We start from the raw sequence: 265,791 nt of genomic DNA on the forward strand, positions 1-265,791 counted from the left end.
TACACTTTTATGGTCGCTGTTAACCTTCCTGTTAAACTTTAAGGAGCAGCGCTCAGTATTCTTGCCACTGGTGACACTGCCAAGCATCTAACAGTGGCGACAGTGTGGCGGAGGCCGCACCGTTTTCCCCATCTGTCAGCTGTTTGACAGACAGCAACAAACTGTAAATCAGTCACCTCTGAGACAAGGCCAGCCCTCCCCTCTCCCTGCTCAGCACAAACAAACCATGGGGAGTGTGTGCATGTGTGTTTGTGTCTGTGTGTATTCAACCTGTGTATTCTTACTCTTTTATGAATGAAAAGTTGAATTAATCAGCAATAAAAAAGCACCATTGTTAAATTTAATACACTCAGGGAATATGTTGCTAGAAGCCTGTTTGTAGACGCTAGTGTTAAAAATAGCATCTTTGAAGCGACTAAATTTAGAGAATCTTGGGGACATTATGTCAAATTCAGTGTTACATAGAATCAGAGTCAAACTGAAACTGAATAAATGTGATTAAAAATGGACAAGCACTGGTTTTAGGAAACTGAAACTGGTGTGGACATTTGTGCCAGAGTCGATCCCCATGCTTGACATTGTGTCTTTGCAGGGACAGTCTATTCTGAGGCTGTCTGGGTTCTCAGCTTGTCTGCACCGCTCCTTTAAAAAAAACTGACAACTGCTTTAAGGAGTCAAACAATAAAATCAACTTTTACACTGTGTCGACAACTTTGATGTGCAATCACATGGCATGGGGAGGGGAGGCTGGGAGGGAGGGGGGCAGAGTGGGAGTAAAAACATCCTTCGAGTCGCCCTAATTGTTTCAGCATCTGTTTTGCTGTTGCTATCACCCAGACAGGCTGAAAGCACAACTGAAAACACACATTCAAAGTTTCCACACAGTCCATTTCCTTTAATCAAGCTGCCCTTGCAGTGACTGATTGCCAGACCAGACCGTGGCCTTGTCTTGCCTGTCGCTCAATCTCTGCTTACTGTACAGCTCATGTGGAACTTTCCCCTTTAATAACACTCTTTTCTTCTACTCAACAGACAGCTGATAATCACATTAACTCATTACAACTGATGATTATTATCATAAAATGTGACTGGAAGAGAAAAAGGGGAGCGTGCGTACAGGGTGAGGTTGAGCCAGCAGAGGGATAGGCTGTGTTTGAATGAGGGTCCGCACGCCAGAGTGCGCTAAATGAAACGAGACCAACAGGCTGTGGAACGTGGCCTTCCCATTATACAAGTACTTCAGGTTTCTAAAAGAGGAAGCGGGACACTGTTAAAACACAAAAGGTCCAGATGTGAGGCCCCTTGAAACACATCTCACTGTCTGCCTCGTGTTGAATGCTGACAAATTGGCCTTTAACGATCCCAAAACAGGCCTAAAGTCAATGTCAAAGCCATGTGTCACTCTTCAGAGCCCTGTGTGGGAAGGCTAACTGCCTCCAAAAAGACTAACTGACTCTAAGAAAATATTTGGACAAAGCCCTGCACTATTTCAGCCTCCAAAGTGGGTTGATCCTCACACTCGGCACTCACCACATGCTGTTGCACCTCATGTCGCTCGAGGATTGAGGGCTTCGAAACACAGCTGAGGGATTGAGTATGTCTTCCTGCATTATTAATGAATAGAGAAGACATTTCTAACCTTATAGGAACACCTTTTTTTAATTTTAGGTGGGAAAATGCAGGTGGGAAGAGGAAGGAAAAGATGCTATGGCCTATGCTAATGTTCAAAATTTGGATCCACACGCAATCCCAGGATGTTCTATGGCAGTGTCTCTTACAAAGAGTGCTGCTGGGTGTTAGGCTGGCCATGATGCCAGCATATGTGTTGGCTGGCAGCACGATTGCTTATGAAGCCAAATGTTTGCACCCCACACTGATCTAGCTAAGATTTAGCTGAAACAGACAGCTGCATACCACATCCCTCCTGCCCCAACACCATCCCTCTTTTAATTTAACGTTAACCACCACACACACATATACTACACACTAACCACGATACACACACACTCAGCATTTAGTTCAACATCACTCAAAAGTGACAACCGTCCACATATACGGTACTAATCCATATACAGTACCAACATATGATACTGCACATAAATCAGTGATATATAGTGCAGGGTAAGGAATAGGTGCAATAGCTGTGGCTAATGTTGCTCTGGATATGAAATATGATTTGATCTCATGCCCCCTCAAGAATCTTAGCAGCCACGTCGTTATATGCATAGCCTCCATATGGTCATGATACTGTTCAGCAATCTGGAAGAACCATCTCGAAATCTGATCTATCCTGTCCAACTGTGACAGCTAGGAAAATTCACAAAACAGTTGAGCAACACTGTTGAGTTTCACTAAGCTTTGAGTGCAGCTGATCACATATGATTATACTGTGTCTTAATGTGCTGGTGAACACCCAAGACTAGAGTCTATCGCCTGCTAGCAGTGCTGTAAGGCTGTACTTATGATCTCCAGAGTCTTTAGACTTCATGGAAAACAGTACTTAATTCAGTGGAATGGCATCCAGTAGTTGTCAGGATGTTTCACTAAAAACCAAAGCTATCAGCCTCCTGGTGGCACTAGAAGAAAAGTGAGGGATCATCAGATTTATTAGGATTCGTCCTCTGGGGGCCATGAATGTTTGTACAAAATTTCACAGCAATCAATCCATTATTCCAAACCAAAGTGGTCAGACCAATGCTACCATCCCTAGACTCACACCACTAACACATAACAACATTTGCTGTCAAGAAGAACAAAGTGACAACAGCTTCCTCCACCCAATATGGAACCTCCCACAGCTGTGAATTCACACTTTTACATTTTTGATGACTAAGTATCCACATCAGAGCCATGATTTGAGAATGTTTACACTGTCCACCAGACCTCAAGTGCACTCAGGGGGAGAATCCTTTTAGAGGGAATAATAAAACAGGAAAAACAGTCTGCTCTACCCATCATACTCCACCAACACTCTGCATACGATGGATGCGATGGTTTGGCCCCGGGCGTAGGGTTCACCAGTTCAGCCCTTCCTGCCTTTGTTGGTCTTTGTTTAGGGTGGTACACCGTCCTCAACCAGGGGTGCCCTTGTGCGTGACCCTCACTCTACAGGTTCCTCCTGAAAGATCAGACGTTACATTACACTTCAATGTTAGTTGAAGTTTGAGGTATTTCATTTGTAAATTGAGCAGAAACAGAAGGCCTTATGTGCCTGTTTTCATGAGTATCATGGAAACTGTGTTTTGCTTTGTTTTTTTTTTTTTCTTTTTTCTTTTTTTGACAGAAGGTTGAGGTGGGTACAACCCCGAGGGCCCTTAGGATTAGGACTGAGAGGGCAAGCCAAAACCTGCTCTCTTACCTTTGTTTCATGAGCCTGTACAGACCACTAACTTTACAATACATGATGTGAAATTGCTCTGAGTGAAAGACAGGTGATATCTGACTCAACACACCACCTCATTACAAAATTAATCTATGATGAAGTGGAAACCTTTTGATCGCAGTCACACTGAAACCTCTGTAATTAAAGAGCAGGAGATCCTCCCCCTCACATCTGTGCAAGTGTGACTGCATGGGTCCATGCAGAGGGCAGGAGGCTGCTTGACAGCAAGATCAAGGTCAGAGAGTTTGAGAGAAGGGGAGAGAAAGGAGGACACCCAGGTTCTTTTCAGGGATAATCTCTGCTACCACAGCACAGAGTGACAAGCTTTCATGGGCCCAAAAGGCAAACAGCTCTCGGCATTCCAGCATGGCAGACAGATCAGTCTATTCATACGCAGAGTGAACGGCGACTCATCGCCTCGCTCATCCTGACATGCGGGAGAGTGGGGGGATTTTTGGGGAGGATTTGTGTTGCAGGAGAGAAGCCTCACCTGTCAGAGGTAGAAAAGCCCTTTGGCCAGGACACAAAGCACGTAACAGAACCTGACAAGACAGATGCTTCCTACAGACACACATGTTGAAGAGGGGCTTTGCAGGAAAAATGCACTTAACCCTTACTAAAAGTAACGCAGAATAACATATGCTACACATTTAACCCTTGCACAGGTAACAAGTTTGTGACGGTAGCAAGCAAACATGGTATCAGTTAGGGCAGGAAACTTCTGGTAACTAAGGTTTATCTACTGTATGTATCTATTGGAGAAACTCCCTTAAACAGGCTAATTCGGCTCACTGATCCTTATCTTGGCTTTAACATCTTCCCTGAATAATGCATAAGAACCTGTTAGCCTGCTTAATTTAAAATGACTTCCATAATGGACCTTTGTTTAGTATAATATTTGCGTTACCTCTAACAGATTTAAATGAACAGTCGACATGTAGGGGGATGTGCTTATTAGCTGACTTGCTGAGAGAAGGTTGACACCATTCTCATGTCTCTATAGTTAATATGTAACAGCTGTTTAGTCTAGCTTAGCATAAAGACTGGAAACTCACTAATTAACATGTTTTATCAGCAGACTAGCTCTTTCAACCTATATCCAGTCTTTATACTAGGCTAAGCTAATGTCTCCCGGCCATATCTTTATATTTACCGTAACAAACATGAGAGTGGAATCAATCTTCCCATCTGATTCTCAAGGAGAAAATGATAAAGTGCACAATATGTCCAAAAATGTCAACACTATTGCTGCAAGAGTTGTAGGAACTGTACACAGAATGCAGTGGGAAATCAACAGGTCACGTACTCCCAAAACAGGTTTTTGGCAGTTGTTTCCAAGGCAATCAAGCTCCAGACAAATGTATTGTTCAAGGATGCCATTTGGCAGCAGGCCTGTAAATCATATTCTTGTTACTGAAAAGTGGACAGTGTGCTAATTTTCTTTGCAGAAAATGAGGGAGAATCCAATTGTTTTTCGCCTCCCTCCCCCTCTCCCTCATGTGGCTATCAGCGGGTCTCTGGAGAGGTGCTGGTTTCCGTAAACGTGATGGGGAGATGTTTCCTGTGGCAGGTCTGTCTGCTGCTGATTAGAGCCCATCCATCAGCCGGACCTCCTCGGAGCAGAGAGGAGGGCACTGGTCAAATCTGTCTCCCAGTCCAGACCAACCTCTCATACATACAAACTGGGTCGTAACGGGAGGTCCACGCCCTGCCCCTCCACCCTGGACAACATGGCCCAATAAATCCCTTGTTTGGTGGTTATTTAGGTCAAGATGATTCACTGATTCAAATTTGGAAGTCAATGTGAGCGCACACAATAAACAATGTGAGAACCTCAGCCAAGACTTCTTTTTTTAAGTATAATTTGACAGATCTCCAAGCGACTCTCAATTTCTTTAATGTAAATCTAAATTGTCAACACTCTAATTTGTCAGCTTGGATCAAATAATACTGCATATACTCTGACACTCACATGTCACATGTTTGTGTGCTCTGAATATCATGCATTAGCTGGGAATGTTTTACAGTGTAAAGCAGTGGCCTCGAGGCTACCAGAGGTCAGAGTTGCTTTTGTTTCCCCTTTGCAGACATGATCCTTCATCAGCTCCGGCCTGCAGGCGCTGATTGCCCTGTGCAGCAGTGTGTAGTGTGGTTTTTCTCTCCTTGTGGACCTCTGTGCCACTCTTGGGTAAAGCACCCACAATAGCAGGATAGACTCTGGTCTAAAAACAGGCTGCTGTTCGTGCCCCCTGCTGTGTTGAGGCATTTTATTTTCCCCAGTCCCCATCACTTTCTTTGGCCTCCAGTGTAAAGTGTAAACAGGAGGTAGTGAAGTATCCTCCCGGGCCAGGCAGAGGAAACCACACAGGGTCTGGAGACTGAACTCTCCTGTGGTCAGCTGGTCAACTGGAAGGCAACACTGTGAACTACTGAGTCTGAGAAATTGTGTTACAGCTACAGTCCATTGTGTTGGATGATGTTTGTGGATATATGTCAAAAATGCTGTGACCTTGCATTGGAGAGTGAACTTTGCTACTGTGTTGGTACGCCTGAAGTGTCATTAATAAGAAAAAAGGGAGAAACCCCAATGGGGATAAGTTCAGAGCATCAAGACACAAACAGGAAAGATTTAATTTAACAAGTGAGCACAAGAGCAGTAAACGCCTCAGCTGGTCAGGGTATCATCTCTGCTGCTGTCTCACCCAGAAATCCCAGAGGTGATAAATTGTGCTTGCATGCAAAAGAAAGACCAACACTTTCCTTTTATGCTTATTCTTTCATCACTATAAATCAGCACATATCACTGTGTTCAGGCAGACTTATAGCAGGTTACTCACAGTAAAGCTGTAATGCATTGCTGTAACACAAATTCCTTTGTAGTACAACTACAGCAACATAATTGACCACATCAGAAGAAGGAATTTAGTCAAATTTATGCCACACTTTGACTCTAGACTCTATTGCTCTTAGGGGCCCCTTCCAGGCATGCATGTGTACAGATGTAACATTCCTCAGAGAGCAGTAAGTGACACAGCACCACTGACCGTACTCACCTCAACCTGTCAGGCTATTGAACCTGAGGCTGACTTAGACAATGCCCAGGTCAACAGGTCTACACTGCAATCACTACAGGCTATAGATTCCATTACCCAGGTTTGACCTCTGACCTTTGAGGGTGTGTCTAAATAAGATCAATTAAAAAGGTGGAAACAAAACATCAGTCAAAGGACCAATTAAAGAGTGGAAGAAAAAAAAAAACAGATGCTGACTTTAGTCATGCAAGTGGCTAAATGCTAATGTCATCAAGCTAACATGCTCACCATGCGAATGCTAACATGCTGATGTAACATTCCTCAGAGAGCAGTGACCCACATTACCATCAGTAGAGCCATAGATGGTTCAATGATTACCATGTTTACCATCTTAGTTTAGCATGTTAGCATGCTAACATTAGAGACTTTGTACCAAACACAAGGCTGAGGCTGATAGGAATGCTGTTTGACCTAATATTGGCACCAGATGAAAAGTCAATAGATCACCAAAGTTTGAACAATTCATCCTGAGAGTTGAAGCAATGTTTGTACCAAATCCATCAAATAGTTGTTGAGACATTTTTACCAAAAATCTTAAATATAAATATGGTGGCGTGAGAAGAAAAGGCAGGGAATCACTCCAGGGTTCATCCTCTGGCCACCAAGAATGTCTGTACAAAATGTTATGTCAATTCATCCAATAGCTGTTGAGATATTTCAGTCTGAGCCAAAGTGTTGACTGACTGACCCACATTACCATCAGTAGAGCCAAGCTGCTAGCATGTCTAAAATTCTATAAAAGGTCCCTTGAGTGTGGCAGAATTAAATTTTTACCAGACTCTAATCTTCAGTTAATTGCCATCTGCATGCACACCATAGCTACAACCAGCCAGACTTTCATCACCCTCAGCATCTTGATTAGTGTTCCTTTACCCTCTGGCAAGAACACAACCACAATATGGGTCAAAAGAGTGTCCCAGCACACTGTAGGAACTTGGCTATGGCCACAGAAGTCAGAGAAAACATTTTGCTGGTCTGGCAGGGGGAAAAGGGAAAGAGGAACTGGGGTCTCCCCAGCTGCAATACTAAAGGGGGAAATGCGAGGCAGGCTTGGAAAGATTTATAGTCTTCATAATAAATTTCACAGGAAGGATTACAGCATTACATTGTAAGTGTGGATACAGTAGAGGAGGAGCAGGCAGTGCTTGACCCAGGCGAGGACAGTTCTGTTAATAGCCTGGACGCTGCTGCTCTTATTGTTCAGGAGACTTTACGCCAGGCAGACTCCTCTTCAGAATAGATACAGAGAGTCTCAGAGGCAGACGCTGAGATTTCCTTTCCGCCATCCAGCTGCTGTCTGTCATTACTGAGAGCCTCTGAAGTTACAGCCAGCTGCCCCTGCAGATCAGCTCACTATATTCTCACTGCAGCTGGATAGGAACCATTAAATCACAAACAAATGCAAAAAGTGCAAAATTTGTCAATGAAATTTTAATTCTCTGCAGGCCATCTGGAAGAAGCTAGCAGACACGAGCTGATCACAAAAATGACAGAAAATACTGTATATTGACCTTCAGATGTGTTCTCATCTTACACACTAACTCCTCTCTGTCCCATGCATAACTAAGAAATGCATGCATAAGAAGAAATCCACATATATCTCATTCCATTTCAGTGTTTATCTGACCTGCACTGTTCATTGACAGACCCACCAAAATCAACAGCTAACAAGCACCATGGGGCAGAAAAGGAGGGAAGTCTGTTGACTTTTCACAGAGGACCATCCTATCAGATGAACTACCACCAGTATGCAATTAGCCACCAAGCTACATCATTTAATCACAAAATACTGTTGGTACACAGTTAACTTTCTGTGATAAAACAACTTCCATGCACATTCCATGCTCCATGGATATGCTGTACAACTTTGCAGCAAACTTCAGATGCTACATGTAATAGACTCACAGTTAAATAGCTCAGAATCTCAAAACAAAATCTAGTGCTGTTGGACTGATACAGTCCAACAGCACTGTACATGCAGAGAATGCTCTCAGCCCCAGCCTTACTCTTTTCTTTTGTTGCTCAGGCGTGGGTTGTCAGATCCCATGTACGCTGGCTGTTGAACACTGTGTGAGAAGAGGGCATGCTCAGTAAAAGCCACAGAAGCCAGCGGTATGACCTCACGCTGGCCCTTGACCTACACCCAATAGGAGTGAGGCTCAGTGATGGGACACCACGGCTGGCATGACAGCTCATGCTGGGAGGGGAATGGGCGAGGCACAGCTCACCTTTAATCCCCACCAGACCGGGCTTTGACAGGCTGGTTCTCTGTCCACAATGCTGCACTCACAGTCCTGCACAGCTCAACAGTGCAGGGGACCCTGATAGATCAGAGGAAGAGCCCTTGTTGAGCTTAATAGAGAATGAAATTATAATGTGGTAGATGATGTTTACCAAATGTCCATGTGAGCATGGAGATAGATAGTGCTCACACTTCACATGAGAGTTGATAATAGGGTAGCGTGTGCAAGACCCACATGCAGCAGCATGTTGGCGTTAACATGTCATATACACAGGGCTTAAGATGTTGCCTTTGGGGCACAATGCCCAAAGCAAATACTGCAGATCTCTAAAGAGCTGAAGAAACAAGGGTAAGGCATTCAGGGGCTCCCTGAAAGCAATTATCCTGGCACGCACATACACACACATGCATGACTACGGTCAGTCACTGGTGAACGGTTTGACTCCTGAGGCTCTGGTTCTCCAAACACACCCTCTTCCTGTTTTCATAAGGAAAAAACGGGAGCAGCCATGGAGAGGAAGAGAGGAGATACACAGCAGGGTGAAGGTGAGACTGAAGTGTCATTACAATGGCTGGAACAGAAACTGCATTATGTCTGTTTTAAATAGAGCTGACACAATTTTTAGAGCAACATAAAATTAATCTCCAACGATTTTAATAATCAAGTGATAATGTCAGTTATTTTTCAATTAAATATGTCAAACATTTGTTTGGATTGTTGCCTTTTTTTGTCATATATATTGATTTTCTTTAGGTTTAAAAATGTTGGTCGGACAAAACAAGGCAAACAATATGCTGACATCTCATTTGGCTCTGGGAAAGTACAGTGTAGTAATTTTACCTGAGCTAGCATGTAAGTTCGTATGGACACAGGACATTCAGATGTCTGCAGAGTTCAACTAACCTGTAGTGACTTCACTGCTCACTTTAAATTTATGAAATAGGTTATAAATTCTTGTCAATTAACAATCTTTTGTTGGTAAAATGTGAAAACAATACAAAGTGTCAACAAATATATAAAATAGATGTGGGTGGTGGTGATATCTGTGAGTGTGCATTGATTAAGGGCAATACAATTCATGAGCAAAACAGATTACATTATGCATGAGTAATGGTTCCAATACACTCGAGTCAAAGGTTGGATATTCTAAGCCCATGGTGTTCCCACATAAAAGCAGAAAAAGAAGAAACCACTGGCTTTTATCCACAGCATGACGTGTGCAGAAAGAGAGCATCAAGTATTTCACAAAGCAACAGAATTAGTGGGATAATTGTGTCAACATGGAAAGCTGTGCAAGCTGAAGTACATGTATAAGAGGGGGTACAGTGTGTTGTTTTTTGATGTCCCACAGTGTGGGGAGTGAAGGCAGAGACACTTCAAAAGCCTTTCACATGAGATGCTGCGTCTCTGTGTTGCCTCTCTCTTAGGAAAAAACTTTCCCTCTTTGCTAGAGATTATTAGCTCTTCTCATGAAAAACACTGGATTAGTCATGGTGTGAATCAGAAGTGCCATATAATCTCTTCCTGGACCTTGAGAAAAAGTCACTACTGTTTTCTCAGTTGTAAGTTGTGAGTATGCACAACTTTTATTGCAGGGAAATCCTGTCTACAGGGGGGCTGCTGTAATGTGAAACTGTAAATTTGGGCTTCGAGCAGAGGAGTAATCAGCAGAGTATAGTGTTCAACAGCGAGAGCTCCTGTCGTTGCACCGAGCGGATTCCTGGTCCCGATGACTTCCTGAGAGGCCCCTGCGTTTTCTGAGCAAGGCTGATGAGATTCTCTACAACCAGTCATCATTACACTTTAAGCCCTGAGAGCTCAGCTATGTGTGTCAAAGCACACCCACCAGACTCATAGAATCAGATCTCATATGACACAATTTATTTGGAGGCATCATTTTACACACTGGTGAGTGCATAAGAGAAACACAAAACACAAAACACAAATTAAACTTCTATAAGCTGGATCGTCTTCGTTAATAAATGAATTTAGGAGCGGGGAACAGAGCTGACAGAAGGTTCATTTTTCTTTTTCTCCCTCTGCAACCTGTGACATTTCCACCTCCACTCTGAGGTGATGAGGGCCTCCTGGTCTGCCCATCGCAGCTTCTCCCATGACATCAGAGTGATATCTGAAGCATGCAGGCCGGGGTGGTGGGGGGTGGGGTGGTGGGGCAGCTGGATCACTTCCACCTCACCATCTGGGTCCAGGCCTTGATGCACGGGCTAACACACGTGTGTTGCAGCCGCCCCTGGATCCATCCAACCAACACGGGATTATTTATTGAATGAGCTACTGAATTTTACACATTCTGGCCCATGTATGACTGTAGAGCAAGAGGTAACTGATGGGATTTTGCCAGACAGGTCAGAGTTCATGTTGATGTAACTCTAAGTGGGATTTATAATAGTCAAATGATACTTAACTGTGGCCAACTTAGTTAATCCCTTCAAGTATCAGATAACACACAACTAAATATAATTTCCCTTTTCTCCCTGTAGTGAATCTTTTGTTCTTTTCTTTTTGCACTAGGACTAACTAGCTAGGACTGCACTGCACAAACAGAACAGTGGTGTTTATTTCTGTGTCTTCTACATGGACTGTCAGCAAATGAGAATGCTGACTTTTTGTCTTAGATATGTAGCTTTAGGCTGTCTGTTAGCACAATATTGTGTATGTAGCAACCAAGCTTAAACTGAAGATTCATGCTTTAAAGCAAATGAGCATTTCAGCTGGCAAATGGTTGTTTGCTATTGTGGAAGACTCCACTTTTGTGGACACTCATACTGTTTTAAAAGATGCTAAGAATTTCAATGGTAAATCTGCCACTATTTCATTGTAAACTGAATGATGTGTGTTGCAAGATTGGAAAGCCTGACAGGGGTAGTGACAGTAATCCAGGAAATCAGGACCTGGCAAAGGTTCAGTTCTGGGTGTACTATCCTGTATTAGCAACTTTTAATATTGGCTCTGTCCCATCAGTTCCATTAATTGGGTAATGATGACCGGTTGTGCTCCATTTCATCTCAAGGATTTTTGCCATTAGACTCCTTTCCTCCAGCACAGCTCGTCCTGGGTGGTAAATCCTCTCTAAGATATAATTATTCACAGCAGGCCAGAGTTAGATTCAGGCCTGTAAGATGTCACCTGTTGCTCACACAACCAAACATCTATGCCAGACCTGTTGCCCCCTCCCCCCCACTCTTCCTGCGCCTACCTCTTTGATCAATAATTCTGTGGCCACCCATCAGCCATCAATGCACCAGAGAGGGGCTCCATTGTCATCTAATTACAGACCTGCTACTCTCTATGACTGAGCCAGTGCCTGGGTGAGTGTGATTAAAAGTCTGGTGCACGCTTTGCTTCTTGCGGCTCTTTCAACTGGAACCAACAGCTTGGAAACACAGCACGGCCAAACAAAGCTTTCTTCAGTACGCTCCGAGTTGGGGCTGAAATTTTAAAGACTATTAGTGGTGACGTTTCTCTCAGATGGGGGGTTCACAGAAGTTAGGAGTAACGTGATTGAGCATCTAATTTGTGATGAAATTGAGAGCACCTGTGACATCTGGAGGGGCCGAAGCTGAGTCACACATGAGTTCATCTTCAGAGCGAGAGCGGCGGAACATCAGGACAATGGCTCATAGCATCCTGAGAGGGACAGCGACCATCTGAGTCCATGAGGAGCCAAGACCATTGTTTGTCTTGACTGAGGTGAAGGATAGCAAACACAATAGGATCTTGAGAGCCTTGACATGCATGTGTGTGTGTGTATATACAGTATGGTTGCATGTCCATCTGTGTGTACAGTATGTACAGCCACCCCCTCCCTTCCAGCAATAGCAAAGATCAGCTAAGTTTTATTTGATTTGCAAGCCTACAGCTAAATCACTTCAAGATGGCGACCAATCCATCAGCCTGCATCTAGTCCATAATAACCTATAGTGGTGGATGGAGGAGGGCTTTTTCTGGGAGAGGGGGGGACACTCACAGGAAACACCTTCTGCTTTATTATCTTTCCTGCTGTTATCGCTGGCAGCGCCTGCTTGCTCTCTCCTCCTTTCTAATCTCCAGGGCCGGCACGCCATCCCAGCATAACTCCTCTTTCTCAGGGCCCCACTCCCTCATACATCCCCCTTCCTTCAAGGCCACATCTCCTCGCATAACCTTGTAATTCATTCAAAAACACAGATCAGATAGCAGAAATGAAGGACTTGGTGCGCTGAAAAAGTGCAATCAAATCTGACCCTGTTCGTCTGCTAGTTAATAAAAGCAACACACTTTATCTGCTTGTTAGTTGTATAATTGCAGTTAAATAGAGAGGGAAAACTCAATAAAGCATCGCTGACTCATTCATCTGTCCATGTGTTTCTCAGTGATTAAGACTGAGTGCGTTCTTCTCATCTGCAGCAATCATGTTCTTACATCTATCATGATCTAAGGCCCGGAGCAGATGTAAGTTTGGGGTTGAGTTTAGGTGACAACAGCACACACATGCAATCACGGCCACAGCAAGATTTATGATATGGCATAATGAGTTCATACTAATGCATGAACAAAACCTGAGCTGAAGCCCAAACTCCAGATGTTCTCTTATGTGGCTTCACTGACTCCAGTTACATTCATGTTATTTTGTCCTGTGAAGAGACGCTTTATTTTCATTACAGTAAAGTTCAAAAGTCACTGATGTAATGCTCTGAAATTAAATTTTAACATATTTTAACACAAAACAGGAGTTATTCTATGAAAGGGAAATCAAACATCGTAGCTGCACAAACTTTCACTGATTAGATAATTAGTCATCATTAACCCATCAATGTTAACTGTTGTTTATCTTTTTAAATAAATCTTATAATGTGTCTTAGTATGATGTAGCCTATTATTTTGTAGTGTTGACACTGCTTTGTGTGATGTGTTATAAATTTCCAGTGCACAGATCTAAGTCAATATAAAAGACAGAACAACTTTTCAGTGAGGCTGCGCTGAATGTAGATGAATTTACTCTTGCTAAATCTCCATAATTATTGTTTTTCAGTCTTATCTCCCTCTGAGCCACCATTTCAATGGCACTTTTTGTGCAGTTACAATAAAAGTTGTGTTGCATATTGTGTATGTTTAGGATTAGGTGTTTAAAGAATTGGGAATGGTCCTCTGAACCCTCTCTCTGTGCTTTTGTGTAGGCTACATAGAGTGAGCAGAATTAATCAACAATCAGACTTTTTGAGTCATAATCCTGAATAAACCAATAATATTTTGCAACCAGATCCAGCCCACTGGCTAAAACTGAAACTTGCAGCCAGCACTCTATAACAGCAGTGTTAACAAGTCCCCTCTGCTGCGCCCTGATCCTCCTCAATCATACCTCGCCCTGGAGATGAAGGGGCTTTGTCCATGCGGCTCTGAAGACACAACACCCTCTGTGCTGATACATGAGCTGCTGTTTCATCCCTAACAGATCATTGTAAATAACAGAAAAGCCAAGCTCGAGCCTTTTCCATGGGAAACAAGCCTGCTTTGTGTTCCTCAGTGTGTGTGTATTATCTGCTCAAGTACTGTACGCCGGTCCTCCTCGCAGCACTGGACTCCAGGGCCAGTTCTCGTAGAGGGGCCCCATCTTCGCTGCTAAACATCAGAATTGCTGGTTGAGTTTATGGGTCCTGCCCTACAATGCTCAGGTTTCTCCTCATCTGGTCTACATAACACTAGAGCTGTGAGGGGGTATCCGCATATCCAACTTGGGAATCTGCACTGTCTGATTTAGGAGGAACCTTGAGGAGGCTCCAAGACACCACAACTATTACAACACTTCTCTACATTTAGTATCAGTCCCTGTTGATTCACTTGAATCAATAAATGCACAGTAAAGAGAGTTCAGTGACATAAAGGCAGATTATTGTTCATTTATTATTATAATAATGAGGTGGCAGTGAGACACTGAGCCATCTCCAGGAGTGCTGACCTGTCTCTGACTTATTCTATGAAAAGAGAGCTGGTGGAGGAAGAAGGGCATTTCACTGAGCAGAGCATCACACCATCATAATCATCTCCAGAAATTCATCTTACCATGTTGACTTAATCTAAATCAGCGATTCCCAACCCGGGTTAGTCTATATCTGCCAATCAAAGCTCACTGAAAAAAAGAAAGAAAAAAAAATACACAAAATTGAAACAGCTAGTTATGGATAATGGCTGAAATGGTGAACTGAATGACATGAATAAAATGTTAGTTTGCTATTAATAAACAGTCGAAACTGTTTAGCTGAACGTAATCATAGTAAAATTGTTAGCTCATGGGTAAATGCTTGAAACATCCAACTTCTGTCACCCCAACTGGTTTTATACAAACCAAAGCAACCTAAACATTGCCACTTTTATTATAAGAATTAAACGACATCCATTCAAAGGAACATATTTGGAATATGATGAGTGACACTGATGAGGGGGTATTCAGCTCATCTGACACTGATCTAAGTATTTCAGCAGGGAGGGTTAATGATGCTGCTACTACAGTAGATTATGTACAAACACACACCCATATGCTCTGTTTCCCTGTAGCAGGCTTGTCGACAGCACTGCGGCGTCTTGGCACAGCTGAACATTTTATCTGACAAAATCACTGTCTGGAGCAGTTTCCAGCAGGCAGCCCAGAAGACACTTTTCTGCTAGAAGGCTGATAAATCATCAGAATGGTGTGTTGAAATTTAAGATGTTAATCTCTTGCTGATATTTGTACTGCAGGTGATGTTATTTTGCACATGGGTCAGTGGGTATATACAAATCAAACATGGCCATATTTCAGGTTTGATTTCCCATCTTAAAATGTGTATTCACCATACAGTGAGGCACTTTAGATGACAGCGTTAAACCATCACATGTGGGTGCGTTTGCAGAAATCCTTAAGTGTCGATGGAAACCCATCAGTCCAACTGAGCGCTGACAGTTGGAGTCATCAAAGAGACTTTACTGCTACCGCATCTTACAAAAACCCCAAACAATGGCAGGAAGAGGGGGCTGCAAGTCTTCAGGAGATGAGCCACACACAAACATCTTCAAGCAGGATTCATTAGACTGGCGCTAAGGTTGGGATGGGGGGGTTCCATCCATTTCCTGTTTTTACCTCCCAGCTAAGCGGTGACGAGGACCTGCATGTGCCAACACCCCTAATGACTCAAAACTTGAGAGCTGCAACTAACACAATCATTCAATACTCTATTATGCCCAGAATGGAAGTGGCGCAGACCACTCATCCCTGGGTCTGCACATGTGTATTGGCAACAACATCATCTCATCATTAGTGGTGACCAGAAATGATGCCAGTGACTGTGTGTCTCCAGCTATGAACACAATGGTTTATTAAGAGCCTCCTAACGCAGAGGACATCCTCCCCATATGGCTGAGGGAGCCTGGCTCCAGCACTAATCTGCTCCCACTGTTTATAAAATAAACAGGCCCCCGAACGCTAACCTGCAGGCTGCCCAGTTTCCCCCCTCCTGCAGCCTCTACATCGCATCTGGCTGACCTTTGACCTGGACTGTTTGAACTGTGCTTCCTGTCCAGTGCAATGTGAATATAGCATAATGGCAAAATCTGCACTGTAGGCATTTTTTATGACGTGGTAGAGGGGATTACCAACACATCCCTATGGAGGTGGCACATGTGGCAGCCCACACACATGAGGACATAAAGGGTTACAGTCCATAACTTAGCAGTTAATGAAGAAACCAAGGTCACCATGCAATAAAAGTGCAAATGTGCATACATTTAGATAAGGCTCCATTTAGTGGTGTAAAGTTACTTTTAATTACAAAATCTGTGCCACTTAGGGGCAACAGCATTACCTTTTCAAAACAAGGCTGTTTTCACACAGACATCCCCAGCAGACACCCCCGCCCCTTCTCTCTGGGAGCCCCAAGCCTGCTAAGACCCACTGGTGGTGGAATGAGACGAGATAAGCCCATGGTCGGCCTCCATCAACACATGAGGCTTGCCAAAGTGAGTAGAGTTACAGACAGGCCCTCCTCTGGGGCTCAGTGGGAGTGGGAGTGGGCTGGGACGGGGCTGCTCAGACATGGGAGGCTGCTAATCTGCCCCCAGCCAGCCTGCTGATGCCAACCATCTGTGTCTGTAACTCATCACCCACCAGCCAGGAGCCTCCGCAGGCACACACACAAGTAAACAAACACCCAGAGATAGAGCCATTTAACAGCTAATTCTCTACCTGGCTCTGTTAATTACCGATTATCAGCGCCACCCAAAAAGCAGAGGACAGGAGCCAGCGGGGAGAGGTGAGATGGGATAAAGAGAAGCAAGCTGTGAAGAGAAGCCCAGTAAGTTCAGGTTGTTTCATTACAGAGATAGTTTGTGTCAGACAAATCAGAAAAAACAGCTCAATCAGAACACAAGGATGTGAAAAACTATAGTGGCAGGTTCAATCACCACGAGCAGGGAGAGAAGACTGACTCAAGTCAAGAGACTTCAGGAGTGTCAGGTAAAATGTGACTGCTGCTTATGCTCCATTTACTTGACGAGATTTCACAGCCATAATTGTGCATGCCTCTGGCTGTACTGAGCCAGGGGATGTAGAGGGTTAAGAGGTCAGGGGGGTGAGTGCGGGGGGGCAAGTGATGGAGATTAAATGAAACGCCTAAAAACTCCTCAAGGAGTATGACAGCCACGCAGGTGTGCAGCACTTATCCCCCACGTAACCCCCACGCACCCATCGTTTAGAGCTAAAATATCCTGTAGGTGTAGTAACAGGCAGGTGATTAGCAGACACAATTTCTCCGCCTCACTTACCTTTTTACCGTTCACCCGCTTGTTTGAATCTCACTTGACAGAGACGGTTGTTGTTGCTTTTTGTGTTTTGAACCCACTAAAAACCAGTAAGTGGTTATAGTTTTTAATGTTTTTCCAACATCAAGGGACTGTATGAAAATTATTGGGGGGTTTGTTGGGTCATAGAAGGGGGAAAGGTATGCGTTTGTTTTTTGTTTTTTTCCTTACAGGAGAATGGTTTCAAATTTTTGGGAGAAAAGGGAAGGATCTTTAATCATGTACTTTGTGTCACTGTATCATTTTCTTGCAAGATATACAGTAAAAAAAAAAACTCACAAACAAAAAACTCTCGTTTCAGTTTAGTTCAGTTAAATATCATATAGCATTAACCTGGAGTATAACAAATATTCAGCACAACCCAGATTGTTCTAGTAATGGGCAATAGGAAATGTTTATGGTGCTGAAACCCCTCAGGCTGTGAGCTATTAGCTTTATCAGTCAGATTGGTGATAACTGTTCATTTAGTAGCTCTTGGTTCAGTAATAGAGCCACAAACAGAATGCACTATTTGTTATAGTTGCAGGGTGTTGCAATTTTTTCTTATTCAAGATCCAAAGTAAATATGATAAACCCTGAGGAAGTTCTCGCATTTTTTTCAAACATATGGTTCAGCAACCCCCCTCCGTACCCCAATAATTTTCATACACTCCCTAATGCGGGGCAGCCTGTCCAGTGGGAGTAGCTGGAATGAGAACTGTGATGACATTTGAAGTACTTTGCTAAATGCACCCATGAGAATTTTTGGGTGTTTTTCTATGTTAAATTTACCTGCTAAGTATTTACCATATATGTAACCATCTGCAGACCACAAATGGAAGCAAAATTATACAATGGAAACAACATAGGTGCCAAAACTAGATTTTCCAAGATAAACACAGCCCCCCATATCACATGATGGAATAGTTGTGACTGCAGGCACTGCTCCAGATTTAAAACATTAGCAGGCATTTATAACATTATTTAACAGTAGTCTCTGTTTAGGCTGTTCAGGAATAACTCACAGAAGCTGAGAGGACGGAGAATATTTACAAAGCTATGTCTGGAAAGAGAGCTGTCAGAGAAGAAACCTGCAGGGCTTGTGAATAGACTGCAGACGACTGGTACTCATGACATACTGTTCTACAATGTAGAAAAACAAGACAGAAATAGATAATTTGGTTTAAAGGTCAAGATGTGGAAAAGAACGCAGCGGTCCATAATGATAAGAGAGGAAAATAAAAGTGAGGGCTTCTCCTTTGGCAGATGAACGTAAGAGGTCCCCACAGAAAGAACAACACAGGGATGATTCAATTATCCACCGTGGCCCTCTCACAGAGATCCCCCTCCATCTAAATGCCTCTTGCACAAAGACTAATGTTTTCCCTTGGTGCAATAAATAACTTTTTATTCCCACTGCCATGGAAAGTTCACCTGCACAGACGATCACAGTGTCTGCCCTCATATTTGTTACTGCGGCCTTTTAATTTGACCTGAGCCAACCTGTCATGCTCCATCAAACGTGGGAATCGGATACCTCAGGAACACAGGCGCCTTTGCTTTGCATTATGCCACCCGCTACCCCACCCCCACCCCCACCCTTCTCGTGCCTTAACACATTGAGCCTGGGAGCAGAAAGAAAGTCACCCGCATCACATGAATCAAGCACTGTGACAGGGGTCCGTTGGGTCTGGGATCACACAGAGGATCACAAGTCTCTCTTTTTACTGCTCCCTCTCCCATCTCTATTAGCTGGGGATGAGAGAGGCGGGATGGCTCTCTAAAGGCATATATTTCCGTTGATGAAGAGATAAATCAGATCATTTCTGGAGTAAGGAAGGGAGCACAGAGAGAGCCTTCTTGGTCGTCCCCCTTTGAGATGTAAATGGCACGGTGGCACTGAAAGAGGGCCAGGTGTCCGATGCAAAGAGGGAAAGCGTGACGGTGCATGCATTCCTCAGGGACCTAGACCATTAACTGTTGCTGTGCCTCATGTGGGCAAACATCAACAGATCCCGTAATGGTCCATAATGGCCCTGGTGGAATGACACAGTAGGCAAGTATGATTAATAGCTATTGACAGGTACACCCTTTCAAAGAAAATATTAATCATATCTACACACACCTAGCCTACCTGTAGTTATACTGACAATATATAATAGTTATTATCATCAAATAGTTATTTTAAAGACAGTGACAATTCCCAAATTAGCTGCTACTTGCTGCATTTTCTTTAAACCACTACACTGAACTTCTGATGACCAGAGTTCAACAGCTGCAGTTCACGCCTTGCTGGACGATTAGAAATGAGTTAGCAGGATCACTGAGGTCATCAAGGTAGCAATTTACAATGAACTCTTGAAAGCCCAGGGCAAGAACTCCAAGTATCCTACGTCTCAAGGTGGAGAAACGAGGCATTTGGCAGTTCAAACAGTGAATTAAGAAAAGAATAGAAACCTGTCATTAGTCTAAACGAGGAGAGGGAGCAGGGATGATCTCACTTAGGGTGGGGGTGGGGTTGTACAAGCTGAAGAAAAAGCCTTAGAGGAGAGAGGTCAAATACTTGTGTCATCAATGGATAAACTCCTACAGCTTCTTCACAATCTTTTTTTTTTTCATTTCTAGGATGCTCCGACAGACAGACACCAGATTGTGGACTCCCCTCTGATAAACAATTTGCACCACGGAGTCTGATCTGAAATGATAGATTTGACAAAGTGCAGATTTACATTGGGTGCTTTCACTTATCTTCATTGTATTTAGGAAGTACACAGAGCACTTTAAAATCCTTTAGCCCCACTTTTGGAACAACTGCTTCACTACAACTTTGTCCAGTGGTTCCTAAATTATTAGGTTATTGGTTATTTTGAAGAAATAAAGGATTAGGAATATAGGAAATATGCTCATTGGCTTTTTTTTTTTTTTGCCAGGAGTTAGAATATATGAGGAGGTTGATACCACTCTCATACCTGTATTCCAAAGATGTAGCTGGGGTCAGCCACCATGAGTACTGGAAACATGGGGAAACAGTTAGCTTGGCTCTGTCCAAAGGTAAGAAAATACATCTACCAGTACTAGTTCAGCGAATTATCCATGTTTATTATATATATATTTTTAATTAAAACAAATGAGATATAATGCGTTAATTAGACTGCCATGCTAAGCTAAGCTAACTGCCTGTTAGCTACATATTTATGTAATACAAAGAGGAGAGAGGTATCAATCCTCTCATCATCTCAATCATGACACCCCTCATAGTGTTTTTCTTCCAATGGCATCCCTCGTGCCCACGCACACAACACACACATGTAAGCTCTTTGTGTGTTACAATACTTTCATAAAGTAACAAAACAAATGACGTTGATGGAAAATATGTGACAGATATGAACACACACCAATATTAAGTTATCCTCAGTTAAAAAGCTAAGTTGCAGTTCAGGTTTGCAGATAAATACTAGACAGAAAGAAAAATAATTCACAAATATTAAGTATGTTAAATGTTATAATTCATCTCTATAATTTTGTTTGAAAGTAGATTTGTTATAGCATAACTTTTAGCTATGGCATGTATGACAATATAATGCAACATGTAATTAATATAACTAACTTTTATACAGTGCAACAACATGAAAAACACCCTCATTGGGAACCACTGCTTGATCTCATGGTGGTGACTCTGGTGCGTCATCTGCTGGAAAACATAAGACACTGCATACAGACATGCAGACAGGTCAACGTGTCAAAATACATTTTTTCCACATACACATTATACTCCAAGGTGACGGTAATCAATGAAAGTGCAACAGCAATGTTAGAAGTTTGCTTTAAACAAAATTTTATTTGTAAAATTTAAAGTCATGACGATGCATTCTGCCCTGTGGTTGTCAAACATCTCTTTTGTCACCCTATCATGAATGGTAAAATACCAATCTGTCTTTAGAGTAAGAAAAACATTTTCAGTGGCAAAAGTTAGCCCAAAATTCCAGATGAACAGATTTTTTTTTCTAGTGTTACAAATGTTGATCGAAATATACTCTCAGGCTGCAAATTATTTAGAGATGTCCCCTCTGCAGTTTCTGTAACTGCTCAATAAAATATGGCATTATACATTGAAAAATAGATTTCATTACAAAACAAAGGGTTATTTTACATGTCATATCTACACAAAGAGCATTAAATTAAAATATAACATCAGCGAAATGTGAGGTGTGTAATACAAGCAACTAAAAAACTATTGCATACAGGTAAGTGACTTGAAAATGTGTTATCCTTTTAAACCCCATTGCTTTTTTACAACTGACCTACACATGCATTTTTTAAGCAGACTTTTTTTTAAAATATTGATTATACACACAAACACATCCCACACGTGTGCTTATGCTTGTCAAAACTCCCTTTATCATTTGTCACTGTCATGAAAATTAGAAAACAAACTTGGACCGTCACGAAAAAGACTGTCCACCATGTTTTGAAAAGAACTGCCTCACAGCTCATGCTTGTGTCCATATTTCCCAAAGAAATGAGGCAGGTTCTCATCAGAGAAATGCTACAAATATCCCAAAAAATCTTGAAATCTCATGATCCCTCGACTGTACTAATTGAATAAGCCTGGTCACAGGTAGCGGTCGAAGATCGTCTCAAACAACAGTCTTGATTTGCTTTGGAAATTCTAGCAAAAAAAAAACAAAAAACAAAAAAAAAACCCAGACCCAACATACACAGTAAGATCTGCTTGGCCCCCAGCTGGATGCTTGAACTATGCCAAGTGGAGGGTCGGCACCATTAGATGATCTGCAATCACTCACTGTCCAAGTTGTGACAGGAAACACATGGACAAATACATACATTACACAGATTTGCATTTGGCAAGAGACAGCTTTTAGACTGATTAGCTTTTAACAAGGCGGGAATGTGTCATACAATGAGGAATGTCCAGTGTGTCTCCTCTCTACTGCCCAAGTAACATGATTTACTGCTGCTCTAAAGTGGCTGGAAGTGCCTGGCACAGTATTATAGTTTATACAGAGTTACACCACATTAGCTCAGCAGACTCAGAAAAAAATGTGACCATTTGTGCACTAGCAGGGCATGCACAGATATCAAATTGCATAATTAAACTGTTCTTTAAATAGTGCTTGTAGAATAAGAAATGCAGGTAAACCACATGGAGTGACTCATTTTCACTGAGTCAGGCAGATGATTTTCAGATTAAATGTAAGAATATAAAACATGAAATGCAAAACTTTCCCTACTGAAAAAATGCAAGCTCAATCTCAGAAAAATACCTCCCAAACTGAGTGAATCCATAAAGGAATACCATCTCTTCTGTGATCAGCTTGACTAACAGGTAATGTAACAGAAATCATGACTGGAACCTGTGTGAGGCTGCCCTCTAGTGCACAAAACCCCTCATGAAGGATAATGGCTTACAAAATTGAAAAGCACGCAGCTTGTATCTGCAGTTTATATCCACTGCTGCACAGTGTTACAGGTGAGCTCAATAGTGTTGAATTTGAGTGGAAATGTATGGAAAACTGCATTACTGTGGCACCTTGTTGGTTCTTTTAGTCCCATTTGTCTGAAGAAATGACTTTGCTCCCAAAAACTCAGTAACGTGTCTCCGCTGTAAACAGGATATTAAGACTTATGGTCTGAATAAAAGCATCAAGCATTAAGAGGAGGTAACATCAGCTTCATGTGGAGAAATGGCACAAACATCAAAGCAGTTTTACACTCAGCAATGATGCTTTAGTGTATACCAATAATATCATAGGCAAAATGGTGTCTAAAATGAATACATGAATACAAAACAGTCCAACACTAGAGTAAAAGTGATGCTGGCCAGTCACAGACCTTGGCAAAGCCAGCTGGTTGTTGGCTGAAGGGTGCTGGTGCTTCGTCCACACACACATGCACACACACTAACACAAACGCACTGACTGCTGTGGAGCTACAGGTACGTATCCTGCTCTGTGCTGCTAAGGCTTTGTGTGGATCGCTGAAGAGGAGATTCTTTGGCAGGGGGGAGGTCTGTAGGAGGCGCTTGCTGCTGGTGAGGTGAGTCTGATTCAGTTTGTGGCACGGTTTCTGCCGTCTCGTCCCTGACTGGAGGTGGGGCAGGTGGATCTGAGGGTGGAAGTGGGAGGTTGTTCGGAAGAGGATCCGAAGATGGAGGTGGAGGGTCGTTTGGAAGAGGATCTGAGGCCAGAGGTGGAGGGTTGTTGTTTGGAAGAGGATCTGAGGGTGGAGGTGGAGGGTCGTTTGGAAGAGGGTAAGGGTTGGGGATCTCCACGACGGGCTGGGATTTCTTCACACTCTTCTTCTTTTTGCTCTTCTTCTCCTCCTTGCCCTTCTTCAGGGTGGGCTGAGGGACCTCTAGTACAATGGTGGGGTTCTGCTGCAGGTCCTGGCGTCTGGGCGGCTCAGACAACATGATGAGCCGCGCGCCGTGCATCCTCGGAGGCGGTTTGAAATTCAGCTCTCCACGGTTCTTCTTCCAGCGCTTCAGCTGGGCATGATGCTCTCTTTCCACATCTCGCGCGGTCACTGGCACCTCCAGAATCTGCAACAGGAAAAGACACGTCAGCAGGTCACAGCTGGAGTCATATAGATCAAAATCGGGGAAATGTGAAGCAACAAGACCAGCCCTTGCTGGAAAATATGATCCTTCCATGTCAGGCCATTGTGTTAAAAATGTGAACTTTGTCACTAAATGTCAAAGGGCCTTGAGGCTGCTGTGGATGCACCGTCACTCACAGTCAAGACAGCGCTGTGTATAAGAGGGAGTATTGTTAACATGGACAGATAGTCACACAAGACTCACACACAGGAACCAGACACTGGCCAGCCAGCACTCTGGTCAATTTGTCTCTGTATCACTTTAATTCACTCTCTCAGACTCTCTGCTGTTCCCTTGGCTACATCTGTGAACACTTATTGTTCTCTGTCAGTTCCATATCCACAATGAGTGACACAACCCTCCACTACATCATTAAAGGATTATGCCAGCGTAATATGACTAGCTGCTATTAACAAACTCTGTTCATGTCTTTATCTCATGCAGATAAACTCCATAGACCACATTGTCTCTGGCTACTTCTGTTAGGCAATGCTATGAAGAAAAACATAAACTACATAAAAGTAAGGCAAAAATATTCATTAAAAAAAGACAATAAAGCAAACTATGATCCATATTGTCTCCTAAACGTAGATTTAGACTGTTTATACGAATAAACAATAAAATAAAAATAAACAACACCTGAGGAAAATAAATAAATATTTAACATTTCAACATGTGACACACCAGCTGCAGCTGTTTTCATTAACTGGCCTTAGGAAAACAAAGACCAAATATCATGTGCATGAAACAGGAAAGTGTATCATGTATCATGCATGTTTTTCTATGTGCTCCAGGCTTTGTGTGACACAAACCCTTTTTACCCAACTAATTTAACTCTGCCTATTGCAGATGGAGATTGAGAATTTCATGCATGGATAGTTAATCATGATGACGGCTTGCCAACAAATAACTTGGAGCACATGCATTCTGGTTTAAGGGATTGTTTCCCTATTGACTGTGTCATGTTGCTGCTCCTATGCTCTTACCTCTCGGACAAGGTAGCCCTCCTGCATGTATCGAGGTTCTATGGCCCTGAGAAGCTCCATGGTCTCATACTGGCCCTGGCAGGCTTTCAGCTTCTCCCTGGTTCCCAGCATGCACTTGAGCAGCACCAAACCCACACGGAAGATTATCTTTACTCCTTAGAGAGGGAGAAGAAGCAAGGTGATTGAGTTTCAGGGTGACAAAGTTCTGATGCACTGTTTGTCTACAACAACTGATACCACTGCAGGCAAAGCGCTATAAGCTGTTGTTTACCGTCACAAAGGAACATGTCCCAGACACGCAGCACAGAGGCCCAGGGCAGCGTTCTAGAGAAGGCACACATGAACCATTCAGTCATGTAGAGGATGGGGTCAATCTTGTGTTTCTCCAGATGGCGGAAGGCTAGCGGGGAGACGCGTCGCAGCAGAGCGAACAGGATCTCTCCATCTAACTGTATAGCTTCCTGAAACACAGATAAGAAAGCGTTAACGGAGTAAACAAAAGCTATTGTGCTCTGTATTGTCAGGACAAAAACCTGATATGCATGTGGATGTTGATTCCATTAAAAAAAACAAGTCCAAATGCATCATGTTGCTCCAAGTGCAAATAGTTTCCCACTACCCCTGATTTTGTAACATCCTCTTTTGTGGCTCCATGTTATACTTTCATTGGGAAACATTTCATTATTAAATCTTGTTTCCACTTAAAAAGAATTATGTAATAAGAAAACAATAATGCTGAACAGTAACCACCAGGCAAAATTAATTACACAAGATAGCAAATATATAACCCAGCGTTAAATTATGGTCTCACAACACCTCACTGGTTTCATCAGTAACTTATAACCACAGAATTCCTGTGTGTGCAAAAACAAAACTGCATTCCAGTTTTATTGTAATCACAGCAAACGCCCTGCAGCGTCAGATGAAGTGAATATTCTATCTGCGTTTGCAAAACCTGGTGATCTCATCATGCATGCTTGCATGTGTTTCAGTCTCACCAGGCCAGGGCTGTAGTAGCCAGGAAGATACTTCTCACAAATTTGGACCAGCCCCCAGAAGGCGTCCTGTGGAAACGAACATAGATGATGTCACATGGAAGTCACATTATACCACCAATTTGTACTTTGATGATAAAACTGACTGAACACTGACAGTGGGATTGGCGATTACACCAGATGAGAGTACCTGAAGATGATCCACTAGTGGCTTAAACTTTGGGTGTGTAGAATTCTGCCAGTGACACTACCGTAAGCCTTATTTGAATACAGGGCTTATCACGATGAGTCAGAAAATCTGCATAAATCCTTGTAAAGTCACCATGGATACTGTCATAATGTTCTAAGAGTTGATCTATTATTCAGCCTCTGGAGCAGCTACAGGATTTATCTCCAGATGACATCATCTGCACAGACTCTCTGCTGCTCAGCCTAAAAATAGACCTGTCCAAGGTCACAAATTAAAACTGAGCAGTACAAGAAAATAGATCATGTGATTTCATGTGACTATTAACAAGCCTTCAAAACTTTATCTTGCAACACTGGCGCAGACAACTAGTAACTTCTCAGTCATTTCAGTATGGTGGCAGCATTTTTACACCAAAGGAGACAGTTTATATGGTGTTTGTGGAGAAGGGAAAGTATACAGTACCTCAGCAGGCATGTGCATGAGCAACACAGCAGCAATGGGAGCCTGAGCTTGGCAGTATCCCTCCTCTGGCCTGTAGAGAGTGTAGGCCTTAAGGACACGGAACAGGTCCTGCTGCCTGTGAAGAATCAAGGCACAGATACACAGAGCAGTTAGACAGATTGCATGGCAAATTAGTCACTATCATCAATTACAGTGTGTAATGCCACATCATGTCAACAGCTTACCCGTGTCCCCCCCGTGACACAAACATCTCATGGAAAGGAAACTGTCGATGGAGGTCTTTCTCAATCACATCAAGCCACTTGGGGTCTCCTGGCTGGCTATCCAGCTCCTGGCAAAACACATGGAGGAGATGTGAGATATTTTTATTTCACAGTAAGCACTGTGGCTGTTCAAAACAGTTTAGGAAGTGGATATTCTGCGAGATTAAGCAATTATAGAAATGATTCTAGCATTGAAAGAGTTGGATTTAAGTACCCTTAAAAGGTTAATTGAGAAAGAAAGTTCTATGATTAGCCATTAAACAGCAGTAAGTTAAATTTCCCACAGTAAACTGACTGAACTAAAAGTAAACTGGGCCCTGCCCTGTGCACAAAACATCAGGGTTCTCAACCTGATGCATGGCCACAGTTTCAGTAACAAATTCTAATGAAATTTAAAATGAAATGAGCCTGAAAATACTGCACAAAGAGAGCTGTGAGGAGGAAGTGAAAGAAGAAGCTCTCTGACCTGAAACTTTCCTTGGTTCTGTTCTCTCTTCACCTTCCCCCCTGAAAGGTAGAGCCATGCGCGGCCTCGGAGGGCAGGAGGGATTCCTTTCTGGCACCGCAGCCTCACCTGAGCCACAGAGGAACAAGGGTTCAACAAATAAAACAAGACACAAAGGAAACAAGCATGATAAGGTTCACCACAGGCCAAAAAAGGCATCATGCATGCTGCTATCAGTGAACTTGTCACTTGGTTTTGGTTCCTCTTCTTGAATTTGTGTGAAATGTAGCTATCTGTTAAAAACAGCGATTAAAGGCTTACTGTCTTCCATGGGCCTTTCTCACAGAGGATATTTTGACACACCATAGCAGGTAACAATTACTACAAAGTTCTTGCAGTCCGGAGAGTCTTATGTACAGGTGCGTCAGATCATACACTCTGGCTGTGAAAGAACTAAAAACACTTGCTTTCTTTGGAGAAGACAGGAGGGAAACAGTTTAAGCCAAAGAAACCTACACACTTACATATGTATACCATATATTCACAGATGCTCACTCAAGAAAAACACTTTTTTGCATGGCAGTGAGTCTGACTGAAACTGGATAGTGGCTTTAATGAACCTACACAACACTGTATACAGTTATAAAGCTACATAAATAAGTATCAACTTGAAAAACTTTATGAATAACTCACAGGATATGTCCAAGTAAAGATGCAACTATTATCATATCATGCAATGATCACTGTTTACACAACTAACTAATTGAACTAAAATATAAATAGTTCGCAATCGCATTGGTGTTGCAGTACTACTTCTAATCACGTTTGTTTGCTTTTTCTGATATGATGCTGGCACACTTCCCCAAGGACAGTACAGTTTCTGCTGTAAAGTTTGTGCAAAACAAAACAAAGGAGCAGATTAAGGGATCAGAAACCCTGACTTTCACTGCATGACCTTTGAGCCTACCTGCACAAGAGGCAAAGGAAAATTTTTTGCTCAGTCCACTGCTTCATTCTCAAGAGTTGACTTGCACTTGAGTACAGCTATAGTTTATATTCACAGCCCCTTTATTACAGTGTTCTCACAGGAAGTCAATACAGCTCCACCCTGAATCTGAGACTGTCAATTTGTCACACGGTGCATGGGGCGATAAAGGGATGGGTTGTGTCCTGCCCTGCTGCTGACTCATGGAATTGAGGTGAAATTGTGGCTCTGTGTTCAATCGCTGAGAGCGTTTTCACACAGAACCAGCTAGACAAGTGAGGCTGCAAACAATGTGTCCACATAAGTCCTGTTCTTGTGCAATCAAATACTTGAGCAATGTTATTTACCATGTCTGATCATGTGTGCAAAACCACTCAGGAATGAAAAACTGCTGCCTGGAGACAATGGTGATAAAGCTCAGATCCATGCTTACAAAAAATTGAACCTATTCAGATATGGCCAATCAAAACAAGCAATTGGCTTTATGTGTTACTGAGTTAACACTTGCTGACCTTATCGAATCTCTTGATCATCCACTTGTCCCAGTGGTTGAGCATGTCAAGCCACTTCACCTCCCTTTGCCTGAGCACCTCTGGAGGCACATCCTGAGCTCTGGAGACACAACGGAGAAAAGATGCAAATGACACATTTCATATTTTGCAGTTTGAATCAATATCAAACCAAATGAGACTGAAGATCATCTAAATCCAGTCTTAATTTTGGAGAAAAAAAAATTGCTTTACTTTTCAACAAGGTTGGTTGGACATAAACCCTCACATTAGATAAATATAGAAAAAGGCAGTTGTATGCAGAGGGCTGCTCATCTTTTCTGCGTGTGCCATCAGATCTGTGTGTGTGGCCATCGCTCATATGCAGTCAGTAAACTATGCAATGCCTTAAAAATAACAACTACTAGACTTGTTTTGAAGAGACTATAAAAGATACAAACTCAGATGTTGCCCATTTAATGGCAAAGCGTGTTTAACCTCAGAGCAGCTGCAGTCAGGGTTTGTCTGCCTTGTGATGTAATTTAACTGCAAAACATTTACAGGCAAGAAAAAGTAATTCTTCAACAGAAAAAGAAGTCTAACCTACATTATGAATGAGGTCTGATGCTTTACTAGGCTATATAATTATCTCATCAGCACAAGCCTCTAATTCTAGGGTTGAATTCTCTTCAAAGAGTGTTTTTTTTTTTTAGACTTCAGACAGCCCCTCGCTTTCTGCTAAAAAAAAAAATTGTGGGCTATATGTTGCAGATTAGTACATGAGTATGTTCTACTACAATTTCAGCTTCCAAGACCTTGAACAATGATGAGTTACCTTCACTGCCAAATACTGTTTAACCCAGAGTTTGTGACTACCTATAAAACTGTGAGCCAAAAAGAGGCCCTCTAGTAACGGGGCACCGGAGCTCTGGCTCCAAGTCTGCCAAAACTCCAGAAAACAGGAAGCTCCCAGACAGCGAGTGCTTGGCACAACTTTACTCTCACTCCTACCACTATTTTAACGCTGTAATGTGGGCTTTAGGCCCCCAGTAGAAAGGGAAGAAAGAAAGTCCCTCTTAGAAAAAACACTGCCTCAAGGGATATGAATAAATTCATTCAAATGAGAACCTAACAAGACGGCAGCTCTGTCGGCTTTCTACACAAAAAATGTGCGTGGTAAATAATATCTACACAAGAAAATTTACATGATAAAGTGAATAGAAGGATGTTACTTCTTGTCAATCCAGCTCTGTCCTCTTACTTTCATATTTGCCATGCTGGTTGAGTCAAACAGTGGGCATAAAAACCACACTGTGCCACGCAGCTGGTCGGGAGCTCTGTTGTGCAGAGACACCCAGACAACAACTTGTGATATGTTACAATAAGTGCTGCTCTATGATTTTGCTCTCAACTTTGTCTTAAGTGGATTAGAAATCTATTGCAAATATTTTGGTTGGCCCAGAGTACACCCATTGAAGTCAATGGGAATGAATCACTTTAATAGTTGAAACGAACTTACGACGCCTCCGAGTACTGCTGTGCCCCACCAATAAATCCATATTTATCGGTTTGCCTGTCGCTGGTGAAGCCGTTGATCTCTGAGTCGGATCCCAAAGAGCTTTCATCGTCTATGTGACTGCTGCTGATAGTCCGGATACTCCTTGTGTCCACTGATTGACGGCCGTTCTCTATTTTGGCCATGATAGCAGGAAAGCTAGCTGGCTAGCCAGGATAGCTAACGTCAGCAAGCTTGTTGACAGCCCAAAGTCAAAACTGCTCCTCTGCATATGCAGTCGAGTCAAACAGCATCGACGCCATGATTTCTCGACGTGACTTAAACTTTCCAACTTTTGTTTTCTCCAGAAATGTTATCTAATGTTACGCTGTAACTGTCAAGCCACATCAAATAGGTTATGCGTTAGCTAGCTGTGTTAATTTGAATGCTTAATCAGATTTAACATTAGCTAGCTAGTGGTCGGTTGCTAACGTAAAGTTAGCCTTAACTCCAAAAGTATTTCTATAATTATCCTACCTTCAGCACACTAACGGTATGTTGCAATTTTGTTTTTCACCGTTAGCCATTAACTAACACTGTTAGCCAGTTAACAAACTAGTTTATCATGTCCTCAGCTGACGGTGGCTTGGTTCGCTGTCCTGTCATCCCGAGTGTGCCGAGCAGATTTTGCCTCGGCCAGTAGCGACCGAGCCTGTCGTCCTGGGCTGGTTTCAGCGTCTTAATGTTACGGCCACCCCTAGTGGCTGTTTTAGGAAGTACCTCTTATGTCCGGAGGAAAACTCCTCACTTCTACTCTGTCTCTCCTGCGCTGCAATTCATCTAAACAGTCTACCGAAGAGCAAATTTTTAAGTAAAACATCAATTTAGTCTACACTAACTATTCACCTAGTAATCCTGATTTTTTGTGCACCTGCTAGCCTGTGCATCAGAGCATGTGGCCTGCATTAATTCATGTTGAGTTAATCACTTATTAACTAGTTTTTAATCCGACACATCATCATGAATCAATTAAAGCAGATCCAGGTGTTTTTTATTCCTTTATTTAAATGGGTCAACATTATGGGGCTTTACAGTTACCACGCGCTGTATATCATCATGAACAAATAAGGAATTCAACCAATAGTGTGAAGCCATGTCTGCCAGCCAGTTTACCATTCTTTTAGTTAACATTTAAGAACATGCCATTCACACAAAATTGTATGAAAAGTGCAATATAATTCTGAAAATGATCATTATACTAAAATGACATGACAAGACAGCCTGACAAAACATCCAGAAGTAAAATCTTCTTCTTGCTGTATGGCTCACTTCTTTCTTCCTCCTCTCTCCTTCAGCGCCAAGTGAATGATTGAGCCATTGCTCATGTTGTAATAAGCCAGGGAGTTGGAATCCTTGATAAAAATCCCCTAGAAAAGAAAAAAAAAACACAATATAATTCAATTAGTCATTTAGATTAATGTAGGTAAGACAACACATGTTCAAACAAGGTTAAAAGATAAGTTTACCTCATACTGTAACTTCTGTTTTCCTGCTGGCATGCCTGTTGCTTCATGGATTTTGACTTTAATAACAGACACCTGTGGAGACATTGCATTTGCACATCCATTAGAATGCAGTATGTGCACTGGCAGACACTCATTAAAAACAGAGGAACAAGAGGCCATGACATTTACATACCTGGTCTGTGAGAGGGACAGTGAAATTCAGCACTTGGCCATTCAGCTTCCATTCAGTCTTGTCCTGCATGTTGGGGACCTGTACTTTAACTGCCACTGGACCCTGGAGAGGAAAGAAAATCAAGTTAAGAAAAAGCAACTTAGAACAAAATGGCAGGAAAAACTGTGGCATTACATGCCAAATCAATAATTTGACCATGCTTATCACAGTTACATAGGTACATGTGTTACTGAAGAGGTTGGTTTATCAGTTAAAAATAAGAGTACTGTTTCTCAACCATCATAAACAACAGCAGTCAAGCTTTGTGTTCACAAACATTACTCATTACTCATAAATGAACTACAAACAATTCATAACTTTGATTTGGTTGTTGTCTTCTCTTGGTCTGTATATTTTAAGACCTGCCAATAAGTATAGTTAAAATAGAAAGTTTGAATCCTGTATTTTGAATTTGTCTGCATGCAGACCGTAGATTGTGCCATTAACAATTAGAGAACAACATCACACTGCTCTAACAACCTTATTTCTGCGCAGGAACTCCTCCTCTGGAATAAGGTTGTCCTCTGTTTTCATCTTCTTGCTGACTGGCTCATCCTCGTGAGGTGGGGGTGGGTGGGAAGGTGGTGCGGGAGCAGAGCTTGGTGGTTGTGGCACTGGAGGAGCTGGGACAAATGCTGCAAGAAGAAAAAGACGGTTATTTGGATTTAAAATGATAAACTTAAGAGGCCTGTGTTTAAAAAAAAATCTGTTGTCAAATTAGCAAAATATAACAAGTTTTCATTTCCTTAACAATGCATATTTATTCTGAATGTCAGTGACAGCTGTTTGGAACCCTCATCTTACCTGCTGGAACAACCATTGGGGGTGGTCTTGGGGCCATGATGTGAGGCGCTGATGGTGGCATGGGGACAACATTGATGCGGGGAGCAGGAATCATGGGAGGCATTGGTGTTATAACTTGTCCTGGTGCAAGTCGGACCACAGGAGCCACAGGGGGTCTTGGAATTACAGGAACAGCAGACAGGAGTGTGGTGCGCACTGGAGGTGCCACCTGTTTAACAAGAAACTTTGTGGATTATGATGTATGCATGTACAGAGAAAATTTAATGAAGAGTGTACTTATTTGGTAAAGATAGTAACTCACAGAGGATGGCGGGCGAGGCACTGCAGTGACAGGAGGACTGGGTTTAGGCAAACTGGCTGCAGAGGAGGGGATGGGAGGCTGGTGATGAATTTCACTTGGCTTGCTTGGGCCAATTTTCTCCTTAGTATCATCCTCTCCCACCAGTCCTTTGGCCTTGTGAATGGCTTCGATCTGCTCTTGCAGGGTGATGTTGGCCTGTGCTGCTTGCTGTGTGCGAGCCATGCTTCCAGAGTGGCCATCCCAGGTAACCTGGTGGGGGAGGAAGAACACAAATGTCACAGACATTTGTGCATTCTTTGAGGATCAAAACTTTACTCAATTGACTTCATTGATGTCAGATATTCTTTTGATTCAAAACAGTGCACTTTAAACCCCATAACTGTTCTCACCTTCTCCTCTGGCTTCTGGATTTCTTCTTCGCCGATCTTCTTACCGATGGCTGTCTCTTCCACACCAAAGATATCGGTACGCCTCTCAGCCAGCTGTTTCAAGCTGCTCTCGATATCCAATCCAGGAGCATAGACTTCATCCTCTGTCTGCCTCTCTTTGATAATGCGGTCTCTCTGCTCCAGCCAGCGTGGATCCAGCAGACCAATGCGCATATGCTCTTGCATCTTACTGGCTGGGATCTTCTCACCAGTAATTGGTGAAATGAGGTACTCATCCGGAACTGCGACTGAGGGCTGAGGTTTGGAAGCTGAGAGGAAAAGATAGCATTAGATCAACACACAATGTACATTTATTAACAGCTAGTCATAAAGTAAGTGTTACTTTATCTAAGCAGGAGTTACCTTTGGGGTCGTAGTCTTTGCGAATAATAACCTGGTCTGGAGTTGGGGGCAGAGGGGGTGGCATAGGGTTGTCTGGTGGCAGTGGAGCCTTCATGCCATCATCGTCTTCATCAGATCCCTGAGGAAAGCAGAGGGGGGTGGGGTGGTGTGTTGTTACCAGCACTAATTATTTCATTTCTTTCAAAGCAGAGGGTCAGCAAACATTTCCTATAAATTTCATTGAACGGAAAATGAAAATAACATCCCTAAAATATACAAATAATTCAGCCCACAACTGGTCAATTGATGGGAGAGTTTACAAAGCATAGCGATGAATTACTTCATCAGTTCTTACCTCATCCATGTCCTGCACTTGTGTGTCTTGATCAGGTTGTGAGGGATGGCCTTCGTCCCGACCCTCCCGATCATCCTCCTCATCCTCACTCTCAACCTCCATCTCCACCTCCTCACTTTCTCCATACTTCTCATAGCGCTCTTGGATTAGGATGCGAGCGCCGAGCTCCTCTGGTGTGGTGGGTGGAGGGAAGTGGCCTGTGGAAAGAGAAAAAAGTAACAAAGATAAATTATTCTAGCTACATTTATGGGCTTGCAGATTCGAAGATGATGATTGTTGTGGTTGTATTACCTTGTTCATTGGGCTGGAAATCCACCGTCTCAACCACTACAAAGTCGTGCCAGTCGATTTGGGCATACGCCACACGTTCTTTCTCTCTTTCCTCCTCCTCCTTCTTTCTCTCACGCTCCTGGTATTTTGCCCACTCAACACGGTACCTCACCTGATGGTTGGGCAGAAAGACAGCTGATTAACACGAGCAACATGCTATTAAATGCTTACTTTGAGAGGCAGTCATAGTTATTAAAAAAGTGATTACCTGGTCCATAACCTCTCTGGGATTCTCAGCCTCTTTCTTCAGCTTGGTCAGTAGGCCTTTGGGAGGGATCAGAATCTAATAGGTTGAGAGACAAGATCAAGATACAGTTTAACATCCCCACAAAACAGTAACAATAATATTTTATATTAATAATAATATAAGAATTTCCCTGATGGGATCAATAAAGTACATCTATCTAATATCAGAGAGGCAAAATTTGTCAGGTCACCTTGGTGTACTGCTCAACCAGTTTGGTGAAATAGTTGAAAAGGCTGTGCTGTGGCCGCAGAAAGTCAAACTGATAGTTCCTCTGTTCTTTCTGCATGAGCTGAGTGAGAAACTGGCGGCCATTGCGAGCGACAAACTGGGCAGTGAGCTTGACAACGTCCAGGTCAAATGCTGAGATTGATGGAGGATCTGCGATGAACTCAAACTCAGGAGGTGGTTCTTTGGGGACTACTGTCTCCTGAATCACCTGTGACTGCACCTATTGACAGACACATAAGCTGTTATGCACAAATAGGTGTGACCAACGAAAAAAAACAAAAGGAAAAGCAGATGGAAATACTGTGTCTCACTTTTTGAGGGAGTTGCTGGGACTGCTGCATGGCCTGCTGCATAACCTTAGGCACTGCTGCAGATGGCTCCTGCGCTTTGCCCTCCTTAAATTCATTGACCTTGTGACGGTAGTAGGCATGGTACGGGTCATTGGGGTTGAGGAAATTAAATTTTGGATTGTTGATCTCATTTTGACGGATTCTTGCTTCAAACTCAGGACCATTCCTGTGAAAGGACAAGAATTTAGCTATATCGTTGACATAAAATCCAGACTGCAGCTATATAAAAATACAATGTACAATATAACCGACACATGTGGAGTAACAAACCTGGCAACAAAGCTGGCTGTCTTGTCAACTATGTTTCGGACCTCAGGAGGTGGGTATATAATACCAACGATGGGTTTAGTGGCTGGGGTTTCTTCTGCTGCCACATCGTTCTGTTGACAAAATTTACATCTAGTTTTAACAAGACTTAACACAAGCTTGAATACAACTAAACAATCATCCACTACATCCAGAGTGTTACATAGCCATGTTGTACACACTATAAATTACATCCGTTGTTGTTAAGATGAGTTGACCCTCATAGCTAACAACAAGCTAGCACGACTTACGTCTTAAGGTGATTATCTAGAACACGCGTTTGATACTCTAAAATTAATATTCATAGAGACATTTCACAGTAAGGGAAAGTGTAAGTTAATTGTTCATTAGTTTCCCCACACAAGCTGTACCTTAGCTACAACGCTAGCATTAGCTATCTTGGAGCGGTGTCGTTACCTTATTGTTGGATTCCGGCTGAACTATTTGAACAGGCCCAGGCGGCATGGCTGCGTCTTTTTGTAACGCAGGAAGTTACCTGGAAACACCCAACCAACAACAAGAGTATATCTCATTTACACACACTTATTATACCAGATATAATGTTACGGACGAAGTCTGTAAAAACTTACGGCCTAAATTTGCTGTGGTCGAATACCCAGTGCGCCGCGCTGTCGTTGACCCAATGAAGGCGTATTACTTCCGGATAAAAACCGCAAAGCATTATGGAACTTGCAGTACTTTTTTGTGGGGGTTGCTAAGGAGATTCGATGTCAACAAGCTACACCCACTCGCCCTCATTGAGTGTCAGACGGACAAAATAGAGGCCAGCTTGTCAGACATGAGTCAGTTCTTGGGCCGTCAGGACTGTATCGAAAGCCTCCGAAAAGACCTGGTGGACCTTCAAGGTGCCATTCTGGACGTCTTCTCTAGAACCGGACCAGTCCGCTTTCCCTCCTGGAAGTTCCCTGATAAACTCTCGTGTGATCTGGACATGGTAGCTCTGCTGGAGCAATATGACTTTGTGGATGGGGAGGATGCTTTCAATCAACACTCCCATATTGTCTTACTGGAGCTCGTGATTGACAGGTAATATACAACATAAGGTTACATCACATTAATAAAAATAATAATAATAACATTTTTTTCCCCTCTCTCACTGAACAAGACTACTGCTTCTTCTGCAAAGCTTCAATTCATATGTTGACCAACTGAGGTGGAGCCACAGGAGAGAGCAGCAGAAAGGATGCCTGTCAGTTGGTCTTGTAGTCAGAAACTACTGGAGCAATTTAGTTCAATTTGCCAGCCTTAAGGTACACATTTTACTTCATTTAAGAAAAAAGAAAAATGTTAAAAGAGAACAGATGGATCTCATCATTTTTTCATGCTTTCTTCCTCCTTTTAGGGGACATTCAAAGACACTAAGAAACAGACAAAACCAAAGACATTTGACCATGATGAGACAGAGACAGTGTCATCTCTTTCCCCCCAGATGAGCTCAAGGAGTGACAGCTGCAGACATTGTTTATCTGCCTGGTCTTCAACAAGCTCCTTCAAGTTTCTGCCACAGAATCACGTACCCTCTAGTCCTACCCACAACACCCCGTGCCATGCTAAAGCTGATAGCTGCAATGTAAGCTGCCAGACAGTTGAATCATCCCTCATTCCCTGCGATGCTTGCCATCGAACGCAGTCTGTTTTGAGAAAGACAGGAAATGCTTTGGTAGAGCTGTTTCAGAGTGAAGGGCTGCCCTCCTCTCTGCAGCCGCTCTTAGCTGCTGTGGAGGACACCCTGGAGCTGGGACATATGACAGCGGGGGATGTCGCCCAGTGGGCCAACGAGCAGCTCCGGGACATGCGCCGGCTGGCAAAACATCTACAAGATGTGCGGGGTACGGTGCAGCCGCTTAAAGACAGACTGGCGGCAGCAGAGATGGAGCGGGAGAGATTCAGGTCTCAGTTGGAAAAAGTGAGGAAAGAGTTTAAGCAAGCGACGGAAAAACACCAGGCGACCATAGTCCAGCTAGAGTTTTCACTGAGAAAAGCACAGAGATCCATGAAAGAAACAGAGCAAAGGCTGCAAGAGGAGCAAGAACAACTCAAGAGAGGTGCTTTAAACTCACAAATGAATATGATGGAAGCACATTAAGATCACAATTACTACTATTTGTTTAATATTTTCCATAACAGAAACTTTGTCCTTGGAGGAGAGTAATTCCAGACTGAGAAAGAAAGTAGCAGGACAGCAAGATATATTACAAGCACTTGGTAAGGACATATAAGATTTAATTTACCAGCATGCTAAATGCATGTTAAACACATGACATAAACAGATGTGCAGTGTGATGGATCATTTTATTTTGTGGCAGAATGTGAAAAGAATGCGCTGCAGGATAAAGTGAAGTCCTTGCACATAAATGAAGAGGCCTGCTGTAAACTACGACGAAGGATCCAGCAACTAGAGAGTCAAATCTCTGAAACTCAAGTGCTTCTGGACAAAGAGAACGCCAAGTACCACAGCGCTTGTCGTCAGCAAGAGGTCAGTATCACAACAAACATCACATTATTTGTTGTTTTCAGCTGGAGACCTTGACATTCTGGATCAGTCACATAACAGTACTTTTACACAGGTGTTAGTGGTTCTTTTGTTGTTGTTGTTGTACATCCAGTCAATGCAGGCAAAGCAGAAGTCTTTGTTGGAGAGAGTGGACGCTCTTGATGAGGAGTGTGAACAGCTGCAGAGGGAGTTGGGAGAGAGGGAAGAGAGACAGGTCAGCCTACACAATGAGCTGCAACAGATGTCAGAGGAGAGGGACCAGCTACAGTCTCAGCTCACTCAACAGCAGGTAGATCACAGCCTTACCCATAATAAAACCTGTAATAAATACTTTTAATCCTAGTAGCTCATGCTCTTATGTTTTTTTCCCAACAGGACTTATGTTTAGAGCTCCAAAAGGAGAAGCAGGTATTAGGAACAAACATAAGCGAGCTAAGGAACAGTGTGGCTGAGCTGAAGGCAAATGTTCAGTCCTTAAAGGAGAGAGAGAGGCTTTTGGTGGCGTTCCCGGAGCTCAGCCCCCTGCCTCAGGCCCAACCACAGAGTAGGCAATTATTTCTTCTTTTTAAAAGACAGTCAGCTGAATGTATGTACAGAAAGCACTACAACAGTCTCTCTTTGAAATACACAATTCAATGACGACGACACCAAATGTGTCACAAAGTGATTCCACATACATTACTTGGGAAAAGTAAAGAGTGAATCTTGTGTCCAGTCATATATATTGCTTGCATATTGTTCTCTGCATCTTTAAAAAGGTACAGGAAATGTGCTTTTGGATATGGAGCAACAGCTGGAGGCAAACAGCATCCGTATAAAAGTTCTGGAGAGGGAAAATGCTACCCTGCACAGCAGCCTTGAGAAGCTGAGAGAAAGAGCACAACATAATGCTGCAAGGGTAGGATGGATGAAGATTTGTTATGTTGTAAAAAATATGAAAATATTCAAATTGCTGAATATTTGTGGATGTTATTGGGATTATTAAAAATGATATTAAAACTCTGCATTTCTTATCAATAGGAAGCTTCACCTCAGCAAACATGGAGTCCCTCTCTTCCCACCACGCCAGTGGCCAAACAACAAAATCACTTGACACTAATGCAGAGCAGTCCACTGTAAGTCCTCTACTCTAAGAGATTACTTAAAATGTTACATTCTAACACAAGCACACATTTTATAAATTATTAATCATTAATCACTATACTGTGTTCCCACTGTTGCTTTATTTCTCCTTCGTGCTGCAGGCAGAGCAGCAGTGCGGCACAACTGGGACACAGTAACAGAGGGAAGGAAGCGGGAGGAGGAGAAAGTGGTCTGAAGTCAGCCGGGTCAGAGGATCGTGTGTACACTAATGCCGCCTCCCCCTTGTCCCCACAAATTCACCTTCAAACCCTCCACTTCAACAATCCACACTCTACTGCTGCTAAAGGCCGCACAAAAACACGCAGCGCCCCTCTCCTCTCTCACTCCAGAGGCCTAAATCAGAGGAGAAAATGAAACACTGAGGGTGTGAATGCATTCAGACAGTTTTACAGGCGAAGAGAACACAACTGTGTATAAGGATTTTTGGCAACAACTTTGTGGCTAATTTATTATTTTTTACATGTCAATTTGCTATGGTACATTATACTACACTAATGGTTTTATAATTTTATATTGTCATTTTCATTGTGTACACTTACAGTGGACTACCACTGCTACCGCTGCATCTCTCATTATGTGAAGTTGAATATGTAATAAACTTACTGTGGATATATAAAAGGAAGACTTGTCTCAATGCAGTGCAAGTTGTTTGACAGCAAATGCATATTAGGTTTCTGGATATATGATACACTTCTCAGACAAACCTGGATGCACCTGAATAGGAAGGCTTCGCAGCAGATGACTCACATAAATGAGCGGCGTGGACAACCTTGAATGTCACACAGAGTTGAATGTGTTTTATGTGCTATCTGGCAGGGGTGGGGAGTGGGAGTTTCCATGGAAACACTAGTGCATGCTTTATTCACAGGATACATGCTCTGCTAAATCACTGCAGACTTATTTTTCAGTCCCTACAAGATAATCTGTCACTTAGTCCTTGTTAGTGCACCGAGCTCAGGACCACATACACTGTAGATGGTTGTGAGTTATGCCTCTGGTTTATTGCCTCTGTATATGCACTACACATCATTAGACTTGTTTTGCAGTCGTAATTTGAGATGCCACGAGCTCAATTGTGTAATCTGAGTCTAACAGGGAGCCCAGGAGACTTGGCTTGTGTCAAAAGCTGTTACAGTCAAACACCCGACTGACACTACCAGTCACCTTAGTATCAACACTCTGGTCTCTCACCAATACTACCTGAATGAACATCCACTCTGTCGTATTATTCACTCAACAGACAGCTAATGACCTGAAGCTTAATCCCTAAATTGGGTTAACAATACAGTTGTGTCATCAAGCACATAATTGAAGTTAGTTTTAAGCTCTCTCCTTCAGTGCCACAGATGCAATTGAAAATTTAAAGCAGTAACATGCTTGATAAAGTGATTCTTATTATCTTATTATCAATTGTCTTATGGCGACTAATTATGCAGTTTTGCTTGTGTAGTAGAAAAGACTATATATGAGAAAAACCATGTTCTAAAATTAAGTTGTGTGATGCTGAGAGAATTATTACTGTATTGGATGATATATATATATATATATATATATATATATATATATATATATATATATACAGTATTTTTTCTGATCAAAATTCATCTGGTGACTGGATGGTTCAAAAAAGTGTCCAGAAGTTTATAGAAACATGTTAGTTGCAAGACAGTGCATGTAATTTTCTGCTAAGACAAATTGCACAAAATAAGATCATTACTACATTTTTGATTATAATAAAAAAACCAATTTAAGTATAGAAATCAGTAAAATGTTTAAATGTTGCTAAGAGGGTTCAGTGTTTAGCATCAAGTCATATGTATGAATGCTTGAATGGCCAGGCTTCACACTACTTACAAGTGTTTGAGTGAACTAGAAATCAGCATGAAATAATACCAGACACGAAGTAAAAAATTCACTCAGTCCTAGCTAAGTGTGGAGGAGGAGGAACAGCTTACCAGACAGCAAAAACTCTGAATGTGTTATAGTTTTTAAAAACAGGTGTAAAAACATTTTTACCCGGGGAAATAGAAAAAGGAGAGCTCTGCACTCATATGACAAAGTACTTTATTAAACATTCAACTTTTTAGTAGAAATGTACTGTTTGTATTTCTAATATCAAGTAATATAATGAATAAATAATTGGATCTACAGGTCATATCCTATCTTATGCAAGTCTGTCTGTAATGTAGCAGGTACACATCAGTCTTTGTTGTTAGCACGATCTGGTCCAGTCTAGGACACAGTAGAAATAAAAAATATTAACCTTAAGTGTTATCTGTATCTGTATCCTTGAAATTTTATGCATAAAAGTTGTATCATATATATACTGAATTTTATTTCATTGTCCGTATATCCAAGCTGAGATCATTTGTGTGTTTTGGTTTTCTGATTCTTCTTTTTATGAATATTTAGATAAGTGTGTTCCACCAACTCAAAGCTGATGTGACTTTTTGAAACTATTTCGAAAAAATTATTTATTCAAAATTTCTAAGATGTGATTCTCTGAGATGACACTTAAGTCAGAACACTCCACAATTCACATTTTTGTAAATGCTGCTTTAAAACATTTATTTTTCATTTATTACACAGTTGCTGCATTTTATAGAGACATACACGATAACAGAAAGATCTGAGACCTTAATGTGCAAGTACAGAGTATAATACTATTCAGAAGTAAGAAAAGAATTGGATAATTTGTAACTGTGCTTCCTGGCACAAAAAAGACAGAGAAAGAGGTGAGAGAACGTTGAGCTTAAAAAAGCACCACAGTATGAATATCTGTCACTGGCCCCGACATCAAAAGCGTAACTGTGACACAAAATTACCAGACAGCAGTTTTAAAATGGTGTGCAAAGTTGTACAAAATTCTCTTGAATCTGACTCCTTTTTGTAACTATGTCAAAATGCCTCCTGCTGTACACTCTCTTCCATGCTTGTGTTTTGGTTTAATAATTAAAAGCTTGAAGTCCTGTATAACCAACTTTTTTTTTTTTAATCTAACAGACAAATAAATTAAACAACTACTCCACCCAGACTACTTTAGCTTTGGAAGTCCATCTGCACTGAATACAACATGTTTAAGGCCATTGGTTTCTTATGTAACACATGCAAATACAAACTCAAATGAAAAAAAGTGATAGATTATTATTATATTGTATTTGGGATTAAAAAATAACGCCTCGTGTTCATTTATTGACACTGTGTAGGCTGTGGGAATGTTATCTGTTTAATATGAGAGTGGTCTCACATGTGTGCCTTTCTCTGATCTAGGTCAAGCTGCAGACTGGCGACAGGGACTGCAGCAAATCTGCTGGGATTACAGAGTCCCATCTCAGGTTTAACACAACCAGCCTCTGCCTGCCTACCAATATTTTACCCTGTGTGTGAAAAGTCCCATTCAGAAGGTTTGTGCTTGACTTATATTGTATATCCAATAATCTAATTTCCTCCCAGGTCTAACATTCTAATATAATAATACAATAAGCCAACAAAATCTCTATAATCTATGTGCTTTGATTTCTCATAATCTCATGCCAACAGGGAGTGAGGGGAGAGGGTTGCTGTCTAAATGTGCGTGAGAAAAACCTGGACAAGTGCAAGATCAGTGACACAAAAGAGAACAGGGTCATGGGATGAGATTTAGATTAAGTAAAGCACTGAAGTGTCGTTTAGCCAATTAAAAGGTGAACACAAATTACTTATGGAGACTAATCAAGGTATGTAAAACATAGTGCTTATTCATATAAGACGGAAACAAAAACGACAGCGACAGGAACAGGAGATGCACAAAAAAATGAAGCTAATGTCATCCATATAAGAGCAAAAATATGAATAGTAATAATAGAAAAATAAATACATACTATATATGAACATATTGGATTCAATAATTTGTCTGAAGCCACTATAGGCAGCACAGTCTAGAAGAGGATACACATTAATAGAGCCTGTAGTTTCTCCCAAGGCTTTGAGGAGAAGTAGGTTTGAGAAAAAGGCGAAAATATAAACTCACAAAAGTCTGTGCCTTCCTCTTCTTAACTAAAAAAACATGCAACAAATGGATGCATACTGTACTCAAGATGATAATTTCAAAAAATGCAGTGGGATCTCTTCTACCTTAGTAACAACAGAGTGACAGTTTTGGTGAATGTTGGTTTTCCAGCTCCAGATCTGTGTTAAAGGTGCTATATGCAAGTTTTTGCTATCGCTACATAGCCAACATTTAGCATTAGCTGTTTACTTAGCAGTCTAGAAGAAACATGGCGAGTTCAGCATCAAACTTCATTCTAAGAACCATCATCAGTGGTGGAAAGCAATGCCAATATTGACTATTGTTTTGCCTCTATTTCTATCACTTCTTTTCTTCTACTGGTGTTAGCATGCTAACCAGCTAGCCCCATCCCATCCCATTTCATAATACCACTTTGTGATGGTTGCTGCCTTCAAATGGAACTTGTGAGCTTGTGTTTATGGCATGGTTAAGTCGTGTACAAGGTATGCTTTCTGTTCAAGTGGTTGAGTTGTGAGAACACCGCAGCTAAGCAATGGCAACATGGACATTACTGTTGGTAACTAGAGGTCACAGAGACAATTTAGCAAACTAGCAGGTGGATAACGTAATGCAGGAAATGCAAGGGCATAACTGCAGAGGGGAAAATTAGGCCCTTTGGAATATCAGCATTTTCCTTCAAAGTATCTTAAAATTACAAAGAAAAATTCAATGTGACTAAAATTCCAATATATTCATTTAGAGTCCCATGAAAAATGAATTTCCATGGCTGCCACTATTTCTGAAAATGTCAGCAAACATGTCAGAACTAATAAACTTGAGTTCTAAGGTTGGGAGCACCACAGGAGGGGGCATTTATATGGACTCTTCATATGAACATGGTAAAAATGAACCCATTTGATGGCAGCAAGTGAGTCGCATCCAGTCTGCCCTCAGTCAAACATGAGAGGATGAAGAAGTAGCACTGCCCACCAGAGGGTGTATTCTAACCTCTTGTAAATGCAGCGATGTCTGAGGCTTGGTAAGTAAACAGCTGTTAATGTTAATGTTGGCTTTGTAGCTCACATACAGCACCTCTAAAAAAATGTAATCATTCTGTGATTTTACATAACTTTAAGTACAGTTTGTCACAAAGAAAGCACCATATATAACCTACAAGCACATGGATTCTGACAAAGTGGCAAGGTTGCAAGAAAAGAGCTGGTCTTAAAGGATATAACACAAGTTTGATGCAAGAAATTTACAGGACAGTAATAAAGCTCTCTACTGTACATTCGAGTATTACAAGATATACAAATATGCTTCACAACGAGACAGAGAGCGTGCATCCCATCCTGTGGTGTGCTTACATTTGCAGAGCAACGAGTACAGACTGTGGCAGGCCAGTCACACACTAAAGGGAGTGAGATACAGAGAGTAAACTAGTAATAGTACACTGCATGAGTGGGAGACATCAGATAACACCAGGCAGTTGTAATGATGACTGTGTTTGGTCACACATCATCTCTTTCCTGCATACTCCTCAGCTGTTGAGGCAGTGGAGGCATTGATGTGGTGCGCCGTGGTGTCCACCTGGCCATCGGGCTGGACAGACTGCACTGTTTCTACCAGGCTGCCGCTAGGTAGCACCACGTAGTGGGCGGCCATGTCTTTGGGCTGCAGCTCCCGCATGCCCTCTTTACTGTGCCAGATCCCATAGCCAAAATACACAAGGAGACCTGGGAAAAGGGAGAGCATGGGACACTTGTAACTGTAATGACTCAAAAGTAAAGTCAAGGCACACTAAACACAGGTGGGTGGAGAGAAAAGTAACTCCAAGAGAGTTTTGTTTTGTGTTATTCTTAGTTTAGGAAATGTTGGCCAATTTCATAGTTTATTCTCTATGGGCAAAATAAATGTATTAGTGTTCTAAAAACCTGTAACCACACTGTTAACTCTGAGTCAAATGAAGAAATCCCGTGCTGTTTTTCTGCACTAGCCATTATGGAAGGTAAGTGGCTGTTTCTTTCTCTAGGGAAATGGTTTCTGGGAGAGAGCGCCCAGCCTGTCAAGTGTAATATTCCACAAGTGTGCATCTTGTTAACTTGCTGCAGTCTGACAGTGGGGTTTAAATGGTTTACTGGTTCAGAAAAGCCTTAAGCTAATGCAGCTAATCACGCTTCTCCAGTGATCCCCCGCTTACTGACAGGGTTTTAAAGTGGTTTGACCACCATCTGCATCCTCAGAAGGTTGCTGACAAATGGTGACAACAACTTTTTGTGTTTCCGCAGAGTACCGAAAATGTTTGTTCATTCTGATGATGAAACATTTAGGTACACTGCGTTCTCTAGCAACAGAAGGCAGGCAGACGTTTTATGACAGTGCATTTAAACTACTTCCTGAGATAACAACCATTTCACATCATGTGTGCACTGTGGAGTTGTCTGCCGTTAAGTATCTAAAATCATCTCAATAACTAATCCACTTTCAGTAGCTTTAATCTACAAATGTATTTATTTTTTTGGAAAAGCAGAGAATTTTTAGGGGCCATTATGTTCTTTGCCTAAATCTTTCTTACCTATGGCGATCCACACAGTAAATCGAATCCAGGTTAGAGGGCTGAGCTTCATCATGAGGAATACATTAAAGAGGATACTAGCACTTGGAGTCAACGGAACCAGAGGTACCTGTACAACAATAAAACTTCAGTCACATTCCAATCATACAGTACAGGCTTTAAATAAATTGTCCCATTTAAATGAGATTAGCTGAGCATCATTTAAATCAACATTGTATAGCTTTACCTCACAATAACAGCTTTGTAATCATTTTAGTGGTGAGCTAAAATCCGTAAAGGAGCTCACCTGGAATGTTTTGCTTTCGGTCTGTGGCTCGTGAATCCATATGAGTGCCAGGCTGAGGACAAAAGCCAAGCTAAAAATCACTAGCAGCAATGCAAAACTCCAGACCGGCAGCTGCAGCTGTTTGTTACCAAATACCACCACAGCACAGAGGGACACTGCGCTCACTATCAGAGTCACCACGCAGAAGGTCACCACCTCGCCCGGCTCGCAGTCCCCCAGCAGCCTACCCAGGTAGGGTTCCCAACACGCCTTCAGCTGTCCCACCCCACGCCGCTCTCTCGTCTTCTGCCTCTCCACCAGCTGGAGTTTGTCAGAGAAGGACTCGTACTGCTTTATCTCCCCGCTGTCCTCGGTTATGGTCTGAGACTCTGAGGGGGCAGGGGAAGGCTCAGCATTGGGGTTGGGGGACGTGGAAGCGCTTCCCTTGGAGCTGGTTTTCTCAGGCTGGAAGCGCAGCACGATGACACTTGCTGCCACAAAAGTGTACGCCAAGAGCGTGCCGATGGACAAGAACTGAACCAAGGCTTCCAGGTCAAAGATGAGGGCCATGATGGCCATGAGGATTCCAAACACAAGTATAGCATTGACAGGGACTTTGGTGACAGGATTGACGCGTGCAAAAATGGAGAAAAACAATCCATCTTCTGCCATGGCATACACGATCCGAGGGAGGGAGAAAAGATTACAGAGCAGCACTGTGTTCATGGCTAGAAATGGGAACAGAGACTCATTATCAGAACATGACACAAAATATAGCACTGTGCAGACAATACTATTGCTAAATATAATGTACTGACAGCCATTTAAATTGACACTCACCACAGATAGAACCTACTGCCACAATCACTCCAGCCCAACTGTAACCACGGCGGAAGAAAGCATCTGCCAGAGCTGAGTTGGGGTCCAGTGTATGCCAGGGTACCATTAGCGTGAGCACTGCGGAGACCAGGATGTAAGCTGTTGCTGCCAATCCAAGGGAGATTGCAGTGGCAATGGGCACGGCTTTCTGTGGATTCTTTGCCTCCTCACTTGAGGATGCGATTACATCGAAGCCCACAAATGCGTAGAAGCACGTGGCTGAGCCTGCAAGTATTCCAGACAGCCCGAAAGGTGCAAAGCCTCCTTCTCTCTGACTCCAGTTGGCCGGTTCAGCCAGCACAAAGCCAAAAATCAGTATGAAAATGATGACACCCATACTGATGGTGGAGAAGATATGGTTGAGGTAAGAGGACACTTGAACTCCAAAGGAAATGAAGAACGAGGCAACAACTAGAATCCCTGCTGCAAGTAGGTCAGGGTAATGGGCAAGGAAGGGCACGTTCCACTGCATAATGTGTGTCTCCGTGAAGTTCTGGATAGCGTGGTTAAAAATGGAGTCCAGATAGCCACTCCATGCGCGTGCCACAGCAGCACCACCAATCATGTTCTCCAGAATCACATTCCAACCAATGAGAAAAGCCCAGACCTCTCCCATAGAAACATAGGTAAACATGTAGGCAGATCCTGTTTTGGGAATGCGTGCTCCAAACTCTGCATAACAAAAGGCAGCCAATAAAGACGCAATACCTGCAAAAATGAAGGATATGATGACAGCAGGCCCAGTCATGTCTTTGGCCACTGTTCCTGTCAGGACATAAAGCCCAGAGCCCACCATGCCACCAACACCCATCAGAGTCAGGTCCAGGGTGGAGAGGCAACGTTTCAGCGACGTGGCCATCATGTCATCATCCAGTGTCTTGAGTCGGTTCAGTCTCTGACAAAGGCGCACCGCTGGTGCGCAGCCTCTCGCGCAAGTTGCCATAGCTACAGAGTTAGACAGGCCAGCTGGACAGGATGGTGCTGTAAGAGTCACACTGGATCCATTACCTGTCTATGATGATGACCTGCAAGACAGAGCACAGGCACAATATTGACAAATGCATCCATCCAAACAGGAAAAGCTACAACAGGTTTACGTGGTTAGACTTGTTTAACCCCTTGTTTAACTGTATGTTTTGCATTAAGGACCGGACCACAGAATGATGATTAACCTGAATACATTACATGTCAAAAATGTAGCTGTATAGCTTGACATACTGTTGGGGTAGTGTTATATTTTACTCAGGGCTGTTGATGGACACATACTGTGGGTCTGTGTGAGGAACCAATCTGGCCACTTTGAACACAGAACTGTCGTCCAAGCTTGGCCTCTACACTTAATTAAAGATTGTGTAATGACAACAATGATGACACTAAATATTCAGTATTTAACATACTCTCTTTCTTATTGCACAACAAAATAAACATGCATTTTGTAGAGCTTTGGTGACTGTCACAGATGCAACAGAAAGGATCTCCTGAATTGTAGACCCAAATATTACATTTCTGAGTGTAACAGCAATATAGTATTAACATTTTGCTTAGTAAGGAGTTGTAAAAACAGGACACTTGCAGTGAGGTATGAATATGAAATAAAACTGGAAACAAAATGAATCCTACGAATCATCTGTTAGGCTGTTTCCAACTGTGAGTATCTGTTTTACCTAGGTTTTGCAATGAGGGCTTATCGTGTGGCACCAATGGGCACTCATCACTCAATGCAAGGCCAGACCACGTCATCTAAAAGGCAGCGCTAATGTGTAAAATAAAAACCCGACATGTAGTAACAATAACATATGCAGATTCTGTTTTTTTTCCTATTAGTTTATCTCTAAACTGTACGTTTAGTCTTCTCATCAGAAAGACACAGCATTCATCCTCCTGGTTCGGGCGGTGCAACATCTGATTCCTGCCCTCGATAGGCATATGGCGACAACAGGATGCCTGCGTTATAATTACGTAACGCATTATTCCCGTCTAGAAATAAACCCACCGCCATAAAATGCACGACACGCTTACACTGTAATATCAGGCTTAAGTATATGTATCCATGACCACATCTCGTACCGTGCACAGAACAGACGAAGACTGGAATAAGCGTCGTTTTAATTCCAAATTAATATTTTATTACAACATGGAAACGGACGCAAGTGAGGATCGTTAGTGCGTTAGACTTCCTCTCTCCTGGATGTAGCCCGCTGAAGAGCGACATCGCACTTTTCATTCGTGAGGCATTCATTTTTATTTAACTCCCCTGTATCCACAAAAGGAGAAACGCCAGGATTAACGCAACAAATACAAAGATTGCTTTACCGTTGTGGTTCAAGTTGTCTCATCTGTGCCGCAGGTCCGGTGCTGTTAGAAGTTGCCGGGATGCATTGGCTGGTGATGGAACAGAAGGTGCGCCGAGGAATAAAACCAACATGCACTGCCTGGTCTGCTTCTTAAAGGCGCAGTCACCTTTATACTCTTGCTGAGCGGGGGCTTCCCCGCTGCGCCCCACCCATATTACAGCAGAATGGGAGATTAGCCGGAGCCGGTAGAGGGGGTCCCCGGGCCCTGACTGCATGTGGTCGGTGAATATAAATGTGAACATGTTTGACAATCACAAATGCAATACAAGTAAGCAGCTTAAGAAAATGAAATCAACTTAGTCTACAGTATATTTACACAGCTCACATGACAAATGGATGTCATAAAAGTCAAACACAACATGGAACAGGTTCAAGTGTCAACTTGGAAAGAAGTCAGAAGTATTCCTGAGCAAAGGCAAGTATACTTCATCACCCCTAGTTTTTGAGACAGGGGACAGCCATTAACGCCATGGTGGAGACCTAAGAGGCCATATGCAGAATGGAGGTGTATTAAATCACAATGTAGTCAGGTGCCTGACCATGGGGCCTTTATATGTGACCATAAAAACCATATATTCAGTCAGTAGCCAGTGTATAGATGAATGTGATATAAGACCTGCTGCTGGACCTGGTCAGAGGCTTGGACCATTTACAGTATGGCATATGTGTGACGAGGATATATAAGGGGGTGGGAGGACACAGTAAACACAATATATGATCATATCTATCTTAGTTTAAGGCACACTAGGCCTAAGTTCTTAACTGGAAAAAACAGGAATGTGTTGCCAATCTGTGATGTTGATCCAATTTATAATCTGGTAAAAACAAAAAACAAAAACAACACTTAAATTTCTGCTAGTTCTTACAAATGAAGAAAATAAACTAATACAAAGAGGTTCTGTTCAGATGCAGATTTATTTTTTGATTATTTTATCCAATCAAGCTGCAACTGGCTCCACATGGAGTGATGAGCAGTAGCCGTCTTCAAGCGAAACAATTTGGAACACAGTGCTACTCACATACATCACTAAAAGATTTATATCAGTGCTTAGAGAACTCAATTCTGTTGAATTGTTTACAGACCACAGGCATTTTGAGAAACTTGCTTTATGAATTTTGTGGTGTAGAATATCACACTGAAATTTATAATGCTCTCGTCCATTCTGGTTTTGTTCATACTGTATATCATATCAGTAGCTAAACTCCCTATTGTTTATCTATTTATTTGTTTGTTTGTGTCAGACAATTAACATTAACCACTCCTGACATTTTAAAAATATCAATGTGAATGTACTGAAGTTAGCTCAATACCTAATTTGAACCCCTAACCTCAAATACAGTTCAGATCAGAGCCAGGACACTGGAAATGACACATTTCACCTTATTTCTTCTTTATATATTTGAAAGCAACATTGTGATGGGAAGCTACTAGTAGCTAATTATGTGTACAGTGGCTGATTTAAATAAACAGGTTTTCACACAACCTTCCACAACATCTTTCATAACTGCTGAAAGCAATAACGTGGAAAGTTACAGAATTTGCCTTTATATTTGGTGTCAGAACACTACTGCTGCTCAGTTTGGTCTCTGTGTACACACAAAGGAATAAAACTTTGCTTTTCACCTCAAATGTTGCTGACTGCTCTCTTACAGAGGCACTTATGAAGAGATCTCATTGGTCACAACATTACTTCCAGGTACAGTCATCTCTGTTCATTTCATTATGTCCATAAAAGGACTCTCAGCAAAACGTCCTAATTTCACAATGCGTGACATGGCATTTAAGTGCTTTTCACAACCTGCTACAGCTCCCCTTCACTAGTTAAAACCTTTTACTTGAATACTTAAGAACCAGCCTTCTCCAACAGGTTCATAATGGTAAAAATAATTAAATTCAGGACAACAGGTGTTCAACACTTTCTGAACTTGGTGCTTCTTACAGACAGCAATGTTAAATGCTGACCACAGCACAGTGAATCTCACTATAACTGGAAAGTGAGCACACAGTATCTGTTTCTTTTGGCACAATTAGGCTTCTTTCTCATCTTTCTCATTGAACTCCAGATTGTGACTCCTTCTGTTGAAGCTTGAGGATCAGTTCAAGTAGATTCATCTGCATTGTCAGCTCCTGAAACACACAGTGGTTGAAGAGCAATAAGTGAGGACATACATCGCCACCTGCTGGACATTAGTCTGCATCACAAAGTGCATGCTCTCTTTGTTATCCTACATTTGAGGCGTTACTATGCATTTTAACTGCAGTGAGTGGATGGGTATAGAGGTTAACCTGAGGATTAGTGGTGATATAAAACCCAGGGACTCCCGCCTTCTCCAGGGTGTTTTGCTGGTCTATCACTTTTTGATCTATTTCTGCGACAATCTTCTTATCCATCATTCTTTGTTCCTCTCGCACACGAATGTCCAGAGCCTGATGACACAACAAATAAGCTATTAGTAAATCAAAAAGCATTTAGCAATAATCATTGTCCCAATCAGAGGCGTGAGGATTTCACTGCCTTACCTCTAGCTCTGCTTGTTGGTTTGATTTGAGAAGTGCAAGGTTGTGAGACTTGCATGACTGCAGAGCGTCTTTGTGTTTTCGTGTCAGATCTTGTTTGAGTGCTACATGGAAGAAGAACAACCAGTCAAGCATCACACGGACATCTGCAATTACCACCTCACATCAAAGGTCTGTTTCAAGAGGCAGGTATTGGTACTTGAGAGTTTTTGGTTTACTCAGCAATTATCCAGGTAACATCTACAGATTTGCCTCTTGGAACACTGGGTATTTTCTGTTAAACAGAGCACCGACCTTGGTGTTCACAGTGCAGCTTTTGCCTCTGGTTGTATAGATTTTTCTCCGTCAGATGCTGAATATCCAGGAGCCCCTGCACAATCTCATAAACCGTCCCGTCTATGAGTGCCAGAGCTAGGTCACTCAACGTATTGTAGGACAGGCGCTGCTGGAAGGAGCTAACCATGGAGAAAAAATAATCGTCGAGATGTGGTTAATAAATTGTCCACACAACTAAACCTGAAAGATTTGTCGCTACAATCAGTTCTCTAAAGTCTGTGAATGAAGTCCTTCATGAAGGTAAGGCGACATTACCTTGGTAAATCTTTGACTAAAGTTTGCAGTTCAGACAACAGGTAGTAATGTCTTTCTTGTTGTTTTGTAGAATCACCGCCAATGACTCCGGGATAACCATCCATCTCCTTAACAGGGAAGATGAGAACAAGAGGACGCTGTTCAACGCATTCAGCTAGCTAGCAATACCGGTTTGGGCTAATTTCACTATTTTTATATTTAAAAGTTCCTAGAAACAAGGCAATATATTGTCTTTTACAGACTAGCCTGCATCTAATGATGTCCGTCAGTTAACTAAACGCACTTTAAGTTACAAAAGCAACGTGATAAGGAAAAAGTGATTGTTTTTAAGCTGTACGGTTGTAACGTTTTGTTTATTAGCTTACATGCACTTCAGAGAGGACCCTAAGCTGCTGGCTGCAAAGATGCCTGTCTGTAAAGTCGCAAGCAGTAGCTCAACACGCTCGCAGGGGGGCGCATTTTATCAAAGAAGAGACGCTCCTGAGGACCATACATCAGGTGTGACCATACATTTACGGGTATTACAAATTAGTACGACAGCGTAGGCAAAAGGGCAATAACGTCAATTACGAACCGATAGTGAACGATGTCAGATATGAAAACAAATTATTTTAGTCCTGTTGTGAATGCAGTTTATTCATGTCATGTCATGTTTATTTCATAATGGATTTGTTTAATGGTTCATCCCTTCGGCTCGTTTAAAAGAAGAAGAGCTGGAAAAAGACTGACGACGCCAAAACGGTGGAGCTGCCCCACAGCGTTTCACCCATAGACTGAATGGTTTCACCTGCTGGGCTGACTGGGTTGGATGCGCGCCTGTGTCGCGCGCTACTGGTGAGCTGTGCGCCGTCACGCGCCGAAGGTGCCATGAAATGAAGAAAACTCAGTTGCGGAGGGGAAGAGCACTATTTATAAGAGCGCGTATGGGAACATAGGAGAAATTGGACTAATAGCTCACTCGACTGAAAATGGCCAAAAACACATCTCTTTATTTTCGAATTGTCGAGGGCAGGAACCTCCCGGCCAAAGACGTGTAAGTAATTTCTGAATGGCATGTGCCTCTGTGGTCAAGTCTCAGCTCGTAGAATATATACAACCTCAACACTGTTTAGCAGCTACTTATCAGGTCAGTTTTCTAAGTAAAGTTCAGCCTACATTTGAAATATGTTTATGTACATTTGAATTCGGGTACGTTGTCTCCTGTAAATTAGTTGAAGAAAATTAAGGGTGACACAGTCATGCCTCTGTACTCAAATTTACCTCAGCATATTTAACTAGAGACAAGGTAAAATTAGATTGAGTTTACCATCAGACTAATTGCCAATGCTAATATGTCTCATGTTGTCATTTCTTTTTTTTTGTCATCTTAAGCTCTGGAACCAGTGATCCATACTGCATTGTAAAAGTTGACAATGAAGTTGTGGCCAGGTGAGTTCTGTCCTATTATGAATTAATATCTGCATTAGATGTTTTTTATTAATATATATCTTGTTTTATGTACAGCTACAGCTGGAGCATATCTGTTGCTTATAATCTAAATGCTCAGATTTATCACAGTTTGTACATTTGCATTAGATTAGTTTTCTGGCTGAGGCTCCCGCTACTCTGCACATGTAAACCAGGGTGGAGCATGTGTGATCAGTGTGTTGGTGCCCACAGTGTGGCCCCTCCAACACAGAACCTGAGAGAACCTGATACTGGTCTGGCCTTTAAAACACCCGCAGGTAACCATGGAGAGGGTGCATCAATTATTGCAGGGAGCTCCCGGTGTAAGCAAGGAGGATGCTGAGAGCTGGGAGCAGAATGCACCACTTCAGAGGTGTTCTCCATATGAGTGCACAAGTACAGATAATTTAATCCTTCAAAGTGTTCAATTAAAAGGTGTTTATTTTCAATAGCAGCCATACTGTACAGCACATTATATATTTATTTCCAGGTGCTGCATTTTGACAGTAAACCAGAGTTCTTTTAGAGGAAACGTTTGTTGCTGCCTTTAACAAGAACATGGGTGAATTCAGTGGCTATTGTTCCATCTGGCATGTTGAGGGAAAACGGCACAATGATTCACTGCAGACACTCACGCTAATTATCTTGTACTTGTAGTGTTACTGGCCAACTGACTCCTCGAGTGTGATGTTCATGGATGATGTGGCTGGTAGATTGTGGTGGGAAATAATGGGCACAGCACACTCGTAGAAACAGAACAGCATACAGAGCTCTGCAATGATCTGTAGGTTTTGAAATCTTCTAATACTATCGATAATACAGTATATGACTGGTATTTATGCCAAAGCATTGCTTTTTCGATACCTTACCTTAAGAAATATAAACTTGTTTTTGTATAAACCCCTTAGATGTTTTCTAAACACATCAGCCATAAAACTGGCAAAATAATGACTTTAAACCAGGAACTACTGATCACAGAATATGTATAGAAGACTACAAATCTGAGCAGACAATTTTGCAGATTGTTCCATCTGAATAAATGTATGCAAAATTTTGATAAAAGTAAGTCAGACATTAATATTATATTGAGTAGAGACCTATGTTTTTTCTTCTTTCCTATTCCATTAATCACCCATTCTTCACCCTAGTATTTTTTTGCACATTACTCGAAAAGCATATGATCTCTCTACCCTCTGATATGCTTAAGAAGCCACTTATACAGTCATTTCTGATTTCTGTTATTAATGTGCTGGTATCTGTTGATGCACATCTTTGTGTGATACGTTTCTGTGTAAGGCTGTGTTAGCAAACATGTGAATCCTCTCTTTTCAGGACTGCCACGGTGTGGAAGAACCTCAATCCATTTTGGGGTGAAGAGTATACGCTGCACCTCCCTATGGGTTTCCATTCACTCTCCTTTCATGTTATGGATGAGGACACCATCGGGTAACACTGTCATTCAAAGCTGTTCCAAAATGATTCTATATTCAACCACTGCTCCTTCCTGACGGAGCTTGGCAGTTGATTTACAGTCCTCTAAGTCATCAGTGTTTGCTTAACTTGGCTCTTGAATTGATATATTTGGGTTAAAACCTCATGTACAATTTAAATGTTTTGGGAAAAAAAACTCCAAGCTTTGAATAAACAAACATCATCAGACAGATGGTCGTCCAGATTGAGTGATTAAAGGTTGTTTTTTTTCTCCTCTTCTTGTGACCACCAGTTCTCTAATTACTCTGCCTTCAGATTCACCTCATTTAACTCCACCAAGATCAAACATCTTTGATAGTATTTTCAATAGCTTCTATCTAATAATCTCTTCTTTGATCTTTTTCTATAGCCACGACGATGTTATTGGAAAGATTACTTTGAGTAAAGAAGCCATTGGATCTCAGTCTAAAGGTATGACTGAACAAATCTGCATCAGCCTGTGACAGGATGGGTGCATGACCAGAGCTCAGAGGTTAAACATACATGGATTCCCATGACCAAATCAAAGGTCTGAGTGATTGAGAAGACATGGCTTTATTTAGACACACACTGTGGGAATGTTTCTCAGTGTACTCTCACACATTTAATTTGATTTGCTCACATTGATAAATCACTTCGGAGTCTGTTCCGCTTGTGTAAATTCTAACTCAGAGGCGGTGAAATCGACATTCACGTTGATAAATCTGTTATTATGATGGCTCTTCTGGTGCTTGCCTGCATAAACTCTGGTATTTTTCACCGTGCATTGCAAACCCTCTGTTTGTGTGGAAGCCCACAGTGCTGTAAAATGAGGAGAACAACCAAAGCATTTCAAATGGCCTCAAACCATTTAATGTTTGGTTCTCTCACAGAGGCTCTCGCATTTAAGAAATTAGTCACAATGTTTACCTTGGCACGAACTCTAGCACTTTCTATGCTGTCTTGGCAGAACAGAGGTCATTTAAAATATGGTATGGCGTGATGCTGTTGTAGTTTTATAAAACTGCTCGCAGTGTTTATTGGGATATATTTGCTGCATACTGATGGATCTCTTGAAAGCCACCTGGCGTGGCCTCGTGTGATTCATTGCTACAGGGTGGTACTGAGTCAGTTACTCCCTCGCAGGAATCTTCTCACAGTCTGGCCTTGACACTGTGCCCTTGCTTATGTCCGATATAAAAAAATGAGTACAGACCACATTGGATGTGGTGTTGTTGTTTTGATTACTCACATCTCTCTGTGTGGCGTGGGCAGGGCTGGATAGTTGGCTGAACCTGACAAGGGTCGATCCTGATGACGAAGTCCAAGGAGAGATCCATCTGAGTCTGGAGCTGCTGAAAGATACAGAGAAGATCAGCCTGCGGTGTCAAGTCATTGAGGCCAGGTAAAATATTTGTGAGCTTAAAAAAATGTGCAGAAAATGATCTCATTCAGAGATAAAGATGAACAGTGATGAGCTAAACATTAGAGTAGCAGGCTTGTGACCAGATGGTTCGTTAGACTATAAAAGCAAGTGTAAATGTACAGTAGTTGCAAATGGCGAGACTATCATGCTGTCATCTTTATACATAGATTTAAAATGATCAAAGTGGATCCTAAGTTACGTTTCTGTAGCTCAGACCCGGCAGTGCCATCACTGTTTCAGAGCTGAAATCTTATCACCATCACCCCACAGGCCTCCACACTCCCCTCTTGAGTCATGCTGCCACTATCACACCATTCACTGTACCATCTGTGCGTCCCAGGCTACAATCTCTCCCTCTCAGGCAGGGCACTAATGAGCATGTCAATCAGGGCTTGACACCGTGTTATTCAAACATGCTGCGATGAATGTGAATTAACTTTGAAAGAATAAGGTCAAGTGGAAAAAGTAGTGCTTTGGCTGCTTTTTCTTCACTGTCCCTCACTGATTTAATTTGCAGAACAGGTAATGGGAGTTTGTTTAGCACTTTAGTGTATTGATCAGTCATCTTGTCTTTTGGTGTGGTGATACCCACAGAGATTTGGCTCCAAGAGACATCTCCGGAACCTCTGATCCATTCGCAAGAGTTATTTTCAACAACCACAGTGCAGAGACCTCGGTGAGCTCTGCGTGCATGCCTGTACAGTATGTTTTGGTTTCAGTGGAGCCAGAAGTATCAGTTATACCATTGTAAGTAATGGTTGCTTGATAGCCTGATTGTCTGTCTGAGTGAGCTGAGGTGACAGGAAGTGGATTGAGGATTGTAGATCTCTTATGACCCCAAATGCTGCATTTTAGATTATCAAGAAAACCCGTTTCCCTCACTGGGGAGAGACTCTGGAGCTGGAGTTGGATCCAGAGGAGCTGAGTGAGGAAGGAACTGTCACTGTGGAGGTCTGGGACTGGGACATGGTGGGCAAGAATGACTTTCTGGGAAAGGTGAGGATCCCAAAATTATAATAATACCTCATATTGTATAGATTTCACAACATAATAGCTTTAAAAAATATGTTTAATCTGTGAGTACAATATTTCCCACCATATAATTCCTTAAAAAGTTATTGTTCTTGCCTGTATCCTTGTTTGCTCCTCTTTCCACAGGTGGAAATTCCTTTTGCTTGTTTGCACAAGACTCCTCTGTTAGAGGGCTGGTTTCGTTTGCTACCCTTGGGAAACAATGAGGTTGATGCTGGGTGAGGATTATGGGTGTGATTATTTGTACACTGTGGTGAGTTTGAGTGCTTGTATGACTGAGGCAAGCATTTTGCTTTTGGAAACCTCTTAAGACTCACTGTAGCAGTCACTGTCTTTTTCTTTTTTAAATGCACCCAAGGAAAGTATTTGTTCCCCCTCCATGCTCTCTTTCATGCATTTAAATGAACACTCACAGGTGTATAGCCAGGTCTCCGACAGCATCTGTTCCTTGAGATAATTTTAGAACAAAGAGTGTACTGCGAAAGGATAGTGTCAAAGTAAAGTGAATCTCAGAGGTTCATTAGGAAATGACTCATTATGATTCATTACTGCTGAATAGAAATTGGTAAGAGGCCTACTTTCACAACAGTAAAAAAACAGACGTAATTGCAACAGATATTCCTGGACTATCTGTTACAACTAATGGTTTGGGAAAGCAGTGTGAACATACCCCTTTGCCTTTACTATAAGAACCCCTTAACAGTGGGTTTAGAAATGTTATTCCCACATTGACAAAAGCCTGGTATAATATTAAATCAAATATTTACCAAATTACTCTTTGATCTGATGTTATCAGGACTTCACCTTAATAATCTAAAGTGCGGTCACGTGCACAGTAGTATCTTGGATATGTATCTTATCCTGGTTTTGATCTTATTCTTATTTTTTATCCATTATGAGATGGTTCGTGCACAAAACATAACCAGGATGCTGCAAAAACTCAATCATAACCAGGATATCAGTGTGCATGTAAACACTCGACATTTAACAAGAAAATGTAAGAGATGCACTTATATGTAATTATACTTTAATCATTTAATCAGTTCCCTGCCCTTTTATTTACAATTTCCTGTGGACTTCACACACATCATATTACAATTTGTAAACAAAGCCATAACCAGTGTTTGGTTATCTTCACTTACAGAAAAAAAAGAAAGTAAGGAGCTTGTGTATATTCAAATAATCTAACCTTTAATTCTTTTATTTTATATAAAAAATGTCCTGGGTGCTTTCAGGCACATTTTCCTTCCATTCCAGGATCTTTAATTGAGCTTTACATCAGCATAAGATCAAACTGTGTGGAAAATCTGAGATTCTGTGGTATTTTTCTTTGCATCCAGTGGCAAGCTGGGAGCGCTGCGTCTGAAGGTGCGTTTGGTGGAGGATCGGATCCTGCCATCTGTGTACTATCAGCCCCTCATTGACCTTCTGGTTGAGTCAGTCATCTCCCCCACAGAGGTCGGCATCACAACTCCTCCTCAGTGCTGATATTCATGTGCTCAGTCAGGGGTGTTGGCTGGACTGTTAACCATCGGTAGCAGCACACATTGCTTACAGAATGTGAAAACTGGAGAAGGAAGGAATGGTTTGGATTTGATTTACCATATAATCTGCATGTGAATATTCCAGCCACTCAAATGTCTCAAACCAAAATGAGGGTTACATCAGATACCTACTACTGTTATTACTTAATCCACATGACGGAAAATTCTCAAAACCTGTAATACAATGGCAGTTTAATGAAAGAGAGTTGAAAACAGTTACTAGTCAAATTGATTGAGTAAACATTAATAACTCATTGCTAATGGACTTACTCAATATGAATCAGAATTCCTACCTCAGTGGTACAGGTAGTAAAACATGAGAAAATATTGTTACCTGTGGAAAAATGAAGACAGTGACTGAATTCTGTTTCTTTAAGAAAATATGTTATCCTGTTATATTTAGCCTACTTCAGTATTGTTACGACTCAACCTTGTTCGTGCTTTAGTTTCAACCCCCCCAGTGAAGAATCTGCATAAATCCATTTTTCCTTTGGCATAGTAACCCCATCAACTGAGGAACTGACAAAGACTTGCCAGCCAATAAGATGCGAGAATTTCAACCTATTTTCCTGTAAACCCTCTCTGATTGGTCTTGCCTACATTCATTGAAGATGTAATACAACACTGTTCACTTAAAATGCAATGCAGCGCTACTTTAAAGAAAAAAATCTTTGTGGCTACAGTCCCCAAAGCCAAATGTGCACACCTGTATATTAAATGTTGTTCTGTGTCGAGAGACTGCTGTACATACAGTATATAGTGTTTTCCCTTTAGCTAATCCACAGTTATCCTCACTCTACCTGACTCATTTACCCTGCGTTGCCCTTCCAGTGACACACAAATTCTCTGCCCATAACCTGACTCATCCTCCCACCAGGTGGAGGACAGCAGTGCTCTGACCATGCTGGAGGAGGTGACCACAGTTGAGAGCCGTCAAGATGTGGCAATGACCCTGGTGAAGATCTACCTGGGCCAGGGCCTGGTCGTGCCCTTCCTGGATTACCTCAACACCCGGGAGGTCAACCACACTAGTAAGATTAAAGGGACAGCATGTCAAAACTGCCTACAATAACGGTTCTGACAGATTTATTTAACTTTTTCACCATTAATGCCTACATATCTGAGCTCAAACCAATTTACATGTGACAACTGTGATCACAGAATACACAGTGTGAATAAGATCTACATTTATCTCTATTAGTCAGTATTTGTATTAGTCAGTTTGGGACATGCCAGTTTGCTGTAATTGCTCCACTCTCTAGAGACCCTCTGAGGGCTTCTGCTATTTATCTCTGAAATGACATTAAGGTCTCTGAGCGCTGCAGTCATGGTCTGTGTGTGGGCATTTAAAGCCTAACAGGACTATATTTACTACCCTGATGCCAATTATTTACTCACCCAACAGTCTTTTCATGGCTCCTCTGAGGTCTGGATTAGTCATGTTTTTTGCCTCCGCATCACATCCCCATGATAATTCACACAGAGTTGTGCTCTGGTCTTTGGGTTCTGTTGGTGTAGTTTGAGATAATAAGCATAGTGCCTAAGTTTCCATAGCAACTCCACATGATCCTCACGGTAACTGCTTGATCAAGAATAGATGCCGTGAGCAGCCAGACATTAAAGTTGGGCGCAGGGGTAAGGAAAGGAAAATGTACTGTACACCCACTGGGTTGCAATGAAAACTCAGCCTCTCCCATAGGTCTTCATTTTTATAAGCAAACTATTTTACCCAGCAACCCACTCCTGTCACCATGGATATTTTAGTACCTTGAAGGATTTAACTGTTGTTGCAGCAAGGTCAGTCTGCCCTCATTTGTGACACTGAGCTCTGTGTTTCTAAAGCAGATGAGTTCTTGGCTGATAAACATATGTCAAACTAAAGGTAGAGAGAGAGTATACATATCGTAAAATGTTTATGTCGTGCGCCATGCCAGAAACCTGAGCTGAGGTCAGAAACAGACAAAGGATCCACATAGTGTATTAATAGCTTCCACTTAATTTAATGAAGCAGTGTTTCAGTCTCGTTTTCATCAAGCATGATTATGGGCCTGATGAGGGGCTCAGTGAAAACTTAAATGTTACTTCATTACATTCATTGGGAGCTATTAATACGGTGGTGGAATCATTTTTCTGTTCATGTCCTCAGACGTACCTCAGATTCAGGCATTGTATGCTTTAATTAGACAGACAACCATAAAAAGATGACAGGAAATGATGGGAGATGCAGATGGGGAATGACAGTTCAGTACCATAACCCCAATTTCTCTTTTTTTCTGTTTCAGACTTTGTGGAAAATCTGATTGAGTGTACTTACTCACACAAAATTGAATCAAGTTTAGTCAGAGGGTTTTATAGTTGAGAGTGCTCTACAGGGCTTTATAATGTGTAAAGTAAATTGAACACTCTGTCTTTTTTCCCTTGATTCACACAAAGAAAAACTTTATTAGAAGAGAGACTGGGGAAAACCTCACAGAGAGCAGACATACAGACATTGCATGGAAACAGTAGGCAACAAACACTTTTCTTGTTGCTTTTTAAAGTGGTCATAACATGTTTCTCTAAAATCTAAGCTGCTGTATCCCTGCTATTATTTAATATGCTCTATTTTAGTTTAAACTTTATTATTTATTATAAACCTAATTAATGTCCTTTCTGTTTTGCTCTCACAGCTGATCCAAACACTTTATTTCGCTCTAACTCACTTGCCTCCAAGGCCATGGAGCAGTTCATGAAGGTGAGTTGATATCTGGTGTTTTGTTTCATGAGAAATCATAAGTAATTGATTTTTCTGTCCGTATAGTACGTGAAAGCATCATGTTTTAAGTAGTGCACCCCTGCTGCGCCACACCTTACTGTTCACACATTTAGAAAATAATCTTTATAACATAAATGCAAATGGGATGTCTTCAACATATGGTATTGTTTTACTGTCAGGCTGTTGGCATGCTGTATCTGCATGAGGTGTTGAAGCCCATCATTAACCGCATTTTCGATGAGAAGAAATACATTGAGCTGGACCCATGTAAGATCGACCTGAACCGCACAAGGTAAAATCAACCTAAAACATATCCTCCTGGATCTCACAGTACCATGGTCGTATTCTGACCTAAAATAGTCCAGATCTGTTTCACAGGTTCTTGTCTTACGCCACAAATGGCAAGTGGGGGATTTTGGGTGGTGGGTTCGTTAAAATGGTCGGATGGAAATGCTACCACAGGAGACTGCCCGCTTCCTTTACACTTTACCCCTGAGAGGAAGACATCACTGTGAGAAAGTGAAAAAAAAAAAAGAATGTAAAAAGGGGGAAGGCTGTTGCTTGGCAACTGCCATGAGCCCCCTGAGATGTCTATCTCTGACATGGAGGGAGATCCAGGGTCTAACATCCCCTACATCTGCAGTACATCTGTCTGCCATCACCTTTTACCCTGTTTATACTGTTTATCTCTCTGGACATCGTTAGTCCAGCACTCAATATCTGTGTTCAGCTGTCCAGTCTATGAAATTGCACGCTCAAACATGTGATGACATTTTCAGTTATATTATAGGAGGTGTTGTAAATTTGAATATATTTGATTAGTGTGCTTAATTTCGTATGGTCCTTACATGATTCAACTTGAATCTACATACAAAATGGCTGGCACTTTGTCTTAGGATTGTGTATACTCTGGAGATTTCTGACATAGTCATTAACAATATCTTTCTTTGTCTCCAAAGACGAATTTCATTTAAGGGTGCAGTGTCAGAGGCAGAGGTACGGGACAGCAGTGTGGAGATGCTGCAGGGCTATTTAACCAGCATCATTGAATCAATTGTGGGCTCAGTCGATCAGTGTCCTCCTGTCATGAGAGTGGCCTTCAAACAGCTGCACAAGAGAGTAGAGGAGCAATTTGCTGAACCCGAGAATGAGGTCAGTCTGGAACAAAACGCGCTGAGAATAAACACCTTTCCTAAACTTGTCAATGTATAGGTCTTGTATAGTTGAGATTTAATCATTCTACATTAGCTGTACATGTTACACATTGAGCTACTGCTCTTAACCCGTGATGCAGTCCTCAGATTCATTAACTTTCCTGTCATATTCACCCTGTTTCTACAGGATGTGAAGTATCTGGCCATCAGTGGATTCTTCTTCCTGCGTTTTTTTGCTCCTGCTATCCTCACGCCGAAACTGTTCCAGCTGAGAGACCAGCACGCCGACACCCGTACAAGCAGAACACTGTTACTACTGGCCAAGGTACGATGCACAACACAGACATACACACAGACATCGCTATGAATAATTTATTCATGTCCAGACATCACACTTAGGCGCAGAAAAAAAAACAAACAGTAAAGAGGTGGACACAGCGGGTGCAAGGCTACATGTTTGCCAGCTGGGAGGAATTTTAATTTGTAAAACAAATATGAAGCAGAAGTACACTGTGCTGTGTGTATAGGGGGAAGTAAATTTATGATAACACAAGAGTGTACGCAAAACACTGCACAGTGGATTGTTTGATCAGCTACACAAAGTATGCAGTGTTTTTCAGTGTCATTGTTTGCCATAAAACTTTGAACAATACCTTCTTATATTACAAAGACTTGAACATCCTGTTTCAACTGGAAATAGCTCAAATTGCAAAAGAAAGGAGCAAAAAAAACAACAACAACATTACTTGTTACTGGACAGAAATGTCACCAGTAGGATATAAGTAAGAGCTCATCATGACTGGACATGACTACCAGCTGTCACTAGCATAAACACCCTTGATATCATTAAAAAAAACAGGTGTGTCACGGTTTCATATCAGAAGAAAAGCGAAACCTTGTTCCTCTCCAGCGTGTGTCTTCTGTGGTTGCTGTCCGTGGTGCTGAAGTGCTGTTGCCATGGGTTCTCTACAGAGAAAGGGAACAGGCTATTTTTACCTGTGTGCGAGCCGCAACCAGACTGCGGTTCAAAGCCGAGCATCAGAGAGGGGCGTAGAGAGGGACTTCCTCTTCGCCCTAGGCCAGGTGTGGGCTGGACAAAGGGCCTCACAGCATGCTTGGCCTCAGGGACCCTTTTGATCTCTGACATTGAGATCTGCAGTCACTCACACTGAGTTCTGTCGGTTGCCGGTGATTTGATGTGCTGAAGATGTGAGTGTAGAGTGGATATTTTGTCTTTGTGGTCGCCAGGCTCTACAAAGTGTCGGGAACTTGGGCCTTCAGCTGGGTCACGGGAAGGAGCAGTGGATGGCGCCTCTTCATCCCATCATCCTCCGCAGCGTGGCCTCTGTGAAAGACTTCCTTGACAAGTTAATCGACATAGATCATGACATTGGTAAGGCTGATAACAGTGAACACACCATTAAACTTGTAATCAAAAGTTCAGAGGTCATGCTGTTGATTAATTAAATGCTGTAAATGAGACACAGACCAGCTGCCAGCAGCTTCCAAGCTGATATCAGGATTAGGCGAAACAACACTGTAGCCCTGTGGTGAAATATTCATAACTTGCTGGAAGCCCTAGAAAAGAGATGACATGGTTAATGAGCTGGCGGGGAGCTGGAGTGAGAAGCCACAGGTGCTTGTACACGCCACACTGGTTACCCAACGTGTCTTGGCTGCTTTCTTACCGTCATGTGTCAGTAAGGCTGTTGTTGTGAAACATCTTCCCCCTCTGACATATCATGTTTCAGCCTCCTTCTGCACATCACACCCACTCTTTTCTCTTAAAGGCCAGTTTGACATTTAATGCTCTTCAGGTAGATTTGTTGGACAGAAGTGGATGCTTGTTATGCCTCTTTGAAGCTGTCCTTCATGTAGTGATGGAAGGAGGGCTGAGGAGCCATCAGTAACAAAGTGCTAAAAAATAAAAGACATGCACTTTAACAATCAAATGCATTCTGTTTGATTATTGTCACAGCACCACCTTGTGTCTATATGGATGAACATGCCTATACATGTACATTACAAATTTCCATTCTCCCCCTGCAGTGTCCGAGGTGCCTCAGAGGGCTGTGTTCATGCCCTCAGTCACAGTTAAAGAGGGGTACCTCCACAAACACAAGGCAGAGGGCCCTCAGCTGTTGTCCCGCTTTGCCTTCAAGAAACGCTACTTCTGGCTGACAAGTGAGACGCTGTCCTACGCCAAGACACCTGATTGGCAGGTTGGTACCAAACCAGTGGGCTAGAACCTTTATTCCACCAACGTACAGTTTGTTAATGTGTTATTTTGGCTGAGTAGTGTTCTTAAATCTGTCATCGATCACATTGTCTTGATAAATAATAAATGCCAGGTATATAATTATTGATTTTCTTTGTCCTATATATTGGTCAAAAATAGATGGGTAAGCTTCAAAGTCGTGTGAAAGTGACTCATCCATTATTGGGAGCTGATAGGTCTTGTGATGATGAATCAGTCGCTGTGTCTGCCCTTTGAAGAACGTTTAGCAACTTGGCTCATAAAAAGAGGAAACATTTTAGTCATCCCCAGCTTGCTTTAATGTATTTGTGTTGATCTCCTTGTGAGAACATCATTAGTGTTATTACCATGTGGTGCCTAGCCTTGTGATAATGATCTCCTCTCATTCACCAGCTAGAGACTGTGAGAGAGAGAGAGAGAGAGAGAGAGAGAGGGAAAAGGAGGGAGAGAGAGAGGGCAGCAGGCTCTCTCTAGCCCAGTAAAAAGCCCTCTCTTTGAGCCAGTCTCTGCTTTGTGCGACTGGAATAAAGGCCAGGGTTAATTGAAGGCTGTGGATATTCATGCTAACATTGCAAATCAGATTACAGACAATGTCTTGGCCCCTTTCCTCCATGTTGGAGCACTCCAGTCTCGGTGAAGCGAGCTCCTATTGGAAGTGGCTGATTTACACTTTAAAGTGGCCTTTGCTGCCATGCTGATCTCATCTTCACTTCCTCCTTGTCTCACACTGTTCCTCCCAGCCTAATACGTACAAAAAAATGTCAGCATCAGACACTGCTCCCCTAATTTGCTCTATGATCAAATGTCACTTTTATTTCACTTAAACCTTAGTCTAAAGTTGCCTTAGGCAAAGTTGTGAGCCACCATTACCAACCTCTGCATACTTGTGTTAATTGGTGCTGTGGTTTATGGCTAAATTGTTGCAGGTGCGCTCTTCAATCCCTATTCAGTGTGTGTGCGCCGTGGAGAGGGTGGACGAAAATGCCTTTCAGCAGCAGAATGTAATGCAGGTCATCACCCAGGACAACGACGGACAGCTGCACACCATGTACATCCAATGCAAGGTGCATGGATACTGATAGCAGCCAGTCAACAAAGAAGTTCATGACAAAACATTATTTCCTTAAATACTTGACAGTTTGCGTTGTTCTTAGTTCACAGTTATGCTAAAAAAAATACTGGGAACATTTTTTTTCTTCATTTAATTATTGTATTTTCTTATGGTTTAATTTCAGTATGACTTTAAGAGACCACTAAACTCATTGGAGCATGGTGGGTTTTATTTTCTTCATCTGAATAGAACGTGAATGAGCTGAACCAGTGGCTGTCAGCGATAAGGAAAGTCAGCATCTACAATGAGCGCATGCTGCCCTCTTTCCACCCAGGGGCTCATCGCAGTGGCAAGTGGACCTGCTGCCTGCAGGCGGACCGTGCCGGTAATCCTGCGTTTATTACCTCTGATGCTGCACAAACTTTGAAATCCCTCTATATGAGTACTCTGGGTGCGGTGTAACTATCTAACAAGTTTTTATTGTGCTGTTTGTCAGCATGTATGAAAAATATGGTTCACAATTTACAATTACACCCAAGAAGCCTGCAGAGGGATTATCACGAATCAACAGCATTGCAGGGCATAAGCAGCGCTATCCATCAACATGCAGGCTTACATCTAGTTCACAACATTATACTTTCTTACTTCACTCCTGGTCATCTTACATGCAGCAGGCTTCAAAGAGCGAATAAGCTCCTGGCGATCCATATTTAATGACTAAAGCCTCAATTTGTAGCTGCCATGTCTTTGTTGCTTCACTGGAGAACAAGCTCAGAGAATCATAATGTAATTTTCTCTGACCAATTACATCTTGTCACTGTCTGAAAGTTGCATCTGATTATATTTCTTGTGTAGTTTTTTGCAGTCCTGAACATTGTTCATATGACGTATGGTTCCTTGTAGTAATGCCAGAATTTGGGGTTTGATTACAATTAGGGCTTTTTGCATTCAAAGTGCACAAACTTGTAGTATTTGTAGTACCTCAAATTGTCAAGTTGAAGGATATTTTACGTTTACCTGTATGAGGTCAGGTAAAAGGCTGTTTCTCAGTCACAGGCTGCAGTAGGACCCACTCAGCTGTGACTCTGGGTGACTGGAGTGACCCGCTGGATCCTGATGTTGAGACTCAGACCATATACAAGCAGCTTCTCCAGGGCAGAGATAAACTCAGGTCAGTAGAGGAAACAAGTCTGTCAACGTCCTCAGCCTGGGTGCAGTTTATCTACTGGCCACAAGAGGTCTATGTTGCAACACAGGAGAACACTGCTCTGCTGTTACTGCTGATGCTTCTTAACATTACAACCAAATGTTTAATTGTCACTCTGTGAAAAGACAAAGCGGCTTCTAGAGATTGGTCAGTGATCATATATGATTAATGTCTCTGACTGATACTGCAGGAAAAAACATCTGGAGATACCAGACGCCGATCAGACATCAAGCAATAAAGAACAGATCAGCTCTGACATTCACCCAGGTGAGGCAGCAGCTGCTGCATCTAAACTGTGCATTTTCTGCCGAGATAGAAGGATGCCCCTGTGTTTTCATCAAGATTTTATATTTTTATTTGACAGCACTGTGTCACTTTCTGTGTCATAGACGGTGCAGAATGCAACGTTCAGCTTCTGAAGCCGGGTCAGAGTGTCGCCGCTCGGCTGCTGGCGGTCATAGAGGATCTGGAGCAGGCTCACGCCACCTTCCAGCGCAGAGAAAAGGAGGACGCCACCAGTGTCATTCTGAATCCCTAGACTCGACGTAGACTAGGATCCACTAATGCGTGAAGTGAGGGGGAGGGGAAGGGGGTGGGGGGGGGATCGCAGCATCCTGTACCGACACAAGTGAGCGTCAGATACTCACTCTCTTGATTGTCAGGGAGAAAAAGTGGCCGCAGGGTGCAACCTCTCCCAGCCCTTTTAGTACATTCCCCCATGCTGTAAAGAGCAAAGGAAATTCTGCCACTTTGAATCTTTTTGTATTCTCTGAGTGCCACTGACTTCAACAGCGCCGGGGAGAGATTATGATACTTGACAATAAAGGGGGCCGAGGGACTTTTTGAAGCATGATCTGACTTGATATTTTTTATGTAGATAACAGCCGATCTGTTGCATGGCCTGCATCCACTTGTTGTGAAATGTGAAAAGAAGCTTTTATATTTTCAGATACTGTACAGGACCTCGGTCACACATTTTTATGCAAAAAAAGAAAAAGCTTGTTGTAGTGTAATCTACAGTACCTGAATGTAAGGTGTTTTTGACATTGCTTTTATCAACGTTTTGACATTTTATTGAGGCAATTTATCACCGTGGCCGCAATGTAGCAGTGACATTAAAATTATAGGTCAATACTACAATGAATTTATGAAACGCTGGTGCACATGCCACAGTGTCATGCTGCTTGTACAGTGAGCAAAATTAATATTATTTTAATCGTTGCTTTGGTCCCTTTATACAAAACTATGTGCTTTTGTTTGGTGCTATGGCCAGTCAACTTAAATGTTTGGTTCTGATGTAATTTGCATATTTAAAAACACTTGATGTAGCCATTCCTAAAGTCATGTGGGTAATATTTACCCGTTAACAGCATAAAGGATCAGTCTTTAATATAAATGAGACAATAGAAGTAACTATTACTCCCATTTGGTAAGTTTACATCTTTTTGAGATTTTGGTGCCACTACATTTGGCTCACAAATGTTAGGATATGTTTGAAATGCCAAAATTAGTTTTTAGAAAATGAAAAAAGATGAATTTTGAGAATCCCTCACTCAATCAGTTTTTTTTATCTGTGAGACACACAAAACTGTACACGCACATGTTGTTAAAGCCATTTCCCGGAGAGTGAGTAGTACAGTGCGGTGTCTTTCCCTGAAACGCAGAAGGTCACTGAGTGTAACGGAGATCAGATCTGTGATCTCTCAGATAGCTTCAGCATGCCACCCTGCCTCTGTTTACATTTTATTCTGTTACAGTTGTGTGGAGTAAACATTCCTCCTACCGTGGGTGTAAAGCTATAGTACACATGCCAGACACGACAATCAATAGGCTACACTGATACAGAGTTATTTCCTAAGTGTTCTGCTATTTGCTGCTTTCCAAAATTTGTTTTATTGATTTGCCACTTCAGTCTTTTTAAAACTAGAGAACACATCAGCTGTTGTTTGTGAACTTTATATTCCCTGAATGAGGGCTCTTATTATGACAAAAAAAGAATGACACACTGCCTGTACTTTATTTTGCAAATACACCATGATGGTTTGTTCCAAGTGGATTGTTACTGTGAACTAAACACAACTGTATTATTCAATCAGTAAACTCTTATTTCAGCTAGTGTCTAGTGTCAAATTTGTGTTCAGGAAAAAACAACAACGAAAAAAAATGACTGCAAAAAAGCAATGACTGCATTCATTGTGCAGGGGTACAATGAATGCAGTCATTGCTTTTTCCATTCTAGTTAACCTGGGTTGAATTAAGTGCAGAACTTATTAATGCTAAGTATCTAATTTGTCTCATGTCCAGTCCTCTCTTGGTTAGTTTAAAGTGGAAAGTCTGAGTCAGAGCAGGCAATGACATTCATTCATTCATTCACAATATTACAGGAAATGTCATTACGTGTCAGACAGATCCCAGAGCAGCCTCACAGTGTCATGGTTACCACGCCACCCCCTTGTTCAAATGAATAATTTAATCAAACCACTATAAGCACAGACTTTACCATCCAACAGGAGTCACAATCTAATGTTAAATTATGCCACACAAACAATGTTTGCAGCTGTTCCTCCTCCCGGCCTTATTTAAATGCTAATGAGAGCAGACCTACCTGCAGTGATGCAGCACAGTCTCCCTGTTAGCGCTCTCATTAGGCACGAGAGGTGAGTGACGATAGGAGGCAGGGCAGGGGAGGTTAGGTACCAGAACTCAGAGGAAACCGACCTCTGAGCTGCTGGGTCAGTGCTGGAAGGAAGACGGGGTGTGTCAAAGGGGAAGCCGATCTCCCGCAGGCCTTGGTGAGCGGCCCGCTTGAGTATGCACCGACCACAGCTCTTCACCACAGCACCAACATGCAGAAGCCAGTGACAAAAAAAATGACCATAAAGCAAATTTACTGCCAGTGAGAAGTGTTTCTGCTGCACTCCACAGCTCCAGCAAAGCTCATTTATATCCATATAACGAGGTGCAGAGCACAGAGCAGCCTCGGGAGGAGGAAATGGTGGAGCTAAATGAAGGAGGGGGAAAAACCAGGAAGAGCCAAGGTGACAAAAGGTCAAACAAACTAACCCTGTCGAGGGCACATTTATTTTTCCACAAGAAACACACAAACATGCAACAAGGTCATCACAATTCAATAAAGACCGATAGATTAAGAAGCCCTTTATAGTTTAATCAATGTCTCTCTATATCTTGCTTTTAGTTTATCTCAGTTTCTCCTTGTGAACCATTTTAAATAGCAATATGTAGACACTGCTTAAGAGAAATCAAACCACAAAAATCATGATTTGAAAACGTCAATTAAAATGGGCACTTAAAATGTAAAACATTCAGATGTTTCACATGTTGAAAGAGTGAGGAGAGCAGCCAAACGCTGTCTCATCCTCATCTTTAGAAATCAAATCTGATCGAGGAATAAAAACCTTTCTAACTAACTGGAGTTAAGATGCTAAAACACAGTGCTAAATCACCAGAAGACCTGGGTGACGTTTCTAAAGAAGCTATGATGTTTTCATACGCAAAGAAAGCTATGCATTTGTCAATAAACTTGCTCACAGTTTGGTTAACATGCACCTCTAGGAGAACATTACTGTATCTTTAAAGGACATGAACCTAAGCTTCGTCTACGAGACGCACACCTGGCACACATTCACACACACTCGCATGGACAAACAGGTACAAACACACAGTATATCCACACAAAATGTTAAGGTATCATTTAGAGAGAGAGAGAAGTACAGTTTGCAGTGGACACTACAAGAGAGTACAACTGTAAATACTTTGTATGTTAGGACAAAGTGACTTCACCCCTTATCTCACTTCTAATCAAAAGGAAAATAGTATGGAATGGATTTTAACAAGAGTAATACAGCAATGTTATGTAATAGTTCTTTTAGAGACAATCATCATTCAAAAAAAGACATCAAAAAATATATGTTTTCTAATACATAGTATGTGAACATCCTCAGATTTCAACCCCATTTGTTTATAAACCGGGAGGTAGGCACCCCTTTAAAGAAAACATCCGCTGTGATTTAAACCAGCCTCCTTGCTACACATAAATCATGTATTAGATCTTAAAAATAGTAAATTGCATAAACGCCATCTCTCTCTTCTCCTTAATCAGACAAATACCAAAACCGTTTTTCATCATTCCCATAGAAGTCTGTACACACCTGAAAAGTCTAAAGGGCCTGCATCGTTCATACTACGAGACCGACACATGGAAAAGGAAAAGTCGAAGAAGCAAACATTTGAATTTCTCGAGTTAATGAAACTTCAGTCGACATGGAAAAAAATTCCCTGATAGATTGGAAGCATTCTCTCTTGCTGTCCCATTTTATAAAGGGCGTCAAAAAAGGTGCAAAGGAGAAAACTTGAAATGGAACAGGCCAAAACAGTGACTGTTTTCAAACCCTGGGTCAAAATCACACTTACAAATACTTTTAGTAGTTTGTTTAGTTAGTTTTGGCTTGTGTAGCCAGTGAGTTGGAATTTGAAATAGAAAAAAAACAGCCAAGTAGTCTAAAACCACAAAAAACTTTAATACTTTATCCTGCGATGACTCATGTTTTTGGCCACGGGTGCAGTGGAAACATGTTTTGAACACAACATTGACATATCATCAACTTTTAAACTGATCTGGTGGACCTGTAATCAAACAGCTGCTTCTTAACACATTTAGAGGTTATGAAGCAACATTGTCATTCCTTTGGAGTTAGGGGTAGGTAGCATACTTTGCTATCTACCTAGCTAAGTACCTAGCTACCTAGCTTTTTGAGGTGAATCAACATGAAGTGCGCTAACCGTCCAGCGGTGGAATTTATGCGAATAACTTAAGTGAGGGGCAAAAATCTGGTTCAGTCTATATCTGAACACATGATAAGAAAAGCAAGGACAAAAACACACAAAGAATATCATGTAAAATAGCCAAAACAGTTGGAGAAAATTGTTTTGTGTGTTGATGAAAGACCTAGTAAGCCAATAAAGACATAGCAAAAATAGTTTTTCAGGGCTTTTGAATAAAATGTATTTGGTGCACTTATATCTGGTTGACTGACTGACTGATTTCCCACCAATCGGTTGCTTCAGTTGACTAAAACAAACCCAGTGAATATTTGCAGCTGATATTTAACCCAGGTTGTTTTAATCTTCAGACTGAACAAAAAATTGCCGACTGCATCCATTCCCATGTTTTGGACAAGTAGAAAAAGACAAATGGCCCATTTGGGGAGGGGGGTGGGAGGTGGGGGGCATCTTCATGCTGCTAAAGCTCCCCCACCAATAATACAGACACATTTACTGTATTTATTGGAGTCCCACAGGGGACCAACTACACAGATTCTACATTAAGGTAACAACAGCAGCATACGCTAAGACTACTTGTAATATAAGACGTCCATAACATGTCATACATATTTCAACAGTCCCTGACATCCTGGCAAAGTTTGCCAGATTTTATGTATTCATGTTAATATGTGCCTGTGTGTAGATATGTGGGCCAGTCTTTATATTTTCTATATAGAAGAGTATAAAAATAAATTAAACTTACACCATTGACTCAAAATGAGCTTGAATTTAAAGGTATATCACATCTGCAAATGTATAGTATTATATATTTTTTCAAAGCATTGCAAGCCAGTTTATAAACATCAACTTAAAAAAGACAGATTTAGTTGCAATTTAAGACATTTTCCTAAAAATTAAACAACTGATTAAACAAAACTGTTGCCTCAAAGTGCTATGGAAGACTATGATTCAGTCCAAAATTAAGCCCACAGCTGGGTGCCCACATGATAAACCTTACATCAACACCCCCGTTCATTAAAATTGATCAGATATATTTATGGAGAATTATGCAGCACTGGCTTATCTTTTATCACAGAGTAAAGAAACATCACACGATCTCCACCAAGGACTTTCAAAAAGTCTTTTGCTCATGGGCATAAAATCTGGGGGGGGGCGCAGCCAACTACATACTAGACCGATATTTGCATGGTTCCTAGAATGAAGTGCTCTGCTGCTGAGGAGGAGAGCTGAGGCCAGGCAATACATCAGGATCGGCCCAAACACCTCAGAGTGAGCTCACGCAAGAAATGAGATGTTTCACTGCTCACCATACAAGCAGTAGAGCCCAGTGCACTGTCTCGCAGCAAAACAAGCTCACAAGAGACTTGCAGATTGCAGGCGAGCATTAGTGCTGCCCGAGATAGATCTCAAAGGGGAAAACTGTTGGTGTTTAAGAGGAGAACGTCCATCTGTGAGAAGTGTGTTCAGCTTTTCTCCTTAAGGACTTGAGGCTGGCGTATTAATGCCTCAGAGCGCAAAAACATACACACTCACCCTTCGTGTATGTACGGTCAGCATAATGGATTGTGCCGCCGCTTGGGTTTGCTCCAACAGGGGGAATAATAATGCGGGCTTTATATTCATAGAGGTCAGCATCATCAGTGTGTCAACAAAACAAATGAGTTTGACCTAGGAGCATAGCAAACCCCTCAGCCTTTGGAGATACAACACATTGTAACAAGCATCAAACTGACTGGTGAGATGCTTGTTTCATCTATTTCATGTCTCCTCCCATAGACAGCCCACAAGGTTAACCACACGACATACATTTATTACCAAACACTAATATTTCATAGCCTTTATCTCTCTGGAATCCACTTCATGCACTACATAACACACCTCCGTTTCACAGAACAACTGATCTGTGGTGCCAGAACTGGAAAATGTCAGATATGCCCAGTGCAACCTTAAATGACATCAACATAGTCAAGATCCTCTCCTTCAAAAACAAGTGGAACCACTTGTTACAGGACAATAATTAATAATTAGAGTAAAAAGAGGACGCGAATAATCAATTTTTGTAAAGCTGAAATTCTCTTAAATGTATCGTCACAATATCAAGCAACAACTGATCCACTGACACCTCACCCTGTCGAAGATATTCGCTCAACATTCATTATGCAGCGTTAGTCTGGGCCATGCATTCTGGAGTTCAGCATTTACAAATATGCCTTTGTATAGTTTGGGCCCCTCGTCATTTTACTCCAAGTGCAGAGAAACAGCTTTAGTTTGAATCTAAAAGGGGATAAATACCACTTACCTGCAGCTACCAACATCAAGACAGAAGTCTCACCTTTCTACATTCCTCAAACCTCTGAGAAAATTTGGCATGAATGCAACATGCTCAAGGCATGGATCAAGAGACAGCATGAGGGAAATCTTAGCTTATACAAATCAAAACATTGATCATAACCACGTCATTTATTCTGCTTCCGTCGTTCTCCTGCCACCACTTCTGCCGGGTATTTTTGTTTGTGGGGAGTAAAGAGTTGTTGGCTGCATGTTGGCCCATCATGCAGTGTCCCTGTTCTCTGGGAGATGGCGGGGCATGGTGGGTTGTGTTCCTGTGTTACCAGCTCAGCTGGTCATCAGTCCTTCAGGTTGTCCTCACCGACCCCCTGGGCCGACAGCTCTGTCAGGACGTTGTCAAGGTAGTTGGGGTCGGGGTAGCCGTGGCCGGTCAGGTTCGAGCCGAATTCTGTCTTGTGGTGAATCTCGTTCCACACCACCGTGTCTGACTCGCCCGTGGTGCTGGACGTGCCGATGGTGAAGATGAGGCGTCGGTCCCAGGCCATGATCAGCAGCTTCAGGACCTGCAGAGACACAAAAGAGAGGAAGGGTTACAACTGGTTGGACATATCATATATGCTACTCTGAGAGCTAGGCCAGTACAACTACTGAAACAAATATGTGAACATCAGACTGAAGCTGAGTTATACAGGTATTTGTGTCAGAGAAACTAAGTGGCTAAGAAGGGAAATTTTATTTTACTGAAATGGAGGAACAATACTGTGAATCACAATCCCTGATTTTGAAGGCAAACAAAGCTATAACTGCCAATTTGTAGTAAAAAAATTAGCAGAGTAATTGTATGAAAAAAGTAATAACATGACTGTCTTACTTAAATGCATGTAATTATAGGATTTCCTATGGCAACAAACCCAAAAATCATGGTCCAGTGACAAACCCCAGTAGTGAAATAGGTTTGATTACAAGCTCATCATAACATCAGTGAGCAAATTCTGTAAAAGGACAGTTTCTATAACAAAGACTGTGGAGAAAGTGGAAAAGCTTCCTCTCTAGATAAAGAGACTTTTTGTAACCCAGCACGTTTCCTGAGAGAGTTGTCAGAGCTCACCTTCCTGCCTTTCTCATTGTCGGGGAGGTAGCAGTGTCGAGGGAACCCTCTCGCACTGAACTTCTTCCCGGGGTTGGGGTGCTCATTGGTCTGGAGAAAATGTCAAGAACAAAAACAAACGTTACAACTCCTTCTCATCCAATTGTGACTTAATTGTGTAGGAAAGGTCAACAGCAACCGGAAGATGAGCTTTATTGTTCATGCTGCTTGCAACGACCCATTGTAAAAATCATTTGAGAGATGTGCTACTGTAAATATCCAATTATTTCTTTACATGTTCATAAAACTTATTGATAAAGTTTCACATAGATACAGTGGTGACAAATTGGTCATTTCCTCCTTTTCCTTAAATCTAGTGAAGTTAAGAATGTGTTGCAACCAAGTAACTGCTATTCCCAGCCTTCTCTCTATCCTTCTGCCTCTATTAAGTACACTGCTTGGACAGATTGTTTTCCCCTCTTTATTAGACGAGAAGAACATGTAGCCCAATGATACACAACTGTACTTGAAGTGATAGAACCAATGTATCTTCCACTAACAAACCAATCTGAGTGAAAGACAGCAGAAAACTATAATAATATTAATATTTATTGCCTGTGATAATTCTCACTAATTTGGTGATAGCAACCAAACAACACGACCCATTGTTATTTTGCTGTTGTCCTTTAAGTCCATTAAAGCGCTGCATGTTTCTGAATCTGACTGAAACCATCAGGGTGTACAGAGTTTAGACTGAAGAGTGAGAGGAGAAACAGAGGCAGGAGACCTACAGCAGTGCTCCCTGACAATAGTGTTGCCGTGCTGCTGTGCTGACCTGAGTGGTCAGGTGACCTCCCCCCCGGTATACTCTCCCCCCTGGGAGACTAAGCCTGCTCCTCTGGTGGAAAAAGGTCAGTTTATTGACTCTATTAAATCTCATCTCAGCAGTGAGGATAAAATATGCAGTCCTCTCAACTCCACCAACACACCAACACAAGGCCAGGTTGTGAAAACGTCCTCTTTCCTCCACTGTGCATGTGACGTAAATTTGTAATGACCTTTATTGAATTAAACTCAGTTTTATTTGTTTATATAAATGACTACAGAAAAAAAATCAAATGACTAGATAATGAAAATGGTCTTATACGATCATAGTATCGCTCACATATTTTAGATTCTGAAATCATCTGTCTTTGCCCAGAACGGCACGGCAACACTATTGTCAGAACTGCTGCGTGATCCTTAAGAATGCTGTTTCCTGAGTGACTCACACAGCCCCAACAACTTCACCTTCCTGCACGGATAACCGTCCATCAAACTTAAGCGGATAAGAAGCAGTTGTAGACAAGGCACAGACTTATAGAGCAGAGACAGCGGATCAGGCCTCAAAAGCAGCATGGTAGATTTGTCGAAGTGAGACAGTTCTGACCTGGATCCCGGCAGGAATGTCATAGACGATGCGGATGGTTTTGGAGTCTGGGTAGCCGGGCAGGCAGTGGGGGATGACGTGGTACTCCATCTTCCCAGGAGGCTGGGTGCCCGTTTTTTCCCCATAAATGGTTTTGCATGTTGGGCACTGAAGACTGCCATCCTGCTTTGGAAAAAAAACAAAATTAAACAAAGAAAGAATTGAATGGCATTAATGACACAAAAAATGTTTGATAGTTTCATATTGCTTTTAATGGGCTAACCACATAACAGAAGAATAAAAAAAATCACTTACCTTTAGTCACATCTAGCCATGCAGACAGTTTTTTTTAAATATTCATGTATGAGATTTCTGCCCTTATCCCAATAAATGGTCATGAATGAACTTTAATTTATGTGGTTATAGCTATGAAAACTTGGGTTTAAAGGTTCACTCAGTAATTTTGTATTTACAATAGGTCAAATGAGTATGTGTAATGTGAAAGGGGTACTCAACCCAAAGAGAATCATCACCTGATAATGTCATTATCAAGCTGTCTGCCCCACAAACTTTACCGTTTTGGTTCAGTCTCACTGTGTTGTTTGGCCATGGCTGTCACCAGGAAGCATAATAACTCAAAACAGACTCACTGTAAGCTAAGCAAACTGCCAACAGACAAAAGTTGGCAACTAGCTAGTGGACTTATTAGCACAGAATTTAGCAGCTAAACAAAAACAGCGAAAAGAAGTTGGACTAAATGTTGGACTTATATTTGTCTGGTATGCAAAAAAATTTGCATTCTTAATGCAATCTTCTTTCCTGGTGAAACCTGCCGCCATCATTAGCCACAATGTTAGTGACTCGGGTGTGTTATGCTAGCAGTAGCTAATGTATCCGCAAGCTGTGAGCCTTTATCAGAGACCACAAAAGCGGGTGAGGGCAGAAATCTCAAAGAGAGTATTTTTAAAACCAGAACAAATAAAACCAAAACTACAGATAGCTAGATACCACCAAACGTAAAAATATGGTTGTTTTTATTGTTTGTGTGAACTGACCTTTTCATAGTAACTGATTAGGTATTATTGGACAAGCTCTTGTCATTAGTATTACGCTGATGCTTGCTGATCAAATATACTTATATTTGCTTCTTCAGCATGAGCAAGTAGTAGCCTGCATTTGTATTTTGTGCATGAGACCTTAAGTGAGCAGACTTTATGATGATTTTTACAAGTATTGCTGTCATGCTGTCAAAGCTGACATGACTGATCTGACAGGACTGTGTGAGATCTCCATCTGTGGACAATAATATTGAGGCCTGATCATCTGCCAGTGCCATGTAACCCAGTCAAGCTGTAAGACATCGCGAGTTTATAATTTGAGCCCTAGAGTGACATCATAACAACGTCTGGCTCAAAAGCTTTTACCCACCTTATTGCCATTGTTGTACATGGCCACCAGGCACAGCAGATGGTACATGTGCCCGCACTTGCCAAGTTTGCCCACCAACTCTGGCTTGATGCCTTTGTGCTGCAGGACGCCTTCATAGCCCGATGACATGACCAGCCTCTCCATGCAGATGGTACAGTCCTGGAATAGCCAACCAAAATACTTCAGCTGCCATTCTACATGACAGTGTGTTTATGAGACTTTCACACTTGGTTAAGACATCAAATGGTGACAGAGTGCAACTCGTGGTGGGCACAAAACTTTTAAGTCCTGTGTGCTTTGGTGTGTCTTTTTCTTACCTCGTCTGGCACCACTTTAATCCTCTCTGTGTATCTTCGCACTACATCCTCTGGGTTTTTCCCTTGTCATAAAATAAAACAGAAGAGAGATGAGATGACCATCAAAGAAAAGCCAAGCCTCCTGCCTTTCTTACACCTACATACCACAAATAAATATGAAAAAAGACAAGATGGACCACTGGATGGCATTTGCTTGTCATTTGAACACAAGAGAATAACAGCTAGATCTTGAAGGATGACAAACTTTCATCACTTTGAGTAGCCTTTCAGTTCTGGGCACCACTTTTCTCTGACAAAAGAGTGTGAGTGCACATGTGAATATAGTATACATGTCAGTGATGTTGTAGAGGAGGTCACCTTCAAACTGGCACATAACAACCAGCTATCCCCAAACTCTCTGATAATCCCCGTGTGCAACCAGGCTAGCATGGCTGAGAGCACACCCACAGCTTACACCCCTAATACGCTTACAGGCAACCTCTTTTCCCCCGGAGCCTTTGTTTGTTCATTTGAGGGACAGCCAGCGAACAGAACAGAGGAAGGGAGCGCAGCGGAAAGAGACTCACTGACTGAGCAAAAAAATAAAATAAAATAAAAAAGTTAGGTATAAAGGGTAGGGAAGACAGAGGAGGCACAGAGCCATGAAGCAAATGAAGAGAGAAAACAGAAAAAGAGGAGAGAGACAAAAGAAACACAATTATGCATTTTACGCTATTGCTATTTGATGGCTTCATTAGCTGGATCTCTGACCTTTTTCTGTACAGAGAGCAGAGCGGGATGAGCCCAAATCTCCCTGCATGAGTAAAAACACATCTCCATTCACCTCACAACCCTCCATTATATCTGAGTTCATGCTCTTTCTGTAGACAGCATGAGAAGGTTGCATGTTTGGTTGCTGCCTTATTCTTCAATCTACAGTGCCACTGGTAACACATTTAAATGTCCATAATTTCCTAGTCATTTCCAAAGATTTTTCCTGAGAGAACAATGTAATTTGGCTCTAATTAAAGGAGAAAATAGAGACAAGGTTATAGTCTCTAGCGATATACTTGCAGTACAGATTTGGTGATGACCTTGGTGCAGACTTAAATATTTGTTGTTTTCCCTGATAGAGTCTAATAACTTTGGTTATCATAAAGCGAGGGCTTCAGCATTTCATGCTGATTAGCAAATGTTAGCATTCTAACATGCTAAACTAAGATGGATCGCCTGCTAAACATCACCCTGTTAGCATTATCTTTTTGAGAATGTTAGCACTGCTTAAGTACAGCCTCATAGAGCTGCTTTAGTTAGCTGTGTTGAGTTCAGAAGTTGCTGATTTTCAGATGAATTTCCACAAAAGAGGAGCTGCACTTAACCCCCCTGAATACTTCTTGGAAATCTTGGAAATTTAATCCTTCATATACAGTATGTTGACTTGTATGCATGCCTGCAGGCAGGCTCTTAGTTATGCTCCCAATTAACTGGAACTGCAAGTCTACTAAATGAGCACTGTCTTTATTTTCCTGTATGAGTTTAATTCCTTGGAAATTATAGGAAACTATGAGAACTGTACAATTAAGTGCTACCATATCATCTCTACACAACTAAGTCTGTGTGTACAGTAATGGAGAGCTCTGAAGGGCTGACTGAGAGGAGAAGTATGGAAACCCAGCAGCCTCACCGATCAATTAGGACAAAGACTCCCTTGGGATGCCGGCGGTTTCCACGGCTTCCATCGACCAGCACTTATTCAAGCCCAAAGCCGTCCAACTAAACACCAGATCCCCCCTCAAACCAGCTCAGTGCAACAGTCCCTTGTTAATTACTTTCCTTACAACTGCCTCTGTCAATCTGCATGTAGTGTAACATCTATAAATTGTTAGTTTCACTGCATTTACTCGTAAATCTAAATCCAGCAATCATCATTACATTTCATAGGGAGCCTTTTGAAAGGTACAGGAATGCTTTCCTACCTAATTATCAACGATGTTGAGAGAGGTTGGATTTATTGTAACATTTATTGATATGAACCCTTGATCACAATAAAAAGAGCTTTGGTTTTGTTTGAACACTGAACAACAGACTTACAGACAGCTGATATGAAAACATCCTGCAAAGCTTGGCAGGAGAGAGAAAGTCTGCTGACTATCAGTGGTTGGTCTATTCCTCTCCTAAGTGCAATTCCTATTTATTCACTAACACACCATAAAAATAGATTTGCTAGCATTTGTTTTCATACAATTTCCACCTCTCCTCAATTCTCTCCATCTTACCTCTCTTCAGGTGCTTTTTCTTGGTTTTGCGGCGCATGCCGTTGATTCCTGGCACAGGCTTCATGTCACTCTTGTTGATGGGTGGTGGGTGCAGTATAGGCTTGGGGGCCCGAGTCAGGCAAACCGGCAGACCTGCAGCGCACATCAGGATACCTGTCATACCTGATACATATGAACAGCACACACACACATAAACACACACACACACACACATAACACACAGAGAAGAGTGGAAAGAAACACTAATTGTGAATGTATTTTTAGATAAATAAGAGTAGACATGTAACTTTGACCACAAAAAGAACTTTTCCTAACAAAAACTTATCATTTTTAGCTGACTTCCAAGCAGATTCTGCATAGCAGATGTTGTCTAACCTGCTAGTGCTGGGTGCACTGGTCCAGATCCTGTCAGGTTCTTTACTGGAAGGGCAGGAACGCTACCACAAGAAGGAAATAAAGAGTGAAATAAAGTAGTTACAGAGAAATTATGTACCTAACAGGCATAGAAATTGACCTGCTCACATCATACATTAATTCAGGGTCATACCACCACCTCTAGTGGCCATTTGAAGACACCAAGATTATTTAGAAAGACTATTCTCTCTGTGATTAGGGATGCTTCTTGTAATGCCAGTCTTTTCTTCAACATTTATATATTTTTGCATTCTTGAAATGACCTTGTGACCTCTGAAATGGACAGTAATTAGTCCTGATTGTGCACCATTGCCTGTTATGCCACAGCTGAGAAAACTGAGAACAGCAGCTAGTTCTGCCCTGCATGCCATGAAAAACACTCAAGTTAAAATGTCACATGTGCTTCACTGCAGAGACAGAGACAACTGCGATGGGACAAGACAGCTTGACTCATGTACAAAGCACTGCGGCAGAGCCTGATTCAGGATGACATTTGGAGAGGCTGAAGTTCATGGTAAAACACAGATGACAAAGACAGTTGACTTGCGCACTCTTCGAGATCTGTGGAGCAGGGCGGACAAAAGCACTTGGGGCATTAATATGAGCACACAAGTCAGTGAGTCTCTTTTCAGAGGGCTGAATCCTCAACTCAACCACAGCATGCCACAGCAGAACAGCAGGGCTGAGGCAAGTTTCCTTTCCTCAGGGTTAACAGTAAGACTCAAGTCACAGCTAGAAAACCAATTGAAGTTAAGTCACTTGATGGAAATGCTTTGATTAGAATCAAAATCTTGTTTTCATACATGGAAATTCAGCAAAGAAGCAACACAAAAACCACACCAGATGTGGTCTGAAAGTGTAACAGCTGGAAAACCCCTGAACATAAGGTCAAATCATTTCATGCATCTTGAGCATCCAGATTAAAGCCACTATATGAGGGAATTTCTCATGCTAGCATGTTTCAGATTGTTCTGTGAAGTGATGAATATGATCCATGTTTTGCTTTCAGCTAATCATTCTCAGAATCATTGTTGTTTTGAATGAACAAGTATTAACAAACTCTAGTGAACCACACAGCAAACAGACACAGTTAGCAACTAACTGGTGAAAATAATGGAGCATTTAGCAGCTAAAGAGCAAGATAGCTTCTCAGGAGGTGGTAGAGACCAAAAACAGAGCTAAAAAAAGATAATACTGGACTTGCATTCGCCAGGTGGCATGAAAGACACCTCCACATGAATTTTGCTAATGTTGCTGTGTCTGCGAGACTAGTAAATAGGCAACTGTTTTATCAGTGCTGTGTTTACGTGAAGTTGAGGGCTGTTATGAAGCTGCTCTTGTCCCTTTCATCTTGTAGACATGGTTGGTCTTGGTTAGACCTGGTTGGCAAGTTAGCATGACAAAATGGTGCCAGTCTAAGTAAAAATGTAGGAGCTAAACTAGCTTTAACTAATTAATATTTCAGAAAAAACTCAATATGGACATAGTATTAGTTAGCTAGTTGTGAATCAAACTTCAGTAATTTGTCAGTATATTCAAACTGCAAATCATTTTGTGCAGATTGATCTTTTTGTAAATCTCAGTTCATTCTGTTAGCATTTTTATTCCACCACATATTTGCATTGTTGTCCTTTACAACTGGCAGTAATATGTACTGTGTCGCTCTCTGGCTTGTACTTGTGTCAAGTATGTGTATTCTTTCACTCTCACAAAACAGGAATATGCAGAAATTTGTTCCACAGCACCACTAGTGGTCACATTTATAACAATCTAAACCACACAACGTGATGGTCTTAAAACACATTCTGACAATACCCTTTTAAATGCACAGTGTAATTGCAACCACAGCCAACAGTTACTGCATCTTCTGCTAATGACAGCATCTTCTCTACATCAAATGCAATGGAACATTTTCAGAATTACTATAAATGTGCACAAAACTTCATTTATGCAGAAGAGCGGAAAAACACAGGGAGGATTGTCAGATAGTGAGTTTGCTTTTTAAATGGGTTAAACAGGAAATGGCTATGACAAAATTTTTAAATAGTTAGGAAGAAGTCACATGAAAAGAATAGGTGCAAATGGGGCATCGCTCACTGAGCCACCTGTTAGTTTTCTCGGTTTATCAACCAAAGACACACACTACTGCACACATACTTTTGAATCTCTCTGCTCTTTGACCATGAAGCAACTGAGGTCTTTGGCCCTGCAGCTCCCTGGTGTTTCACAAATCTGCATCAAGAGACTGCTTTGATATTAGTGAGAGCCTCTGTTCCTGAGCCAGGGGAAGCCCTTCAATAAGCTGAGTGCAATAACACAAAGGGACACGAGGCCTGGCTGAGGCTGCGTCCTACCACATCTCTGGTAAGGACTCAAGTGCACTGTGTCTCACACCAGTGGAGCAGAGATCAGGATGAGCTGACTCCTACAGCGTGCACGACAATGTGAGTTAAATTAAAAGTACACTTATGTGCAGTTGTGATAAACACCTTATATCATGGATGTGAAACCAAGACAGGTTTGATTTTGGCAAGATTTTGTTTCAAGCATGGATTACGGCAAGCAATTTCACACCTTCAACCACAGCACAGGAACTGAACTCACCTGCTGCAGCCTGGGCTTGTAACAAAAACTAACCTGTCAATACTTCACGGTGCACAGCTGCCCATTGATCTGTGAAAAATACCAGTTTGAGTTTAAGGGAAGGCAGTGTTGGTTTTCACTGAGGAAAATGTGGGAGGCAGACGAAGTGACAAGCATGAACTCCAAAACTAAAAAGTGATCGGCTGAAGCAAAAAGTCTAATACTGAATAAAAACCAGTTACTATAGGTTTTGCCCAGTGGGAGGGTTCCTCCTTCATTTAAACATGCACTTAAGCCTAAATCAAATCAAAACACACTGTGGACAAGATTCCTGTCTTCATGAGCGCATGCATAATTTAGGTTGTTCACAGAGAGAGCTGTGATCAAACAAATAATTCTCATTAGGAGAATTAGGAGAGGAAATGGGACAACACACCACAAGAGCCCTTAACACCATCTCATTGTGCAGTCTCTGCACATTTTGCACAAACTACACACTCCTATAAGCATGCAGTACCGAGGATCTGTCAAGGATTTCTAACATAACATTAATTAGGAATGCTTTTCATCCCTATTGCTTTCCGATTCTTGCAAAGATCTCACTATCAGCCGGAGAGTGTATTGCATAACAGATATGTTGATGAAACAGCTGTACACTGTGTGATTCCACAACTAAAAAGAAAAAAACAAAAACAAAAAACAAACCCAACTGTTACCGATGATCATTATCTAGACTGAAAGCAACAACCAAACACTTATCTACACTGTTTAGACTGATAGATCCACATCTTGCAAGCAATTTCCCATTGTGCTGTATCACATTTTGTTAATAAAGCTTGTGATTGCCTATCTATGCACCGCAGAAACTGTTTTCATACAGGCTGCGCCTTTAACCAGCCGGTCAACCTGTAGCCTGTGTGCAGCTGCCACCCTCCATCTCATTCTGCACAGAGCTAAGCTCTTTTCTCTTGACTTTTTTTTTTTTTTTAAGAATTGTGCACCTCTGGAGGCACTGACCCTGTCTGTCCTGGCAGCGCCTTGAGCACTGAGGTTTAAGACACACGCCACCTCCTCATGCTCTGCTGACAATCCTTAATGCTGGATGACTTCCAGGGTTTAACTCTTTCTCCTCTTCTCAAATCACACTGGTCTGAAAACACCATCACCACTGTTGCGAAAATTCCAGGAGTGCATCAGAATCCTCTGTCTTTACAAATGTCTAATACCTATGCTCAAAAATCTAATCCTGACAGCCTTCTGAGCAATGGGCTCTGCTGGCTTGTGCTCAGATCTTATGAGCCATTATACCTCATCATCAGTGTAAACAAGCGCACACTTTTCGCCTATCCACCGCAACACTGCAGTTCTAGCACTCCAGTTTTGACGAGGTACATTCAGCAAACCAGACTGAACCTTGTCACCTCTGCATTTCTTTCGCCCTGCCAACCCTAATTCTCTTCTTCCTCCTGACCTGTCTTTGCTCCCTTCTGTCCATCTTCTCTGCATGGAAGAAGAAAAAAAAAAAGTCATGCCTGGCTTTGATAGAGGACAGTAGTGAGTCTTTCAAAAACACTGCTGAAGAATTTCCTAAAGTGCTATTTGTCACATCTAATGGTGTCATTTCTGACCTAAAACTGGTGCAATTAAGTGATAAATCCAGCCCCTTCATACCTAACCCATTAACACCACACTAATAATGGCCCTTTGTCAGGTCAGGGCACGAGGGTCGCTGTCCCTCCTCTGACTCCTGCTCAGTATCATCCTTCCTGAGGGAACCTCCAGGCTGCCTTGAGGACCTAATCAGACTGAGAGCGATGTGATTCCCCAAATAGAAAGACCACATTAGGCCTAGTTAGGAAAGTGCTGACGGAGGACTAATATCTCCTCATCTGTTTATTATGCGCCATAAAGACAGTGGGTGGGGGGTTGGAGGGAGAGAACTCCACGAGTGCTTAATTGCATATTGATGTGGGTAGCGGGAGGCAGAGGCAAACCCTATCCCCTGCTACAACAGGGGGGATACGATGTGGGTAATGCACTTTAGTTTGAGAGATAGATATACTTTATTGATCCCATGGGACACAATACACCTGAAATGCCCCAAGAATAAGCAATAATGACACCAAGAATTTCCAAATTGCATCAGTTTGTTCCAGATGAGTTCTCATGATTTATTCATTAATTTCAATATAAATTTTTATCTTACGGGGAGTGCCAGAGCAGAGCAGTGAAGCAGCCCACTGAGGGATAATGATCTCTGCACTCGACACACAGCCCTCCAGTCAAAACTCAGACAAGGAGCTCGTAAACACAGCTAACAGCAGCCGTGTGCATGTAAACACACTCTGCTCAAAAAGCCTTTGTCTCTCTTCTGAAGGAGACTGGACTTCTTCTTATTATTACCTTTCGTCCTTCCCCTGTCTCCACACCTTTAGGGTTTTTTGCAGAGAGCAGTACTACTACAGTAATTCTGTCAAAAGACAAGCAGCGCAGGTCTCGACTCTGAGAAAGTGCACAAGAGGATGTGGCTTGACTGGCAAAAAGAACTGAGAAAAAAAATCCCCAGAGACCTTGTGAAATTCTCTCTCTGTTCATCCCACCACAAAATATGCCTGTTTATCTTATCTCAGACAGAAAATTCAGTGGCATTATGTCTCTCTTTATATTACTGTAAACTCACTACTCTTTTTTGGTAATTTTCTGCTGGTCTATGAGTAAAACAACTGGTTAATCAAGAAAATAATCACGCAGTAGCTTTTCACAGTTATATATGTGTCAGTATGAATAGTATGCATGTCGTAATTTTAAATGTCTGTCGTTACTAGACATGACCTTGTTTCACAAACCACAGGTCTTCAGTTTATAGGTAACACCTAAAGGCAGGTGGTGATACACTGGGCAGTGTCGGCCCAGTTAATAAGATAAACTGATGTGTTGACACAAACCAGCAGATGGTGCCACTCCTAATATTTGTGCTTGTAAGACAGATGCATGAAGCAACGCAAACTGCCTCCGCCCCCAACCCCCTTCACAGCTCACAACCGCTGGTTTCTTGAGACAATAAAAAGATCAATATCTGAACTGCAGCCTTCATCATCAATGATACACAGGTCATACAAACACATACTGCTGTGCTATGTTAGCTTATGCAAAGATTAAATCAATCATTTGCAAGATTATTTTTTGAAATCAAAGGTACTTTTTAGATTAATCTGGCAGAACCAGACCTGCAGTCAGACACAGACACGGTTGTTTAAGTAAGTGAAGCAACCACATAAACTCATGTAAACAAGCCACAGCGTGCCAAATACCTTCCCTGTACCCATCACCAGTTATATTAGGGTGTGGGTGTGTGAAAAAAACAGATCTGATGTTTTACATTTTGTGTGGGTTCCTCTGTTATCTGTCTGTAGCATGCTTGTGGGAATGTGCGAGGGAGTTCACATTTCAGTTTGCGAGAGTGTGTGCGCGTATGTGTTTGTGCGCTCTCATGTCCTGCTGTGTGTGTGTTAACCACACTCATCCTGTATGTCGAGCCACTCGCCTGGGAACCGGCGCACTCCACCTCACCCCCCACCCCCCACCCCCCCTGCTCTTCCTCTCTCTCTCTCTCTCTCTCTCTCTGTGTCGCCGCATTGAAAACCCTGTGTGCTGCAAGGTGAAAAAGTCACATTTCATCCACGACTCCACGCGCACTGGAGCTTTCAGTGAATTGTTCAAATACTGAAGAAACGTCACTGAGTAGGCCTGCCCTCTCCTGGCTTTCCTACACTTTTGCACAGAGACACATCACTCCCCACCTGCTCGCTGTATGAAACAAGGTCATGGCCTGCCATGATGAGCAAAAACCATATACGTTTCCTTTCGGTGACACAGAATTAGGCCACGGAAAAGTGAAAGCATGTGCGCCTGGGTGAAGGACGGTATTATTCAAACATGCAGTAAGTGTGTCTCTCCCCATGAGCAGTGAGAACAAAATGGAATCAAATTAGATCAGGAGAGGGTTTATTTTAGTAAAAGAAAGCAGGATAGGGGACTGAAGTATCGGTTACAACGCTAGACACACTTCTTTTCCTCGGCTCTTCTCGCTGAATCGCTCTGAGGTCAGAGCGCTCTGCTGAAGCTCCCATTTTTCCTTGATCCATTATTCATTCTTCCCCAGTGGAGCTCTGCCTCCATGGCAAATAGGTTTCCACAGCTACACCAGAACCCCCTCCACACACACACACACACACACACACACACACACACACACACCAGAAAACAAAGACACACATCCAGATCATCCACGTACGACGTCAGACTCACACATCCCATGACACAACAACCACGGCGTGGTGTGATAGTAACAAATTAGTTCAAAGCAGAGGCAAACAAAATGATCCAGAAGAGCTGCAGTATTTCACGCCTGTTGGGGCTAACATAAGCTCATTATGGAGCAGTAACCATGGCAGGCACACATATGGAAGAGAAGGGCTCTTTCTCAGTTAAGGAGAATCAGCTGGACCCAAGGCCTTTTCTGCAGATCCACTGGTCAGGACGTTAACCAGAGCAGCCATAAATCAGCAGAGAGAGATAGAAAAAGACAGAAAATGACAGAGTATAATACACCAGACACATGCAGGGCTGGAGCTTTGTGAAGCAGACAAGCAGAAACAGAGATTGTCTCTTTGCTTTTTATATCCACCCATTGCCTCAGCTGAACTGTAAATTTGACCGTATCCGAGCATTATACCCGCTCTGTAACTAGTAACAGGCTACTGCAGACTCAGAAGAATCCAAATGAGAAAATAAGGGGTATGCATGATTGTGTCAGCAAACATCATTACCCTGGTGGGATGGCTCCTCTGGCAGTGCCCATGGAAATGCGCTGTGTGCCCGGCCGGTTCAGGTTGTTCTGTCCGTTGATGGTGAGAGCATGGTGGCCATGGGCGGATGAAAGAGATGGCATCACGGGGGAACAGGGGAAGTTGGCAGTGGACAGAGGCAACTGCACCTGTTCAGCTTTGGCTTGCCCACCTCCCACACTTATGTTATTGTTGTTGGTGCCGGAGGAGGCGGATGTCGGAGACCAGAGGGAGGTCCCAGCGAAGGTGTTACTCTGCCGCACTACAGTGAGGGTTCCTGCAGCACCCGTGTTGCCCGCCGTTCCTCCGTAGAGCTTACGCCGCTGAGAGGCCAGGATAGCGTTGGAGGCGGCTCTCGTGCTGTTGACCAGGATGCACTGCTGGCAGGAGCAGGGCTGGCCAGAGCTGGCTCCCACAGGCCAGGACTGCGACTTGGGGATGGAGCCCATGATGAGCGGGTAGGCCAGGTCCATGCGTCTCCGCAGGCGTCGCTTACGCTGGCTCTGCCTGTTGGTCTGAGACATGCTGTTGAAGTCGATGAGGTAGCAGAAGCCCAGAGAGGTCAGGTCCAGCCAGGGGTGCTGCTTCTCGTAGGCATTCTGGATGGTCACACAGATCTCCATGTCATAGGGCGTCCACGAACCGTTGTCATTCTCCCACTCCCACACCACGCCTTTCCCCGGGGCAGACGAGGGCTCGTAGAAGTTTCTCTGCACTGGTCTCATAGTGCCTAAAGCAAAGGACAAAGGAGAGAGGGAACATGAGGTCAGTCACTCAGTTTGTCTGTGACAGCATTTGATTAATAGTTGAATCATTAACAATTAATGAAGGAGAACAGACCAACAACAACAGACACCTCTGGTGTTATAACAGATTTTAAAAAAGGAATGTGTAAACCATCTGTAACATTGGTGGAATATCCCTTTACTTTATTTTAATCAATTGGAAATTAGATTAATCAATAAGTAAAAACACCTGATATTTCCTGGGTGCAGTTTTACAAATGCATACCACTGTTTGCTTTTCACCATTTCATGACATTAAAACTTGTGATGAGAATTTGTCATTATATTTGACAGTTAATGGAGTAAAGGAATAATCGTGTAAATGATCAACAAGGAAAAGCATCATTAGATTAATCACTGGTGACATTAGCCTGAGGCAAGATGTGGTTTTAATGTTGCCTCAGTTTCAAGCTCATCAAGTAAGCTAACAAGTGTTGAGACAGCAACTTGACCAACTGATGGAGATGAGGTGGAACACTTTGCTACCTGCCTGAGGGGCTACAGTTGCAAACTGTAGCATTAAAGCAGTGGTTCAAGAGTAATACAAACATAAATCGCAGCAAGCTGCAGTGCACACGCTAGAAAAATCCCTCATCTCCAGAGGCTCTGACTGTGTATTAAACTGCATGAATGGCCTTTCAGAAACACAGACATCATACCCAGAAGTTCCTGCTGTCTCACTCTGCACTCTACTGTTCTCACTCTGCTAGTGACAGGAAGGAGAGGGATGTAGCTTTGTACCTCTGTCCCTCCACTGATGGCCACTCAGCTCCCACCTCCATTATAGCACAATTACTGTAGTCACGTGGGAAATCAGGACACCTTAGCCTATCCATCTCCCCGCCAACACGTCAGCAAGGGTATCCAGGCACTCCGGCGGAGACTGTCACCCCCCTCCTTCCCCCACCTAATTTAACGGGTAAATGCACATTCTCCTGCCAGCGAGGACCACGGTGATAATGGAGGGATGGGAGTGTGTGGAGAGGATGAAAGGGTGTAGGAACGAGTAGAGGGGTTGGTGGGCAGAGGTAACCCCTCACCCAGCAGCCTGGTGCTGGCTCCAGAGAATAAAATGCATCAGCAGAATCAGCAAGTCTGACCTTGAGTCACTGCTGCAGATGGCTGCTAAAGGACTCGGCTTGATGGCTAATTTCATTTAGAGCTGCTGAGAACCACACACACATACACTCACACACACAGACACACACATATATATATACACACTCACAGATGACTGCTCAGTGAGCCAGCTGCCTGTGTCTCTCACGTCTTCAGTCAGTCAGCCATGCACAACTTTCTCTGCCAGTTGCATCCGTGCCTGCTCACGGCTTGAGTTTCTGATTTTTTAGATTTTCTCTGAAGATAATATTAAAAATAACAATAATTTCCCTAGAAGGATTTCAAAATAAAACACTCATTGATTTCCCAAAAGTCAGTAATTTGCTCTGTACTTGAATCTTAGCAGTGGAAGGCTCTGCGATGGTGAACCACGTACCAGAATCCTTTATCGCTGTATCTCCTGAGGACTGCATTAGGTGCGACACTTTCAGCATGGCTGCGTGTTTTTGGTGACAATAATGGCAACAGCTCCTCACAATCTAGTTCATCTACCCATCGGGATGAAAAATACATTTTCAAAAATTGACAAATATCGATTTTTCTGAAAATCTGATGCTCAGATGATCTGGAACTCTCACATATTTTAATACTGCTTTGAGTTTCATATGATGAACAACTCTGAACAAAGCAGACACAACTTGTCAATATCTTGCTAAAGGATAATTTTGTCCACATTTGGGGGTTATTTAAATAATGTTAGACATAATTTCTATCAGTATAACATCCAAAGTAATTACTGAGATCTGGGAACATTATTGAAATAAAATTGGATGATTAGGAGCAGATTTTGATAATGATTTTAATGTTTGTTTTCTCCAATACGTTTTGCTAACCTGAATGTATCTTTGTTTCTTGCCCTGTTTGACATTTTAACTGTGTTTCCGTGATCCCACATCTCAGCAGTGAACTTTGTAAGCACAACACTATTGTTACCAATAGAAATGATGGCCAACACTATAAAAATACAGAGTTCTGACAAACCAGAATTATTCTTTAAATATTTGCATTCTTGTGCAGGGACTTTCCAGGTTGCCAATCACAGAGAGAGCAGAGGTCACAACAGCACAGGAGTCCTGTGGCTTCATCTGGGAAGTCTGACTCAAAACATACAGCCTGAAACTCTGTTCGCTGCCTCCGATTCAGCTTTAATTTACTTTTGTATATATTCCTGCCTCTGCCAAAAAGGCATGGCCTGAGTTGTTGATGTTCTCCCTATGACCCCTCATGCTCTTCCTAACAGGAAACTGAGCAAGAGTGGCCACTTCCCGTCTGACCCCGTGTGCCCTTGGCAGCCATCTATCCTGCCCTCCCCTCTCATCCCTTGTCCTCCCTCCCACGATGTCCTCCAGCTGTCCTTGACTGACACCAGCGTGGTTCCCCTCGGGTGAGCTGTAGCTGTGTGATGTATTGCCACGTCAGTCCTCGCTGTGGGACTCTAACCCCACTGTCACGCGGGGCCAGGTGGGTTCAGGGTGAGCTTGGCTGCATTCTCACATCTTAGCTTGGGGTCGGGGAGGGGGGCTGGGGGGGGGACACTTCCTGCAGTCTGTTCACCATATGAAGCCATGCCAGTCTCCATCTTTAATAGCTTTGTTTTCCTATGGAAGTGAAGGAAGCTCTGTCTGAATCACTCTTTTTAATGGAGGGACATGCAACATTAAATTGCAACATCCTTGACTGCCCTCGGAGGCCTGCTGGGGCAGATAGCAGATTGGCAAACTGATGCTTTATAGTTCATTTCGGTGGATGCTTTTATCAGAACTGTTAACTAATGCAATTCATGTACATATTGTATTTTTTAAAGATACACAGTGTACCATGAAGATGTAATATGAATAAAAAGATGTAAGATGTATAAATAACAAATAACTGATAAGAAAAAAGGAGTGAAATTGTGGGTTTGACATTGAGGGAACAAATCCACTCTCACTACAGCTCATCTAGGGAGTAAAACTGCATCACCCCACACAGTGAGCAGTAAATCCTATCTAAATCTGTCACTGAGGTTATTGATGTGTGTGTTCCTTCCACACTAACACCTCTGTGGTCACCCAGGAAAGTGTGATGAAAACCCTTAATGGAAACTGTCGGTGACGTGCACCCAACAGGTAATACCTGAACAGCTTGTGGAAAATGCACAAGATTAAAGCTTTGTTGTCACAGAAACACTAAGGAAAGGTTTTGTTGTCATGGAAGCCGTCCCTGGGGCTGAGAGGGAGAGGGAGTAGGAGGGAGGGTTGCCCATATGTGAACGTTCCTACTACTCCTTTCCCTGAGCACCACGCCAACAGAGTCAACTCCTCCTCCACTCGCTCATCTCATCTGCTGCTGACGCCAGCTTTCCCCTCGCTCTCCACCGTCTCTCCTGGCTCCTCACCAAGGCTGTCGCGCTGAGCCATTCTTCACATTTTCCACTCTGTCACTCACTGGACCCCATCCTGCTCTCACACAACGCTCAACTCTTGGACAGAGAGTAGAAAGCTGTGCCACTGAATTAGGGCCCACATCACCTTGTAGTTAATGCTCTTCTTCATGCTGCTGCTGTGGGAGGAGAGGCAGACGAGAAGCGCCCGGATCAAGCTCTATAATATATCCTTATAATTGACAAGCCTCTCCAATTTCCCCGGGGCTGTGTTGAGCCTATTAAAACATAGTGCTGCATTTTTCCTTTTAACTACAGAAGGAAAGAGGCCAGTAACAGGTCCAGCATCATACAGCTCAGTGCTGTCTGAGAGGTATTTAAAGCTAACTAATCTATGGTCTCTGCTGGAAAACAGGCAGACCTGCACAAAACAGAGGAACTCTAATGTGAACAATAAAGTCCCATTAATTAAATATTACCTTTATGTCTGTGTTACTATTAAAATGGATAACACTGATATTGGTATTTGAAGAGTAAGGAAACCCAATTTAAACCACTCTAAGGCTCCATAAACATTACTAATCAATTTTTCTCTTTAATAAATAAACAATCCAAAAACAATGAAAAGCACACAATGCATGTGTGCAGAGCCAATTGTGACATCTTGAGATTGTTTGTTTAGTCCAACAATGATCATAAACCCCAAAACTATTCAATATAAAAAAATATATAACAGAGAAGTGCAGCAACATTTCAGAACTAAAGAATAGAAGAAAAAAAAAAAGATTTTTTTTTGGCATTTTAACAATTATTCAGTAATCAACATTCATCCATCAAGTACTCAACTACTATCTGGCCTATGATGCTGCACCCTGATGATGTCATCAGGGTTATTTCGGCTTGTGTTTGGAGACCACAATTTTTAGCAGAAACCCTGTGCTACACACTGAGAGAAACACATTTAGTGTGAAAGACATGGGTATTAATCTGGTAGGGACAGTCTAATCAAAGATGATATTGAGTTGCATTATGGGAAATGTAGGATATCACAAGCTCTGTTGCTTCAGTTTGGCAGGTCTTTGTTAACTCTGTCTCTTAAAAGTGCCCAAATTTTATGTAAGTGCAAAACTAAATCACTTCAGCACTTCATAGTGAACAGACACTGGTGACATACAGTAATCTGCATTTCTGCCACTCTCTTTGATTGGTGGTATGCTTTTCCTTTTCTCACGCTCTCACACACTCACTGTGTAAGAGCAAATACTATCTCAACTGTATTTGGATTGAGCTGAAACACCAGAAAATGTAAGAGCTTCTTTCTACTTTCACTAATTTGTGACAACTCTCACCAATTACACACACAGAGATTCATAACAGCAGATACAAGACCGTCAATTTCTACTTCAGCTCTAGCCACAGAGATGCAGCCTCAGCTTGTCTGTTGTGTGCAACACAACTCCCTCTTCAGTGGTTTTCTGTTATTCGAACAACAGGGCAAAGTACACCACAACATTGTTCTCACTCAACTCTCACTTTTCCTTTACCAGAAAACCTTTTATATTATTGTTGCATTGTTACTGATCTCTCTAAAGCTACATAAAGCAAAGAGGCCCACCTTCTCAGAAGGGCTGTTGAAAGTGATTCTGGGAAACAATGCTAACCTAAGAAGAAGTGAATGAGATAGGTGAAGGACAAAGAGTACAGATAAAATATATACATCACACTATGTAGTAAACCTTACAAATAGATGACAAGCTATCTATGTAATAGATGCATTTAAAGAGGCATGTTTGGTGTCATTCCTCCTCTTCATTCTGGCCATTACTACTGCACTTTTAATGCAAGTTACGGGGGATAAAATCCTACAACAAGTCCTCAGTCCTTGTATTGATCATCAAACCTAGTCTGGCATTCTGTACTGCAATTGCATTTAGCTAATATTGGTAGAGCTCTGATAGACTGCCATGAAACTGATCATGACTTTGGTGATGACATTTGTTGTGATTGAAAGATCAGTCCCAGACTTTGGTGAGGAGTTCTGTTGCTTCTATCGTCACCAGTAGATTAAAGTTTTCACTTATCCAGTGAAATATCTAAACCTCCTCACACTGGCAGACATTGTTACTACCTCAGAATGAACTGTAATAATTTTGGTGGTTCCCTAACTCATTATCAGGTCAGACTTTTAATTTGTCCTCCACTTTGCTTTATGTGTAAATCCCTGCAAAACTATTAACGTTCCCATCACCCTAAACTATACTATGTGTTCAAAGCTAATTAACAAATGTTAGCATGCTTGAAAGCTAAACTAAGATGTTGAGCATGGTCATGCTAAATATCAGCATGATAGCATGCTAAAATTGTAAAATCCTGTCTTTTAGTAGCATGTTTTGGTATTTGATAAACCTTTAAATGCATTAAATCTGGTACTCAAAATTGACTTCCTGGATTAGATTTCATCGTCTCACTGGTGCCTTAAACAACACACCAAAGGCAACACCCTACGCTGTGTTAACACAGAGCTGTTTTCAGTCTAAATTCCTGCTAAGTCTCATTGAAGAATTTCTTAATATTGCAAAGCCAACTTGATTGCACCTCCCTCTCAATTTCAATAACACACATGAATAAAGAATAAAAAGCATTAATGTCAGTCCTCCTGTCAGAACAAGAGAAAAGACACTTGTGTGCAAAGTGTCTTTTCTCAGTCAGTGGAGGTTATTCTTCATTTCATTTTAACAGTTAATCAACTTTTATTCAGACAAAAGACCCACACAGCCGTAAGCAGCACAACATCCGTGCAGGCACAGACCATGAATTAACATCATACAGCCTTCATAATATCCTACATATGAATAGTGAACACATGATAAGTATGCTAATAAATTCTACAGTATGGGGGAAATAAAATAATTGAAGCGTGTTTGATGTTTTCACATAAACCCCAGAGCACAGTTTGAAAAAAAAAAAAAAAAACACTTTCATCTCCCAAAAAAGGCCTTCACAAACAATAAACCCAAGCTGGCTATTAGAGATGATGAAGAGACAGAATACTGCCGAGCAGTTAAAAATGCATCCCAGACTGAAAGAAAACATCTGGCTCAAATCGGATACTGTATGAGTATCATAAAAAGTGAAGTTTTTTCGTTTGAATGTGCGTACCACTGAGGCTTTAGATGTAAAAACTCTCCTGCCGAAAAGGTGTTGTCATACCTGTACATCAAAGTCTGAAATATCTGTGAGAGCATTATCTGCTCATTAACAAAAACCCACAGATCAGAGACCATAATAATGAGGATGACAGTCTGGCATTAAGCTGGTTTAACAGCATTATATGTTACAGTATCACAGCTTCCCTGCTCCTCGCTCACAAAATCACACATTAAAGCTGATTTTCTATACTGAGATGACACTTTCGTTTTCCCAGAATGCAGTTCTTTATAATGAGCTACAGTAGTGAATAGCGACTTGGATTCCCCTAAGCGTCCTTGTCTCATTGTAGGCAAACGTGATGGATGAACAAAAGCGGAGGAGCAGCCACTGGTTGGGAGGCAGTGGGAGGAGGAGGGGGAAACTGATGGAGGAGAGAGGAAAGGAAGGAGAAGGAAGAGAGAATAGGAAAATAAGGGAACGGTGGAGAGGAAGAAAGAAGATTGAAAAGGGGGAAAGAAGGCAGATGGGTAGAGCAAAGGACAAAAGGGAGGAGGGGAAGATGAAGAGGAAGGGAGAATGGCAGGGATTGAGGAAAGGTGGGAGGAGAGGGAGGAGAATGAAGATTGAGGGAGGAGACTGGGGGATGGAGAAGGGCCAGACAAAGGGGAGGAGGGAGAAAAAGGAGAGGAAATGCTATGTGAGTGTGTGAGAAGGAAGGGAGTCGATGCTGAAGGAGGCATGTGATGAGTGGAGATTTTCTGCCAAAGAACAATAAAAAAAGAGGATGTCTCACTTCTGCCCAAGCTTAGAAAGTGAACACTGCGGTAAAAACCCGTCCCACTAATACAGTTTTGCTGCCAGCAAGACAAAGTGGTGAGGAAAAGTGGCTGAACTCCCACTGCAGCCGTCCTCATCCTCAGCCCCTTCAACTCTCCCACACCCCTGCCCGGGGAGCTGGCCAGTTACCGTACACTTGTGCAGAGTTTGCAGTTACTGAGGTAACAAAAAAAAGACAGAGTGGATGAAAAAATCTTGAGAAAATGAAGTTATCGTCCTGTCCACCTGCCAGCTCCCATACTGCAGTGAAGCAACAGACCCTGAGACAACCTTCTGACTCTCTGGATGACGTGACCATCCTCAGCTGAGGAGCTTCAGCTCTGCCAAGGATGCTCTCTGACTCATTCTGTGTGCACACAGATATTAGTTTATGCATATGTGAGTGCATGTATCTGTGGATGTGCAAACACCCAAAGTGGTACATGCTGAAGAGGTGAGCGCGGGGTGCGTGTATATGTGTGTTTCAGCCGCAATCCCTTCCACTTCACACCACTTCAGCCTCATCACGTCCAGCAGGACGCTCGTTAGCGTGTCAGTGCCGTGCCGTGCCGTCACTAGGGCAAGGGAGTAGGAGGCACAGCTCCAGGCATGGTTACAACACACACACTCACACACAAAAACGTGCAGCCTTGGCTTCACATGATGCTGGCCAGCACTGCCAAGGAGCCAAAGAGCAGTGTCAGCGTTACAGTAAAACAGGTTTCTCGTTAGCAGACAGGAGTCACTTTCACACATGGAAAATGAAATCCTGCTATGTTAACTTTTCCAGTAAAGACAGCAGATCTGGTTTACAGACTGACAAAACTGAAAACAGAAGACAGCTTGTTTGATCAATGCAGCTTTTGACAACATTTCAAGGTTTCCTTCTTAGGTATGACACTCGCTAATTTTCTGGGATTTTTGCCTGCTTATCCCCTGTGCACTACAGAGGCTTATTATTTTATCACTGCTTTTCTTCCCATCCCTGACAGCTGTCAACTGATGACTTCTTATGCCTGTGTGCTACTGAGCTCTTTTATTTTGGCATCAGTCCAACTTGTGCACAGTGCTACCAAGAAATACTGCACAACATATTAAAACACTAAATGAAAAAAAAAAAAAAAAAAAAATCTGCAGTGCAATGTCTGTGAACTGTATATTGCATCATTTCTTATAAATTTTATTTTAAACATAATTTGCATAAAAATGCTAAAAAAAAAACATAAACTATCACATTTAAGCATTATTAAAGATGGGGTAGATCCACTTAAAAAGGTTTTGTATTAAATTTGTATTGTACATCGCAGTAAGCTACAGAAGAATATGAGTCATACAAGCACATGGCTAACATAATGATGTGGGGTAGGTATAATGTTTACCCATGGATGTATGTCCACCATCATAGTATAGTATGTTAGCATGCTAACAGTTGTTAAATAGCACTAAACACAAAGTAAAGCTGAGCCTAATAATAATACAGTAAGTACATTTTGCAGTATTTTTATACTTTGTTTTCCTTCATGGTGTCGCATTGTTTAGTTTGATGTAGTTTGCTATCATATCATTATAATATAATCTTAGAATGTCATCTACCAATTTCTAATTCTTAGTAAGCTGTGATTAAAAACTGACAAAACAATTATTGCAAGATTTTGTTTTGCACATACAGTATGAAAGGTTTGTCTCATATAATTCCACCCCAGACAGTGGAACACAGACCATTGACTTGGTAAGTTTGATTACTTTCTATGTGATAACTGCATATATAGTACATCACTAGAGTTCAGTATATTGCATTGTGACATTAATATGATATCAGTATAATACTGTGAGGTGTGCAAATGATTCCAGACAGAATTATCACTTAGCCCTACAGCTGACCTTGCATCAGACGAAACCGCATTGTTCCTCCTTCTACTCAGCAGGAGAAAGTGACTGATACACACACACACACACACACACACACACACACACACACACGGTTCCCACACTCCAACATGGTGCAGTATTTATCTGTGACAACACGATATTTCATGTCAGCCGTCACACCGCTACTGCAGACTGTACATCAGTAAAGCCATTTCGCACGCTCAGCAGAAAGCTGATTGATGGCCGTACCACGTCAGGGGAGACTTTGAGGAATAGCTCACGCGGCTCTCCATCAGACGACCTTTGCCACACACTGTACATGCAACACTAACTGCGACATGACTGGATCAAAAATTAATAGCAGCCTGAGCGGTGTATGTATATTGCACAGTCACTGAACGCAATCTGACGTTAAGAAACAAAGCGCGGCGCAGGGTCAAACTCTAGAAAGAGGAAGTTTTCTACATGATCACCACATCATCTCTTATTGTGCCATCAAGGCTATTCTCAAAGGGCACCAGGAGGCAAAAAACTGCTCAGAATATTACATCTGACAAATAAAGGGAGTCTGACTCATTGAGATGAACAGCATGCAGTAAATGAGTTTGCTGAGACAGGGTTTTATAACCCACTTCACGGCTGTCAGATGCAGTCAGGTCTTATCAGAGGAAACGTCTGGCTACATTAAAGCAAATTGTCAGTGTGCCAGACTACACTGGTCAGCTCTGATCAGCAGTAAAATGGACATAGTGTGAGAGAGGTCAGAGGGCATGAGACCACCCTGCGGGGAGATGAGTGTTTAATCCACCGTGCACTGTGAAGGATTTACCAAACACTTCACCTTAAGTATGTTCTACTTTCCCAAGGAGTTTTTATTATTAGGCCCGGACCTTTTCCCTGCTGAATCACAAGTGTAATCACATCTCCTCTGTGTTCACACCTCAAAACGAATGCAGACTTCTTTTTTTTTTTTTTTTTTTTAGCATTAATAGCTCATCTTAATGTCTCAATTATTTTTTACTGCCATATTTGTATTGCGTACACTTTTCCTAAATTTGTCTGTTAAGTCTATTAACAGGAACAGAGGATATTCTGGGAACCAGCTCATGCTTGTCGAGGCTAAATGTCAGAAGCTGGAATAAAATCGGGGCCATGTCCTCGCTGCAAAGTTGCTGTTGGATCACAAAAAGCTCCTATTGAGCTTAAAGCCTGAACACAGGTCACAAAGCCCACAGAGGTGTAACAGTGGTACGTTGACTTTGGTGGGTCAAAGCCCTTAGAGGAACTCATTTCACCAATCCACTTTTCAGAAGCCATAAGTTCTGTTGTAGGAGGAGGACCAGGAAGTTGCTGAAATATTAATGATGTTATGTTGTTATGGCTGTGTATTGTAGGTAGACCCCTACTGCTGCACCACTGATATCGCATCACAATGAAAGACTGTGTACAGTGTAGTATCACATCAAGCAGATGACTTCATGCTCTCCAGGCTTTAATAGCTGCAAGAAACGTACATAATTTATATGGAACTATGATGAATAAATCATTTATGAATTTCTGGAAAGGCTTAATAAGTCTACAACAGATCAGGGTCAACTTTGAAATTTATGTTGCACTCATAGGGGGTGGGAAGGATGGGATTATGGGGCTTAAAGTGATACACATTACCCAAAATCTGTTGCTTTTCTGTTGCGTTATAACCCACCTCAAAGCCCTGAGGCTCAGCTGGAGTCAGTGTATTTAGCTGTAATTTTGGCAAAAGTTTGACTGTTTGGATTATGCTGACCATACCACTGGACAACAGACAAACAGATTATGCAGCAGGAGTGGTTTGAGAAGTTTCAGTTTATGCTCTGCTTCTTGGAATCCACTGTAACTGGCATAAATTCAAACTGACCACAAGACAAAACTACAAAACTAACAGCCACATTTCAAGCTAGCATGGGTGACAATTTGACACTTACAAGCTCGCGAATCACTTTAAAGTCCCCTTTCACACAAATGTGTTTTGCATATTGTTACTTCACTTGCATGTGCAGAATGATGTATGTGCAGAGTTTGATGCTGCTGAATCTGCTGAAAGGGGAAAGTTTCTCTGTGCTCACCTTCAGTCTAAATTCAGCATGGATGTGTAGGAGCCGACAAGTCCTCCAACCTAAGGTCGCTTGTTCCTACCCTCAGATACGACACATAAGAGCGTACCGGTGGCAGGTGTACCAGACCTTCTTTGTCATGGTAACAATAATAAACACGGGGTTAAGGTTGTGGAACAGTCATGGACAAACAGAAACAGAAACAACACTGACTCAGTATTACATGGCAAACAAACAGCAGGTCCCTGTGTGAAAATCCTGTGTTCTGTTGTCTTCATCTGATGTGACTGTCAACCTGCTACGTCCAGTCTCCTGCACTGTCTCTCAAATGACAGCAGCTAAGCTATGAGACAAAGCAAAGAGACACACAAACTAGCAATTGTTGACCACAGACTGTGGTGGAGACATAAACAGTCAACTTTTTTTTTTTTTTTTTTTTTTTTTAGCTTGATACTCAACCCCATTAGTTTTCAAGCTTTCAGTGAGGTGTAGCACAGGCTGTCAGTTGGAAACCTGCAAATAACAAAGTGCATCTGGATGTATCTTGGCTTCATGGAGCTAATCACAGTTCTTCCTGCTGTGATCTTGGACTGTCTTTATAAAACAATGGCTGGAAGTAAAACTGAGACAAAGTAAGTACTGCCACACATTACTGAAAACAATTATTTATACTAAATTAATGACACAATAATTCTCTGCACTCTCACTTTATTTGGATCATAATCTGAAGGAGGAAGAAAAAGATGACAACTTGGAGTGCCACATCCATCACTTTTACATCAGATTTTATTGTTTTTTTCTGCTTATTCGCAAAAAGATTGTATTACGTCCTTCAGTTAATGTAGTCTCCTATATTGCCTATTTCTTTTTCTGTTCTCCCCCCCTCCCATTTTTTTCTGGAATATAATTGTGCTCCAGGTATAGAAAGTGTATCAGAGTGTGGAACCTTTCTTATTCACAAGCTCAGACTACTATGTGAAGCAGTAAATTATCATTTCATCCTGTAAGACATTGTAGTGACTTTCATTCCCTCTCGTATTGACAAATGTCTCTCCGACTGAATGCACCCATGCAAACGGATGGAGCAAAGTACTAGAAGCCATCGCCTTTTAAGTCTGATAAAAATTCACCTTGAAGCTCTGGTGATATAAATCCTGAGGAAGTTTGTAAGCTCTCATTAATAATGAAACGTCTGAAAAAGCGATGGTGTGTGAGCTGCACCTTTGATGAGCAACGGTGGAGGTTGGACGGGGTCCCTGCCATGAGCACCTGGCAAATATTATTCACCTCACAGGCTAGTGCAGGATGTTCCTCATGCTGACCGGTCACAGGACGGAGAGAGCAGGAGAGGAGAAGAGGGTGAAACTGAGACTTACATTGATATTCAGCTGAGTGTGCCGGGTATACACAATGAAAATTGTTTTTGCATGAGTGAAATGTGGGAGTGTGAGGGAATGTGAGCATGTTACATATATGTGTGTGCTCGTCTCATGCCTGGTAGCAGTAATTCCTCCGCTTGTTTTCATCAGTCTGGACAACCTGTGACTACACATTCACAACGCAGGCTGCTCTATGTAAAAACTTGAGAACAAACAACACCTGTGCCCCCAGGGGCCACAAAAGCTCCAGGTTTGCTCCATATTATTTGCCTCTACATAATTTCTTTGGCTGCAAATTTGTCCTGAAGTACTATACGGCTGCAACCAGTGATTCCTTCCATTATCAATAAGTCTGACAATCATTTTGTTTAATAATTGATTGATTGTTTGATCAATACAATGTCAGGTAATAGTGATAAATGTCCACCATTATTCCCTGATGCTGAAGTGATCATCAAAATCCCAAACATGTTGAGTTTACTGATAAAAAATTATGACATTATCATTCACATCTGAGAAGCTGGAACCAGTGAATTCTGGGCATTTCTGCTTCAAAAAAAATCCTCCACACGTTCCTGATATATTGTGTTCACAAGGATGTGAGGTCACCGTGACCTTGACCTTTGACCACCAAAATCTAATCAGTTCATTTTTGTGTCCAAATGAACACATGTGCAAAAAATGAAGAAACTCCCTCAAGGTGGTCTTGAAACATCACATTCAAGAGGTCAAAAATGTGTTTTGTGAGGTCACAGTGACCTTGACCTTTGAACACAAGCTTCCTCTGTCCATCTTTGTCCAAGTCCACATTTGAAGAAATTTTACTGAGATATCGTGTTCACGAGAATGTGCTGGGTGAAAAAACAACATAATGCCTCCGGCCTAAAAAAACTAAATGTAATGTAGAGATATTTAACAGGATTGCAGCAGTAAGTGTTTGAGTAAAGGGCTCATCATGGAGACATGACTCCTCCCTGTGTGTTCAAACTTTAGGAAGATCTTTTCTGCCCATTACAGTAGCTTAAACTGGAACAACGTCGACTGTCTTACCACTAAGGTGCTTTTGAGAAAGCCACCCCAGTTTTGGGCTTTAGCGATCCGTCATTCCTCCTCTGCGCTAAAGTGGGGTAAGCCTGCCTTTTTTTTCTGTGAAATGAGTGAAAACTCTGAGACCAAAACACAAAGTATGTGTTGCGCTGTGTTTCTGTGTTCAGTGAAACTGATCAAGGGAGCTCTGAGCCTGTCTCACTGCAACCGCTGGCAGCTTGGGTTGCGTCAGCGCAGCTCTGGTCTCAGTCAAAAGATCTTCTCAGTAAATGTTAGACCACACACTCCTGTAGATCAAAGATACTCCATTTGCTACAACAGGAACCATCTATCCCTTTGCAACATGACAGCTAGCTAACATCTGGTTTGTATCCTGAAGAGCCAGTGCCCTATGAAGCTATGTAGAGAGATATTTTACATTTTCCCTTTATTTATAACAGCTCTCTTGATTTTAAAGTCAGGGACATTATTATGAATGAAAACATCTGATTTCTTTGCAACAAAAAGACACAAGATGAGAGTGAGGATACGTAAAGACAATGGCTCAACATCGTAGATAGTTAGGCAGATTTCAATATGAGAAACCTGTGTAATGTAAGCAGGACATGGAGGACAGTTTACCTAAACAATGCTCATTCCCCTTCTAGCAGCGTCAGGCTGTTTGGCTGAGGCCGGACGTCAGCCTCCGATCTGACTGACTGGTCTTAAGCAAAGCGGTGCAGAGAGCAGATTTTAAAGTTGCTTCCTTGATGAAAGAGTAAGATATCCACTTTAGAAGTTAAAAGTGGTGACTCGCTGGATTAGAAGTTAAAAGGAGATGTGGAGAGATGCTTCTGCTACCAATGCCAGAGGCTGCCAGAAGCTGCACAGCCTGCTCATCACTCTAACGTAATAAGGATGTGGACAGAGCAGACCAAAGCACAGCGACCCTGGAAACAAGGTCGCTCTTTGAGGGAGCAGCAGCCTGACTGATGCTTTAAAAGGATGAAACTAAAGTATGAATAGTATTTAGAAAGTATTATTCGATTTATTAATGGACAGAAAACTAATTCCCAAATATTTGCTCATTGTAACTTGAATATTTTTGGGTTTTGGACTGCTGCTCGGACAAAAGAGGTAATGTGAGGATGTCAACAAAGGCTCTGGAAATTTGTAGAGGACATTTTTGACTATTTTCTGATTTGAAAAATAAACAAAAGGTTAAACAATAATGAAAATATCTATTAGTTGCAGCTCTAAAAATGTTAAATAATGTGTTATTTTGCTGCTACTTGGTTTTTAGCTTGATACATTTTGAGTTGTATTTTGAGATCGAATAATAGTAGTAAAATGTGTTTCACATCTTCACTAATGCTTGATTTCTCCATTTCATGTCAGTATAAACTAAGACTCTGTATTGTTTCTTGTGTTGGCTGCTGGTCAGACCATACAAATGACATTGGGCACTGGTAGCTTGTGACAGACATCTGCGTCTGTTTGTTACATTCTGTAAACAAAACATTTAGTCAGATAATTGACCAAAATATGGCCTGATTAATTCATGATTAAAACCATCACATGTTGAGGCCCTGGATGGGAGACTTTACAGCAATGAGATAAAAGCTGTACAGTATTTGTGTGAGAGTGAGAGAGCAGGGGAATGTGCACAGCAGAGGGTCTTTCCAGTGTTATTATCCCTCTCTCCACCCTGACTGTCACTTTCCATCAGGAAAACGTTCCACCTCTCTTTCTGTTCCTCTTTTCTCCTCACCTCTGTCGCCACCCCCCTCCTATGTCACCATCCCTTCCTCTCCCCTCCAACAGCTCCACTCCAGTCCCTTTTCCTGCAGACATCCAAGCGGAATTCAGCCAGCTGGTTGGGGCTATAATGGACCTCTGAGTGCAGTGACACCTTAGCACCGCCTTGGCGAAACACCATTTTGATTCTGCTAAAAACCTTCACTGACTTAACTACGTAAATTACAAAAAGCTTTGAGAGAAGAAGAATCTGGTCATTATGCCATGTCTGTTTATCTCCAGTCCACATGATGGAGGATGTGGTCAGGATGTGACTTGCAGCTCACTCTGCAGAGCTTCATGCAGCCCCTCTGTGAAATTGTCAGTCCTATAGAACAACACCTGTCAGCAACACAGTGCTGCTGATGTGTGCACATGTGCTCCACTTGTAGACACATTCAAATATAAAAGCACACACACTAATGTAGCACTGGAATGTGCCTGTTTCTGTCTCATTTCTACTTCTGCTTGTTTCTTGACTTTCTTATTCTAAATATACAGTTTATACTCTTTGCTCACTCTGTTTCCTTCTGACGCAAGTGGGATTTCACAGTCAGAGCTGATGCATACAGTACATGACCTTTTGCACGTACATAGCGGGAATCCTTTTTACAGGTTCCTCCCACAGACCACCAAAACAGTTCCCACACGCACTTACTACACACTAAACTACATTAAAGAAAAAACAACTCAAAGCATTTCCCTCTTCAACAATCTGCAGCATTATATACGCTCAGCAAGTGTACCGGCGCATATCCAGGCCACAACCACAGAGACTGTTGTTTGTCAGCTTCAACATAAAACAGACATGAGAACATCACCATCTTCCTCTTTGTCGTCTGGCCATAATTAGTCAGAGAGGGCATTCAGCCGAGGGACACAGGCCAGAGGAGAGGAGGTTCTCACGCCTGTGGAACCAAAACAAACAAAGCCTCGCTCTGGCAACACAGCAGCCAGCAGCCGCTGATAGGGGTTATCTCTGCAGTCACACATGGGCCATCTCACAACAGGGAGCATCGAGCAACTGTAATGGTCCTAACAACTGCAGAAAACACACGAGGCACAGATGCAGACGTTAATTGCACACTACGTGCTGTCTCTTTGATTTTAAAGTTGAACAGGAATTTAAATTATCCCCAATTTTGCACATACAAGTATAACTTGTAATGCTAGAGCAGAAGTTGTGCTTATATTCTTCTTATTTTTCAAATGAGAATGAAACATTGTTTGGACATATTTGTGAAAAAAGCCTCAAGTCTGGGTGGGTGTGACTGACATCTGCGGGCAGATAGCACGCTACTGAGTGGAGCACATCACAGCCCTGTATAGGAACTATGTAGCCTATGATACAAAAGGCATTTCCCCATCTTTTTTTAAACAATCACATAGCAATTACTATCAACCTGATTTAATTGATTTAAACCTGTAACAACTGATTTCCCTGGACACATGGACATATTCATCTTTTAGGTTACGCTGTGATTTGGAGCTTTGTTTGCGTCCACCTGCTGAATGTAAGTCCAACATTTATTCTGCTTATAGCATTTTCTTAGTCGCTGATTTTTTCTGTCTGTTGTTTACACCAACAAAAAACAAACTTTGCTAAATTAATACTAATTCAATTTTAGCTTTAAAGGCAAAATGTTTTTAGCCAAAATAAAGTCAAGCTAAGACTCATTTGCTGTGGCTGAAGATGTTATTGTGTTGCACTGTCTAACCAATGTTTTATATGTTATATTTACATGTTGTGTTGTTTCACCTTTTTACTGTTCATTTGCTTTAAAATACACTTCTCTTGCAGTAGTATGACTATATTGCCACAACAGTAACAAACAGAATCTCAATAGCTATCTCTCATGAAAGGAGACTAACTGGTCTCTCTGTTTTGTGCCACCTCTTCATCATCAGAGAAAATATAGAGGAATAAATGCTTAAAAGGCAGAGAGCATAAGCAATAGCTGCAGTGTGAAATCCATCAGACAGGCCACAAGTGTTGGTATATGATGGAAATGGCAGATAAGCCCATGTGTTTTGCTATGGGAGTGGGTGTAGTGAAAGGGGATCAGTCCACAGCAGTGTTTAGAGGTTCAAACACCCCTCTGGGGAGGAGATCGGATCGATTCTCCTTGGCCAGGAGCCAATCCTATCCCTGCCTTCAGCCAGATATTCATCCACACTATATATAAGCCTCTAAGCCTTCACTCATACTGTATATACATAGGGTTCAGGATTTCACCTCAGACTGGTGTTCTCCACTAGTAGCTGCATTAAGATGAACCCCATGCACTGTGTTTTTGAATGCCAACTAAATACAGATGTGTTTAGGCTGCTCTCCACAGAGAGGGGCCCTGCCGCATAGTCCGTGGTGCGTGCGTTGTCGTCATGATGCTCTGATTAGAGGGAGCCATGGAGATAAACTATAGCTGCTGTCTCATTAGTTGGAGTAACTCTGGCTAGTTCCCACCCACAGGAGCTCCTCCCAAACCCACAGGAGAGCAGGGCACCCCTACACAGCCCGTAGGGAGAGGACACAAACACCACAGCTGCCACCGCTGACGGAGCGCACCATCACACACACACACGTCAGCCAACGCGCACACGTGTACAAACACAAGGACATACACACAGGGGACAGCGAGCACGCTCAACTCTCTTTCCAGCTCTTGCCAAAAAAGAGCCTCAGAGGACGTGATCACTGGCTCCACAACAAAATGGGGTTTCCCCACAGGGACGTTCCATAAGCCTGCAGCAGAGCAAATGGCTGTGGGTGACCTGCAGTGCTACGAATATAACAAACAACCAATGTGAAACAGATGCATCACAGTCCACATTTAAACAAGCTCACTGAGGCCGCTTGTGCAACAACATCGCAACAGCCTGGAAGCCAGTAGGGCCTCATGGGAGCTCGGATCGATGGCTGTGGCCCGGCAGAGGTTTGCCCATAGTTGGGGACAGGAGTGGAGTGTGCAGAGGATGAGGAAAGAGCAGGAGGGAGGGGAAGAAGCAAAGGTGTCTGGGCTACTGCTGTCCGTCAGGCCCCGCTGTGACAGGTTTATCCCAGCCGAGAGGGAAGGTAATGCGCCGAACGGCACAATGAGGAGCGATAAACGTCAGGCCCGACCCCAGCGTTGTGGTAATGGCTGACAAACAGCTCTGTGGCTCGTCTCGCAGCCAGTCAACCCTAGACACATGTGCTGCTCTGTGTTATGTTCTATCAGACGGGAAAACACCAACAAGAAGAGCAGAAATCCAACCAGGCAGCTACTTATACTACAAACCACCTGACAGTCATGTAGAAACACTGCCGTGCCCTTACTCACTATTTCAAACATTAAAGAATAACATTTTCTAACAATAAAAATGCTGGTGCAATATGCTGCTGTATATACAATATAGTCAACACATCAAGTGCTCTTTTAATTTTTTAATTACTGTTCATCTTTCCTGTATGCCTCTATCATGCCTTCAATAGCCATTACCAAGCTCGTGATTTCTTTGTGTAGCCCTTACCTAAAATCTGTATTACAGCATCAGTGTAACAACAGCTGCATCATATGTGATGTCACAGCAGGCTGTTATTTTTCTATTAATGTTCATATTTATTTTTAAAAGGGGCGAGTACACCACTTCGACCAGTGCCACAAGCCACAAAATTTTACAGTTCGAGGTAGTTTCCAACGCCCATCTGTAAATGGGTTTTTATAAAAACACATGCAATTTAACAAGAAAGCACCTACACAATGACAACTGCTTATTACAGCTGTGGGTTTTTTTTTCCTGTTTGAAGAAACATTTCATCACATTTCTTCCATAATAATAAAGTTATTAGACAGTAACTCCAAGGACCTTTACAAATTTGAGCTGCTCTGAATAACACACCCAACTAAATCCATAAATTTGTATTAATGCAAATGAATCATTGTACATTAATAGAAGGTGACATAATGCAGATCCATGCACAGTGAGGTCACCTTCTGTATATCTCGTGCATATCTCCCTGATGCACTAATGTTACATAACACCTTCAAAGAATGACTTAAAGTGAGAGTTTCACTCTTCATGCTTCACCTCATCAGCATCGTGGTTAAACATTGTTTTATTTATTGTGGACCTGACTTGTCCCTACAGCATCTAAAACAGTCACAAGCAGCAGCTTTTGCTATAACTGACTTGAACACAGTGATACGTAGCTGAATCAGACGTTAAAAATAATTCAGAGAGCTGAGATTTGTCCAAAGCTGCTCTGAACAGATGTCTAAAACCTCCCCCATATCTTCGCTTCAAACACTGGGACAGCAGGAAGGTGAATCCTCACACAGGCTGAGACAAACAGAGAGTGTGCTAAGTCTTAGTGGAGTACAGTGAAAACATCTGGTAGCAGCCATCAGAGAGACTTACAGTCAACCAAACAAAGGCTGTGTTGGGTGGATTAAATGAAAAAGTAACACGTACTGTGTGGTGGGACTTTCTTACAAGAGCATTTACAGTTAGCGTGTTATGAATCAGTTCCCCAGTCATGGAAATGTTAGTGCTGGGCTCTGCCACAGAACAGAAATAAAACTGAAACTTTTTATTCTGAATCATTTACACTTTGGATATTGTGGCCAATTCATCATATGTCTAATGTAATGACTTGATTATCCCACATACTGTATATTCTTTCCATCCTCTGGAGCAAAATGTCATAAATTAAGGAAATGTGGCAGAAACTACAAGTTACTCTTCTCTTACACAGTACTTGTTAACAGTAACTTAATCACCAGCCACTATTGTGATATTCATTTTCACAACTGAACAACAGCACATTTGATGAACACAACAGGCTGAGAAGAGTGAGGAGCGTCGCACCGAAAGCACTTATTTGCCTGATGGATGCACAGACCCTCGAACACGGTGACCTTTGGCAAGGTCGTGGCATTCCAGCAGCTGCATAAAGACACTCCTGGATGGATGAATTATCGCTGCACTTTTGTCATCAGGGGCGCTTTGTGTCCTGTTGTTGTTTCAACGCCTCTCAGCTCAACCTGTGGCTCATCTGCCTTACATGAGTCCCAGAGCAGACGGGACATTCAGGACTCTCATTTGTTCCCCTTGAAAGTTACATAAGATTTGTGTAGCAACCACATCAAGGCAGGCTCTGTTTTAATCAGTCCCAATGTGTGAATGTGACATCATCTGTGGTGATGTCAGTTGCATGTCATTAAGTCATTTACATATTCAGACATTAGAACAGCAGGAAAACATCCGCACAGTATAGTGATGACTGTTGTGTTTACATCTGCATTACCTGTTCTTTCCCTGACACCTTTATCTGAGTCATTTGAGTACATAGACAGGAACCTGTCACGTCTCTTACCTGTGTCTTGTCGAAACTGGTGCATGGACTGCAGGTCGATGATGTAAGGAGAGAGCTGGGCATCCACCTGCCCCAGAACAACAGTACCTCGGGCATCCCCCTTCAGTACGTTCTCAATATGGTGGCAAACCGCTGCACTGTAGGGCCTCCAGCGCCCGTGTTCGTTCAACCACTCCCAGACCACCACCCTGGCCAGGTTCTGAGGCGGATACCCCAGCCCATTGACGGGCACCAGCAACCCTGATCCCGGACGAGCCATCTCCTCCGTGGTGTCTGCACTTCAGCTGCTGGCTATGTCCCAGGCTAGAACACCACTGCGACCCTGTCAGTCAACTGACACACTGGAACATTTTCATCAGCCCTGGACAGAAAAAAGCTCGAATCAGCAATTAGTTTGGTAGTCCCCAATTAGCTCATGCTGCTTTCAAGTGAGAGGCTCTGCTGGAGTCATCATCTACAGGTACTTTTCTGACTGCTGGCGTTTTGATCAGCCAAAAAAAGCAGCCTCTGTCCTCGTGTCTTGTCGTGTTTGAAGTGGCAGATGTTGATGATAATGATGAGATTTGCAGCTGTAGCAGTCTCAGTGTTCCACAGCCGACCACAGCAGATCAGCAGCAGGCAGACAGGAGACACTATCTAAACAGAGGGGGAGGGGGGGGAAACAAATGCTGTGATTTGTCCCATGAGTTATTTCTCAACAGTCAGGTACTGTTTCAAGGAGATGACATAAAGCTAACCAGTTCTGTGTTCTGTGTCTCTTTGGTGGCCTGTACCTCTAGGCAATGGTGTTTACCTCAAGTGTGACAACAATGAAAATATATATATATATGAGCCTTGTGTATGAGCCTGTGAGCTGTTTCAGCAGCAAAATAAATGTGATTGTCATCAGATTTGTGTTGAGGGGACAGGGCAGTGTGCACTAACAGCCAAATGCTATCACAATCCAAGCAGACAGAATATCACTTACACATTTTACACAGAAAGCTGATCGGATGTAATGACTACAAAGGAATGAACATTGTCTCTGTTGTTTGTACGTTCTATAAATTGATAAATCTTACGGTTCGTATTCAGTGTTTTTTTTTTTTTTTTTTTTTTTTTTTTTTTGTGGCTTGCACATACGCTTAAATTGATTCTGGCGATACAGACCTGTAGGTTGCAGTTGTGGTGCCACACATCTGTCAGGTAGAAGCTGCATTTCACAGGCTCCGGCCGAAAATCAGATTGCAAAAGAAAAAAAAAAAATACGAGGTGAAACGCACCTGCCTTTTCACATCTGTGTCTGTGACTTCCCCCTTGTCTTTAAAACTGAAACCTTCCTCCAAACCCACCTCCAGCAGCTCCGGTAATCCTGTGTTATTGCAGAAAACCAAGCCGTCGTTTTATTCCCTTGAATCTGCTACAGACACCACCAGCTTGTTGGTCCGCTCTGTTCAAGTGAACGCATGCCATTCCGCGCATTGTTCTCCGTTAACGCCAAACATTATGCTTTCACACGCGTGAAACACGCAATTCTCGCTGCCCGCAAATTACGCACAAATGTCTGGGCGCACCTGTATGGACAGCCGTTGAAAATCATCCAAAGTGTCAATTACAACAGAACATTAGTGTACAACTTCCGGTGTCTGGTTTCAAAATAAAATCCGCGTTGACCACAAATCGTGTATGGTGTTGACACATGATAGCACAAGATGACGTAGGTGTTCGTTATGGCACAAACTTAAAGAAAAGAGAGCGAGACAGGAGAGCACAAGGCTAAATTATTAGAATCTGACATCACTGTCACACTGTAACTGTACAAGCAGTATCATTTCACACCCACGATGACACAAAATACTGTAAAACCTGGGTTTGTGGATTACCCAGAAAAGGAGAATGATTGCACTTTCATTATAGCTGAGAGCTCAGGGACGGTTATGAATCAAATGGTCAAAATCCAGCTCATATGCCTCTTGGAAGACTCCAAAACCTTTAGTAAAATCCATAAGATAAGTGTTAGAGGAGAATCTGAATATCACATCAAAATTCATGGCTATGGAGATATCAGATAATAAAGGTTGGATGGAGGATGGAGCAGCTATTATGTATGACTGGGCAGTCTTAAAATTGCCTGTGATGATCGTTTTGCCTGCAGATGACATGGTTACATTTCTGCTCCTGGAGTGCTGGTTTTTAGCAGCTTTTCAGTGTGAAGATATTCTTCCCTGAATTTGACTACTTACAGATGCTTTTAAAGTAAGCAGAGAGGTGTAATGTCTGAATCAATATTACATAGATGATTTCATGATTTCATTTGTGTGGATGCTTTACAAAATCTGTGGAAATTTCACACCTTTAACTGATGTCAAGGTTCACCTGATCAGGGCTTTCTGTATATTTAGCACAGTTGAATATATCAAAGTTCAATCCTGCTAAATGGAACAACAGTACCATCTGCTGCTAAAATAATGTACCTGCAATAGGTAGGGGGAAACAGAAGAAAGAAACACTCCTGAGACAAACAGTCTTGCCTCCATGGACTTCTGGTTGGATATACAGAGTGTTTTATATAACAAATGTTACTTCTTCCCACAAACATCAACTTCCTGCTCTTGTACATCTGACAGTGACAGAGAGGTTTTTTCAGTTGCAGCTGTCTATTGACACTCCTGGGATGGAGTAGCTTCTCTCCAAACTCAAGTCAGTCTGTAATGACTGACTGACTGGTCACTCATTTAATGTCAAATCAGCATTAACAGCTGAAAAATGATTGCTATCAGATCTTGAACTCCTCATTATCCTTTTCATTAAATCAAAAATGTAGCATTTCATTGAATCTACAGGTTTTTATGCATCTATTCACAACTGTATTTCTATCTGTAGCTTAAGACATGTTTCCAAATTGCATAAAATACATGTCAATTACATGTAACTGCATAAATTGCATTTTACACAGAATCATCCACATTTTTCTCTCCTGTCTATGTACGTGGAGATTAAACCATTTTAAATACCTAATTGTGTCCACATTTACTATCTGGGGGATTTTGATCTCAGTGCAGTCAATTCAGTGAATGAGGACCTTGCTACTGCTAAAGAAATATTACTGATGATAATAATCAGTTGATCATCACAGCTGTGTAAAGAGATTAGAAAAAAAAACATTGTTTATATATGGAATGTATAACACTATCAATAATGTTGTAGTGAGGTAAAGACAAACTTGTCTGTAAATACAGTATGATCCTCTGTCCAGGTCCAAATTTACTGTCTGGGGGGTTTTTACAGGGAACAAGTGCTTTAATGCTGATCTCAGTGCAGTCTGATTGATTGGAGATGTGCACAGGGAGAAAGGTTCAGAACTGTAGAGAATAAGCTTCCCCCACTCCAACTTCAGTAGTACCATCAGTTATGTGGACAACACCACCATCATGTGGCCTTTTCATGTTCCCACATCAAACTCATCTCAGTAAACATACCAAACTAGTGTTCAGCTTTGTGGAAATTATAGTTGTAGGGCAAATATTCATAAATGGATTATGTTCCATGGATTTGACACTCTCCTAGTGGGAGATAGCAAGGGGTGCATTTCCTGGCAGAGTGGTTTACTGTGAGGCATTATGAATTGAACCTAACTTGATATAGCTCAAACTAATTGGTGATAATGGTTACATTTGCACCTGTAATGTGAAGTTCAGCATAAAATCAAACAGCTGTTTCCAGTACTATACAAGCTATCCATCCATTATCCATCCATTCCCAGCTGACATTGGCCAAGAGGCGGGTACATGAGAAACAAACAACACATTCACACCTACAGGCAATATGGAGTCACCAATTAACTTAACCTACATGTCCTGTTGTGGGAGGAAGCCAGAGTGCCAGGTAAGAACCCATGCAGGCACAGGGAGAATATGTAAACTCCACACAGAAAAGCCTTCTTGTTGTGAGGCAACAGTGCTAACCACCACACCACTGTACAAGTTATCACTCAAAATAACCCTGCCTAGCATCAATAAGTGAGGCCATGTTGCCTCTGGAAACATATTCACAACTGGCCCAATGAAAATAACAGAGCAACCAACTATTTGAACCACCACAAAGCTACTGAAGGTATTTTACATTTTTTATTTTACACTTTCATTTTTTGCTTTGTCTTCTATTTTTTTTTTAAATTTATTTATTTTTTACTGTGATTTATGTTTACCTTCATATTTATTGTGTTGCATAATCAGTCAGATAAAGGGTTGACACATAGACTGACAACCATTCACACTAACGTTTACACCCTTGGGCACCAGTTAACCTCACCTGCATTTCTCTGGAATGTCTTTGTCTTTGGGAAACATAGGGGCAACACATAAACTCCACACAGAAAGGCCCCTGCCAACTGGCAGGTTTAACTTAAAGAAGTGTTAACACTGAATGTTAACACCTTCCTTCGATGAAGTATATTAAAATACGTGCACATGTAATACATTTTTCAGTCTCATCTCATTTTCTTGTTCCTTCATCTTTGAGGCGATTATTCATTTTTGATATTATAAAATATATCAAGCCTGTGCCAGTCCTTGCACAAGTTGCAAAGTATAGTTTTGTACAGCTGAATTAAGTACAGGTGAAACTAAAACAATTGAAAATAACATTAAACTTTTATTTCCCCCACTACTAAACAACTGTGAGGAGGCTATGAACCATGTGTTTGTGTTTATTTAATTTATTAATTAATCTGTGTTAGGAATTTCAGTCGTCATTTTATATTCTCTTACACACATGCACACACCCTAAATAAGATTCAGTGGAAAATGTTTAATAGTGAGTAAAATACATTGAAATCCCTTCAAATGAAGCACCTCCTTGTTTTATTACACACAAATACAGAATATAACTGTTATTAGTTGTTTTTCAGTTAAAATTGAATAATTTGATTTTTAATACATATGGGTTTTATACAAATATACATATGGATATACAGGATGAGGAATTCTGGTTATCTGAACAATGTTATCTGATCCTAAATCATTCATGGACACATTCCTGTGAGATAACCTCACTGGTTTGACCTTGAAATGACACTGAATGATTCAATAAGCATTATTAACAGAGAACAGCTGGAACACGTTCATTTGCACAGTTTTATCAGTCAGTCAAACAAAAAAGTGTTGGTAGTGGTCCATCAGCTGAAGTAACAGTGTGGCTGGGCAGTGTGCTGCTCACAGAACAACATAGATGAAGAGAGCCATGATGGCAGCGCTGATCAGCCCAGAGATAGGAACTGTGACGAACCAGGCGATGAAGATGTTCCTGAAGAGACGCCAGTCAACTGATTTCCTGGAGCGCAGCCATCCCACGGCCACCACAGATCCCACCTGTGTTCCCATGACATCACAGTAAATCAGCAGATGTAACCTCAGGGCCAGGTTCAACAACATATAGTATTGGGTTGAAGTTTCAAGCTTTTGATTTTGCTTACCTTGCAGTGGGTTGTGCTGACAGGAAGACCAATATTGGATGCTACAACAACTGTGATTGCCGAAGCTAGCTCAATGCTGAAACCACTAAATTGGAAGAAAATATCTTAGTGTGCTTTGACTATCAGATATATTTGATTTTTTTTTTGTTCTTATAGGATATAGATATGTGGCATACCTGGAGGGTGTAATGGGAGTAAGGTCTTTGCCCATGGTTTGGATCACCCTCCGGCCCCACACCCAGAGACCGGTGCAGATGCCCACTCCCCCGTAGAGAAGCAACCAGATAGGTGTGGGTGCATTGGACACCACAGAGCCACTCTCATACAGAAGCCAGAGACCCACCAGTGGCCCGATCGCATTGCTAGTGATAAAATGGCTTATGTAAATCAACATCACATACATAATTTCCTCAGAAACAAACTACCCAAATTACCCTTGCCTACCTGACATCATTCCCTCCGTGAGCAAACGAGCCAAAGCACGCTGTGAGTATTTGCAGGAACTGGAAAAGCATGGCGACAGCTGGTTGGTCGACCTCCAGCTCATCCTCCTCCACAGTGAGGTCCCTGCCAGCCTCACACTGAGTCACGCTCCCATCCGGGACTGTACTCCCACCACTCACTGCTGAGCTGTAGCTGCTGTAGCTGTCCACCCTTGATCTTCTCTGAAGCCCACCGTCCAGGTCCTTGTATTTAGGATCTCCCTGGATGCCATAAATGGCCATGGTGTAAGAGGTGTAGCTGTTGTTCCTCCTGATGGGCCGCTCCTCTGTGTCACTGTCACCAATGCAGTCGCCAACTTTGGCTTTGTGGAGCTTGTGTAGCAGGTCTTTGTAAAGGCCAGAGTCCTTGTGGATGGTGTGGGATCGTCCACTGTGAGGATCTGTGATCACCATGGGACCAACTGTGCCATTCAGACCTATGAAAACAAATTGTTCATTGCAATTCACTTGGTGAAAGCATAAATTAGATAAATGATTTCAAGGCATTCATTTCTCACCATTGCTGATATCCAAGTCCTTGGTTTCCATGTCATTGGTGTCCAAATCAGCCTCCTCTGAGCCTCCGAGTTTGAAAGCCACCTTCTGACTGTCTGCTGGTGGGGTCTGAGGTTGAGGGTCACAGGGTGCTGAGAGCTGCTCTGCTTGTGCAGGTTTGCTGGAGTTCTCCATTAGTGGAGTTTCACACGGAGCAGCAGCTGTTTCCCCTGAAGTACATTACAGTGTTCAGCTGAGATCATGTAAGTCACATGGAGGGCAAAGCTTATACAAGCCTGTTTGTGCAAGACTAAAAAGTAAACTGGATTACCCGACTATTAGTTAGTGTCTATTCAAAGTGCATTAGTAAATGGAAGTCCAAAAGTTTAAGATTTACTCACGTTTTATTTTCTTCTTGAGGCGTGGACAGACAATGAACCAAACGACCAAAGCTGTGACGAGGGCGCAGCCTAGCGAAATGCACAGTATACCCCACCATGGCACTCTGTCAAAACCCAGCACTATGCACACAAGACAGGGACACGAGAGAGAACTGTGTCTTAGATAGGGAGAAACAGAAACGCCACTGCTTCTTTAATTTATTCATAACTCCCTCTGTCTGGTCCTATGAAACAGATAAGAAAAAATGTCACTACTCATACATTCCTATACACTTTAGCCTAGTTTAGAAGAGTAGCAACATCTAATACTTATCATTTTACAATTCCAAGAAAATAAATTAAAAAATGTGTGTGTCATTTTTTGGAGGTAACTACACCTCTTCCAGTCTCATCAGTTGTGGTCAGGTGATTTCTTTGGAATTACCGCTCCAGTGTCTCAATATGTTCTTACAGACAGCAGTATCAGCGAGACTACACACTCCTCCAATCAGATAGCAAGAAAGAGACTCGTCTTGCAGCACAGTGATAAATTACTTGCAGTACACTATGTTAAGGACACTTTTGCTTTTCTTTTGTTGCTTCACAGTATAGCTAAAGTGCTTTTGCTGTAACTGCTAAAATGACATGGCTTGATGCATGTTGGTATGACAATATTACATTTCCCCCTTACAGATACAACTCACCTGTTTGCTCTTGTGGAAAACAGCAGATTAATCACAAATAGAAAGCCAGACAGTAAAAACAGTGGCTTTCAGCAACAACTATTCCAAAATGGCCACAAACTATATATACTGCATAGACAGCTGAAGTGTGTGGGTAGAAAACATCAGTTTTTAAATGAAAAAAATGGGAGGAAAAAGGGAGGAAAAGGTTTCCTGCATCCCCGTGTCAGGAAATAAAGTGGACTGGAACATGTGTGCAGTATCAGGATTACGCTGTAATTTTTGCATAGCAGGAGTTATGGTGTGTTATATTCCTTGACCCACACACACCGGCCTACAGCCTTCAGTGAAGGGCCCAGGCCAGTTGACTTCTCGATAAGTTCAATCCTGCAAATGAAACAAAAAGGAATGGAAATTTTCCATTTAATAGTTGTATCCTATTCAGATTCTTATTTCAACTAGTTTGATTGTTTTCCTGTTGTGTCTACTTTAATCCTGGTTTTAATTAGTGTCTGGTCCTTTAAGTTTTGTGTAATCACCAGAAATAAATGCCAGAGACTCTTTGCATTGATTAAATAATGCCCAAAATGTCTATGAATGATCTGACACGCTTAAACATTTACAGAATGGTCCCCTCATACTTTGCCACCTACTTTTGTCCTAAGAAGACTGTCATCAACTCTCCTCTGTGTCTCCAGTGACACATTTATTCAGACCTCATCTTGCTCCAGGGATTTCAGCAGCTGCTGTGTTAAGTGCAGTGCAGTAAGCAAGAGTCAAAAGAAGCATGGATGTGGTGTGTTAATGTGATACTCACATGGTGCTCCTGTAAACATGATGGAGAAGAGGTTGATGCCCATAGTGATGCCGTAGAAAACAGGAAGAGCTCTGAGGCCGTTGGGTACAGGGTCAGCCTGTGGAAATCAGTTCTGTGAGTGCTCAGTGAGCTGTGTCAGGGTCTTATGCCAGCAGCTAACACAAAGCCAAGACTTTCAACATTTTTACACTTCAGTTTTTGTACAGGTTAACAAACTGGTTATGACATGTTAATAAGTGATCTTTAGAGGTGCTGCTGAACAGCTTTTGGAAAGAGTCAGGCTAGCAGCTAGCAGTCTTTATGCTAAGCTAAGTTAGCCATTTGAGCATACATAGCCTACAGACATCAGACTGATGTAAATCTCTTCATCCAACTCTTAGCAAGAGAGCAAATCTGCACATTCCCAAAAATGTTAAATAAGTGCTTAAATACAATTTTAGGTACTTGCACCTAAAGAGGAAACCAGTTGTTTTGGCTTGAAACTCCATATAAATGAAGCAGAGTTTATTTGAGGCCTTTTGTCATATTTCAGATGTCTATGAGATGTCAATTCCTCTTCCTTACTCAGACAGTTCCCCTTTAAACTTCTCAAATAGTTTAATTAATTGTTGGAAGCCAAGTTATCCAATATTTCACAAAAAGGCAAAGATTAGAAAAAAAAGTGTGTGTGTGTGTGTGTGTATGTGTGTGTGTGTGTGTATATATATATATATATATATATATATATATATATATATAGTATCAGTAGTATCATCAGTATAAAAAAATCTCATAATACTTGCAGATCAAGTATTTCTGTGCTTCACTCTGGCACTGGACTTGAATACTTCTTATAACAATGGTGACTTCAAATTACACTATATTATTAACCATGTAAAGTGAGAGGAAATATCTTACCTTGTTCAGAATGAATTTGCGAACAAAGTAGAAGAGAATTCCTGACATGATGCCTGATAGCACAGGTGACAGGAACCAGGATGCCACTTTGGATAGGGAAAGACATTTACTAGTTAATCTTTTAGAAATACTTGTATTTCAGGATTAACAGATACTTAATAAAAACAGATACTTATAAACACAAAATACTCACCAATGCGCAGTAACTCCATCCATCTGACCCCTTGGTGACCTTTGGCTACCATGGAGTAGCCAATTGTGGCTCCAACAATACAGTGGGTTCCAGAAATGGGAAGCTTCAGGAATGATGCAGCCAGCTGCCACACAGCAGAGCCTGTAGTACAAAAACATGAATGAGGCCTGGGCTCACAATCTGAAAATGCACTGGGTTAGGCTACTGTATTTTTGATGCACTGTTCAAGTGAATTAAAATGCATTTTCTATGTGTATGAGTGCTTACCACACATTGCACTTATGGATCCTGCCATCTGGACATGTTCAGAGCCGTTGTACATCTGGACGTCAATGATGCCCTGTCGGATGGTTTCGCTGACTTTGGCCCCCAGCAGCACTGAGCCCACTGTCTCAAAGATAGTGGCCAGGATGCAGGCCTGCCGCATGGTGACCACCCCAGAGCCCACTGCTGTACCAAAGGAGTTGGCTACATCATTGGCCCCCACAGAGAAAGCCAGGATGAAGGCGATGATAAAGCCCAGCACCAACAGCCATAAGTAGCCTGACATGTCAGTCTGTGAGGCCAGGGCCACGGTGGTGGCAGCAGCCAGGGATGCTAGTGTTGTTGTATCCATTGCAACTTGCAATTTAATTTAACTAAAACAAGTTGAACCAAACCAAGTTAGTGTGGTTTGACAGTGACTTATGAGGCAATATGTGTTTATAAATAAAGGATTAAAGAACCCCTTTGTCCAGTTCTAAAAGTGCTAATGAGGGGAAATTAAAAATTATTGCTAGCTAGGTATGCAGGCTTTGTCTGTAGGCTTCATCATAAAATGACAGCTCATAGAGACAAGAGAGAGATCCATTGTGACAGTGATCCTCTGATGATACACACTGCAAAAACACATAAGTTATACATGAGTTAGTGGTTGATATTCCTTATATACTGGTCCACAAACAAAGGCTAAGTTGAGTTAGTTGACGAGACCAAACAGCATGCGTCAGTTTGCTCTGCAGGGATGATTTAGTGAGCGATGGCAGAGGGAAGTGGTTATGATAGAGTGTTATATCTATTGTAAGTCATTTCTGGAGTGAGCCAATAAACAAATTCAAATTCAAGTTTGGCAAAATTGTTGGAGCGTAACACTACTGAGGAGTTATCTGTCTGAGCAGGAGGCTGTGGAGAGCTGAGCTAATCTTAACATGAGTGTTTAACTCTCCAATGCAGTGCATTACAGTGTACGCATGTACTGTACTTTCTTAGGGCTAGTCGTGAGTTTTCTCAGCGTTGTAATGTTCACAATGTCAATAGGAACTCATATTGGACATAAGCTGTGGTACAACAGTGACTTTATAGTAACTTCACTGTACTTAAAAGTGTCTTTAATCTCCTGAGGTGCTTTAATAGGATTTACTAAGACTTAAGACCTTTAATAGCTAACACTTATGAAATCCATCTATGTAATTAAATCTACCACTGTGGCTCTTTCTCCTCAGACTTGTCCTCTGTGTCGCAGTTACACTTTTACTAAACATGTAACAGGTGCACAGAGAGCGTTACATAATAACATAATACATAGTAGCCCCTAAAACTCCATTTCCATATTGAAAATCGCACATAAATCCACTTTAAACTTGAAAAAGAGACTTTAGAACTGAGAATAATTGGATTATTCAGGTCCAGGTAGTCAGTCTGAGCCAATTCTCCATCAGTATAGAAAATAGCGGTATGTTAATCTCCTTAGCTGCTCTTGCATAATTGAAATTAAGTGAACACCCCCAGAAAAAAACAGAAACAAAGAAAACAGAAAATAGTGACAAATACTCACGTGTGACACCTGAGTGAAAGTGTTCTGCCGCGTGTTTGCGTCCTCTGCAGCGCGCGTGTCTCGCTGTCAGGTTTCAACCAGCCGCACTGAGCTGTATGCAAAGTGAGAGAATGTTAGCAGCAGCAGTCTGTCTGTCTGTCAGGGGAGGGGAGTCTGTTTGGAGGCTCCTGTTGGAGGCTGGTTTATATATTGAGCTTGTTGTGGAGTACACGCCTTTTTCAGTCCGGTCATGAGACCTCTGCTGCCTAAAGTTAATGTTTACCTGGTTTGTTGACAGGGGGGAAAAATATAATTACAGTTGTCTTTGATTATGTTGCTTTAGTGTACATGAACACAAAATCCCAAAATGATGTTTTTCCCTAACCACCACGGAGAAACACAAATGTCAATTGTTTGGCCTAAAATATATATTCTATATAAGTAAGAAATATTTCAGGCTACAGTGTGTTTATGATAATCAGGGTTTATTATTTTTATATAATCAGTGTAACATTCCTGGATACTATGTATAGTCAGACTATGAATAAATACAAATAAGGAAGACATGTGCAGCTTTATACTACATTTATCCTATGAGGAGGTGTGTGTGTGTGTGTGTGTGTGTGTGTGTGTTAAAAGGACCAGAGAATGAAGGGTTTATTTAAGTAATGGGCCAACAACTCTGGTGCCACCTACTGGCCAAACTGAACGTTTTATGTAAACTAATGTTATAAGAACAGGGAACGTTTCAACCTTGTATTGTGTGTGTGCTGTGTGATAACACCTGGAGCCATTAGCTATTGACTTTTTCATCTTGTTGAAAGGTTCTTATTTACTTTTCTTGGTCTGAATGTTCTGGATGTAAGGATGTCAATGTTAAAGGATTTCCAACACATCAAAATGTGTTCTGCCACCATGTGCTCACACTGAAGGTTTAGGCAATGGAGAATCACCGACAGTGTGTACAGCTCATTAAGCAAGTGTGAAACCACAGTTACAAACCGTGTTACTAATCAACCTGCTCTTCACCAGGAACAGTCCCATTACTGAGAAGCTCCGGCCGCCTTCAGTGTCAGCAGAATCGACTCTTGTCTGAAATGCTACAGTGCCTCCAAATCTGCTGATAAGTTCCTCTTCATTACTCATTTATTTAGTACATATTGGATTATGTAGCTCTGTGACATATTGTCAAATCAACCCCTGTGCACAAGTGCCACCTGTGTGGAATATTTTGACCTCTCTTCAAAGCATGTGACAAGTGACTCACAATACCAGTGAAGAGAAATGTGAAGGTGGAGGGATATGTTCCATTCCCATGCATACATACATCTAACCACACTGGTATGATACAATGCAGGTCTCATCATAATATGTAATTCACATCTTTAGGCAAGTGCTAAATGCATATGCTCACCCATACACACACATCCATATAGTTAAAACATGTTGCTATTGCAACAAATCAGAAAAAATTACAGCATTTGCCACCAGAGCATCCTGAATACATGTCCGTTATCCACCCACATTTGGATCATAATGAGTTTCTTTTGGCAATTTCTTTGGTTGCTTTACATAAGCCACACATGATATCTATATATTATGATATCTGTGGACCAGTCATCCCAGTTTGAATCAAGTTTTTTCCAGCTGTAGTAGAGATATCACATCTTATTGTATATCCACATTGTAAAAGAAGAGGTTTGTCAACTCTTGTTGCTTCAGCTCCTGAGTATTAATTGCTGTGTTTTTTTTCAGGGTTTAGATATATTGATATCAACTGTTAATGTTTTAAAAACAGCAGTCAGGGGATTATGAGAAATTAACGTGTTACATAGAACAGATAGAGAGTCCAAAGACCAGAGATTAACCTGTTAAAGACAGACTCAAACAGAAGAAGAACCACATTGTTACATCTAGGACATTCAATAGATATCGTTTCCATTTCTCAAACCCATAAACAAAGTTTCCACCCTGGCTGGGTGTATGATTTAAGCCTGTCGAATCCTTCCCCAACGATAAACTTTGAGCACTGCACGTTCTTGCATTGTGATTCTTGATTGTGGTGATTCTCGATTCTTGCAAGTGTGCTGTCAACAATGTATGTATGTTTGTTGTCTGTTAAAATATTCCAGCTGAGGTTACATGAAATGCAACTGCCTTTCCACACATGTAGAAAAACTCGGAAAACCTGTTTTTTCAGAATAGTTTCATATCATATTCACTAGCTGGTTAGAAGAAGCTGCCAGTTCAGGATTGTGAACGCCCAGTAGCCTTAAACAAAACGATCATCATTTAAGTAATTATCCTGGATAACTATTGCAGATCATTTAAATACAGAGAGGTTGAACAAGAACTTCAAAAATGAATCATGCACAACACTGCAGTAGTTACACAGTCATTCCATGCAATCATGTTCTCATGAGATTAGAGCTGTAATTTTGATTATTTACAAAATGCTGCCTGATTTGTTGACAGTGATCTGACTTTTGACAGAGCAGACAAAGTACAAGAACTTTCCCAGGAGGCTCGGGCCAATCCCCTGTATTGTGATGCACGCATAATTACTACTGCCACAGTAAAACTGAGATAAATGTTGTTTTCTGTCGTGTTTGAGGTATTTGGGATTGTAATTAAAACAACAATGTGCATTTGTTTTGCAGCATGAGAAGTTTTTCTCTTAACATTCTCATGGCCATGTTGTCTGTATTCCAACTGCCACTCATAACTTTGTTGCACTGAATAACAAAACGCAGCAGCCGATCACATTTAATTTATCTTAAAACGTAAACTTACATATCACTGTGGTTGATGTGTCAAACACAAAGTGTGATTATAAACACCCTCTAACTAATTAGACCACCACCAAATTATATTATACATAATTTTGTTTAGCAATGCCAAACTTGACCTTTTGGATGATAAACATAATCTACGTTTAAACTTTTACCAAAAATCATAATGTGTGAAGTGTGATGTGCAGTAGCAGTAATCTCTTACAGAGTCGCCTCCTAGTGGTAAACTCAGGAAAGTATTTTCTCTACTGTTCTCTCTCTCTTGTTTGTGAGAGTTTACCTGCAGAAACTGTTTTTAGTTGTTTGTGCTCATGCAACATGACACCATTTGTCATCCACAATGTCAGATGGTTTATCTAAGCGCCTCTAGATGGCATCAATGCCCCTGTTCAGGTTACACTGGCCCATGAATATACTCTATGTGGAAATACCAGTTTGAACAGCTAATAAGGAAAATTAATAACGAGCTGTTGGATCACTATTGACTCACGTATGCATGGATTTGCTGCAAGATAGGTTTGATGTGAACTTTATGTTACTGGGCAGTGGATTTTAAGAGGTGTCATGCAGATGTCCCAATTCAAACCAGCTAATAACCTTAGTGTGTTCATTTTTAATGGTTTACCTTACTATTTTTAAAGTAAAATGACATCCAACTCATGTTTTTCCTCATTCTCATCCCTGAAGATCTTCAACTTGTCAGAACAGTCAGGGTATTTCCCACTTCTTTAAAATTGACCAACTCTGTAATTTCAAAGACAGAAGTTTGGGAATCTTTTTTTTTTATATCGCATATCATATTTAATGTTAGACAAGATAGGACATGCAAATAAGTAACTGAAGAGCACGGCCAGTTCTCATGCTCAGGCTTATATTAGCCCAACCCTTCCTTCCCCGCTTCCCTCCCTCCTATGCCTTGCCAAACAGGATCTGTAGGATCTTACAGAGTCATTTTCTCAGGAGACAGGAATGTCAGAACACAAGGCCTGGTGCCTGCTGGAACATGCACCCTCACATTCCCTCAAACTTACAGGAAAAAGTCCCGAATGTGTTGCTCATGCATCCATTTAATTTCCACTCAGTGTGTGGTAACATCTATCTATAAAATTCCATGTTCACCCAGGACGTGTTGCAGACGCACACTGACTCACTATTGAAATTAGGTTGTCTGGTACACCACCCTGCCTGTTTTTTTTAACGTGTGTACATGACTTTGTGACCTTTGACTTTAAAAAGAGTTTTATTCATTTAGTGACATCCTTAACTTCTTTTTAAAACAAACAAACAAAAAAAAAAACTTTTTGCTTGTTATCCCATGTTTTTTTAAGCTTTCTCAGATCACATTATACAAATATCCAAATAACACACAAAACTATTAAGGGACTTTTGAGATTTTTATTTTTTAAGGTCTTTTCAAAACTCTTTCTTTTGGGGGTACAGCTTATAAGCAAAATATTATACAGCAGATAGGCTAGTCATTTAGACTATAAAGAACCCAGGTATGTCAGAATATAAATATAATACAATGAAATTGTGGCATTTGGGCTGCATTAAAAGAATGACACAAAGTCAAAGAAATGTAAAGGATTACTTGGCTGATTTTTCAATCACCCCACATCACCATCTACAGTCTCAGGTTCTCAGATGCTATTGACAAGCAGGGGAAAGAAATGTAACAAAAACTAGGATTGATGTTACATTTGTCTGCGTCAATGTGTCTTAAACTTGGACACACAGAGGTCCAAAGCGACAGCACTCCTGCATCTGTCTATGAGCTCGCCCTCTCAACACTAGCACTGGCACTTCCATCGCTCGACAAGCAGAGCCGCACGCAGTGAAATGTTAAAGAAAGTCCAGTTTCCTCCCGTATCAGAGGTTGTTTCTGCTTTAATTGACAGACCAGTGGCTGGAAGTTGGCGATGAGCTGCTGGCAGACTCTTTGTGGGACAGATTTGGGCTGTGGCTGTAGGTGGGGGAGTGAGTAACGCTCGGGCTGCTGGGAGGTGTGGAAGAACAGGAGGAAGACTTGGATTTGATCTGCAGCCACTTGTCTCCCAAGGCCTTGGCAAAGTGGTCGTCGACGGACACGCTGATGGAAAGCTGCTGGGAGCGAGCTCTCTGGTAGTTCACCCCGAGGCTCCTCTGGAAGTGCTCCTCGACCACGTGATCGTAGCTGCTTTTGGAAACCACTGGAGAGGAAAGGATGGATGACAAGCGTTAAACACACGCCTCAGTGAGTCAGAAAAAGTGAGCGGATATCTACATTATGATGCATATGTGACGACTAGGGAGTGACCGTCTGGCGAGTGAACTCATTGAGAAGAGCATGAGACTGACCTGATGAGTGGCCTCTGTGGACCTCAGACCTGCAGGTGGGGTTTCTTAATGAGGAGACACAGGTGATCACAGAGGGGCGCATCTGGAAAAACAAAAAAGAGATGGGTTATTAATTAGATTATAGGAACATCCCACAAAATTTGTATTTGTATTAATATCTCCTAAACCTGACTGCACACTACTAGTACAAGAAAAACAGTGTGCCAAGTTCAGTTTGAAATGATTTGAAAACTGATTAAACTGGTTGGGTTTGCCCATGAGAGTCAGATCACTCCCAGTGTGGTGGCATAAACAGGTCAAAGAGAGAGCAGTCTGTTTGGTCTTGTTGATGACATTCCTCCTTCCATTGCTCACATTTTCTTCCTGAATCCGGCTGGATTGCATAGCGTGGACAAGCTTAGGCCTGCACACACTCCACTTGGAGGTAGAGTGAGTGTGGATTCACTGACTACAGGTGGGAGATATACCACAGCTGCAGGTAGCCTGGAGCTACACTGACACTACAAAGGGACATACAGTACTGCCACTTCTCATGAGCTATGACAGCCCAAACATTAGCCTTGATCTTGCCTTGAGAAAATCACATTGAACACTTTGAAGACACAAGCACCACTTTATGTTTGCTTGGTGAATTACCTGGATTTGAGTTGTAGCACCGCTTTTGGACTTTTCCTCTGTGTTTTCAGGGTCTTTTCTCGGTTTCTTGATGAGGGCAAGTGGTTCATCCATGACTGGCGTGTAGTACACAGGGGTGGGCAGAGGGCTAGTGGGGCTGGGTGTCGGACTCCAGGTGGATGTGGGGCTCTGTGGGCTGTTGAACACAGCCGGTGCTGGTGCTGCTCTCTGGGCCACTTTACCACTGTTCCTGCTCAGCACACGCTCTCGCCTGAAAGAGTTATCGATCAGAAACTGTCACATCTCTTTCAGAGAATTTACAGAATTAGTATTATTATTGGAGACACAAATAAACCAGTTTCACCAACCTTTCCTCCAGTGTCAGGCCTCTCTCATGGCTGCGCTTGCGTTTGACTGGATACACTGTTGGGGCTCTGACCCGGTCATTTGTGATGTGTCTGTATCTGTCTTCGCTTCTGAGGTGGGGTTGACCTGATAGACAAAATAAAAATGAGAATCAGAATCAAATTATTATTATTAAAGACTGTTTCAAAAAAAAAAAAAAAAAAATCAATCATACCCCAGATGTTTTGTCAATGGTGGATTTGCTTGAACAAAGAAATCCTGTAAAACCACCATTTACTGTCACTGATGATTTTACTACATTGATAATGGTGTGTGGCACTCAGTGATGAGTAACTGCTTGTTTTGATCCATGACATCAACCTGCATGACTACTATTCGTGGGAAAACTTTTTTTTTTGTCACCGTTAATTGTAAACTCCGTTAAGCTGTAGAACTTGATCTACTTGATCAGTGAGCGTTACAAAACTACACAGCTGATTTAGTGCTAACGGTAAATGTTGTTTTTCTGCATAATGTTGGCGCTCAGCCCTATTGCGCAGTCAAAAGGGCGCAATCAACATGTTTGGTGCCATACATCTAATGGCTTTTAGTCACTGACGACCCTGATTTGGGCAGCACCCATTTGTGAAAGGGCCATCAAGGTGAATACACACACACACACACACACACAAACACACACTGGATTTTTCCAATTACACAAGTTCAAACACATCAGAAAGAAGCTGGTGATGTCACTGACTGGTGCTGAATAAGAGGAGTGCACTGACAACAAGTTTTAACTCACAAAATGATTAGTGAGATCACAGTACAGTATTTTTTCCATGAATGTAGGTTTGTCACTTTCCGAGTTTTAAGCAAAGCAGCAGGAGAAACATTCAAGCAAACCAGTTCTTGACTCACATCAACATGCTCACATGTTCAAAACAGTCATGCATATAGTCAAAACACAAAGCATTGTTTGAAAATGTAATGGCAGCATGATTACCTGCCCCATTGTTTGACTGTATGCCAAGTTAACACTTGAAGCAGGAGTCCTTCAGCTATATTCAGATCAGTCATTCAGTGCAAAAGAACCTACCTACTCACATTAACATTATTTTTATTGAACTGAAACAATAGGCGATTGACTGCTTTGAAATGTAAAACACAGAAAAAGTCGTAAACACTGTCTTCACATTCAGACTGCTCATTCAAATCCCCATTTCCATTATGGTTAAACACTCTAACACCTGTGAGCTACTCCTTCAACACTGAGTGCCACTGTGGAGGAGGGGAAGAGGGGGGTGGCAGGTATAACCACACCTATGCTGATTTTCTAATGCCTCGGGCATAGATATTTCTTCCTTATTAGCAGAGGAAACATGCTGCCTGACCTTCTGCTTTGCTGCGTTTAATCAGATATTGTGGAGATCCAACAGAAAGACAGCAGAGTTGTGAGCAACAACACACATTACAGAATCTTATTTCAGCCTTGAGGGACCTTAAATGCCAATAAGTATTAATAGAAAGCCCTTTATTATAAGTAGATTTCCCATATGAAATCCACTTTTCTTTATGACAGAGCTGAAGATATTTTAAAAAGTATATATTAAAAGTTGAACATTCTTATTTTCATATTATCATTCTTAGTTTGTATCTTCCATGTGACTGTCATCCCATTTGATTCTTTCCTTTTGAAGCGTATTTACGTAAATAGTTTGCGCAGAAAACAGGTAAATGCCACTTACATGAACACAGACATACAGTATACGGTAGTGACATTACATAACATATAAACATGTAAATATATAACACAAAATGTTGTAGGATAACCATAGCAGAGACTTAATGCCACTGATCAGAGTAATACAATTATCCACAGTCATAAAGCAACATAAGGTGGTGAGAGAAAAGTGATAATCAAGCTTACCCTCTAAAATGTAGACCTTAAAGCCACTGCTCATCCGAGTGATGTAGTGGAAATTAGCCACGGCCATGGCTCCTTGTCTTTGTCTGAGAAGAGCCGAACACAGAGGAACACCTTGACTGCCGGAGCTTACAGGACACAATGCGTCTCAGTCATAGAAGGTATTGGAAAGGTAATGAGATGCTGGGTCTGAGCTCAGCCAGGTAAAGTATCAGGTGAGTGTAGATAGGTGCAAGGACTTCCCTGTGACTCATTCCCTGCATTCAGATTGGCTGCTGCGGGAGCCAATGGAAAGCCCTCGTTCACACTCAGTGTTGTTATTGTCCTGCAGGCGGAATGTGCTCTTAGGTAGGCCTGTCTGAGAAGTAGAAAGTGGAGTTGGTAAAGGTTGTAATACCACAAAATTCAGAGATCAGAGAAGCTCTTGCTTTATTCAACATTTTCCTTTGTAGAAGATATCCCAACAAAAACACCTCTTTGGTCATACAACAGTTTTCCACACCAGATTCCTCCCTGAGCAAAGAAGGAAAGTGAAGTGTGCCTTTTGTTTCCCACCATGGAGTCAGCACCTGTCCCACTCCCCTCCCTCCCGCTCTCCTAATCTGCAATCTCACCAAACTGCATTTTTTCGAGCGCTTAGCCCACCAGAGCTCCAGTCATTCCACTGACCTGCCCATACACGCACACAGCTGCACTGTGAGCCTGCCTCGCCAGTAATCCAAAGGCTTTTGTTGATGGCCAGACAAAGACTCCTAAGTCCTGAAAATGCTGCTGCCATGAGAACAATCTCACCTGAGCGTACTGGGGAGTTTGGCCACACGTTGAAAGTGTTTGGAGGCCTCTCATTCAGATACTTTGCGACATTAAGCCCTGTTGAAAATATTATTAAGAGTGTAATGAATATGTTTTGATATGTTTGCACATTAATTCAATGAGAATCAATTAAATCAATCCCCTGTGCTCCCCTAGTATTGACCGACATATCAGCCTGTTTCAATCCATTTAAAACTGCTGGTGATTATTGTACTAACAGGATGATAGCAGCTACTGAAGAAGGTTGGTTCAAAAATGACGAAAAGCTTCACATATAAAGGTCTTTCTGTGAATACATGCATGCATAATAATATGTTGGATTTAATTTAAGCTCAACACTGCCTCCCTAAGCCATATACAGCAATAACAAGGCATCAAATTCTACATCAAGACACTGTGCTGTATACTGTGTATGCATTAAAAATCAAGGATAGCAAAGTAGTGTTTACTATATAGTTATCTTGAAAAACATGTTTGTTCACTGACACATTCCATGCAGTGTTAACATTTTAAAATGCAAAGAATCTGGGTATAAAATGCAAAGAATCTGTGAGAGGCCTACCAAGTTTTTCTAGTTTAGTAGCATTAACTGTCCACCAATTCTGTCCCTCAAACAGCTAAGAAAAGATTTACTGTATTAATATGCTAACAAAATATTAATCTCACTTCTCCTCTAAAAATAGATGATTGTCATAGTACAACAAATAATAACTGAGTTTGTAGTTTGGATAGCCATAATTTGATTGATATATTTGATATTCTTTTGGATATTCGTGTATTTGTTTCAACACACAGGAAACAGATCTATCCCCTGTCTAACCTGGATGTAAATCCCACAAGCTAACTGAAGCTGTGGATCTTCTTAGTCGTAGAAGATGCCTTAAATGTTTGTACTGTCTTCATAAATATATCTGTGTGAAGCAGGGGGCTGTTCAAAATGAATACTGATATTCAGCTAAAATTATAATGAAGATTTTTTTTTGTATCAAATGTGTATGCACTAACAAGACAAAACATAGGTCATGTATTGGTATTGATAATCCTGTAGCAAATAATTATAATATTCATATTATTGTTTATGGATATCAAGAAATACTTGGCACTGAAAAGGTGTAGGGTTTAATAATCAATGAATACATCAATCAGTTCATAAATACTGATGCTAATAAATAGTAAACAAATATCCTGCATCAAAACTCAAATATCAACAGCTGTCTTGTTAAAACATATCTAAATCACTTATTTACTCATGCAGAGAAGGTCATTAAACACCTTATTTCAAGTTCAAACATCAAATGCTATCAGTGCTAGCAAACATACTGATTGGACCAAGAATGATTTTGTTTTTGTCTTGTTCCATCACCTAATAACAGAAACAGAATCAATATATATTTTTATTATTTTCTCATTATACAATAGGCAATTTATCAGTAAAAGGAGACAGACACTTAAAATAGTACCCTTCTCTACCAGGCATTAATGATTCAGAGACACTCAGCAATGTGTATCCTATCTGTGTCCATTATGAACACAGCTCAGTTGCCATGTTTCCAGAGTGGAGCCTGGAACTCCCAGGGGGTCCGTGTTGATCTCTGGCTCTGGGTATCACCAACAGATGGCGCATATCTCACAATCTGTAAAGACTCTGCTGAAAATCAGAAGTAACACTCTGTGTCAGCGGCCTGAAAGCCAAACCGTGACAGTGCCACTGCTGCTTTATTGGACACAACAGGGTGCAATATCACATCAACACCCATATGCACCCTGCAGAGTCAACAGCAGGCTCATGTCTGACAAGAGAGCGACGCCCCTGTCACCCTGCTCCCATCAGCACCACCTTCATATCCCAACAGAGAGCTGCGTCAAGTCAGACAAACACACACTGAACCAGACAGGAAGTTGATTCATCACAAAACAACGGCAGGGCATTTGAGGACTTACACACTTTGGTATAGGGTTAATCTATTACACTAGCATCATTTCTCAAAGCCAGCTAACATGTCAGAAACCTAAATGTCATAAAATGGACAAAAGCCACAAATCTACACACAGTATGGATCCAGTAAATGTTTCATATTTTAACTTTAGTCATGAGTTAAACAGTTAATCAAAATGTTGATTTCCCATCCACTAGCTACAACAAGGAGAAAAGGTGAACTGCTGGCAATTAGCTTTATGTATATGAACATCAATATTGGGGTTTCATAGTCAAATGCTCTGTGGTTATTGTTATGAATAATACCAGAACACTAACTTTCCCTACTTGGAATCCAACTGTGTAAAGTGTCAGGTGCATTTTCTACACTGAATTCACCCTGTGCTTTAAATTCTACGGTAAGAATTAAAAAAAAAAAAAATCCAGCAACGTCTTAATATGCGTTTATTTTGAAATCATTATCCGGAAGTTCGGGTCCACACGATGAATACCTTGACACCGGTCCAGTCTTGCAGCCTCCTTTCCCTCAGGATGACTGGGAGTGACGCAGGGCGGACGGAAAAAACAGGGACTTGAGGGCGAAGAACAGGGATAACAAGCAGTGATGCAGGAGGGACTGTAGCTTTAATTTCACAGGTTCAAGCCCGATGCATGGCCCGCCCGCGTGCACAGAGGACATGAGAGTCACCTACACGCAGGCTTTCCTGTGAGAGTCAATAATAAAGAATCATCACCTCATCCTTGGGGCGGATCATTTCGGATACACTCCCAGGTAGGCTTCATTATCATGCCTCGTTTGACTGCTACTACATATTACTACAGAGGTTTGTGTGATAGGTGTGTTTATTAACGATATTATGTTGGATATTAATGTGAAAATGAATTATTTCATTTAAGTCATTCGTATGGATTATTTTTTCAGCTATTACCAGGAGGCTGTGTGATGGTTTCCTTTACCTTACCAGTTCCTTAAGCTATACAGTCACGATTTCTTACTACTGTGATCACACATTCAAAATCTGCCCCTAATTAATAACACAAGATTTGTTTCTCTTTAGGAAACATTGGCCCCCGTTTCTGCACATGGGAAAGTAGCCTAGTCATTCCATTTTCTTACTGAACACCAAGTTGTAAGTCGCAGTCAGTGGGAGGATATTTGGAACCCCTCTCTCCGTCCTTTTAACAAGTCTCCATCATGAACTACCTACGCCGTCGACTCTCGGACAGCAATTTCATGTCCAACCTGCCTAATGGCTACATGACCGATCTCCAACGGCCCGACCCGCCGCAGCAAAGCCCCGCAGTGTCGCCCGGGCCGTCGGAGAGGCGCCAGTCCACCAGCCAGCAGCAGTCTGGAGGTGGAGGCTCTGGCTTCTTCTCGTCCATATCCAATGCTGTCAAACAGACTACGGCAGCCGCGGCCGCGACCTTATCCGAGGCGGCGGACCGGGCGGGAGTCTCCAGCAGTGCCAAGATCCTCTTGGTTATCGACGACCAACAGACCGACTGGTAAGAGCGGTGCGCATTTGCCAACGCAGGTGCTCGTCTAGACAGAAACCAGACCGTGGGTTGTAGTGGCCTAAACATCTCGAAGGTCATATGATTCACCCAGTGCTGGGAGGCAACATCACGTTTAACATCGAGGGTTTCTTGCTCAGATCAGAAACACCTTGCAGATTCATTTGTGCGCTTGCTGTGTGCCATGGCAAAGGCGCAACAGACTGAAGGCAGAAGGAGCCATTTTCATTTGTCGATCAGCGGTTGCTTGTGACGAATTCAGTCATTCTGCCATTTAAATGCTAAAAATGAACCTAGCGCACACTGGGTATGGAGCCAGTGCCACCATGATGATGCAGGTATTTTCAAATCCGGGGCAAATTTTGCACAAGAACATTACAGAGGCTACACTACACCAGTCAAGCCTCTTCACCAGAGCACATTATGCATCCTTATTGTGCACAAGTGAAAGGTGATAAAAAACGCTGCACTCTGGTCTCAACATGACACCCTAGGCGATAATAAACTCTATACACCATCACATCAAAACCCCTTGCAGAACTAATATGGTTTTCCAACTCTGTCACATCAGCAAGGAGAGGTGGATATTTTTACTTCATAGGGTGGACTTAAAATGCAAGGGCCAGTATTTATGTCATTATGTCCAATTCAGGTGGTAGACTAAAATAATGCTACACAGGCTACTTAATTTAGCTTCATGCATTGCCAGCAGTTCTGGTAATAACAGTATACAGCATACTGCCACAAACACAAAAGGAAAGTAAGATTTTGTTCCATTGATGTTCAGCTTGTTTCATGTGTTTGACACCTCCTTATCACTGGCGAGAGATGTACTCAGAATTCGTAAATGCTCTGCAAATGCTGGAGGAAATGTCAGCTGTCAATCACACAGGAGAAATGTGCAAAACCACCAAATTCATGTTTTTGTCTGGATGCAAACAACAACTGGATTCCTTCTTTCACATTCAGGGTGAAGGTCTTCAGGGGAAGAAAGATCCACGGTGAATTTGACATCAAGGTAGAACAGGTAGGTTTCACATATGCAACTTTTCGCTTTGTTCTGTATTTGTGTTCCTCTTTGCTCCCTACCGGGAGGACAGGAAACAGAAACCAGCCCAGCTTCTCAGAGCCCTATGACCAGACTGTGAACATCAGTTGGAGGGACGTTACATTATTCTCTCATAAAACATTAGTTTTTTGTATTTTGCTGATGGATATCACAGTCTCTGATCTATTTACGTCAAGACCTGGTTGCTGAAATAGAGATGGTGAATGGGTTATTTTCTGTAGATGGTGAATGGTGTTGTCATGGGCATTATTATAAATTGTGTTTATTGCTGCTTATTATTCTCTTTAATCCAAAAGCAGCTATAAATTTTCTGTGGAAAATTGCCCCCTGCCCATATTATACACCTTCACTTTGGCCCTATTTTGGTTTCAATCTAATTCTCTGTCTTCTCTAAGTCACTTGGTGAGTCATTTTGTTTGGTAACTCGTATTAATTTGTCCACTTGGTATTTTAGGTGCACTGATCAACAACTGGCTTGATACTAGCATTAAATGATTCATAGTTTCTTCAATAAACAACGGATGAATCATCCATAACAATGTGACCTGTTACTGTGCCATACTGAGCCCTTAGAATGATAAGTGTCCCATTTCAAGTGGACTATTGTATTCATTCCCACACTGAAGTGCTCTCTCTTGACATGTGACTAAGAGAAACATATTTTGTTTGACAGATGCCTCCACACTGGGGGATTCAAACTTTTATCTGTAGTCACTTATGAAGGTAAATCAGTTCTTTGTGTAGCCTAACAACTGAGCAATAATCATTCTGGTAAATAAGAATATTTACTGATGCAGTATGTGTTAGTGGCTGTTTATGCTGTAATCCACCCAGCAGCACCTTAAGAGCAGAGGACACCCTAAAAGTTTTAAAATCTTTTCCTCTGCTGGCATTTTCCCCTCTTCCTGTTTTTGTCCTTATACTTTATGTTGCACTGGTGTTTTCATTATTTCCCCTGTGGCCTCTTAACAGGAAGAACACACTTCAGATAATAAAAAATGCTATCTTATAATTGTACCCCATACCCCTGGCTCATGTTGAAATAGTAGTGCAACAGCCTCTTGCTCCTGGTTGTGATTAAAGTGATTTTTATGGTGTTTGTTTGGGACTGACCTCGCTTTTGTCCTTTTAGGCAGAATTCTCTGAAATCAACCTGGTGGCAAATGCCACAGGCACCTACAATGTGGACATTGATGCAATCAGGAATGGACATAAGGTTACAAAGTAAGTGAACGTTAATGAGTTTGATCATTTGTAGTTGCTCCTTGTGAGATATAACTTGGATTCTCTATGCCTAATAAGCAAACAGTTTTGGTCTTGCACAGTGCAGTTTAATATTTTGCTAATGTCCTCTGTTCCAGATCCTTTAAGCCAGACTTTGTGCTGATCAGACAGCATGCCTTCAGCATGGACAAGAATGGAGACCACCGAAACATAGTGATTGGACTGCAGTATGCTGGACTGCTAAGTGTTAACTCTTTGCACTCTGTCTACAACTTCTGCGACAAACCATGGGTGGTATGTATTATTTAATCAATTCATCAGTTAGAAACCATATTGGATATTGAATTTAGCTGCATAGACATATAAAGCTGCATCTTGAGCATTCGTTTCTATTTCAGTTTGCTCAGATGTCTAGACTCTACAAGCAACTGGGCCCGGAGGAGTTCCCACTGATTGAGCAGGTTTACTATCCAAACCACAAGGAAATGGTGAGTTCTGTGCCATCTGCTCTCCTCTTTCTCCTCCCCCTTTCCACTTGCTCTGATGGGTATGTCTTTATGGTAAACAACCCTTAAAAAGACACACACACACACACACACACACACACACACACACAGATGGGACATCACTCTGCATGGGTCACATGTTAGGAGGGTAATTCTCTTCCATGTCAATATTCCATCTCACGTAGCAGCTGAGACCAATCTAATTTTCAGGAGACTGTCTTGTTGTCTTCGTTCTGGGGTAGAGGCAGAGTTTTTGATTATTTGTGTGCCAAGTCAGTGTCGGTACAGTTAAACTGAGACTGTTGCTGCAGAGCAGTCATCTCCACCCCTGCAGTCACAGGCTGACAGTACTGGGCTGGCTTTCAAGTCATCAATATGAATCAGAATTTCCTGCAGAGACAGAGGAGGGGTGCCACTGTATTTGTTACTTCTGTTTGATTAAAATGGATTATATATTGGTGTTTTAATTATTTGAGTACCACAATGACGTTCATCTATGCAAAATCTGAGTATGTGATAATGCTCTTGTTACAGATTACCTCCCCACGGTTCCCTGTAGTGGTAAAGATGGGCCATGCTCACTCAGGAATGGGAAAGGTAGTGCTGGAATGTTCAAATATGTATTAATTTTGATGTGAACACCACATTTTTGGGACCAATATATGTCATTACATTTATATCTTGACTCTAGGTGAAAGTGGACAATCAGTATGATTTTCAAGATATTGCCAGTGTTGTGGCACTGACCAAGACTTACGCCACATCTGAGCCTTTTATTGATGCAAAATACGATGTCCGCATTCAGAAGATTGGTAACAATTACAAGGCTTACATGTGAGTGAAATTAGCATTCTACCCTCCACCAGATGTAACTACAAAAACTACAAAGAGCCAGTACATTGGCCTGTCATGGCAGGTAAAATGGCAGAACATGTAAAGTAAATTTGTATTCTAATTAACAGGAGAACGTCAGTTTCTGGCAACTGGAAAACCAACACTGGCTCATCTATGCTTGAGCAGGTGGCCATGTCAGACAAGTAAGAGAACATAAATGCAGATAAGATGGAAATGTAAATGATGTAAATGATGTAATGTCTCGCTCTACTGTTATAGCTCTGTTTAACATGTTGTTGCAGGTACAGAATGTGGGTGGACTCATGTGCTGACATCTTTGGAGGTTTGGATATCTGTGCTGTGGAGGCTCTACATGGTAAAGATGGCAAGGACTATATTATAGAGGTACTAGAAAACAGTATGATTATATCAAAGGAATTTATAATATATTTCAGTGATCATTTGGAAAATCAATTAAATCTGTCATGTTTTTTTTTTTTTTAGGTTGACGACTGTTCAATGCCACTAATTGGGGACCAGCAGGATGAGGACCGTGTTCAGATCGCAGAACTAGTGGTCTCTCAGATGAACCAGACTGTTCCACGCACTTCAAGCTCTTCCACAGTCCGTGCCACAGCAGGACAGCCAGCACAGGTGCTCAAACCACAGATACTCTATACTTTCTCCATTAATCTCTCACCTTTATTTATTTCCCCCACTTTTATTAGTAATATCAAGTCAGATCAGTTTTTATTTAGGGTGCATAATTACACACACGATCTCTTAGAACGTCTTTCTTTCAAGAGAACATGTAAACAAAGCACAGAAATACAATCAGAGTAGTAGAGCAAGGACCTTTCATTCAGTACTTAATGTAATGTGTAGAAATTTTGTTCTGTGGTTGACTTTTGAACTGTTGGAACCATTACAAGAGACAACATTGTGAAGACCCATTAAATGTTACAATAATTTTGGGCAAGTCTGAAATTAGATGTCTATATCTGACTGGACCAATGCTTAGCACTTCAGCCTAACCATATTTTACATTCAGGTGCAGGGAGTGAGCTGACATATATTATACTGAGGTATCAGGCAAACAGTTTCAATAGATAGATGTCAGGCTTTATCAGTACATGTAACTGAGTGTCATCAGCGTAGAAGTGGAGATTTTTGTCATATATATATCAGTAATATGACAAAGAGACAGCATAAAAAACAGTAATGACCAAGCACTGATCCATGGGGCACTCTACACTTCATAGTAAAGAGATCTGAGGTGGTCAGATATCACCAATGAGATATCTGGCCACCTCAGATCTCCAATGACAGAAAGACCAGATGGAGTCAGACATAACATGCCAGCATCATTTTGCACTCCTGCAATGTGAAGCCAGGGAGGTTCCTCTCAATGAGTTAGAATGTAATGTTTCTAAAGGGCATCTTGTGGCACAACATTTTTACATTATTAACAAAATTGCCAAAGCACAAAGTTTTTTTTTTACATTTTATTCTCTTAATATGATTTTCTGTCATTATCACGATTATTATCATTACCATCATTTTTTCCTTTCTGGTTTGATAAATATTTACTTTATGTCCTTTTAACCCCTGTGTGTTCTGTAGAAAGCAGTGTCTCCTCAGCCTGTCTCTCAGGCCAGAGTACCACAGGTTCAACAGCGCCCCTCACCTCAGGGTAAGAACTAAATGAAGAAGTCACTCATATTTATTTCCAGGTCTAGGCAAGGAGACGATGAAAGTATCTCTGATTGCTGCTTTCATTTATCTCCTGTAGGTGGTCCTCAGCAAAGTCCCCCATCTCAGCAGCGCCCACAGCCTCAAGGCCAACCCCCTGCACAGGCCCAGCAATCTGCTGCCAGCCCTGCTACAGGTGACCCCAGTGCCCAGGCTAAGGCTAGCCAAGGACCTCCAGCCCAGCCACGGCTACCAGGTCAGGGAGCTCCTCCAGGCCAGAGACCTCCCTCTGGCCAGGGTTCTCCTCAGCGAAGCCAGGGAGGCTCCCCTCAAACTCAGAGGCAACAGTCTGTCTCCCAGCAGCAGCAGAAACCATCTGCAGGAGGCGCTGGCCAGAAGCCTGCAGGTGGCCAAACCCAGCAGCAGAGGCCTGCTCAGCCCCCTAGGCAGCAGTCACAGGGAGGGCCACAACAGAGAGCTCCTGGCCAGCAGGGTCGTCCTGGAGCACCCACCACCCAGCAACCCCGACCTGCTGCCCAAGGCCAGGGAGGCCCAGGAGGACGACCCCCACTGCAGCAAAAGCCTCAGCCCCCACAGAAGCCAAGTCAAGACAGTCCGGCTATGGGCGGCTCTCCACAACTAAAGTAAGTAATTGTATATAATGAATGGCGTGAGATCAGTTTCCTCTCATTTTTCATAAAGTGAACTTTGTAGCTGAGATAAACAGGAGATCCTCTCTTACTTTTTGCCTGCATTGAGATATGCATGCCACATGGGAAATGTATTCATTCTCTTTATTGACAAATGATCCACCTGAATGTGCATGATGTATCAATTCTTACATTTTTCAGTCCTTCAGCAGCAGTCTCACATAACACAACATTTCAGATTCTCTGGAGTGACTGTGATACAGTAAAACAACAGCAAACGGAAGCTGGCTTGTAGTTGCTCACAAACATAATGAATCTATCACATCTGACACAATCCATGTTCTGGGACACAGCTGACAATATTCCCTACATCCTCCTTTTAAATCAGTTTACTCTTATTATCAGGCACAGACAGAAATGTCTTCATAGCAACTGTTATAGCTAATTACTAATGAGTGTGAAAACACACACACACACACACACACACACACAGACACACACACACACAGATACATACATATAAAAGCCATATCATTAAATGTAATTTCAACTGGTCTTTTTTCTGATTCACATTCAGTCACAAAATTTGACATCATATTTGGACATCATATTTGATGACTATAAAGAATTCACACCATTACATTAAGACAAATTCCCTCTAACAAATATGCTGTCATTTGAAAAATAGATTATTTTTCATTTATTGTTTTGTATAGAATTATACAAAAAAATCACCCGATGAATAATGCAAAACTGCATGAGATTGTATTTTATGCACTCTTGACATAGAGACATAAAACATTTGTCATCAAAAAAATAAAAAAACAAAACAAAAAAACATGGACCACTTCGCATCCAGAAAAGTCATTCACTATTCATATCATATCAGAGCTAGTTTGAAATGATAAGGAAATACTGAATGACCGTAAAGAAGGAATGCGCTTTTATCATCTTTTACCGAACCTTTCCTCTCCTGTCTCTCTCCTTCTGTCCTGCGTGCACCAGTCTTTTCATTCCATGGGTTTGCTGCATGACTTTAATAGCCTTTCCCTCTCCTCTATTGCCATTTTCCTCTCTTTATAGCAAGTCCCAGTCTCTTACCAATACCTTCAACATTCCAGAAACCCCAGCGCCACGAGCCAGCCTTAGCCAAGACGAGGTGAAGGCAGAAACCATACGCAATCTACGCAAATCTTTTGCCAGTCTCTTCTCAGACTGAGACGGCATAAGCCCCACCCCACCCCCTCCTCCTACTGACAGAAAGATGGACAGGCAAACTGAAGGACAGATCCCTTCTTCCCCCAACAACAAGGACCAACAGGATGCCGTCTCCAATTCATGTACATTGACCCTGATATGAAAATGTACACATTTGACACCCACTGCCCTAAGTAGTAAAAATCTTTTAAAATGAACAAAAAGTAGAATATACAGTAAATTTAGGCACTGATGTCTGAAACATTCCTTGCCTCGCCTCAAGCTTAAGTAAGTCTTCTACTCATCGTGTCACACACACACACACACACACACACACACACACAGTACACAAATAAATGCCTATATATGCATGACCACACACACAAAATAAGAGACAAAACAACACAATACTGCTCCCACTTGTTTGTTGGTGCCGTAAAGTCAATGTGATCTTTATGTTAAATTTTGGTTGGCTTGCCGACCAACCAAATAAATTAAGGGACTGTACGAAAATTAATAGGGTAGGGAGAGGTGCTGAATCTTATATATTATATTTCATAAAAAGCAATGTAATTATAGCTATGTAACTGTATAATCTATTTTATATAAATAATTGCACAATATAAAATATATAATAATGTAGTAATATGGAGTAAGAAAAAATAGAAGACACTCTCCTGCTCTCCCACAGAAAGCTATACTATCCTCCCTTTAGCAAAAATAACAATGACAAAGCCCTCCCTTTTTTCTCACCCCCTCCACCCCGACTAATTTGTGTACAGTCCCTAACTCAACACAGCTGCACATGTACGCTGTCCAGTGTTAGCTAATGCTAGACCTGTTCGCGCTGTTGAAAGCTCATGGTGATGTCTTAGCTGCATGTCAAAAGGAGGCAATGGTCGCATTTTCCAACCCTTGACATTGGCGCTTGTAACTGTGTCGTCACATGTAGTTGAATTAGTTAGTAAAATAGCCTAGTAGGTGTTGTGAGTATGTTGTTGCTGCCACTTCTTCCTGTTTTATGGTCGCACAAGAACAAAAGCCCAAAAAGCTCTCCACCTTCAAAGCATGCCTTACACAGACAAGAACGTCAGATCAAATGGAGCTGTCTCAGGGATGTCCAATTGATTGTGACACTTGTGTGTGGGTGAGGGTCTTCCATTACAGTTTTATTGTGGCTGTTTACCAATAATGAAAGAAAAGCATGCATTTTAATGAGTTAGAATGTTTTTTATTATTTCCAATGCATTTGCACACAGAATATACTGCAACATTATACTTGAATACAGCAAGAAAGACTGATGTATGAAATCTATATTTTCAGGTTTATTCACCTGCCACTTGACAAAGCAGCAACTCACTGTTCTCACCCTTGGGTGCTGCTGTGTCTATGACAGGTGTGGTACAGTGGGATACAGCATAGGCAGGTTTGGCAACTGTTCAGGTACATTTTGTGAAAAATTTGATTATTTATAGTTTCATATCATATTCCCTTGATTTCAAAGCAATGCAATGAGAAGAAACATATGACTGCAATCCAGCTAATGAATTCAATGGATGCACACAAAGTAAGTGGATTATTTCAGGTTGATTTTAGAAGTTGTCAGTGCATTGTGATTTTGCACTTAAGTAATTCCAACCAAGAGTGCAGCAGAGTATCTGCTTCCATTACTATCCCTCTGGTCTCAATGGGTTAGTTTGTAAGAAGAGGCCATTGTCTACTCCAAAGCATACTCAGCCAAGGAATGTTACATATTTGCATCTCTATACAATAAAGAAAATAATGTGAAGGTAGGGATGTCAAGTGCGTGATGCACCTCTGCAGCAGATTTAGCACTTCCTGTCACCCCTTCTTCGCACTGACAGCCCTGTCTTTGATCACTACTCTGCAAAATCCAAGCTGTTGCTAGAACCCGTTCTGTTCCCAAGCACTAAAAATGTCTTCCAGAGGGAGTGCTTTCCATTCGAATGTCGATGTCGTATGGCAATATCAAGCTTTTTAGTGAAGACCCAATAGCCAAAAGAATAGAGGAGTCGTGGTTCCCCTGCAGATTCTCCATACTGCCTGTGTTTATCAGCCTATTTGTGTAGCCACAGTGACCCCTTGTGCTCAATGGTGCATAAATGTGTGAATGTTGTTCTGTAACTGGTGAAACCAAATAGATGTGTTGTACAGAGCTCTGAGTGATGCAGATTGTCGCCTTTATCCCCTGCTGCTATTTGTGCTTGTTGATATGTGTGTCTCTAAAAGTTTTTAGCTTTAGTTTTCAAAGTTTGTGCATTTTTGTTTCAGTTATCTTGTACATGCTTCTATGAGAGCAAGAGTATATGGGACTTGTAAGTTTTTGCAGTAGGGCAGGGCTTCATTTTTAAATTTTACAGCGACTCAGTGTCAGCACATGATTATCATGGCTCAGCCTACCGCCAGGAGAATCATTAAGGGCAGCCTTGTGTAATTGTTACATTGAGTGTGTAATATATGAAAATGAGCCATCACAATTAGCATGGATGGTTAACTTTGAAAAATGTCATTCTGTCACTCAGAGGCCTCTTGGCCATATTAAGACATACCATTTTGCTGTGGCACCTCCTGAGACTGACAAGATGAGCTGTGACAGCAGTGCAAAGAAGTAGTTTATTGTATTTATGTTTTTGATATTCACAAGATGTTTTCTTTTTAAAGATTTACCTTATTTATGGTGGATATATTTGACTGTGAATGTAATTTTTTTTTTGGTACAGCTAGTTTTATTGTTTTCTAAATGCATTGTATAATCATTGTGATTGATGAAATCCTTACAAATTTGAACTGATTGTCAATCGATGCCTGCCAGATTTAAAAGTCATAAATGTAAGTGCAAAAATCAAAAAGCTGAGGTTTTTGTTGATCAAAAAAAAAAAAAAAAAAAAAAAAGATACTGCATAATGTAAATCATGGTTGATTATTGGATTAAATGTAAAAGAAATATTTGATGTTATATGCAATGTAGCTATATTATGTGAAGATGAGTATGTTCTTAAAACATGCACATGTCTAATAAAGTCTATGATCAACAATGACTGTTTTACTTTTTATTACTGAGTCAGTGTACAACAGTAACACAGAGTGTGTTGGATTCAAGTTTGACCTAATCATGCATGCCCATTACGCATATCTGCCCTTCCAGGAAAGCAATTTCTCCCCAATTGTTTCTCCAGTCTTAAAGGTGCTATGTGTAAGTTTTTACTATTGTTACATAGCCAATGTCAGCATTAACAGCTATTTACTTAACAGTCTAGAAGAAACACTGAGTTCAGCATCAAATTTCATTACTTGCCAAGAGCTGTCTCCAGTGGTGAAAAGCAAGACAAGCAACACCAATGTTAACTCTTGTTTTGCTTATTTCTTTTCTTCTACTGAAGTTAGCATGCTAGCCAGCATGGCAAGGATTAAGACATGCCACTGAAGCTTCAATTGCCCTAGTAAAGAAAACTTTTGCAGATAGAATGGCTTCAAAAGCCCCAGAGAGTCCCATTATTTTCTTCATTTCCCATGTTGAGGGTCTAAAGATAGAACAGTTTGTTTTGCCTTAAAATGACTCACGTTAACAGGTAGGATTAGTAAGTTCTGCTGACTGTGTATTACACTGACTGCTTTATTATTAGGTGCTTTAGTTTACAACCATACACAGTGTGTGATTACAAACTATCTAAAAAGATATATAACAACTCTTTCCACTTCAGTTGAATTGTTTTTAAAACTACAGAACATGTTATGAAATAGACTGAATGAATGTTGCAAGCTGTAAACTGAGCACATTCATTTTGCTCAATAGTCGTAATAGCAGGTGGACTAATGTGACCACAAGGTGGTGTGGGCCTGCAGTCTGACTACTGTAGCCCTCAATTCTGCACAAGATTAACCAGGGTTATATAATTCATTTCACACTAGTGAAAAATGAGCACACCACTCTATGCCTCTGTGTATTTGATCAGAACTATTCCATTACTTCGCACTATATTACAACAATTTGGGAAATGCTTTTGTCCCAAGGGGATTACAGCATGTGCGTTGATATTTGATAAGAACGAGGGTAATTTATCATCAAACCTGGAGGTCCATCCCTGTCAATTTTAGAAATGAGAGGTAAGAATATTGATGACAGTTCAGTGATTATTACAGTTGTTATGTTGGTAATGCTGCAGAGTTTTATTGGAGTTTCTTCTTCTGCTGTGTTATGAAAAGCAAAAAGGTCTAATTTTCATTGTCTTCTGAGACTTAAATCTTAATTACACAATTTCGAGTCACAGTCAGGCAGAAAACACAAATACCAATGTGTCCATAATCCTATTAAACAAAACCAATCTGGGACATATGAACAAATGGCTCCCTGAATACCACTCATCATAGTTTAGTTCTTTTCTTCTTAGAATAATGGCCTAATTCATGGTGTTTGAGGAAAACCACATGTATTATGTTCCAGTATCTTTTGGACTTTCATTAGGGCTGCAAATCTGAATGCAGCAGCTGCAGCTGAGAGACGCCAATAGTATTATGCACCCCGAGTCAAAAGAATTACTGTGTTCCATTGCCTTGTTTCTTGCAAATCAATGACTGCATCCAGAGCTGAAACATATTAAATTGAGATATTTTACTTTCCCTCATTCAACTATAAAATGACTTGTCCTGTCTAAATATTTTGGCTGGGAGGTTTTATGCAGTGTAGGAGAGGGTTCAATTTTAATCACCAAATGGATCAATTTCTTTTTCCCTTGAAAGTTTTCATTGCAGACAAAAGTGTCTGGAGTGCAAAATCCAATTTGCAGGCAGGATGTTATATAGCGGTTCACTCATGAAAGGTCAGTGTGGTTTTTAAAGCTGTGTCTTCTTGCTTGCATTTCTTATCTAGCTGCCGGGCCTACTGTTCTCTCCTGACAAATCTGGGTTTGGTTAGCAGTTAAAGATGCTAATCTGATCAGGAAAGATGATTTCATGTTGAACATGCTCTGGCAGATAATGATATTCCACTTTTTTGGCATCTAATATTTGTAAGTCAGCATCATTCACACATAACACATAACATTTTGAGGCTACTCTAGCAAAGGAAGGACTTTAGTGTCTTGATAGGAGGCTGTTATTGGACAGAGTTTATCACTGTCTGGCGAACTAAGCCGCCCATTCACAAGAAAACAGCAGACATTGTGATCTTCTCCCACCACAGTCATACACTCAGAGTGTTGTGTAATCATTCTGATACAACTTTCATGACTTTGCGGGTCACAAATGAAGGATTCAAGGGTATTGCTGGCAATTGCAGTCTCGTTCTGTTATGGACAGGGGGGAGAAGACAAAAGGGGAGGGGCACTCACGACTTCTTCTCTGAGCCAGGATATTTCTAGAGCTGACCCATTTAAACAGCCTGGAGAATCAGGTGCATCTGGATGGCTGCAACTGCCAAACCAGAATGCATAATTACATACATTTAGACGCTATTAAATCGCAAATTGAAGTGAGTGTCAGAACTGATTTGCACGTGTAATTTGATGTGGGGATGTGCAAACTACGCAGGATTTCAAATGGGAAAAATTCCAAACACAGCGGGGAGGTTGGGGGTGGGGAGGTGGGGGGTGTGGGTTAAATCACATTTGCTTCATTCAGTTCATATACTTAAATCGAATACATACAAGCAAGTGTTCTCATTCATTCTCATTCTTTTATGGGGGAAAAGAAAAGCTAATGTCACAACTCAGTTTTATTCAGTAATCAGGTGGTGGTCTCTGAATGGGAAACAGTGGCTGTTACAGCTATTATACATGGCCTACAGATTTGCACAATTAGTGCAACTCAGTACTGCTTTGCATTGTGCTGCTGTGGGATGGAGGGTGAATGATATCCATATTTAGAAGGACCTCATTGATTCTTCCCTAAGCGAGGCACAAAAGATTTGTTGTCTGTCCAGTCTTGAATAGCGGGACCTTGATGACAGCCCTGCATTATAAAACCTCCTGCTGACCTCAATCACTGTTTGAAAATCTGATGAAACTCTGAGCGAGAGCGGTTTGCTCCACATGTAATATTACTGCATTCTGTTTCTGTGTTGTTACATAACAATGTAATGGTGACAATGCACAAGCACAAATAATTCACACCATCAGGCACCCTCGGAAAGAAACTGCACCCACTGAGAGGCCCTTCTTTTTCGTTCCAAATGTGTTTCCCCTTTAATAAACTTGCACACATGACTGAGTGATTCTTTAGCCAAAATGGCAGATGATGAAGGATGAGAGAGGAGTATGTAGTAAAGATTTAATTAAGCCTCACCATGGGATGTCTTACTGTGACTCCAGAGACCAGGACAGAGGAGTTTGTGTTTGCTCACTGCAGCTGTGAATAATATCTACACTATTCTTACTTTGACCTACATGTGCTGAGAGGAGGATCTGAGAATATGCCCACATGAGTGCAGGGCTTTCTTCCTTTCTTCTTTCCACCTCAAGGCTGCTGGAGGGGGTCTCCTTATGCTGAACCTTATGTTAACTTTAAATCATCAATCTCTACTGGAGATAATCTGGGACACGAGGGACATCTGCACTGTATGTTTCTGCTAAATTTACAGTTGATACGAGGCTGCTCTGCTGAATCCCTCCTGCGGCGCATTTACAGATTGGTGTAGCTTTACAAGCAATTTTCACCTCCCTACGTCTTATCCTGGTGACGTAGATTTTTATGGTCTCCATGGAAGACTCCCATCAGCACTTTACTTCATTCCCTTTGAAATCAATTCAGTCTCTTTTGCTCCTACTCAGTGTGGGTTACCATGGATACTGCTCCCAAATGGTTTGGCTTGTACATGAATTTGTTTATGAGTGTTACTTGGAGAGGGTTGGAATGTTCTTTTTTTGTGCAGCCAAAGTAAACATAATTTGCTAATTAAGCATGAGACATTTTTATTTAATGGTTTTATGGGTTTTCTACCCTTTAGGATATTCTACTACATTCTGTTGAAGATGCAGAGGTTCTTCAACTGATCATGGAATCACTTCAACACACAGTACCAGCTACCTGAGGACACTAACATGAATGTTTCTAGCTCTGGTTGACTTGGGAAAAGCCTAACAATCTGCTGAGTATAATCTAGTCTGATCCACCAGGGATCAAAACTACGCCAATGTGGATTCTTTGGTTCCCTGTTGAGCCCAAAAAAGCATCCAAGCAACACTTCACTCAGCTGCTTTTAAATCCTCAGGAAAAAAAAAAAAAAAAAACTTGTGGTCTGAATGGTCTGTGCCCTGTATGGACTGCCACAACCGTAAATTACGTCTGGGGCAAGAAAGTTGGAGGGAGAGGATTGAGTGGTTTAATTTGTCAAGGACTTAATCAGGGTTCAGTTGGAATTAAGGAAAGACTGGGTGCATCTCCCACTGAGTCTTCAGATTCACCACTGCTGCGTTTCACTTTCCATGAGTCCAGTCAGTCTGACTTTCTACATAATTCATAAAGGGCACAAAAAGGCTCTGTATGATCTCAAGAAACCACCCACGTCCAGACACATGTCTGTCTAAGAGGTCTAATTCTGGCTGTGTGAAATATTCACCACTGCAGGGACCATAGACAACATCCCTATAGCCTCCCCGGGGATTTCTTATGACACATTTGAGCTGAAATGTGTTTGCCCCAACATCTCTGTCTAATGTGTTTTCCTTGTTTTCACTGACATATCATTATAGTCTAACAAAACCGGAGCTAAGACTCGCTTTGTAGCTGCCTCACTGGCTATTTTTGGGCTGGACTTTGTAAGCAATGGGGGCCTGGCTTTTTGTGTGTGTACGTTTCCACATCTCTTGTAATACCCTCCAATATGAACGCAGAAATCAGAAAGAAAGTTTGTAGAGAGTCACTTAATCTTACATAGAGTTAATTGGAGACAGCTGGAGAACTGAAGGTTGTTTACTGTGCCAGCATGAGCGAGGAACAGTGTAGGAACAAAGCAGAATGGCCAGATTCTTCCTTATGGCTCATTATGGCTGATATGTCAGAGCAGCATGAAAGCTTGTTTTCGAGGCAGAGTGATGTAGTGTTCTGCTTTGATGTTGTTACTTTGTGGTGGTATAAGGCTGATTGATCCCTGTCAGAGGGAGCCTCTAATCAACAGAGAGCCATTGATTTCCTCTCCACGGAGCCTTCGAGGTGCCTAAGACACCTGCTAGTAGCCAGCTGACAGACACTTATGCCTGCTAACCAACAGCTGACACAAACTGATGCCAATGCACTGTGCTGGAGAGGGTGAGTCACACATGCTCAGATAGATCCCACTCTCAGGGATGCTGGATGCCGCACAATGTGAGATCCACTGTACTGTCATTCTGAATCATATCTAATACACGTGGTATGTCACAGATGGAGTCTCGGTTAGCTGTGGTGTTTTGTAACCAGGATGCAGGCAGGAAAAGTATAGATAACAGAAAGAATCATCCTCTACTGTGCTCAAGCACTGGAAAGCTGTCTGTCTTGCAACAAAATGAGCTCTGTCAAAGCTAAGTATCATTGTGGTCTTCAGCCTGATCAGCACAGTTCGTCTGTAGTGATTTCTATCTGCCGTGAGAATGCTTCAGTAAGCAGTTTTCCTGCGGCAGTCACATGCTCTGGGCTGGGGCTCACAGCCAGCTGTCCCCATCATCAATGCAGAAGGCTGTGGCGAGGTGAGACTTTGGGGCAGATGTGTGTTGCACAGGGCAGGCCAGGGAAAAGATGTAATGTGGCTGATTTTTAACCTTGCATAATAACAAACAACAAAGACGATGCACAAGCAAGAGAGAACTCCATGGGTTTTCTGAGCATTATTTAAGTGCCAGTTGGTGCCACCAAGTTCTCATAGCAGATTTCATCAGTCTAAATAGAGTCCAGTTCATTATCAGAGGAGACATACAGGTTTAATAAACAGTCCATCACACCAAAGCTGCAGCGATTAGTTGAGTAATTGATTTGTCAGTCAATAGAAATTTAATCCCAACTATATAATCAAATAACCCCTGAACCATTTTTCAAGGAAAAAAAAAAGCCAACCACTTCTCAATGCAATGATCTGATGCTTTTTTTTGTCTGACATGAGTGTAAGTTAAAGGTCTTTGGGTTTTGGGCCGTTGGTTGAAGCAAATAAGACATTTGAGGATGTCACTTTATGGTATGATAAATTATAACCTGGATCTTTCACAATTTTCTGTTGAGATTCTCAGTGATCCAGGTCATGGTTATCCATGAAGGGTTGAATCAGGGATCAAGTCCATTTGATTAAACCCTTATTGGACAAACAATAAATGAATTGTTTAGAAAATAAGTGACACATTAATCATTTATGAAAATAATCCCTAGCTGCAGCCCTGCTAGTGCACTGTCATTAAAAAATGACAGTGTACTAGCACAAGACTGATTTTTCTCATCACCATGTCTGGTGCATGTCCATTAGTGTAGGAGGAACACCAGGAGAGAGCAGAGACCAGGCCCGGTTCATGCAGTCTTTTTAATCTGTCTGCAAACTTTCTAAAAATGTAATTGTCAGATCTGCTCCGCGTCATGATGGAGAAAGCTGATTACAAAGCACCTGACACTGCAGGATGACCAAACAGCCAGCAGTTCCCCCGGAAATGCTCATGCAGTTGTCCTCAGGGCTCTATATTCAGAGATGAACCGAGAGACCGCATTGCTGCTCCGAGACTGAGCAACTCACCCAGCCCAGCCTCCTCCAGCACCCCCACCCCTTCTCCTTCCTTATAAAAACACGCACAACCACGCCTCCGGAGGCACGCGCACAAGCGCAGGATCAGACACACCTCCTCCTTTCCCTCCTTCACACACAAACACACAACCACACACACACACACACAGACTACGACATAAGCAAGTGCGGGAACATCGCAGGGTGAAACAGGCAACATGTAAGGCAGCATGAAGGACGAGCACTCGGCTCCGGGAAGCTCACAGCAGGTGCGGTAGGGCTGAAGCTGCATCTCACGGAGAGCTGGCTGCCGCTTCACCATGTCCACCGCATCCGATCGGCTCACGGGCGAGACGGTAAGCACCACACACACACACACACACACACACACACACACCTTCACTCGTGAAATCTTACATTTCCAAAACTTGGCCGAAGTCGTTCCTCTCTATAGCTTCCCGGCGAGCTCTGTCCTGATTTGAACCCACTGTTTCTTTCTCTCTCTCGCAAATGATGTCATTCCGGGCTCAAAGGCATTAGGTCAGCCACAAAGGATGGAGGGCCGTCCGTGCCGCAGCACCAAAATAAAAGGGGTGCCCAAGTGCGTATTGGAGCAAGTATTTGGTACCGCTTCAAGGCTGAATGCGCCTCGGTATGGTCCCGTGGGGAGGTTTCAGGCGAATATGCATCACATTGGTTATTGTTGGGAAATGCTTGCAAACGGGCAGAAAACAGTCTCCGGAGTTGTTTTAGTTGCAAATTGGCATGCAAATGAATATGATCTCAGTTAGTATTAGACCGCATAGAACCACAACCTCATACAACACAAATACAGTACAGGAGAATGCAGCTTCTGGATCTGTGAGTAGGCCTTTTATGGCAATTCACATTGATCATGAGTTCATTTTTTTAGACTGAGATTTTGCCCACAGTGTGCAACTCGAGGAGTGTTTCATGGTTTCTTTGCTGTGTGCTGTAGCCATGGAGACAGTATGTGGCATGTGGTTTTATACTTGTGCTAGAAAGTGTAGTCCCTCTATTGAGGAGCAGCCTCAGTCCATGAAGATGAATAGCGGAAGGAATGCGTTTAGTCTGTCTAAGCATCTTGCCCTGTCCTCAAATTCTTAAAAACAAATCTGCTGTGTTTCTCTAATCTTTGGTCCAAGATCAGAGTGATCAAACACACTGCAGAGGAAAATCCTTATGAATTATTAGACTTATTAATAATTCTACAGGGACTTAGAAGTGTGACTGTGATGGTCAGTGGTAATGTAATGGTGACCTTACTGTAGACCTACATAATTAATTCTGATATTTTATTAATCTCTTGTGGCATTTATATACTGTAGCTTTGCAGTGCTATCTTTACAGTACCCCTGCAACCCACCGATCTCCTTTTACAACATAATCTGATACAGCTTGATGGGGAGCTGATAGCTATTAATGTATTAAAGCTGGGTCATTGTTGGAGACAGATAGATTGTGGTAGTGAACTATTCAATGACTGTTCACTCTTTACATCCTGCACTTCTTCAGGCCTATTTTTATCCTGTATAATACAGTGATGTCTCATCAAGGCCCACGTTATCATACTAGCATTTCACCTCATTCATTTTAACCTAGAAGGACAGAAAGGCTGAAAGTAAGATGGATTTAATTGATTTTTTTCTTTTACAATTATTAGAATATAGTTTAAACATCATTTCCAAAATCATCACTAATATGATATATGATATTTCTGCCATATGTCACACATGACACAGAACGAGTCCTAGACTGTAATCATGTTATAATCGAGATATCAAGTGAGCATGGTCTCAATAGTAATAGAACAGCTGATAAATCTATAGTATGTAACCTCTATTTTTTAGAGCAGCAGACAAAGATGAATGTAATACTAGTAGAAGCAGAAGTTAATGTAATCAGAGAAATGTCATGACACATGGAAAAGCTGACACTGTGCAAAAAATGGATCATTCTAAATGTAGGTGATCCCATCAAAATAGACACTTTTTAAATAAATAACAAATAAATCATGCTTGCGTGCAACTACAGCTGCTTGTTTCTTTTTTATTAAGAACAGCAAAGCACACACAGGTACCCTACAATATGACACTGAACAAGAATTTCTAACAAACCAGGCAAAGCAGTGAATAACAGTGTAGGTTTGTCTGTCGAGGCTGGTGGTGTGTGAACAGACGTGATACTGAGGTGTGTTGTGGAGACATGACAGGGAGATGGCTGGTCAGTCCTCTCTCATCACGATGAACAGATGGTAACTCAGGGTTGGCTTGTGGGTGAGTGCCAACAAGAAAGCCCATGTGTGTGACACATAAAAATCTGTTGTTGAAATTGGCGTTTTGTCCACAATATTCTTCAAAGAAAATCCTTTGGATGTTCTTTGAGCAGAGGTTGAGAGCAGTTGTCTGTATATTATTTATTGATAAGATGTGAATAATTCAAACAGTAGAAAACAAAAATGCTTTATTGCACAGTTTTTTTTTTTAAATTCTAGACACTAATCATCTACTGAAACTTAAATTTTGTCATCAGTTTTGTTTACATTGTGAGCTCGCTAATATGTAATTGGTTGAAGATTACCTGCTTTAATGGTAACTCAATACATGCTACAGTAATACAGTGTAATTACTTCTAAATTAAATAAAAAATAAAGACTTTTTGTGAACAGCAATTTGGTGTTTTATTGTGTATGATGATTTTTCCATTTTCTTCTATTTAAAAAACTATACTGCAGGCTACACTGATGTGAAGAGCTCATTTTAGTATGCCATGTCTCCACCCTAAATAAAACTCATGTCTTACCTGTTGTTATAGTTTGATTACATACATAACTGCCACCTCTAATATGCTACGTTTACTCAAGATTTTAAAATATTGACTGGTTGTCATGTTGCTCAGATACAGTGTTGTGGTTTGGCATGTAATCTTCTAACCTGGTTAGTAAATGAGTACCTACATCTGTTAAATTTATACCCAGCCTTCTTTACAGGAATCAGACCACAAAGGTTGTTGTTGTACAGATTTGCTCAGATAAATATAAATTAAATGTAATAAAAGATTATTTTAGAAATTTGATTCACAGACCAAGCAAATGTTGACTGTTGCTATGTCCTATGTACAACTTATGGTCTTTTTTCAGGGCTTTAAACCTATATACTGTTTATACACATATTGAAAGTGCACTCAGTTGTATTTGTTTTATGTTTTTCCACAGGCTGTGTGGATCTTGAATCGCACTGAATGGAGAGCATTGAAGTTCCTTTAAGATGACACGGACGCATCCCCCTGATATACTGGCATCGACTCTATATCGGGACATTACTCTAAATCCCATCACTGACCACTCCATTTCTCTCCACTCCTCCCAGCAATGTGACTTGAAAATGATTGATAAACCAGAAATCATCAACAAAAGACACTGCCGTAGCTTTGACTTCATCGAGTCACTGGATGACCCACAGTCCTTCTCATCCTCAATGGAGTACCCTTACAAGAGGGCAGAGCATCAGACATTAAACAAAGATCTAATGTGGAATGGACTAGATCAACAGGGGCATCTTCGCTTTTCGTCTCCTGATCTGTTTAACACCAGACAGTTCCAGCAGCACACCAGCCAAGACAAAACCAGCCATCTTACATGGTCGGATTCTAAAAAGAGAACAAGATCTAAAAGTGCTCCAAGAATTAAGGCCACCCTCACTCCTGTGCCCATCTCAGTGTCTCCTCCAGGAGCCAGGAAGGGGAGGGAAGCACCTCAGGCTGCATCTGATACATTGAGGACTTCTGAAACACATCGAGAATCCTACTCCTCAAACAGAGCTTTTTTGAATGAGGTGCATCCTATCAAACTGCAGCCTCATTCTCCCCTCTATGTCTCAGACTGTTTTGAGGAGGATAAACCGGATAAACCAGCCATAACCCCTCATGTCAGGTGCCGTGTGGACATTAAACCAGATGCTGCTGTACTGCAGCACACATCTAGGCAGGTTCCCAATGTACGGACTGAGCATCTTTGGCAGAGATACTCCCAGGCCAGTAGCAGTAGAGGTTTGTATGTACCACGGCAGATTGTCTCCTCACCAACGCCCACTCCAAGCGAATGCTACAGTGGAGATTTTAGACAAGGATACCACTATACCACCAGCATGTCTCCCATCTCTTACCAGCATCTAGACACGCACAGAATGCCATCACCAACAGCACCATATCTCAGTCAAGAACAAAGAGCTTACTCAAATCCTAACATACCAACCAAGTTTTTCTATACAGAGGACCCTGTTCGGTATCCCATCCATCCATATTCTAGAGCATACTTTCAGGATGATCGGTCCAGTTTAACCAGCCATGGTAGTACAATGACTAGTCAGTATGATCCAAGGACTCGATGGGTGCACACCCTTCCTGTCAGGTCATATTACACAGACCACCTGTCCAACAGAGAGCCAGCACACTCTGTATATAGCAGGCCTTACTCCACAAGTGAGGCAGGATCATACTTTTCTCAAACTCCATTGACTAGATCTTACTATGGAGAGGACAACCGGTTCAATCCATACCATATGGGTAACTCAAGGTTGTTTTATTCCAAACCATTCAGCTCTCCTGAGGAGCAGTACTTTCCATCAAGGCCATATCATACAGAGGGTCGTCGCCGCCCACGAATGTCCCAGGCCTTTTCAGATGACTGGTATCGCTCAAGCATATCTGGCTACTCTAACCAGTCCTCTCAGCACACACCACCAAGAGTGAGGCCAGACCCCAGTATACCCCCGTGGTTTACTAACAACTGTGTGGAGACAAGCAGACTGGGAGCAGAGGTTAAAAACCACTCCAAGTCTTGGGACAATATTCTATATCCACGACATGACAGAGAGCAATCAGTGCCTCGTGGACGAAGCTATGAGAACCTGTTTTACCAAGCAAGGCATGGAGCATCCACTGATGTTACATCTCAGCCTGTTATACTTAACCTCTCAAGTTCGCCAAGGCGTTATGCTGCATTGTCACTCTCTGAAAACTCGTTAGAGAGGGGCTCAAGCAATCCGTGGAGGAATACCAAGAGTGGACACTGGTTTGTAACGCCTGAAATCACCATAACAGACAATGACATATGTGCAGCCAACAACAAGCGACGTGATGTGCACTCTGTCAGCTGGGACACACTGGATGGTGAAAAGACACCATCTCCCAGAGTTATGCATCAGAAACAGCCATCCACCACAGCAGACATAACCAAAGACAGGAAACACAACAACTTCTCTCTCCAGCAGAGTCTAGAGCAACTGGATGAACTCTTAGCCGATTTGGTTGTTGATTATAAACCACCAACTAGCAGAAAGTCAAGTGAAAACCTTTTGGACCAGCTAAAACAACTAATTACTGAAGACGATGACAAAGACAGAGGATCCTCTGGACTTGAAAACTTAGGATCTCTGAACACACAGCTCTTGTCCTCTAAATCCAGCCCTGACACAATCAAAGACCCTGATAGTGGGTGTGATGCTTTACAAAGGAGTGCTGAAGAATGTTCTCCAGACCACAGCACAGATGAAGACGACACTATGGTATGTGCTAACAAGAAGTGCAACCGGACTGAGAGTATGTTCAACGCCTGTTTGTACTTCAAGTCATGTCACAGTTGCTATACCTTTTACTGCTCACGAAACTGCCGCAGGGATGACTGGGAGACTCATAAAGAGACATGTCTGTATGGTCGTGTCAGCAGTGTGTGTCGACACACTCTTAAGTTTTGCAGAGAGAATTCAGAGATCCACAAAGCCTTCTCTCGTGTTGCTAAAGCTGGCTACCTCTCCAGAGGGAGAGGCGTTCTCTTTCTGGGGTTTGCTAATCCAGAGACAGCTGACAACTTCCTGCAAGTTGGGCTCGAGAGCCTCCTCATGTCTCCCACATACTTATCTCTCAGAGAGCTGGATGGCTTCAAGGACAACCTAGGCGAGTACTGCAAGGAACTGCAGCAGGCAGGTAATGAGTACGACCCCAATGAATGTTTCCTTCTGAATGTATCCATAGCTGTTGGTGAACTAGTGCCTAATAGACCTTCACCAAGGGTCCAAGCACCAACAGTTCGAAAATATGCAAAGGTGTCCTTGGCTTCCTCAAGCCCTGACAAAAAGGTACTAAAGAAGGATAGTGAAATGGAAACGCTCATCCTCACTCCGCCTCCAGGCACACCAGACATTGACAAGGAGGGGGAGGAGGGAAGAAAAGCCAGAGAGGTGTGCTTTGTCAATATCCAGCGTGAGCTCAGGACCAGGGGAGTCTTCCTTCGTCATGAGTACCCCAAAATCTATAATCAGCTGTGTGAGTTTGTGGAGAGCAACAAAAGGTTCACTCCTACTACGATTTACCCAATAGATAAGAGAACAGGGAAGCAGTTTATGTGCATGATCATGGCTGCATCTGAGCCAAGAACACTGGACTGGGTGGGTACCCCTCATCTCTTGGATGATATTATATAGTATAGCACTAAATAGTAATGATAATGATGTCAGTACACTATATGTACATACTGTAAATACATGGTGTGATTTAGCAAATTGAACACTGATATGGAAATATATGTGTATATATGTGAACAATCTCCCTTTCTGTCTCTCTCTCTCTCTCTTATTTCTCTCTGTTCCCATACATACTGAAACATTCACACAGATGGATGCACACACAAACAGTACAGTATATAAATACAAAACACAAAAGTTGCCCTATGTTGTTTTTGGCTTGTTTTGATCCTGTTGCACTCAGAAGAGTTAATAGCCTGCATGTAGACTAGGCACAAACCCAGTTGTTCAGGTGTTTAAGATGTGAACATGTATGATCTGTGCAGTTTCTGCAGAAAATGTTTGAAGCACACAATATTTATGAAGTACACATTGCCTTCTCATTATAGTAGGCACAGCCAGGTCTCATGTTGTAATAGTCACCCAGTTTTGATTTTTCCAACCAATGTTATATCAGAAATTTATATTATACCTTGTTACAGTGTTGTAATATTACAACTGTTTATTAGTACTTAAGTATTATTTCCTAAGTATATCGTAGTTGTGTGGTTATTTTTTTCATTATTGCTATATTAGTTATTGTTTGATAGACAAAGAAGTACAATCAAGCCACCTATTTGTTTTCCCACTTCATTAGGAATTTTTGTTGGAATATATTTCATCTCGTGATAAGACTTGATGTCATCCTCGTATAGATTGCTTTGTTTGAAAGTGGCCTTCAGTCGAAAAAAAATGCATTTGACACAAAGCAATGTATAGGTTTAGCTATTTCTAAAAGCTTGACAGCTCTTGACTTAGGTTGTTTGAACTACCATTGTAAATGAACAATTATTTTGCTCAAAGCATGTTATTTATATTCAGGTATTTTACTATTGATATTGCTTATAATTAAATTTATTATGTTAATGAGATACCATTTGATGCTTAGAAATGTAAGAGGTATATTATATATATTGAATATTAGATCATTTGAACATCATGACCCTGAGACCTTATTGTAACTAATACCACAGTATGTTCTTAAACAATATGCAATAAAAGAGCAACCTTAACATCTATATTATAAAACCCTATTTTATTATTAATATTGAATAATTCCTTGGAGCCAAGAGCTGCAAAGACTTTGTTTGCACTAAAACACAAATTATAAAATAAGAATGTTCCTAACATAGCTGCAGCACTGAACCCAGATGTGATAATATGCCTGCTTCCATTGCCATTGTTGACTAATCTAAGGTTGCTCTTTTACTTGATTATATATATATATATCTTTGTGCAAGACCTTCCTCAACTTTCTATTTTGTGATGTTTATAACCTATATATAAATATATAATAAATGGAATTTAACAAGTGACCTTGTGGCTTTGTATTTCTCCTCCAGAGAACTCCTTATCAGGCATTTGAACAGAGGGGTAACACAATACAGGTCCCGTCAATAAGCTAGACATACACATTGATCAACATGTCTGAGGGCATCTATCACCTGTACTTTTTGCTCTTTTGCTGGGATGTTTAAGATTTAACAGTGTTTTGTGATGCACATGCAGGGATATTCAAACAAGAAAAACAGGAACCACCAACCCCCTCCCTCAAAAGGTAGAGAGAGACCATGTACATTTCACAAGAATTCTAAATTACTATTTATTTAGCTTTATTATTATTATTATTATTAATAATTGCAAAACATGTATTAGTATTACAAATTGTATTAATAAAGTGCCATTATTTTAATGCTCCTTTTTCTTGATCTACCTCTCGATGTCAAGATTTTGACTTTGTCAGTGTTAATACAAGAGCATATGACATGGACATGAAAACATTTTGTTTGTAGAGGTACATATACTTGTTTACAATCATCTTTTACAGTAAATACAGGTTTAAGATTAAGATATGGGAGGAGATGTGGAGCATACTGGAACATACTGCCACAGCAACTAAGGTTTCAGCCAACAACATGTAAATTTACATGGGTAAATCTGATTTGATGAAAACATGTTGTTTGTCAGAAATGTTAGCTGCTATATTTGCTCTTACTGCTGCTTAGTGAAAGCCTCAACATGTAACTGTGTGCTCCAAACCTCATTCCTCCAAATTTTGTTGCATTCTCCTTTCAGATGAGACACTGTTTTGAATTTCAAATTTGGCTTATATGCGGAGATTTCTTCATCCTTTTTATGCTATGAATGTGCTATAACATTTGTGATTAATGATAATACTGTGTTGCTCACACAAGGATTTAGTGTTTCTTCTTAGTATTCTTCTATGTTATTAGACCACCACCTAGTGGAATAATACATGTATTACTGCCACATAATACGAAAAAAAGAAAAGAAAAAGAAAAGTTCAGTCATGCAATATATGATATCCCTTCTATCCGTATCCTACTGTCATTATTGAAATGAAATTGAAATTATTGAAAAAATTTAAATATCAAAATTAAAAAGCTGATGGCTTTTTGTTCCAGCTGCTCGGGGCATGCGCCCAATATGGTATGCGCCCCAACCATTCAGCCATCAGGTCACCCCTTTAGTAGCCTTTAGTGTTGACTGTGAATGACTACAAAAATATGATAAATCTTGATACTAATGAAGTGCTCCCCAGTCAGAAAATTTGTTCTAATGTAGTAAATTATGGACAAGCCTGTGTCTTTTCATCACCTGTATAAATGTATCATGATTTTTGACAGTTGCATTCACTGGTATTAGTAATATTCATGCATTTGTGGAAACTTTGAAATGTTTGAATATTTTCCTGTTATGATCTAATTTTGGCACACTGCAGCAGATAAATGAAGTAGGGTTTCAGTATGTGGCCATATTGTGAAATCAGGTCAAGCCAACAGTATTCTTAAAGAATATTTGAAAATATATTTTGATGACCCAACACTATACAATTGCAAAATACAAAAACAAAAAGCTGGGGGCAGTACAATAATTATGATTTGCCTATATAGACACACACACACACACACACACACACACACACACACACACACACAAAGACAAAAAACAAGACAAAACAAAACAACGGGAATTCACAAATCATACGGCATTATAACAAATAACATTTAACATTTCCATCAGATGTAAAATCCAGAGAGATTGTTCTTTTCAGTATTTCACCATGGGATATAGTTCCTGCTCTCCTTGATTTCAGAAGCGAAATCTTTGCGAGAGGGCATACAAAGGGGCACAATTTGGCCAGGATATTTGCCAGTTCATACTGTTTCATAACCACCAAGATGAATATTCGTTATTTCAACTAATGTGTACAATATACAATACAATGTTTAAATACAGAGACAAAAGTTAGCATAAGCCTGAACTTTTTAGATCAGAGGTTCTCAAACTTTTGCCCCCTTCAGAAAACAAAAGTAAGTTTCCTCCCCCCCCACCCAACTTAAAAAAAAAAAAAAAAAAAAATCAATTGTTAACAATGATATAGGAAGCACATGATGAAAAAAGGATCCAAGTAGAAATTTAGTGAAATAAAGTTCAGCATGATAACATCAGCAAACTCTTGTTTATTTTCCCTTTGCAAATCATAATCATTCAACCTAGGTTCACTCCATATTTGCTCTATGCCCCCAAGGATTAGATCAATAGATATATTTAATATATGTGATAATGAATGCATTATCCAGTAAGATATGACTTGCAATGTGTGAACACAAAATCACAAAGGACTGGATTACAGTGTGCGGTTTTCCATTTAAAATAGTTGTAGGATTTGTTGGACATTGCAACAAACTCTCATGGAAATCACAGAAATTACATAATGTTATAGACAACTAACTTAGGTTTTCTATGTTTTCTATATTACTGTGAAATCTTCCTTTAACTAACCGTCGCGCATGCGGGTTGCGCAAGTCTCCTCGTGATGACAGCAAATGACAGCACTGTTCGCTCCTGCAGTAGCCAGTGTGAGACGGCTAACCGCCAACAAACAATTCCTTTGACTCGAGAAATCTTTTGATCAGCTGTGTTTAGAGAGACTGTGAACTACCAGTGCGCGCTAATTACATCAGGTAAGTTGCCGAATTTATGTTAACGTGTTCTCTCGACCAGATTTGGCCACTCAGGAGCTTGCAACCCTAAAGCTAGGCTAACATAGCTGACTAGCTTATCATTAGCTTACCCTGCTTGACTAGCACCTTTAGCCGAGTGTAACTTGGTTAAGGTTAGCACGCTACCGCTGGGTTAGCCTAGTTCACCAGTTTGCTGTCTGGGCTCAAATCAGTGCAAACAGAAGTCTTTATTAACTGGTACTAATGGAACAGCTGGATGTCTTGTGTCAGTTCCCTTCGTATCCTTTAGCTTACTCCAGCGTCAGTTAACATGTTTAATTTGGTATGATATATAGCTCATTCAAGCCATCTCTATCTAGCAACCAAACGGTAACAGACATTAACTTAACCTCTCTCATCTTGGTTTGTTTGCTAGCTAAATCTCGGGTGGCTACCACACTCTTAAACCAAGGGCACTATAAATCCGCAACTTAGCGTTAGCAGTCCATTAAACTGTTTCAGCTTTTTGTGTTAAATGTATCCCCACCCCACCCATTGAGCCGGTGAAAGGAATGTCTGAAGTTTTAGCCTAATAACACAAGCATTCAGACCAAGTGTTTGTAAGGCCATGAGATATAATATTACAATGTCATTGAACATTATAAATGTTTAAACACTGGATACTACTGTTAACTCTTTGTAGCATAGAAGTAATTATCTCTGCGTTTTGTCTTACTATTTCTGAAGTAAGGCTTTGCTGCTTTCTTTCTTTAATGTCACCATAGATCGAGTTCTTTTGTATTTTTTTTTTTTTTTTTTTTTACATTTTGTCAAATAAGTTAGTAAAAGACTCAAAGATGCCTTGAACCTAAATGATCAACAATGAAAATAAGAACTAATTACAAACCAAATTTTACAGTCATTACCTCCCACTTTGCTCTCATCTGTGCACCACAAAAGGAATAACATTTCCCCCCTAGTGTGTAGCCGAATGCTGACACATTACATTTACATGAAATCATCATCCTTTTACGTTATAGCTCCAGTAGTCAGTTTCAGTCACTTGTTTTTTTTTTGGTAGTCTTTTGATGATTAAGTGTGTATCAGCTGAGATTCAGGCTCAGTCAGCTGGACTTTATTCCTCTGTAGTACTGACTGTGTTGACTGGAAATGAGGTCTACCTTATGGTTTGGCAGTGGAATGATTTCAAGTGTGACATCATTCATTACTTAGTCTTAGATTCATGTTTTCTTGTCAGGATGCCCGATACTGAAAGTTTTATAAATAACTGACAACAGGGCGATGCAGATGACAACATTATTATTCTTCATAAATGGCAATAACTCCATCTGTGTCCTTTCCTCTAGTTGTTTTCAGCTGATGCTTGGTTTCTCTGAGTTAAAGTCACTGCTTCATTAGCTCCTGCCCTGATTTATTGTTAAACTCTTTACAGTTTCTGAGAATCTGCAACTGGTTAAGAGTATGTTGAATAGAGCTATATAGAGCTGGTGGTGTCTGTAGCTACACATGTCTTTGCTTTACTTTATAATAACTGCTCTTATTCAACTTGAAGATTTTATTATGGGTACAGTGTTTGTGGCTCGGTATTCCACACTGTTAATCCGGTGTTGTCACAATTTCCTTAAAGCCAGCGGACTCAACAGTTTGGATGGGAATCATGAGCATGAGCCACAAGACATGGTTAGACCCACCTTTGTGGGTTGGGTTTTTCGGGGGGCCTGGGGGCTAAGCTCAACTTGCGCCCTCTCCCCAGATAAGATGGCCTATGCTGATGGACACCAAAACTGTTGTGCTCTCAGTGTCAAAAACCTCTCTCAAATTTTCCACCAGGAAGTTGCCCTCAAGACAACAGATAAAGTGTCAGTACCTGTGTGAAACTGGGTTAAGTTCCATGATACCTGTGTTTAAAGTACAAGTTGTAACATTTAACCTCAGCACATGATGTTTACCCATCACATGGTGAGGTTAAATGTTAATACTTTCCATGTATTCCATCTGAATGGTAAATACTGTTTATCCATATAACACCCCAATGGTTAAGTAGATATCCATGTTGATGGCAATAATGATTGTTAGGACCTATAGCTTAAACACTGTTTTATTGGCACAAAGTGGAGGAGCCTTTGAAATGGGACAGGTCTTGTCTGCCCCTCATGATGTATTGGGCTTGGAAACATGGATTTAGGAAGATTCTGTCCTTGAATTGGGACACAATTTATGTGTGTGTGTGTTTGTGTATTGTGTTTATCTCTTTTTTGCCACCACTACAGCATCTGGTGTCACAGACAGTGGACATTCTGGTCAAGCATTCCTTTGGGGCAATGGTGGCCTTAAAGCTAAAGAGGTGGGCTTGTGGTCAGGAGGTTGCTTTTTTTGGACCAACTAAATGCTCAATGCCAGCTTTCATTTCTTGACAGGTTTCGATAAGTGATTTTACAAAAATTTTACAGTCATTCTTCTAATACGTTTTAAGGTTTAGCACCTAGCCCTAGTAGTGGAAAAGGTCACTGATAAACCTCATGTATGTAGAGTGCAGTGTTTGCTCACTGAGCAGTGTAAGAAATGATCTAGAAGGGAAGTGTGAAGAGGATGTTGGCTCAAAACCATGAATACCTTTTGTAGAAAGTGAAATCCTTTGAACATCTATAAAAAGCACTTTGTTCCATTGGTTGGGGTGTGTGTGTGAGAGAGAGAGATCATGTAGTGGGAGGTGTGGGCTGTGTTCCAAACACCTTTACTCTGGTGCTGTGATGTTTACCTATATTTCTTTTATAAAGTAGTGTTGTGTTGTGCTCGCCATGTAAAAATAATTTTGAACTTTTAAACTTTTTCATTAGATAACTCAAGTGGGATGTACCCTGTCATTTAAAAATCCTGTTTTTTACTTTGCCCCGTCTCTTGTCTCTTATGCTGCTTTGCTGTTAAAATAATGGTGCTTACACAGATGCTGTGGTCAAAGAATTGGTCGTCTTGTCACTCATTTTAACCATTTTCAGTGGCTGTTCTGCCACAACTACAATCATTTTCACACAGCTCAGAAGTCTGAAGATTGTGCCTCACTTCACATTGTCTGTAGTGTGGTTTCTCTTCTGCTTTAGAGTTCCTCAGTGCTCTCCATGAGTGACTCACCAGGTAGCTCTGTGTAGTGGCTTGTATTGGAGCTGACGGGCACAGGAGGCCGTGGCAAATGGCAGTTAACCTCTCTGCTAGCCACTTAATAGCCTAGTTGCTTTTTCACTTCCTTTCCAAGAATGCAAGGAATGTGCTTACTCAAGAACATGAGTGCTTATAATCAAGTGTGGCATGAGTGTCAGCCAGTTACCTGTCAGTTCATTCAGATGTAAAATGGAAACAAAAGAACCACTGAAAATATGACCTCTTACTTACTTTTAAATATCCAGATCTATTACTCTAGACAGGTCCAGAAAGTAGATCAGCAACATCTTTAAATGAAAGTCTCAATGCTAGAATATTTTGAAGGTTAGATTATTTGTAATTATTGGCATATGCAGCTGAAACAATTAGTTTGAGTTTGATAATTGATGATTAATTGTTTCAGTCATTTTTGGACAAAAAAGGCCATATTTTCAGTTTCCAACCTGTAAAATATGAATATTTGTCGGTTTTCTTAGCCTTCTGTTGTAGTAAACGCATTATTTTTGGGTTTTGGCCTGGTCAGATCAGAAAGCAATGTGAAGACTTAACCCTGGGCTCTGGGAAACTAGTGGGACATTTTTGACTAATTCTTGACATTTTATAGACTAAACAGTCAGTTGGTATTTCAAGAAAATAATGTAGCTTATTCGCTAGTGAAAAATTTGTTGCAGCCCTAGTTGAAACCCAACTCAAGTCATCACCACTCAGTGCATATGCTCATCATCATTAAAGCAGCTTTATAAATTCTCAGACGGGGCCACAGCTTCTAGTTATTTTGCTATCACTTTATTTTAAGTCCCCATATTTAGCATTTATATACACAATATAAACTTTTAAACAGACTGTAATGTAGTTGTATGCAGTTAAAAGGACATGCCATGTGTCATTTAATGTACAGTACATGAGTACAATTATACCCTCTCCTATGAAGACACATTTTATATTATTACAGTTGTGCTTCATTTCATTGTCATATCTGTTTACAAAGCAGCCTCCACTTCTCCCACAGGAGGAGTTATACATTAACAAATGCATAACTTAACACTTGTATCTGCCCACAACGATGTGGTTATAAGCATTTATTAAATGTTTAAATGTTAAATAGTTATTTAAAGTAAATGTTACCATGATTTTTTTTTAATGTGAGTCAAGTGCCATACCAAATAAACAAAGTAAAACAAATCTGTTTATAATAATGTAAAATAATGTAAAATAATTTGTTATTAGCAAATGTTTGCTATTTTTCATGTTTCTCGTGTGACAAAGAACAGCTGTGCCTCATGAGGAATTTCTTGAAAACACTATAAATATGTATTTTCTCCTCAAACTACAAAATAACACGCTGAATGTTTATTAGATTGATATTTCACTAGAATGGATCTTTAAACTTGAACCTTTTTTTTTTTTTAACAAAAATTATGACAATCTATCACAGTATATGTAGATCAGCAATCACTGTTTATTCTTAGTTCGCCAAAGGGATTTCAACTTAGAGCCTATCATTATGTGTGTAAATCTGCATAACCAATTTGATTTGTCAGGCATATCAACTCCAACGCTGTGGTTGTCTGTTAGCTTGCGAGCAATGACACAGCCTTGCAGTCATTCCCACTCTGAGGCAGTTTTCTCCAGTCTAGTCTCATTCTCCTCCCAGAGCGCTAACTCTACAGTTAAATCTGTGTTTGCTATGTTAGCTACCAGCTACAAAGAATCTTTTGTGCAAAGGATTCACGAAGAAATCATTCAAATTTCATGCACTCAGCTTGGATTGTGTGTCTTGGCAGTGTGTATCTGGAAAGGGAAGAGTCATTAGCATATTCTGCTGTGTAGCGTCTTCTGAAGCTTGTGAAAAAGTGTGCTTTTGCAACTGTTGTTAGGCCAGTGTGTGCAACACGTTGAATGCAAACGATCACTTCCCATGCATGACGTGAGCATCATGTGTGAGCTAGTGCTCAGCCAGACCTTTACAGAAAAGGGAACCATTTCTTGTTTTTCCTTTGAGTACATTTACTCTTAAATACAGTGTAACTCAAATAACAAATACTGATACTATTTGGAAAAAATGATAGTGAGGTAAGGTGTATAAAAGTCAACCATAAGTTCAGAATGTTAACTTTCCTCGGTAACAGGTACACATGATCGACAGTCCCACAGCACTGTTACAAGTTTCATGGCAGAAACGTGCTGAAAAACAAACCAGAAAAATGCAGTTTTTCCACTCTGATCTGTGGTGCCTGCCAAAAATATCCTTGCAGTTCAGTGTATTGAAGCTTAACCCTTGCATTGTCCTCTGGGTCAAAGTGACCCAGTGGCTGACAATGTGCCTTTGTGTGTGTGTGTGTATGTGTAGTAGGATTTGTTGTTGTGCATGACATTCGTGATTCTGAAGCGGTTATCTTTTATTTTTGAATAATAATAATGAGAAGAAAGTATACAGAATACGAAGGGCAATACAGAGGGCAACGGGAGGGTTAAATAAGTAAATTGACTTTTATATTGTGGAGTGGAGCTGACTTAAGAAACTTAAATTTTTAACTTGCTAATGCAATTTAGGTATAACCTTTGATGAAAGGTCAGCTGAGCTTTTGTTAAGTTTCTGTTCCACACGTTAACCTCATTTACGTGTTTCCATTCCACCTTGTCCCCTTTGTGCTCCAGTCATTTGCCTCTCTGCCTGTGTGAACTGGTGAAGATGGTGAAGCCAGACATTCACACTCTGGCCCACCACCTGAAGCAGGAGAGGCTGTATGTGGCATCGGAGAAGCAGCTAATCCAGAGGCTCAACAGTGATGTGCTGAAGACAGCCGAGAGGCTGTACCGGGCTGCATGGATCGCTAAGCAGCAGAGGATCAACCTTGATCGTCTCATTCTCACCAGGTCAGACCTATGATCATGATTCACTCTGGCCTCGAAAAAGAAGAGTAAAAGGAAGTACAGACTGGAAACTGGGAAAAATGGCTTGCTTGTCTCTCTTTCTTTTTTGTTTAACCTGTATCCAATCAGAGATGTAAAAATTACGCTAATTTTTAGGGGGTATTATGGAAGTTATCATTTGCTGCTACATGCCAGTGATATGCAGCATTTAAGCCAATGGAAAGCAGTTTTGTGTCAGTGACTCAGCAATGTACAGCATGAGTTTTTTAGTACAGGTTCAAATGCAAAAACACAGAAATTTGATGCCATCTTGAACATTTGCCAAATATAAATTCTATCGCACTAGTACAAATGCTAAGAAAGCAACCTGAGAACACAAATACAAGTTCAAGTCACTACAGCTCAGATCAGTTGTCCTAAAAAGGTGACTATAGAGCCAGAGCAGACTTTTAATCATTGAGCTTGTGATCTAATGCATGTATTTGCTTGTGTAAAGGTGGATATATGTTGGATGTAAAGAAATATTCTTTGAGAGCTACTGCCGTTGTAGTTGAGAGGGAACTGTAAAACGAAAGCAGTGAAATTTATATGATACGCACAGTATTACTAATTAAACAACTGTTGTCTGCAGCGCGGAGGCCTCTCCAGCTGAATGCTGCCAACATGCCAAAATGCTGGAAGACACACAGTTTATTGATGGCTACAAGACTCTGGGCTTCCAGGAGACAATCTATGGTGAGTTTTTGGCCCGGTTGAGGGAGAATCCCAGACTGGTAGCTTCCTGCTTGGTGGCAGGAGAGAGGCTGAACCAGGAGCACACCCAGGGGGTCATCCATACAGTCTTCACCTCACTCTATGGCAACTGTATCATGCAGGAGGATGAGAGCTATTTACTACAGGTCAGGGGCCCTACCCATCTCTAGCATCATGCATTTAAGGAACAGTTGAATACCCTCTCAGCAAGATGAAATGTTTTTTGACTGGTGTGTCCTTATTTCTTGGCAATTCTCAGGTGTTGCGGTACCTGATAGAGTTTGAGCTGAAGGAGAGTGACAACCCTCGTCGTCTGCTGCGACGGGGAACCTGTGCCTTCAGCATCCTTTTCAAGCTCTTCTCTGAGGGCCTGTACTCAGCCAAGCTCTTCCTCACTGCCACCCTCCATGAACCCATTATGCAGCTGTTGGTGGAAGATGAAGACCACCTGGAGACGGACCCAGCCAAGGTCACAGAGCGCCTCACTCCGGCTCAGCAGGAACGCTTTGGAGAGAAGGGCTCTGAGGGCTACAAACAAAGGGTGCAGGCAGCTGTGGAAGCCAATGAAGCTAAGCTGGTAGCTCTGGTCAACAAATTTATCGGTTACTTGAAGCAGAACACCTACTGCTTTCCCCACAGCCTGCGCTGGATCGTGTCCCAGATGTACAAGACGTTGTCATGTGTGGAGCGTCTTGAGGTAGGTGAGGTACGCACCATGTGTACAGACCTGCTGCTGACCTGCTTCATCTGTCCAGCCATAGTCAACCCGGAGCAGTATGGTATCATCTCAGACGCCCCCATCAATGAAGTGGCCCGCTTCAATCTAATGCAGGTAAGTGGCGTAGCAATTTTTCTCTTCTTTGGGGTGACATGTGGGTGTCATTCTACTGTAGACTGCATCATTTTTTGTTTATGCAGGTGGGGCAGCTTTTGCAGCAGTTGGCAATGGCTGATGATGATGCAGACCCAAGACGGAAAAGCAGTTTGTCCAAATTTGATAAGGTGTGTGTAACCAGTGTAACGTTTCTTTATAATTCCAGTTTAATTTACTCATATTTTTCTGTGTACTACATTAACTTTGTGGGTCTCTGTTTCCAGAGTTGTGTTGCTGCCTTTCTGGATGTAGTAATCGGAGGAAGAGCAGTGGAGACCCCACCCATGTCCTCAATGAACCTTCTAGAGGGCCTCAGCAGGACTGTGGTCTATATTACGCATAATCAGCTGCTGGCACTGGTAAGCTCTTTTGCTATCTACCGTATATTCAAATGTAACATTAGTATTTGAATTCTTATGTAACATGAGAACAATGCGAGCTAAAACTGCCAAGCTGCGTCATAGGCACTCCCTACAGACCAGGTCACGTGATGAGATTTTAGAGCACCATGCCACATACATTTGCATATTTTCTTGAAACCACTCAAAATACTTTAAAAAATAGAGTTCATGTACAGTGGTTGAACAAAATAAGAGAAATTTCTAACAATACAAAGCTGCTCATTAAACTTCCTTTCGCTAAAGCTCAGAATGTTTTTTTTGTTGAGACTAAGGGTGTTGTTTCAGTTCCATTGTTAATAGTTTGTTGATCAAATATCTTGTCACAGAATACGCCCTCCACTCAGTGTTGTTTATGGTTTCCTTGTGACCAATTGCATAGCAACTTTTCTGTTTGACAAACATGTCATCATTATTTAGACCTTAACCTACAGTATTGTCACTTTACACCAATCAGAGTACTAGCACCTCAATAATGATCACATTTTAAAAGGAGCTACGCAAGTCAGTCATTTTTGTTTGAATGCCAGTAGCAATGTGTGAAAGCTTTAGTAGACATGTGACAAACACTGTTGTTGTAAGTGACTTTTCAAGGTAGCCTGCAGAGATGAAAAAAGACCAGATAGTCCCTGTCAGAACTGCTGATGAATCAGTTGCTATCACAGCAGAAATGTGGCAGGAGGGAGGAGATGTATGCATCAACTACCTCATTACCTTAGTGTGACCTCAGCATACAGTATATAGACAATATGAAAGGACATAAAGCAGTTAAAGTGACTTTTGCTTTATTTTGTACGAAAGCTGTTTGTGACATTTCCACTCACTACAAAAATATTTTGGCACTGAACTCAAATTAAGCCATGTGTAATCCTGTTGAACCAGGCAACAGTTAAAACTCAACGTAGAACAAGAACTTGGCAAGCATTAACTCGTTACCTCACAGCCTTCCTCAGAAACTGCTGACTTCCACAGATTGATTTACTGTTATGGTCTTAAGAATAACATCTTCCACTTCCTGCGTAGGTGGACTTTGTACGGAGTGTGACTGCAGGGGACCATCTCCGGGAGGAGGAGCACATGGCTCTGGAGAACCTGCTGGCCAATGTGCCCCAGTCTCGGACTGTGAAGAGTAACAGTCTGGAGCTCACTCCCTCCAACACCCCTCAGCTTTCACCGGCTACCACTCCTGCCAACAAGAAGAACAGGCTCCCCATAGGTACCTACCTCCACCTGCCTGCCACGCTGATTTTAGAATACATGATAGATGTATTAATGTGCTCAATGTAATGCAACCTCTTATAATTTCCACAATGTGAGGATCTGAAGAATATTTTGCTTTATAGGAATGTCACAATTTGGAACAAGAAGTAGAAGATAGGAGTGTAATATTTTGTCTAATGAGAAGTAAAATAAACAAGAAGAGCTGAGTGGTGATGGCTAGTGAAAGGCCTGTGTGTTATAGGAAGCTAATGAGCTTCTTCTCAGCTTGTTATAAAGATAATTAGCATGGCCTGGATTGAGGCTCAATTACAGAAATGACAACCAATTAAATTACCAAATATAAATGAACTCATTTTAATTGGAATGGATGGAAAAGATGCATAGACTACCTTCATTAGCATTTTCAAGACAAATGGTGCTATAGCAACATCCCCTTAATTAGAAATGAACCACTCGTGCTTGCTTCTCTGAAATATGACATTTGTATACACAATCTTGACTTGACACTTGAAATACTTTGAATTCTGAGATTTGCTCTGTATTCTTTCTCCAATTCCCTACCTTGTTCCTCTTCTTTCCCCCTGTGCTGCCAATGAATGACCAGGACAACACTTAGCTGCTATAACATCCTGGGATCCCACAACCACCACTCTGTCTGCTCACATTCCATTAGTAACCCCTTTTGGTGGGTAGCCTGTCAGTCGTGTTAGATCTGGAGTGAACTTAGGCCATGTATCTGTTGTTTCACCCAGTTAACACTCATTTAGCTGCACAGTAACCACCCTGCCTCGCCACTGTTAACCTAGCACCGTTCTTGTCCATGTGCTCTCACCATGCTTGCTTTGCCTTGCCCAGTGCTTTCGCTCATTATTAGAGCTAAGATGTTTTTCCACTCATTGTGTTTTCTAAGTTTTCCCCTTTTTGCTTCCTCATTCAGCGGATTTTGGCTATTCGTTACCAGGTAGAGTGGGGAAAAAATTTATCTTCCACCTTTCCTCCTTCTGGTCTGTGCCTGAGTTGTAAAGATAAAGGAGACACTAGTGCAATTACTTCATACAGTGAATAGAGTGACAGTGGTTGTGATGGTGTAGTTGTTTTTCATAGCCCATTTGGCATTCACTCTTTTATTATTTTGACAATAGGATTTCGATCATATTAGCCCTTCATGTTAATGAATGGATTGAAGGACATTCAGTATTTTCAGGATCTCCTCAAAATGGTCGACAGTGATAATGTGTTGTTATTGAAGTGCAGTATGACCAGCACCCTTTACATATTCAAACTGTTAAGTGGCCCTTTCACTTTGATAGAAACATTGTTCATGAAAACCACCTCCCTGAATAAGTGTAGTGTGGCTGCATCTCTTGAATTTTCTTATGTATTTCACTTGAAATAACTGGAGAAGTGATTACCAGGCTTCCCATGTAATTCCAGGCCCTCAAGGAACTTGTACAGTATCTATACTTTGTTAAAATTTCTTGAAATATATCCAGAGGGTGGAGCTAAAGAGTCAACGCCATACACTATAGCCATGGAAACATAGGGTTCAAGTATGTCAGTATGTCAATAGTGTGGTATGAATGTCACATGCTGCTAAAGTGCTTCGCTTTTGTCAGGCCTGCAATCATAATTGCAGAAACACTGTGGAAGAATGTTATACAGTATTTAAACATGCACAGAGAACAATGTAGGTTGTGAAGAATTAGTGTTTAAATTCTAATCTACTAGCATTACTAAATTATTTTAGTTTTACATAATATGGCAGCTATAACATCTTTTGTTTTGTAGAGATGACATGCAAATCAGTCTATATGCTTTTGTGTGTGTATCTGTTTTCAGCTTAACCAGTGAACTTTGCATAGTGCGAACACTGTTTTCAGATTTGACAGACTTTGTTTTTTTGCTAAAAGAAGCTCAGCCTTTATTATTGTTAACTAACTATTGTCTTACAGCTAGAAATGAGAGGTAAACTCATCTTTAATGTCACATCAATGTATCGCTACAAGAGGCAAGAATTCAAAAGGTGACTTTTGACATTTTGCCTGTTAAACTGATGAAGCCATTTTGGATTGTTATTCATTTTATAGCAAGAAGTTTATAAGCCACTTAAGTCATCCTCATTACTTATGAATAACAGTTACAGGCAGTACATTGGTGTGACAGATACCAGATGAGAGTCTTGGTTGTCTAGTTTCAAGCTTTGAGCAAAAGCTGTTCATTTTCACAAAAAACTGTTTGGTTGAAACATACATTTCTGAATTTGTTGCCTAAATCCAACAACATGTTGTTACTTAGTGTCCTCTGAATGTAAGAATCAGAAAATAACAGTGGTTCCCTACTAATTCCCTCCAACCCACCAACCAGCAGCTGCTCGTAGCCGCAGCCGTACCAACATAGCCCAGGAGGGGGAGGCAGAGGCCAGCTCCCAAGAGTCCCTACAGGAGCTGATGCCAGAGGAGGTGCTGGTGATTTCACTAGGAACAGGTCCTCAGAATGTCCCTGGGATGATGTCAGAGAATGAGGTAATGTGACTTGAATTAATGTACTCATTTGTAGCAGAGATGATGATGTGATAAATTCAATGCCGTATTTTTTCCTGTCACTGAAGGGGAGTAAGACTTCCCTAGAGTTGGTATCACTCATTTTATAGCACTTTGTGTGTGCTCACAGTGTTACAGAATTGATAAGAAACCTTGTATCCCATGTAAAACTGATTTGCTGGTACAAATTTAATGGTAACCTACAGACTTTGAATGAGGTATTGCCTCTAGCAAGAATGACTCATGGTAAAGCAAGTTTGTAACCAAACATAAATGATATATGTTTTTTTTTATGTATGCACCACCCTCTAGGTTTTGAATCTGCAGATGGCTGATGGGGCCCAGGGGGATGGCCATGCTGATGATACCAAGCTGCATGGTAAACCAGACAAAACCTTGCGCTTTTCCCTCTGCAGTGACAACCTGGAAGGCATCTCAGAGGGTCAGTCTGCAGTCTGATGACACATAAAGCTACATCATGAGAAAAACAAATTGCTTTTATATTTTCGGAGTACTTTGAGAAAACTTGGAATGAAAGTGCGTCATTGTGATCATGAATCATTCTCCAGCTGCTTTTTTGTCTTGTCAGACACAGATATATGGACAAAAACAAATAAACAAACAGTGCATTTTACTGTTCCACTCCAGTATTATTTTCGAAAGCTCACAAGGTCATAATTGGTCATTACGACCTAAAAGCTGATTGAATTACTAACTGATTTTATGTCTTGTTTATGTTTTTATTCATTCATTTTTATTCCTTAGGTCCATCTAACCGTTCTAACTCCGTATCATCTCTGGACCTGGAGGGAGAGTCTGTTTCGGAGCTGGGAGCTGGACCATCAGGCAGCAACGGGGTGGAGGCTTTACAGCTTCTGGAGCATGAACAGGGTTCGTATGTACATGTTTGTGTACATGTTGCTAAAACTTTGAGTGGAAAACTTATTGTATCTTTCTTTTTAGATGCAACACAGCCACAAGCAAGGTTAGTCTAACATACTTTCTCCTTCAGCCACCACTCAGGACAACCTGGATGACAAACTCCGCAAGTTTGAGATCAGAGATATGATGGGTCTGACAGATGATCGGGACATCTCTGAGACAGTCAGCGAAACCTGGAGCACAGACGTGCTTGGTAGCGACTTTGACCCCAACATGGATGAAGATCGGCTGCAGGAAATAGCAGGTGGGGGCATGGCTTTGTATCCTGTGGTTGTAGACAATTAATCCCTACATCACTAAGTTAACTGGTTGAACTGATTGAACTGATTTAGGCAGCCTGTGTGATCATTGCACGTTTTATGAGATGAATTTGCTGCACATAGGGACCTTCTCTGACTGTTGATTAAGTAGATGTAGGGAAATGTCATCACCTTGTGGTATGTGGGTGAAATAGCATCAAAAAGCAGGTCTTCAGTTCAGCTCAGGTTCTCATACACATGAAAGGCCCTTGTACATTTTCTCATGATAGTTGTCTGTGATTTAAAAAGATACTTGTAATTGCATTTTTAATACTGCTCATAAGTAAAATTGTTACCTAATTGAGCTGAACGTAATAATTTAGGTCAGTGTTGGTAGTTATTTTATTTATCTTTAGGTTTAATACAGTAGTTTTTGTTTTGCATCCAAGTAAATGTATGAAAATTGTCTTGTTTTTGTTAACATTCATCTTTTAATTCTGAAGTTTGCGAATGAAGCAAAAATTACTAATTTTCTACTGTATGTCTGTTTTCATTCTACTGCTGCTGATTTTCCTGAATATGCAATTATCTTCCAATTGATAGAATACACTAGTGAAGGAGATGCATTTGATTTAAATAGACTCTGGAGGCAAAACAAGTTATTTTCTGCATGTCTCTGTAAGTACATCCCTAGATTAGTTTGCATTATCAGAGTGGCAATAGCTAATAAGTACATACATAGTCTTAATATGCATAGTCTAATACGTAAGATTTCAATAGACTGTGGAGGGCAAGTTCAGAATCTATACTATGTCAAGCCAAAAGTATGATGGTAAGAAACAGGTTGTTTAAAAAAAACAAAACAGGTTTATCTAAAGTGAAACCAGCAAATAGAGGACTCTTCACTTTACTTAGACTCTCATCTCCCTGTCTCCTCTGCCTCAGTCTTTCTCTTCATAGCCTTCCCCCTGCCCATCTCTCTCTCCTTCACTCTCTCTGTCTCTCTCTAGCCCTCTCTCTCTGACATTCACTCAGTCCCTGCAGTCTTATTGACCTTGGTTCCTTCTCATTTGCATCCACCATTTTTCATTCTTCGGAATATGGCGTTGGGGGACTTTTCCATCATTAAGTGAATTTACAGCGATTTCCTTATGTGTTTTCTCCAAGGGATTGGGTTATGAGATGCACATTAAATATCCATTAATACCTCATTATCCCACTGATAAGATTACCATGATAATGAGGCAGAAATTCTAATTGTTTCACTTCTTGTTGTGCCACTCATTTAATCATCCACCTGAAAGACAAGTACTCTGCGCCCCTACCTTGAAGACTGTAAACACGGACAGCGGGACGGAGCTCTCCCACCGCAAATGAGAGCCCTGCCCCCGCCAACATCAGTACACACTGTTGCCTGGGTGCTGGCATGCGTGCGTGCTCATGGCGCGTGTGTGCCATGGAGTGGAAGCATGACGTACCAGGGGGGTGCGGCTGCCACAGGTCGACTTTTTGGTCTTGAGCCTTGGCCACTGACTCCCACTCACACCTGCTAGCTCTTTTCCCCCTCCTCCGCATTCTTCTGCTTTGTTAAGCCTCAACTTCCCAAATGGAGATAGAGGGACACTGTGCGGAGGACTTTGTGGGAGGGTGGGCGAAGCGGTAATTTGGTCGTGAGTAATGCTAGGCTTAATCAACAGATCAAAGTCATGGCCCTGGAGGCCAGGGCAGGGCGAGATATTACCATTAACCTCTGACCTTTTGCACAGTGGTATATGTGCCTGTGGGTCCCAGCATGAAATGCATGTGACCTCCAACTCTCTGCATCTCTGTATGCAAAGTTCACTGTCTCTGAAACCCCATCCACACGACAGAGACACTATTTAGTATTTTTGCTTGTCTCAGACCTTTTCATAGCATTGTTTTGAAAGTCAAACCTAAAGGTATATAAGTGAGCAGGTTAATTTTGAATAAGATATAAATATACACAAAATGAATATAATTAAGCACAATATTGTGTTAAAACAATTACTCAATAAATTATTGGTTTATTGAGAGAAAATTAATTATAATAATGTGGTAAATGTGAGGATTTTGTCATTTTTCCTCTGTTTTCCCATCACTGTAAGTAGATTATCTGGGTTTGTCAGACAAAACGAACATTTTGAGGATGCCGCTTTACAATTTTTAAATCATCTTATAGACTAAATGATTAGATGATGGAAAATCAACTGACAAATTAGTTGATAATGAAAATAATCATTAGTTTCAGCTCTGCAAATTGGACAGAGTATTAAATATGAACGTGCATGTAACTCAGAAATTTCAACCTTTTACCAAAGGCGTCCTTCCTGTAGAGGCATTCTCAAGTTTACACATTACTCATATTTAAAATCTGAATAATTTATTAGAACTAATTACGGAATATGAATCAACAGCAGTGCCTTAAAAACACATGCTGTAGAAGATTGGTAAAGAACTACAAGGTGCTTTCAAGATGACTTTGCTGCTACAGAGGTGACTTCTTGCTTGTCTGATGAAAAAAAGCTGTTTCATGCTGCTGAAGGAGGTTAACCCTTTGTCTATGTCTCTCTGTTCTCAGGGGCAGCTGCGGAGAACATGCTCGGCAGCCTGCTGTGTCTTCCTGGCTCGGGTTCAGTGCTGCTGGACCCCTATGGCTCCACCATCTCCGAGACCACAAGCGAGGCCTGGAGCGTGGAGGTCCTGCCCAGTGACTCAGGTGGGGAGCCAGGTTTATTCTGCTGTCGTCGACACCTTTTGACTGCTCGTTTGCTTCGGTTATTGTCTTGATTCTTGCACTTCATCTTCATGACAGTCTCAAAATGTGTGTGTTTGCATGCACATGTGTGTATATGCATGCATGCATATTTATGCTTGTTCGATACAGTGGGGGTAGGGACACCAGGTGTGGTTGCACTGAATTCCATACCAAAAATGTGTGCATACATCTGTCATCATATTTGTGTGCACTTGCCTGTCTTTCAGGACAGATCTGCCTGTGCCAGTAAAAGGCAGCTCAGGGCTTCCTTAGAGGGACCACCAGGTGTGTTTGCACCTGTGGTGGAGCTGTGGGGAGGGAATCACAAGGAGAGCAGCTGTCCTCAGTCTCTTTACACGTTGTCAGTTTTTTATTTGGCTAGACTTAACGTTGCATTCTCTTTGAGACGTGTGTACATTTCATTTATGACAGTAATCACTCACGGCATCACTCGTGTTACTTTGTCAGTGCAAATGTAAGTGCAAAAAAAACATAGATTATACTTTCTTTGTCTGTTGTTGCAAACTGGGCATTCAGTCGAAACCTTTTATTAATGAGAGATTACGTGTTTAACTTCCCCTTTTGAAAACCAGTGTTTTGTGAAAATCAGTAGAGTGCTTTATTAACAGCGTTAAGTGTTTCTTTGAAAAGCCTGGGCCTTATGTTAATTGAAGTAGTACACCATTTCAATATGTGCAGTGCAGAAATGACATGCATGAGTGTCTTGATTGCTTTTTGTTCCGTTTGCTGCCCCTGTTCTGCTCGGTAATAGTGCGATCAGAGGCTTGCTTCGAGTAGAGCGCTTGTTTCATGGCTAGGCAGCAGAAAACTACACTCTGAAGAGCACTTCACCAACACATTATTACTAACGAGCATGCAAATGAGTACTGCTGTTAGTATGGAGCCTCTGGGTTCGACCCAACAGCTCCGTTGGGTAGCCAAAGAATTGGCCGCACTAGCTTTATGGTTTGGTTTGGCAGTTATAAGACATGATAATGTATGCTTTGTTTGATTTCATGCATATGTGCGCACTTGGTTTCCCAATAATCGTAACAGAGGAGGGGGTGGGGTGCGAGAATGACCATTATCTGTAGCAGACTGCCACGAGTAAAGTGGATTATGAGCTTCTTTAAAATGGTACCATATCCACACTTCAAGTGAGAAAAGTCCACATTCCTGTCTCAGATGTCTTTTTTTCCCTTTTGGATTCATTTGCAGAGGCCCCAGACCTGAAGCAGGAGGAGCGTCTGCAGGAGCTGGAGAGCTGCTCAGGGGTCGGCAGCACCTCAGATGACACAGAGGTCAGAGAGGTCAGCTCAAGACCCAGCACACCAGGCCTCAGTGTTGTCTCAGGTATAAATCCAACCACTCCATCTCTCCCCTCCCTCACTACTGCTTTTTCTGCCCATGCTTTATCTCTCAAACAATCAGTTCTATTTCTATTTTTGACCCTGTAGTTCTTTTTGTTTTTTATAAGTTGAAAAGTCATTAACTCACCTGCATTGTTAAATTCAGGTTAAACAAATGGGCTAAAACAGCCTGTTTCTCACTCTCCTTGTTTCTGTGCAGAGCAGTCATGTTGCTGGAAGGGTTGTTAACCAGTGTACTCGGGTCAGTGGGAATTTTTCTGTATGACACAGAGGTTAATGCTGGTTGTCTTTTCCGTGGGCTCAGGTGGACGTGCTATGTTGACATGCATGAAGTAGTATCCTAGATTAGGAAGCCAGCGGTGACGTTCCTGGCTCAGCTCACAGGAAAACGTCCCTCGGGATCCAGCCGATGGATAGTCTGTGTCTGATGATCACTCTTACCTGTGTCTCTCCCCTAACCCATGGGAGCTTACGCTACCAATTTAGAGTTCCCACTGGGTTCCCATCTGAGAGAGACCATACAGCACAGTCTAAAGAAAAAAAATATCCTCTTTTGTTTGAGAAACATTGAACATGCAGGTTCTCTTTCCTGACTGCTGAAACATCTCATTGTAAAGGTGATACAGAGCTGCTTTTGTCCCGAATGTCAACGCAAATGGGTTTTTTTTTGTGCCGCAGGTATCAGTGCAACCTCAGAAGACATCCCAAACAAGATCGAGGACCTGCGGTCAGAGTGCAGCTCAGACTTTGGAGGGAAGGACTCTGTGACCAGTCCAGATGGGGAGGAGTCAGGCCACGGTAGGAGAGTGTCACATCCCCGCTAGGCTAGCTAAGCCATCAGTCCAGTGTCTATATGGTCAACACAGCATCAGCCAGAGCTATCAGTCCCTGTCACTTCTACAGCTGCCACCAAGCTAAATCACTGTTTGACTCACTACACTTGTAATTGTTACTTAAAGTTGTACTGGAGAGTTCTTTGTTAGCCTGGCTGGGGAATTAAGTTTGGAGGCCAAGCTATTATCTTTTTAAACATTCTTTAAACTAACAGCAATGTGTGTTTGCATATTAGCAGTTGATTTAGTGAACACTGTTAATTGTCTCATATCCCCTTGTGTTTTTACAGGAGCACACCATCTGACATCTCCACCATCACAGGCCGATACCTTACTGGCCATGTTCGATCCCCTCTCCTCCGGTGAAGGTAATTTGCACTCCCAGAATGCTCTGCAGCCAATCAGAGCTAGAAATGAGTATCATTAAATCCCTTACCCTAATGTCGTGGATGCACAGAGCAGCTTGAGCTCTGCTAAATGAACCAAAATGCCCCTCACACGAGCTTTACCCACCTAAGCTTATAAGTGCAAGTGAAATGTCACTTAATTTGGCTCATTTAGTATTAGTCTTTGTTCCTGCCTCTGTGCGTTTTGTTTGTAGTGCAGGTGGAAATGTTTGAGAGCAGAATGGTGGTGGCTGTGTGTCTGTGGCAAGGTGAAGGGATGACAGGTTGAGAGACCTCACCCCAGGCTCTTTGGCACTGTCCCCTTGTCCCACTGTGCTCATGGCACGAGTCTGCCATTGGAAGCTTTTCAGGAGAGAGAGTCTACCCTTGGAACAGGTGGCCTACCTACACCTAGGGCTCATCTCCCACTAACATCTCTCTTTAGCACTCTCCCTCACTTTAGAGGTATTTTTTACTACTGCTTTTATTATGTTTAGCAAGTGCTCTTTAGAAGCAGGTGAGATATTACGGTGCAGACCAATACTTCCTCTTAATAAATCTAACGGTAGAATTTCATTAATATATGAACAGTTTTAAAAGCAGTTAAATACAAGTATCTACTTGGAAAAAAAATTAACTCCATCATAGTAAAGTGTGTGCAGTGGGCTGGTAAATGACCCTTAGAATATTAAAGGGAATGTAATGAAAATTACTCATACAAACTGCACAGGGATATTAAAATATTGTCCAAATTCATTCAGTAAAATTTATTAAATTTACTTTTATTTTCTGTCTTTAATAACCTCAGGCTCCTCCACTGGAACAATAGTGAGGCCCAAAGTGCACTACGCCAGGCCCCCTCACCCTCCACCCGACCCTCCCATTCCTGAAGCCAGTGCCCTGGGGCAAGAGACACGCCACTCTCTCTTCACGCCCCACTGCCTGGCCCAGGCTGAGCTGGAGCACACTAAGCAGCGCCACTCCTTCCCTGACAGGCTGGTCCGTAGCCGCAGCTCTGACATCGTGTGCCCAGGCCGCCGGCCCACAAGTGACCCCGGCCTTAACCGGCGGGTAGCAGTTGAAGAGCGTGACCCTGCCGGGGCCTTTGCCTTAGGACCCTCCTCGTCCCCCAGCAAGGACTCCCTGAAAGGAGAGGTAACCAGCTGCAGCAGTGCTCTGGATTAATGCCATAGATACTTGAGTTTTTGAGAAATGCTGCTTAAAAACATCTTAAAAATATATAAATGGTTTCTTTTGTAGCCAGTTTGAGCTGTTTCATCAAATAAACTACGTGGCAGGGCCCAATTGTAATGTGTTAATTTCAATTCAAAGGCTGAGGACAGGAAGGACAGTGATGACGAGAAGTCTGATCGCAACCGACCATGGTGGAAGAAACGTTTTGTGTCTGCCATTCCCAAAGGTATGGAAAGAGGCCACTTGGTCATTTTAAACATGTCCCCTCACCCTAAACTGACAAATGAACTTTTTTGTACATTTAAAAGTGATCTATTTGATCAGCGCTCTGTTATTTTTTGTTGCGGGGGGAAAAAAGTTCTCTTAATCACAACTGACAGGAAATATCACACTTTAAAGAGCAGAGTGAAAACCAATTTATAATGTGAGAAAAAGAATGATGATCCATGTTGTCCACTCCATTGCTGATGTTCCAGTTGGAAAATGATGTTTCTTGTTGTTTGAAGTTACTCCAGAGACGTGTCCAGTCCTTTTTCTCTCACGTCTCACTGGCTGCAGATTTATACAGACTTTTCAAAGCTAATCAGTCATCAGAGGAGCTTTAGCTGTGTAGATTGTATGGCTGTAGCCCTCCCAGCAGTGCTGTCAGCCACCGGCTAATGGTCATTAGATAGACCTCTCTGTCATCAGCACTGATAGATGACATCTCTTGTTGCAGTTCTACTCTATAGCCATCTCTCATACATCTGTCTGGCAAATAATGAGCTGTGCCCACATGGAATGACTGCTTATTACTCTTTGAGATAATGATGTTTCTTAAGTAAACATTGAATTGATATTCATAAAATGGGGGACTGTGTGCACATGGTAACATAAAGAGAGCAGTGAGGCCTAAACCACCAATCTCCAGCCAAACTTCTGTAGAGTCCATTGTGTTTGTCCTGTTGCTCTGCATGGTGATGCACAGTCAGTTGTCCCGCAGAGCGGCAGCCTGTGTGTGAAAGGCCAACCCTGTCTGTTGTGTTCCTCACAGTGCTGTATTGGACGGCTGAGAGTGATGTTCCAGGTAACGCTTCCACGCTGTCGTCATCGAGCTAGCTTTACTGCTGGAGCCAGTGGCTGCGTGCCCATGCTGCTTTGTAGATGTTGCCTTAGAGCTGTAGAGCTGTGATGTGACATGATGCAGCCTGAGTTCACAATCCCACACTCCTCATCCATGCATCTGTTTTATCACCCTTTTTTTTCTTTTCTTTTTTTTTTTTTGCTATAGTATGTTACCATTTTACTGTACAGAGAATACAGAATATCAGTGTAGATACTCCACCCAATGTTTCCTGTGTGTGTCATCAAATTGTAAACTCTGTGTCTCTCTTGTTTGTCCTGTTTGCACCCATGTGTTAACAGGATAATCATCAGTAGGATTATTTACATCCATATAGACTGGACTTCTTATAATGAGTAACAGTGGACCTTTGTGATATTCTGGTTTAACTCACCATTTCAATATTCTTTTGCTTCTACAACGAGATTTTTTTTGGTCCTGTATGATGCCATACATCCCACAGTGAGATTTTAAGCCTCAATAAAACCCATGAAAAAAATACCAGAAATGTATAAGTGGCTGTCAACAGCTGATTCATGATCAGCCTGTCATCCAGTGATAGTGAAAGTGGTGTTACTCTGCCCAAGCCAATCATCAAATGTCTCTCCTCTGCAGCTCCAATAGCAGCATTTAGGAAAAGGGACAGACAGGAGAAAGATGATATTGCCCAGGAGCGTATTCCACAAGGTCAGTCCTGGTTTGGTTTAATTGCACTCCTGATTGGCTGAAACTAATCCACCATGGCTGGTGTAATTTTAATGCAATCTGTTTGTTTGTGGGTTTGTCAGACGATCCATTGCCCAGACAGAGCACTCAAGCGCAGGCAGCTGAAGACATCCTGGACAAGTACAGGAACATCAAAAGGCCCAGCCCGAGTGATGGAGCTGCAGCTGGAGCTTCCTATGACGGTACAGGAGGTCCGTAGAAAAAAAAAATTGCCACATATCTATGTTACATTCACTTGCAGGAGACAAGGTTAAGGTTTTTCATTTTGTATTTTTGTATATTTTCACAGACCTTTGTGTTGAAGACAGTGTGCATGACTCTCCGAGGGAGGATACTCTGCAGAATATTTCCACAGACGACCTCCCAGACTCAGCCAGCCAGACGGCGCAGCAGCATGACTCCAAGTTCTCTTTCAGGTCAGACATTCACATTGCTGCAGGAAACAACAAAGCTCACTTAACAATTACTGAAGACTTTCTAGTTTTCTAAGCCGATATTGCTTAGCAATTGCAGTTAATTAGATTATTTTTTTTGTTTGTTTGTATCTCCTAGTGATGCAAAGAAGAAGCTGAGGTTGGCGTTGTGTTCTGCTGACTCGGTGGCTTTGCCCATCATGGCTCCTGCAACCACACGAAATGGGCTGCCTGACCACATGGATCCTGAAGGTAGGAGTCATTGTGCATTTATGCAAAATCTTAGTACTTGAATTCGTAGCAGCCTGCTCCACTTGCTCTACACTGTGTATTAATTTAGAGCTATTATAAAACTTATCTACTGGAGTTTAGTTATCTTTGTCACAAATCTCCACAGGGAGCGGAGTACAAGCCCTTAATGTTGGCAAGCATCCAACCAGCCAAAAGTGTCCTTAAGCAAGACACCAAATCTGTACCACCTTCACCTTCTGACTTACCCTCCAAGGTTTAGGGCAAGGTTGAAAGAGTGGGGGCTGTTAACAGAGAATTCCCATATGGTGTCAGTAAAATATGACATTATTAAACCATCATACATATTAAAAATACTTGTGTAACCACAGAGAATAATATTGGCTCCACATTTTATCAGAAGAATGCAAGTATTCTGACGCTGCACAAAATGAAGACAGACCTCTGAAGCTTTCCTCACAGCGATTCTGCACCGTACTGCCTTCACATCCTTAAGCAGGACAATAGCAGGCATGCGACATCCTGTGAAATGGTTAACAGTAAAACCATAAGACTCCATCTTCGTGCCCATCAGTCACATTGTCATGTGGAGGCGGCAGGTTGATCAGATTACAGCAACCAGGCGTTCCTTTTGTGAGCAGCATCGTCTAATGCTTTCTCCCTATCGTCCTCTCTTTCTCTCTCAGACAATGAGATCGTCTGCTTCCTGAAGGTCCAGCTCGCAGAGGCCATCAACCTCCAGGATAAGAACCAGATGGCCCAGATTCAGGAGACCACGCGCTGCGTCAGCCGTTTCGATGCGCGCACCTGCAGGAAGCTGCTGGCTGCCATTGCGGAGGATTACAGGTAAATGTGGAGGCCTGGAGAGACGAGGAGAGCTCACTTAAGGCACCCCATGGGTCTCTCATTTTGTTATCTTTTCTTTGTCCAGTCCATAATGTTGTTTTAGGCAACTACTGACAATAATAAATAATAAAATACTATTTTTTCCTGTGTGTTTCTTTTAGAAAGCGGGCACCGTACATAGCTTATCTAACCAGGTGTCGTCAGGGCTTGCAGACCTCTCAGGCCCATTTGGAGAGGCTCCTCCAGAGGGTGCTTAGAGACAAGGAGGTGGCGAACCGCTACTTCACCACTGTCTGTGTTCGGCTCCTTCTTGAACACATGGAATCCAAGATGCTTGACTTTATTAAGGGTATGTCTACACTTTCATTAATCTTAAACGAAGCCCTACTAGCTGTGCATATTGTATATTATACATGATTTATAATGCTTCTGTTGTTATTACTCCACAAATAAAAAGAAGCAAATACACTGTGGCAGCCGTATATTAAATGATGTAAAGGTATTCCCCTTTTTAATAGTAAACATTGAAGCTCTGTTACAAGTATTTATGTGTTTACACAGAAAGTCACTTCCAAGCTGAACTTGGCTCACTTAAAAACAATCAACAAGGATACGGCATATATCCTGTGCTGGTGTTAACTCTGTGTTGTTTTTCTGCACCCCCCTTTCAGCGTTCCAGGGATGCACAGCGGCGGATGACAAGACGGCAGCAGTGGAGGATTTTCTCCGCTACTTGTACGGTGCCATGGCCCGTGATGCCATTTGGCAGTATGCAAGCGAGGACCAGCTGCAGGATGCCCAGATGGCTATCGAACGCAGCGTTATGAACCGCATCTTCAAACTGGCCTTTTACCCCAACCAGGATGGAGATATTCTCAGAGACCAGTGAGTAGCTGGAATGTCCACAGCACCAAACAAATAGCTTCACTAAGCAGTATCGGATTTTGTTTAGTGTTATATTATGAAGGTTTAAAACTATGAACAGGAGGGAGCAGAGCACTGTTCTGGCATTTACCACTGAAAATAATGTTAGTCATAACAGTATATAGCACACTGGACAAAAGTACTTAGCATAAATGTGAATTATAAAGCATCCAATGTGTTTTGGTGCTGATGGTGGTGTGAGGTCTCACTCTTTTCTTTTGACTTGTATCTAAATATGAGAATATTTAGTCATGTATCTCAACATTTATACAAATCCATAGTAGTGCTTTTGTCCTGGTGTAAAAATTCCCTTAGTTTATTTGCCTTACTTCAGAATGGAACAAGCCCCACCTTCACACTTCAGTTGTGAGAGTGAAAGATAAGTGACTTAATATTTAGGTTGATATATTATCAGAACAGCTGCACTGGTGGATTGGACAGACCATGTGCTCTATCTGTTGTCATATACTGAGGTGTTTTGTCTCACAGGCTTTTCCACGAACACATCCAGCGGCTCTCAAAAGTTGTGACGGCCACTCATAAAGCTCTTCAAATCCCAGAGGTATCTTCGCTGTGACATTTTCACTTTGGAGAGAGACGTGTTGATACACAGAACTTCAAAAACGGTGTTTTAACTCTTCGGTTGCAGGTGTACTTGAAGGAAGCTCCCTGGCCCTCTGCACAGTCTGAGATCAGGACCATCAATGCATACAAGACGCCACGAGACAAAGTCCAGTGTATACTGCGCATGTGTTCCACCATCATGAACCTCCTCAGTCTGGCCAATGAAGACTCTGTCCCTGGAGCGGATGACTTTGTCCCCGTACTTGTCTTTGTCCTCATAAGGGTAAGTCTGTTCTTACTTCATTCTGCCACACTTTCCTGAAATGAGACCCGCTACTCAGCTGTATTTTATAAAACTCTTCTATTTCCAAGAATTCAGAATGTATCACTCACTGACTTCTTGCCAGTGAAGATTGAGAATAATCGTCAGAAAATGCTTTCACAAAATGCCTGTAATTGCAGTGCACCATAAAGACTGCTATCTGCTAACCTGTGTGGAAATATTTTACATATTTCCATATTTATGATCATAATCTGTATGGTGTTGCGTGAGGTTCTTTCAGCGGTTAATGTGGGCCCATCCCCACATCTCCTCCCCTCCAGGCAAACCCGCCCTGCCTGCTGTCCACCGTTCAGTACATCAATAATTTCTACGCCAGCCGGCTGAGTGGGGAGGAGTGCTATTGGTGGATGCAGTTCACCGCGGCGGTGGAATTCATTAAGACCATCGACGATCGCAAGTGAAGCAGAACAGCCACCTGTATGGGCAGACTGCGGGGGAAGGAGCCGGGAGACTGGGAGACTTCCCAACCAACTGCTCCCTCTGCACAGCTTATAAAACCTGGCCCTCAGCCTGCTCTTTATTTGTATAGCTTGTACATAGCCAGAGACGTTGAAAGATTACAAAATATATATTACTGTATGTATGTGGACAAATCCAGGTTTTAGTTGTGGTGGAAAAAAAAAAACAGGCTGGGGGAAAAATTGGCAAGATGTTAACTTTGAACCTGATTTGGATTTTTCCTTTTATCTTTGTCTCTTTGGTCATGTTTCACTTTTGGGGTCTGTATTAGGAATTTTATATACACACAGTTACCAATATGACATTAAATCAACGTAAAAGATAATCCTATATAAAGGGACCAGACTTGCTTGATGTGATCACTGATCTTTTTTTTTCCCCCCCGAGTGAGAGGGAAGGGCTTCCAATTAAATTACAATATAACGTTCATTAAATGCATTGTAACATGGGGATTTACAGTGCGTGATAGTTACTGATGGGATTTAGTGACTCATAAACACTGAAATCAATTCACAATAACCATACTACTCATGAGGTTAGTGTATCAAACAGTAGGGCAGCTTATTTCATGAACTGTTTACTTCATCTTATTCCCAAAAAAACGTGTGTCAGTTACAATTTGGACATAAGGGCCCACATATTTATATGAAATAAAATGTATTTATTTCTGTAATTCTATTTAATGCTTTGTTTATCTAATTTTTAAAAATGAAAATGCATATCATGCCCATTCAAGATGTCTGAGGCAAGTGGCGTTGTTAAAACAAACTTGCTAGAAAAGCTTGAGTTAGGAAAGGCACCTTAGCAGTGAGTAGCCCCTCAGGTGGGGATGCTGGGCGATTATGACACAGGGTCAACTCATGCACAGAGTAGTGGTGGCATTTATGGAAATATTGAAAATAGTGCCTTTGGTGTGGGGCGCTCTGTACAGGTAGTTATTTTTGAGTTGTTTTTTTTCTCTCTTTTTTTTTTTAAAACCCCAGCATAGGTATTATCCCCACCCTGAACCCTCCTGTCTCCTGACCCCCCCCCCCATTCCCCCCACACACCCAATGGGCCAACCATGTATCACTGAGAAACCTTTGTCCTGCCCCCCTCGCTGCAGGAACATCGCCACATCGCTGACTGTCATGGCTCAGTCCCTTTAAATAAATGCACTCGAGTTTGAACAACTGTCCCCCTTTGGTATTCTCGATCCTACCTCACAGTTGAAACCAATGAGCCTGATATCAGTCTGTATACAGTTAACTGTCTTGCATTGGTTGACAACAGAGTACTGGATCATTTTTGCACTGGTAAAAAATAAAAAAAAAAGTCAGAAAAGGGGAAGGGAGGGAACGTTGGACATTGACCTGCTGTGATGCTTGTTGTGGTCACATCACCCTTAATTAACACAAGCCTTTGTTAGCGAACAAAGACATTTTAGTTTCTGAAGAAACCTGAGATGCCACATGTGTCCACATGGGCAGACTAGTTAACTATTGGATGTTAGCTCTACCTCCTCATAAGTTCAAGAAAGGGACTCGTGTTTATGTGCACTTTTATTTCTTTCTCTTTTTTCCCAATTTGGCGTGCTGTGATATCCCAGTGTCATTGTATCTTTCCAATTATAGTACAAGCATGTCTTTAATTATCCAGAAATGACTAAAACTCCTTTTCTCTTGAAATCCTCTGCTTCATTTTTGTGCACATGATGTGCCAGATGTATTATAGTTTTCGATAATCCATTTCTCTTCTTGGTAAATGACCTGACAGCACAATACACAGTAGGATAGAAGAGCAAATAATCAACACTATTGACTTGTTACTGACTTGCAGTTTATGCTAAAGTGGTTGGTGTAGTACATGAGTGTGTTTTTTTTTGTCTAGTGAGTGTGTGTGAGAAGACTGCGTGATTGGTTGACCCTCTGCCTCCTCTTGCATGAAGTCATTGAATGGTCTGTACATTCTCAATCATGATAAACAGAAGAATAGGATTAGTATCTGCCACAGGCCAGTAATTGAACCTGCAAGAGGATGCAAAGCTTCTCTTTGTGTCCGTGATACTTGCATATCAGAACTCGATTTATTTTGCACAAAACAGATGTCTTTTCCTGGATGATTTGACAGGGAGCAGTGCATTTTGAAATGTCATTTACTTTTGGCCTTTACAGTCGTAACATTAACATATTGCAATTAAAATAATATTTGAGTAGCGAAGTTAAGCACCTGACTGTTACTCCCTCATGCTGATGAGCATCCATGCTATTGAGCAACATCACAAATGCTTTTTTAAAATATCTGTCTACAGTAGCACGTGCACCAGATTCATATGTGCAGTATACTTCCTTGCAGAGTCTGTGTAATCAATTTGATGAGAAAACCATGCACTGGAAAATCAAGTTGCAGGTTGCATCTATACTAATTAGGTTTATGTGATGTCACTTTAATTGGAAATACATACTGCACAAATCTGATGAAATTATTTGGTCCTGGCTTATGTTTCAGTGTTTCCTCAGATGGCTGGTCGCAGCAGCTACGGATGACCCCAGTGAAGCACTGATCAAAACACACACATACAAAAAAATACATACATATGGCTGTGATAGCATCTGTAGTTGTGTAGTTTAGCTCTGATTGTATGCAAACCACTGAGCAGTTGTGTCAAGTAAACGGACTAAAGAGTTGGTCTGTTCTTCAAAGCTTTACTGCTCTGCTCCCTGTACAATTGAGTTGAAAGGCTGAGCAGAGAGAAAAAAAAAGAAAGTTTTACATCTTACATCTAATTTTACATTTAATTGTAAGCTTGCACAATTATGACATGCGGGGAAAGCCGGTTTGTCTTTACTGTGATTAATGCATTATGTAATTCTTTAAAAACAATAAAAGAAGCAGAAGTTTTTCCTTTTTTTATTCTTCCTCTGTGCCTCTTGAGATATGTTGTGCTTTCTCTCCGCAGGAGTGGAGTGTCATACCCGCTGTACACGCACAATAGTGTTTCATTATCCTGTGGCTTCTTGGACAGTTGTAGGTATATCTGGTCGACAGTTCACACAATACAAGAAATGGTGGGGAAATTTATGCATGGAATATAATTGTTAGTGGGGGCAGTGGAGCAGCATCATCCAATCTAGCAGCCACAAATAGCAACCTCTCAGCAAACATTTCATTACTGCTGACAAGTGTACGGTGGATTGTAATTGGAGATATCCCCTCATCTAAAAGCCCTCCTTACTTCACCGACTGCCTTTTCTAATGCTCATCTTTTTTTCATCATAAACTTCTTCGTGGGGTGCTTTGTGTCCCCTGATGATATCTCGCAATCGTTAATTTAAATTTAAATTTTGGTGTGTGAAGTTAATTAGTTGCGTAAGCCAATGGCTAGATGGGCCAGATTTGGAGAGATTGGATCTTTTGACTACGTGGCACTTTGCTGATCTGAGATACAGTGAGATTTGGTTTTATTTTGTATTAAACTGCACCACATACTGTATTATTATTATTGGCTAATACCTGCTTCAGCAGTGGAGTAGAGGCTCACATACATGATAAGATGTACAGTTAAGGTATCAGTGCAGTGGAGTTTGTCTTACCGGGGATGACAGATGGATCAAGTGATGAAAACGAGCAGTTTTTGAGTTTTATATTGAAGTCATCCTGTTGCTTGAAGATATAAACAGGCCTGAGGTCTCACCCAGATGGCTGTGGAGTAACAGATGATCAGTCCAGCGGGACTCGTGCATGACTTTGTAGTGTTGGTCTGGTACCTCTTGACTGTAGGGGAACAGTGAAGGAGAACCTCCCCCTTACTTAACTGTAGCCTCCACCACCTTTACAGATTTCAGACAATGATCTCATGAAATCACATAAATTCCTCTTAGACTGCGCTCCTGTAGGACTGTGTAGGAATACAGGTTAAACATGTCGAAAAACTGAAAAACCATTACAAGAGAAGCAATGAAATTATCAGTCAATTTCTAATAAAATTTAGAAAGTACAGGTGCCTAAAGATAAGAGAGATCTGGCATAGTGAGTATAGTAATCCAATGGTAGATACTAAAATAAAGTAAATGAGATGACTGAAGGTGTAATACCACAAATTACAGTTATTCCCAATGGAGCATTACTCAGAATATTATCATTAGCTTTACTCCAGTGATCTATTACTCTTAAAGCAGGTATTCGGGCTGTTTAAATTCACATTAACCACATTAGACCGTTACCATGCAGCTGCAAGAAGCACAACAAACAAACATCAGCACTGCTGTGTCTTGTATCACTGTACTGTATGCTGTATTCTGTGTGTTTTACTCGCAGTGTCCGGCAGATGGCAGACACACCATTCCCGACGACGGTCTGCAGAGCTGATCTGAGAGCGGCTCAGACAAAGAACACCACGGGGCACGACGGCTTGACATTTTAAAACCAGTGGGACCTGCTGTCTGGAACTGAATTTGTGTTGTTTATTATGGATATTCGACAAATTAAAAATGATTATTATTATTATTGTTAGTATTATTATCATTATTGATGTATAGTGGTAGATGTAATAGTAGTAGTAGTAGTTGTAGTAGCACAATACATAAAATACACTTAAAGCTCAATATAAAAAAGGCTAATACTTTTTAATACTTAGCTCTTAAGAATGTCTGTTATTGTGCAAAGTTCCTCGTGGCATTTTCCATGATGTGAGAGGTGTCTCGGGAAAAAAAAAAAAAAAACCCTACACAAGCGCGCGCCCTCTTTCCACCCCTCACGCGCATATATACTGCACGGTACAGGTCCATCTTGCTGGACTAATCTGCGGGGGTAGTGGCGGGAAATCTTCACAAAGGACAAAACAAACAACACAAGGCAGCAGCACGTCAATTAAATTAAGTGCAGGGAGGGGGTGAGGGTGGTGGGGAAGGGGGCTGGGGGGTCTAAATGAACAAAATGTCAAATACACATATTAAAACTTAAATGAAACAGCCGCGAGGATGCAGGCAGACGAGGAGATTAAAACTCAAAGGGATACCAAGTCTCTGTGCCCTGAAGTGATGATACTGTAAATATATGCAAATAGTAAAAGTGAGCACCATTCTCTGTGATAATTTCTGCCTAAAAAACACAGAGACAAAGGGTTGAAAAGGAGATTTGTGTCTTGTAACAAATAACAGAACAGCTCTGGTTCATTAGAGGGTTCCTATAGAGAGTCAATATTAAACCATAATGCTAAGACACTAACAATCATGTTAGCTATAGCATCATTCCAAAGCACAATAATGTGGACTAATACATCCTTTTGCACTTTTATTGTGGCGTTAAACCAATGAGGTTTGGTCTAAAATAGTAGACAAAGGGATAAATGACATTTCCCATGCTTTCCTTTACTGCTCACCACAAAGGATATCAACAAGAAAAAGGTGTCAATTACAATGGTGCTTCTGAGGCAGCCACTCCTTCCTTATATTGTGCTTATATCATTAGAAAAAAGAACAATTTTCACAGGCTCGGCTAATCACCTGTGAGAGAAAGAGTGGGTGGTGACATCAAATTGAACCGTAGAAATGGAACAGGAATTAGATGCACTTAGCCATCACATGTTAATGGCAGCAATCAACAGCCAATTACCCAGCGTACTTGAGTACCTTGACAAGTGCAGGTGTACCCTACAACTAACACAGGCCTCTTTCACGCATTTCCATAAATTCGACAGTAAACTCCCTCTGTGATTGAGCATGCATGTTTCATTGAGGTTGCAATTAAGCAATATTGTTAGGGAAGTGTCAAGTGTGAATTGAAAGGAGAAAAAAAATCCCTTAAGGGCAATAATAACATGTATTTTACCTGGATGCATGTAAATCAATAAAGTTGTAATTTGTTTATATTAAAATGACCTTTGTTGTAATTGGCTAGAGAAATGTTCATGCTGCTTATAAGTTTGCTGAGTTGAATGTTGCTAAATCAATGTTCAGAAATGTGTTGGCAGACAGTTTTTTTTTTTGTATAACTGGACAGTGCAGTGGTGTCTCTTCCTGGCATGGCCCTCATTGTGAACATGATCTAGGCTGAAGATCTGCTGCTGATGCTGATGATCTCTGTCACTGGGGTGGATTTCAGGGCTCAGCTCTGGCTGCTGCCCTGAGTGTAGGAAAACACACGCACACACACACACATACACACATGCATCAGATGAACACATCAGCCCGGTACACACTGTGAGGGCAGCGTCCCGGTATGACCCACTTTGATTATTCTGTCCTTAAGCAACAGGTGACGGGTTTCCCCGGATGTCATCTGTGTCGTTGGCCTCTGTTCAGAGACGACGTTCAGGACCCAGGGAGAGCTGGCTGGCAACATGCCCGATCTACAAGTGAGCTGTCCTATCATTGACATCAAGTAAGCCGAAGATGTCATGTCTTCATCTTGTGAGAGTTCAATCCCCCTTTCAGGATGGATCAAGCTCTCTGTCGCTGGAGAGAGGCTGTGCAGATAAGTGTAGCGGTTCATACTTCCTCCCGGGAATGTCTAGAAAATAACCCTGGGGATACAGGCATGCTTAATAAAGGCTGCTTCATTGGTGATCATGAAACAATAAATTGTACTGATGTGTGTCTCCCCGTATCCTAAAATGCTAGATTTTAAATGTACAAATACATACCATAACTGAGAGCTGAAGAATATATAGTTGCACAAGTGCTGGCTGCTTCCTCTGTATGTCAGGGCACAGAAATATGCTTTGTATGAGCTCTGCATGGCCTGATATTCAGGCTGCAGTCCATCTGGTGGATATCACTACGAGCTGCATCAGTGCTGAGTACTGATCTGAGCAGCTGGTGGACAGACTCTACTCCACAGACTCCGGAAAGGTTACCAAGATGTAGAAAAAGACATAAAAGAGAATTAAGGGGCCGTATCAATAATCTGATTGAAAGTAATAACTGAAGCCATATTTTTGGAAAGAATAACAAAATTACAAGTGGAAACTCACTGTTAAATGAACATTACTCAAACAGAAAGATATGAATTGAACTCATTCCTGTTTTGTTAAAGATGTTTTTTATTATTGTTGGTCAATAGTCTCATTTGAATAATGGGCAGTCAATGACTAATAGTGCAGTCTTCACATGAAGCAAACATATTTTATAATATTCGATATATTACAATATGACCATTGACAGTCCATTAGCTTTTAAGAATGACCTGTTCACTTGCTCCTCTTTCTCTCTCTTTTGTTTGCCCTCGAGCTACTTGACTTGTTCTACTTGACTCCTGAACCATTTTAATATCAGGCTGCCATGGGTTTCCTTCCTGTAAGCCAGCGTCTTCATATTTCTGTTTCTGCCCTCCCAGAACGAGAGATAAAAACTGGAGTAGTGAGCGTGCTATTGGTAGCCTATTCTCTACCAGTGTATATTAAAAGAGTTAGTGACCCTGTTAATGGCCCTTTTAAACACCATGGAGAGTGTGCAGGGGAGCACAATAATATTTTGGAGTCACTTGATATTTGTGTAAATATATTTAAAAAAAAAAAAAAAGACCACCTGCATTCTCATGTTGCCTATGATAAAATGTAAAAATGTTGATTTCCTAAAACAGGGTACTGGAACTAATGTCTTCACACTTACATTTGCAAAAACATGTAGTATAATGCCACTGTAGATTAACATGGTATTACAACAACATATTTTTGAATTCATTTTATATGTGCAATGTTGGAAAAATCAAAGAAATCAATACAATTCAACATGTCAGTTCAATTTTGTTTAGTGCTACATGCAACAGCTAGTTAACAGTTCATATTAATCACTTTTGAAATGACATCAATAAAGCAGCCCAATGGAAAAATGGCAATTAAGCATTTATTGGCCTAACGTGATCAGTGTTGTCAGAGGTCATGTGCAGAGATCAGCGTGTGTGTGTCTGATTGTGCGTGCAGTTTGAGCGCTTGTGCATGTTAAATAAATCTGGCCCAACTTTTCCTTTACGACAAACACACCTGTGTAAAAAGATACAGCCTGTCTCGCTGCAACAAACCTCTTACGCTCTGTCTCTCTGTCTATGGCACCTCATTGCTTACTCACAGAGGAGTCCACAATGCTATGTATTAATTAAGGGTTTCAGGAACAATAATGGTGACAATAAAGACAGTTCTCCCTCTTTGTCCTCTGCGTTCTGCCATCAGACGGCATTAGGAGGCATGTGAGAGGAGATAGGGGAGGAGGAGGAGGGGATGGAGGAGAGATAGAGCTCCTTCTCTCCAGAATGTAATCTCCCTGATGTTACATGGTGCAGCCTAAACTGATAAATTGCAGATTAAATGGCGGTCACACTCCACTTCACCCTACAGCCTACACCACACCCCCTTAGTTCCTCACATTTTTGCTATTCACTGCCTTCTTGGCCTGTCAATTCTGCCTAATCGTGAGAGGCACTAAAACACCAGGTCTTGACAGAGCCAGATCAAGAATGATGAACATCTCTCAATGGCAAAAGACTCGTGCTCCTAACTCTACTAGAAGGCTCGCATCACTTATGCAGAAATCAGCGGCGTGCCAGCATCCAGGAATTATGCCTGCTGACAGGAGATGCATGAGGTACGCATTGTGCGGCTAGAGCAGCCTTGACAAGTTATAGTTAACTGCAGCAATGGCGACCCCGAACACAAAGGATACAGCGGCTTATTAATGGTGGAGCATCCATGTCAATAATCCCTGCTTTTGGGTTGTGTCCAGAGTCATGCATCTTGCCACTACAAGTGGCACACACACGCTTGGTTTTTATACAGCATAAAAACACACACACACTGACACATGCACACACACACATACACTAAGCACACACTTCCTCAGTCTCCATGGAGTTATGGGCCGGGAAGCTTTCTTTTCCTATAGAATGAATGGCACAGCAGCTGGGAAAAATGAAAGGTGAATATAAATATCAATACATACGTCTGTGTTTAATTATTTATCTGTTTCCTTAAAAACCCTGCCTGGGGAGGCCCACCCTGACCTAATCCATAAGCATGAATACAAAGACATAAGTCATTAAATTCATAACCGCATGTTGCTGATGTCGTCTATGGAAATATTTGTAATGTATATTCTAATTTTTCGGAATAAATTAGGCAGAGATGCATTTCCATGTAAATTTATTCAAGGCGAAAGGAAGAGGAGTGTGGGGGGTGCAGTAAGATCTGCCAGATTATGCATAATTGTAGTATTGTAGCCCTCATTTCTACATCTAGCTCCGTATTGCGTGGTCATTAAATTCTAAAATAATGGCAACCTCACAGTTTCTCTGTCCTAATTGCCCCTTCCATACAATTGCCTCCTCAAGACAATATGATGAAGTGTGCTGTAGGATGTGTTAATAAGATGGCATTTCAAACTGAGGAGGACAATGCTTTGGAGTTGTACTCTCGGTGTATACCAAGTGGAGTGACTTCACTCACTCTCTGTCTTTCTTATTTGTTCACCTTTTTCCCGTTTGATGCCTTTGAGGCGGCAAACAACTGAGCTGACTGCAGTCCTGACATATCAGGAGGAAACTGGGATTTCAGCTTGTCTCCACTCATCTCAATATATGGAGAAATCAAAGAGGGGAAAAAGGCTCATTAATAAAAATACGTGTCTCTAATCCACTCAGTGGTTGGGGAGGAAATTTTTTTAATGAAATGCAACACGTTACCTAATTGCGTGGCTGCATCAGGAGCGCGGTATACATTTCAAAGGAAAATGTGCATGAATTTCAAACGAAGTATCTCTCAATTGAGACCAGATAGGAGTGAGAGGAAGGGAAGGAGAGATCAATCTTTGTGATGATGTGTGAAAAGGGCAAGCTCCTCGCCCAGCATGTACTTTTCCTCATTACCTTTCATTTGGCAACTAAGCATCTTCCACTTGATGCAAAATAAACAACTTGAATGCAGTGTGCTGATGTTCAGCAGCCTGTGGCCGCAGTGGATCCCGCACGTCCTCATCTGTGCATACGTGTAAACACACATTTCAGACTGTGAGCTTTAGTTGCACTTGCATGATAGGAGGTTATTATAACGCATTTTAAAGTGTCCCCCGGTGGACATTTTGTCCATGCTGAGACTTGGTGGACTCATCACCAGCAGTTCTGCGGGCCGGATCTGTCTGTGCCGCAGCCTTTCTCTCTCTCTCTCTCTCTCTCTCTCTCTCTCTATCACACTCACACACACAACACCCCAGAGTGCTCTCCTCGTAGCCTAACCCACCTAAACATCCTCTCAGCTCATTCTGCCTCTGACGTTTAGCCATGCTTCATCTCCACATCCTTAAAAGCAGAAATTAATGACAAGCACAAAGCTGCTCATTTATAATTGCTTCATTATACTGTTGTGTTCTCCTGACAATAATGGTGTTGCTGGTGTTTTTCTAATTATATGGCATTTTTTTTGCTCGTTATCAAGGACTTCAGGTAATTGTGGAGAAAATAATGACTGTCTGCCTGCCTGCCTTCCTCTGTCTCTCATGGATTGCACATCACAAACAGTCTCAGTGCAACCCAGAGCCTTATCAAGAAGGCTGTTGGGCTGCCTTTTAAAGCTGACTCCATTTACACTGCAAGTCATCAGTGGCCCAGTGGCTCAAGCGTCTCTAATGAGCAACTTGTATTCAAGTGTTTCTCTCAAGGTTTATGACAGATTACAATTAGCTTCTATTTTTGTTGTACTTGAAATCACAGACTTTCTTACTAATTCTCATTTTTTATTTGTTCTCTTTGCCTGCTTTGCTAACACCTCTCTTAAGACTTGAGGTGACTAGGACAACTCAGAAAAAAATAAAAAATAGTCCTCTTAAACAATTTACACCACAAATGAAAAATAAGGAGCTAAAGCATGCATCAAATCCCAATCTGTGACTACACACGTCTCATATGAGAAGTCTCAAATATAATTTGCAACAGTGACGATAACATCACTAATAATGCTGTATGTGTAGTGTGATTTCATTCAACTGTGGGGACATTAGTGATTTGCATTTAATACCCGGTGTGCTCTGCTGTTCCTTTTTTCATGCAACATTGCTGGATATGGATGATGACATTATAATAATTAAAGAACATTATGGACAGAGGGCGCTTTTGCTATTTGCTACCATGCGTAATGGCGGCCAACACTGTTATTTCTATTTGAAGAATGCATCCATGTGTGAAATAATAATACTCCCTCCAGGAATACCATTGTCATATTTTATTCGTCAGTATAAAAAGATGAAACAGAAAAACATAATAAAAAATGAACTCTCACTCTTCATTTCCATCCTTCTTCCCTTTTGTTTTTTAATTCTGCTGTTGCAGCATCCAGCACCATTGCTGTCTGAAAAACCTCAGAGGCGGACTTAATTAGTTGCTAAGAGAAAGCTGCCAGTGGTGGGGAGCTAAGAGAGTGGGGCAGATTTTAGTTTGCTCTGAACTTTGCTAATTATCAGGTAGGATGTAATTTTCTCTGCTCCCATGAGGCGCCCAGCAGAGAGCTGCACCACTAAAAGGGGAGAAACAAGGCTGAGCCCAGAAAAAGTATGAAATATTGACTGTTCTGAACAAATCCTTTTGTTACTATTTCTTCTTGCAGATCACTAAGATTTTTTTTGTCTGCCATTTCTGGAGGTGTGATTATTGTCTAATACTGTGACACATTGCGAATGCTAACCTGAGAAGGTGTGGGAGAGGACGTTTGCACAGAGTAGTGATTGCGGACAGGTGGAAACAGGGTGTATTGTGGCTCAGGATGGGGAAGGCGAGCGCAGGGCGTATATCATTTATATCCAGCAATGTCTGAGCAGTGACAGGGACTGTGTTTAGCAGGTTTCCATCCCACATGCATCACATTATGATTCTGAAGTGCCTCAAACGAAAGAGGAGGTTGAATTGCCGTTGACCTGAGTGAGCTAAAATGACATAGATTCAGACAAATAGAGCACTGAGCTAAGCGGGAAAAACAAGATGGATGTCTAGTGGCAGCACATCTGCACAGGCTCCCTCTCTTTTTCTGTGTGTGTGTGTGTGTGTGTGTGTGTGTGTGTTTGGCGAGCCCAAACTTTTGACATTTTCCCAAGATACACCACATCTAAAGCCATCTGGATGCACAAGTAATGGGCTCGTGTACTCGTACATGCAATTTAAAACTGCAGAAATGATGCAGTTTCCCAATTCGCAAACACACATTTCTTTTAATGTTGCAGTGACTCAGAGAAGATCCTTTAACTGCACACAACTTGACATTAAATTTCAGGGACTATTCAGTGAGATCTCCCTGTGTTCTAAAATGTCAATGTGAAGTTTTCAGAGCGGCTTTTTACAAGCTTCCAAGTTTAAATCTTGGCAGACTCTTCTGTGTGTGAGTGTATCACCATGGCTGCGGCGTCTAATATGCACGCCCCAGTGCATTGAGAAAAGAGAGTACTTCTTCCTCACTTGGTTTAATTGTCCCTCAGAGACCTATGGAATTGGAATCTAAGTGGAATACCAGTCTCTTTCTCCAGCCTCACTCCCCCCTCCGACACCACCACCCCCACACCCTCTTTCTTTCGCTTCCTTTCTCTGGGGTTGGACCGTGCGTTTGGAGACTCTTGATTTGGTCCTGTCTTTATTTCATCACAGGCATCTTCTCAGCGTGCTCCTCGCCCTGGTGCTCAGGCGCCACGGCGTTAGGCTTTATTAACCCCCCTAAGCAAGAAGTACCTAAGGGAGGTCAGACACTGGTCGTTAAAAATCTATTGTGACTTGTCTGAAAAATGAATAAATGAGCACATTATTTCCCCCTGTTCCACAGCCCCGGTACACTGTTTGTCTAATCAAGTGCGGGAGCAGGCAAAGTCAACCAGGGTTGACATGCACATTTTATTTAAGTTTTTGTCTGTCAGAGGAGTTTAAATGTGTAATGAACAAAGGAGTGGTGATTTGAAATATAATCCCATTACACTGATGAAATTACAAAGACGGCGCGAGTTCACAAATCATGCTCATTGTTTTCTATCATGAGCGATGCCCCTGTTGAGGTTGTGGCGCGAGGAGGAAGGGCAGACCGTGAATGAATAGTGACAGCACTGTAAGGGGATTGGGAGTGCAGCGCGGCCCCGGCCTCAGTGCACCTCCCCGTACTGGGAGATGCTAAAGGGCTTTGTTCTTGCCTCTGCTGCTGCTCAGGATGAACCCATTAGAATAGGCCAAATGCAAAATTAGAGTACAGACAGGGCTGTGTCTTGGTCAAAGCTGAGTTGGACACATTTAGATTCCTGGATTCTTTTTCCAAAAGACCTGCTGACAAATTAAGCTAAATAGTTTTAACTGAGCACAAACAAAAGGGGATTTTCAGGAGCTGCAGCATTTTTTTAGTTGATTTTTAAAGTATTTCTAAAGCCTCAGTAACTGTACCACAGTAATGTCATGTGTAAAGAAACCAACTTTGTTTCAGTGAGCAGAAGCTGAGATAGTGCACTATATTGCTAATGCTAAGATTTGTTTACATCTACGCTAATGCTACCTTCAAGCTACTTTGAGTATGGGGGTATGGACAACATCAGCAGCTCGTGATTGAACTCCTCATTTCTCCTTTAGAGTTGAACTTGTAAGATTTTGTCTTAAGGATTAATATAGCTGTGTGTGCAGAAGCCGCAGAAGTCCTTTGATGTCTGCCTTTGATAAGGAGGGTGCTAACAGTTAGGCCCATGGCTTAGAAAAAGTTGAATCTAACTCTAGGAAAAAAAAAATATATTGGAGAAACTTCTGTTTTAGTTTTCTACAGATTTAATTGGAAGCCTCACATGCCCCTTAAACAACATCATCTGAAGCTAATAAGACTTAAAAAGTACATCTGGCTCTAAAATGCTTACCATTTTTAACACTAATGAACTGAGGCATGCAGTGGAGATCGCCAAACTGCGGGGAGATGTACAGTATATTCTGGAGAATTCCCCTGCTGCACAGGAGCTCATAAAACACATCTGAAGACAGGAACTTGTATCTGGTTATTCGTGTTTAATTGGAGGCGCTGAGTGATGCAAACTAGGTTTTAATGCCCTCCCCTGCTGCCTGACTACAAGTAGCATCAGTGTTGCCACCCCTCCTTTTCCATCTATCCTCACAGAAATGACCAAACATACTGCTAACAATGTCTGAAACACACTCTTACGAACTCCCCTCTAAATGTGGCGACACAACATGCAGATATTAGATGTTAAATGCATCTAAATGCCACAGTTTTGTTTTATTTCCTGGCAGCAGAAGAAGTGCAAAAGTATTTGCGACAATTCCTGCCAAAGATACAGTCTTATGACTCATATGGGAACTTTATTAAATCATGTTTGTTTCAGGATATTTTTGGTTTTTAATGACTGGCCATATTAAGGTGTTGGGATTTATAATGTGATACTTATGTCATCACTCCCAGGAAGTAGAGTCTTGGCTGCCCTCTAAAGCTTGGAGCAGGCGTGAAAAACCAACATGTAAAGTGAGAAAGCTGGGTGTCATCCTTATGATGTATTAAATCTAGACCCAATCCGTTTGACAATTACATCATTCAAAACAGAACGACACGGAGGCTCCACTAAACCGCCTGACTGTAGGGGCCAATTGATATTAATTTTCTTCAACTGTCACATGTGGTCTCCGGCGTGCTCTGTCGAATGTCCAGTTTTTGTTAAACGTTTGACACAACCTTCTGTCTCGTGCTGTTACGTCCTCTTCGAGGCTTTGATCTTCTCTGTGTACAATATAATAGCTCATCCTGTAAACATGAGAACAGATTGAATAAAGAATACTTTGCTTTCCCTTGGCCCTGGAAAACAGTTCTGTCATGTGCTGTCCACGCTCATCTCAGCTTTGGGCTGGCTGTGGCGCCTTTATTCAATGTGACAGAGGAGAGCTGGGGACTCTTTCTCCTGGCACCCCGGTACGCGCCACACTGACACTCTCCTCTGAAGTGCCACATTAATTCTAATAAAGCGCTGCCTTACCAGGGCCCATGAAGACCAGGGCTGTGGGAGGGGGTGGGGTGGGGTGGGGGGCAGACGCTAGTATAAATACCAGGCTTAATGAAGGGAGGCAGTGGTGGCGCAGGTGGTGTGGCAGTGCAGGTGGCACCTCTCGCCCCCAGGCTCCTGGGTGAGTCCGCTGCCACCGCCACTCCAGGGGGCACAGCAGCAGAGATTGCATTTTAATTACCAGGTACACCTTGTCCTCCTGATGGGTCACCGCCTTGGTGGGAGTGAGTGTGCAGACGTGCCTGTTTTCAGACCAGCTTTATCTCTACATGCGTGTTTACAATGAGATGCTCCCCTAAACACTGTAAAGTAATGCTCCAGCGCGAATAGGGATCTTATTGTTCATGCTTGGCCTGTCACCACTCAACATAACTAATTCTGTATATGGGAGAGACCGGCATCTTCCCTGAATTATGTGCCCCTCTCTCCCTGTGGGGAGGCATCCATCCAGCCCTAGTCACTGCTAACCCTCCCCTTGAGAAGCTCTATCCACAGGGAGGTCCACACCTGTTCCCCCCCCTCCTCTCTCTTCACTCTGGAAAAATCATCTCTGGAAAAATCTCTCCCTCTTCCAGTGGTAACTCAAAACTCTTGACATTTCAAATGCTTCTTTAGTTGGGGATTTAAGAGAGTTTTGTGCAAGTGGTGTACCTGGGTGAGAAATGGATCATAGTTTTGTGCCACCCGTCGCCTTTGCGTGTCAAGACCCTGTGCAGATGGGTGATGAGAAAGCTTGGATGGGGGTGGGTGGATTGTATGTCCTGGACATGTGAACCCCCCCCCCCCCCCTTCTCTGGGGATGCTTCTGTCAGCACACACCAGCACTCGGCAGCACAGATGTTGTTGCATTGTCTGGAGCACCAAAGCCCAGATCAGCCCAACTGGGAGCTTCTACTCATTAGCTATTGTCTCTGTGTGTCTGACTAGGCCTTTGATGAATGCAGCAGTTAGCTAGAGATCAGACACCAAACAGAGAGAACAGAAAAAGAACCATCTATCCATCTGCAAGATACAGTCCAAAAGATAATACACCCCTGTGTTCAACATGTTCAAATGACCCTTGCCTATTTCAAATTTTAAAATGCAGCTGTATACATTCATAGTGGAGGTGAATCACCTTCATTGTACAGTATGTCTTAAAGCTTTTTCTCCACTGGGCAAACATACTATATCATCTTAAGCTTTGTATTTACCATAAAGAGCACGGACTCTAAGCTCCGGAAAATAAAAGGGCACCGTGTCTGCCACTTGAAAACTCTGCTTCCCTCTTTGCTTACTCACCCAGAGAAAGGCCATGCTATTATTTATTTAATTCCTCCTTCCCCTCATATTGTCTCTCTTCCCCTGCATGCACCCATCCAACCACCCACCCATCCAATCGGCCAGCCAGCCAGTCAACCAGTCAGCCAGCCAGCCAGCCAGCCAGCCAGCCAGCCAGCCAGCCGGGCTATGAACACATTGCGGGGCCTGAGGGCAGTACTGTGGACAACCTGCGCTGTGTTCACATGGCTGAGCAGAGAGCGAGTGAGGAAGACTGGCATGCTGAAACCAAACAGGTGTATGATTCAGAGGCGTGAGCTGTGAAGGGTGAATTTCTTATACAAGTCAATGTTGCTTTTGGAGCAAACAGCGGCTTGGAGCTGTCCCAGGAAACATTTACACGCATTGTGACTTTTTCCTCTCATAAGCCAAAATGTGTGTCTATTGTTTCATGGCAAGCTTCTCAAAGGCAGTGAGGAACTCTGCATATCTTGTATCACTTTATTACTACCCCAGGATTAAAGTAAACAGAGTAAATATTGGCTGAAATCACATCCATCAATGTGTCAAGTAAAATATAAATAATGGCATGTCATTTAGCTTTACAGTTAAAATCTGCATTATGCTAATGTGCCAGTACTGCTTTTAAGCAGTGATGGCAGTTCTGTAAAATTTTTGTGTAGGTGGGCCTCTTCATTTACCCACAGACAACATCACTGCTATTGTCTGTGTATTTGTTTAAAACAAATCCCTGTTGAAGCCACATCATTGCTTCCAGTGCATCAGTGTATTATTGTCTGAAAAGATCAGACCAACACTGGAATACTGGATGCATGCTAAATGAATGATAAGTATTATATCATATATTTTTTACATTTAAGAATGTCAGTGATTGTTACTTCAAAGTATAAATCCCATCATTTTCATAATTATCACTCTGTTCCTGATTGATTCTGAACAGCAGTCTCTCAGTTACTTCACTCTGGGACTTATTGTGCAGCACCACAGCACAGCACAGTAGTTCTCAACTCCCTAGTTCACTTTGCTACTCAGCTGATTCAGAACAACGTGGAGGCAATGCAAACTACACTGTATGCTACATGAGCTTTGCTGTACTTAAAGGGCAATAATTGTGGATTTCATCTTTAAATTGCACTGATTAAACAACGTTTCAGTTTACACTTTAGCATTGCTCACAGAATGTAAGATGTGGTGGCTGGATAAGCAAGTCTGTAGTGTATATAAAGTTTATGAGCAAAGTATGCGTTGGGGAATTAACATAAACACAACAGATAATTAAATTTATCTTTGAAAAGCTGACATTGGCAAGCTGAATTCTGATTTATTTTACATATCAAAGCCTGTTAAACATTCCCACATACGCTACCTGAGCCGAACGTCACAGTCTGGTTCTTCTACAACCTAACTAGCAAGTAAGCCTGTAGGATAATTTCTCGTTATTACAACTTGGGTCTTATTTTTCTATGTTTTGCTATTAAATAAAAAAATCAGTTCTATTCTAAAAACATCAGAATTACTATGTCTGGTAAGAACAAGGATTTAGCCATTCAGACAGGTTATAAATTAGCTAACAGTTAATCTAGCTTGGCAGATGAAACCAAAAGTGAACACACCTGTATTGTCAGTAATAATCCCTCACTGAACAGTAATATTGAATAAGAATGATAACAGATCTTCATTTTCCACACTGCTTGTGTTTCTTGAAAATAAGACCCAGATATGAAAATGGAATATTCTTTTTAAGGTAACTTATCAAACAGTAATACTATGGTTTCCTGTAGGCAACCACTATGGGTATTATATTGTGTTAAAAGGACATTTTTCAGGTACATTTGTGTTTGACTCTTTTGGCTTCCATTAACTCTGTAGGATTGATTTTCAGAGCAGCACTCTCTGTGAACCGGAGCTACATAATTCGAATTATCCTTTTGTACAGCAAATGCAGTCATACAATTTTAATGCAGCTTTTTTACTACCTAACTTTTAATCACTGACAATCAGAGGAAGTTATAGGGCTACAGTACATTCAGTCATTTCATACCCTTGTGTTTAATAATGTGGTTTAACAAGAAATCAACAGACCTCTCCACACTTTGGAATACAGAAATGACACAATGTCCCGGAGGAGTCGCTAAGGAAGCGAACATAAATCTCTGTGCAGTCAGTCCTTGAAGGCTAGACCTTGGGGTTAAGATAAGAGACCATGTTAGTGGTTATTAAGTGAAAGTTTCCAATCGATAGCCAGAGAGACGTAATCAGGGAGGGTTTAATTGCAGAGGGGAAGACATCTATTCACGTTATTGCAGCAGCTGTCCAGAAAAGCTTAATTTTTTGCCCCAGAGTCTCCCTCTCACCATCTGACTCCATCTGACCCACTGAAAGGCTACTGCTCACACCGTGGAGAAGTGGTAGACATTTAGTGATATCACTCTAACTGTAGTTTTATTTTGTGACATTTCTATGACTCATGACTCTGCAGTGCCACAGCATATTACTGACGTCAATGCACTGTAAAAAAAAAAAGAAAAAAAAGAAAAAAAGACTTTTCCAGTCAAAATCAACAGCAGTAACTACCTAGATATTATTTTCTTTGTAAAAACCTTTTTGCTTTTGAAATCTGCAATTAAATGTATAGCATTTTCACCCATACCAAATAACATAATAAAATTATATATTTTTAAAGACAGTAGCTTTCTTTGTATGTCTTTCAGAAGCATGGGAGGAAAGTTTATCAGCTCTCCAGAAGGAAAAGGAAAAGTTATGAATACAACTCCTTTTTTATGACTCTGAATTCTCTAAAGCATTAACCTTTAAAAATTTGATTTACATCTGCATTTGTCAACCTCCTACGGGTAAACCTGGCAATAAACACCTTAGAGACTCCAAACATCTCCCATGACCTCAGAAAATATTTGACTCTAGTTATAATTCAACCATCAGTTACCACTCATGCAAAATGAATCACTGAATAGTCCTTTGCCACAGACTGTCCAATACATCAGCAGAGGAAATAAAGTATGTTGATATGGTACAAAACTGAAAGGAAAGATTTTTAAAAACAATATTCCAACATTAATCACGTGAAAATTCAATGTGGTTCTTGTTAATAAGGCTCTACTGAATAAAGAACTTGAATATAAGGATTCAGCATTACAGATAAATTGGATTCTCACAAAGCAAATTGGGTGCATTATTCAGTGCAATGGCTGTCTCTTTCCTTAGACTCTGCTACATAATGTTGTCTGATCATAATAAGCATAAAAGCCCATTCATTTCTACAGCAGCCCCTGTTCCTGGTTCTGCAGCAGCCTGTTAATTTCTGGCTCCATGTGCTGCTTGATCACCAAAATCCAAAGGCGACTTATTGCAGGGAATTTCATGCCATGAAATGATGATGATGTGAATGGATGGCTGATGCCGCGTCAAATCCAGTAGATGTCAGTAAATTGGAACATATGTTACTTAAACTATAACATCATGATAATCCTCCTCCAAGATGGCTCATAAAACTGGAATTTATTAGCCTAAATCTGGGGTGATGATAACATAGATAATTTTTAATGGAAGGTTAATGCGAGAATCAAAAGATAAAAATGGACCCTTTGGTCTTGTATCAGCTGGGTCCTATGGTGGCATGCTAAAATCTGAACAATTTTTATGCACCGTGGGGTGTTCCCCTTTCATTACATTTTATAGCTTAAAGCATAAAAATATACGGAACATTTTCATGGCTAATAAAATCTCAGATCTTTACATGATAAGCAGAATGGAGACACAGTTTAAACGAAATCTAGCTGGTGCGGAGCTTCTGCAAAATATTCCCTCTGCTATTTGTCCCAGTGCTGTCCCACTAGAATGAGGAGTGTGTTCAGCTGCTCGCGAGCCATACCTCCTCCCAGCGGGGACCTGGAAAGCCTGCTCTGACACAAGCACAGAGCGCTTCCTCTATTCCCACAGACGCACTTTTAAAATAGGCCACATTGGAGAAAACATGACTTTTCACTATTCTAATAAATGGGAGCCTGCCTGTTTATTATTAATGACATCCCAGCACACTTTTCAGATTTGGTTGGTGTTACGCCATGTGAGTAATTTATATTCATGCCAGCGTGAGAGCCTGCGTGTGTATGCTTACTGTCTTTTTACTGTCAGCTATGTGTAGTACTTCCATGAAATTTTAATGTTTACCAGGTCAGTCCTGACCTTCTTAATCCTCCTGGTTATTAATACGGTAAAGCCAACACAGTGGAACAATTAATCAAAACCACCTTTTTTCTTCCCTTTTTCACCTTTCATACATATTAATTATATTCAGCTGCCTTGGGCTGAGGAGTACATTAACATGTATGTACCAGTGCAGAGAAATAAGTCAAAAAGCAGAGCGACTCTGCCCCTACAGCATGAGGTAGTTCCCCAGGATTAGCCTTATGAGGCTGAGTGGCAGGAACTTGAACATGACAGAGCACTGATACACTTTCTTGTCCAGACAATTATCCGTGCCCTACTTTTAAAGCTAATTCTACACGGGCCCCCCAGGTTGTGTGTGAAGCATCCTGGTGGGGGGGCAGCAGTGGAGGGTGTCAGTCACAGGAGGACCAGACTGGCCCGCAGCAAAGCTGCCGGTCCCTTCTCAGAGGAAGGGGGTGGGGGTGGTGGGGTGGTGGGATGATTGAAATAGAAGTTGAGATGTAGGACACATAAATAAAGTGATTTTTTTTTTTCCCTGGAATACACTTCCCTCTCCTCACATTTACATAATACTCTACCATGCACACCATCACTTCTATCAGCCCCAAGGTTTATGGAGTCATGTGATGATGCATGTAGCACCAGGACTGGCCAGTAATTCACATCAGTATCCAAAATATTAGCAGTACTACTCAAAACATCATGTTTATTGCAGGTGAGTGTGTTTGTATTTTCATATACTTTACATATTTCTTGCTGCATTACATCTGAATTCAGCAGCATCTTAGTCTGAGGATGAAGGTCTGTCTTCACTCTTGCTGTTATAGGCTATTGTACTTGCACACCGCATGACCTCCAAGGAGAGATGGAAGACAATGCAAGCGTGCTGGATGAAAGGGCATCGGAGAGCGTCCGCGTCCATGGGTGGGGGAACGGGGAGGATGGGAAGCAGATGGCAGTGGCTCTGTCCCATCAGCACAACAGAAGGGGGACTCAAGATGGCCACAGGCCCCCCTCACATTAACAGCATTCAGGGAGACGCCTTATCATCCCGCCAGCGTGATACGTTTTTAACAACATCCAAACCCCCCACCCCTCATCACACTACTGGAGATGCTGAATCAATCATCTGGGTACTTACAGTATTACATTAAAGTCAAGGGTATAGGTCCTATCGCATATAGCCTAAAAATGAGATCTAGATGAGGAAATATATTCCTCAGAATGAGACAGAACAAAATCGGGTTTAAGATGACGGGGCACGACCCGACTGACGCGACTCGTGGTCGACTCTGAATGAGGCTGTGGCGTCTCTGAGCAGCTTGTCTGGGAGATAACCTTCAGCAGCCTCCCAGCCCTCGCCTCTCCTCGCAGTGTGAAGAGCATGTACTGAATAGGTGCTAATTAAGCTTTGTGAATATAAAGAAGCTGCCATACTGTTGCAGCCAGAAAAAAAACAGACAGACACACACACACACACACACACACACACACACACACTTACAGTACTGCACACCACCCTCCTCTCCCATCAAGACATCACAGTTCACTCAGAACATACAGTGCTACAGCACAATTTGTTTTAGTGCAAGTTGAAAGAGAAAATTTAGCTTGAGAAATATATATGTATATGGCCACAGTAAATCAGAGGTTGGATCTAAATTGTTCATCTGATGACTTTTCCCCACGCAGCACAGTTCATCATACAGGCCAGTGACAGAGCTGCAAAAACCCAAAGAATCATGCATCTTTGCGAGTAGAAATTAATAAAAACACTATGTCAAGGAGCCAGAAAAAATGGTTTCCCCTAATGGATTCTCCACAGAAAACAGCTTTTAGACAATCAATCTTTTCTTTGAAAGCCCAGTTATTTAAGTAATTGTTCCTTACAACTGCCACAGGAATTTGTCCTCTGGATGCTGTAAAAGTAAGCATCTTTTGTCACTCGTAAAATGGCTCACACCATTTTTATTGTACTCATTTAATTTCTTTGCCACGGTCCTACTTAACACCCTTTGTCTACATTTATAAAACTGTTCATTCCCTATTTGTCAAAGAACACACACACACACACACACACACACACACACACACACACACACACACACACACAGAGGGTTTGTAGTATTATGGTATAATTGAAAGTCACATGGAGTGTGGTGTCAATCAGAAGTAGAGCTTTGTTTACAGTCTGCTATAAACACCTGTTGACTGACATGTTGTCATTTCTACAGTATAATATGGTAATGGCTATAAGGCATTATATCTTATTGGTAAACTGACAATTTTTGATTTAACCGTGCCATCATTCATTCACCCTTGATGATAGCACAAAACATGATGACAAGTTGAAATGAAATGACACATGAAACAGTGAAAATCACTAATCAGTTATCATTTTATCCAGCTTCAAAAATAATGCTCATTGTTTAAATTTAGTTGTTTTAACCAACATTGGCATTTAATCTTTAATACAAAATGTACCAGAATTCTGTATCAGAATTACATTATCACAAACAAACAAACAAAAATATTCCATGTTCTCATCTAACTTTTAAAAAAACAACAGGTAGCATTGCAACATGCATAATTTTATCTTTGAAGTGAAATTGATATGAAGAAATTCTTTACTGTATGGAATGCGCTACAGTAGAAATGATAGGAATTAATCAGAACTGCTATAGTTATTCCCAGGTTAGATTACCAACTGGCCTCAACCCCCAGTAGCCCCCTAAACTCCAGGTTCACTGTTTTATGATGAGGTTTGGTTAGATTTAGGCACTTAAATGATTAGATAGGTTAAGGGAAACATTGGGGGTTAAATGAATACTTTGTTAAGTTAAGGGGACCTTTGTTGACATGGTTGTCAGTTGGGAAGGGCAAACGGGGTTAGGGTTAGGGTCAGTCTCCTGTGTTCAAGTCCAGTGTTTTGTTGCAATAAAGTCACCTGACTTCCTCCTTTGCTCCTGTCACAATTACTGTGACCTTTTTAGGAGACTTGCTGAAACAACTGATGATGTCATTTTCCTCTAATGTTTTCAGTGTATACTGTTCTCACTTTGTCCATACCCATGTAGAGTTTTGTTTAATCAAGTTACCACAAACTAATTTATACACAGAAATCTTACAGCAACAGTACCCCTATATATATATATATATATATATATATATATATATATATATATATATAACATATATATGACATTCTCTACAAGCTGCCATCATTCCTTGCATCCACTGGGAACATCTGACAATGGTCACTGGTTTTACACATTGTGCCTTAATGAGAAAGATAGAAAAAATAATGGGCTTGAGAATGTGGAGTGTAAAGTGGGAGGAAGTGTCAGTAACTTTCTTTCTGGCAGTGTCCAGATGTATGGTAATTAAACTCAGAAACACAGCTGGGTACCACTTCAGCTAAAAATAGGAATCATCAGTGGTTGATCTATGTTTGTAAGATTTGGAAACTATCAAAGTATTGCTGCAGGAAAGGTTCAACTAGATGTCGAATAGATAGTTTTTACTGTGCTACAGTTAAAAAAAAGAAGAAGAAAAGAAAAGATAAACTTGTAAAATTGACTGCATACGGCACAGAATTTAGCTGGTGGTTGAGTTTATTATGAGTAAGAAAAGATAAGAAAAGATTCATGAGGTGTATTTTTTATCACAGGGGTGAAAAATTATCCAAACTATAGCAACTAGGCTGCTGTTGTGAAAAAGTGAGCTGAAAAAACTGCAGACAAACTTCCATAAACACAATGTCCAGCAATACTTGCCATTAGCAGATATTACACATGCAATGCCGGTTTGAAAAATCAAACTAGAAATAGATCATTAGAAGCCAAATACATTTTATATCTCCCAGAAATATGCATTATAGGCCAACAGGAAAAGGCTTTACTTGCATCATTATTATAATTTTGTTTTGCTTGTTAGTGTCCAGGTTACTGACAGCCTGCAAAATACTGTTACAATTAGGCCTGGCAGCAGTGCCAGATGTTTCTCTGAGAGGAGAGAGGGAGATGTCAAAACACCTGTCTGATCACCATGGTGCACATGCTGGTGCAACCAGCAACAGTGCAACCAGTCCTTGTTAGTTTAGTTTCCTCTTCAAGGCCCAGTCTGTGACTACACAATGGACACCTCTGCTGACAAAGACACTGCAGATTTTTTTTTTCCAAGCATTACTGTACATGTGGAAGAGTTAGTTATATAGCCTGGTGGATTTCATCCTTTTTCTCACTTACAAATGTACTTTCCTGGTATGTGGTACAGTAATTAATGTTAGAAATGAAATAATTTTATGATTATTTTTTTGTGTGACACTGTTTTTGTCAAATGAGAATATTACTCGGGTTAACATATCAATTTAGATGGTCTGATATATGATGGGGTCTGCGCATGAACACAAATTATTTAGTTGATTGAACTAAACCAAACTAAAAAAATATGGCATCCAATGTAAATGTTTTGCTCTATGATACAGCTGTTTTAGCTGAGAAAAAAAACAAACAAAAAAACTACACATTTATAATTGTAAAAGCAGTGCACATTAGAACCGCATTAAGCCAACATTACATTAGGCTTTTATTGGTATGTGTGTTCAATAAATTCTTCTAGTAGCTAGTGGGCCAATATATACTGTAGTGTTACTCATCCTTTCAAGTGTTCAGGTCAGTTACTATAGCAACCTGCACAAACTGGGGATGAGATAAGGGCCGGAGCTGTGGCCTTGAGGGAGTCGTTAAGCATCTGTCTCCTGACTCCCCCCTTCAGTCTGTGTATGGAGGAGGCTGCCAGGGAGGCAGCACATAAACAACAAAGGTGGCTCACCCTTGCTCCCTCTCCAAGGGCTGACCATCATCGTGCTGAGTTAACAGTGCCACCCATCACTGCTGAGTCCGACTGGGATGAAGGAGATGATGTTGGGGGAATCAGAGAGTTTCTGTGTTAGATATATTTCTGCCCTGGTGTGGAAATAAGGGGCTTTTTACATTAAAAAAAAAAAAAATCATGCTCACCCACAGGTTTCTCTCACTCAAATACACTCATTGTTTTTTTCCATCTATCAAGCCAGATAATATTAAACCAGAAAAGCAGCCTCAATAAAAATTCTTTTGTTTTTTGACTCATGTGATGCCAATTTGTGTGAGTGTGACTTTTTAAAAATTACTTCTCAAAGTGAGAGCAAGGGAGAGACATCACTATGGATACCTCGGTCAGCCAGGATCAGTGGTTAACTGTTGGTGAACCCATACTGAGGGTGTATGTGCTGAAAAATGAAATATTGCTTTAAATTATTCTGACTCCATCACGGCTACAAGTGTGAAGACAAGAGAGATGTCAGAGGCTAAGTTCATCAGTGGATTCTGATGAGGTTGGTGCTGCTGCTGCAGCGAGTGAGCACGCCTCACTGAGCTTCAATGCAGCTGCGCTTTTCAAGATGTTCCAATCAAGATGTTACCCTCTCCTTAAGAAAAGTGAGTTTTGTAACCCGGATACAAGACCTCACATTTGTGCTAAAAAGTCTTAACAGTGTGGTTTTGGACAAAAGATTTCAGACAGGTTTTATTTCATGAAAAATCTGGTATATTGAATTCTTTACAATTGGACCCCAACAAGTTGTTTTATTGGAGTCCTGCTGTCCTCTTTAGCGTAATTCTGTAGAAATCCAGTCACCCATGACAAACATTTCAACCTCAGATATATTTTATTTTTAATATTACATCAAAGACTTTTGACATAAAGGCAACATATACTTGTGCTCACAGCCTTCCTTTTTCACTCGTCAGCATCTGTCTGTGGACTGAATCCAGCTATTCTCCCTACTGAATGAATTAATCATTCTCTAAACACACAAAACAGCAAGAGTCAGCTAACAAGAGGCCCCCGCTGGTTGACCACAGCGTGTCAGTGTCAATAACAGCAACATTTACTGGACTCAACACCATTGCACAATGAGGACAACAATTTGGAGGCCTGATACTCCTTAAGATACTGCCACTCAGGGTCTTACAGGGGTACCTCTTATGTTAAAGTGTCATGTTGCAGCCTTGCTGCTGTTTAAACTCCGAGCACAGAGCACCAAGGCTGCAGTACACCTGCAGCCTCACCTAGCAGTGTGTGGACCTGGAGCAGCCAGCCTTGCTTTAGAAACAGATGATAAATAAATCAAAGTGCACTAAGCACTGCTTCCACATGGCAATCGCCTCCTTCATAGCGTCTGCACCTCATCAATCACACCATTGTCTGCTTGAAAGGCGAGCCTTGTAAATGTCATATCCACTCAAACCCAAGGAGAGGCGGATCAGAATGCGGCTCAGTTTTTTTTTTTTTTTTAATTGGATAGTGTAATTAAACTAAAAAACCCTGCTAGGCTGCCTTTTGACAGGACAGATGAAGACCCCTTTTAATAGGGCTATGAAACATATTTGTTAAAAGGATGAGGCAATATGTACCATATGATTGGGTGCCCTTATGTGTCATACTTTTCATTTATGATTAAAATGGCAAAAAGGTGTCTTTATGAAAAAAGAGAGATTCTTAAAAGGCCTCAATATATAAGAATAATTAATGAAATTTGCCATCCAAATTATAAAATTTCTTGGAACCAATTGAAAAAGAAAGCCCTCGTATATTATATACACCAATCAGATGCATATATCAAAGCATATGTTCAGCAGCATTTGTGAAACATTCATCTTGGGACTGAGCGATTAAGAGAGGTAGAGCTTGTTCTTGATTAAAGTAACAACCAAGAGAGGCCAAGCTATAATATTGATTACATGCACAAACTGGATACGGGTCACTTTGCTACCCACACATGCTTTCTATTTAATTTCATTAGCTGCGTTCTTTCCTGATGTACTAATGTTACACAAACACCAGAGGAATACATGCACGCATACACTAAAAAAAAAAAAAAAAAAAAAAAAGCCTCTCACTGTCACATGTCCAGGGTCATAAAAGCAGTGACACACACAAGCACATGCACACACACACCCACACACACACATGCACATTCCATATCCCGGTGCTTTAGAGTTGATTTTGATGGTTGCCGGTGAGAACCTGGCTTGAGAGGTCTCTCTTGAGAGGCAGAGTAAGGCCTCTGTACGAAAGATCGATAGGACAGGGGTGCACAAATAAATCAGCATGCTCTGGTGACGTCTGTCATAAAGCTCCCGCCACAGTTGCAGCTCTTAGGTTTATGGCAGCGTTGAGTGTTATTGCAATCTTTTGATAGCTTTGGTTAATTTATCTGATTACAAGAGCACCCAAAGAACAAGCTGCAGTCAACCTTTCACAAGTGTTGCATCTAAGCAGTTCAAGGGTTTTAGAGTATGCAAAGCCATCAATGTGTCGTGGCCATGGTTACAAATAAGATATGCCATTCCATTTTGCTTCTATAGTATAACAAAAGGATATGACATGCTTGCTTGATAAGAACACCTATGTAGAACTTTATTTAAAGCTGCAATAATCAATATTTTTATGTTAACAATAGATCAAATCATTATGTACAATGTACAGGGGTCGCTTGTGATGAACACAGAGAAAATTATCACCTGACTCTACAGTTCCCCTTAGCTCTATGGAGCATTTTAATGTCTTTCAGTTCACTGTTTTGGATTTGTGGTCTGCAACTTTACCATTTTGGTTCAGTCTCACCACCTTCTTACGTGACAAAAAGCTTTAAAAATCCACTGCATGCTCCCTGCCTAGCTCTAAACTGCATACCAACAAAGTTAGCTGCTAATTTATGGACACAGTGAAGTATTTAGCTGCAAATATTTCTCTCAGGTAGAGACCAAAGCAGGGCTAAAAGGAAAGTGAAAATAGGACTTATGATCATTTGGTAGCCAGAAACAAGACTACAAAATAATGTTAATTTTCCATTATAGTTACAGGACATGTAAATATATAATTTTTTGCTAATATGTTAGCCGTATCAGTGTAAACAGTGACAAGATATCAGTGTTGTGTTCTTTTTGCCAACTCCAATAGTGTATCTGGTGAGAAATTAGTGCTTATTTCAATAAAAAAATGTCAGTTTTTGCATATGATTTGCCATTACAGTGGCATTTTACAGCCTAATACACTATGGTACCTAAATAACTGACACCCAAACAAAAAGAGTGAAAAAAAGGAAAATAATAAAGATTGAGGTCAAAATGAACATTTTAACACAGGTCCACAGGTGATTCATGTTTTCAGTATTGAAGGTTTTTTTTTTTTTGTTCTTTACCCCTGGTTTCACATTGAGGACACATTTTCTGCTTTCACTGTTATTGGTAGCTCAAAATCAGCAATGAAACCTACCCAGACAATATAAAGAGAAGACAGTAGACCTTATCCAAAGGGGCATTTGCCAAAAGTGAATGAACACGTCAGCTACCTCATGGTTTTAAATGAAACTGCATAAAGGGCTGCCCTGCCATTCTATCTACTGGCAGCCAGTGTGAATTGTGCTGGAAAATCTATTTTGGAGAGCCAGGCTTTTCAATTCGAAGGAAAAAGACTGACTGCTGTAGCGACATCAATCAAACCAGGACGCTGTGGTGGCTTTGCTACACAAGTGGAAGGTCCAGAGTTCACGGGTTAAAACAGGCAATATTAAAAAAAAAAAAAAAAAAAAAAAAAAGGTGTAGAGAAACGGCTGAGCTGGGGGCAGACTGTTGTTGGTCTCTGCTATCTCCTCAGTGGAAGTGTTGGAGAGGTACCCCCCTCCTGTATTAGCTGGACTTCATTAATCTTCATGCCATCTTCTTTAACTAGTCATGTAGAACGGCTCAATAGAAAGCCGTATAATGGGGAAGGCCCAGTGCCAATTACTAGGTTAACATAGTGTTCAGCCCCAGTGCAACAAAGGAATGAGATGGAGGAGGAGAGCTGGCTCACAGGGAGAGATGCACAGCATTTGAATTGACAACAGACGCAAAATGGAAGTTCTCTCAGTGTTATTTGACCTGTAGAAAAACTCAAAGGTGCCAATAAAAATATCACGCAAGTATACATTTCTGTCAACCCTGTCCAAGAAATCATATAGCTAACAAACTGATTTGACATTCACATTGTTAAACCAGAGGTGATGATTAGAGGTACTTTAATGCAACAACTGCAACATAATGTGAAAATCACAGACATACTTTAGTATTTGTGACAGGTTGAACTGTTTACATAGAATTTGTCACATTCACTAGTTATTAGTAAAGCTATCAAAACAGCAGAGAGGTAATTGACAGCAGGCCATAGGGTCCTACACTGTGAAATATCATACAGGAATTTATTTTTTATTTTTTCCATTACATGAACCTAAATGTTTTATTAATGTCAAGCTAATTCTTTACAATTTGTTGTTTTTATTTTCAGTCCACTTCAGAACTTAAAACATGATTTCTTGTGATTCTTTTAACTTGAAATGATGAGCTGAATTAATGTACTGCTGAGAGTTCACTCATTAACTTATTAAACTAAGTTTCTAAATATGCATGATTAGCACAATTAAAACTCTTCATTTACCCTCTTTTTGTAGTTTTAAGAATATAATGGAAACTTCCTGTGTTTTTAATACATGTTAAAAAAAAGTCATGGCTGTTTCTTTTTAGAATGATAACAACAATGTTAATCAGTTTGTATTTCAAACCTCATTGGCCAACTTTGAATTAATACTCAACGTTAGTTAACTCACATTGAGTTAATGTATGTTTATGTTTAAGTTGAACCAACTTTAAACGATTTACAGTTTTTTGCTAATTTTATATGTTTCAAAAAATACTGGTAGACAATGAAAATAATAATGGAGTGACAAGACTCTACTCAGAAAATCCTGATATCTTTCAGGTCTTGTTCTTGTTTCATTCTGCAAGTAAAGACTTCTCTGTAATAGTAAGTATCACTCCTGTCATCTTCAGCCTCCATTTACTTTGTTTTTATTCTTTATTTGACTAGAGGGGAAGTTTGCTGTGCAAACCACTTGTCATGACTGCTGTCAGAACAAGTACAGTGTTAAACTGTAGTTATTTAATTCCATGTGATTAAAATAGGACTGGGTCAGTTTGGGAAGGGCCTGTAGGCTATGGTTTTATTTAGAGGACCAAGATTAAACTCGAGTAAAATGGAAATGTCACACCGTCATGGAAGATGCTGCGGGAGTTGTGAGAAGGATAATATTATTGTGATGTGAAGTGATAATTCCGCCCTGTCCACCCTCATTATCCAGCAGCCTAGTGTATTTCTGGCTCGCAGCTGTATGTATGTGTGTATGTGAAAGTGTGTGTGTGTGCAGATGCCCTTTCCTTTCTCCACACACCCACTGCAAATTCGCATAACAGGAAACATGGAGAAAAAACATTTGGCATCTTTGTGTTTTATTGTTGTCAAGGCAGCCAAATTGGGGCACAGTGAGGACACGGCACATGTGTGTGTGGCAAAAATGAAGGGTGTGGCCATGCATGAGTGTGTGTGTTTTCTATGTACTGGTGATTATGTTGTGTTTGCATAACCTCACTATCAAAAGTAGTTCCCCACACTGTCTTCACCTCCACTGACAGCAGAAGTGACAGAAAACAAAGCAGAAGATCCCGTCCTGAATTACATGCAGAGGAGCAACACAACAGCAAAATAACAAGAGTCTCCAACAAACAGCAACAACCTACCCAAATGCAACACAAAGAAATTGAACAAGAGGATGATCTGGAGAGGCTCCACATTCATGCAGACCCCAGCAGTCTGAGATAAGGTATATTTTTGTCTGGCAAGATAAGGGAGAGAAAGCAAACATATTACAGGGCTCAAAATTCTGTATCTATAGCTCCTTTTCGTGAGTCCAATAATTCATTCATTCATGGCCTCTGTTTCCTCTGCCTCTTGGAACATCTGCCTCATACATACATCACTGCACAGATAAAGATCACAGACAGAATTGGTAATACACTGTGAATGGGAGACTGCAGCGCTGATTAAATAACTTCAGTGGCACACTAAAATTGAAGCGGCCATGGGATGAAAGGGGACTTATCGGGGGCTTTATTAAAGGCAGCGGAGGATGATTTTAGGTTTAGGGTGATGTACACAATTTAAGACACAATGTCCAATGTAACACCACCAAGGGATTTAAAAAGGAAAACAAAAATGGCCTTTTTGACCTCTGTCAGTGTACCCCCCCCCCCCCCAACACACACACACACACACACAAAAGGAGTAGAAAATATTACCCTACTATATGTGCTGTGAATGGAAAGAAATCTAAGGTTAGGACATGTGAGGGAGAATTTAAAAGTTTTTGGAGCAGACTTCATAATGTCAAAAAGTGTTGAGTTTTGCTCTCAAGGGTCTTGTCGACTTTTTAGTTATTACAGCTGCCTTTACTCTAAATTAATCTTGATGTCATGTTTTTACTGGTGAAAGTGTAAAAATCGTCACTTTCTGATGCAACAATGTTCTGCTGCTATTCCTTATCTCTCATGGTGTCACTTAATTCAAAAGTAAGGGGTCTTTATATGGGTGAAACTCCATTGAAATAAAGTCATATTATCTCTCCTCAGTGGCAGATTCTTCCTCGGCTCGTATCAGTCTTCTTGACATATTATAGTTGCAGATGAGGACAGGGTTGACCAGTATCTAATCTAGTCTGGTAATGACTCTTTTAATCAGTTACATTGTTCCTTCAGTGCACCTCTCTCTGCATATGAAACACTACATTCCCAGACAGGGGGACTTTGCTTGAAAAAGACTGATATCGAGGTTCAGTGTAAAACAATAAATACACAGCATCAGGTTTTGAAGATGACCCCAATAAATTCTGCAGCAGTTGCTAAACACCAATGTGTTATGTTAAAACCAGCCTTACTCCCAGATGTGTCAAAAATGATAATAACAGCGAAATTAACATTGACATATGAGGAAATGTACAGTATGTTATCCTTAATGTGACTTATCAAGTCAACTCCCTGTTAGACTCCAATAATACTTCAATGCTTTATTTGGGATGTGGGAGGAAAAGTGCAGCATAAAAAGTACCATCTGCACAAATGACATATAGAGCATATGAAAATTCATTGTATTTAACCATGTTTAACAGCTTGGGTGTCTGAGACTCCAAACCAAATCAGGTTTATAAGCAATTTTCATTATAATAGGGAAAGTCATCAAGTATAAAGGTGATAAAACAAACATTATTTTTGAGCTGTTAAAGTGGGGCTCAGTGGCTGCAGGACCCCCTAACAGAATAATAGAATTAACAAGCAGTGATTTCTCTATTGTATATGCTCCAGCATACAATGTCAGGTCAAGTCACTTGTATTTATGTGGCCCAAAATAACCTTTAATATTCAGTAGATAGTAGACGTGCACATGAAAATCGAGACAGGTCTGTGTGCTTTCAGTAAAACCTACAGTTTGACAGTGAATAAAACTGAATTTATGCGACTCCACAACACATTGGTCTTAAATATAAAGCATTTTAATAAGCACTTTAACAGGAATTTTTCTTACTGTTCATCTTCTTTGTGGTTTTTATATTGAACTATTTTCCTGCAGAGTTCCTGACAGACCAGGAAAGTTTTTAATTTTATATTTCTATTTCTTCTGCACTGAATCAATGTGTAAAGTTTTCACTCAATTCAGATTCTATTTACATACTGAGGAAGCCTCAGAGGAATTTACCCAGTGCAGTTAATCCACACTGATGGTCTAACAGGGATTGTCTGCACAGTATCTCGGCAGCCAAATCATACAGTATGAAACTGCATCAAATGAACAGATGGCAGTGACACGAATTAAAAGCACAGAACAATAGTAGAATATAAACCAGAAATGACACCCAAAGTGGCTGTTGATTTATAGCCGTGGCGAGTTTGGTACTGGGCTTCCATGTATATTAGTGCTACAAATCTGGGTCCATTTAGCAGGGAGATGCTCATACATACATCACCGACTCCTGCTCCAAGCCAAGGTCAGTCCTTATTGCATCAATCTTTTCAACAGAGGCTACTCCACACAGCAGCAGTTTTGTAACTGTCGCAGCTGTAATGGAATCTTTTTTCTCGCGCTTCATCTTTCTCTTATCACATGAAATATATATTCAACTTCTCTTCTTTCGCTCATTCTCCTGATTCTTTTTATTTTATCTGTAAAACATTCCCTGGGACCTCATTCCTTTTCTTTGGGGTGGGGGGTGGGGGTGGGGGACACACTCCAAGTAGCACAGATGTTAACCCTTTCGGCTCTTGATCGCACCGGGTCACTCCTGAACACACAGATATAACAAAATAAAAAATTTAAAATACATTACGGAAAAATGGATTTGTCTCATTTATGGGATGATTTGAGTCGGTGACAAGACATTTATTAAAATCCTTCCACTTCCCTCTGCTGTATATATTATTCACGAAGTCATTTCCCAGAGGTTTGACAGAAATAAAAGCACTTAACATCTGTGCTTCACTCAAAGTAAAAATGGGAGGTTTCTTTTAAATCGGCTCTTTTTAAACACAAAATGTCACTTTTGTTGAATTTTATCTTAAATGTCCTCCCTGGTGTGTTGTGCCTAATGGATGTGGTCAAAACACTCATAAAGAAGAGTCTGAGTTGCTGAAATGTGAAGTGCCACTTTCAGACATTGGTGCTGAGTCAGTTTCTGTTGTCCTGATTACTTACGCTACAGCCTCATGTAGTACTTTAATAAATGAAGAAATAATAAAATCAATCATTTTAAATAGCACCGGACCATTTACAGTGAAGGGAGGGAAAAAAAAGAGTAGACTTTTAATTGATGAACTTGACCTGCTTTTCCCTGATAACAAATTTCATTTGTTCTATAAAAATTATGCTCAAGTGACATTATTTGACGGGATCTTTATCACCTGCAGAGTAAATAAGAGTAATTTATGCTGTTTAATTTTGAGCATGGATTATAAATCATAGCTCTATCATACATTACGGAGCTTGCATTGATGAGGGAAGTGAGAGCGGGGGCCAGCTGATTGGGTTGTTAAGGCAGCAGTACAAAGCAACGGTAGCAGCAGTGACTCATTCTCCCAGCATGGTTCTTTACAGCCGGGCACATTGATGCAGATGATAAATGATGATAAACACCTAGCAGAGCCACGTGGTGAAAGATAGACTTTTAAATAAATTATAAAGTATGCATCATTAAAAATCAGGCAACAGCTTGATGTGGAAACAGATTACAGGTGTGCGTATTGTCTCCCTTGCAAATAATATAGTTCAAGTTAATAATCATTACTGTAAATCCAGTTGTGTATTCATGCTACATTGCTTTTGCAGTAATAACATGATCAAATGATACAATAAAGTGCAATGCATAATCATTGTAATAAAAAAAACCTCAAGATATATTGTGCTTTCATATGACAAAATGTAATATAAATTAATACGGACATAATTTCATCTGCAAAGGCTGATTGCAGGCATCGCTCTCCTGCAGGTGAAACCTCGCAGCACAGTGAAGCAGTCATACAGTAAGCCATCTCTTGGCTGAGAAGACCCTCAGATCCTCTGTCAAAGAGATGGCTTCTGACAAATATCAGTCTGCAGTGATGAGGACATGACAGCTGTCAATCATCTCCTAATAACGGGGAAGCAGAGCAGCTCACACGCTGTGGGTTTGACCTGTGAGGCCACATATAGTTGCACACACACTTTGATTTATCTATGTATCAGCTTTTATTAGCAAATATAAAACAGCAGGGGCTGAAGCATGGGTAATACTTAAAACAGCAGTGGAGCATTTGTCAGATAATATTGTATATTCTCACTAGCTGAGCATAAAAACAATCTGCAGAATATGCTTAAAGAAACAGTTAAACATTTTTGGGAATGCGATTATTGCTTTGTTGCAGAGAGTTAGATGAGAAGATTGACACCATGCTCATGTCTGTCTGTTAAATATGAAGCTACAGCCAACAGCTAGCTAACAGGAAGAAAACAGCTTACTGGCTCTGTATGATGGCAACAAAATTCAAGGATGTATACTAGAATCAGGTGAAGTTATTATTTTTTTTTCCCTCATATACAACTGTATAAGTCTTGACATTTAATCTTTAAATCATAATACTGTTCATCAGAGTTCTTTGCCCATTTCTGGAGTTAATATATTTACATGATTTTGTCATCACTGGTGAAAAGCAAACTTCCAAATGTCACATGAGATCTGGCCTTGAAACTGATTTATGAATATGTCTGAACTCACAAGAAAGATGTTTAACTGGGACAATGAGGTAAAATATTAATTTAGTATGATTAATTTTTTCTTAGGATTTTCAATACGACAATACAACAGTTGTGTTGAAAATACAGTGTATATGTTTTCTTACGAATATACACTATCTATCAATAATAATTCACATTTTCACAATCATTTCTTGAGAAGAGGTATAAAATATTTTATTCCAACTTTATGGGCAACAGTGTATATGGAAAGATGGTCTTCTGATGTTTGCTACAACCCTAAATTGTGAACATTCTGTATTACCTCAAAACAACTACAGTGTAGAGCCTTATGTGAAGCACAATTAAACCAGAAGTCAAACATCTTGGTCCACGGAGTCCGTGTGGAGTGGACACATGCACATAATCGCAATCAATAAATAACATGACATGACAATGAGACACATTTGTGAATGTGAACCACTTGAGTTGGACAAAATGCATCATATTTGAATATTTTCCCAGATTTGAAAATCAATAAGATTAAATGAGTTGGTATAAATTCTAGTAAGTAAATTCATACGTCTTTGAAATTTAAACTAGTCCCAAGTTTATTCTCTAGCTGCTTAAACTTTTAATCACCATGTGCAATTAGTGAGTGTGATGCAGCACGATATTGGTCTCAAGCCTGGATGCTATACAGTGCACAGCGTCATGAATTCAGATGAAAAAGGATTAATAATGTTCTTCCTCCTCTCATCTCATCCTGCAGAGCTTTATGAGTTCTTTCGATCCTTGCTTTCAGAAGCCATTAGCGCTCTTCCTCTTGAGAGATAGAAGGCAAAGCCTGGAGCCATAGTGAGAGTCCTCTTCCTGCTCTAACTAGAAATGACACAATGTCAATAAGTATACTGATTATTCTGCCCATTTGTTTTGCGCAATGCAGTTAACGAGCTTTATTATACAAAAGACATTGTGAAAACCCAATAACCATTCTTTATCATTTGTTTTGATGAGAGTAATAGAGTGGCTCATGTGAATGGCCTGCTCTGTAGAAACTTCTGTTAGTGGAGCACACAATGGATGATTTCCTCCATCTGCAGCTGCTGTAGCAGGTATCAGGAACCACCACGGTGTGTAGTGGGATGGGGAGACCAGCCTCAGTCCACTCCATCGTCTTGAAGTGTTTGTGTTCCTACATCAGCTGTCCTCCCAATCCACCATTTATCTTCCATGAACTGTCCTAACCTTTTCAAGCTTTCACTTATGACAGATTCCAGATACACTGGGCCAAGACTCACTGGAAGCCAGCTACAGTATCATACACACAACTGTCAGTATAAAAGGAAGCCTACACATGGCCTGGCACGTCGGATTGGCCTCCTCCTATACAGCCACATAAATCTCGGCAGCATCAGACAGGTGGGAGGAGGCTCTGGCAGATGTAGCCATGAGGAATGGAGGTAGTGATGCCTCAGACAGGGTCCTCTTCCCAACCTCTGGCCCTGCTCCTCTACAGAGAGAGAAAGGGTTGTGGGAGTCTGAGTTTTCTGGCTCTCTCAAAACTTTGGCAACAGGAGTCCACAGCACCACCTGTCAAAAGTTTGGTCACACAAACAGAATTAAATTGTTTTTAAAAATCTGATAAAATATACAGAATGTGACTGCAGGAGAGAAGAGATGGAGAAAGAAATGACAGACAGAGTGAAATACAAACTTTTGTTAAACGACAAAAAGCAGGAAAACAATTTAAAGAATATCATCTTTTATCATCATATTTACCACATTTGATCATATTTACCGATAGATAAACATAAAGTTGTGGTTGTTTGTCTTGAGCAGGATTTGAGAGGGAGGAGAAAACTCCCAGTCTCATCTTAGTGTTACAACAAGCTCGAGGAGGAGATAGAAACATGAGATCTCGTCTTTGATTTGTGCGTTCCTATGGGGATAGCTGAAAACGTCATTTCGAACCGAGAGCCTTAAATGAGCAGTTCTGAAGCGTACTTGATTGACCGAACCTTACAGCTTGTCATCTAATCAGCGAGCTAACCAAGTCTGTGCTGTACTTACCTTGCCATTCATTCTCTGTTGTTGTTGGAAGGCTGATAGACCAATTCACTTCCCTTCCTTCACAGCTCCAGTAACAATGCCAGTGCACACATTCAGTCTTGAGAGGTCTGGATGAGTCAGTGTGATCAATGTGTACTGCCGTTTTTTTTAGTTTGTGAATACTTTATAATCTCAAGTAAAATAAGATGAAATAAAATGAAATGAAAATGGGAAAAAAGAATGTGTTCTATGTGAACTAAGACATTGATATTGATGGAATGTGGTGCAGCTCTGTGTCACTTACAAGTGGATTTCACAACATGGCATTTTGTCATGCCACACAGCTCCAGTCATATGTGGGGTCCTCCCCTGTGGGCAAACAGTGAGTATTATGTGAATTAGACTGAAGCTTGTTTACTTCTTTATTCCATTACTTATTCCTTTACCATACAGCAAGTATCTGACAACCTTGACTGACATTTATTACACCCAGCTCCTGTGTGACATAGGCACAAAGACATTTTGCATGTTTACGTCATGGCATAATGTTTATATGCTATAACATGATGTAAATAGACACAGGAAGTGAGATCTGAAAATCTAGATATTTGATTTTTTTTTTCAAAAACAGAACAAATCTACCCTCCTTTACACAATTCAAGGTTTTAGTACATTTTATTGTATTTTCATTTGTATCCCAAAGTATCTGCTGCAGTGATCAACTTTGCCCACTGCTACATATTTTCATTATAAATTATGTGATCTTGACTGAGCTAAGAGACTGTATAAAAACTATTATGGCGGGGAAGTGGGCTGAATCTTATATTTTACCTTACAGATAAAACACATAACATATTATTTTCTTTGGACCCTCCACCAGACTTAACCCCAGTATCTAAAAATAAGATATTTAAGGGAAACATAGAGTAATAGAAATGCAGTCCCTCTATTCTTAAATAAAGCTGCTACTCAACTGTTGCCCATGACACCAAGCAAATGAGTGAGTCTGGTCCATGACTGTTGGTGCTGATGGACCTAAGTGCCACATTGTTTCAGCTCCTGAATGAATGAAAAAAAAAAAAGGCATTTTAGGATGAAAAATAGCTGAACACCCTCCCCTGCTCTCGCAAGAAATAGATTCTTCCCTCCCTTTAGCAAAATCCCCCCTTCTGATACTTCACCTCCTTATAATAATTTTTGCATAGTCCCTAAATTAAACACATACATTCATATAATGACATTTTTTTGATTACGTTAAATCATAATTTATCTGTCATCATAGGTGGCATAACAGTTTTTCAGAGAATAGTCACATTTTTGACATCATAGAAAAACAATTGAACAAAAAATCCAAATTTTCCTCATCTAAAGAAATAAGGTCTGGACATTGTTGTGGTTGTAATGACTCTGGCACCCCATCAATTTGTCTGTTTGTCTCAATTTTGACTGCTGCTTACACCCAACCAAGAGGTCTCTATGTCAAGTTATCAGTCAGTTACACCATAAAAACTGTCTTAGATGTATCATGAGTCAATCAAAAGAAACTAATTATCAAATAATGATGGGCTTGGCTTTAAAAGTGCTGCAGAGCTGCACTTGTAAATTAGGTTTTTGATATATGAAATAATAAGAAAGTAGATAGCTGTATCAGGAGAAAACACCTAAGGTAGCACGATAGCAGTAAGGATATTTGCTCTTAGGCACAGTGGGGGTGGTTGGGAGCGTGGGGGCTCATTTCAGCCATCTCCTTGATGGGTTTGCATTTCAAAAGACCTTGGTCCAATCCATTAGGGGTGTAGGAAAACAAGATGTTCCTCTCCAGTTGGGCTAATTAGGTTTTTTTGAGGGAACCTTCCATATCCTTAAATTGCTGTGGGGATCCAGATGTGTAACTAGGCTAATGACTGACTGGCTAACAAAGAAAAATGGTCTATAATCCTTGAGCAGCATAATAAGTCACCTTCTGTGAGGCAAGTAGTGAATAGTCATTGTCCATGTTGCTTTGCTCATTGTGCCAACCTACAGTATACAGCCAACCTTGATCTATGCTGGGGTCAAAGCATATGCAAGCTCCCTATTAGACACACTCTAAATAGAGTAATTACTAGTCCATTTACATGTGGCAACATCCACTGCTCTGAGACAGAGGAGATGAAAAGTGACCATGAGAGGATGGGAGGGGCCCGGAGGGTGAAGGGTGAGAAGGCGCGGCAGTGTTGTGCTGAAGCCGTGTGTCTGCTTTGAGGAGGAGTAGAGCTGACAGAGGCCACCTCAAGAGACTCTTCACTCTCCATCAAAGAGCTGAGAAGAAGAGGCAGGGTCTGTCAGGGGTTCCCAATTCCAACAGAGCACCCACATGCTGCACCTCCCACCCTAAACACCTTTAGTCAGTCTCACAAAGCTCCTCATGCTGACACAAGCCTCCAGACTCATTGGCAATGCATGACCAATCCCCAGCTCAACCACCCAAACATCACCAGAGTTTAGCACTTAGAACATGACAGACATGTCCAGGGGCTTCATTTCCACACAGTCTGCAAACACTGGGATCATATGTAACTCAGCATGCAGTATGTGATAAAATCATATTATAGAGAGTATCAGATAAAATGTACAGTACTGTTTCACATCACAATTATCAAACAATATTATATTATATCTGATAGAAATCCTAAACTATTGAGACAAGTAAGATAAGATTTCTCCCAGTGGAAGCACCCTGACCATATCTGGACAACCAATTTGACTTGTTCCCCCTGCAAATTGAGATTCCTTCACCTTCCCCCCCTTTTTGAACAAGGGCTATCAGTTTTAATTTTCCAAACTTTCTCTTTTCCGTCAAAATTGGGAAAGGGGGGTGGGGGGTTGGTGGGTATAGAGGCAGAGACCACCATTCCAAGTTTTATCTGCTCGACAAAATGCCGTTATCTTAGTGCGGTGTCAAGAACTCTATCTCTTTTTTTTCCAGGTGACAGGCACAGACGAGAGATAAGATTGGAAAAGAATCCCACTCCACTGAGTAAATAAATAATCAATACTCATCTAAATGTAAATGAGAAAGTAGCCCCCTTTGATAGGAGGGTTTTTATCAACCAACCAATTTTCTACAGGCACTCACTGGGCCTCAACCAAATCACCATCATTCAGCTCCCATGTAATGGATAAGAAAGGGGGGTGGGTGGGGTGGAGGGCTACGAGGGGGGAGAAAAGAAGAAGGGTCATCTGAGATCAGCCATGTTCAGAGGGCTGCATCAATAGCACTGTCCCACTGACTACAGTATGCACACATTGTTAGGAGACTGGAATTTCCCAATTATTGCATGATATTACAATAAATATTATTAAATAATCAGAATGGTAAAAAATAATAATGAAGACATGCAGACTTCTGCCTAAAATAGTGTCTTTGTTTTTAGTGATTATTACAATTATTAAGTTAACAAAATAAGACAGTACTTTTGCAATATGATGTAATGCTTTTATTGCAAAAGGGCATTTACTGTCAAGGATTAGATATGAAAATATTAATCTTCCTGATTATACTATCAAGGTTAATTACAAGAATAGAAATAGCATGTACTAGACCTATTGCCCTCTTCTTTCCTCATAAGTGGAAGAAGTAAAAGGGAAAGAAGTTTCTTTTGCCACAGATAAAGAGATAACGTGATTATTTGCTCATTTATCACATCAATTTTCTGAACCTGAAGTATTTTCCTCCATTGAGCCCATCGCTCTGTGTTTTGCGAACCTACCCAATCACATTCCAGACTGTCAAGTTAAATTCCAGCAGAATTCCCCTCAGAAAATCGAGGGAGACAAGTGCGTAGACGCTATGATTATTTCTCACGCGCTCTTGTGTTAACATTTTTGATACCTCTGCACTTTTCTAAGCTTTTTTGATGTTGTATACACGGGACGAGATTAGCATTTTATTGTCATCAGAACACACTGCTCTGACTTTAAATTGATCCAATAAAAACCCTCAAATACTATTTTCCTCATCCTCATTGCATTAGGTTTTATTTCATAACTCATAGATGTCAATAATGGAAACCATTATATAGCAGTATACTCAATAACAGAATTTTCCTGCTTGAAATGCATGCAGTATTGATTTCATGTTTTTCTGGGTCCATAAGGGCAAGTAGCGTGGCGGAGGTTGTTTTACTGTACTCAGTCAGCAATGGAGAAAACAACATGGAGAGTCTCACTGCTAAAAAAGCACAACTTCTAGAAAATAATAAAAACATATCTTAAAAAACAACACTATTATTAGTCATTAATATGTGAAATAAAGGACAATTCAGAAATAGTACCTAACATTTTGGACTTTTGGTTTCAATTTGGTTTAAAAAAGTACTGTCCACAAATTATGCACAGGGATCTCAATGAATAGTAACATCAAACAATCAAAACAATAATGTGCTATTTCAGATCTAACATCCAATCACATGCTATTTGAATTAGAAACATTATTATGTCTATGCTGTGAATTCAGTGTGCGAGTTATTGGGTACTGCTTGGCTGGAAAATATTTTTCAATTAGAGTCAATTGTTTGGTAAAAATATAAAATGAATCTAGACAGCAGTATTTTTACAACAGCTGTATAGTGTCTCAGGCTGGCACTGTACTGTGGAAGGCTCCAGGTGAAGCTGTGGTATGTGGCCAAGCTGTGTTTGATTTTTATTGTGCTGAATTGGAATGACAGAGCAAAGCATTTCACATAGTGTGTCTTCCATTTCTTCCCTGGGATCCCTCCAAGCTAGCCTCTTGTGTCCCCTGGGAAACAGACCCATCCAGCTAATATGCCATAAGCTGACAGCCCTCCTCTGAAATGTGTGTTAAAGAGCTGGGTTTGGAAACATAAAGGCATTCTTCAGAAGCTGACGCAATTCCTTTAGAGATGCACACATCCTGCATGTACTGTACCTCTCAATACAAACTGAATGCTCATAGCTCTGCTAATACAGCAGTGGGGTTTTAAATATATCCACATGCAAACAATACATCATTGTTGATATTAAATGCATGTACATTTTCTATTAGTTACAAATGATACATTAAATAAAAAGACAATATGTTTCAGATAAACTTCTAAATTCACCACAGGGAAGCAACAATGTCACAGTGATGCTTTTAGCAAAAAAAAAAAAAAGGACTTTACAGTATTATATGCCTCTGACTCACTGATATCTATGCAATTTAGCAAGCACATGAAATTGCCCCAAGTTTTCCAACCTCAGCTGTAATCCGCTCAGGGAGGATTTGCAGACTTTTCCTCCAAACCATTTAAAATCAGACTGAACAGCGAGGGTGAAAAATAACACTTTAAACGGAAATCTTGACAGGATAGCGCAACGTTAATGTTACACCACAGCTGCTTTTGTTTAAATCCAGCGCATTCACACCTCTTAAAAATATTGCATCACTGCTGGTTTATAATCGCTCTGCACTTTCACTCTTTGATGGTCTTAAAGAATAAAAATGCAGTTTTCTGACTTATTTTCATAAGAATTACAGAATGCCTAATATGTGCATTTATCACGCTACACAGGCCAGGCTGAATTCAGACTATTTCCACACCTACTGAGACTTCCTGTAGTGCCGTTATTCAATTTACACAAAAATATTAAAGCCAAAACTTTTAAGTACAAGAGGCAATACTGCTGTTTCATAGAGCAATCTTTCACAAGCACATTGTTCAACAACAGAATCACCAGCCATTTAAAGACCAATACCAGAGACCATAACGCCTTTATAGTTGGTGTTGTCAACTCAATTTTCAAATTCCACCCCACACTCTGGCTTCTCTATTGAAGTGTCATCTGATCTGCTGAATTACTGACAAGGCCACAGTCATCACCGTATCGCTCTGCCTTTCTCTCCAACAACATCCATCAGCAGCTGCGTTACGTTCACCTTAAACCAGGGAAATAACAGCTTTCTGGAAAAAAAACCCTGCTTGGAGCCAGCATGCCAACAAACTACCAGCATCTTTTATAGAGTCTATTTCTCCTCATTTCTATACCAATGTACTGTACCTTGCTTAATCAGAGAGATAAGATTTTTTCATTCATATGTCAAAACCTGAATCAAGACTGTTAAAGTTCTCACTGATCATGCAGTAGATGACAGTGGCAGACAACCAACACAGGGTGCACATATGACAAACTACTATGCTGTGCAAGCTTCATTCAGTCAGCAGGTAGGATATTACAGCAGCTATAATTAATGTTTTTATAATAATGGATCTAATGACTGTGTAATTATTAATTAAAAAGGTAAAATAATTAACCCACAGTGAATTATCACACAGCTCTGCTGTTTGCCTCAGCTCTGCAGAATGTTTTAATGTCTTTCATCAAATTATTTTGGTTGTAGTTTATTGTGATTTGGTTTTTGATTCAGTCTCATGGCTCTCATAGCCCTGTTTTCAGCCACAGAAGTGAGCTAAAAACCCAATATCTGCTTTATGCCCTGCACCAAGCAGCAAATATAGTTAGACTAGTTGGCAAATGTAGTGGAGTATTTAGCAGCTGGTGGAGAACCAAAACAAAAATACTTTTATACTAATAAAATACTTTTATACTAATAACTAATAACTTTTATAATATTTACATTAGCAAATATTATTCAGCTCATGATTAGTTTGTAATACATTTTTTGTAACCTAATAGAAATTTGCTACCATATAAAAATGAGTGCAAAAATATAAGCAATGTTGATTAGTTAATTTTTTCTAATGGCTGGCTTCCTAGTCAGTAGACCATAATCTAACACTAGATCTGCTTGACCTAGACCTTCCTGTCTTTATTTTATTTTTATTTAACTCTATTGTGTTCTCTGCAGCAGTAGTTAGTGATGTTGGTGAATTGGACTGCATTACAGGGTTTTCTAATTGTTTAATAGAATTAGATTTTGCAGGTGTATCAAATAAATTGGTGACTGTGTGACGTTGGATTCAAAGTCCTAGATCATAGTAATTTCGAACATTCTAGCCTCTTGCTGCAAATCAAGCAGAAGGAACAACATTACATGTGTACACTGTAGGTAAATAGACAAAGTCCAACCCAGGTAAATCATCACTAGTTGCTGGTATACGTGATACTTCTTTACTTATGTAAACAGGAATGAGTTCAGTTTTTGTAGCAGTAAGACCAAGATGACCCACTACTTCTCACCTCACACTGAAAGATTCAATAGCCTCACCTGGGACTCTGGTCCCAGGGGAAGAGGAACGGCTGACAGAGGTCTTTTGGGATATATCACACTCCCTGCAACAAAACTGAAGGACACCAAGAACAGAACGGAAAGGTTGCCGATATGACTGCTGGGTTAGAAGAGCGACAGTCAGTCAGAGCAAAGGAAAGAGGTACAATGAGCTGGCAGTGCACTCACTGCTCTTTGGTGAAATTGTCAAGCACTTGGCTGTGATGTGGTTTCTGACAGAACGTAAAAAGGACACTGGAACACTTTGTCTTTGCTGGCCAGTGATACTGACTGTTTTCTTGCAGCAGTTTACTATAATTCAGCCTCTTATTCAGGAGAGCTCCACCTTATCCTACACTGTTCTACAGGGTATTACAAAGCAACTATTAAAGACAGTAAACTACACGCACTAAACTTATATTTACCTATTTTCTATTATGTGATTGCTTTATGCTAAATGATTAAAATGACTAATCACTGAGTCTAGCTTTCACTGGACAGACTACTTTCTCTTCAACTGTCTAGGATACAGTTTGGATTTTATCCTGATGATTTCCATTTGCCACTTCCAATGGGTGAAGAAGCATCCCAAGCTACAACCAAAGTTTCCACTTTGGAAAACAGGTCAAATTAACATTGAGTCCCAGTTAGGTTGAGTGGAACTTTGCAACAAGTCCTTCAGACCAATATTTTTCAGTGGCTCAGTGCCACCTAGATAAAAAAAACATTAAAAATCTCTCTTTTCTCTATTTATGATAATCTCAGTGAAACTTCTAAAAATGTTCTCCTGCAGATTAGGTTGCCCCCCTGAATTTTTTTTTTCTTCACATAACTGTAATTTGTGCCGCAGGCACCTTAACATTACAGGTCATGAGAGACCTATGTCATTGCTTTACAGACATAAAAATGTAGAAGGCTGTTAGCACCTCTATTATTCATTATAAAGTGGCAAAGCTGAATTTGGATGCATTTATGCTGAGGAGGGGTAAGGACTTTTTAAACTGCACTTTGGAGGAGCAACATAAATGCTATGTCCCAAATGCTGTACATGCAGTTGTACCACACTACTCAGAAGATTTCATAATATGTTTATGAAATCCCCCCCCCCCCCCCCCCCCCCCCTTCCACTTATAGCCAAGCAGGCAGTTTCAGTTGTACTTGCTGAGGTTTATCCTACGGAATTCTATGAAGTCAAACTCTAATTCAGTTAATCTTATTGTAAAGTATTCTATACCTAACATAACATTAAATAAACTGTTTACTATTTTAGAAAGAGACAGTACTGTTGAGTTTTTCATATGTTCTTTTCCAGTTTGAGCCCTTTAAATGATTCACCTCTGTTGTATTAATATGGTGGGAGAGGACTCAGTAGCATTTTTGTGTGCTCAGTCAAAACCCTAGCAAATGCAACTAAAAATATCTGCATGACTAGATACCACTAGGGGTAGTTGAAAAAATATATTATTTTTATGCTTTGGGTGAACTGACCCTTAATTTGTGCATGTACAGAGCTCGTTTTGCAAGCTGGTCCTCCTCTCCACATCTGTTCCTGCTAATGCCATCTCCTACCAGCATTCCTGATGCTCAGGTGAGTGTTCTCCTGGTGTGAATTGCAGACCTTGTGCTGAACATTGATGCACTGCCTCCATTACCGCCCTGCCTCCTTCCGAGGAGTCGACGCTATTGTTTATGACACTGACACATGCAGTAATGGGTATTTCACTTCTGCACCTATACTGAGCGCGTGTTGAAACTGGAAACACAGATAAATATGGTGCGTATCCACAACATCAGTAAATTTCTATTTCATCAACTGAAGCATTAGACTGATCACCAGAAACCCACAGTGCAGTGGTAACATAGCTCATTGGACACGCTGCCATTAGAAACTGAAATTATAACGTTGTTGTAAAAGAGCAGAAACGATCCCATGGGTAAAACAGTAGAAACTACAAATTCACTATCTATGTTTGGTCTCTCTGTTATTTCTGGGACCTAAACGTTTGGGGAATTCAAGGCACAAAACTTCTGAAAAGATTTAACTGGAACCTTTCTTCAGGAAAATCATCAAACATGTAAAGATGTGTCTCAGGGGATTTGAGGAACTTCAGACATACTGTAATAGTCAGATGAATCCTCCAGTACAGTATGTCCCTGCAGACTGGGGGGAACATGGCAGCTGTCACTAACAAGGAAAGTCACATGCCACTCTTCTCCTTTATGTTCAAATACAAACACAGACTCTGGTGTATTAATGCCAGATATTTTCAATTATCTGGTGTCAACCTTTATCTCTTCACATTTACTGCTGTACAGCTAGATTGATGCCGTCCTCTTTTCATATTTCAAGCACTGTTGTACTTCAGAGGAGAAGGAGGAGGAGAAGATCACAACAGTTTGAGTCAACTTTTATGTAGGTGTCTTAGATTCCGGTAGCCTGGGGGTATACGGTGCACACTGTTAAATTCTTTAACAATGCTTTTAGCGGTGGCGGTGATTGTAAATAAAAACGAAGGCTCCCAGGAAATGTTTGTCTTGAAGAAATCTTGTTCACCAAACAGCTCATTCATTTCAAACACAGGGATTATCAGTTTAGATAAAAGACTGATCAAGTTTTCTGATACAGAAAAAAATCCAGTGTAGTCACAGTGTTGATGGTATATATTTGTATTACAGTGTAGCTGTAGAGCACAGCATGGGTTTACATCTCCTCAGTAGTTTTCTATTACAGTACAACAAAAAGCCCTTTTCTGTTTACATAGCAAGCTTGCATCAAGTGGAGAATTGTGCACATAAAATTACCATAATAGGCGGCCACCGAGTTTGCTAATGTGCTTCTCTGGATGATAGGGCATGCAGAGTACTTGCTGAGGAACAGACAATGTGGCAAAAGCAGAAAAATCCTCACTATATCCTCATTTTTCCAGGCCCTGTTTAGTACATGGGTGTGCAGCCACCCCAGGAGCAGAGAGGTTACCCCACATCTGGAGAAATGAGTTTGACCCTCTCAAAGGGCACAGGAAGTTGCCCCTGAAAGCTGCAAACAAAAGCAGCAGTGGCGAGCAGGAGCCCAGAGCGCCATTCATCGCGGCTAATGACTTGTTCATTAAGAGTGATGATGGATAAAGACTTCTCACGCTGAGATGAAATCAAGATTTATATGCGTTGTTTCCTCACCCAACTTGTGGGAAGATCATCATCATTTAATTCTATCTCTGCGGCCGGTGATGGGCATCCAGAGAGCGGGCTATCAAACGGTGCAGTCAGCTGGCAAAATCCAAAACGTGCCGTTGGCACATCTGGAGCTTGCCGTCGCAGCTGAGGGTGAGCAATGGCTGCTGGCGGGTGGCCAAATTACAGGCAGAGACGCTTCAGGACTCCACAGTCTCCACCCTGGCTTCTCCTCGTTTAGATCATCATCATTATTTATTTGCTTATTTATTATTTTTTCCATTATGTGTGCTGTGTTGCATTTCAACAGCACTTTTTTTTTTCTTCCTCAGCATCAGCGTATTATCACACTGCGCTAGACCCTCGACCCACCTCTCTCTGTAGGTTCTTATCTCTAGCTGGAAATAGGCCCCAAGACACTTCATCAGTGTCCTTCACCCTGCTATCTGCTGCTCCCAACTTTTATTAAAACTTCAGCCTTTATCAGCTCCTGGGTAATTCAGGCATGACAAATTGGGCACCAGATGCCACCTCCATTTGAGGCCGCTGTACATCTCTTGCTTCCCTATCAAGACAATGGGAGGTGGCGGGCTGCAGCATTGTTGGATATCCACCTTTAGCCCACCACATCAGGTTACTTCAACAAACTTCCTACATCCATCTGAATGCTGAATGCTGTGTTTGCCATTGTAAAAGTTCTTCAGGGTACATCTCCTGTACATCAGTGCAGTGCCACTCACTGCAACCCTTTTTTTTTTTTTGTTTATCTGTAATCTCATACAGGAGAATTACTGTACACTAGATGCCTCTTGAAACAACTGGGGGCCAGAATATGATTTGATTCTGAATTGAAAAAATAACTGCAAAAATGGTCTGCTAAAGTATCCTGTCCTGTACATATTGTCTCTCTCACAATTTTATTTTCTCACAATAAAATATTAGTTTTAAATGAAGACTAAATGGATCATGCATCCCACACAGTAGTCAGACAGTTTATCCTTTTAAAATATACTTGTTAACAGATGCAATATGATGTTACATGAATGTACTGCAAATATAAAATATAAAGTGTAAAGTTTATTTTTTATGGTACTGGTGCACATCAGATCTTTCTCATACATCCACAGTGACCAATCAAAATGAGCGTGCTATCATCACGTATTATTTGCAAGATAATACGTCTGCCTTCATGGTTTCTGCAGCAGTGTAGAAGAGCAAAATCGACAGCAGTTTTTACAGTGCAGGATGACAGGCGACTTATTTAGCCATGTCTTGAGAACATGAGCTGAACAATTATTAAAAACAATAAATAAATAAAACAATGTTCACAGAGGGTTGTGTTTCTGGACCAGAAATGCACAATTAGCTTTCCACTGGTGCTTTTGAACATGCTCATCTCGATGACATGGACAAGAAGAGCACCGGACAGCAAATATTTACTGTCTCCTCCTCCTGCACATTTCATTTTGGGCATGTTTAAAGATAGGACCTAATTTATGATGCATTTAAAAAGAGGGAATGTAGAGCGGAGTTGCATGCTCTGTTGAATAAAACCACAGCAGCTGCAGGATATAGAAAAAGAATCAGTCAATGCCATTAGTTCATTTATAATACAGAGATTAATAATCTGCAGGGTTTTCAGGACAGATCAGACAATACACATCTACTCACATGTAAGATAACCTAATTCTGAAGTGTGAAAGGTTTTAAAGTTGACAGCCCAGCACATGAAGAGGCTAGTTGGATCAGTTGTTGGAACTCTTGAATGGTATTCATAGTGATGGGGACAGTATTCATGGGATATGGTCCCTACCTAGACCTGCACATCATCTGCTCCTCAGGGGATTCAGCGAGGGTCCTGCCTGTAAATAAGAATCCATGATAGAGGGGCAGCGGGCGTGAAGCATGAGATTGGAAACCAAAGGCATCACACTGGGCTGTTGGATCTTAGTGATGTTTAGCAACACATAACTCTACACATAGACACTGTATTTGGCATGAGCTAGTACACACTCATGCACACAGGGGCAGCCATGCATGTGAGCACTCTCTCTTACACTGCATTATAGTGTGGCCCCCCTCTTTCATGTATAATATATGTATGTGTAATGTCTTTAAAATTAGCCCACAATAATCTAAGCCTGCTCTTGCAACGAGTTGTTGATTCAAACAGGGAATATGTTGGGAATGAGAAGTGCACAGACAACACAGCATAGATCCACTCTCATTATTCCAACTGAGTTCCATTTTAATCTCTCTCAGAACATCCACGTTTGCTCCTCCCGTGCCCAACGCAGCAGTGCTGGCCAAGATGCCAGCTGTGTTTCAGGGCTAAAATGTGTTTTAAGAGCTGCTGCAGGATGGTAATGTGTTGTGCAACCTGCCAGCCCATGAGCATCCTGAGGCAAATGGGAGAAGCAGTGGTTAAAAAGCAGGCTTTTTTGGGCTAGAGCCAGGGAGTAATCTACCACATAAAGGCATGGCATAACCGGGGGCTATCATATGGGATATGCTTCCCAAAAGGCACCAATTTTTTTTTTTTAGGAGACCTCCCATTATTTGGTGCCAGTGGATTTTGGCACTGAAAGCCTCTTTTAGTCAATTGACATTTAAAATTAAAAAGCACTTTACACAGCCATGTCAAGTAAATTAGCAAACAATAGATTCATTTGTTAGTGATGTTGAAAGCATCACACAAAATCACAGTGGAACACTTACAGTGAACAGGAAATGGAGACTGACCTCAAAGACAAGACTGGGATGTGCTCCGTTTCACACATCCACCTATTGGTTTGAAAAATATACCAATTCCCTGCTTGAAAAGCCTTTCATTTTGGCAATTTGTTATGTCAAATAAGTTTGCTGGGTAAACTGGACTTGGGTACAGAAGCCCTGTGATGAATAGTATCCATTAAGCTGGAATCTTACAAACCTTAAAGTGAAAACATACCTAAAACAAGAGCATCATTAGGAAAATGAGCAAAGACCTGAACCTGGAGTGTTTCTGAGCAGAGATGAATGATGGCATCACACCCCAGTCCATTATAGACTCTATTTATACACAGGGACACAGAGGAGCAACACTAGTTAGAGGCTTCTCTCCAATTAGGTTATTACTGGTCTGGGAGCCTTCCTACTCAAGGAAATTTCAGAATAGAAATTGTGTCTTTAATCAAGCATAAGGAAATCTGTCATGGAATAGTTCTCATTCCTTGCTGTTAAATATAACTTGTATTCGAGTTATTTCCTTATGCTTTGTTTAATTTTGCTTTGTGAATTTACCTATTTCAAGTACAGGAAGAAATATCAAAAATATGTTTCTACTGAAAACATAATATGTATGCATTAATTATTTGCTTTATAATTAGTCACAAAAGTCATTGTTGGAGGGTATTTGTAACAATAAAATCATCATGAGATTAATATGGTGATTCCACATTCCACACCACCAACAGTTTTTTGTCCAGTGCCAATATGCTTTTGCTGATGCAGGAGGCCGTGTGCTCTTAGTGGGGAGACTTTCAACGGTCTGCTATGACCTGCAAGATGAGGGTCAGGTGACACTAGAAGGTCTGCTTTTCACTAGCCTTAGTTTCCCTACTTTCACTACATTACAAGGAGTTAATCTGGGAAAAAGCAGCTAACCCTGAAAAAATTGTAAAACTCTACAGCAAAGGGAAAGGCAACAACAACAAAAGACAATCTGAGGGAAACATACAGAATAAAGACAACTTCCTTTCAAAATAAAATATGGGATTCATACAAATTCTAGTTCAGTGGAATCAGATTTTGAATGTCGTAGAAAGACAAGAGCCTTAATATGATAAATTTAAAAGAATGTCAGTTCCTACTGAAATATCTGTGTATATATTGTAACATTTTTTAAAAAAGCATAAAAAATATCAGACACACAGCTAGCGTGGTCTATATAACATAACATTGTAATAATAGCTTGCAGAGTCTGCATTAAACATGCTAGCGGCTTAGCTTATTAGCAGTGGCGCTAGCTCAGCTACCCACATCCACCACGTGCCCGGGAGGTCGTAGTGGTCCCTCAAGAGCCTCCTTTATGTGTTGAGGCAGAAAGTGAGAATGTGGAGGTCAGGGTGTTGGATGGATGTGTTGAAACACATCTTGTTATAAAACTCCATTTTTAAATCATGATCTTTCCCTAACCTTAGCCATACTGTGATTTCTTTGTGCAGATATTGTTGAAAGCAGACTTGTTCAAAACCATTATCACTGATGATAAACCGGGGTTTTTCAGACTGCAAATGTAAATCCATTCATGAACTGGTAACAGACTGAATCAATAATGTGTCTGATTGGTGATCAGTAAATTGGACATTAATCTATATGAAAATATCAACTTAGTCTTTCTTCTGACAGGTTAGGGTGAAGGTCAAGAGCATCAATGTGTTGCCAATAAAACTTAGATATAATGTGAGGTGTAGGGTGGCCCCCTGCACACAGCCTGAGTGACAGGTCAGTATACACCCCTGGAATTCCCCTCTACCCCTCCCTGTCACAGGACACGGTAGCCTCACTTGAAGTCGAGCGAGGAATAAAGGATTACCTTCTGTATTTTTTCATTAGACTTTTCTTTTGTTACTGAATACATAAATCCATTGTGGCAAGATGCAATATGTATCATGGCGCTCCACCTGCGGACGTCTCATAATGGCTGCCATGTCCCTCCAGTCAGGGATGATAAGTGAACCCCCTGTGAATGTTAATGATAGTGATCATTCTGAACCAGCCCGCCTCTCCGTCTTCGCTCACAGCCCGAGTGTCACACACAGGGTGGCAAGGTTCAAGGGACTAAAATGAAAACAAACACTCAAGGAGATATATAAATAAATAAAGACGGAAATGAATGAATGAGGGACTGAATGAATGAATGCACAAAGCCGCACCTGAGAGAAACATACAGTAGTGTGGATGCACAGACTTACAGGATTACTTTAACTCAGAAATTTGCAATTCCTGGCAGTATTTTGTTCCATAGGGTTGATTAATTATTGTGTCATTTAATGCAAAAGTCTGTGCTGCTGTAATATTTTTTATGCACCAGGACTTATTTCATTATTTACAAGGCCGGTAAACACTGGGGAGCAGGTGGGTTCAAACAGATGTGGCTGTTTACATGACCGCAATAGTCTGGGCTTCATATCTGGTCATTGCTCGTAAATAGCTTTGACAACATGCACACTTGCAGGGCCAGACAAAGGCTTGACTCAGCTAATCAAAACTGACAATACTGAAATCACAATGAGCCTTTTTCTATCAAGTGCTATGAGTCAAATGGGAGATGAGCTTAAGTATCCCAATAATCTTGAACAGCACCCGTACAATGCAGATAACCTGCAGAAGTGGGACGATTCTGCTGCCCGTTAACAACACAAAAACGAAAACCATGTGCGCCTTGAACCCGATTTAATCACATTTTCCTCCACAGCCTATACTCTCTGTAACTTTCTCAGCTGTATCTGTCTCCTTCAGCGCCCGGTGGATTGTTTTGACCAACACAGCAGCCTCTCCAAGCAACACACCCAGCTCAAGTAACAGGCAGGGGAGAAAGCAAACACAGAGTCCATGCCAGCTCATCCCCCTCTCTACATCTCACCGCTTCCTCCTTGTCTAACTTTGCCAAAGTCCTTGGAACTTGCCAAATCCGGTCATGCCTGCTTAGCTTGCTGGACTGATTGTGCCAGAAAAGAAAATAAGACACAGATGTATACAAACTCTTGGTGGTGCCAGTGGAGAGACAGCTAATGGCTTCATCTCGACCCTCCCATTGTAGCCGGGCACAGGTGGGGATAATTAGAGATCTCTCTCTGCTCAAAGTCGATTTTTTTTTTTCCAGTTGTGACAACTGAAAGGAGACTAGGACGCTAGGCTGCACCCCTCCCATCATCAACCTCCTTATCCATTGAAGCCTTGCTTGGTTGGAACAACAAAACATCACCCACAGAGCTTCTCCTTTATAATCAGTGACACCAATGGACCCTGCCCACCAGTGGTTTGTGTTGGCAACAATAGAGGAAACTAAGAGTTTTCTAAATAGACACCAAGAAACATCCCACTGGAAAAAAAAGGCGCCATGGCAGACCTTCTCTTGTCAGGCCAGGCTGTGTCATAGCAGTGGAAGAAGCACAGCAAAACCACAGGCAGAGGTACTCAGGGAGTGTTTCCTAGCCAAGACTAATCTACTGCTCAAAACAGCTCAAGCTTAGAAGACATAAAAAGTAAAAAAAAAAAAATAAAATAAAAATAATAATTCAAGAAGTATAATGCTTTTCAGCCTCATGAAACTGAATACCTTCAAGTGCACCACAAAAAGCAGTTTCTCAATCCAGATTGCTGCCTCATTTAATAATTTATGTTCCTGAACTCCAGATGTTTGAATGAGCTCCAGTGTGTGACCTCTGTCCTCTCTCTGGGAGACTTGTAATGAAATAATCCCGCATGAGCAATTCCTGATGCAAAAGTGGAGTACCATCATGTAGCCAGTGTGCTTCAAAAGGCTCGAAAAGCCCTTTTTCCTCTGTTAGCCTGAATGACAGCAGAGAGACATGTGTCTTCAGATGAGAGGAGGCGAGTCTCATTACGCCGTATTTGGTTGACACTGAGTGATTCAAGTGTTCCTGGACAATTCAGACACACTGATATAAAACACATTAAATGTCTTTCACAGCGCTTTACCTGACACTGTTCATCTACACTCATCTGTTATCCCTGACGAGCCGGCTTTTGTCGCTGCTTCAAGTCTGGGATCAGGACTGTGGTGAGGAGTGAGTAAAAAGGAGCTGTAATGAAATACACAGAAATAAAGAAATATATATAAAAAATCTGAACTTGAGATCTTAAGATGTGAAATATCAGATCCACCTTTGAATTTTGGTTTTCAAGGAGGATTTTTTACTTTTATGATTTTCAAAGATAAATCATCATTTGACTGATAAACATAACACTATAATGCCAAATTTGAAATATACAGCAGGTACAAGTGGCTGTACACTTTAGTCAAACTTGACAGACCACATGCAGATAAAATCACACACACTGGAAACTTAGCTGACACATATGGATGTCTGACAAAGTAAACTCTCCCAAAAATGATATTCCAGTAATCATACATGACACACCATAATATTATTTTGACATCCTACATTGCTGAAAAAAAAAGCACAGCAACACAGACAGGCATGTGTATGATGTACAGTTTCTCGAGGAGTGACAGGCATAGAGACAAGATGACACAGTGAACTGAGCAACCTGAAAGACAATCACTCTGACAATGAGGATTTGCAGCTCAGTCAGGATAAAGAGGAAGCTCCACCTTCTCTATACAAGCTCAACTCAGAGAATTAAAATGCAGCTCACCATATCAAAAGTATTGCCTTGTTAATTAGCAATAATTTTAGTATCTTATACTATGTGACCATATAGTACAATCACAAAAAAGCATTCTTGAAGTAAAAATCTTAACTTCTCACAAGAATGGCATTCTTGTGAGTCAAAGCAAGTAATACCTCATTAGACACTTACATTTGAAGTGAAGGTTTGTCACTTTGTCAGACAAGGAATATTCTCTGAAGCCAACAAACCGAAGTCAACACCCGGAACCGACACTTGTAAGTCCGCAGTCAGAAACTGTTAGCCTACATTCCTCCTCTTTGACACCAAGGCGTTGATCCTCATTCTTGCTGCAAAGACTTTGAGGTGAGTGTGAGGCAAGGATAGAGATACGGTGGAGGCGGTGATAGGGCAGGTGAGCGGAGAGGATGCCAAACCCAGTGGTCAGCCGGGTAACAGAGAGAGGGCGGCTGTCACATCCTGCTGACTTAGCCAAGACAGATGAGACAATCAGTAACCCAAGGCCTGGACAGCTCTTCAACCCTGCCCGCATCCGGTGTTTGAGGGCAGCTTTCCACAACATCAACAAGCTGAACTCACCTTTCCCTTTGCTGCAGCATGGAGGTGAGGCCACCAGTCGGGAATGTTCTCGAATTCTTGCAATGTTAAAAGATATGTGATGCACTATGTTGGTAATGCTGATGCTAATTCTTAAGGCTGCATAAATACATTTTTAAAATAATTTCAGTGGAACAAATGATTGTATGTAATGTAAAAAGGAGATGAAAAAAAACAACAAACGCACAAAAACTTGTCATTATCCTCCAAGTTCCTCTCAGCCCCATGGAGAGTTTAAATACCTTTTAGCATTATTAGAATTCTTTAGCACTTGCAATGTTTTGGTTTACTGGCATGTGACTTTACTGTTTTGGTTGGCTCTTACCACTCTCATCAACCTTGTTTCCAAAGGTGGCTGTTTTCACCAAAAAAAGCTCTGATAAACACACGGAATGCTACTTGCTCAGTGCCAATAGAATTTAGCTGCTGAAGAGCCAAATATTTTTCTCTGGAGTTGGTGGAGACCAAAAACAGAGATGATAGGGAGTGAATATTGGACTTACATTCAGGTGGCCAGAAACATGATTCCAAATTTATAAATAGGCAACTGTTTACAATGATGATATGTCAGTATTGGGTTTACAGCTTGTTCACCAGCCACCAAGAGGGAAAAAAAACAAAAATCAAAAAATGCAGCTTTAATGTAGTTTATTAAAGTGTTTTTGTTTTGGTCTTTTAACCACTTCCATCACTTAAACCTTATAGCCTTTGTGAAATAAACAGTGTCTAAAAAACTGTCTTTCACTGCATTATGAAATATGTTAAATGTCTTATACAGAATATCTTGAGTTCCATGCCCAATACTAATAGCAACATGTAAACCTCATGGGCCAGAGTAAAACTATTGTAAGCTAAGGGGTTTGTGGGAAATGTGGTCTTAATTTTGATTAACACTAACATCAGTAAAGGTGGTGGGAGGCAAGGGCAACCAATCATCTGGACCATTGTCTCATTTGCTTGTGATAATTATACCGAGGTGTCACACTTAATTTGACAATGACATGTTGATGTTTAAAAACACAACATGTTGCACCTTTAAGCTGTGATTCACATATTTTGCTGAGCACTTACTGGATATTCAGCATTACTGCAGCTAATGATGACCTTACTATGTCCCAAATTTAAAAAAGAGTGTGTGTGTGTGTGTGTGTGTGTGTGTGTGTGTGTGTGTGTGTGTGTGTGTGTGTGTCAAAAATTTCCTAAAGACCATGCTGGACCCCAGGCCAGCTTCCAGCCTCTCTCCTAATTGCATTGATTTTTAGCACAGTAAATCTAGCTGTGTCACAATCTGCACTCCCCAGGCATGATGTACTGCTCCAACGCCAGCCTGCACGTCTGCTCCCAAATTTGCTGGCTTAAAATTTGAACTGTAATGGCGTGATTAATGGTTAAATTAATTAATTGCTAAATGTATGCTAATTGTTTAATTGGTTGCCTGATCTATATAAGATCATTTATAAATTAAATGAGTTGATTTACAAAGTTTATTGATTAAATGTGACAATGAGTTATATGGCTGACTACCTGATTTGCAATTTTCCCAATTAAATTCACAAAGCTCTTGAAAGTGTGGTTTTGCAAAGTGTGTCCTATCCAAGTGATCTATACCAGAGCTGACACTGCTGTACTTATTTATGAAATCAGACAGCTGATAATGATGCATTAATATTAATGCAAACTGTAAATTTTCATATTGCTCTGCAGAAACCAATCCAAGAACATTTGTCATTGTAAATCCGTCTATTTTTCACATTTTTAATGCAAATTAAAATGGAAGTCCTCGGTAAGGTCAAGTATCTGGGAGGAATCTGATTTTTTGGTGCCATGAGCTACAAGTGAATTATCTTGGGGAGACATGTGAAGGACAATTTTAAAGAAACATTCATGAATAAGCTGAAAAACTCTTATTTGGTGCAAAAAGTGTCATACTAAGAAAATATACATATCCCTGTATTGTAGCACAATTTCTTAAAGACCTTAAAGGAATGGTTTGGCATCTCTAGCACATATTATTAGTAGTATAGTATTATGATAAGTGTGATTCCCAAAGTATCTTACTATTAAACACAAATGCAATGAAATACACCAAATCATTTTAAACAAATTCAGTGTTCTAATCTGTGTTGATATTTGTTTACAAGACTCCACAATGATGTACGTTTTCCCGGCTTTGAGATACAATATAGATAAGCTCTGAGAGTGTTTAGTTCCTCACAATAAAAAAAAAATCCAAAAAAAAAAAAAAAAAAAATCCACATAAACAATCACCTGTAGTCCAGTGCGATGACACTATGCTACACTCTGCTTCCTGTCTGTGAATTACCATTTTTGTTGTTTCTCCCCTGGAGGCTGGAGAACATGCAGGGATGTGGTGAAATATGGCATTACGACAACCAATACAACTGCCCCTTTGGATGTGACAGTGGGGGGTCGTGTGTATATAGCAACTTCTGTATCTTTTCCAAGATCATTCGTGAACCACTGACCTCTAGCTCAGTGTTACACATCCCATATACATCCCCTTATTATAGTAAAATCAACTGTAGTTCACAGCAGTGGTTGGTATACATGATGAATGAAATATACAACAGGTGTCAGAATGTAGACTCTGTGTTGATGTGAGCACTTTGCCTATAAATCACATTTTACTTTTTCACTCATAAGCAGTGTATAAACAATATGCTTCACAACACCAATGTTGCACATATAAGGATATTTTCAAGTGTTTATTAATGTATTTATGAACTACTGTGCATTCATTCATTATGTGTATAATTTATATGATTCAATTATATATAATATCCAATTTAGTTATTAAAATTATTGATTAAATACTTAATAATAATAATTCAGTTTGTTATATATATATATATATATATATATATATATATATATATATATATATATATATATATATATATATATATATATATATAGTAAACAAGTACTTACATCTTCATGAATACTCTTTCTCCACTGTTATGACAACTGCAAAGCTGAAAGCTCCAGAAGAACTCTAGTAAGTGAACCTTGAGTTAGGAATTTTTTTTTTTTTCATCAGATGTCAGTCACACTGCTTCCACAGTCTGTCAGAAAGAGAAGGTGAAGGTGGGCTAAAACCCCAAAAGAACACTATGGCACAAGAAGCAAGACTTTGAGAGTACAGGTACAGCACACACTAACAAACAAACTCAGACACACGCTAGACGTTGTGGTCTAATATGAGCTGCGGAGATAACTAGCTGTTTAAGTTTTTGGTTGAGTGTTTAACTTTGAAGTTCAACACATTTATAAATAGTTTCTATAGTTTTGTATACACTGATGATATGGATGCCTCATATGAGAAGTTATAATTGTTCATAAATACATTAGTAAACACTTCAAATGTCTTTACGTCCTATTTACAACCACATTTTTGTGTGTAAGTGTTGATATACTGTGCATAAAGGGAAATCATTGGAACAAACTGAAGTGCTGTAGCAGTGAATGTTGTTTTTTGTTTTTGATAATATTCATGGGTCTGTACCCTTCTACTACTCTTCTTGCAAAAAAGAAGTGGCAGAAACCCCAAATAAGCAAAAACAATCTGCTGATAGCCCCTCTGAGAGTAAATCTGTGTACTCAGAAGCAACAGTGTGCATCATTTTTTAAATTATGCTCTTAAGTAATATAGGAAACAGATCTAAGGCATGATAAGATAAAGAGTAGCTGTCAGTGTTTTAGTAATGGGCTTCCCCACTTGAAGTCAAGCTAAAGCCAGTAAATGACAGACACATCATATTTTTTGCTAATGTGCACATGTGTAAATATTTTAAATAAATACTGCAGGTAATAAATAAATTGGTGGTCCAATCCAGCTGGCTAAGCTCAGCACTAGATTGATGGCATGAGTAATTTACAGTATTGAGCTACAGCAAAACACTCTCAAATAAATAAATGGACTGTGTGTGTGTCTGCCACAGTGTACAGGGCAGCCACTGTCTGTCCTGCTGCTGTGGATCTGGATGGGCGACAGAGGCAAAGTTTGCCAATGGGCTGCAGAGATGGAGCGATGGAGGCCAAAGCTGAAAGCACTGAGAAGGCCTCACAGACCTAAATGATTTGTGCTGTTCTCATTTGCAATAATCCACTATTCAGGCATTACAAGCACAATTATGTCATCCAAAGCCAGTTGTTCTACACACTCAATGAAATGCAATAATTTCTTAATATACTGCACTTGAACAAATGTCATTAACTTCATCCTCCATATTCATAGTTATCAAAGCTGTGGCACTCTCACACTCAAGCTGGCAGGAAAACCAAAGATGATAAAGAAAAACACATGCTCAAAGAGAGAGAGACAGACTGTGGTGACCAGTTTGGCCAATTTGCTGGGATCCATGGCCAAAACCTGCATGTACTGTATAAAGCACACAAAAATGTCCTTTTGTCTGGACAAACACTGGAAGTCTTTTTCGTGCAAACAGATGAATTCCAAAAATGAAATCCAGGTTTTCACTGAATTCACAACTGCCAAGAATCCTACCTTTCAGACACATTCATCTTCTTCTTTGTCTTGTCTCTCACCGTCTGTTTATTCTGGCATTCATCAGCGCCATTACTGCCATGCCCGTCAGATCTCTTCGAGGGAAATGAAAAACAGCAGTCATTTTAAGGTGCAGGCTAAAGGTTAGTTCATGTAGAGGGAGTCTGGCACGTCATTCCTTGTGTGCGTCTCTTCTGTGCTGGTGTATTCTGTATTGCATTGTGCATGCCACTACAAAAGTGCAACAAAAAAGTTCAGAAAATTATTCTGGATTTGGTGTCTGGGTTTTAAAAAAGGTCACCAAAACTGCACCAACAGCACTAGCAGACCTACTGGGATCTGTTTTTTTGGACATACTAAGGCTTGAAGGCTGTTCAAGTTCATGAAGGTAAAATTTTCTACCTCAGCAAAAGTGTCGTCCACTTTGTATTTGGCACTTTTGAAGTGATTTACCTTTGGAAAAATCTTTCCATGTGAGAAATTCATTTTTTCTGTCTCAGATGCCTCATTCGATTATATCCATTCCTGCAAGTAAATGCAGAGCAATTAGCTCTGATAAATTCTCCAAAAGGCCACAATGGCAATAAAACAGGAATGATTGCACAGGTGGCAAACATTGCCTTGTCTTCATGAGAGGAATGCATGCTTGCTAATGTTGATGGTGTTGGTCCAGAGGTTACATGGGTAGCTTGTGGTGAATTTTTTTCTTTTTTATATTTTTTTTCTTTTTAGCTTTTTGTAGTTCCTTGGAGGTGATGAATGGCAATGGGTATAGTGCCAGTAGCGATGTCTCTAGAAGTAGCTTATTCTGTGCTGCCAAGCATGATTTATGACAAGGAAAGGGAGGGGGGGAATCTCTGACTTCACCATTTGCCCTCCTGCACTTTTCCGTAACGTCCAAGAGGAGTTTGGGGGTATTGGATTGACACAGCAACTGCACACATCTGGTTTGGAGATATAGCCAGGGCCTTTTTCAAGCCAAAAAACATTTGAGGGGAATAGGTGGAAATGGGAAAATGGAAATATGATGTGGCAAAAGAGGGAAAAGTATCCATGACAAAGATTATTATTGCTTTTTTTAAAGGTCTCACATTGTTGGCTTATAAGAGTTTGTTGTCAAGTTTGAGCTCAGAATAAGAATAATGTGCCTGTGGGTATTTTCAAATAGATGTAGATCAGGGAGAGGATATATCTTCTAAGCATATGTTCTCACACACAGAAATACTGGCTGCTGACTGGTGGATATTACCAGCAACCAACCCTGATTCAAATAACACAGCACTGCTGAGTGCAGGTTTTCTGTAGGGTGTGTCAGTTGAATTATAACTGCGACCTGACTGAAGGAAAGATTTAAGCCACTTTTTGATTTTTTAGATGGAAATCATGTCAAAATGTGAAGCATTTATGGAAACAGGAGCAAATCTAAATCATTATTACTGACTGTGCTGTAAATACTTTTACTCTTGATAAGTACATTTCGCTAATAATTCTCAATACAGCACTTTTACTTATAATGGAATATTTTCACATTGTGGAATGTTTTTTTTTTTCATTACACTTAATTTCTTACAATTTAATGACATATTCCAATAAATTTAACTCACTGTAAAGAAAAAAAGAAATGAAAGAGAGATAAAGATACTTCGGGTCAAGTGCTTTATTCAAACTCATAAACATATGGTAAATACTATAACATGTAACACCAAAGAGCTCCTTATCTACCCCATAAACTTTGCACTTTAACAGATTTGTAGCATCAGAGGGGAATACTGTGTCCCTGTAACCTCAGGCCATTAGTCCATTCAAACAGGAGTCCAAAATTTACTTTGGTTTGTTTTTCCCCTCAACCATAAAGCCAGGACATCGGCTGACGAAGCTACAAACAATCCACTGTAATATACAGCAGCTATGATAAATTTAATGCTAATGATGCAACTTCAGTCTCAAGCAATTCTGGTTGAGCATTTTATTGTTGAGACACGCTTTTAAGGACCTCTGTCTTCCTAAATAATATTCATATAAAATCAATGCGGTTAAAATGTTCAAGGAGGATTTTAGCACCATAAGGATGAATTAGACATTCAGAAACTCTATTAATTTCAGCAGTATGTGGCGTCATATTTAGATTTAATAGAAAGTTTTTAATGAAGCAGATTGGAAAAAGGGATCCTTGCCTCCATTACCGGATGATGGATAACTGAGAAAGGTTAGCAGCCACTCATTAACACTCTCTTAAATTACGAAAGTACCCCACCCCCCACCCCTCCACCTTTCATTTTTTCCTTAAATGAGATAAAATAATATTGAGAGGATGAGCGCTGAATCAAGTCCAACCATAATTAAATACACTGATGGGGGTGAAAGTGTTCTCGAGCGCTGGTGGTGTTTGAAAATGTTGTTGGCGAGTTAAGATCATGCGAGGCACTTACGTTTCGACCCGCACGGCTGTCTGTGGGAGTGTGATGGATAAGTGCAGATCTATGTGAGTGAAAAGAAATGTGCTAAAAAGTGTTTTTCTTCTAATTTCATTGCAACACAATAAGGCTGTGTAGACTTTGAGTCAGCTAATGGAGTCATCTGCTCCAAACTAATATAATATGCTGAAAAAGGATGAAGCTTAAATGTTTTCTATTTGTAAACCTTCTGAATATATATTTTGCATATGTTTTAACCTGTCATATTTATTCTCATGGCAGGTTAAGAACTACAGAGACAGAAACAGGAGAGAGGGGTAACAGAGCATCTGATAAAAATAGAGGTCATAAGGTATTCTTCATTTCGCTGAGTGCTACAGAATTGGAACCACTTGGGATGTTGGTATATAGGACACCCGCTGCTAAAACACCGCCATGCAGCACCATGATTACGACTTGATCCGTCCTCCACTGAAAGCTCACGCTGGTGGAAATCAAGTACCCCGAGGCTTACAGCTCGCAGCCCAAGGCCTAAAAGGTAATAGCATGAAATATAGATACGGAGGTGACAGATGTTTACAGTGCGTCGCAAGATGGCATTGAGACACAACGCAGTGGCTCCCTCCATTGGAGAGGAACCTGATGAGTGGTATAGTAAAGAGATGGAGTGATATAGGAGGTGCTCTGGCAGTGTTTGCAGGCAGATCATTAGGGCCCCTCTTTAACTCAACCCCCAGTGACAATCTATTGCTCTCCTCCCCTGTCAGCGAATCATTATGGTCTGATCATTAGTGACATCGCCACATGCCCATCACTCAGGCTGGTGCCATATTGGCAGATGAACAGCCTCTGCCCCAGGCCCACTAATCTAGAGTCTTCAGACAGGGAGGATGAAGGAATGTTCACCAAGCATCAAAAATACTGGACTCACTCTTTCCATTCAGATCAAATACAGAGCTAGCTCAGCATCCGTGTTCATGGAGGGGAGCAATAATTGGAATAAAAAATGAAATGCCCACAATTATTGTCTTGATTTTTTTTCTTTTTTGCTTCTCTTGTTAAGGAACATTGAGAACAAACCAGTTTTGCATTTTTCACATCCTAGCATTTGTAGAATTCTTGTTTCCTCATTTACCTTTATTATCCTCCAAAGTTCATGTTCTTACTAGGTCAGATAAACTCTTCCAAGACAAAAACAGTTGACCCAGGTGTGTGCAAGTCATTACAAACTCAAGCTGTGCTGCCATACATTACTGAAACTTGCAGAAGTTTCCATAGAAACACTGAATTTTATGTTGAATTTTAGAAATGAATGACAGGTGCAACTATAAAACACATTAGATCTAATTGTATTTTATTATGTATGTATTTAATACTGTCAGACAAAGTGGAATGAGATGATTTGTCCAATCTCTTAAGGACAAAGCAGAAAAATGTATGTTCCAAGATCAAATATTTTAGCATTCACAGCAACTCTTTTGTCCCATAACTAAAGCTTGTACCAATTTGAGTGTTCATCACTAAATATTTGTATTGGCCAAAATCACATGGCAAGCTCAACGACACTGTTTATTCTAATCTGCATGACTGTTCTGAACTGTTGCTAGTATTCTCACTTTTTGGATAGTTTGAAGAGAATGTAGGCTTAATTTTTACATAAATACTCTGCATACATTTGACTGGTCAAATTCACACACCCAGAACAGATCAAGCTGATTTGAGAAGTGATAAGTCGAAGACATGTTTGAAGCAATGTTGTTAGCTTGACTTATGACACACACTGACCAGTGCACTGGACTAATAAACCCTCATTCAACGTGTTAATGCCACCCTACATAGTGTAACCACTGATTAATGTTTATCATATCACTCTTGTAGCTATTAATTCATTTTTTTAGATTAAATGTTACAATTTATGACCAAAATAAAGACATATATTTTTTCCCTGACAAACACTTAATTTTATGAATTTGATGGTCGTCTGTAAGCAGGTACACTTGCACAGCTTTATTTATTTATGTATTTATATTTGGTTGCTTCTTTCTCCCATCGTTTCACATTTAACATTTGCTATAATAAATCTGTTACATGAGTAAAGGACCATACCATGCATTACAGTTCAACATGTATACTATTACCAGCACAAAAGAGTGATTAGTTTTGAACATAATATGCATGTTATGATTGATTTCATGTGGAGGAACTGCAGAGATGTTCTCAGCTCTGTACTGTATGTTTTGAGACGATGATGCAATGAAAACAGAAACGCATGGCCTCTGCTCTGTGACCTGTGAATAATTGATAAATCAATTTTCTTGACTAGAACACCAAATAATGAAGCAATGCAATTCTTATCAATTACATTTTTGTCTTAATTGTTGACTTCACTTAGCACGAAGCAGCACAGCGAAACACCATGCCATTTTTCAATTAAAAGGTCCAGATGTTTTTGGAGGCTTCAGTAGACACAGGCAGTTGTGAGAAATGCTTTATCTGCATTGTAATAATCACTAGAACATCAGCTCCAGGCTGCATTTACATACTCATGTTTTATTCCAGCCCTCTTTCTAATGCACCGCTTAATTATACTGAGCGCAGACAATGTCAGACCCCCATAGCCCCAAATTTATTATTGCACTGTGTGAAGCAGCAACCATCAAACCTAGCGCCCCTCATCAGAAAATACCACACTCATCACTGCTCTCACACTATGAAATACATATCACACTCTCAGTACTGAACAGATATCAAAACCTCTGATTCTCTGATCACTGTTTATTCCCATTTTCCTTCCCTTGGATGGAAAAAGAGTCAGCAATACTTATTCACTTGTTTTATATTTGAAAATATAACATTATTTAATATGTACAGTATGAGCATTTCAATAATGTCAGAAATGTCTTTGTAAAGTCTCTGGTTAGGATGATTTCTTTTAATAAGACCTGCAAGATCACATGATTTATTGACATTTTGTCCCTTTAGATTCAAAAATGATCCCAGCATCAGAAATGTGCATTTAGGAACACAACAGAGACATTCTGTGGAGTAACATTTGACCCAAACATGAAAAATAAGAGATGTTTGATGACAGGGAGTGCAACATGATCTCTGTCTAAAGATAACTGCATGTTCATTAATATCTATAGGATGTTACTGAGATGTGTTAACTGCACATGTTGTTTTTCATGAGAAATATTACATTGTTGTGAGAATCGTAATAAAAATTGGATCAAAGATTTATAACCCGGAGATTTGATTACTCTGAATGGCCAAATAGCAGCTATCATAAAGATAACTACTGTCTTATTTGTTTCAATCATTTCCTTTCATGGAGACATTTCTGTCATGAGTGAACATGCATAGTAGTGGCATCACAAGTTCACATAGTTGTCATGTGTTATGCGCAGTGGTGAAGGTGTGTTCAGACTATTTACTTAAGTTAAAGTAGCAATCACACACTGTAAAGATACTCCATTACATGTATGTCCTGCATTGAAAATGTTGTTAAAGTCTGCAAGTACTAATAATACAGAAGAATGGCCTCAGTGATTATTTTGTTTTTTAAATATATGTTACTGGATTATTATTATTGATGCATTAATATGTAAAATTGCAGTCATGAAAACTTTACACACTCATGGGTATTTTATAATAATGCATCATATTTCATAACTTCATCACATTCTTCTCAAATAAAGTAAACTGAAATACACATTTGACATCTGGCAAGACCATAATTTTCACATTCCAGGGTTACCTGGATTCACCCTAAGTATACCACACAAATCAAACAGACTGACTACATGTAAAAAAAAAAAGAAACAAAAAGACACAAAATTAAGCTTATCCATTTACAGTATAAGTGCATGCACTGAATTTCATGTAAAATGTGGATTCTTGGTTTGGGTTAATATGCAGGATGGCAACTCATATTTTAGGATTAAAACAGACATCCTAAGTGCACAGTACATAAAAAACACATCTTATAGCAACACAAGCCGACATCTCCAGTTTGGTAAGGTCACATGTTCCGTTACAGTGAGCAGAGAGTGAATCCCCCCCACCCACCCTGCACACCAATCCCTCTGAGAACAGCCGAGCATGGAAGAAATATTCTTATTTAGATGAGGGCTCTGCGAGGGGCACAGTATGGCATAACAGAAGAAGAATACAATGTACTGTGGCATGCATTGAGAGTGACTCCAATACAGCCCCCTTTACAGAAGGCAATCAAATCTGGCAGTCATGTGTAAAGATACTTATCTGCCTGGAGAGGATTTCAACACCATATTTCGGGGAGAAATGGAAATCAATGCTGACAGCAGCTTGTCAGTGTTATATATTCAGAACATCTGATCTCAATAGAGAAACTTCCTTGAGAAAAAGGGGAATAACGAAGAGAGATTTGGTAGCAAAAGGTCAATCCTACATTGTGGATGAAGTTAAAACACAGAGCAAGATTTGCTCATGCTGGAAGTATTCTGTATCCTGATGAGGATGGATTTTTTAAGAAAATACACATCTTACCTGCATGCTTTCACCCACTTCCCATTCCATACTGCCTCAGGCATGCTATTGCTTTTGTTTGAAATTTGGCACATTACACTGCTGCACAAATGAGATCTAACATATTTCGGAATTCATAAACAAATACCTCTCTTCTGATATGGTTTTTGAGATATGTTGTTGTACAGTATTCCCTTGACATGTCTATAAATTTAGTGTCAAAACTAACCACGGTGCTGCCTTCTGGGGACTGATGAAATATGACAGTACTCCAGCAAAGAGAGACTTTGGCATGGACAAAGGCACTTTTATGAGCTGGTATTCCTGCAAATGTGGAATTATCACCCAACTGGCGAAACGACTTCACAATTCCAGCAAGCGGCGTTAATCAGATTTCCCCACCAGAGCTGTAGTTCATTGTCATTGCTAATGGAGCCTCCTCTGCAGGTTGTTGCTCTTCACTAAATTAGTGTGAAGTCTTATCCCAAAAACATTGACTAATACTGCACTTAATCTTAGAAACTCTCAACTCCCGTGAAAAATCTCATCTGGACTGACACTGATGCATCGGAGCGTTGCCCCGCATTGCATTCATCATGTTCCTGACAAAATTAATCTTGATAGACTGAAACCAAATTACACCTGAGCTCACACCCATTGCTCACCACAAACACTGAATAAATATTTATCGATGATATGTGTGATTTCTTCTGCATGTGTTGAAGTTTCACAACAAATTGAAGAATGAGAATTGCTGCTTGAATTCAGATTTTAAAAAAGCTGCTCTCATGTAAAATGTAGAACAGAGCGAACGGCAGTTGCTCAGGGTGGAAAACTTTAAAGTAACGGAAACAGTTAAAAACTCAAGTAAACCTCAAGTGCCTTGACCATCACAGATGTTGGTCTTCTGAACTATTTCTATATGAGCTGACCTCTTAAGACAGTCTTTAAAGCATTTTATCTGTAACTTTTGCCTTATTGCTAAAAAAACAAAACAAAAAAAACAACCAAAAACAAAAAAAAAACAAACAAATAAAATCTACATGTACTGACATATCATAGATTAACTCACTGACAGTAACAACTTAGTTAAAGGATTTCTGTTTACTATCTGTCACTGTATAGAGCCATTAATTAACATTTTAATCAAGTAGCACTGGACATGATTATAGCCCACATATGGCAATACTTTCAAAATCTTTTCAATTAATACCTTCTACAAACCTCACACTTTTATTTGCAGGCTACTCTATGAATTAGTATTATTTTAAAGGATATGAAACAATCATCAGCGTTCCTGTTTGAATAGCTTCGTAAGCTATGCAAATTGTGTCTCTCCACTCTCCGTGCGAATGGGGTGAAAAACACCCATCTTTAGCCTTGCCAACCAAAAACAGACATGCACAGCTCACATTATTTATCTTCCAAATGAACTCATTTTTCACTACTAATTAAAACATGTTGAGATGAGGAGGAACATGGAGGAAGGGAAGCATTTGTTTGAGAACTGCACAGTCATTCATTTAGACATGTATGTTTGGCTCCTGTTTAAAGAAACCAAAGTGATGTACGAACACAGAGCAAGTTGTTGTCACTAATAGCAAGAGGGAGTCATTTGTATTGTTGCGATGATGCTGACACACCGAACGGATTGACAGGCCTTAAAAATATTGGGAGGTTTGCCAACCTTTTCTGGCGCCATGCTTTAAAATAGATCATCCCGTCGCTTCTTTAATGTACCTTAATCTATTAGGTACACAGCAAACCAACAAGAATATTTTTAGATGATGGGTTTTATGGCTTTGTGTTTGTGATTAATTGAATAAAATGATGGCATTTCACAAATCATCCCTTTAATTAGTCTGTGAGCATCAGAGTGACGACACCGCCTCAGTCTGAAAACACAGAGACAGGGGCGGGGGTACCAGCCAGAGCTCCAGCAGGGGCTGGGGGCCATTGGAGGGCTTTGGTAAGGAGGGGGCAAGCGGGTGAAGGGGGGGGTGGGCTGGGAAGCCAGCGCAGCCCCAGGCAGCTTTTGCTGCACACCCAGGTGCTGTTGTCAGCTGGAGTCCTGCCCCAGCTGCTCGCCAAAGATTGATTTAATTATTTCCATTCCCTCTGTCCCTGTATTTCTTTAATTCTTTGTCTTCTCTACCTTGTTGCCTTTTGGCTTCTCTCTCAGTCTTGACTCCATGATGATATGAAAAACTGGGTATTCTGTTGTCAAAACAATACATCCTATATATTTAATTCTATACATTTGGTTTCATACAAATATAAAGCTTCCCTCGCCTCAAATTTCAAAGCAGCACATAATGAATGTAAAATTGAAAAACACACTAGATAACTCGCTGAATTTTGACACTCATATCACTTAATCTACTTCCTTCCATTTGGCTCATTTTCATACATAATGAGACAGATTCATTTTATAATTACAGATGTACTGTATTGTTACAGTCCATAAGTGCTGAAGGAGATTTCGGCTCCATTCGCTGAGTTTGAGGTCGTAAGACTTGTGTTATCAATTCTCAATGATTTAAATTACTAAAGTTCTTTTTCTCTTATCTGATCTTTTAAAGGGCAATGAAAAGACCCATCTTTTCACTGAGACCTGTCCTCAATCACTGTTAATGTTAACTCCATGTACACATAAGAGGGCTGATAAAGAATCATTAGTCTCGTTAATGGAATCACAGGTCCAATCCCTCCATCCTTTTCTATTGAAAAGCGCTCTTCATTTCAAAGTTGTTCTGCTTTATTAAAGCTCATTACCATTTCTCTTTTAATAAGCACTCTTTAAAGTCATTACCTGCAGTGGAGTTAAAGGCTCAGCTATTAAAAGGTTACTTTAATGTGAATAATGGCCTCCTGATATACTCAAGTTAATTACTATTGGACACTGGTTCTAGTTTAATCTAATGCTTAAACCTTAATGAAAGATATGTCACGGTACAATGAAATGGCAAAAAATTGTTCCCAATCAACAGAACTATTTGTGCTATCTCTCCTCACACAGGCCACATTCCTCCATCTTCAGCTCTAAAGCAGCCTTCCAATACATTGAATTGCAATGGGCACTATTTTTTCAGAATATCAATAGACACATGGTTAGCATGGTTAATTGCAACTGAAGCCGATCTTATTAATGTTGTCGTCATCAATCACTTTTTCTAACATTATGTTGCAGTCAGTTCCGTACTTTTATTCCTCAGGCAAAGATGTTATAATTTCTCATTTGAAAAGCAAACACAGTAGCCCTTGCTACTGTATAATGATGCTGCAGATGTTGCATATGCTGTAGTCAAAGGCACAAAGTCACAGTGTGAGTTAGTTTATGTTAACTCCATAAGGCTTTTTTTTATCTGGACAGACACTTCTGTCATTTATCTATTTATACAACTATCCTGCACCATCAACTCATATCTGCTCTAAATCACGATAAAACTTTTTAAGGCTATGTATAGTCATTCACAACACCTTTTTAAACCCACTATAATCAATATTTCCATATTAACAATGAATGACATGACCACTTGAATGTGAAAGTTTTCCTCAGCTCTACAGAGCGTTTTGGAGCCTTTCAGCTATTTTTTTTTTTAAATATACGGATGCATAGTGTCATTTTCAGTTAAAGCAGGTGGCTGTTTTCACCTAAATGGCTCTAAAAACCCACTATAAATTACCTACCCAGCACCAAACTGCAAACTGCACATTAGTGACTAGCTAGGGAGCATGTATAGCTAAAGTGTCAAAAGTTAGTGGGGAGTAAAACAGAGCTGAGTAAATAGCTGACTTACATTCACCAGGTTGCTTGAAACACAACTCAAAATACATGCTAACGTTGATCTGTGTATGTTGGATTTACATAGTAGGAGATTGCTAACAACTTTCAACTTTATAAGGTGGTGTGTCAGTGCTGTGTTAACTGCCCCCCAAGTGGCCACAACATTAGCTATTGTGGTTCTAAGGTCGGGACTAGATTGTGGTTAGATCTTGATAAAAATATTTTTACCATCAGCAGTGACTTGAAGCACAAGACACAATGCATTACTTTTTAACAACCTTCTCCTGCACTTCCCCATGACCTCTGTGCAGTACAGGAACATATTTCGTTCATTGGAAAAAAGGTCCTCATTGAACATAATTCTGACAGCAATTATGTTACTGGGATTGTAAATTAGTGGTATAATACATATGTAATTTCTGAGGGACAGGGTTGCATTCAAGGTGACAAATTAGTGCAGAAATAAAGGCTTCCTGAGCTCACCAAATGTGTGCACATATTTGTAAGAAAAACAGTCAAAACCCAGAGTGTGCATCTCAAATTATTCACCACTCAGAATTCACTATAATATTTGCTCTGTAATATGACACTTTTGAACTGTGTGTTATCTCCCTCTTTGAGAGCACAGGGTCAGATGATGAAAGCTGACCTCTTTGTTTCAGACAGTTTTAATTCACATGTGAAAAGCCTAATTGCGGTGATCTGCACAGAAGGCCAGAGGTAAAGGCTCCTGAGAAGCATTAACCTTGAGATCTTGCAGTGCAGTACACTTTACAGAGAAATGCAACTTGGGAAGAAAATCAAGTTAAAATGTTGATACAAATTTTTTTACCAAACACAAGCAGTCGGTGTGTTTCTGGTGCAAATTCCCCACATACCTCATGATGCCATGAAAACAAAAACCCTACCACCTATCTTGTCTCACCAATCTTTCACAGCCTCTCTGAGGAACTGACATACATATACACAGTAATTACTGAATTTCAAGATGCTCTTGCTGACACACTGAAAACTTCTCAAATCAGCAATTTTCTCTAATTCGCATATCATCACAAGAAAAATAATTATAGCCACGATGATATCACCAGTTAACAAATTACAGTTAGTCTTAATTGCTAAAGAGAAGATTCCCTTAATGTTTAAGATAGAGAAAAGAAAGCATCAATCTAAAGCTCCATTTTTATTTTTCCAGCAGTGAAATATGTGTCGTATTCATGCACAGAATTAATGTGCACCAAATGCACCACATTAGCATTTTCCTGTGATACGTTTCCCTCTCTCTTAAGGTCATGTGGCTTTAACGGGAGGCTTAAGTAAGACTCATGTGCATGCATATGACCCATTTCATAAATCCCGTCGCCTCCTCAGTGAGATAGTGGATACTAAATGTCACAAACCAGCGGGTCATCTAATCCCTTTTCCTCAACAAACCACATTAAAACAATTATAAGGAATGAGCGGCGGTTGTGTTGGAGGGCTTCACTGTGCTAAAATACTCTGATGACAACAAACATTTTCCATCATGTCAACAACAAACGGTGCACTCATGAATAGGTTTGTTGAGATGTGGTGGACAGATGTTGTTATAGTCATTGGTCTCCACGCTTGACAGATTATTTGCAGAACTTCAATGTATCTTTGAAGCCCAGGGGTCGCCCACTGCCAGCCAAACAGGAGTGGCACTGTCAGAAAAAGGATGGACAGGAGACTTCAAGCAAAGAACGGCATGATGAAAAGACACAACATTATTTCTTGATCAAGAGCATGAGGCTTCTGCTGAGTGTTGGCTTTTAAGATCAAATATTTCAGTTGAAAATTGGCTGTAGCACTGGCTGTATGGTGGTGTACTTCATAAATATTGTACTGTATGTAACACATGAATGTCTTGCTAACAAGACAAACGGGACACAGACAGACACGTTCACCTGGAGATGTTTGAAGAAAGCTTCATAGAGACTAAAAATAAAGAATTTTGCTTTTAGCATTTATTAAAATGCTCCTGATTACACAAAACAAAGTGACTGCTGAGATGCATGTGAGCTTTCCCTTTCTTTTCTTTTTCTTTTCATTTTGCTTATCTTTGAGCTGTCCATACAGGACACTTAAGAGAAACCAAGACAGCTATTGGTGAATACGGTTCACATTCACACCACTGCTTGTCACCACTCCAACATTAATGCGCTCACTGTTGAGTTGTAAGGTACAATAGGATCATTTTCCATCTAGCATGTTTTTTGTTGGTAATAAAGGGTGACATGTGTTTGGAAGGGGGAAAAACAACTGTCTTAGCTGCTGACATATGTGTCAGCATGTCAAAATTTATTACACTTATTACAGTAAACAAAATTTCAGCTCATATTATTGGAGTTTCTACTCAAGAATCTGGAAGTTGTAAAAAAAAAAAAAGGAGTTTATTCAAAGCTAGTTCATAATCAGTGGATTGTATATTTATGCAGTGGAAATGTGTGCAAAAGAAAAAAGTTGTTTGACATTTTTGGATATACACTTGCTTGCATTCTCACAGAGAGTTAAATGGGAAGAATGATAGCATTCATGCATCTATATGGTCAAAATTAAGCTAAAGGTTAACAGCCCATTAGCTTAACTTAGCACAAAGACTCCAAACAGGGGTCGACAGCTAGCCTGACTCTGTACTTAGGTAATAATAATCTCCTTCCAGCACCTCTGTGTTCAGTATCCTTACATAAACCAAAACGATGTGTTTCTCTCTGTTTTCAATCTTTGTGCTACACTGTTGTAAGCTAACATCATATTTACTGTAGAGAAATAAGAGTAGTATAAATCATCTCATCTAATTCTATAATGATTTGCCAAAATATCAAACTTTGGACATCTTCACTGATGAATATATTTTCAGAATTTACATGCAAAATATGAACTGTGGGACTTTTTGTTGTTGCTTCCATTTTTATCCAAATGTGATATTTGTTTGTTTACACACCGCTATTCTTTATGCACCAAAGACCATTTTAGATAAGACAAGCTATTTCTGAACAATAAACTGATACTGCTTTACTACAGTCTTTCCCTCAATTGAGAAAGAAGACAGTAGCACTGTACCCCTATAAGAGCCCCATAAAAATAATGAAACTCTGGCTCTAGCTGCTCTCCCTGCTTTCCAGCAACACTACATTTGAACTGTATGTCGACAAAGCAACAAAGTCATCACTATCTACAGCGCGAGCTTGCATTATGCTGATGAATGGAGAGCCCTGCCAGATTACTTGATTTGATAAGCAGTACAACCCATCGGTAACATAATACATCACAAATTGTTTTGTCAACAATTTATGATACCATTTATCAAATGACCATCGCAGTGGGCTGAGTTATGGTGTCATAGCTGGCATAATGTCAATACTCAAGCTGAGTTGAGGGCAGTCTGGCCACAGTGATTTAGATGCGCTACACTCTGACCTCTTCGGAGATTTTCTCTTCATTACCAGACAAATTGATGTTGAAGCAAGAAAAAAGTTGTAAAATTTAATGTTTAAATCTTTACAATTAAATATATGAAGAAGCTAAAGTAAGTGAGATAAAGTCCAGAGTCAATGTTGGGTAGGACTGCTACAGTTCGATGAAGACTTCAGGATCACAAAATGGGCACTTGGTTTATCTTAAGTTTAAATTTGGGCTTTTAAGATTAAGCAGCTTATGCTCAAAAGAAATTAACACTCTAATTTAATACTAATATTTATGATTTGTATGAAATTTTCAATTTTGTTTGAAGATTTTTAGATATGTCCATCATTTTTCAAACAGCTGATCCACATCTGTGTCACAACACTGCAAATATCCCTGTCATCATCAACTTCTTCCAGTTTTTGGTCCCATAAAAAAATCTCACAAATCTGTCAAATGAATGTGAATTTTTCAATGAAAGCACCGCAATCAAGGTCTGATTTTATTCTGCTCCTGAGAATCAATTTGTGCTGCAGCCTGGAAGACAATTAAAATGTAAGGCCTTAAAATGCCTCCCCAAGTCAATCTGTGTCTCTGGTATTGACCAGAATATATGGCCCGTGTCCAAACCGCCACCACTCGCTGGGCCAATCTTAAAGGTTACTGCAACCACTACATGTACCCACATTAACAGGACACTCACCTCTCTGGGTTTATGGCCTGTGTAATAATTTTAAGCAAAGAGAGAAGTGCATTCAGTGGAGACAGTAACAGCGAGAGAGTCGAGGGAGGACAAGTATAGTATGATTGATCGTGGTGAGCAGTATAGCTGTGTACCTCTCACCTTCCCCCCCGATTACTGCCTGCTCCTGATCTCTCACATCTGTCTTGACTTCCTAAAGAAACAGATTCCTTAGATATAACACTCTTGGGATTAAAACTTTGTCAAAAGGTTGACTTTTTAAGAAACGTCCTGCTTTGTATCTTTGCAGTTATACACATGAATAAGGTGTCCAGTGTGGCCTGAGAGGGACTCTGCTAGAGTAGTTGAGGTAACAGTAGGTGTAGTATTTTGATTAAGGACATTTACTGTAGCTGGTAGTACTTCAGAGAGTTTAAACTGTATATTCATCACGCAGATATACAAACTACAAACAAGTTTCAACATGTCAATACCTAAATTAACTTCTGTCCCACAAACATGTCAGACATGTATCAACTCTCTAATTGTGCATTTAACATTAGTTACACCGTTTATTACCTTACCTCCCACACTAACACTTGAAGTGATTTAATAACCACGGGGGGAGTGAACAACACTCATTAGCAGATAAAATATTTTCTGCATAGTGATCTATGCCCATATTTACCTTTCAAACACACTACTGTATGTGCAGTCAGTGGTCCATTCAGTCTAGTACTGGTCTGACAGCTACTGTAGATATCTGCAGATTAAACTACTCAACAATATATAAAGTGTTTAACATTAGCTCCTCTATGACCAGCTACAACAGTAAAATGCTTATTATAAATTTATGCATCAGTGCAAATTATTCAGTACTGTAACATATAATAATGCTGCTATTCTGCTGCATAATGAGTACTTTTACTTTTGTTACTTTAAGTACATTTTACTGATAGCACTCTTGAATCCAGGGCTTTTACTTGTAACAAAGTGTTTTTACACTGTGGCATTACTACGTTTTCTTAAGTTATGGATCTGAATACTTCTTCCACTGCTGTCTGTAATACACAACAGCTGCTAGCTTGAACTTTCTGACCCACACACTGGAATTTTTAAAGGGACAATATTAGTTTACTACACGAAACCAAGGAGCAGATTCAACAAATATTCATGCTACCTCTCTCAGCTACACACATGTGCAGCTGTAATGAAGACAAAGTGCATGCGTACCAGCGACAAATACCAGGAAATAAATAAGAATAAAGTATCCAAACCAAATGAAAGACTGTTCATAATTGGGTTAGTAATGTCTCTGGCACCGTCTGCTCGGTCATTTCCTCCAATCTCCCCGAGCAACAGGCGATCACACAGGCGACATTCAGACCAGGAGGTATCTCACCGCCGTGTGACAGGCTGCCTTCACCAGACTTACAACATTCTTTCACCGTCATCAAAACCAATTCTGATTGCAAGAAGCTCAGAGAAAAGACGCACACCATCTTCAGATGTAAAACAAGCGGCGATTTCACAAATCTTTTAATGATTTGTGACCCCTTTGTGGACAGCAAAATTGTGAAATCACACACCCATAACTTCTCACTTAATCTGTATTACTCTCATCACAACAGAGCAAGCCACTCTATCAGTAAATGCTAATCTCCTAATTAACAAGCTAATTAGGCAATTACAGCTTTGCAGAAGGATGCCTAAATGAAATATGACAACACAGTCACTTTCTACAGCACCTGTGGGTCTTTTCAGATGTCACAATGAGAAGCATGATGACAAAGTGTTGTCTCTACACTCATAGGTGCTTATTTCTATGCCTCGCTTAGCTCATCTGTGAAAATATTGTCATTTTATTTAACCTAATGTACAGTACATGTGGAAACAAGTTGTCACATTACATGTAAATGATTTCTCTTCAAAGAAACTGACCTGCAGCAGTTTCAGGATTTTTTTTTAAAGCGGTATGTTTTTAGAAATGAAGTGAATAGAAAACAGCACAACTCCTTGGTTGTGTAAACATGGTTTTGTGAACCAGTAACACCACAGTGTCTTGCTGTAAGGAGCTGTCACATAGGGAAATGAATTATGTTGACATATGGCTGAAAACAACGGTGAATAGGCCTGCTATGCAATGCAATGAAGAATCATGCACTGCAACAGAGGAGAGGAGCCGGAGCTGTACCTTTGAGCCCTTCTTGACAGGTATGTAGTGTGACTTGACAGCTCAGTATTTCAATGATAAATGCAGTAGTCCTGGGACTCCCATTCACTAAACTCAAGTGTGTGGCTCCGATGCTTCAAGGTCAAATGAATGAGCAGAACCACACAGACTGCTAAAGACTATCTGTATTTTTTTTTTAACATATTGAAATCTTGTGATATTAAGATTTCTACCTTTCTACCAATGTGAGGATATGTCAACATCAGTGATGTCCTCTGGTTTCAGGTTTAATGATAATCTGAACACTTAAATTCTAATGCACAATACACCTTTTTTTAAAACTAATAAAACAAAATAGATTCATTTATTTTCCTGTTGTTTCCAATCACATTAAATGTACTAAAATTAACTTTATGCATCATTTACACTGGGACAGCTTTTGACTCATCCTCAGCTCCTGGACTGCAAATTGAAAAGCAGACAGGCAACAGCAGGGTGGTGTTCTCTTCATTGTCTTGTTAGATAATCAAAATCTGTGAACAGTTATCTGAAGCAATGACTCACTGTATCGTGACTTCAGCTGAGCGTCTTTAAGTAAAAGTTTCTTCCTTCCCTGAAGATAAATGTGGTCACTCAGTTCTGACTCATGAAGATGATTCACTTGCAAACACCAGGTAGTCCATGATCCATCCACCACTTTGTACTAACCCATATGGTATTTCAACACAGTCTTTTACAGGATATAGAATAATGGAATCATTATGATAAAGAAATAAACCCATGAACTTCCACGTCAGAAATGTTTTTGGTGTTTATCAAATTGAACATGACATAAAGATGATGCTCTGCTTGTCACTCTGCAGCAGTTTGTTTTTTCTTTACTTTTTAATTCTGTTGAAGAGGGTAAACATATAGAATTTTTTTTTCCAGATGTTTTGACTAAATTCACAATCTCA

The 265,791-nt window shown here is 41.0% G+C and overlaps 12 protein-coding genes across 24 annotated transcripts; 5 read left to right on the plus strand and 7 right to left on the minus strand.

The window, feature by feature from the left end:
- Positions 1–21,343: 21,343 nt before the first annotated feature.
- On the minus strand, positions 21,344–31,179 carry LOC108878422 (TBC1 domain family member 10A). 2 transcript variants are annotated; one of them, XM_018669099.2, is made up of 9 exons: positions 30,478–31,179; positions 28,983–29,082; positions 27,507–27,614; positions 27,002–27,108; positions 26,778–26,892; positions 26,129–26,194; positions 25,402–25,591; positions 25,131–25,285; positions 21,344–24,087 (listed from the first exon to the last, which is right to left on the minus strand). In XM_018669099.2, exons 1-9 carry the CDS (start codon positions 30,657–30,659, stop codon positions 23,476–23,478), a joined length of 1,635 nt encoding a protein of 544 aa, XP_018524615.1. In that variant the 5' UTR covers positions 30,660–31,179; the 3' UTR covers positions 21,344–23,475. The 2 variants fall into 2 exon arrangements, with proteins under 2 accessions (XP_018524615.1, XP_018524617.1); XM_018669101.1 differs by lacking the exons at positions 28,983–29,082; positions 30,478–31,179 and adding an exon at positions 27,807–28,446.
- Positions 31,180–31,498: 319 nt separating this feature from the next.
- sf3a1 (splicing factor 3a, subunit 1) lies at positions 31,499–36,553 on the minus strand. Of its 2 annotated transcripts, none has more exons than XM_018669096.2 (16): positions 36,472–36,553; positions 36,299–36,377; positions 35,846–35,955; positions 35,537–35,741; positions 35,188–35,445; positions 34,959–35,033; positions 34,712–34,862; positions 34,421–34,617; positions 34,087–34,204; positions 33,685–33,992; positions 33,296–33,544; positions 32,995–33,202; positions 32,671–32,825; positions 32,152–32,253; positions 31,980–32,051; positions 31,499–31,880 (listed from the first exon to the last, which is right to left on the minus strand). In XM_018669096.2, the coding sequence occupies exons 2-16, from the start codon at positions 36,344–36,346 to the stop codon at positions 31,779–31,781; spliced, it is 2,358 nt and encodes a 785-aa protein (XP_018524612.1). In that variant the 5' UTR covers positions 36,347–36,377; positions 36,472–36,553; the 3' UTR covers positions 31,499–31,778. The 2 variants fall into 2 exon arrangements, with proteins under 2 accessions (XP_018524612.1, XP_018524611.1); XM_018669095.2 differs by having other exon boundaries at positions 32,995–33,217.
- On the plus strand, positions 36,475–40,155 carry ccdc157 (coiled-coil domain containing 157). The gene is made up of 10 exons (XM_018669097.2): positions 36,475–36,928; positions 37,008–37,152; positions 37,245–37,947; positions 38,030–38,107; positions 38,209–38,378; positions 38,509–38,685; positions 38,772–38,940; positions 39,155–39,294; positions 39,417–39,511; positions 39,641–40,155. The coding sequence occupies exons 1-10, from the start codon at positions 36,525–36,527 to the stop codon at positions 39,891–39,893; spliced, it is 2,334 nt and encodes a 777-aa protein (XP_018524613.1). The 5' UTR covers positions 36,475–36,524; the 3' UTR covers positions 39,894–40,155.
- Positions 40,156–42,080: 1,925 nt separating this feature from the next.
- slc7a4 (solute carrier family 7 member 4) lies at positions 42,081–50,097 on the minus strand. The gene is made up of 5 exons (XM_018668877.2): positions 49,560–50,097; positions 47,208–48,271; positions 46,389–47,095; positions 46,103–46,211; positions 42,081–45,263 (listed from the first exon to the last, which is right to left on the minus strand). Exons 2-5 carry the CDS (start codon positions 48,187–48,189, stop codon positions 45,046–45,048), a joined length of 2,016 nt encoding a protein of 671 aa, XP_018524393.1. The 5' UTR covers positions 48,190–48,271; positions 49,560–50,097; the 3' UTR covers positions 42,081–45,045.
- Positions 50,098–50,496: 399 nt separating this feature from the next.
- Positions 50,497–53,079, minus strand: dgcr6 (DiGeorge syndrome critical region gene 6). The gene is made up of 5 exons (XM_018668882.2): positions 52,710–53,079; positions 52,413–52,573; positions 52,122–52,222; positions 51,888–52,028; positions 50,497–51,728 (listed from the first exon to the last, which is right to left on the minus strand). Exons 1-5 carry the CDS (start codon positions 52,811–52,813, stop codon positions 51,651–51,653), a joined length of 585 nt encoding a protein of 194 aa, XP_018524398.1. The 5' UTR covers positions 52,814–53,079; the 3' UTR covers positions 50,497–51,650.
- Positions 53,080–53,156: 77 nt separating this feature from the next.
- On the plus strand, positions 53,157–70,142 carry LOC108878306 (rasGAP-activating-like protein 1). Of its 2 annotated transcripts, XM_018668873.2 has the most exons (22): positions 53,157–53,207; positions 53,415–53,742; positions 54,081–54,137; positions 55,488–55,601; positions 55,996–56,057; positions 56,880–57,009; positions 57,625–57,706; positions 57,886–58,026; positions 58,189–58,280; positions 59,403–59,520; positions 60,484–60,637; positions 62,276–62,340; positions 62,541–62,653; positions 63,321–63,513; positions 63,703–63,840; positions 64,764–64,908; positions 65,565–65,737; positions 66,699–66,836; positions 67,073–67,208; positions 67,874–67,994; positions 68,221–68,297; positions 68,420–70,142. In XM_018668873.2, exons 2-22 carry the CDS (start codon positions 53,678–53,680, stop codon positions 68,566–68,568), a joined length of 2,463 nt encoding a protein of 820 aa, XP_018524389.1. In that variant the 5' UTR covers positions 53,157–53,207; positions 53,415–53,677; the 3' UTR covers positions 68,569–70,142. The 2 variants fall into 2 exon arrangements, with proteins under 2 accessions (XP_018524389.1, XP_050931035.1); XM_051075078.1 differs by having other exon boundaries at positions 53,193–53,742.
- Positions 70,143–71,079: 937 nt separating this feature from the next.
- On the minus strand, positions 71,080–113,115 carry LOC108878309 (E3 ubiquitin-protein ligase DTX1). 6 transcript variants are annotated; one of them, XM_018668879.2, is made up of 11 exons: positions 112,363–112,978; positions 111,678–111,849; positions 111,214–111,574; positions 89,444–90,191; positions 81,993–82,054; positions 81,618–81,779; positions 79,363–79,424; positions 79,046–79,204; positions 77,639–77,800; positions 76,231–76,320; positions 71,080–75,685 (listed from the first exon to the last, which is right to left on the minus strand). In XM_018668879.2, the coding sequence occupies exons 3-11, from the start codon at positions 111,470–111,472 to the stop codon at positions 75,461–75,463; spliced, it is 1,929 nt and encodes a 642-aa protein (XP_018524395.1). In that variant the 5' UTR covers positions 111,473–111,574; positions 111,678–111,849; positions 112,363–112,978; the 3' UTR covers positions 71,080–75,460. The 6 variants fall into 6 exon arrangements, with proteins under 6 accessions (XP_018524395.1, XP_050931038.1, XP_050931037.1 ...); XM_051075081.1 differs by having other exon boundaries at positions 81,618–81,749; positions 111,214–111,849; positions 112,363–113,115; XM_051075080.1 differs by lacking the exon at positions 111,678–111,849 and having other exon boundaries at positions 112,545–112,978.
- Positions 113,116–115,981: 2,866 nt separating this feature from the next.
- Positions 115,982–122,582, minus strand: slc20a1a (solute carrier family 20 member 1a). Its single transcript, XM_018669629.2, has 11 exons — positions 122,426–122,582; positions 120,880–121,490; positions 120,613–120,753; positions 120,420–120,505; positions 119,523–119,619; positions 118,044–118,163; positions 117,666–117,872; positions 117,110–117,584; positions 116,842–117,027; positions 116,666–116,750; positions 115,982–116,561 (listed from the first exon to the last, which is right to left on the minus strand). The coding sequence occupies exons 2-11, from the start codon at positions 121,226–121,228 to the stop codon at positions 116,406–116,408; spliced, it is 1,902 nt and encodes a 633-aa protein (XP_018525145.1). The 5' UTR covers positions 121,229–121,490; positions 122,426–122,582; the 3' UTR covers positions 115,982–116,405.
- A 3,995-nt stretch (positions 122,583–126,577) lies between these two features.
- On the minus strand, positions 126,578–130,740 carry vgll4l (vestigial like 4 like). The gene is made up of 5 exons (XM_018669189.2): positions 130,424–130,740; positions 128,517–128,640; positions 128,170–128,419; positions 127,534–127,615; positions 126,578–127,385 (listed from the first exon to the last, which is right to left on the minus strand). Exons 1-5 carry the CDS (start codon positions 130,488–130,490, stop codon positions 127,084–127,086), a joined length of 825 nt encoding a protein of 274 aa, XP_018524705.1. The 5' UTR covers positions 130,491–130,740; the 3' UTR covers positions 126,578–127,083.
- Positions 130,741–133,466: 2,726 nt separating this feature from the next.
- syn1 (synapsin I) lies at positions 133,467–144,919 on the plus strand. 2 transcript variants are annotated; one of them, XM_018669187.2, is made up of 14 exons: positions 133,467–133,941; positions 134,228–134,678; positions 135,657–135,714; positions 136,889–136,980; positions 137,118–137,274; positions 137,379–137,468; positions 138,021–138,083; positions 138,178–138,320; positions 138,449–138,523; positions 138,623–138,725; positions 138,825–138,974; positions 139,944–140,013; positions 140,113–140,656; positions 141,746–144,919. In XM_018669187.2, the coding sequence occupies exons 2-14, from the start codon at positions 134,365–134,367 to the stop codon at positions 141,879–141,881; spliced, it is 1,995 nt and encodes a 664-aa protein (XP_018524703.1). In that variant the 5' UTR covers positions 133,467–133,941; positions 134,228–134,364; the 3' UTR covers positions 141,882–144,919. The 2 variants fall into 2 exon arrangements, with proteins under 2 accessions (XP_018524703.1, XP_018524704.1); XM_018669188.2 differs by having other exon boundaries at positions 133,471–133,941; positions 141,784–141,897.
- Positions 144,920–151,605: 6,686 nt separating this feature from the next.
- On the plus strand, positions 151,606–159,445 carry unm_hu7912 (un-named hu7912). Its single transcript, XM_018669186.2, has 2 exons — positions 151,606–151,907; positions 154,787–159,445. Exon 2 carries the CDS (start codon positions 154,839–154,841, stop codon positions 158,049–158,051), a length of 3,213 nt encoding a protein of 1,070 aa, XP_018524702.1. The 5' UTR covers positions 151,606–151,907; positions 154,787–154,838; the 3' UTR covers positions 158,052–159,445.
- Positions 159,446–161,961: 2,516 nt separating this feature from the next.
- On the plus strand, positions 161,962–190,181 carry gapvd1 (GTPase activating protein and VPS9 domains 1). Of its 4 annotated transcripts, none has more exons than XM_018669211.1 (28): positions 161,962–162,118; positions 167,933–168,151; positions 168,780–169,047; positions 169,161–169,733; positions 169,820–169,903; positions 170,000–170,134; positions 171,197–171,389; positions 171,999–172,079; positions 173,759–173,916; positions 174,247–174,376; positions 174,700–174,825; positions 174,947–175,120; positions 177,715–177,852; positions 179,110–179,244; positions 179,940–180,059; positions 180,385–180,462; positions 181,289–181,635; positions 181,813–181,900; positions 183,392–183,463; positions 183,565–183,693; positions 183,792–183,918; positions 184,055–184,167; positions 184,851–185,010; positions 185,172–185,359; positions 185,682–185,895; positions 186,424–186,496; positions 186,584–186,781; positions 187,102–190,181. In XM_018669211.1, the coding sequence occupies exons 2-28, from the start codon at positions 167,967–167,969 to the stop codon at positions 187,240–187,242; spliced, it is 4,428 nt and encodes a 1,475-aa protein (XP_018524727.1). In that variant the 5' UTR covers positions 161,962–162,118; positions 167,933–167,966; the 3' UTR covers positions 187,243–190,181. The 4 variants fall into 4 exon arrangements, with proteins under 4 accessions (XP_018524727.1, XP_018524728.1, XP_018524729.1 ...); XM_018669212.1 differs by having other exon boundaries at positions 173,762–173,916; XM_018669213.1 differs by lacking the exon at positions 171,999–172,079.
- Positions 190,182–265,791: the final 75,610 nt, after the last annotated feature.

This window comes from Lates calcarifer, linkage group LG13 (assembly GCF_001640805.2).
Source record: "Lates calcarifer isolate ASB-BC8 linkage group LG13, TLL_Latcal_v3, whole genome shotgun sequence".
Taxonomy (NCBI): domain Eukaryota; kingdom Metazoa; phylum Chordata; class Actinopteri; family Centropomidae; genus Lates; species Lates calcarifer.

Bases quoted from the DNA above. Each gene is read 5' to 3' on its own strand.
- LOC108878422 (XM_018669099.2), bottom strand. From the start codon at position 30,659: ATGGCCAAAATAGAGAACGGCCGTCAATCAGTGGACACAAGGAGTATC. The intron at 27,109-27,506 runs GTCAGAGAGCTT...GTGTTTTGCCAG, and splicing joins AGAACCAAGGAAAGTTTCAG to GAGCTGGATAGCCAGCCAGG. The intron at 25,286-25,401 runs GTAAACAACAGC...TCCCTCTCTAAG, and splicing joins GGACATGTTCCTTTGTGACG to GAGTAAAGATAATCTTCCGT.
- sf3a1 (XM_018669095.2), bottom strand. From the start codon at position 36,346: ATGCCGCCTGGGCCTGTTCAAATAGTTCAGCCGGAATCCAACAATAAG. The intron at 35,956-36,298 runs GTAACGACACCG...TTTTGTCAACAG, and splicing joins AGCCGGAATCCAACAATAAG to AACGATGTGGCAGCAGAAGA. The intron at 32,826-32,994 runs GTAAGATGAGGG...TTCTTCTTGCAG, and splicing joins CCCAATGGTTGTTCCAGCAG to CATTTGTCCCAGCTCCTCCA.
- ccdc157 (XM_018669097.2), top strand. From the start codon at position 36,525: ATGAAGGCGTATTACTTCCGGATAAAAACCGCAAAGCATTATGGAACT. The intron at 37,948-38,029 runs GTGCTTTAAACT...TTTCCATAACAG, and splicing joins GCAAGAACAACTCAAGAGAG to AAACTTTGTCCTTGGAGGAG. The intron at 38,686-38,771 runs GTAGATCACAGC...TTTTCCCAACAG, and splicing joins CTCAGCTCACTCAACAGCAG to GACTTATGTTTAGAGCTCCA.
- slc7a4 (XM_018668877.2), bottom strand. From the start codon at position 48,189: ATGGCAACTTGCGCGAGAGGCTGCGCACCAGCGGTGCGCCTTTGTCAG. The intron at 46,212-46,388 runs GTGAGCTCCTTT...ATTGTTGTACAG, and splicing joins CCGAAAGCAAAACATTCCAG to GTACCTCTGGTTCCGTTGAC. The intron at 45,264-46,102 runs GTAAGAAAGATT...CCCTTTTCCCAG, and splicing joins TACTGTGTGGATCGCCATAG to GTCTCCTTGTGTATTTTGGC.
- dgcr6 (XM_018668882.2), bottom strand. From the start codon at position 52,813: ATGGATGGTTATCCCGGAGTCATTGGCGGTGATTCTACAAAACAACAA. The intron at 52,029-52,121 runs GTAAGGCAGTGA...TTGTGTCATCAG, and splicing joins ACCAACAAGCAGAGCTAGAG to GCTCTGGACATTCGTGTGCG. The intron at 51,729-51,887 runs GTTAACCTCTAT...TGTGTGTTTCAG, and splicing joins ATATCACCACTAATCCTCAG to GAGCTGACAATGCAGATGAA.
- LOC108878306 (XM_018668873.2), top strand. From the start codon at position 53,678: ATGGCCAAAAACACATCTCTTTATTTTCGAATTGTCGAGGGCAGGAAC. The intron at 57,707-57,885 runs GTGAGCTCTGCG...GCTGCATTTTAG, and splicing joins ACCACAGTGCAGAGACCTCG to ATTATCAAGAAAACCCGTTT. The intron at 67,995-68,220 runs GTCAGTAGAGGA...CTGATACTGCAG, and splicing joins CAGGGCAGAGATAAACTCAG to GAAAAAACATCTGGAGATAC.
- LOC108878309 (XM_051075080.1), bottom strand. From the start codon at position 111,472: ATGGCTCGTCCGGGATCAGGGTTGCTGGTGCCCGTCAATGGGCTGGGG. The intron at 82,055-89,443 runs GTAATGATGTTT...TTCTTGTGGTAG, and splicing joins AGAGGAGCCATCCCACCAGG to CGTTCCTGCCCTTCCAGTAA. The intron at 79,425-81,617 runs GTAAGATGGAGA...TTTTATGACAAG, and splicing joins GAAAAAGCACCTGAAGAGAG to GGAAAAACCCAGAGGATGTA.
- slc20a1a (XM_018669629.2), bottom strand. From the start codon at position 121,228: ATGGATACAACAACACTAGCATCCCTGGCTGCTGCCACCACCGTGGCC. The intron at 118,164-119,522 runs GTGAGTATCACA...TTGTGTGCATAG, and splicing joins CATGTTTACAGGAGCACCAT to TGCTGGGTTTTGACAGAGTG. The intron at 116,751-116,841 runs GTATGCCACATA...CTTCCAATTTAG, and splicing joins ACTCCCATTACACCCTCCAG to TGGTTTCAGCATTGAGCTAG.
- vgll4l (XM_018669189.2), bottom strand. From the start codon at position 130,490: ATGGCCGTGGCTAATTTCCACTACATCACTCGGATGAGCAGTGGCTTT. The intron at 127,616-128,169 runs GTAATTCACCAA...TTGTTTTTCCAG, and splicing joins GTGCTACAACTCAAATCCAG to ATGCGCCCCTCTGTGATCAC. The intron at 127,386-127,533 runs GTCAGTCTCATG...TTTCCTCTCCAG, and splicing joins CCACAGAGGCCACTCATCAG to TGGTTTCCAAAAGCAGCTAC.
- syn1 (XM_018669187.2), top strand. From the start codon at position 134,365: ATGAACTACCTACGCCGTCGACTCTCGGACAGCAATTTCATGTCCAAC. The intron at 137,469-138,020 runs GTGAGTTCTGTG...CTCTTGTTACAG, and splicing joins ATCCAAACCACAAGGAAATG to ATTACCTCCCCACGGTTCCC. The intron at 138,321-138,448 runs GTGAGTGAAATT...TCTAATTAACAG, and splicing joins AACAATTACAAGGCTTACAT to GAGAACGTCAGTTTCTGGCA.
- unm_hu7912 (XM_018669186.2), top strand. From the start codon at position 154,839: ATGACACGGACGCATCCCCCTGATATACTGGCATCGACTCTATATCGG.
- gapvd1 (XM_018669211.1), top strand. From the start codon at position 167,967: ATGGTGAAGCCAGACATTCACACTCTGGCCCACCACCTGAAGCAGGAG. The intron at 183,464-183,564 runs GTCAGTCCTGGT...TGGGTTTGTCAG, and splicing joins CCAGGAGCGTATTCCACAAG to ACGATCCATTGCCCAGACAG. The intron at 183,919-184,054 runs GTCAGACATTCA...TGTATCTCCTAG, and splicing joins GACTCCAAGTTCTCTTTCAG to TGATGCAAAGAAGAAGCTGA.